At 41.2% G+C, this 232,531-nt stretch overlaps 2 protein-coding genes across 10 annotated transcripts; one reads left to right on the top strand and one right to left on the bottom strand.

Annotated features, from left to right (window-relative positions):
* The first annotated feature begins 93,940 nt into the window (after positions 1-93,940).
* Positions 93,941-218,883, top strand: LOC127581156 (general transcription factor II-I-like). Of its 9 annotated transcripts, none has more exons than XM_052035206.1 (36): positions 93,941-94,075; positions 96,465-96,523; positions 113,461-113,565; positions 116,708-116,846; positions 125,435-125,572; positions 128,529-128,712; positions 129,771-129,799; positions 132,896-132,947; positions 138,918-138,967; positions 143,047-143,118; positions 146,287-146,352; positions 149,812-149,877; positions 155,297-155,359; positions 156,270-156,368; positions 157,118-157,183; positions 158,106-158,289; positions 160,267-160,325; positions 162,531-162,602; positions 171,457-171,640; positions 175,828-175,886; positions 181,609-181,680; positions 181,783-181,966; positions 182,148-182,206; positions 185,966-186,040; positions 186,340-186,417; positions 187,833-187,943; positions 193,553-193,618; positions 196,361-196,544; positions 198,695-198,744; positions 200,527-200,607; positions 212,717-212,794; positions 213,455-213,538; positions 213,654-213,837; positions 214,337-214,365; positions 214,511-214,654; positions 216,796-218,883. In XM_052035206.1, exons 3-36 carry the CDS (start codon positions 113,467-113,469, stop codon positions 216,855-216,857), a joined length of 3,222 nt encoding a protein of 1,073 aa, XP_051891166.1. In that variant the 5' UTR covers positions 93,941-94,075; positions 96,465-96,523; positions 113,461-113,466; the 3' UTR covers positions 216,858-218,883. The 9 variants fall into 9 exon arrangements, with proteins under 9 accessions (XP_051891166.1, XP_051891169.1, XP_051891167.1 ...); XM_052035207.1 differs by lacking the exon at positions 93,941-94,075 and adding an exon at positions 94,713-94,867; XM_052035204.1 differs by lacking the exons at positions 93,941-94,075; positions 96,465-96,523 and adding exons at positions 112,722-113,107; positions 215,413-215,491.
* A 138-nt stretch (positions 218,884-219,021) lies between these two features.
* On the bottom strand, positions 219,022-225,674 carry polr2j (RNA polymerase II subunit J). The gene is made up of 4 exons (XM_052035213.1): positions 225,549-225,674; positions 221,601-221,690; positions 220,108-220,282; positions 219,022-219,158 (listed from the first exon to the last, which is right to left on the bottom strand). Exons 1-4 carry the CDS (start codon positions 225,599-225,601, stop codon positions 219,123-219,125), a joined length of 354 nt encoding a protein of 117 aa, XP_051891173.1. The 5' UTR covers positions 225,602-225,674; the 3' UTR covers positions 219,022-219,122.
* Positions 225,675-232,531: the final 6,857 nt, after the last annotated feature.

Here is a 232,531-nt window from a genome sequence, read left to right on the forward strand (position 1 = left end):
GCGTCTCTTAACCAACAGCAAGTTTACAAAAGGTTCTTTGCCTCAGGAGAGCGCTCAACACTCCATTACAATACTGAGAAAACTGCAGGTGCTGGAAATTTGAAATAAAAAGAAACAAATGCGGGGAAGACCTCAGCAGGTCAGACAGCATCTGTGGAAAGAAGAATGGTCAATGCTTCAGGTCTGGGATGCTTTATCAGAACTGAGAAAGACGGGCAAAAACAAACTGCTGGAGGAACTCAGCAGGTCGAGCAGCAGGAGCTGTGGGGTAAAAGGAGTTGTTGACGTTTCAGGGCAAGACCCTGCATCTATCCCACTGATATCAGATTCTTGAACAGGCCTGTCATATGCTAAAGATGAACTCTTGATCTCTCCATCTACCTTGTCGTGACCCTTGCAACTTCTTTGTCTACCTGCACAGCACTTTCTCTGTAACTGTAACACTATATCCTGCATTTCCTTTTTGCTACCTTGATATACATACGTATGGAATAATCTGCCTGGATGGTACGCAAATAAAAGCTTTTCACTGTATCTTGGTATATGTGACAATAATAATCCAATGCTAATATTACAGTGAGGCCCAATGCAAGGTTGAGGAACAGCACCTCACCTTCCATCTGAGTGCTTTGCAATTTGCAGGACACAATCTTGAATTCACCAACCTTAGATAATTTGCTCCTTCTTTCTGTTTGTGTGAGATTTTTGCCTACCATCATTTCTTTGAATATTTTGGCTTGCTGGGCATGTCCCCGTAGGCCAGACTATACAACATTAGCAACACATTACAGACAAGAAAGCCTACTCTGAGGTTAACTACCCCATTATTTCACCCTATCAGAGAAATTCCTTCTGTTCCACTCATCAACCTCCCCCATTTCCTTTACTACTGCCCAGACTGACTTGTTTCTCTTTCAGCAACACACCCGAAATGCTGGAGGAACTCAGCAGGTCAGGCAGCATCTGTGGAGAGAAATGAACAGTCGACGTTTTGGGCCAAGACCCTTCATCAGGACTGTCCTCACAGAGGGTCTCGGCCCAAAACGTCAACTGTTTATTTCCCTCCACAGATGCTGCCTGACCTGCTGAGTTTCTCCAGCATTTTGTGTGCGTTTCTCCAGATTTCCAGCATCTGCAGAATCTCTCTTGCCTTGTCTCTCTCTCAGTTCTGTTGCGGGGTCCCAGATCTGAAACATGTTTTTCCTTCCACAGATGCTGTCTGACCTTCTGATTTGTTTCCATCATTTTCTGTCTGTCTTTACAAAAGCCTTGCTTTTAAGGTCATTACACCACCCACTTTAAAGCTGGGTTTGCACTGAGTTTTATTATCTCAGTATAACAGAGGCTCAAATGCTCCTCGGCAAGGCTTCAGGTCAGAACATAAATAGCTCTATCTATTTGCTTGTACAGGAAAGAATAAACATGGATTTACCCATGAGAAAAAAGAATTTTCCAAAGCTATTTTACAAGACAGTTAGTGTCATAATGGTTTGTTGACAGTATACAGATATTGCCTGCTGGTTTTGCAGATGTTTTCATTGCAAGGTTTAGGCTGCACAGCAGTCACAGGGAAATTGAGCTAAGCAATTCTTTCACACAAAATGGATTCCTTAACTATTTCCCATTCTTAGTCTCTAACGAGGAGGTGGTACTGCAGAAGGATAGCAAGGTCAATTGTATCCGGCAGCACAAAGATCAGCAAATAAGGGGAGATGACAGAGCAGAGTCACAGTTGCGCAGGATATTCAATCCAATTAGTGCTGTGGGAAGGAGGGCTTTATGTAAGAAAACAGACACTACAAATGGGAGCAGGAGCAGGCCACAGAAACCCTCTGCCATTCGTCAAGCTAATCTCCAGTTTCCTGTCTAAAAACCTTTTCAACTCCACCTTGAAAAACCTTTAATGACTGATCATTCACAGCCCTCCAAGATAGAGAATTCCAAAGGTTGGCAGTTAAAGAATCCCTCCTGACCTCAGTTCTAACCACCTGACCCCTAATCTTAAAACTATAGGCCCTGGTTCCAGACTCTCCACTTAAAGAAAACCTCACTGCATCCACAGTCAAGTTCTTTCAGAATCTTCTGTACTTTAATGAAATGTGAAAGTTGATGTGATTTAAGGAACACTGCAATATTTTAGGAACCTAGGAAGAAAGGGGAAGATTACAACCAGGTCTAAAATCAACAGTTTTAATTCAAATATATTTTTAAACAAAGTTTGCTTTTCTTCTGCTGCATTTGGATAAAAAGAACTTTTTGCTGAATAAAAGTGTTAAGCAATAGGATACTATCCTTGGTACAGAGCGTTATGGGGAAGCAGAAAGATAGAAGAAATACAGGAATATTGAGTTCCACAGAAATTTAACTGCAGGCTTCAGTATTGTTCTTTGCTCTGTTTCCCATGCATCAAATAATGACCCTTGAGTTATTATAATGTCCGCAATAGTTGAGGAAGATAGCGGGTTGGTGGGTGTTTGTGGGAGTTAGTCAAGCCCACAATCAGGAGGGACAGAGGACAGGAGAAGGGACAACGTAGAGCAGACGGAATGGGCAGACGGTTCTGTTTCATAATTCGGAAACAGACATTTTGTTCACACAATCTTGGTCTTTTTGTATTGAGAGAAAGCTGCACCAACAGAAGTCCTGATCCTAGGTTTCGACACGAAATGTCGACAATTTCTTTCCTCTCACAGATTCTGCTTGACCCACTGAGTTCCTCCAGCCCATTATTTGTTCCATTAGATGTACACTTCCTCAGGACAGACTTTAGACAAGGCACAATCTGCCTCTTCACTGGGCACAAGAATTCGTTGAAGTAGAGCTGAGTTCTGGTTATCAAAGGCAGAATAACTGGTTATCGTATCGATAATTCCATCATTCATTGGTTGTAATTTACTTTGGAATATTCTGAAATTGTATTTCCAGGTTTGAAATTTCTAGTTTTATTTTACAAAATTAGGTAAAAGTTGGTTTTGAGTTCAAACAATTTTCAAAATGCATAAACTGAAACATCAGTAAGTAGACAGCTTAGAACTGTTTGATTTAATGTGGAAACCAAAGTTGCTGCAGATGTGAATGTGATCTTTTCCCCTCACGCACACACACCCCCACGTATAGACGTCTTCCTTTTTAAAAAGAGCATTTGTTTAAAGCCCTCTCTGAGTAAAGCTTTAGCAATTTGTCTTCTGCCATTCTTTATTAAAATGAGCAGACCTAATTTCCAGGAATGAAGGCAAACCACCGTTGCTTGTAGGAGGTAGTGGGCACTTGCCTCTAGGTTCAAATCCAGGCCTTCAAGAGAGCCCAAGGCCATCAGGTAAAAATATTAATGAAACTACTCACACATTGAAATAAAAGGAGTGAAATATTAAATAAGTATTTTGCCTTGGAAGGAATATTAGCTGAATGACCAAGAGACTGATTTTACGGAGCATCTTAAAGGGAGAGAGGTATTGGTATTGGTTTATTATTGTCACTTGTACTGAGGTACAGTGAAAAACTTGTCTTACAAACTGATCGTACAGGTCAATTCATTACACAGTGCAGTTAAATTGAGTTAGTACAGAGTGCATTGAGGTAGTACAGGTAAAAACAATAACAGAATAAAGTGTCACAGCTACAGAGAAAGAACAATGCAATAAGGTGCAGAGGTTTAGGAGGGAAAATCTGCAGCTAAGACTGGTAGGGCAACTGTGATATATGGGCAATGTATCACATAATCTGTATCATGGATACTGGGTAAAAACTGCACAGTTTATTCCTCTAGGCATAAAAAGTTGCCATTACAGTGACTAAATTCAGTAGTGCCCATGAAGATTGAATTAAAGGAGTGCAGGCATCTCAAGTGTGATAGAGTTGGAAAATAAATTGGTAAGTTGGTTTATTATTGTCAAGTTTCTCACTGTACCTCGGTAAAGTGAGAGACTTGTTTTGCATGCTGTCCATACAGATTGTTTCATTACAACAGTGCACCGAGGTAGTACAAGGGAAAACAATAACAGAGTGCAGAATAAAGTGCTATAGCTACAGAGAAAGTGCAGTTTAGACCGACAATAAGGTGCAAGACCATGACGAGGTAGATTGTGAGGTCAAGAGTCCATCTTATTGTACTAGGGGACGATTCAATAGTCTTATAACAGTGGGATAGAAGCTGTCCTTGAGCCTGGTGGTACGTGCTTTCAAGCTTTTGTATCCGGGCAGAGTAGTTGCCTTACCAAGCTGTGATGCATCCAGATAGGATGCTTACTGCGGTGCATCGATAAAATTGGTGAGGGTCAAAGGGGACATGCCAAATTTCTTTAGCCTCCTGAGAAAGTAAAGGCACTGGTGAGCTTTCTTGGCCGTGAGGTCTATGTAGTTGGACCAGGACAAATGACGTTCACTCCTAGGAACTTGAAGCTCTCAACCCTCTCGACCTCAGCACCATTGATGTAGACAGGAGCATGTTCAACGTCGCCCTTCCTGAAGTCAATGACCAGCTCTTTTGTTTTGCTGACATTGAGGGAAAGGTTGTTGTCATGACACTATGTCACCAGGCTTTCTAGCTCCGTCCTGTACGCCGACTCATCGTTATTAGATTCAGCCCGCTACGGTGGTGTCATCCACAAATTTGTAGATGGAGTTAGAGCAGAATCTGGCCACAGGCTTGTGAGTGTATAGGGAGTAGAGTTAGGGGGCTGAGGACGCAGCCTTGTGGGGCATGAGTGTTGAGGATAATCCGTGCTGGAGGTATTGCTGTCTCTCCTTATTGATTGCGGTCTGTTGGTCAGGAAGTCAAGGATCCAGTTGCAGTGGGAGATGTTGAGTCCCAGGTCTAGGAGATTGGAGATGAGTTTGCTTGAAATTATAGTACTGAAAGCAGAGCTGTAGTCAATAAACAATAGTCTAACGTAGGGGTCTTTACTGTCCAGATGCTCCAGAGATGAGTGTAGAGCCAGGGGAGATGGCATCCGCCGTAGAACCTGTTTCGGCGGTAGGCAAATTGCAGTGGGTCGAGATTGTCTGGCAGGCTGGAGTTGATGTGTGCATGACCAGCCTCCCAAAGCACTTCATGATGGTGGGATGTCATGAGCCACCAGCGGTAGTGCGTTAAGAATCAGAATCAGATTTACTATCACTGACATATATGACGTGAAATTTGTTGTTCTGCGGCAGCAGTACAGTGCAAAGACATAAAATCTATAAATTACAAAAATTAAATAAATAGTGCAAAAAAAAGGAATAATGAGGAATAATAACTCATTCATGGGTTCATGGATTGTTCAGAAATCTGATGGCAGAGGGGAAGAAGCTGTTCCTGTATCATTGAGCTGGGTCTTCAGGCTCCTGTACCTCCTCCCTAAAGTCAAATAGAACAGAGGGTTTGATATTATTTTGACTGATTATGGTTTTGTGAAGTCCTGTGGGATGCTTCTGCTACATTAGATACACGGTCTAAGTGAAAGCATTATTGACCTGCTGCTTTTAGACCATAAGACCATGAGACATAGGAGCAGAATTGAGCCATTCGGCCCTTCAAGTCTGCTCTGCTGTTCGATCATAGCTGATTTATTTTTCCCCCTCAACCCCATTCTCCTGCCTTTTCCCTGTAACCTTTGATGCCCTTACTAATGAAGAACATATCAACCTCCACTTTAAATATACCCAATGACTTGGCCTCCACAGCCGTCTGTGGCAATGAATTCCACAGATTCACCACCCTCTGGCTGAAGAAATTCCTCCTCATCTCTGTTCTAAAGGGACGTCCTTCTATTCTGAGGCTGTGCCCTCTGGTCCTAGACTCTCCCCCCACTGGAAACATCCTCTCCACGTCCACTCTGTCCAGGCCTTTCAATATTCAGTAGGTTTCAATGAGATCCCCCCTCATCCTTCTAAACTCCAGTGAGTACAGGCCCAGAGCCATCAAACGCTCCTCATGCATTAACCCTTTCATTCCGGATCGTTCTTGTAACCACCTCTGGACCATCTCCAATGCTAGCACAACCCTTCCTTAGATATGGGGCCCTAAAACTGCTCACAATACTCCAAATGTGGTCTGACCAACGTCTTATAAAGCCTCAGCATTACATCCTTGCTTTTATATTCTAGTCCCCTCGAAGTGAATGTTAACATTGCATTTGCCTTCCTTACTACTGACTCAACCTGCAAGTTAACCTTTAGGGAATCCTGCACTAGGACTCCCAAGTCCCTTTGCACTACCGATTTCTGAATTCGCTCCCTGTTTCGAAAATAGACTGCGCCTTTAATCCTTCTACCAAAGTGCATGGCCGTACACTTCCCTACGCTGTACTCCATCTGCCACTTCTTTGCCCATTCTGCCACCTGTCCAAGTCCTTCAGCAGACTCCCTGCTTCCTCAACGCTACCTGTCCCTCCACCTATCTTTGTATCATCCAAAATCTTGGCCACAAAGCCCTCAATTCCATCATCCAGATCATTAACATATAACATGAAAAGTAGCGGACCCAACACCGACCCCTGAGGAACACCACTAGTCAACGGCAGCCAACCAAAAGAGGCCCCCTTTATTCCCACTCTTTGCCTTCTGTCAGTCAGCCAATCTTCTATCCATGCTAGTACCTTTCTCGTAATACCATGGGGTCCTATCTTGTTTAGCAGTCTCATGTGCAGCACTTTGTCAAAGGCCTTCTGAAAATCCAAGTAAACAACATCCACTGACTCTCCTTCATCTATCCTGCCTGTTTCTTCCTCAAAGAATTCCAACAGATTTGTCAGGCAAGATCTCCCCTTAAGGAAACCATGCTGACTTCGGCCTATTTTATCATGAGTTTTCAAGTACCCCAAAACCTCATCCTTAATAATGGACTCTAACATCTTACCAACCTCTGAAGTCAGTCTTACTGGCCTATAATTTCCCGTCTTTTGCCTCCCTCCCTTCTAAAAGTGTGAAGTGACTAATGAAGGCCAACACACCATTCGCCTTCTTAACAACCCTATCAACCTGCATGGCAACCTTAAGGGATCTGTGGACGTGGACCCCAAGATCCCTCTGTTCCTCCACACTGCTAAGAGTCCTGCCATTAATCTTGTATTCTGCCTTCAAATTTGAAGTGAAACCTTCATATCTCATCTTTTCTCCCCTTATTGCTTTTTTAGTTGCCTTCTGTTAGTTTTTAAAATCTTCCCAATCCTCCAGCTTCCCACTAGCTTTTGCAATATTGTATGCTCTCTGTTTTGTATTTATGCTGTCTTTCACTTCCCTTGTCAGCCACTGTTGCCTCATCCTCCCTTTAGAAAGCTGCTGCTTCTTCTTTGGGATGAACTGATCCTGCATCTTCCAAGTTGCTCCCAGAAACTCCTGCCATTGCTGCTCTACCGTCATCCCTGCTGGGGTCCCCTCCAATCAACTTTGGCCAGCTCCTCTCTCATGCCTCCGTAGTTACCTTTACTCAACTGTAATACCGATACAGCCGATTTTAGCTTCTCCCTCTCAAACTGCAGGGTGAATTCTATCATATTATGACCACTGCCTCCTAAGGGTTCCTTTACCTTAATCTCCTTAATCAAATCTGGTTCATTGCACGACACCAAATCCAGAATTGCCTTTTCCCTAGTGGGCTCGACCACAAGCTGCTCTAAAAAACCATCTTGTTGGCATTCTACAAATTCTTTCTCTTGGGATCCAGTACCAACCTGATTTTCCCAATCTACTTTAATATTGAAATCCCCCATGACCACTGTAACATTGCTCTTTTTACATACCTATTCTATCTCCTGTTGTAATTTGTACCCCACACCCTGGCTACTATTTGGAGGCCTGTATATAATTCCCATCAGGGTCTTTTTACCCTTGCAGTTTCTTAACTCTACCCACAAGGATTCTGCATCTTCTGATCCTACGTCACTTCTTGCTAAGGATTTGCTTTGATTTTTTACCAGCAGAGCCACCCCACCCCCTCTGCACCAGAGACCCAGGTTCAATTCCGGCCACTGTCTGAAAGGAGTTTGTACGTTCTTTCCAGGTCTGCATGGGTTTCCTCCGGGTACTCTGGTTTCCTCCCACATTCCAAAGATGTACGGGTTAGGAAGTTGTGGGCATGCTATGTTGGCACTGGAAGCGTGGGAACATTTGCGGGCTGCCCCCAGAACACTATGCAAAAGATGCATTTCACTGTGTTTCGATGTACATGTGACTAATAAAGACATCATATTGTATTGTATCACCTGCCTGTCTTTTCGATAGGATGTGTATCCTTGGATATTTAGCTCCCAGCTGTGATCTTCTTTCAACCACGACTCTGTGATGCCCACAACGTCATACCCGCCAATTTCTAACTGCACTTTAAGCTCATCTATCATATTTCCTATACTACATGCATTCAAATACAACACCTTCAGTCCTGTGTTCACCACCCTCCTTCTCAAATTTGTCTCCATGTTGCCTGAAGTTAAATTCTTATCCCTTTCTAAACTTTCTGTCTTATGCTTTATTCTGGAGACTTCAGTAACCTCTCCTGCACTCTCCTTCCCTTTTACTTTATCCATAATTTTCCCATCTGTTGAACCCACCCCCCACTATTTAGTGTTTTACTTGCGGCTGCAACAGATTTAAGCTTTCCTTTGTTAATCCCGCATTTAGTAATGTCCAACAACAAGAAACTCAATACAGGGAAGGTTCTGTGACCTTACTGCATGAATTAACTGCATACTAACCTGACCGACCATAAATAGGTTTAGTATTTCACATCAGATGTTATGGGATGGGGTTTCTGTACTCCAAGTGGTCCTGAGGATTTATTTTTAATTAGAATTTCAGTATAAATAACTTAATAAAATGCACCAGAAGTCTTGACCAGGAGGGAGGTAACTGGAGCTCAGTTCCACAATCACACATGTAGGAAGACGGCATTGTTGTAGGTAGCTGGGATTGATTTTACATACACATTTTTCCACTCACTGTATCTTGCTGGAAAAATTTTCTTGCTTTTATCAGTAGATTCTGCTGCAGTTTCTGTTGTGAGTTCTGTTCATTACAGAAATTCTATTTAAACTAACAAGTAATCAAGCTCTGTTGTAACCATATTGTAATCTTCACCCTGTTCAACTCATTGGATGACACAATGATATTAATGCACTCATCGAATGTTAACTAATGACAAAGTCATTAATAACTTGATGGTGTAAGGTAAAGATTATTAATTCAGTTATGAAAAAAATAAGTATGCAGCACGGAAGATGATAAAACGCTAACTAAGCACTGTAGTTAGCTAACTAAGCTAACAGGCACGGTAGTGTAGCGGTTAGTGTAACACTATTACAGTGCCAGCGACCCGGGTTCAATTCTGGCCGCTGCCTGTACGGAATTTGTACATTCTCCCCGTGTCTGCATGGGTTTCCTCCAGGTGCTCCGGTTTCCTCCCACATTCCAAAGACATACGGGTTAGGAAGTTGTGGGCGTGCTGTGTTGGCGGCGGACGCGTGGTGATACTTGCGGGCTGCTCCCAGAACACTCTACGCAAAAGATGCATTTCACTGTGTGTTTTGATGTACATGTAACTAATAAAGAAATCTTAATTTTCTAATACATTTCCCAAACAATAAATGCAAACTTTAGCTAAGAGAAAAAGTCGACGAACAAAAAAAAGAAAATGAGAGGCAAAAAGGGTAGATGTAAGAACACAACCACAGAAGGTTCCAAGGGATGAGGACTCAATAGATATGGACCAAAGTTACATGTAGTGTACTGTAGTACCAATCACGACAGATGTTAACGATGACTGCAGTGGCAGAAAACAAATTAGATATTGATCAAAGTAAAATATTGTTAGTTCTGGTGACCAACCTGAAGCATTAGCTCTGTTCCTCTCTCCAAAGGTGCTACCAGATGGATTGAACATTTCCAGCATTCTCTGTTTTATTTCAGATTTCTGGAATTCGCTGTATTTTATTTTCAAAATGTTGTTTGCATCAGTTAAAGTTACGTGCATTAATAGCGTGCTTTTCAGAACATCATGAAGCAGTTTATAACCAATGAGATAAATATTAAGTGTAGTCACAATTGTAAAGTGGTAATTTGGTACACACAGCAATGTCGTATGAAAAACAGTAAAATAAATGACCATTAAATCTTTATCATTTTAAGAGTTAGGGTCAAAAATAAATATTGGGCAAGAAGATGCAGAGAATTCCCCCAACCCTCACTCTATTTAATTCTGGATGTTGTGAGAAAGAAAATTACACAGCGCTCCCTTTGACTGCTCTGAGCCAGTCTTACACACTCAATCTTTTCTCTTTTTTACTTCACATGAATCTTGTCTCTGTGGGGTTAATACATTTCCTTCCATCTGTGTTGCCATCATCCTGTGCAACGTCAGGAAAATTGCCTCGGATGAATGGATCTCTTTGCCCTGAGCCGGAGTAGATGCTGCTCGTGGGTGTTCAAAGGACAATGGGATAGAGTTGACAAAGAGCAAGCCGCATTAACATCAGTTTAAAATTAAATTGTGATTGCCTGAAAAGGCAAACTTTAAAAACTCATTAGGCGATTCATTAATGAGATGAAAAACAAAGCAAAACAGGTTGCGTACACTGGAAGCTGAAACCCCTGCCAAGGATTCTGGAAGCACACATCAGGTCACTCATCATTTGAGGACACAAGGGATCTCTCCAGGGAATGAAAGGACATGGAGAGACTTCAGCTGATACCGAGAAGGGAAATCAAATCAATGGCAGGTGCTTGAAATATGAAGTGAAACTGGAAAATGCTGGAAACACACAACAGGTCAGGCAGCAACTGTGGAAAAAGAAGCACATAACGTCTCAGGTGGAAGGCTCTTCCCTTTCCTCAAGCAGCACAGGGAGCCCTTCCTTTCATTTACTCGCTGCTTCTCTCCTGTATCATCTGAACTGCAACACCAGGTTCCACGTGTACATTGGAGGCACATTGTTCCACCTCTCCATCTCTTGCCACGCCTCCGTTGTCTCAGATTTGTCACACTGCTTGCCTTACACCCAGGGCTGGATGAGCAGAAAGTTGATCCAGTTGGGAAGTTCGAAACCACAGCCTTCCATCGACAAACTCCAAATTTTGAAACAGGAAACAGAACACTAGATGAACTCAGTAGGTCAAGCAGCATCTGTGGAGGCAAAAGGTTTTAAGTCGGCCTTTTGGGTTGAGGCCCTGCATTAGGATGCTGTTTCCACAGATGCTGCTTGACCCACTGGGATCTTCCAGTGTTCTGTTTTTTTGTTCCAGATTCCAGCATCTGCAACCTCCTTTGTTGTAAAGCTCCTAATTTTGTTTGATAACATTCCTGTGAAGTACTTTAGGGTGTTTTGCTGTGGTAACTGTGTAATAGAAGTATTTAATATGTTTAAGTTGCCTACAAAGTCTATTAATTGGGACAAAAATTGAAACAAGAAGCTGTCAATATAAAAAGGTGACTATCCATAGATTCTGTACTTCATGACTAGTACTGGTAGTGTGAGAAAGGGTTCTCTGTGTTGTATTCATACTATTAGAATGTGTATTCATTGGTTTCATTCGGATGAGGGTTTCAGGGCAATTCTTTGTGGCTGTAGCCCTGTTTCCAAAAGGAATCACTGGCATTGGAACAGTTCCGGACTAACGTGGGCCAACTCTGAGACACTTACCGGTGGACTACTGCAGCTGTCACCACGATTGGTAGTAAGAGTCCCTGCTCAGGAATCCATTCACTGAGGTGAGGCCTGTTGTGAGATCAGAGGCCCAATTATTTCAATGGGGACTCTCAGCCTGCAGAGTGGAGAGCAAAGAGGAGGGTTACATCTATAGTTTAATGTTCTTGACTATTTCTAAGAGTTTTAGTTGTCTCTGATTGTCAAACATAAAATCCATGACAGCTTTGACAGGAGAGAAAGCTCCACCCCTTCTGTCAAAGGATATCAGGACGTTCCAGAGCAGGCCTCTGCACAGTGCTGTCTGAGGCTGAGTCACTGCGAGACCTCACCCCCAACTTCAGGACACAGTGAACTCCAGCCCATTGTGTTTTTGCATCACTTATTCTGAAGGCAACTTCCTTTCCATCAGCCATACACAGGTGCTCATGCCAAAAGTCCCTGATGTGTGTCTCATGATATATGTCCAGATTTATTGCAAGCAGGGTGCTGAGAAATGCAAATAATAAGCAAACCATATCTTCCTAACAATGACTGACAGCTGATCAACAACCCAACTAATATGACGAGGACTGGATGGGTCTAGTGTGGAGGTGGCTGCCTGGGATGTCCAATGTGGAAATTGGGACAAAGACCCAAAGATGACTTCCCAACCCAGATGACTTAATTCTTTCTCACATTGTCCCCTAATACTTGACCATTCACCCCTGTCTGCTGTCGAAGTCGGTCCGTCTGGTAAATTCCACAGATATTCACACTGTGTAAAATGCTGGAGGAACTCAGCAGGTCAGGCAGCATCTACAGAGGGAAATGAGCAGTCGATGTTTCAGGTCGAGACTCTTCATCTCGACAGATTCCAGCATCTGCAGAATCTCTTTTGTCTCCTATTCACACTGTTTCCATTGATTGTTACCAGAGCCCTTGATGCTTGATGGCTCTTTTAAGGTGTTAATATATCCAGCGTCTTTGAGTTGTATCGTTCATCCCTCATGTCTGTCCCCTGTACATTTGACCAAACATCCCATAATGACTCATAGACACATCACATTCACCGTTTGACCCAATTCTGAGCAGATAGTCCCCTGTTGTACTTCTACCATGTCCAATAGGGGTCTTTGAAAATACTGTGATTAGTTCCTCCAACCATGTCAAGTAGCTGCTGTCTGTGTAAATATAGTACAGCTGTCTTCCTAACTGATAGTGGCTTTTGTTGACATAGCTGCACCTGGTGATCTCAATCGCTGGGTATTGTTTGTAACGTCAATAGGAGACTGGGGGCTCTCTGATATCAGTTTAGAAATAGGTTGAAGGCTGGTGCTTGTTTATTATTCATGGCTCTTACTAACCGTATCCACTGTCATTTATGCAGCCCCCTTAAGTACCCTCTGTTGGTCTTTAGTAGCAGCATATGAATGTGTTGCCTTATATTTTTGACATTTTTTATAAAGTACTCATCATTTATAGAGTGTATGTGAAAGAAAAAAGTCATGTCATTGCTGATAATGTAAATCCTGAGAGCAAATGGGGTAATATGTAGCGATAATGGCGATATACAAATGTACTGATGCAGGGTGTCAACCTGAAGCATGGACAATTTCTTTCCTCCACAGATGCTGCTCGACCTGCTGAGTTCTTCCAACAGATTGTTTATTGCTCCAGATTCCAGTGTCTGCGGTCTCTCTTGTGTCTACAGATGTACTGTATTATATATTTGCAAATTTTACCCTGCTGGGAGGGACGAACCTCCTGTCTCTCCAAAGCCTTTTCAGCTTCTACAAGGCAGGAGTGTGATGGAAAACTCCCCAGCTACCTAGACATGTGCAGCTCTAACAACACACAAGAGCTCTACAACATCCAGGACAAAGCAAGACAATGGATTTGTGCTCCATCCGTAACCTAAACGTTCACTCCCTCCACAGCTGGCAGACAATGGCTACAGTCAATGCTATAACAAAATCCAGAGCAGTAACCCAACATTATCTCCCAAACTCATGACCTCTGCTGCAAGTAGGACAAGAGGCAGCAGGCACAAGGGCACTCCACCACCTCCAGGTTCCCCTCCAAGTTACACACTATCCTGACTTTGAAGTATATCACCATCTCTTCATCCCTTTGGGTCCAGTTCCTGGAATTCTCTTCCCATGGGAGCACCTTCATCAGATGAACTGGAGTGGTTCAAGAAGACGGCTCAGCACCACCTTCTGGACGGCAACAAGGAATGGGCAAAAAAAAACGGCAAATAAGGGTGATGCGCAGATCCCAAAAAATGAAAGGGAAATGCCTGACCTGGTCTAAGTTTTTTTCTGGAGAAATCAATCTGCACAATCGACTGTGCTTTCAGTGCAAACTCTTTTTGTTTGCTATATGTTGGAGTGTTCACTGTGAGTCCAGTCATGCATTCTGCCCCGGCCCCAGGATGACACAATGTTGTCAATAGACATTCCACTTCTAAGAGAACCACATTGTTCTCAAGATTTGACTTACATTACATTTTTAGTAATGTAAGGCCACTGGGTTTAATCCCCTGTAGAGAATATGATCTGCCTGTAAGTATTTGAAAAAAAATGCAAAAGAATGCCTTCTGTTTATGTAGCATCATTCCCATCCTGTTTGAGACATCCCAAGGATTGTACAACCAATGAGTGTACAATCTCTGTTGTCATATAGAAAAACCAGGAACACATTGCAACAAGAATGGGATATTGACTGGATAATCTGTGTTTTCCTGCTTGAGGGTTAAATATTCCTCAGGACTCTCCTACTTGAAATGGGACCTCTTACTTTTACCTGAGAGAGCAGATGGTGCCTTGGTTTAGTATCTACCCACAAGCTGGCAGCTCCAACTGTGCTGCATTCCCTCATTACACCACAGCAGTGCCAGTGGAGATCAGAGTTCTCAGTTCTCTGGAATGGAGCTTGAAGCTTCTGCCCCAGAGACAAGAGAGGTGCCCACTGAGCCATGACAGAAGGGCTGCAACACTTGACAATGAAAGGGACTTCCAGTAAGGATATTCATTTGGTTTAACCACACAAATGAAAAATAGAGATGAGTTTCTGATCACATATCTCACCAAGTACACCTCCGTCCACCTCCGTAACATGGCTTAACTTCAACTCTTGCTCACTTCATCTGCCACTAAAGTCTTGAATTACATCTTTTTCCCAGGGTTGGGGAATCAAGAACCAGAGGGCATAAGTTTAGGGTGAGAGGGGAGAGATTTAATAGGAACCTGAGGGGCAACATTTTCACCTGGAGGGTGGTCCGTATATGGAATGAGCTGCCAGAGGAAGTGATTCAGGCAGGTACGTTAACAACATTTAAAAGGTACTTGGACAGGTACCTTGGATAGGAAAAGTTCAGAGGAATACCGGCCAAACAGAAGCAAATGGGACTAGCTTAGATGGGAATCTTGGTTTGCATGGACCAGTTGGGCCAAAGGGCCTGTTTCCATGCTCGATGACTCTATGATCTAGACATGACAATCCCAACATTTTCCTGCCCAACCTCTCATTTTCCACCCGACATAAACTTAAACTCATCCAAAACTATAAGTGCCACATCCCTCCACCATCACCCCTCTGCCAGTTCAGCAATGCCTCAGTGTTAAATTTCTCATCTTACTTTCAAATCCATGCTACAATCCTCTCCATCTCTGTAGCCTCCTTCAATCCTACAGCTCTAAGGTCTCTAATATCCTCCAATTCTAACCTCCTGCAGCTCCCACACGGAAACTCCCTCCCTCTTTTTCCTTCTTGAAGTCAACCCTTAAAAGCCATCCTATTCGACAAAGCAAGATCATTGATAGAAAAACCTCCTAATATGACACCATGTCAGTGCTTTTTCAATATCACTCCTGTTGTTTTACCATGTCAAATTACATTATAAATGCAATGTGGTGCAGTAGTGCTGATTATATTATCTAACTATTCATTCCCTCTCAGGGGTTGTGTCTGATTAAGTCAACTTTTGAGTATCTGTGTAGAAAACTATGTCTTAAAAATAGACACATGAATGATAGAGAAATGGAGGGCTATGTGGGAGGGAAGGGTTAGATAGATTTTAGAGCAGGATAAAATGTCGGCACAACATTGTGGGCCGAAGGGCCTGTACTGTGCTGTAGTGTTCCATGTTCTATTGGATTTCAAATAAAGTGCTAGAGTGTCCCCACACGGCATCCAATGGGTAAAGGTAGCTTGACCAGGTGGCCCAGGTTTCACTGGTAGCTGATCTAGACAGCTGGGGCACTGGACTTAGCCACAGCAGCAAGGTCAGGGGTTGGAAGTCAATAAACAGGTTCACATGAGGGTTAACCAGTGCCTCCTGCTGGATTTTCATGGGTAGACTACTAGGTAAAGCTCGATTGTGATGCCCACAACCATGTCAAGCACCATTCACAGTAGTGAATGCCCCAATACAGGTTTCATTGAATCATTGAATCAGTTAAAAGAGGAGAGAAAGAAAGCTTGAGAGACGGAATTCCAAATTTTAGAGTGTAGACACATGATAGCACAGCTGCCAGTGATGGAGCAATGTAAACCAGGGATGTGATAGAGACCAGTGAAATAGCCTGCTAAAGAAACAAAGGACTGCAGATGTTGGAATCTAGATGAAAAACACGATGATGCTGGAGGATCTCAGCAGGCCAGGCGGCATCCGTGGAGAAAAGCAGATGGTCAACATTTTGGGTCAGGACCCTTCTTCAGGACCCCCCCCCCCCCCCCCCCCCCCCCCCCCCCCGAAGAAGGATCTGACCCAAAACTTTGACCGCCTACTTTTCTCCACAGATGCTGCCTGGCCTGCTGATTTCCTACAGCATCATCGTGTTTTTCATCAAAATGGCCCGCTAATACTCGCTTGTGAACTCGGCACTTCTGCAGAGAAATGGATTACAGCAGCTGTTCTGAGAAATGTATCCCAACTTCACTCAGAAAAGAGGAAGAGAAAATAAGAATTAAAAAGATGGATGAACAACACCACTGAAACTGTGTGTTCCCATTGCTCTCGCAAACACTAACATTTGCAAATGTGACTTGTTCCCAGGAGAAATATTGTCCCACGAGAATATGTCGTAAAGCTCAAGCACATTAAGCAAAGACAGATCCATCTGATGTAAACACATACAAACTGCCCCTGAGGTGAAGAAGTGGGCCATGCCTAGTAAATCTGTATGAAAGAACCTAAAAATATCTCACAAATTATACTGCTGTTCATTTTGGATTGTATATCCAGCTTCATAGTGTTTACATCAAAGAAACCTAATAAAGGAAAATTGTCCTGGCTGGACTTCTATTCTTCATAGTAATCTTCGTTTCACTCACTAGTAAAAAGATGCCCTTGCTAAAAGCTGCAAGATGCCAATTCTGCTTTGTGCACTGCTTCAGGAATCGGGTCCGAGGGCATGCATCACTGATCTGGGCTCCTGCAGTGTGCTGCTGCAACTTCAGCAAAGCGAAAGTACAAAGAGACCCGTAGCTTCAAACAGAGCACACTGCTGGCCTACTGAAACACTGCGGGGTAGGTTCTCCTGCACAACCTTGTCACAGTCTCCAGGCAGACTGGATTGCTAAATACTGTAAGAAGGGCATCTATACAGTGCCTTGCACAGCCTCAATACATCCCAAAGTGCTTTGAAGCCAGCTCTTTGGGTGAAACATAGAAAATAGCAGGAGGAGATCATTCAGCCCTTTGAGTGTGCTCTGTCATTCAACAGAATCAAGGCTGATTGTCCATCTGGTAATTGGTAATTAGTTTATTATTGTCACATGTACAGAGATACAATGGAAAACTTGTTTTGCATGTCGTCCATGCAGATCATTTCATTACAACAGTGCATTGAGGTAGTACAAGGGAAGACAATAACAGAGTGCAGAACAAAGTGCTATAGTTACAGAGAAAGTGCAGTGAGGTCAAGAGTCCATTTTATCGTACTAGGGGACCGTTCAATAGTCTTACAACAGCAGGATAGAAGCTGTCCTTGAGCCTGATGTTACGTGCTTTCAGGTTTTTGTATCTTCTGCCTGACGGGAGAGGGGAGAAGAGAGAATGTCCGGAATAGGTGGCATCTTTGATTATGCTGGCTGCTTTACCAAGGCAGCAAGAAGTGTAGGCAGATCTCACTATATATAGTCCAGAAGGGTCTCGGCTTGAAACATCAACTGTCCACTTCCTCCCATAGATGCTGCCTGACCCACTGAGTTCCTCCAGCCTTTTGTTTGTTGCTCCAGGTTCCAGCATCTGCAGTCTCTTGAATCTTAGTATGTACTCCACACTCTCCTAATATCCCTCGTGTGCTCTGTCATTCAACAGAATCATGACCGATTCTCCATCTCAGTTTGTATTCCTACTCTCTCCCCCTATCCCTTGATGCCTTTGGAGTCTAGAAATCTATCTTGTTCTTGGCCACCAAGGCCTTTTGTGATGGAGATTTTCATGGATTCACCACGTTCTGAGTGAAGAAATATCTCTTCATCTCAGTCCTAAACGTCTTGCCACATATCCTGATACTGTGGGTCCTCGTGCCAGATCTCCCAGCCAGGGAAGGCATCCTCTCCACATCCAGGCTGCCTACATTTCCATCAGGGTTTTGCATGTTTCAATGAGATCCCCACTTACTCTTCTAAATGCAGGCCTGGTCAATTCAACTGCTGGAGGAACTCAGCAGGTCAAGCAGCATCTGCGGAGGGAAAGGAATCTTCAACGTTTCAGGTCGAAACCCTGCATCAGGACCTTTGGCTGGGAATGGTGCAAAGTGAGTAGAGTACTGAGCGTTCAGAAGGGATGAGGTTGTAGTGGGCAAGGGGAGTGGAGAGGTTGAGGAGGTTGATGTCACAGCGGCATTTGGAAACGAAAAGGTCAGGAGAGAGTAAAAGGCCCGAAAGGGATGTCCAAGAGGAAGGGGAGTGTTGGGGGCGCAAGGAAGGGTTATCAGTTGGAGGGTGAGGACTCCTTGCCGAGGAAGTAGGCACTGAGTCCGAGGCGATGGAAGAAGAGCTTGACATCACGATGGGCCTAGACCTCGTTGAGGTGTGAGCACAGGGGTAGAAAGGCAAGGCCTCTGCTGAGGACAGACTGTTCAGGATCAGAGAAGGGGAAGTCTGGGGGGAGGGTGAAGAAATGGCAGGGGTTGGAGCTGGGGCAAGGCGTAGGGTCAGAAGATGGTAATGGAAGGTGAGGCTCAGGGGTTGAGGTGGTAGGGGAGGGAGGAGCTTGGGGAAAGACAGAAGGAGGAGAAAGGGGGACGGGTGGCATTAGGGCTGAAGGTGGGTTACGAGGTTTACGAGGTCGGGGGGTGGGTGGTCGGTAACGTGAAAAGAGGGAGAAAGGCCCAGTGGAGCATTGGGAGCCTGAAGTCAGGCGGGAGAGTGAGGTGGCACCAGTGGATCTTCGGTAGCCTGGAGTCGGGCAAGTTTCCGATCCTCCGTGAAGCTCAGGAACACAAAAAGAGCGGATCCGGCGGAGGACAGACAAGTGTTGTGGACCCCAGCACATCTGCGAAAGGAAGACCAAGAACTGTGGTAGAGAAAGAGAAAGGGCCAGAAGGTACTGACATATGGCGGAGATGGTGAAGCGTAGAACACGGAGGGAAAACTGTCGGGAAAAGTGGTGAATTTTTTGCTCCAGACTATCGGATGAAGAGATCTGCAGTCTCTTGTCTCTTTATGCAATAGTTCTTCCATCCTAGGAACCAGTCCTGCACTCCATCTAAGGCAAATACAGCACAACCCCAACATAATGTACTCATTACCTCGCGGTTTCAGATATACTGCAGATATTACCATGACCCCAAAAAGGGATGTATTTTTATTCCAGGCTCACAGGCAGGCGGTAATAGTACCAGCAGATTGTAACTGTTTGTGGAAGTCCCTCTGAGGACTGCAGTACTGGGAAATCTGTGCTATAAATTGTACCTATGGACACCGCGATGGAATTTCGGGGAGAGAATGTGGACAGACATTCCACTGTTCAAACAGGTTATGTATGCAGTGTGCAGACACAAGAGACTGCAGATGCTGCAATCTGGAGTAACACACAAAACACTGGAGGAACTCAGCGGGTCAGGCAGCATCTATGGAGGGAGATGGACAGTCGATGTTTTGGGTCAAGACCCTTCATCTGTACTGATGAAACGTTTTGGCTTGAAACATTGACTGTCCATCTCCCTCCATAGATGCTGCCTGACCCACTGAGTTCCTCCAGCTTTTTGTGTGTGTTGTGTGTGTGTGTGTGTTCGTTTGTTTTTGTGTTTTTTTGTTTGTGTGTTTGTGTGTGTGTGTGTGTGTGTGTGTGTGTGTGTGTGTGCTGTACTGTATAAAAAAGAGAAAGAAGGGTACCCTATAAATCAGGTAGCCTATAACAAGGGATGTCAAAGTTGTGCCCTATCAAGCTTGCAGTCTACATGCCTTCCTAGGTAAGTGCTCCATACAGTATTCTAAGTGTGATCTCACCAAAGCCCTGTGTGATTGTAGCAAGATTATAGTCACCACTATAATACTGGAAACATAGCATGACTTTCTGACCAACAGACTGCAATCAGTGAGGACAGGCAGCAACACCTCCAGCACGATTATTCTCAACACTGGTGCCCCACAAGGCTGCATCCTCAGCCCCCAGCTCTACTCCCTATACACTCACGACTGTGTGGCCAGATTCTGCTCTAAATCCATCTACAAGTTTGCAGATGACACCACCATAGTGGGCCGTATCTCAAATAATGATGAGTTGGAGTACAGGAGGGAGATAGAGAGCTTAGTGACATGGTGTCATGACAACAACCTTTCCCTCAATGTCAGCAAAACAAAAGACTGGTCATTGACTTCAGGAAAGGGGGCAGTGTACATGCACCTGTCTACATCAATGGTGCTGAAGTCGAGAGGGTTGAGAGCTTCAAGTTGCTTGGAGTGAACATCACCAATAGTCTGTCCTGGTCCAACCAAGTAGACACTACGGCCAAGAAAGCTCACCAGCACCTCTGCTTCCTCAGGAGGCTAAAGAACTTTGGCATGTCCCCTTTGACACTCACCAACTTTTATCAATGCACCCTAGAAAGTATTGTATCTGGATGCACCACAGCTTGGTATGGCAACTGCTCAGCCCGTGACCACAAGAAACTGCAGAGAGCTGTGGACACAGCCCAGCACATCATGGAAACCAGCCTCCCCTCCATGGACTCTGGCTATACCTCTCGCTACCTTGGTGAAGCAGCCAGCATACTCAAAGACCCCACTCACCCTGGACATTCTCTCTTCTCTCCTCTCCCATCAGGCAGAAGATACAGGAGCCTGAGGGCACATACCACTAGGCTCAAGGACAGCTTCTATCTTGCTGTGATAAGACTATTGAATGGTTCCTTTACACAATGATTTGGACTCTTGACCTCACAATCTACCTTGTTATGACCTTGCACCTTATTGTCTACCTGCACTGTACTTTCTCTGTTGCTGTTAACACTTTACTCTACATTCTGTATTGTTTTTACCTGTACTATCTCAATGCACTGTGTAATGAATTGATCTTTACAAATGGTATGCAAAACAAGATTTTCACTGTACCTTGGTACAAGTGACAATAATAAACCAATACCAATACCAATAGCAGCCAATCCAAACACAGCAAATTCTCATAAAGCAATCTTTTCGTTAAGATGCTTAAGAGACAAAGACATCAGGGACAACTGCCCTGCTCTTGTTTAAAATACTGCCATGGAACCTTCACAAGAGCTGACAGAGCTTCAACTTAACATCTCACTGAAAGGTAACACCACCAGCAGGGCATCATTCCCTCAGTACTGCACTGGAAGTCAGCTTCGATCTTTTACATACAAGAACCCACAGCCTTCTATCCCAGAGGCAACTAGTCCATAGCTGACAACCAACGTTCTGCAACATCACGTCACTGGGTGAAATAATCCTTCTGATGGCAACTGCAAAAGCAGAAGGAGTTGCTTTCATCAGTTGAAGAGGACGAGCAGCCAGCGCTGACTAGAATGAGGCATTCATCACCAAGGACTCTCACCATCCGGGACATGCCCTCTTCTTGTTACCACACTCAACGATACAGAAACAACTTCTTCCCCTCCACCATCAGATTTCTGAACAGTCCATGAACATTACCACGTTATTCTTCTATTGCACTATTTATTTTGTAATTTATAGTAATTTTATGTCTTTGCGTTGTACCGCTGCCACAGAACAACAAATTTCACATCGTATAAGACAGTGATAATAAACCTGATTCTAATTCTGATTCTGAGGCAGTACCAGCTAAGTGGAGCAACCAGCTTTAAATAGTCTGGCAAACTAGTGCTGGCTGGTCAGGGGAGCCTATGCAAACTTGTCAGAGGAGCCTGCATTAACCAGTAGAAGTAATCTACACTGAGGAGTGAGCATGAAGAGGAACCAGAACCAATTAGACTGAGAAGCTAATACTAAGCACATGAGTCAACATTAATTGGATTGAGGAATCAACTAAGCAGGTGGAGAACCAGCACTTACTAAGCCACAATTTCTTTTTGCCTTATGATGAATTCTGCACCATTCCTGCCTCTTCTTTCCCATAGGACTGCCAACAGAAATCACCTCCAATACTAATGCACCAAGCAGCTTCTAGACTCACTTGCTTTCCAGACTTTTCTCTGTCATTACTCAACTCAACAATGCTTCTGGTTTATTCTATCCTAATCACATTAATGTTATCCTCCTGGATTGCTGGCTTTCCTTGGATTCCCTCCCATTGTCTCCTCACTGCACTCCATTCAGAGTGTCTGTTGACAGCACTGCATCAGCCGGTGAGGTGGAGATAGGGTTTATGAAGAGTTGATTCGATAGCAACCAAAGTCAGTCAACTCAGAACACTGAATCTATTTTGCAAGGCAATTTGTTTGGAGGAAAGGAATACTGGGCAGCCCAGTGACGCAGTGGGTAGAGCTGCTACCTCACAGCTTCAGTGACCCAGGTTCAATCCTGACCTCGGGTGCTGTCTGTGTAGAGTTTGCACATTCTCCCTGTGACCACATGTGTGTCCCCTGGGTTATCTGGTTTCTTGCCACATCCCAAACATATGTGGGTTGGTCGGTTAATTGACCGCTGTAAAATTCCCCCTCACTTGTAGATGAGTGATAGAATCTGGGGGAATAAAATGGATTAGGCTAGGATTGGCATAAAATTGGGTGCTTGATGGGCTGCATGGTCTGTGTCCCTGCTATATCTCTCTATGACAGGGGCCACATACTTGCCAGATGCTCTGTGTTGGTCGGATGCTCGACCTGCTCATTTCCAGTATCTAGGAGAGAATGTACACATCACCTGTGCAAGTTTTATGTATGCAATTTGTACGTAGCTGTACTCTACACACTGCAGGTTTCTAAATAAGTTACTCTGCAGAATAAATTCTGCTTTCTGACTTTTTTTCTCATCAACTTTCACCTCAGCCTCCTTGGCTGGGTAACTTTCTACAGGATTGCTTGCCATTCCATAACAGTGTGTATGCTTTGACAGTAAGCTAGTCAGATGTAGGACATTTATCTTCTGAATTTAATATTGTGTTCACCTGTTGCACTCAAGCACACTCAAACACACCTGCAACCACACATTCACACATGGTTACACACCACAAACTCACATGCAAATATTTTACTGATGAGGTTTCAGCAACCTGCTCAATTAAGATAAAATAGATAACTTTATTAGTCACATGTACATCAAAACACACAGTGAAATTCATCTTTTGCATAGAGTGTTCTGGGGGCAGCCCGCAAGTGTCACCACGTTTCCGGCGCCAACATAGTGTGCCCATAACTTCCTAACCCGTACGTCTTTGGAATGTGGGAGGAAACTGGATCACCCAGAGGAAACCCACGCAGACATGGGGAGAACGTACTAACTCCTTACGGATCCCAGGTCTCTGGCACTGTAATAGCATTAAGCTAACCGCTACACCACTGTGCCTGCCTCCTTAACCCAAGAGCACAGACCACGAATGCTGGCTGTAGTGACCTAACATCAACCAAGTCAGCATCAGATAATGCTGCATAAATTGGAGATCAGAAAACACACATTTTCTTGCAAAACCACACTGAGAAAATGAAAAGTGAAGTTAATGCCCAGAACATCTTCCAGACCTTGCAAAAGCTCTCAACCCGAGACGCTGACTGTCCATTTCCCTCCACAGATGCTGCCTGACCCATTGAGTTCCTCCAGCACTTTGTGTGTTGCTCCAGACCTTGCAAGTTCAAAATGAAGGGCACATCCACCCAAGATCCACCTCCAATCTCATTCGTGTAATCCCAGTGCTGTGTGTTCTTGCCCAGTGTGGGAATGCTGTGCCCACACAAAAGTAAATTAATCCAGTGCATAGAGGCAGCTGCAGAATCACCACAAGCTGCCTTGTCAATGAACGGCATCACATTGTACATCCTCACCGGAATGGCATCACCCAATATGCAGAGAGCTGCAATCATTTACGGAGACATGAAATAGCAATAGAGGATGCCAGACACCGCTGCGTGCTCACAACACTGCAGAAAACACCTCAGGTCATACAGGGGTTTCCTCAAAAGAGCAAAACAAACTCCATCTCCCACTCCAGTAGCCAAACTCCCACTGCGACCTCCAGCACAGAGTTGTGGCAGGGGCGACTCACAGAACTTGTTAATGGAGTCAGCACGAACATTTGTGTGACTGAACAGCTTCCTACGGGGGCAGGGGAAAGACGGACCATGTGGAAAACCCTACACACCTCCGCGTACAAGTTGGTTGGGCTAGAACTGGCCTGCTAGAAAGGGGTTGGGCTACAATACCAGAGCCCCATGACTGTGTTAAGAAGCAGACTGTGCAAGACCTTCTGGTGGGCCAACAGTTCAAGGACAGCTCAAGTACGGTTCAGGACCTCACTGAGGCCAACCCATGAGCTTTGAATTCCACCCATCAATGGAGCGACATTTCATTGGTGAAAGTACATGAGAAAAAGATTTATTTCTGATTTTAGAAGAGGATCTTTCAATTAGCATTTGTTGTCCTGCTGGACTATTAGGGACATTTAAGAGACTCTTAGACACATGAATGAAAGTGAAATGGAGGGTTATGTGGGAGGGAAGGGTTAGATAGATATTAGAGCAGGATAAAATGTCAGCACAACATTGTGGGCCGAAGGCCCTGTACTGTGCTGTAATGTTCTATGTTCCATGGACCAATAACTTCTGAATGGAAGTCAAAACTAAAGTCAAGTTTATTGTCATACACATGTACATGTATGTACAGGTGCAATGAAAAACTTACTTACAGCAGCATTACAGGCACATAGCTTCAGATACACAACCTTAACAAGAAAAACATAAATTATACATAAATTATGCAAGAAAGAACACAACTAGAACAAAAAACAATGTCTATGGTAATGCAAAGTGGTCAAAGTAGTCCTAGTGTTGCTATACTGAGGTAGTGAACCTGAGGGCACGTACCACTAGACTTAAGGACAGCTTCTACCCAACTGTGATAAGACTATTGAATGGTTCCCTTATACGATGAGATAGACTATGACCTCACGATCTACCTTGTTGTGACCTTGCCCCTTATTGCACTGCACTTTCTCTGTAACTGTGACACTTTACTCTGTACTGTTATTGTTTTTACCTGTACTGCATCAATGCACTCTGTACTAACTCAATGTAACTGCACTGTGTAATGAATTGATCTGTACAATCGGTATGCAAGACAAGTTTTTCACTGTACCTCGGTACAAGAGACAATAATAAACCAACACCAATACCAATAGTGATTAGAGTTGTGCAGGTTGCTGAAGGGAAATAGCTGTTCTTGAACCCGGTGGTGTGGGACTTCAGGCTTCTGTACCTCCTGCCCGATGGTAGCTACGAGCAGATGGCACGGCCTGGACCATTTACTTGGAACATCTGTGTACAAATGCTGACAGAAGAGCTACAAACAATCTGCTGGAGGAACTCAACGGGTTGGGCAGCACCTGTGGGAGGAAAGAAATTGTCGATGTTTCTTCTGACACAAGAGACTGCCGATGCTGGAATCTGGAGCAAATAAAAATCTACAAATACCTCCTGACCTGCTGAGAGTTTCCAGCATTTTCTATGTCCTCCAGGGTCATCTTTTACATCATTATTTATCCCAAACCCAACCTTTCAGCCTGAAGATATTCTCTTATTCATAAGGAGTGCAATGTTTGCTGTGGGAGTGGCCAAAGTCGCTGAATTTGAAGTACACCATATTCTGCATTTTGTTTTCTTTTCCCTACCCTGATGTAATTATGTATGGCATGATCTGTCAGGACTGCATGCAAAACAAAAGGTTTCCACTGTATCTCAGTACATGTGACAATAATAAACCAATTATAACAATAACATGCGACTAGATTCAGAAAGTTGGAAGACTGGGAAACATCCTTCTGAGCTCTGACCCAAGACCAAGCAGTCTGTCACACAATCAATTCCATAATCATGAGAAATTTGGTTTGGTTTACAAGGGGTTAACTCTTAGATTTGCATTATCCAGGATGGGGGTCAGGAACAATAGCAGAGACACCAGATAATATGCCTGCAAGATTTATTGAGTTCTCACAATAGCAGACCACTTGGAGACAATGAGGTAAGTCGTTAGCACATTCCCAAGAGGTTTACACCTGTAATGTTGGATGGGTTTCCATTCAAACACAGAGGAGAGTGTGGAAGGGGGGGGGGTGGGGTGGTATTAGCAAATCAAACAATGGTGTTGTCATAGTTTCCACACGGAGGGAGCATTGGGGAATGGGGTGGGTGTACAGTTTGCAGAAGGGTGGAGGCTGCTCTTGAACATTGTAGCCTTGGTCGACAGCTTGGCGAACCAAGACTGAACGAAGAACAATGAGAATCTGTTTGTGGTCGGGTTTTGGTCTTCCTTGTGTGCTGGGAAGCCGTAGCAGGTCGTAATCAGGAGGGTGGAAATGTTTAACTTTCTGAAGTCAGGAGCGATGGTTAAAAAACACACATGTTGGAAAAATGAAGAAAAAGCAGAAAATGCTAGAAATCTTCTTCAGCGGACCCCAAGGACCAAGGGGGACTTGTTTTCACTTCATTTCTGTGGATTCTAAGGTGGGACCTACAGACTCTTCCACAGGTGGGACAGGTGACAGTCAGCGGGGCAGGTGGGTGGGTAGTGCACAAGTGATGCATTCCTCCCTCCATTTATTTGGAACCTACGAACACATGGACTCAAGGTTCTCAGTACCACCTCAAATGCTTCTCCACTTCCAACAGTCAAGGATTAGGGATTCCCACAAGCGTGTGGAACTGTTGATTTTTTACAAGGAGGCCTCGTGCACGTCTTTGAATCTTTTCCTCTGTCCAGCTCTATCTCTTCCTGTGACAGAGCTCTGAACAGAGTGTCTGTCTCCGGAGTCTGGTGCTTGACATGTGACTGACATGGCTTGTCCGATGGAACCAATTGAGTGTAATTAGGGGCCCACACTGGGAATGTTGTGGCTTGAAGAACAAAATGGCATTAATTCACTTATCATGTCAGTGGATTTGGAGCATGTGTGAAAGGAGGAAGTGGTGAGGGGAAACCTGCCGACGATTATCCGTGCAGCAGACAACAGGAAGACCCCTCTGTAGTTACCGCAGATGGACCTGTCTCCTTTCTTGGAGATGGTCACTACTACAGCATCTTATGTTGGAAGTCAATTGCCTCTCTGTCCTGGTTCAGTTCTGTTCTTGGTTCTTTGTGAGGTGGTCCCTCGAGTGTTTGGACTGTAGATTGCCATGACAGTGCTGAACAACCCATGCGTGTCATGGTTGTTGGACCTTCTACCACACACCATACTGTAGCTCATGGGTTTTCTGTTGCACCACGGCCTTCAGATGCCTGTGGAGCTATTTCTAATTCCTCAAGGCATGGTGGACCTCCAATCCAGAAACACAATGTATTTGCCATTAATTCACCCCTGGTCATTGACTTCGGTACTGTCCTGGTTCTTTCTGGGAACAGACAGCCCATAGTAGAATCCGGAATCTGGGGAGGGGGACAGTGGTGGGATGTGGGGGAGCAGTTGGTGGGAACATGGGGAGAATAAGATGTTTGGGTAGAATTTGTAAAACAAATGCTTCTTGACTGTCAGCATGGACTCAGTGGGCTGAATGGGCCAATTTAGAGTCTCAACCCAAGGACCAGTCCTATCCTTCTCCATAATTATCTTGAAACTAATGGAATTATGATCACTTGATCCAAAGTGTTCCCCTGCACACACTTCTGTCACCTGCCCTGTCTCATTCCCTTCCCATTTCTGAAGGAATGTCATCGACCTGAAAACATTAACTCTCGTTCAGTCTCCACACATGCTGCCTGACCTGTTGAGCATTTACAGCATTTTCTATTTTTATTCCATCCGTAACAACCCTGCTTTTAAAGATGTATTATATTTGTATTTGTGGTGCTATGATAAGCAATGAACAATTGGTCCATCTTATTGTTAAACAGATAATTTTATTCATTTAGCTATAATTTGTATTGTGTTTTGCTTTTGGCTTTGTCTTATTGAAATATTTTTCAGTTTATCTTCCGTGAGCTAGGAGCAAGCAATACGAGTAGTGACAAGTATCTCACGGAAACCAGATGCACAATGAAATGTTTATTCAGTCCAATGCATTATTATTGGTTGTTAAGGATTATATTCCTGATCATATGGAGTCTAATGTTGGCTGAAAAGAGGCCACAGATGCTGAACCTGAGGAATATCTCAAGCAGATCCTGAAAGTTGGAACTTTGGGAAGTATTCACCTGAGCTCTGTCACACAAAAGACCACCCAGTTTGTCAGATCACATTGTTCAGGTTCTCTTATTCAATCGCAAGTAAGCACAATCTTTCTCATTCCTCAATATCATTATCTGACATTTAAACATCAGCCTTAAAAATCAACTGTAAAATTTGTTATGAATTTCGTTTTCCAGAAGCTTTAACAAAATAGGAATGTGCCTCAAAGGTTTTGTCGGGTGTTTATCCTCACTATCACTCAATGGTGTCGTGGCCCCTGGCTGGTTCATTGTCAAACAGCCTCCGTGCTAACATGTTTAAAGGTTGTAAAACATTGATATAGAGTCATACAACACAGAAGCAGGCCCTTCTGCCCACCAAGTCCACACCAACCATCAAGCACCCATTTATACTAATCTGACCCTAATCCTATTTTTCTTCTCCCCACATTGCCATCAACTCCCCCCAGATTCTACCCCTCACCGACACACTAGGACCAATTTACAATGGCCAATTAACCTACCAATCTGCATATCTTTGAGAAACCTGAACACTGGGAAGAAACCCATGGGGAATACATGCATACTCAACACAGATAGCGCCTGGGGTGAGGTTTGAACCTCGGTTGCTGTGATGCAGCAACATTATCTACTGTGCCACCACTGTGCTGCACTTTATTAAATCAAGTCAGCAAGGTAATACAGAATATACACAGGACACTGGTTCCAAATTATTAACCCCTTCATTTCGTCTTCAATAACTTTTCACTAATGAGAAGCCATGGATATCAGTAGTGACCTCCCTTCTATCAGTTCCTAATCCTTTCATAACGTTATATTGCTGCCTTCTTACAATCTCCATGGATGAGTTGTTATGCATGGACATTCAGCTCTGGGCTGATAAACGGCAAGTAAGTAAACTTGGGTGTTCAAAGCTGAGGGCTATTATTTCACAACATGGTTCGAGCACGTATTGTTCTTTTGAGCACACGGTCCACGGAATGTGGACTTCGTTTAAGGGGATGAGTCTATTTCATAATGCTTTACAACATAGAAGGAACCCACAGGGTAATTGGCAATTGATAATTGGTTTATTATTGTCACATGGACCGAGATAGGTAGGGCACAACATGGTAGATGGAATGGAATGTAGAAAAATATGACATTATTCAAATGGTAGGTAAAGCAGAAATGCTGAGTATTCTTTAACTGGTAAGATTGGAAATATTTATGTTCAAAGGAAGTGGTGTCCTTCTACACAAGTCACTGACAGCTAAAGTACAGATACAACAGGTGATAAGAAAGGGAAATGACATGTTAGTCTTTATTGAAAGTGGATTTGTTTATAAGAGTAAAGAGATCTAGCTAGAATTATATGGACCTCAGTCAGACCACGCCTGGACTATTGGGTGTAATTTTTAGTCTCCTTACCTAAAGAGGGATATACTTGCTGTGGGTGGAGTGCAGTGAAGAGTCACCAGACAGGCTCTTCAGATGGCCGGTCTGTCATATGAGAAGACCTTTATAATAAGATGAGATAAGATATCTTTATTAGTCACATGTACTTCGAAACACACAGTGAAATACATCTTTTGTGTAGAGTATTCTGAGGGCAGCCCGCAAGTGTTGCCACGCTTCCAGCACCAACATAGCATGCCCACAACTTCCTAACCCGTACATCTTTTGGAATGTGGGAGGAAACTGGAGCACCCGGAGGAAACCCACACAGACACGGGAAGAATGTACAAACTCCTTACAGACAGCGGCCGGAATTGAACCCGGGTTGCTGGCGCTGTAATAGTGTTGCGCTGACCTCTACACTACCATGCCTCTGTTCTCTTGAGTTTGGAAGAATCAGTTGACTTAATTGAAAAGTTAAAATTCTTAAAGAACTCAACAAGGTGAATAGGACAGGATGTTTCCCTGACTGAGGGAGCAGAAACTGTCCAGTTAACAAGCTCCAACAAATGGCTCTCATTTAGACTCCTGGGATGAAGATATCTCGCAAGCCCTTGGAAGTGACTCCCAGATGATTGTACATGCCGTATTATACTGTCTGACCTTGACTACTTTCAGGTTGCTGGAGATTCCTTGGTGAATTATATTGTGTTCTTGAACTTCTACTGTGGAGTATTACATACATCAGTTAACCCAGGAGTATCAGAAAAACATCATTTTTCCAAAACTTCTTTTTTATCATTTAAATTGCAAGTAGAAAATGCAATACATTCATATGTTGCCCTTCACAGTACATGACAGATCATTCCACGTATGTTATTTCCATTGTATCTGTACAAAGACCTTGGGTTTTCACATGTCAGTGTGTAATAACAAACTATCTGCTGGAGGAACTCAGTGGGTCAAGCAGCATCTGTGGGGGGGGGGGGAAATGGGGAAAGGAATTGCCAGTGTTTTTAGTTGAAACCCTGCAGGTAACATTTCAGGCTGATTACTCTTCATTAGAACTGACATAATGAGAAAACAAGTTACTTCTAAGTTGCAAGGACAATGTGGGGGATGGACGAGATAAAGGGAATATCTCTGAAAGGGTGAGGCAGCGTTGCCAAGGTGATTCCAATGTTTACAAAGCTGTCTGGTTAATAGATTAATGCAAGCAGTTGGAGAGAGAGAGAAAACAAAGGGGCACATTAAAGCCGTGAAATGCAGGTGAGAGCTGTTGCTGAACCTGAAACCAAAAGGAGAATCTTGGAAATACCCAGTGGGTCAGGTAATGTCTGTGGAGAGAGCGAGGGAAATAGTTTGATAATGGATGGATAACCTTGCAGCAGAACTGACCAGTTCTCATACAAACAGAGAAAACTGTTGAACTTGAGGCTTAAATAAGCTTGAGGAACAATTACTTATCTTCTTCTCCAGAGGGGGAGACCCGATGGAAGTTTATAAAATTATGAGAGGCATAGATAGGATAGACAGCCAGAATCTTTTCCTCAGGGTAGAACTGTTGAATATGAGAGGACATAGCTTTAAAGTGAGGGGGGACAGTTTAAAGGGGATGTGCAGGTTAAGTTTTTTTACAGAGAGTGGTGGGTGCCTGTGGTGGTAGTAGTGGTGCCGGTGGTGGTGGCAGATAGTGGTGTTCAAGAGGCTTTTAGATAGACACATGAATATGCAGGAAATGGAGGGATATGGATCACGTGCAGGCAGAAGGGATTAGTTTAATTTGGTATTGTGTTTGGCACAGAGATTGTGGACTGAAGAGCCTATTCCTGTACTGTCCTGTTCTATGTTCCATGTACTGGGCATATTGCAAACACAGCTTCATTTTTCACATTTAAGGAAATGTATACTTGCATTAGAGGCAGTGCGGAGAAGCTTCATTAGGTTGATCCTAGGGATGAGGTGATTGTGCCTATAGTCATTAGAGATGATCTGGTTGATATATATAATATTCTGAGAAGGGATCGATGGGGTGGAAGCTGAGAGGATGTTTTGCTAGAAAGGTATCTGAAACCGGGAAGCATATTTTTGGAATAAACAGTCACCTACTTAAGGTAGAATTTCTTCATTCAGAGGGTTGTGAATCTTTGAAACTCTTTACCCCACAGAGCTATGGAGCAGTCACTCAATGTGTTCAAGGTGCAGATTGATAAGCATTTGAACTGCAAGGCAGTCAAAGGGCAGGACAAAGAGCAGGACAAAGAGCAGGAAGGTTCTGTTGCAGCCAAGCCTGGAACAACAATAGTCTTATTGAATGGTAGAGGAGACCTGTGATAGCTGAGCGGTTCTGTTCCCCATCTTCATGCTTCTCCACCCGATCACAGACACTCCTCTTGGCTCTTTCCACCCCTCCCCCTCTCTGTAATTTAAAACACACATGCATTCTCACTTTTCCACTTCAGGTGAGGGATCATCAACATGAAACGCTAACTTTGTTTCTCTCTGTGCAGATGCTGCCTGATCCACTGAATAGTTTCAGCACTTTCTGCTTTTATTTCAGATTTCAGCCATCTGCAGTTTTTTGGTTTTAAAATATCCTGTATTTTGATTTTCAGTGAGATTCTCTTTGGATTCCTCTTGCTGCTCATATTGGTATCAACTAAAGGTTCATTATATCTATAGCTCTGTAGAGGACAATGGGAAGGGAGCTCTGGTGAACAAAGGGTTTCTCTCTCTCTCTCTCTCTCTCTCACTCACCTGGTAAACAGCTTGAGCCACCTGCTCGTATAGTCTCTGCTTGGTTGATAAGGAGCTTCAAGGCCACAAGAACAGGGTTGTTTCAGACTAACTGCGAAAGATGTGTTAACCTGTCTGGGGACCAATGGTAGCGAGAGCTGGTCAAGCATACCCAAATATGGGTATACCAGTGTAGTAGGTGGACACCCACCAGTGAACAATGTATTTAAGTTCGTTAGCACCCTGTATTCCTTGAGTCGGGCCACGTGCAGGGAAGAACAGCACTGACTGTTTTCTCTTCCGTGTGCCCCCTACTCCTGCTAGCGTCAAACAATAAAGAACTTTTTGTACGCTCCTCGGTTCTGCTGTTGTCTGATTTATTGCAGAGCACAGGTTGACTTTAACTACGTAACCTGCACCCACAACAAGGTGCACCTTAACCTCAGTAGTGACCTATAGTAGTTTAGGTATAGCTATGAAATTGCTCGTATTTGTAGAGCTGATTAAAAGCAACTAAGGACTGATGGTTCTAATCACAGTGGTGGTTTGTGGCTTTCTATTAGTTACAGTGTAACCTCAGTGGTAATATGTGGCAATGTCACCAATGACTGCAGTAATTGCAGTAGTCAGACTTGCTCTTTGTGGCCTCACAATTTTCTTCACAAGGATAACTCTCAGAGGCATAATGTGTTATTCAAATTAATTTAAGGAATCACTATTCTGTGAAAGCCATAGGTATGGTTATCTTCACTGTTTAAAAGTTTGTCAGGATATTTTAATGGATGCCAGATATACTGTTCAATGCATTTGTTATGCCCCATGCAACACTGCCACTCTATTTTGCTTGCTGTACATTCATCTAGGATTTGCAAAGTCACAACACATTTGGTTGGCCCCAGTTGGTGGTCATTTTCCATTGTACAAATGATCTTCTCAGCCACAGCCACAGTGGGCAGGAGTGTGCCAGTGGTCAGAAGGCTCAACTTCCTGCAATGTGTTTGTAAGAGTCTCTCAAACTCAGAAACTGAATTAACATTCTGTTTTCTAACTAATTAGGCTAGTGGGTATATTGACAGGGCACATGACTCAACTTCAACACAACCATATGAAGCACAACGTGAGCATGAAATTTAATGGAAAAAACCAGAAAATTCTGGAAACACTCAGCAGGTCAGGCAGCATCTGTGGACAGAGAAACAGTTAATGTTTCAGATGAGGACCCTTTTTTCAGACCATTAAGCTGGAAAGGATGCAGAAAAGATTTACGAGGATGTTGCCAGGATTCAAGGGACTGAGTTATAGAGAAAGGTTGAGCAGGTTGGGAAAATGAGGGGTGATATAGAGGTGTATAAGATCACGTGGGGCATAGAGAGGGTATACGCACTCAGTCTTTTTCCCAGAGTTGGGGAATCAAGAACTAGAGGACATAGGTTTAAGGTGAGAGGGGAGAGATTTAATAGGAACCTGAGGGGCAACTTTTTCACCCTGAGGAATATGGAACGAGCTGCCAGAGGAAGTGGTTGAGGCAGGTACGATAATAACATTTAAAAGGCACTTGGACAGGCACGTGGATAGAAAAGGGCCAAATGCAGGTAAATGTGGATAACTTTGACGGGCAACGTGGTCGGCATGGACCTGTTGGGTCATAGGGCCTGTTTCTGTGCTGTATGACTCTATGGCTCTACCTGCAAGAGAGAGAAAGAAGCTGGTCTCGATAGGCAACGGGTGGAACAAAGGGAATTTCTCTGATGGGATTAAATCATGCAGCAGATAAGGTCAGAAGATTCCAGGGCCTCAGGGTAAGCATCCTGCTTCAAAGGTAAAGGATGGAACTACCAGATCTGGAGCCCTGGATGACAAGGTGTCTAGAGGGCACGATAAAGCAAAAAAGGAAAGCTTATGTGAGGCATGAGGAGTTTAGTGCAGCAGGAAGCCTGGAATTGTATGGAAAGTGTAAGCGTGAGATTAAAACACAAATTAGGAAAACAAAGGGAGGATATAGAAAAATATTGACAATCAAATAAAATCGAAAAATCTAAACATTTTTAATAAGTATAGAAAGAACATAAGGATTACACTGGGAACAGTAGAGCCTCCAACTCTAACTCCAACTCGGTTTTGCACTAAATTTTAAATTTTTTAAAAAAATTTTATTTACAGCGTGGTAACAGCCCCTTCCAGCCCAATGAGTCCACGCCGCCCATTTTAAACCCAAATTAACCTAACTCTGCACTAAATTTGTGTTCTGTATATTACTGTTTTTGGCACTATTTGTACTTGTACAATTTTTTTTGTCTGCGTTTATTGTATGTCTTCTGCTTTATGTATGTCCTCTGTTGTGTGAGTCTGGGGGAAACAACATTTCGTTCTGCCATGTGTTTTGATAGCATATGGGTGAATGACAATGGGAAGTGACTTGAACTTGAATTATTAGGGACCCAAAAGGTAACCTGTGTGTGAGGCAGAGGATCTGTGTAAAGTTCTCGAAGAACATTATGCATCTGTCTTCACAAAAAAAGGAGGATGAAACAAAGGTTATATTTAAGGTGAATCTGTGAAATACTGGATAAAAAAAGTAAAAGAGGAAATATTAATGAGTTTATTATTTTTAATAAACTCCCATGGCTTATTAAATGTGAAATATTTATGAAATATACCTCAGGCTGTTAAAAGAAGTAATGGAGGAAATTGCAGAGGCTCTGACTATAATTTTTTAATACCCTCTGGCTACAGGAGTGGTGCCAGAGGATTAGAGAATTGTATTTGCTGTAGCATTATTTAAAAAAGGAGGTAGATTAAAACAAATAATTACAGACCAATTGGTTTAACTTTGGTGGTAGTCAAATTATTGGAATTGCTTCGAAAGGATGATATAAACCTTTGTTTCGAAAGACACAGGTTAGGAAGGAACAATCAGCATGGATTTTTAAGTGAAGGTCACGTCTGATTAATTTGAATTTTTGAGACATTATTTAGGAAAGTGGATGAGGGCAGTGCACTTGATGTCATCTCTATAGTTTTCCTCAAGGTTTTTGACAAGGTCATACATAACAGGCTGGTCAGAAAAGTAAATGCCCATGGGGTCCAGGGCGGAGTAGCAAATTGGATCCAAAATTGGCTCTGCAAAGCCTCCACATCTTTCCTATAATGGGGCGACCAGAATTGAATGCAATACTCCAGATGTGGACAAACCAGAGTTTTATAGAGCTGCAACATAACTTCCTAATGCCCCGACTAATAAAGGAAAGTATGCCTTATGCCTTCTTTACCACCTTATCAACTTGTGCAGCCACTTTCAGGGAGCTCTGGACTTGGACCCCAAGATCCCTCTGTACATCAACACTGTTAAAGATCCTGCCATTAACTGTGTACTGTCCCTTTACATTTGATCTCCCAAAGTACAACATCTCATTCTTGCCTAGATTAAACTCCGTTATAAATGGACCATTTCTCTGCCCATACCTGCAACTGATCTATATCCTACTGTATGCTTTAGCAACCTTCTGCACTATCCACAACACCACCAATCTTTGTGTCATCTATTGATTTTTGTTTTGTGTGACAGTAAGGCTGTTACTGGTCAGCTTCCACAGGGATCTGCTCTCAGTCCTTTGATATTTGTGAAATATTAACAATGTATTGTGGCGACTCACTGTCTAGTCGGGCGAACCGGCTCGGCAGTCGGGTCGCGCGGCGTCGGAGCGACGAGGCCCAAGATGGCAGCGGGCCTCGTCTTTCCGAGCGACGGGGAGAACCCGCGCGCGGGAAAGTCCTGATGACGTAGGACTTACGTCATTACCGGTTGTTTTGGGCGGGAACATTCTCCCTTAAAGGGCCCGCGCAAGGCGGGAAAATAAACCAGTTCTGTTTGGCAATCCTCCGAGTAGAGTCTTGTTTTATTCCGCGGTAGCAACCGCTACAGTATACTTAATATAGAGGCATGAAGCTTACAGATGAAACAAAAATTAGTTGTGTGGTTGACAAGAAGGAGGAAACATTAGGCTAAAGAACAATATGGAAGGTCTGGTCTGCTGGAATGAAAAATGGCAGGTGGGGTTTAATCCAGAAAATCATGAAGCAAATGGAAAGTGCAGGAAGGTAAGGGAACACATAGAATAAGGGAGGACATTGAGAGGTGTAATGGAACAGAGAGACCTCGGATTGCGTGTTCACCAGCAGTCGAACAGATGGTTAAAAAGTCAGAAGGGATCTATGCCATTATCAGCTATGTCCTTTATAGATGGACATCTTGGTCAGCACCGACCAGTCAGGCCAAAGGGCCTGCTTCTCTGCTGTATGACTCTATGACTCTATGGCATAGAATATAAGAGCAGGGCTAGAAAGGTATGTAACACCAATTAGGCCACAGCTTGTGTACTGCATGCAGTTTTAATCACCACATTACAGGAATGATGTGATTGCACAGGAGAGGGTGTAGAGGAGATTTAGGCATATGTTGCCAGGACTGGAAAATTGTGGTTGTGTGGAAAGGTTGGATAGTAGCAGTTGTTTTCTTTGGAACAGTGGAAGCTGATGGGAGACTTCATGGAGATGTATAGAATTATGAGGGGCCTAGCTAAAGTAAATAAGCTAGGCAAAGTGGGGGTAAATTAAATTGGCAAATTGGTTTATTATTGTCACATGTACCGAGGTACAGTGAAAAACCTGTCTTGCATACCGTTCATACAGATCAATTCATCACATCAGTACATTGAGGTACTATAAGGTAACACAATAACAGAATGTAAAGTGTCACAGTTACAGAGAAAGTGCAGTGCAGGTAGACAATAGGGTCATAACGAGGTAGATTGTGAGGTCAACAGTCCATTTTATCGTACTAGGGAAGCGTTCAATCATCTTATAACAGTGGGATAGAAGTTGTCCTTGAGCCTGGTGGTACGTGCTTTCAGGCTTTTGTATCTTCTGCCTGATGGGAGGGGGGCAAAGAGAGAATATCCAGGGTTGGGGGAATATGTTCAGAATCATTTATAAAAGGATTTGAGGAGAAATGAAGAAAAATGTTTTCACCCGGAGCATGTTGGGGTCTGAAACCCACTGCCTAGTAGGGTATTGAAGGCAGAAATGCTCATCACACTTGAACACTATCTGGATGTGAACACAGTGCTGGAAGGTGGGAGTAGGCTAGGTAGCTCTTTATCGATCAGCACGGACACAATGGGGCAAATGGTTTCCTTCCACAATGCAAGTTGTGATGATTCTATGAAATCAGGCAGAACAAAATTGTGATCAATCGTCAGACACAAATTTTTCTAGTAACTCACATTTTGCAAAATTTGTCCACAATTCATCGAAGGTTCTCTCAGTGGTGGTGCTGGATGCAAAGGTCACACTTTTAACCACCCAGACTGTCTATCCGCTAGGACTAGGAAGCAGTCTGTCCACCTCTCATAATAGTCAGTGTGAGCCCTTAGAAACAGCCTGGTACACCACAATAGTGGCTGTTCCATGCAAATCTGTCCAGTAGAACTCCCACTGACCATGTTTGCAATGACTTGTTCCGGTCCAGGCCAGTGGACAATGTCATGGCCATTATCATCCTGTGCACCATGCCCAGATGTGGGCATGAAGCTCCCCTAGGATTTGCCTCTAAAGAACCTTGAGAATTACTTGTGATGTCTCCACTTGAGACTTCACTAGTTCACAGACAGCTCATGCCTTATCCAGGGAAAATATTGAATGTCTTCCTATATTTGAATCATTTCAACCACTCTGCAATACACATGCTATTTAAATTACATTCTTTGTGATCCTCACTTGATTCAAGCATGTAAACTATCTCTCTGTGATTGCTTATGAAATTTACTGCACTACCTCTGGGACATCTCTGAACTGTCACTGCATTCATTATGCTTTTTCTTGGTTTGCAGGCTGATACCATGTGTCCCATCTTCTACCAGTCAAAATAACATAACACAGACATATACACTTCAATTTTGACCTGACAATGAATGGCAGCCTATTGAAAATGCCAATGTGAATCAGGTCCAATGAAGAAGAAGCCACCATTACTGCATGCTTATATGTTACATGTGCATTTACATCATATGTTGACCAAAACATCTGTGTTTTTAGATGCCATTTCCAAAGCAGTAATGATTGTCAAAGGTGACATCCTGTGTGTTGAAGGCTTTGTCTAAATGTGGTCATCTGCAAGGTCACACACAAGTTAATCCCTCAACACCAGTCGAGGAATATCTCGAAACTGCAGTGTTGCACCCAATTCGTTAACTCACCCACATAATCACTGATCATTTCCTGCCTATGAGTGCCAAACTTACAGCTCTGAAAGATTTCTGAGGGTCCTGACATAAAGTGACTCTGCAGTAGAGTCATTTCAGCAACCTCACTGAACAGGGCATCAATTATCCTTCAAGGTGCTAGTAATTAATTAAGGTTGAGGAAGTATCTGACCCTATCCTCACCAATAGAATTTGCATGTTTTCATTCCCAAACAGCCCAAGTTTGTGCAATGTTGCTTTAATCTAAAACTTCTATTGTATTTTTGGCACAAAGAAACATTTTCCACACTGCCTCCCATATTTTGTCAGGGTCACCTAATTTGCCAATATGCTCAGCCTGAACCTGTCCAGCCATTTTCCTTGGGCTCTATTTCACATGCCTTATCTTGTAATCTTTTTTTGAACTGTGGTCCCCCCTTTGGACTTGCCACAGTTTCTTTTTGTGAGGTTTTCACTAAGACTATACAGTTCCACTCTACGTTCCATGCACACTACATACTGCATATCCCCACCCTTTTAGCCAGCATTGTCTGTTTCCCTGTAGGACCATAGTAAGGTGTACTCAAGAAAATAGATGAGTGGTCATGACCTTAGACATGGTGTCTCCTTCCAATGGCTGGCTACAGTCGAAAAGACTGTGTGACGTTGACCTCGTCAGTCTGAATGCATTGAGGTACCTAAGCCCAAATAGGTAATTATTACCAACTATGACCTTAAATCTAAGTTACTTGAAATAAAACAGAAAATGCTGGAATTAGTCAGCAAACCAGATGGCATCTGTAAGTTCATCTGTAAGTATTTGAGTCCAGATGAAGGGTCTCGACCTGAAATATTGACTGTCCATTTCCTTCCACAGATGCTGTCTGACCCATTGAGTTCTTCCAGTGTTTTGTGTGTTGCTCCAGATTCGAGCATCTGCAGAACCTTGTGTCTCCACTCTGGCGTCTGTAAGTTGTTTTGCTTTGAATTTTATTTATCTTGCTATGCAAAGCTGCAGATGTTGCCTCCATTTCTGAGCATTTCCAGCATTATCTGTTTTAATAGGCTATCCTATTCCTTTATTTTGAAGGCAACTTTGGGTCATGTGCCTCACTTCTGGAGACCACTTGGACTGAGTTATTTCAGGGCTTTCCAATCTACGTGCTTGCAAACTCTAAAGTGGCGGGACGGAATGTCTCTCTTTGTGTTTCTTTATCTGGGCAGGAACCTCAAGCTTTTTCATTTGTTGATCTGCCTTGCTGGCCTTACTGACCCATTGGATGATTTCAGGAGCAGTTCTCATACCTGAAGTAGCCAGATTAAGGAAATAGTATTTAGAAAAGTTTGAATTGATTTAAAACAGGACCATGTACCTTTAAAAGCAATGGCAATTCTTAGTTGTAATCTAGTTAACAACAACGTTTTGACAAGTTTAAAATGATGGTCTATCAGGTACCCTAGCAATTGTAACTTGAAGCTCCTCAAGGTTGAACTTTATCTTTATTTTATATAAACGTGCTCTGCTTTTCACAATTGCACAAGGACACTTTTGCAAAAATAAATTCACGTTAGTGTCCTAAATTAAAGTGACATAATCAATAACCATATAGATAGTTTTGCACATATTAACATATTGATCTTTGTAACAAATCATTAAATCAAAGTGCCAGATTTTACTTATTAGGTCATGAGCCCCAGGAACATTCATACAGACTAAAACAATTTAACAGCAGAAAGAATGATGCACACTAGCTCAAGAATAATGCATATCTGTACACGTCTATCTTAATTATGTCCAACATCAAAGACAAGACCGCAGCTGGTTCAAGTGCCTTGACTGTGCTAAATATGCATGAGTTAGGAAATCCACACATTCATACTATTATAACAGGGATTCCCAGGAAATGCTTGAAGGGAACATACAAACTCCACACAGACAGCACCAGAGATTAGGATTGAATTTGGGTTGCTACAGCTGTGAGGCAGTAGTTCTAGTGGCTGAGGTACTGTGCCCATCCATTATAATGAAGGAATATCAATATAGAGTGGAACTTAGAGGGGAACTAGCAAGTAATTACATTTCAGTATTCATGATGTCCTTGTGCTAGAAGGCTCATAGATTTAGGAGGTGCTGTTGAAGAAGCTTTGGCAAGATGCTGCAGTGCATGTTGTAGATGGCACACACTGCTTTCACAGTGTATGGATGGTGTTGGGAGTAAATATTCAGGGTGTAGATGGAATTCCAGTCATGTACCTTTGTTTTGGATGATGCTGAGCATCTTCAGTGTTGTTGGAGCTACATTCATTCAGGCAAGTGATGAATATTTCATCGCACTCTTGACATGCTAGGTGAATGCTCTGGGCAGCCAAGAGTTGAGTCATTTCTATGTTTGCAGCTACTTGCAGGGTTGGCATTCTTTCTGGCATCTGCACTTAGCTTCTCCAATCTGGAAGAGACCATATTGTGAGCACCAAATGTGGTTCACAAGATTGGAAGAAGGTTAAGTGAATCTCCGCTTCACCTGTAAGGATTGATTGAGTCACTGGGCGGTGGGAAGGGAACAGGTAAAAGGACAGATGTTGCACGTCCTGTAGTTGCATGGGAAAATGAGAAGGGGATTGGTTGGTAGAGATGGAAGGGTGGACTAGGGAGCTGTGAAGGGAACAGTCTTTTCAGAACGGTGAAGGGGGCAAGGTGTGGGAAGTTCATTGAAGGTGGCAGAAATTGCAAAGGATGATCTGTTGAATGGGGTGCAAAGTGAGGTATGGAAGAGATGAGCGATGGTTCAAGACTCGGTCAACCATGGCGGAGGGGAAGCCACCGTTCAGGAGTAGCGAGGGCCATGACTTGGAGCGAGAAGCAGGGCTCTCAGTGTGAGAAGTGCGAGCCATATAAGGAGGTGAGTGTCGGGACCCAGTTCTTTTCCAGGTACTTCCAGATAATATAAGAGGCACCGCTGCAAATTGTTAGGTGATAACTGAAGGGGAAATTAGCAACAAGCAATAAAAAGGAGGTAGCGTCAAGCAGAGTGGCTTTTTTTGGAGTGGACCTGTGTTAGGGTGGAGGAGCTGAGGCTTTGGTGAGAAGAAGTCAAGGTAAATTTCTTTGTCTGTTAGTGCCCAGCTAAAGTAACGGCAATGGATCCAGGGTCAGTGGTGTGCTCTTCCTGCCACATGTGGGAGATCTCAAGTCTCCCTGATAGCTACGTCTGTGGGAGGTGCATCCAGATGCAGCTCCTTACGGACTGTGTTAGGGAACTGGAGCTGCAGCTGGATGACCTTTGTCTATGAGGTGATAGATAAAAGCTACAGGGAGGTAGTCACATCCAGGTAGCTGGGTGACTGTCAGGAGAGGGGAAAGGAATAGGCAGGTAGTGCAGATTACCCCTGTGGCTGTTCCCCTCAATAATGGGTACTGCTGGGGGGGGGATGATCTACCGGGGGAAAGCTGCAATGGTCAGGTTGCTGGCAAGGGATGTGGCTTGGAAGGGGGGGAGGAGAAGAGAGCAAAAGTGATAGGGAACTCTATAGCTAGGGGAGCAGACAGGAGATTCTGTGGATGTGAAAGAGACTTGTGGATGGTAAGTTGCCTTCTGTGTGCCAGGGTCAGGGATATCTCCATTTGGGCTGACAGCATTCTAAAGGGGAAGGGTGAACAGCCGGAAGTTGTGGTATATATTGGTATCAATGATGTAGATAGGAAAGGATGAGGTCCTGAAACATGAATATGGGGAACTAGGTTGGAAGCTGAAAAGCACTACCTCAAGGGTAGTAATCTCTGGATTGCTGCCTGTGCCACATGCCAGTGAGGGTAAGAATAGGTTGATTTGGCAGATGAATGTGTGGGTGAGGAGTTGGTGCAAGAGGCAGGGATTCAGATCATTGGGATCTCTTCTGGGGAAGGTACAACCTACACAAAAGGGATGGGTTATACCTGAACTGGGGGGTGGGGGGGACCAATATCCTCGCGGGCAGGTTTGCTAGAGCTGTTGCGGAAGGTTTAAATTAGCTTGGCATGGGGATGGGAACCCGAGTGATAGGTCAGAGGATGGGGCAGTTGGTGTACAGGTTGATGCAGTGTGTAGAGAGACTGAGGAAGGATAGGCAGTTGATAGGGCAAAATTGCAGTCAGTTGGATGGGTGGAAGTGTCTATTTTAATGCAAGAAGTATCAGGAATAAGGGTGATTAACTTGGAGCGTGGGTCAGTACATGGAACTACAATGTACTGTGTCAGTGTATTGACACCTCCTTAGTGCAAAAGGTTTGGATGGGGCGGAATTTGTTAGATGTATCCAGGAAGGATTCCTGACACAATATGTAAACAGGTTGACTAGAGGAGAGGCCATTCTGGATCTGGTACTTGGTAATGACCCTGGTCAGGTCAGATCTCTCGGTGGGTAAGCATTTTGGAGGTCGTGACCACAATTCCATGACCTTTACCCTTGCCTTGGAGAGGGATAGGAGCAACAGTATGGAAAAGAATTTAATTGGGGGAGGGGGAATTATGATGCTCTAAGGGAGGAGCTTGGGAGTATAAATTGAGAGCAGATGTACTCAGGAGAAATGCACAATGGAAATGTGAAGGTTGTTTAGAGATCACTTGCAGGGGGTTCTGGATAGGTTTGCCCCATTGAGGCAGGAAAAGGATGGTGGGGTGAAGGAACCATGGTTGACAAGATGTGGAATATCTAGTGAAGAGGAAGGAAGAAGCTTGCTTAAGAATTAGGAAGCAGACAGGGCACTAGGGAATTATAAGGTAGCCAGGAAGGAGCTTAAAAATGGACTTGGGAAAGCCAGAATGGGGCATGAGAAGGCCTTGGTGTGTAGGATTAAGGAAAACCCCAGGGCATGTGAAGAACAGGAAAATAACCAGTGAGGGTAGGACTGATCAGGGATAAAAGAGGAAATGTGCCTGGAGTCAGAGGAGGTAGGTAAGGTCCTTAATGAATACTTTGCTTAAGTATTCACCTGCGAGAGAGACCTTGGTGTTTGTGAGGACAGCATAAAACAGGCTGGTAAGCTAGAACATCTTGATATTAAGGAGGATGGCAAATAGCATAAGTCAGTCAAGTTTATTGTCATATGCACAAGTACGTGTGTGCACAGGTGCAATGAAAAACTTGCTTGCAGCAGCATCACAGGCACATAGCATCAGATACACAACATTCACATAAAAGTTGTGTATAATTTAGTTTATATTTTATAAGACAGAACATAATTAGAACAACAGTAACAAGGTTTATTGTAGTGCAAAATGCTGAGTAGTCATAGTGTTGCTGTACTGAGGTAGTGATTAGGGTTGCGCAGGTTAGTTCAAGAACAGAATAGTTGAAGGGAAGTAGCTGTTCTTGAACCTGGTGGTCTGGGTCTTCAGGCTCCTGTACCTCCTGCCTGATGGTAGCTGCAAGAAGGTGGCATGGCCCGGATGGTGGGGATCTTTGATAGATGTTACCTTCTTGAGGCAACATCTCGTGTAGATGTGAGTGGTGTGGAGGGATGTGCCCGTGATGTGTTGGGCAGAGTCCACTACTCTCTGCAGTTTCTTGCATCCCTGAGCATTGAATTGCCATATGAGACCATGATGAAACCAGTCAGGATTCTTTCAACAGTACATCTGTAGAAGTTTGTTAGTGTTCAGTAACATGCTGAACCTCCTTAACCTTGTAAGAAAGTAAATATGCTGGTGCACCTTCCTTGTGATTACATCTATACTCAGAACCTTGAGGGTGGAGATACAGTAATCTTACAAATGTTTTTTTCAGTTTTATTTGCCAAAACTGTCTCAAATTCTAGTATTTAATAGTGGTATGTTAGTCATAATCAATCCATAAAATTTTTAAACACCCTGTCCCTAACCTTGCTACTTCAACTCTCCCATTTCCAGGCATAGTGTCTTAAATTGAAAGGAAAATTTAGTGACATTCACACTTTAATGCACCTTAAATATTAATTCCAATAGTGGGTTATGAATTCAGAAAATGGGAATTTTTTATTGGAAATGCAAGCTGCTGATAGGGACAATTCACATAATTTACATCATTGTCCATGGCTGTAGTAACTAGTTTCACTATCGATAACTAATAAAACAATATATCTGTCATTTATTTCAGGTTAATTCAAAACCAAAAATGAAAACTGGAACAGTTTCCACTAAAGATAATTATCAGTTAATAACTTTCATAAGCATTTACCAGTACCTGACTTTCATACAGTCACATGTTTTCCAAGTCTGAAAGGGAATTCCAACAACCTCTTCCTGTACAAAAGTAGAAAAGCTGAAGAAAGTTTAACCTAGTTCTTTGTCACAGCAATGTCAACTTTTGCTATGGATTTTTTTTAAAGTCCGTTCACTTTTTCCTAACCCTCTTGTGCACCTCATGTCCAATTTGGGTTTATTTATTGGATTCCCCTGCGATAGTTGCCTGCTGTGAAAGGCCTGCTATTAACTCATTGTCCTCCTGCACGAAACCTTTTTTTAAAATCCTCATAGGCAAGCACAACTGACAACCTATGACCTGCCTCACTCCCGTAGGATTGTACCCAGTTCCAGATAATCTCATTGTCCAGTGAGAATTTTCTAGGTGTAACAATACCTTAATGAATATTCTCTCTGCACAATGACCAGCACAGCACAACAGCTTTCTCTGCTGAGAACTCTTTACTCTCTACCAGACCATCTGTATGGTATTTTTTCACAGCTCCTCTCCATCAAGGCAAGACCTCGTTAACTCTCTACATCAAAAGCATATCCTAATTTCCTTTTTTACATAATTCCTACACCCACATTCTGCTTTTTTCACACAAGAGTTGCATGCAATAGCAAATGCCGTGTTCCTGTTGATCTTTTTCATTCACCAGTCCTCTCATGCATGTCATTATTCTTGCATACAGCACACCTGCTTTAAGCATGACTGGCTCTTGTAGTTAGCTGTGTTATATTTGCCACTTCTTGCTCTCACTACTGGAGGAAGAACATCATGCAGCTCCACACAGGACAACCCCTTGACCTAAGACTGATTTTAGTTCTTCATTTGCCAAAGGAACCCAATCTCCAGGACAGTAGATTACTTCTCCTTTGTTGTCACCACCATGAGGGGGTTCTTCACCTCAACACCTAATCTATGTTGGAATCAACCAAGTGCAGGGGTAGAAATTCATTGTTGGTCACTAGTCCTAGTCAGGCAATGTGGTATCACCTGTCTGTTCCACACCCCTCTTGGTATCCCATTTCATTGTCATGAATAGAACTGAATATTGGGAGAGAATCAACAGGCAACAAATTCTATAGTGTCTGTATCAAAGACGAGTTTATAACCACTGCCACCACACCCTGCCCCTGACTGCTGTAACCAACAGTCATGTAGAGACATAACTACAGGGGGTCCCAATTTACAGAAGACCTGACTTACAAAAATTGAACTTTATGCAAATTCTTCCAGATTCTGCTCGCAGGTATAGTACTCTAATCTCTTCAGCAGGAAACAATGCAGAGATCACCCGCAGAAAAAGCCAGTGTCTTCTCTGAACTCCTCTTCAGGTAAGATCAAACATTGCAAGCCCCAGGCAACTCTCGTCAGTGCACTGTTTCATTATACTGCCAGAATCGGGTTTATTATCAGTGACATCAGTTGTGAAATTTGTGAAAATAAAACTGTTGACTTTCTCACTGATTAGCAGATCAGAATCAGGTTTATTATCACTGACATGTTGTGAAATTGTTGTTTTGTTGCAGTACAGTGCAAGACATAGAGACATAAAAATTATTGTAAGTTAAATAGTGCAAAAGAGGAATAACGAGGTAGTGTTCATGGACCATTCAGAAATCTGATGGCGGAGGGGAAGAAACTGTTCCTGAAACATTGAGTGTGGGTCTCCAGGCTCCTGTACCTCCTCCCCGATGGTAGTAATGAGAAGAGGGCATCACCCAGATGGTGAGGGTCCTTGGTGATGGATACCACCTTCTTTGGCACCACCTCGTGATGTCCTTGATAGTGGGGAGGGTTGTGCCCATGATGGAGCTGGCTGAGTCTACAACCCTCTGCAGCCTCTTTTGATCCTGTGCATTGGAGCCTCCATACCAGGCAGTGATGCAACCAGTCAAAATGCTCTCCTCCATATTTCTGTAGAAATTCACAAGCGTCTTTAGTGACATACCAAACCTCCTCAAACTCCTAATGAAGCAGAGCCACTGGCGTGCCTTCTTTGTGATTGCTTCAATGTTTCAGGCCCAGGATAGATCCTCTGAGATGTTGACATCCAGGAACTTGAAGCTGCTCACCATTTCCACCGCTGACCTTTCAACGAAGACTAGTGCATGTTCTCCTGACTTCCCCTTCCTCAAGTCCACAATCAGTTCCTAAGTCTTACTGACGATGAGTGCGAGGCGGTTGTTGTGACGCCACTCAACCAGCCGTTCTATCTCACTCCTGTACACCTCCTTTGCCATCTGAGATTCTGCCAACAGCAGTGGTGTCACTGGCAAATTTATAGATGGTGTTTGAGCTGTGCCTAGCCACAGTCATGAATGTAGAGAGAGTAGAGCAGTGGGCTAAGCACGCATCCTTGAGGTGTGCCTGTATTGATTGTCAGCGAGGAGATGTTATTACCGATCCATACTGTCTGTGGTCTCCTGATAAGGAAGCTGAGGATCCAGTTGCAGAGGAACGTACAGAGGCTTGGGTTTTGCAGCTTATTGATTAGTACTGAGGGGATGATGTTGAGCTGTAATTGATAAACCGCAGCCTGACACATGCTGTTGTCTCAGTGCTCCAAAGCAGATTGGAGAGCTTGTGAGATTGCATCCACTGTAGACCTGTTGTGGCGGTAGGCAAATTGCAGTGGGTCCAGGTCCTTGCTCAGGCAAGAGTTAATTCTAGCCATGACCAATCTCTCAAAGCATTTCATCACAGTAGATGTGAGTGCTACCGGGTGATTGCCATTGTGGCAGCTCACCCTGCTCTTCTTGGGCAGTGGTATGATTGATCAACTCCCCCCAATACTCCATCTGGGCTGCACTCAGACAAACATTTATGACAATTCACTTGGTGGTAACAACTCCTGTCACCTACACTGAACTTTCCTTGTCTGCTCTTTGCAAATCAGTCCCCAAGGGCTGTCGAGGCTAAAGATTTCACACTAAGGTTTTTAGGGGAATTGTTCATCTCTGACTTAGAGAAAATTCAGTTTACAGACAGTTCTCAGGAACTGAACCTGTACGTAACCCAGGGAACCCTGTATTAGATAATTTTCTCTGGACGGTGAATATAACCTTAACAGATTCTTTGATTCTTAATTCTTTGAATTGTGAAGGAAAGTTTAAGATCTTTATAGAGAGGTCATCCCCAACCATTCTATTAAAATGTTTTACAATTCCCTAATTATAAAAAAGCACATTTCTAAGTGGAATAGATAGCCAGAATCTTTTTTCCATTGTAGGGGTATCAAAATCAAGAGGGTATAGGTTTAAGGTGAGAGGAAGGAATTTTGAAAGGGATTTGAGGGGAAGGTTTTTCATACAGAGTGGTAGGTAGCTGGAACATGCTGCTTGAGGAGGAGGTGGAATCAGATACAATCACAGGGTCCTGACAAAGGGTCTCAGCCTGAAACGTTGACTGTTCATTTCCCTCCATAGGTTCTGCCTGACCTGCTGAGTTCCTCCAGCATTTCCTGTGTGTTGCTCCAGATTTCTAGCATCTACAGTCTCTGTCAATCACTGTTTAAGAGACATTTAGACAGATACTTATGTAGGCAAGGCACAGAAGATATGGTCTTAATATGGGCAAACGGGATTATCGTAGATGGGGGGGGGGGGAAGGGTCAACATGGACATGCTGAGCCAAAGGGCCCACTTGTGCTGTACAACTCTATGACTCTAATTATTTTCTTCCTCAATCCTGGTTCAATGAGACGTGCAGACTGGTAACAGCCACACCTAAAACTGAGGTGTCAGGCTAGTGGATCTGCAATACTTGCATACGTAAAAAGTAAAACCAGTGGGCAACCGGCAGAGTGAAGTGAGCTCGTAATCAACAGATCCGATGGAAAGTCTGCAGTCCTACCATATCTAAGAATGAACAATTAAACAGCTAGAAGAAGGAGGAGGCTCCCAGCACATCCTCATCCTCAACATGGATGTGAGCACTAAAGAAGATCCTGCAGCTTACACAACCATCTTCATCAGAAGTACCAAATAGATGACCCATCTTGACTTCCTCCTGAGACCCCTACTGTCTCCAGACAGCTTGATTCACTCCACATGATATCAAGAAGTGATGGAGAGCACTGGATATAGCAGAGGCTAGGGGATTGGACAACATCCCAGCTGTAGTACTGAAGACCTACAGTCCAGAAATGGTTGTGCTTCTATCCAAGCTTTCAGCACAGTTATAGTACTGGGCTCCACCTGACAGTGTGGAAAATTACCAATGTATTTCCTGTTCACAAAAGGCAGGACAAATCCAATCTGGCTAATTACCGCTCGACAGTGTACTCTCAATCATGAGCAAAGTGGTGGAGCTGTCATCAGAAGTGCCATCAAGTGCTGTCCTCCAATGCCTGGTCTAGGTTTCACCAGGACAACTTGGATTCAGACTTTCATCACAACCTTGGTACAAAAATGGAGCAGAACTGAATTGCAGAGGTGAGGTGAGAGTGACTGCCCTGATATCATGGCATCATTCAACCAAGTGTTGTTCGAGGAGCCTGCCAAAACTGAGTTGAACCAGAAGAACTGTATCACTTTGAGAAGACAGCTCACTACCACCTTCTCAAGGGCAATGAAGGGTGGGTGAGAAATGTTGGCCTCCTAAAACTATGATGTAGGCCACCCTCCCAACCTGGCTATTGGACCCCTTTTTCAGAATTCTTTCCAGACAAAAACTTTTCCTTACTAAATGCTATTCATACCCTAAAGAATTCTAAGAATGAGCAACTTGAGTCTTTTTATTATTCTTGGCTGTGATACAAGTCTACAATCTGTTTATGAAAAGGGCAGAGGTTAAACTCAATCCAAATCCTTTAAGAATATACTTGAGTAAAATATTTTGCCCTCTATTACTCTCTTGCCATTATCCATCTTAGTTGGACTGCTTGTTGCTTGGTTATATTCTATGGTACACTATCTTCCCTCTTCTATACCATTAGTTCTAAAGTTTCCTGGGGCTCCAGCCATTGTCCTATAGGAATGTGAAAGGTGACCCATGCTCTGTAATAAAGCAGACAACAGCAGAACCAAGGAACGTACAAAAAGTTCTTTATTGTTTCATGCTAGCGGCGGTGGGGGCACATGGAGGAGCAAACAGTCAGTGCTGCACTTCCCTGCACGTGGCCTGACTCAAGGTGCTAGCAAACTTAAATCCGTTGTTCTCCGGTGGGTGTCCACCTACTGCACTGGCATACCCATATTTGGGTACACTTGACCAGCTCACGCTACCATTGGTCTCAGACAGGTTAACACATCTTTCACAAACAGTCACAAACAACCCTCCTTGTGGCCTGAAGTCAGTTTGGCTGATAAGGAGTGCTGATCTTCATGAACGGGTAGCTTAAGCTGTTTACCAAGAGAAAGAGAAACCCTTTGTTCACCAGACCTCACTTCCCATTGTCTTCTACAGAAATGGTGTCCGTTTCCGTGCATGCTGAGAAACCCAGCTCTAAATTTCCAGCATGCTTCTCAAACCCACTACTGTGGTATCAGGGTTGCTGGGCTGTAGGATTGTGCAGACAGGCGAGTGGATAGGGGGTGGGGGGCTGCAAGCAGATGCATTGGTCCCCCCCAATGGTTATCCAATAAAATGCATAATCTGCAGTGGATGCACATGCATACGTTAACATGCATTAAGGACGTATACAGATATCTTCTCCAAAAGCTGCACAACATAAATTCCTGTACAATCTCTTTTTTTTCCAAAACTGAAACCTGGATCAGCTGTAATTTTCTCCAATTAAGCATTAAGACTGAAACTTTCACTCACAAATTCTTGATAGACTTAATAGTGCAGCTTTAGTACTTGATCAAAGGTTTTCCCCTGGAAATGTGGTGGCAGATCTAGCTCTTTCAATGGATAGAATACCCCAGCATGTATGGAGAACATTTATCCAAATGTGACTTCATTTACATGACTGTATAGAAGGTAGTGTTCAATCTGTTCCAGCTAAACAATACCAGAACTGTCACTTATGACACTTGTACTAGTGCCACACATGAGACTGAGTCTTTATCAATAAAATCTACACCGGAAATTTCTTGTCAGAAGCAGGCAAAACCACAGCCTATTGTGCTGATTATATGCAGCCTTGCAAGGTCCAGTCATTTGAATAGTGGACATAACCCTCACTCCTTTGGCAAACCCAAAGATTATTTACTTTTAAACGTTGGTGTGAAGGTTCAGCTTCAGCCTTGTTGCAGTAGCTGCTGGCACAGAAATCATGTTGCAGATGCTGAAATCTGAAAGAAAAACTGAAAATGCTGGAAACTCTCAGCAGGTCGGCAGCAACCACAAAGAGAAACCACGATCATCCTATTTGTTCTTGGTTTCTACAGAGGAGACCATATTGTGAACACTAAATGCAGTACAACAGATCAGAAGTTCACCTGCACTTCTTCCAATCCAGTGGTGCTCACAATAAGGTCTTCTCTACACTGGAGAAACCAAATACGAATTGAATGACTATTTAGTGAAGCACCTTTGTTCAGTCCACTGAGTGATCCTGAGATCCATGTAACGTGTTCACTTTAATTCTCTATTCCAGTCCCACTATGGCCAATTTGTCTGCGGCCTTCTGAATTGTTCCAACAAAAGCCCAATGTAACCCTCAGGGATAGCATCTGACCTTTTATAGAACATAGAACAGTATAGCACAGGAACAGGCCCTTCAGCCCACAATGTCTGTGCCGAACGCAATGCCAGATTGCTGCCTATGATCCACATCCCTCCATTCCCTGCATTTTCGTGTATCTCTCTAAAAGCCTCTTAAATGCTACTATCATATCTGCTTCCACCACTACCCCTGGCAGCTCCTTCCAGGTACCTACCACTCTGTGTACATTTAAAAAAACTTGCCTGGCACATCCCTCTTAAATTTTCCCCTCTCACCTTAAACACACGTCCTCTGGAATTTGACATTTCTACCCTGGGTAAAAGATTCTGACTGTCTACCCTAATTTTCTCAATTTTATAAACTTCTCTCAAGTCTCCCCTCAGCCTCTGACACTCCAGAGAAAACAACTCGAGTTAGTTCAAGCTCTCCTTGTAGTTTATACCCTCTAATCCAGGCAGCATCCTGGTAAACCTCTCTGTACCCTTTCCTAAGCTTCCACATCTTTCCTGGAAGGTGATGACCAGAATTGCACAGAATAAGCATATTTGAACCTTTGGGACTCAAAATCAAAATCAACAATTTCAGCTTATTTAAACCTTCCCTATGCATGTTGCACACTTCTTTAGTTTCTGTAGGCTTCTTCGGATCTCCCAGCAGAACTGGCAAATTCTGCTTGTGCTAATTCAGAGTAAATATTCTAGATATAAATTAGAATGGATCTGTTTAGAATGTCATTCAATGGTTTTACTGCAAAAGCTCACTCTCTGATTTAATCTCCTTGGCGAGAGCGGTATCTGGAGACTTTTCTCTCCCTTGCTACACTATGCAATTCTGCACACTGTGAATAAAGTGCCTTATCTGATGTGGATTAGCATAAATGGGTGCTTGATTGTCAGCACAAACTCGGTGGGCTGAAGGCCCTGTTTCCGTGCTGTATCTTTCTATGACTCAGTAGGTAATCCATCTGTAATATTAACTCAGTTTTATTCTCTCCGCAGACACTGCCTAATCTAGTGAGGCACTACCAACATTCTCCTTTTGATCTCAGTTGTCTACAATAGAAGGAGTGCTGACCTGCACTTTACAGCTTTAACGTGCCCCTTTGTTTCTTCTCTCTCCCTCTCTCTGCTCTCATTAATCTATCAACCAGACAGCTTTTCAAACAGAGCATCTCCATGGCAACCCTGGCCTCACCCTATCAGAGACATTCCCTTTGTCCTATCCAACCCTCCCCCACCTTCTCTGCAATTTAAAACTAACTTGTTTTCTCACTTTTCCGGCTCTGATGAAAGGTCTTTGACCTGAAACAATAACTCTGTTTCTCTTTCCACAGGTGCTTTCTGACCCTGCTGTGTGTTTCCTGACTCTTTCTGTTTTTGCCATCCCTAATGAGAAACCCTGGCTTGCAGCTCAAATTTAATAGCTAAATGTCTCTGTACAGAGACAAGCATCACTTCAGCTAGGAGTGCTCAGCGCCCTTTGCCAAGGTGTTCTGGGGAGGAGGAAGAAGAGCAAATAGAAACTAGGGGTGAATACAAATGCGATGTGATGCATCTGACCGGTGGCCGGAGGAGTTGTGGGTGGAAGAGGAGCAATCACGTTTGGCATTCCTGGCCATCCTCCCCAGAGATCGCCAATGTATTGCTTCTGTAAAGCTGACAGCCTGACTAAACAGTTAATGGGAGCCATCCCTGCATTCAGTAAAACCTCTGGGAAATGCCTGCTCTGTGGAGATGATGACCTTTTCTTCCAGGGAGTCCGAAAGGAGAAATTGTTTCCATTGGCGGGTAGGTCAGTAATGAAAAAGACACAGATTTAAGGTAACTGGAACATAAAAAGAGAGGCAGATGAGGGGATTATTATGGTGAGCTGTGACCTGGAATGCACAACCTAAATGTCTGCTGGAAGTAGCTTCTATTGTAGCTTTCAAAAGGAAATTGGATATGTATTTAATAAAGTAAATACCGGAAGAGTGGGGGAATGGGACTAATTTAATCTTTCTTTTAAAGAGCACATTGGGTTGAATAGCCTCCTTCTTTCAACATTGTATGAACACATTTCTGAAGGCTGGTGTGGCTGCCAGTACAGTATCCTACATCACTGGAATTTTTCCTCTCAGTGATGTATGGTGCACTGCATCTGTCTGCAGCCTGTCCGCCGATGACTGCCAATCACTTGACCCTAGACCTTTACTGTCAGCAGAAACAAAAATATCAGCACTATCATTCCATTCTTACACTTAACTATTTAATTTCTTTTCATGCCATTGTGTCTCTGAGTCTTGTGGCTTCCTTTTGTTTCCTGAAGGTATCAATGTCATTTTGGCAGCAATTTCAAAGGCATCAACCATGTTCTGCCACCTCCCTAGCGTATTAGCCAAAGCACAGATTTATCTTCAGAAATGCATCAGATCCAAGCTATAGATTTGTATGGCATGGAAACAGGTCCTTCAGTGCATGCCAACCATTTCGTACCACCTGCACTAATCCTACACTATTCCCCTTTTATTCTCCCCACTTTCCCATCAACTCTCTCCAAATTCTATCTCACACCTACACACTGGGGCAATTTACAGTGGTCAATCTGTGGGTGGTCATCCTGCCAACCTGCATGTCTTTTGGATGTGGGAGGAAATTGGAGGGAAACCCATGCAGTTGCAAGAAGAAAACTCCACACAGACAGGCACCCGAGGTCAGAATCGAACCCAGGGACTCTGGAGTTGTGAGGCAGCCCTACCAGCTGTGCCACTGTGCTGCCCCCAGAGTTAAATAACGTCCTATCTATTTCCACACATGTTTTCAACAAGGTTTAACTGAATGGAGATCAGGAGTGGGAATCTTGCTGATTTTGCTCACCCTAATTCATTACTACCGAGGCCCAGTGTGGCAATATATACCACAGCCAGGACAGAAATGAGATAACTCAGTGTTGCACCGAAGGTATCATTGCATGCACTGTCAGCATCAAATTGAATCCCCCAAAATGATTGCAAAATTGACCTCAAGTATGTAACAGCATTAGCAGTGTTATCACTCAAAGAGCCGCGTTAAATCATGACCTGCCCAGGTTCCAATGGGAGCACAACTAATTTATCACAGCTGCACGCATTTTGCTGAGTAGCAATCAGAGAAGGGCAACAGAACTTAAAGGCACACTCCCTATGGCAGCCAGTCAGCACCGATTCATGGTTGCCACGTACGTCTGCTCTTTGTTTCCTATTAGCCAGCTGATAGGGTGAATGCATTCAGTCTTTTTCTCAGGGTTGGGGAATTGAGAACTAGAGGGCATAGGTTTAAGGTGCGAGGGGAAAGGTTTAATAGAAACTTGAGGGGAAACAACAGGTGGTCTGAATGTGGAACAAGCTGCCAGAAGTGGTTGAGGCAGATACAATAACAATTTTTAAAAGCCAGTTGGACAGATAGGAAAGATTTAGAAGGATGTGGGCCAAAGGTGCTTGGATGGGCATATTGGTTGGCATGGACCGGTAGGGCTGAAGGCTGTTTTTCTCTATGACTGTCTGTAGAAGCAAGAGACTGGTAAAGGCATGAGTGAGCAGCAAGGCCCTCTGAGAGTGATGTTGGACTGCTGGTGAATGAGACATATGGCTAGTGGGAGAACCCATAAACAACGAAGAATATCATGACATGTGCCAAGGTCATCTGTACAGTACTATAAATACTACCCTTTAAAGCTCATGTACACACATTTGCATGCACACACACATACATAATCACACGTGTACAATCCTCCCACTCCCTTGAAACATGCCCACATAAGCCAAACCTTTCCTACACCCACACACCCCAATAGCCAATTGCCACAGAACACCCCTCAGATTGATTGTTTACAAATGTATAAGAAAGAAAAAGTTCATTTGTTTCACAAACTGTCAGGAAATGTCAATGTGGCTTTGTGAAAGGGAAATCATGTTTAACCAGTTTATCGCGGTTCTTTGAAGAACATGAGCTGTCAATAAACGGATACCAGTAGATGCAGTGAATTTAGATTTCCAGAAGGCATTTGATAAAGTGTCACATCAAAGGTTATTGCAGGGGATGAAATGTGTGGTGTAGGATGTAACATACTGACGTGGAGAGACCATCAGCTGGCTTATAGGAAACAGAGTCAGCATACATGGATCTTCTTCTCATTGGCAACATGTAATGAGTGGTGGGTCACAGGGAATGGTGCTGGACCCACAACTTTTCACAATTGATATAAATGACTCAGATGAAGCCACTGAAGGCATATTTGTTAAATTTGTTGATGACGCAAAGATGTGTAGGGAAAGTACATTAGGAAGAGGACATAGAGCAGGCTACATGGGGACAAGGATAGGTTAAATGATTGGGCATGGATCTACCAAATGGTGTATAATGTGGGGAAATGTGAAATTGTCTATTTTGGCAGGAGAAGTAAAGCCACAGCATAGTATCTAAATGGTGAGAGATTGCAGAGCCCTGAGATGCAGAAGGATCTGGGTGTCCCAGTGCCTCATGCACACACAAGGCTAGTATGCAGGCGCAGAAAGTAATTAGGAAAGCTAATGAAATGTTGCTGTTTATTGCTAGGGGGATCTAATACAAAAGTCGGGAGAGGTCATACTCTATTTGTACAGGGCAATGGTGAGACCACATCTGGACTGCTGATACAGATTTGGTCTCTTATTTATGAAAGGATGTTAGTGCATTGGAAGCAGTTCAGATGTTTACTACACTAATACCTGGAATGGATGCGATGTCTTACGAGGAAGATTGAACAAGCTAGGTTTGTCCACTGGTGCTTAGAAGGGTGAGAGACAATTTGAATGAAATATGTAAGATCTTGAGGGTTAGTGCCGCGGAAGGGATGAGGCCTCTTGAGGGGGAATCAGAACAAAATATGTGCTGAGCTGTATCCACAACTCTGCAGTTTCTTGTGGTCACGGGCAGAGCAGTTGCCATACCAAGCCGTGATGCATCCAGATAGGATGTTCTCTATGGTGCATCAGTAAAAATTGGTGAGGGTCAAAGGGGAGGGTTGGAAGCTTAGTTATTATAATCCAAGCCATACCATCTGTCATAGAGTTCCCATGCTGAGGTCAATTATGTGAACTGCTGCATTCCTATTAAGATGGTCACTACCCTCACTAACAAACCCTAACCACAAGAATTTATTTTTAAAGTTTAATCATCACCAGTAGTAGCATTGATTAAAAAGAAAATAAGGACAACCAACTAAAGCTTAGTGTGTTGACTGAATTGCCTGTGTCACTAGGCAGTCCCTCAGGATTGAGAATAACTTGCTTCCACCGCAGTTCAGAGGGTTTTGAGGTGACAGATGAGGTCAATATGGGACCTGCAGACCCTGCCTCAGTGGGGCAATTGGTGCTTGGTGGGACAGCTGGATAGATGTTTTGGGAGGTGGTGCGCCACCCCCACCATTTTTCCTGGGCTTCTCTGTGCTCCTGATAAACAGATTTGAGTGTTTTGGTGCCATTCCAAATGCTCTTTCTCCATTTTGAATTGTTATGGGCCAGGGATTCCCAAGAGTGAGTGGGAAATGTGGTTGCACCTCACACTTCTGACTTTACGGGATCCTTTGGCTCACTCTGAGGAACACCTTCAGGAGAATTGGCAAGCTAAAAATTGTCATGTTATTTTTTTCAATGTTTCTTTTGACTTAAGACTGTAAGTGTGGGTGAATTTATCGTTTTTTTTCAGGGAGCTGCCTGACAGGAGTCAATCATGCAGCCTATCTGCAAACCTTATTTATCTGCTATTTATTTGTTTCATAACAAAAAAAATCAATCATATTGTAACAAAAATCTACATTTTTTGTCTACTGCTTAATACAATTTTTAATCACAGCTTTTAAGAAGTTTTCTCTCTGTTTAGAAACACTTTTAATCTATTTTCTATTTATTTTCCACGGGCGGGGGGGGGGGGGGGGGGGACATCTTCCTTTCTAGATTTCTCAGCACTGTTTTCTCCCTCTGCTGCTGATTCATTGCTGTGTAATCTCCTGCTGCCGTTGGTGTTTTGCTGGTGTTATGATCTCCTGTTTTGTTTGTGTCCTGCCTTTGTCCTTCGATGAGCCAGACCTTCCCAGTCTGTAGGCCTCAAGCAGCTCGGCGGCACAGTTCTGTGTAAATTACTGATGCCTGTTGTTAGATAATGGCAGCTGCTGTTCCTCCCACTACTACTGAAAACCAGCACACATAGATCTTAAGTTTTACTTTCGTATTTAACCAGATTTCAAAACATTGAACTTTAAATGGAATTTGTCTTTCCTCTGTTAAGATTTTCTTTGTATAAAAACAAAAGAGTGCAAACATGCAACAGGCCATAAACATCTATGCAAGAAAAGGTCAATATTTTGGACGTGACTTAAGAATGAAAAGCAGTTCCACTAAAGACATTATTGTGCACTGTGGTGCAGCTAGTGGAGATGCTGCCTCACCGTTGCAGTAAACTAGCTTCAAATCTGACCTCCGGTGCTGGCTGTGTGAAGTTTCCCTGTTATCGCTGTGACTGCATGGGTTTCCTCTGGGTGTTCCAGTTTTTCCCAAAAGAAAGGCAGATTGGTAGGTAAATTGGCCACTGTTAATTTTCCCTCTTGTGTAGGTGAGTGGTGAAATCTGGAGGGAGTGGATGGGAACTGGAAAGAAAATGGGATTAGTGCAGGATTAGTGTAAATGGGTGGTTGGCGGTTGGTATGGACTCGCTGAGCTGAGGGCCTGTGTCTTTTTCAAATGTAGTGGCACACCTAACTAATAAAAGCAGAACATTGACGTTAAGTTTAAAATAAACCAGAAAACTGACAGAAGATCTACCTTCATAACTACGGACTATCGGTCAGTCAGTGACAAAGTTATGCCCGTACAGCTGATGCTTCAGCCTACTCTACAATGTGGTAACAGAGAGAGCAGGACAGGAATGCAGTAAAGAAAATGTGGCTAGATTTTCAGAAGGCCTTCAGTAAGACATTCCATATTAGATTAAAGAGCATGGTCAGAGAATGTGGGATTGTTAGTGGGCTTGAGGACACAAAGCAGAGAGTGGAATGAATGGTAGCTATTTACAGTGAGTGGTGAAGTTCCACAAGGGTCAGTGCTGGGACCACAGCTGTTTCCAATTGACATTATCAATTTAAATTCTACAGTCAAAAGCACCATATCTAAATGTATAAGTGATAGCAAGTCAGGGGAGGGAGCTGTGCTCTGGGGATAGGCAATAGTAAGAACTCTAGCAAATTATAGGGAGACATCAATAAAATTGCAGAATGGGCAAATAATTGGCGGATGAAATTTGACACAGATAAATGTAAGAAGGAAGGACAGAGAGGTCACATTCTTTCAAAGGTATCAGTGCAGCCGGGACAGAAGAACAAGGAGATCTTGCAGTGCAAATAGACCAGTCCCTACAAATTATACAATGTGTTAGCAAGGCCATAAAGAAAGTAACCCAAACATCAGGGTGCATTTCTCGAAATATAGACTTGAAAAGTGGGGAAAGTATGCTAAACCTGCATCAAATCTCAGTTAGACCACACTTGAGTACTGCATACAGTTCTGGTCGCTATAGTATAGGAAGGATAAAGAGGCACTGGAAGGAGTGCAGCGAATACTTATAGGAATGATACCAGAAGTGTGAGGGGATACGTATCAGCAAAGGATAGACTTGGGTCTCTTTTCTCCTGTCGAGCAATTTAATACAGGTCAGGGGTTTTGATGGACTGGATGTTTCTACTTGTGAGAAAGAGGATTACTGGAGGCTGTCAATTTAAAATAGTCACCAAGAAATTCTGCTATCCACAGGAAGTGGTTGAAGCAAATAATTTGGGCACATTTAAGGGGAGGCTGGACAATTAAATGTGGGAGAAGGGAATAGACGGTTAAGCTGATGCATTTGGATGAGGAATGGTGGGAGGAGGCTTGAGTAGAGTATAAACACTAGCAAAGCTGGTTAGACCAAATGGCCCTATTCTGTGTCATATGTAATCCCATTCCATGAACAAATATTAACACAGAGAAATCCGTACAGTCACTGATAGAATGTGCAATCTCCACACAGATGGCTCTGGAGGTCAGGATTGAACCCAGCTCTCTGGTGCTGTGAGGCAGCCAGTGACAAGGTGAAATATATATGGAAATCACAGGCTGCAGACGGTAATTCTGGATGAATCTGCAAATTTACTATGCCATGCTGAAACAGAAGGCATCCGTCAAAACTAAGATAAGACGAGAATCCACAAAAAGCAAACCGAAGACAAGATGGCAGAAACAATGCACATGAGATCGGTTGGAAAACTCGGGAGGCATGGTAAAGTGCAAAAGGAATTCAGTGCTTTCTTGGAGAGTTTGGACAAGTTTTTCTAAGGCTAACCACATTGTAGAGACTACAAGTAACAATGCTGAAAAACAAAGCCCAGTGATCCACAAGAGGAAAAAAGCCATTTCATTGATAGATCTGGGCTCTGACACTTACACATGTTAGCAAACTGGTCAGCATCACAGAGTGCAGTGGACTACTTTGATGAAATTTTCAAGAGATTAAAAATAACATTTCATCCCAGCACTCTCCAATGTATTTTGGAGGCAAATTTGGATTATCTTGTCAATCAGAGGACCGTGTAATTTTGAAAAGTTCTCCATCAGTGCATTGAGGGAAGGACAGTGTGTGAGTTAAATGCAAGAGAACACAGGCCAAACACTTCAACACACAGGATCTTATTTTTCAGAAGGTATGGAGATGGTTTTTTGTGGAATTCTAGTTTCTCTTTATTGTTTATCATTTGTGAGCAGTTGATGTCAAAGTTTTTTTTTATCTTCAAAAATGACGCAATCAAACTCCTGGGCTATTGCCCTCTCCAAGCTCACTCTCCCAAATTCCTTTGTAAATGCATTACTTACTTTTACCTTACCTAACACAACCCTTCTTTTTTGTAGTTCAAAGCGTCATCTGTAGCCCTGGTTGACCAATTAGCCAGGACATTCAACCAAGCTTGGCTTCAGTGGAGCACATCCCAGTGGAAGTGCTCCTTTTTTTGCCATGCTGATGTTGTCATCCTTTGAACCAAAATCCTAGCCTTACACAAAATTATGGGTGGCACAATTCGTAGAGCCGCTGCCTCACAAGACGCAGGTTCAATCCTGACCTCGGATGCTGTCTGCATTCAGTTTGCACGTTCTCCCTGTGACTGCACCGGGTTCCTCTTGACTGCTCCGGGTTCCTCCCATGTCCCAAAGACGTTCAGATTGCCGACTTAATTGGTCACTATGAATTGTCCTTAGTGTGTAGGTGAGTGATAGAATCTGGGGGGAGTTGATAAGAAAGCTGGGAGAATAAAAAATGGGATTAGTGTAAATGGATGAATGATGGTCGGCATAGACTCGGTGGGCCGAAAGGCCTGTTTCCGTACGGTATCTTCTAAAAAAATTTGAGCCATGGATTCAAGTCTTCGATCTGTTAAAACCTACAGCCTTCTTGTTAAACTCAACACCAATTTGCTTACGGCTTAGGTAAAAACCCAGAGCTTATTACCCTCAAGATTCTGCATTTATTTTTGACCCTATTGTCTCACAGCTCCAGTGATCCAGGTTTGATTCTGACCATTGGTTGGTGGTGTCAGTGTGGAGTTTGCACATTCCCTCTGTGACTGCATGAGTTTCCTCTGGGTGCTCCAGTTCCCTCCCACATACGCAGAGACGTTCTGGTGTTAGGTTAATTTGCCACTGTAAATTACCCCCAGTTTAAGTGGCTGGTGGTAGAATTAGGTAGGCGGATGTTAATGAACGCATGTGGGAAGGTGGGTTATTCAGAAATAAGTGGGGAATGGGATTGGTCTGAGAGCTGGCACAAACTTAATGGCCTTCTTTATTGTTGTAAGGAAAGATGAAATGAAGGTGTCCTTACTGAAATCTGTCACCTGCTGCTGTCACAACTTCAACCCCAGACCAGGACAAGTAGTGACTGCCAAGGTAAACATTGCAAAGACTTCCATTCTTCTGACTCTTTCTAGGTGTTTTTTGTAAAATGTCATGCCCCATCCACTTTTGCTTAATCCCCTGTCTCTTAGGCTCACTATACAAAGAGCTGATTACATCTATTTCCCAATTACTAGCAGGTGAAGCATGATGTGGGATTATGATTGCCGGCTTTGTCATGGTGCATGGTGCTTTAGACTGCAAACACATTGTTTTCTGTCAGTGTCTCTCTCTGCCAGCACAGTTATTGAGACACAGAGACCTCATATGTTGTTCCTTAGTGAGGTTCTGGTTTGAGAATTGTCCCCTGAACATCCTGGGCCTCCTATAAGATTCCATCTCCCTTTCTAACAGCTTGATTTGCTCTGAGAACACTCTGCTCATTCACCCAAGAATTCCAGGGAGAATACCTACTAATGCAATCACATCTGGAAGCAATGGAACAATTTGTGCAGAAGACTTGAAGTCAACAAAAATCGTTTCACCACCTGTCACAATACACACTGAAGAACTTTGCAACATAAAACGTCTATAGAAAGCATCAAACACTTGAAGAGTAAGAGAAAGAGCCAGAAAGATCAAACATTAACTAGCCATAATTACCAGGTGATTTCTTTAGAAAGTCCTGGTGATGGATCCTGCTTGATTTTATTTTATTTTGTGTCCACTTTCATATTGTGTGCAACTCCAGACACAAGCCCACCACTTCAATGTCAATCCCCCCCCCAACCTTTTTTATTTTCTTTACCCCTGCCAGAACTTCCTCTTGTCATGAGGCCCCTTTACATTTCGCCCTTCTCAAATATGCTACCCTTTCAAATATTTGAAGCATAGAAGACTGAGAGGTGATCTTATAGAGGTGTATAAAATCAGGAGCATAGACAGGATGAATGCACTCAGGGAATCAAGAACTAGGGGGTATAGGTTTAAGGTGAGAAGGAAAAATTTAATAGGAACTTGAGGGGCAACTTTTTTTTAAACAGAGTGTGGTACATATGTGGAATTGATTGCCACAGGAGGTGGTTGAGGCAGGTTCAATAAGAGTATTTAAAAGACACTTGGACAGGTACATCAATAAGAAAGGTTTAGAGGGATATGGGCCAAACACTGGCAAATGGGACTAGCTTAGATGGGCATCTTGGTTGTCATGGACCAGTTGGGCCGAATGGCCTGGTTCTGTGCTGTATGACTCTATAAATATCTTCCTCAATCTCATTACTCCACGTTTCCCCATCTTCTTGCCATTCTCTCTAGTCTGACTTCCTCTTAGTTAAGTCGACAACTTCCATCAGTGCCCTTCTTGGACCCTCTGTAAGGCCCAAGCAGGCACTTGTTGATGCCTCCTTATGAGCAGCAACCCCAAATGTCCCATCATTTTCTCTGTTCAACCTCATCACCTAACACACCAGTCAGACCAACCTCACAATGACCAATTTCAGTGTTGACCCCATGCACTTTAAACTATGTGGTTTAATAAACATTGCCCCATTTCTGCATCTCCTTCCAAGGTGTCTGCTTGCTTAAGAAAAAGATCCTTGACATCTAGAATCTTATTGAGGATGATTCCTTGAACATTGCAGGTTATGGATGATAACAATTATCTTAAATCAATCCTCTTTAACTGGCTCGACATTTAATTACTTTCCCTGCATACGTTGCTGTGGTGATGATGTGGCTCTTATTCTAGATCACACTCTGGTCTGTGCCCCTACTCTGTAGCACATTCTATTCCTTTGGGTATCTCACCTTATTCCAACCCTATTGATTCTCATTTAAGATCATTTCTCTCTATGTCATACCAAGTACAGTACTATAATAATGGTACTTCTGTAATGATGTAAAACTTGGAGGTGTGGTAAAGGGTAAGGACGATATTAATACATTGCAAGGCACAGATAGGTGGACAAAATGAGCAGGTAAGTGGCGGATACAATTTAATGTTGAGAAGTGTGAAGAATTACATTTTGGCATACTGAACAAGGAGAAGCAAGGTAGACTATGCGGCATGTTCTGGCATGTGCAGGAACCAGGAGACCTGGGTATATATCTGCACAAATTTTTGAAGCCAGCGGGACTTTTGAGAGTGTTGAGAGAGCAGCTGATGAAACGTAAAAAAAATGAGATTCATAAATAGAGGCATGGAATATAAAAGCAGGAAGGTCATGTTGCACTTTTATAAAACTCTGGCTAGTAGTATTATATCCAATTCTGGTCACCATTGAAGGATGTGAAGGTGCTAGACAACATGTAGTAAAAAGTTACTGGACTGGTTCCAGGGATAAAGGATTTCAATTGGTTATTCTAGAGAAGTTGGAAGAAAGGAGGTTGAAAGGAAATTTAACAGAAGCGTACAAAATACTGCCAGGTTCAGATTCCATGAATAGAGAGAATGTAAGTAGATGCTTCAAGAATCGGGAAACATAGATTTGAAGTGACTGGCAAAGGCACAGTGGAGGTTATGCAGAGAGTGGTTATGACCTGGAACTCTCTTTCTATAAGGATTGTGGAAATAGTCAAACAGGTTTTTCAAAAGGGATTTGTAAATGAATGTAATTTGTAAGACTACTATGAAAGAGCAAAGGAACGGGATTGACTGCTTTGCTCTACAAAGAGTTAGCACAGACTTAATGGTTCATATTAACTCCTCCCATGCCATAACATTTGAGATATTTTGAGTCCTAAAGTTTCTGCATCTGGTAACTTTTTGCTCATTTATTTCAACTCCCATCACAATTCACATTGCTCTTGTTTTCTGAGTTCATTGCTCTCCTGTCTATCTTTAATGGGGTCCTCCATGGAAACTGCCTGGCCCATAATCTCAATCGCCTCCTTAACTTTGCCATCCAGCTTGGCCTTGTTATTTCAATCTTCTTGATCACCGATAGGATCATCTCTGATCATTTTATTGTATTGATCTCCACCTTATTACTCTTCCCGCTTCCAACTCCTCTTCACACCCTCCTGGGGAGAAAATGACAAGCTTTTTCTTCCTTTTACAATTCTAACCATTGCTTTCAAATCCTTCTGTGGCCTGGCTTTTCATGACCTCTGCATCAGAATAGGTGGGAAAGTAAGTCACCCTGAACCCCAAGTGACAGCCTAAGAAGAAGCCTCGTGATCATCCCTCCACCACTGACGGCCATGTTTTCTGCTGGCGACAGCAAAGCCTCAACCCTCAGATCCCGCTCTAACCCTCCTGATCTCTGCAATGCTCCTTCTTCCTCTAACATGCTCCTTAAAATCTCCCTCTTTGACCTAATCTTCCCCATCTTTCCTTTGTGGCTAAATTTGGCTTGCATAGAACATAGCACAGGAACAGGTCCTCCGGCCCATAATGTTGTGCCGAACCAAGTACATTAGTAATAAAATGCCCAGCTAAACTAATCCCTTCTGCCTACACAAAGTCCATTTCCTACCATTTCCTTCACATTCATGTGCCTATCTAAGAGCTTCTTGAACACCCCTATCGTATTTGCCTCCATCACCACCCCAGGCAGCACATTAGTTAGTAAGGTGGACCTTGCCTGCACAAAGCCATGCTGACTGTCCCTAATTAGGCCATGGTTTTCCAAATGCTCATGAATCCTAGCCCTAGGAATCCTCTCCAGTAACTTCTGTACCACTGATGTGAGACTCACCGGTCTATGGTTACCAGGATTATCCCTGTTTCCCTTCTTGAATAATGGAACAACATTAGCTACTCGCCAGTCCTCCGGGACCTCGCCTGCGGCTAGAGAGGACACAAAGATATTGGTCAAGGCCCCAGCAATCTCATCTCTTGCCTCTCTCAATAACCGGGGGAATATCCCATCAGGCCCTGGGGACTTATCCACCTTAATGATCTTTAAGAGACCCAACACTACCTCCTCCTTTATCTCAAAATGCTCAAGCATATCAGCACACTCCACACTGATCTCCCTATCCTCCACGTTCTTCTCATTGGTAAATACTGATGCAAAGTACTCATCAAGGACCTCACCCACATCCTCTGCTTCCAAGCACATTTTCCTTCCTTTATCCTTGAGTGGTCCTAGTTATCTTCTTGCTCTTGATGTGTGTATAGAATGCCTTGGGATTCTCTTTAATCCTATTTGCCAAGGACTTTTCATGGCCCCTCCTGGCTCTCCTAATTCCCTTCCTGAGTTCTTTTCTGGCTTCTTCATAATTTTCAAGTGCTCAATTTGATCCTAGCTTCCTAAGATTTACATACTTTTCCTTTTACTTCTTGACTAAATTCACCACCTCTCTCGACATCCAAGGTTCTCTTACTTTCTCTTCATCTTTGTCCTCTTTGTCCTCCAAGGTTCTCTTCATCATTGTCCTTCCTTCTTACTGGAACATACCCGTCCTGTACTCTGTGCAGTTGGGCTTTAAACACCCTCCACATGTCAGATGTGGACTTGCCCAAAAACAGCTGTTCCCAATTGTCCCTAGTTCCTGCCTCATGCTCTTGTAATTTGCCCTGCTCCAATTTAATGCTCTCCCGCAAGGTCCATACTTATCCTTATCTATAGCTGTCTTAAAACTTAAGAGTTGTGGTCACTGTTACCTAACTGTTCTCCCACTGAAAGGTCGGTCACTTGGCCAGGCTTGTCACCCAACACCAGGTCCAATATGGTCCCTCCTCTCATTGGACTATCTACATATTGATTTAAGAAACCCTCCTGGATGCAGCTAACAAATCCTGCCCCATCTAAACCTCTTACAGTAAGGAGGTCCCAGTTTATATTAGGGAAATTGAAGTCCCCCACAACAACAACCCTATTAGTTTTACACCTTTCCCTAATCTGCCTGCATATCTGTTCCTCAGTTTCCTGGTAGCTACTGGGGTGGTCTGTAGTATAATCCCATCAGAGTGATTGAACCTTTTTTTGAGTTCTACCCATATAGACTCAGTGGACGAGCCCTCCATTATGTCCACTCTGAGTGCAGCTGTGGTATTATCCCTGATTAGTAGTGCAACTCCCCCCCCCCCTTTACCTCCCTCTCTATCTTTTCTAAAACATTGAAACCCTGGAACCTTAAGCATCCATCCCTGTCCCCCTCTCGACCAAGTCTCTGTTATGGCCACAACGTCGTAGTTCCATGTACTGATCTATGCTCTAAGTTCATCATCTTACCCATAATACCCCTAGCATCCAAATACACACACTTCAAACTGTCTGTCCCATCGTGTCTGTTACTTTGCTCCTGCCTGTTTTTATTGGCCCTGCCATCTACCTTCCTCTCAATCCCTCCACTTTCTGACCCTGTGCTCTGGTTCCCATCCCCCTGCCAAACTAGTTTAAACCCTCCCGAGTAGCACAAGGGAACCTTCCGGCCAGGATATTCGTTCCCCTCCAGTTGAGGTGCAACCAGTCCCTCTTGTACAGGTCACCCCTGCCCCAGAAGATGGTCCAATGATCCAAGAACCTGAAACCTTGCCCCCTGCACCAGTTCCTCAGCCACTCAATCATCTCTTCTATCATCCTATTCCTGCCCTGATTAGCATGTGGCACCTGGAGAAATCCAGAGATTACTACCCTCACTTCCCTAAGTTTCCTAACTTCCTATACTCTCTGCCAGGACCTCTTCCCCCTTTCTGCCTATGTCATTGGTGCCTCTGGCTGCTCACTCTCCCCCTTGAGAATATTCTGCAGCCACTCTGAGACATCCTCGACCCTAGCACCTGGGAGGCAACGCACCATCCTGGTGTCTCTTTTGGGGCCACAGAATCTCCTGTCTGTCCCCCTAATTTAATTTGATAATATTCCCACAAAACCCCTTAGAACATCTTTAGGATGCTGAACTCTCAGTCTGAATTGCTGTGGTTGTTTTTGAATGTGTTTAGCAGCTCTAGGTTAAGAGCTACAGTTAAGGACAAGGTTTTCAGCTACATTTAGTTGGAGGGCCATGCTCAAGAATGGCAGCACTGGCATGCTGAATGGCATTAAAGATCTGCTTGCCCAGTATTCTTCCAACAGATATTTGTGGCACACAAGTGCCAACATCTTGTCTAATGGGATTTGCTCCACAAATGTAGGCATATGTACAGGTGCCATCTTGGAACTCTAAGAACAGTCAAAGAATATTTCCATTTCTCCCTATGTGAATCATTTACTAAACTGCAGAGAGTGGAAATTTGCTTGGGAAGTATCAACTCTACCATTAGTAGGTGAAGCTTAATTTGGTCAATTAGTGCAAAATCCTGAAAGTCAATAGTCATATAATTTCTGGAAAAGGATGCAGAAGGGAAGATACAGGGAACATGTATGTTCTCAGATGAGTATATCAAAGAATGAGCAAACACAATTTTAAAAGTAGAACTAGGCCATACAGGAGAAATGACAGAAAGTACTTTTTCAGATGAAGGAAGATATAAGCCTGGAGATGTTACACGGAAGTCTGAATTCCGGGGCTATTGGAGCTTTCAATGCAGAGAATGTAGATTTAGCACCAAGAGATTTACAGCCATGGATAATTTGGAGTACACATCAGTCATGAACAAACTGAATTCAATGTTCCTATGTTACGTAACCAGTTTAAGGAAAGACCTTCTGTGATACTGCCCTGACTAAATCTGTAATTGGTAACCTCACTGCAGTTTGATAACTTTTCATGACATGGATGAATAGAGAGTTCCCTCTAGGCACAAATGGGAACTCCAGTGCAAATTGTGGTCAAAATTTTGCTGCTTTGAATAATGCTTTTATTTCCTGTGCCCAATCAAGATTATTTGCATAAGCAATAAATAAAATCTGCCATCAACCAGTGCAATCATCCATCATTTTAAAATGTGCTTTACAAAATGCTTTTTAAAAATATTTTTTGTTGCATCTAATTTGGTAAACTTAATTAGAATGGTTGAAGTGGAATAAGAATAAACATTCTGCATCCTTTTGTCAATCGATTATCTGTGAGTAACCCAATTTTAATTATTTTTATTATTTATTCATTAATGGGATGTGGGCTTACCTTGCTGATATGACCAATCACTATTGCTAATTGCCCCCTGACATGGCTTGCTAACTCATTTCAAAAGGCAGATAAGTGTCAACTCTGTTAGTGGACTTGGAGTCGTATATAGGCCAGGCTGAGTATTGAAATTTATCTTTTTAAATATGTACAAAAACTACCTTCTAATTAATTTAGGGCACAGTAGTTAGATCCAAAGTAACTTTTTAATAGACTGCGACCAATACATCTTAAAATATATTTGTTGGCATCATTACGCTCATGTCCTACTAAATTTTCCAAACCTCCTTGAAGTTTGCAAAGATGCAAATTGACACAGTGTACACGGTGCACATTGGTAATTAATTCACCCTTGGTGCTTGGCCAGTTTTATTAGTATAGCTTGAACATAGAACAGTACAGCACAGAACAGGCCCTTCGACCCACAATGTTGTGCCGACATAGCTATTCCCTCCTACCTACAGAATGCCCATATTCCTCCATTTCCCTCTCATTCATGTGCCCATCCAAGCCCTTCTTAAAAGCCCCCAATGAACTTGCCTCCACCACCCTATCAGGCAACGCATTCCAGGCATCCACCAATCTCTGAGTAAAAAACTTACCCCTCACGTCTCTTCTGAACCTACCCCCTCTCACCTTGGCTTGATTCCAGCACAGCATTTTCAAAACAGTGCAAATGATCAGGGAAACTCGAGTTGCACTGAACACAATCATCACATAAAATTCAGTTATATTATCTCTCATTTCGTACTTCTCATGATGTAGACATTCAGCCCATTTACGCTGGCTCTTAGAGCAACTCCATCAACCCCATTTCCCAATTTATTTCCCTGCAACCTGGGGTAATTTTTAATCTACGCACACGCACGTCTTTGGGACGTGGCAGTAAGCCAGTGCACCCAGGGGAAACCTACGTAGTTGCAGGGAGAATGTGCAAACCCCACAGAGATGGAGAAATAGAATTCATTATGAAAGAACCTGAATTTTATCTCATTTTGCTCAGTTCCCAGTGCTGGCCTCCAAATCTACATTGCTGTTTCACAACATACTCTATAACTTTGAAACTTAATGTCAACTTTGCTCTCCACAAATTAAACTTTTTTAAATAAATGCAGAGCAGCAAGTTTTTCACAGCTTTGAAGAAATGTCATGCTTAGCCCATTCTTAAAGCAGTCCTGTGGGTGTTTGAGTTAAGACGTTAAAGTTTTGGTTAATTTCTTCCTTTTGCGATCCATTGTAAGTACAAGCAGTGCATTTAGTAAACATTCTTAAGACATCATTTGGCTTTTTGATTTGAAGTGGACAGATTTTTCTGACCAGTCACATTATCTTGTCAGAAAATATATCTCATATTTTAAAAAATCGTTATGCTTCCAACCTTATATGTTTAATTTATATCTTCTTCAAGCTGTTTTAATGTAACATCAGCTTAAAACAAATCCTGGGATTACTGATAAGAATGTGTTCTGACAATGATAACAATTCATTACAGTTTTGCATGTAGCTGCTCCTGCCTCTATATAACTCTTTCATTCAGATGAAGTGTAGCTAAATTTTGAAGGAAATGGTAAAATTTTCAAATTAATTCAGAAATACATTTCAAATCATATTTTTTTTGTTGGACTCCCACAGTGTTTGATGCATAAATTTGGATATCATGAAGGCCATTTTTCTACGGGGACCATCTGAATGTGTCCTGTTTAGAGCAATGCTTTGTTTCTGACTACAAGATGGCAAATGAGTGAGTGGGAGTTAGAATCAAAGAATGATACAATACAGAAGGAAACCAATTGACACATCATGCCAATGCCAGGTTTTTGAATGCGATACCTAATAATTCCCACTCATTTGCTCTTGCCTTGTAGCACAGAAAATTCCCTTTCTTATTAAATCTACTTACACCTCCTTTTCAGGCAGTGCATTGCAGATCACTATAATGCAATGCATATATTTTTTTCTGATACCCCTTTTTATCTCATTCCTCCTTGGCATTATTTTGTCAATTATCATAGATCAATGTTCCCTGGTTACTCATCTCCATCACTGGAAACTATTTCTCTTTCTCTTTCCACAGGCATGATGTGCTGATTGATTTCCTACTGTAGTGCATTATTCTGTGATTCTAGTTCCCACTTAATCATAAGTTTACTATCTTACAGTCAGGGGAAAAAAAACATAGCTCTAAACAAGACCCTTGATAAGTATGCACACCTGTATTATGTCTCTTCTTGACATTCTTTTCCCTATGGAAATTAATCTCAGCTTGCCCAGTCTCACAACATAACAGATGTTCATCTTCCTCAGTATTATTCTAGTAAAATCTTCCATGTTACCTTCCAAGCCTTCACGTCCTTCCTAAGCTAACAGCATGGACTCGTTGGGCCGCAGGGCCTGTATCCGTACAGTATTGCTCAATGACTCTATGATAAAAGTGTGCGTTTTCTCAACATCAAGTCACTACTTGGAACTAAGCTGATTATAATGAAGATTTGAAGTGCTGTTTAGCTGAAGCAAAGGTGATTTTATACAATCCCAAGAATTCAAGACTATTGGGAAGGATGCCTCTGGGTGTCCATTCGGACAGTAGAAAATTAACTAGATTCTCTTCAGCACAGTAACTAGACTGACAGCTTCTTAGGCTGAGATACCCATCACCACTCACCTAACCCCCACCATACTTCTCAGACTAAAGGGAAATAGAAATATAGAAACATAGAAAACCTACAGCACATACAGGCCCTTCAGCCCACAAAGCTGTGCCGAACATGTCCCTACCTTAGAAATTACTAGGCTTACCCATAGCCCTCTATTTTTCTAAGCTCCATGTACCTATCCAAAAGTCTCATAAAAGACCCTATCGTATCTGCCTCCACCACCGTTGCCAGCAGCCCATTCCACGCACTCACCACCCTCTGAGTAAAAAACTTACCCCGACTTCTCCTCTATACCTACTCCCCAGCACCTTAAACCTGTGTCCTCTTGTGGCAATCATTTCAGCCCTGGGAAAAAGCCTCTGACTATCCACACGATCAATGCCTTTTATCATCTTATACACATCTATCAGGTCCCCCCTCATCCTCCGTTGCTCCAAGGTGAAAAGGCCGAGTCCCCTCAACCTGTTTCATTAAGGCATGCTCCCCAATCCAGGCAACGTCCTTGAGAATGGAGGCATTCTTGGGTTTGTTCACATGGCCTTCACGTCAAATATAAACAAGGTTCAGGAAACATTGAACTATCTGTTATTTAAATTACCAATGAGAAAATAAAATACAACCTCTAACAGAGCTTGCAAGCAAACTGCATGTCTCCCATCCAGTCTGTGTCTTGAAGGAGCTGTGTGCCAGATGCAAGGATTTTATTCATCTGAACAAGCCTATAATGGGGAAAGTGACATCAAGTCCTAGAGAGCTAAATTGTGTCTTTAGTATTTTGCATATCTGAGGAACACAGTGAAAGCAATTGTTCTCACTGTGAATACAGAATATCATTGCTTTGTGCCTAGTCTAGAAACAACTCACTTAGTCAATCTGGTGTTTATGCTTTATAAAAGACTATTTCAATCCCATCAACCTTCCCCCACCACCAATACTATCCAAATCTTGCCACACCCTATCTGTGTATCTTTCTGTTCATTTACATATTCAGTTTCCCATTAATTTAATCTATGTTTTTTGTTGGACAACAACCATGAGGTAGCAAGTTCCAGATTTTGATCTAATGATAACTCTTTCTCTTTCCACAAATGCTTCCCGATTTGCTGAGCATTTCCTGCATTTTCTATTTCTATTTCAGATTTCCAATTTCTACAGACTTTTGATTTTCCAAATTTTAATCCTTCTCTGAGCAAAGAATTTTCTTTCAAATTTTTAATTGAATTTAATAATGACTCACTTTTAGATTTATACTCTCTAGAAGTGGAGAAATGTTCTTTCTGTCTAGCTTTCAAATTTGGGTGTATATTCCTATTGCTCTTTCATGGAGGCATTCTCTGGTTTGTTCACATGGCCTTCACGTCAAATATAAACAAGGTTCAGGAAACATTGAACTATCTGATATTTAAATTACCAACAAGAAAATAAAATACAACCTCTAACGCAGTGCATATGAAATCTAGGCACTGATCATAACTATACATTTTTATTACTTTATGCTAAATGTATAGATTTAGGATTTTCCTAATAATAATCATAAATCTCATATGATTAAATTTTTAGCTTTTCATTCATGGATAGATTGTGAATTTGTGTTATGGCTGAAGATAATCAAGTGGCTAGAACTGAACATTCCCAGGATGCCTTAAGATGTCATGTGCTACAATTTAGCTGAATATCTTCAGAATTTTAACTGAAAGTGCTGTATGTACCATTTGTGCCTACTGTCCTACTTTTGCAGCCACATTTTGAAATAAGGTAGCCAAGGCAGCTTTAAAGTAGGACAATACTCAAAGTGATTAGTTATATCCTTAAAAGTAAATAATTTGTTTCTAGATATTTTGAAGGAGGTACCTTATTTCTATAAGTGCAGCTCACTATAACACGTTGTGAACAATTGGCTAAATTTTAACTCTCAAAAGGAGGTTACATTGGAAAAATCTAGAGCAGGAATTGAGCCCACCTTAAATCTATCAGTTTCTACCTACCAAAGGCAAGATAGGGACAAGTGGGCCTCCTCTACATTGATGAGATGAGACCAAACTCAGACTAGGTGACTGTTTCGCAGAACACCTGCGCTCCGTCCGCAACCATGATCTGCATCTCCCCGTTGCCAGTCACTTCAGCTCCCCCTCCCACACTATCACTGATATGTCAGTCCCTGGCCTCCTCCACTGCCAAGAGAATTCCAAGGGCAAACTGGAGGAACAGCACCTCATTTTCTACCTTGGAACCTTGCATGAACATTGAATTCTCCCACTTTAAGTAATTCCCCCTCCACTTCCACACCACCCCTCCCCACCATGCTTCTCTTCTTCCCTTTCCTAACCTTTCTCTCTTTTTTCCTTATCTTTGACCCTGCCCCCCGTGGATCTGCTCTCCCCTCCTCCCCCGCACCTGCCCATCACTATCTCTTACCTGCATCTATCTATCACCATCTTGTGCCCACCCTGCTTCCCCCCTCTTATCCACCTTTCACTGCTCTGCTTTTCCCTCCTATATATCGGGCTTCCCCTTTCCCTATCTTCAGTTCTGAAGAAGGGTCCTGACCCGAAACGTTGACCGTCTGCTTTTCTCCACGGATGCTGCCTGGCCTGCTGAGTTCCTCCAGCATCATCGTGTTTTTCATCTTAAGATAAGATATATCTTTATTCGTCACACGTACATCGAAACACACAGTGAAATGCATCTTTAGCGTGGAGTGTTCTGGGCGCAGCCGCAAGTGTCGCCACGCTTCTGGCGCCAACATAGCATGCCCACAACTTCCTAACCTGTACGTCTTTGGAATGTGGGAGGAAACTGGAGCACCCGGAGGAAACCCACACAGACACGGGGAGAACGTACTAACTCCTTACGGACAGTGGCCGGAATTGAACCCAGGTCTCTGGCACTGTAAAGCATTACGCTAACCGCTACACTACCGTGCACCTGTCTGGCCTCAGATTATTTTACAGGATTTGCTTTTGTAGGCAATAGTTTTCCATTGTGATGAAGTGTCTGACCCTGGCAAGTTGTACTTTCAGCACCATTTCCTCAATGTTCTCAAGCATCTCAGTGCTACTTATTCTGTCCCATGAGTGCTCATTATTGAGCAGAGAGAGAACAAATGAAACGACACAAGCTGTTTAACTTGTTATTTAGAGAGGCAACATTTCAGAAAGATAGAAAAACGTTATCACTGCATTGTAAATCATCATTTTGGTGGAGAGATGAATATTGTCTGGATTTGTCCAAATCCTGACAGGCTTTGCTGACAATTTCGTGATTAAATGAACAACCATCAGAGAAGGTGCTGCCCTGACCTTGAAAAGAGATGGCTGTGAATGGTGTGCGGATTACAACAAGACACCTGTCCTAAAGGGACTAATGGTGAAGCCAGTCAACAATGAGTTGAACATCACAATGGCTGTAGGCCACGATTTTCAAAGAGATTCTTGATAAGAAATCACTCTGGAGTTTTGGTCTTATTGATAAATCTTCAAAGACTAAAGAGGGAGCCATCAAATTGTTAGCAGACATGTATCATTCTAGCAAGCTGCTCTTGGCATGATAAGGACAAAGTAAAGAAGAAGTTGAACAACACTTGGGCGAGTAAGCTTCACTCTATTTAATTTTTTAAATGTGCAAGAACAATCACTGTTGAAGAAAATTTGCCCATTTATGTGGTCATAGAGCAGATGGATGGTTTGTATGAATCTTCTTGGGCATTTAGGTTTATTTAGGATAACTATAAACCCGTCCTAATGACCATATCAAAGGTTTAGGGATTGATGTTCTGTCCTAACCATTTTCCCTGGATCTCTCTCATGACAAACACCATATCCTTAATCCTTTCCCTGATCTAAAACTACTTTGTGCTTCTGACGGATTCTCCTGAGATATGTTTGTAATGGTTCTGTGTAACAGTATGTAAGCAAGTAAGTTAACTTCAATAGAGAGGAGGAAAATATCTCTTCAGACTGTCCAGTCAGCTCTCCTGCCTTTGGGTTTGATCTGGTGGATTAATAATGGCATCCTTGATGCCTTGTAGCATTTCTTCTTCTTTCCAAATACTGCTCAAGTTGTTGTGGACACCTACATAGTCAGTGGGCCAGCTGCTTTTAACTGTTCTGCTTTGATTCAGTCCAGGAGCCTGAAGACCCACACTCAATGATTCAGAAACAGCTTCTTCCCCTCCGTCATCAGATTTCTGAACAGTCCATGAATCCATGAATACTACCTCGTTATTCCTTTCCTTTTGCGCCATTTATTTATTTTTGTAATTTATAGTAATTTTATGTCTTTGCTCTGTACTGCTGCCACAAAACAACAAATTTCATGTCACATAAGTCAGTGATAATAAATCTGATTCTGATCTTGTTAGATTTCAGATGTATTTCACTTAAGGTGCGGAGGTCAAAACTGCACACAGTCCTTCTGGTGTGGTCTCACCAGAACCCTGTAAAACTGAGGAAAGATGTCCCTGCTTTTGTACTCCAATTCCTATGCAATAAAGATCAATATAGCATTTGCCTTCCTAATTGCTTGCTGTACCTGTAAACTTGCTCTCTGTACCTCATGTTTAACCTGCTCACATTCCTTAGCAGACGCTATGTATCCTCTTCAAAACTCCCTTTCTTTCTTAATATCAGCAGCAAAGTTGAACACTTTACACTCTGCTTTTCAATTCAGACATTAATATAGATTGTGAATAATTGAGTGCCTGATGCCAATCCATGGGCATTCAACTAGTAAGGATGTGTCAACTTAAAAAAGGCCTGCTCGTTCATATCCACAGTTTTCTGTCCTTTATCCACAGTGAAATAAAATGCTGCAGATACAGGTAATCTGAAATAAAAACAGAAAATGCTGAAAATACTCAGTAGGTCAGGCAGCAGCATTGGAGAAAGAAACAGAGAAGGCATGACCATTCATCAAAACTCTTAATGAACTCAACACATTCTGAAATGTTAACTCTGTTTTTCTCTCTCCATAGATCTTTCCTAAGTTTTTGACTATTTTCATCATTTTCTACTTTTATTTCCTCTCTGTCATGTTAATAGGTTATGTTAAATTTTCTTATTTCATCTGACAACCTTTGCTATGGTAACTTATCAATATTTCCTTTGGTAAACCCAGATATTTTACACCCACTGGCTCTCCTTAACTAGCTTCCTAGTTACAAACTCAAAAAATTATTAGAATTGTCAAGCATTCGTTTCATTTCATAAAATTATGATTAGGCAGAGTCAGCATAATTTTCTGGGTGCAAAATTACCATGCCCTTCCTAATGGATTCCATGATTTTAGTGATAACTGATTTATTGTTTTATTGTAACTGGTTTATTGTTTCCTGTATCACTCCCTCCTTTCCTGAAGGTAGCAGTGTTTACATTTGCCACCTTCTAATCTGAAAAGACTATTCCAATATCTTTGGAATTTGTGGAAGATCATCACGAATGCATCCATTATTTCTGCAATTACTTCCTGGATCACAGGCTATCATGTCTGAATTTGTTAGCTTTTACTTATTTTAATTTCTCTAGCATTCTCTCATTTGTTATAGTGAGATTGAAAATTTATGGCCTTAAATGCTTAAACTAGGTTCAGTAGTTCTCCAATTCTCCAAGTAACTCTAGTTAAGTCTTCCTTGCATCTGTTTCTAACATAATAAAACTAATTGTCCAGAGGACCTTGTGCTAACTTCAGTACTTAAATAATGATTTCTGAAAATGGAGAAGTGATGTAAACAATATCCAGTCTCCCACACATTGTTGCAGCTCTACTTCCCTCTCTGCTCGTTATCCCATCATTAACAGGATTTATTAGCAGCTTTTGGTATTGGTATTGGTTTATTATTGTCACTTGTACCAAGGTACAGTGAAAAACTTGTCTTGCATACCGATCGTACAGGTCAATTCATTACACAGTGCAGTTGCATTGAGTTAGTACAGAGTGCATTGATGTAGTACAGGTAAAAACAATAACAGTACAGAGTAAAGTGTCACAGCTACAGAGAAAGTGCAGTGCAATAAGGTGCAAGGTCACAACAAGGTAGATCATGAGGTCAGAATCCATCACACCGCATAAGGGAACCATTCAATAGTCTTATCACAGTGGGGTAGAAGCTGTCCTTAAGTCTGGTGGTACGTGCTTTCAGGCTCCTGTATCTTCTACCTGGTGGAAGAGGAGAGAAGAGAGAATGACCTGGGTGGGTGGGGTCTTTGATTATGCTGGCTGCTTCGCCAAGGCAGCAAGAAGTAAAGACAGAGTCCAAGGATGGGAGGTTGGTGTCCGTGACACGCTGGGCTGTGTCCACAACTCTCTGCAGTTTCTTGCAGTCCTGGGCAGAGCAGTTGCCATACCAAGCCATGATGCATCCAGATAGGGTGCTTTCTATGGTGCATTGATAAAAGTTGGTGAGTGTCAAAGGGGACAAACCGAATTTCTTTAGCCTCCTGAGGAAGTAAAGGCGCTGATGAGCTTTGTTGGCCACGGCATCTACATGATTTGACCAGGACAGGTTATTGGTGATGTTCACTCCCAGGAACTTGAAGCTTTTGACCTCAGCACCATTGATGTAGACAGCTGCATGTACACCGCCCCCTTTCCTGAAGTCAATGACCAGCCCTTTTGTTTTGTTGACATTAAGGGAAAGGTTGTTGTCATGACACCATGCCACTAAGCCCTCTATCTCCTTCCTGTACTCCGACTCATTGCTGTTTGAGATATGGCCCACAACGGTGGTATCATCTGCAAACTTGTAGATGGAGCTAGAGCAGAATCTGGCCATGCAGTCATGAGTGTATAGGGAGTAGAGGGCTGAGGACGCAGCTTTGTGGGGCACCAGTGTTGAGAATAATCGTGCCGGAGGTATTGCTGCCTATCCTCACTGATTGCAGTCTGTTGGTTAGAAAGTCAAAGATCCAGTTACAGAGGGAGTTGTTGAGTCCTAGGTCTTGGAGTTTGGTGACAAGTTTGCTTGGGATTATAGTATTGAAGGCAGAGCTGTAGTCAATAAACAATAGTCTAACGTAGGTGTCTTTACTGTCCAGATGCTCCAGAGCTGAGTGTAGGGCCATGGAGATGGCATCCGCTGTAGACCTGTTTCAGTGATAGGTGAATTGCAGTGGGTCGAGATTGTCTGGTAGGCTGGAGTTGATGCGTGCCATGACCAGCCTCTCAAAGTACTTCATGATGGTGGATGTCAGAACCACTGGTCAGTAGTCATTGAGGCATGTTACCTTGTTTTCCTTCAGTACCGGGATGATAGTGGTCTTCTTAAAACAGGTGGGAACCTGAGATTGAAGCAGAGAGAGGTTAAATATTTCTGATATCATAGAGCATATCAGGGATGCTAATTTTATTACCAAAAGTTTGGTACTTAGATAATGACATTAGAAGTGAAGACATGATGCAGACAATAAAATTTATTCAAAGAATAGCAGACAAGTAAGCACTTACAACTTGTGCCAATATGACCCATTATTGGCATCAGTTGATCAGGTTGAGCTGGTAACTTGCATTGAGTTCCAAACTCCAGGTCCTCTCTCTTGTGTGTTGTTCCTAGGTTTGTGCTACTGAACAGCCAAATACTCCTTATTTATCCATTTTAGTTCTTAGTTTAATCAGGCTTGCACCTCTGTGCTCACATGTGTCTGGGGTGACTCAATGTCATATCCATTATAATCAACCTTAGTCTGTTTCTCTGGCAAATTCAAAATCTGAATTGTGAGACACATACCTCCTTCCTAATTCCTCATAGGGGCAGGCATGGTAGTGTAGTGGTTAGTGCCAGCGCCAGTGACCTGGGTTCAATTCTGGCCACTGTCTGTAAGAAGTTTGTACGTTCTCCCCGTCTCAGCGTGGGTTTCCTCCTACACTCCAAAGATGTACTGGTTAGGAAGTTGTGGGCATGCTACATTGGCACCGGAAACATGGCGACAATTGCGGGCTGCCCCCAGAACACTCTACGCAAAAGATGCATTTCACTGTGTGTTTCGATGTACATGTGACTAATAAAGATATCTTATCTTAATTCACATCACTCTCATTGTGTTTAATTAAGCCCCTCTTAATTCAAAGCTTGGCTTTCTAATGATACTGACCTTCCTGCCTGTCTCATCTTTATCATGTTTTAGCCTTAAAATAATTTCCTCCATTACATATTGTTATTTGTGGTCATCTATTCAAAGCTACCATCTATGCCTCCCTTGTTTGCTTGTACCTTATCATTTGTATGAGTCTGACCTTTGTACTTGTTTCTGCTGTGGCCTACTAAATCTTTTACTACTGTACAGAATTAGTAAAACAAGTTTAGGATAATATTCATTCCTGGCCCACTTAACTATCAAATTCACATACAGTTGAAAATAAGGTACAGTCTCATGGGCTTAGCTGTATTCTTAAACTATAGATCTCTGCACTAAAATAGCTGGAGAAAATAGGAGAATGGAGTTTATACAATGTGTACATAACTCTTTCTAACCTAGTATGACAAGTGAGGATAGTTTATTTGATATTGTAATGGGATATGAATTAAAACAAGAGAAGTAAAAATATGCCAATCATGAAAAAAAAACCGTGAGATATTTGAGAATATATAAGGATGATAATGACAAGGATAATAAATCTAGGGGGGATGAGAATGGTCAAAAACACTACCAAAAATATTGTAAAGTAGAAAAAAAGATTAAAAAGCGTGTTCAATAGAGTTTAGGAAAAATATATTGTTCTGCTAAAATATTAGAACTAAACACTTGTGAGACATGATAGATGAACGAAAGCAAGAGAAGCACCGAGGACAATGAACAAGGCATACACTAAGTATGTGGACAGCAAGGGACCACGTGACTAAGGAGAATATGGAGACATTAGGGTAGGGTAAGAAAATAATTAAGAAACTTAAGCAAAATAAGATACTCTGCTGTTGTATGAATAGATGTCAGTTTGGTTGTCATAAAAATGTGGGATCAAAAAGATAAAAATCACTAAATTCCATGGGGAAATGCAGAAATATTAAGCAATTATACTGCTTTTGTATTTTCTGGAGAGGTAAATCTGATAGACATGGCTTTAGAAGACAGTATGCTAGTGTTGAAATCTGGCTTATGACTTAGTTTTACCAAGTTTTGGGCAGAAACGATTTATCATCTAGATTGTAAGAAATGTGAATTCTGCCTTTGAGAATGACCAGTGATGCTGAAGCCAGGAAAACCTTTCAGAGTGAGGCTTAACTATTGGTTATAATGTCTTCATAAATTCATTAAGGCACAGTCTATTTATGTTAAAAGAGGTCATGGTTTATTGCAAGGCAGAATACTTAACCTATATACATACTGAGTCTCTTGGCACCTACTACAGACTGCTTGTTTCAGTCTGTGTTATTGTTATACTGTTACAAGCAGGAACATCACATGACTCTCCTGTCCAATTCAATCACAATATGGAACAAAAAAACTGCTGATGCTGTAATTCCAAACTAAAACAGTGAATGCTGAAAGTGCTTAGCAGGATCTGTGGAGAGAGAAACAGAATCAATGTTTGAGAAAATAAACCTGCTGTGTTGCCGCATTGGGGAGGGGTGAGACAACAGAGGGAATGTCTGCGATAGGGTGCAGACCAAGTTGTCAAGGCAACCATTGAATACTGGTCGTCAGAGACAGAAGGGAAGAAACAAAGCAACAAATCGAAATGGAATTGCCCAGCAACATTTGTGGAGAGAAAGAAAAGGGCTGGCTATTTGAAATTATTGAATTCGGTATTGAATCCTAAGGACTGCACAGAAGCGCAGCTAGTAGAGCTACTGCCTCAGGGCACCAGGGGCCCGAGTTCAATCCTGATCTCTGGTGCTGTTTGTGTGGAGTTTGCATGTTCTTCCTGTGACAATGTGGGTTTCCTCCGGGTGCTCTGGTTTCCTCCCACGTCCCAAAGGTGTGAAGACTGATAGGTTAATTTGCCACTGTAAGTTGCCCCTAATGTGAGGGTGAGTGGTAGAATTTGGGGGTGGGGGGAATCTTGATAAGAACGTGGAGAGAATAAAACACGGGATTAATTAAGACTAGCATACATTGATAGTTGATGGTTGGCATGGACTTGGTGAGCCAAAGGGCCAATTTTCATACCTCTCTATGACTCAATGATTATGGTGGTCATGTGCTCAGACAGAAGATGCGGTGCTATTTCCTTGAGCCGACTTTGAACATTCTTGGCACATTGTAGGAGGAGCAAAGATAGTTAAGATGAAAATGGGACAGAGACTTTAACATGACAGATGTCATGCTTAGGTCACCTTGTGGACTAAACTAAGGTGTTCTGCAAAGCAGTTACACAATCTGTGTTTGGTTTCATAATTGCAGAGCACATCATGAGCACATCAAATGCAGTACATTAAAATGGAAGAAGTGCAAGTGAATTGCTTCTTCACCTGGAAGGACTGTTTGTATTCCTGGCTGGCAGGGAAAAGTTAAAAGAATGGGTGTTGTATTTCTCTCAGTTGTATGGAAAATTCTGTTAGAAGGGGGAATGGTTGTTGAAGATGGAATAACAAACCAGAGAATGGCTGAGGAAACATTTCTTTTGGAATGCTGAAAGGGGAGGAGATATGTATCTGGTGCTGCAATCCTGCTGAAGCTGACTGAAAATATAGAGGATGGTCTGTTCAGTGTGGAGGCTGGTGGGGTGGAAGGTGAGAGCAAAGGAAACCTTATCCTTGTTCTCACTTGGAGGGGAGCAGTGGGAGCAGAAGTGCTGGAAGTGCCATGGTTAAAGAACAATGAAGACCTCTCAAAGGCACTGGTATGGAAAGTCTCATCACCAGAACGGATTTTAAGTGATAGAGGAACTGGGAGAATGGAATGGAGTTCTTATAGGAAAGAGGATATGAGGGGAGTAATCAAAATAGCTCTGGGACCATCAATCTATGAAAAGCCCACAGACTCCCATAACGATCTTGACTATACCTCCTACTCCATTCCATGATCCAAGTTTCTCCATTTCCATTCTGAGGATGAGACTTTCACAGTCATACCTTTGAGACATTTTTGCTTTCTAATAGATGGCTTCCAATCTACCATAGTTAACAGGGCTCCCAACTACATCTCCTTGTTTCCCCTGCAACTCCCTGGTTGGCTAAACCATCTCCACCAATCACTCCCTTTCTTCTAGCACTTTCCCTCGCAACTGTGAAAGATACAACACCTGCCCTTTTACCTCTTTCTTACTCATTATCTAGAGAACCAAATAGTCTTGCCTGGTGTAGTAGTAATTCGTTTCCACTTCTTCCAATCTAGTGCATCCAACGCTCATGATTTGGTCTCCTCTACATTGAAGAAACAGATTGGGCGACCACTCTACAAAACACTATCGTTCAGTTTGCAAGAGAAACTCTAGCTTCCATGTGTTCCTGCTAAGGGATGCACTGAAGCTCGATGCACAAAGGCTTTGTGGGAAGGACTGCAATATAAGGTCCTGCTGCAACTGGGCACTGAGGGGCTGGGTCTTGTGTAACCGTCTCTCAAACACTTGGTGGGTGGATTCCTCAGAGGAGAAATGAGTGGAATTGTTGCTTTATAAATAGAATGTATTGGTTTGATGATCCAATGAATGTATTGACTTGATGACACTATGAATGTAAAGAAAGACATGTATAAATTATATTGTATTTCCAATATGTATTTTTATATATATGGTTTATTTTTGAAATAAAAAAGATACTTTAATTCTCTATCCTATTACCAGATTGACCTCTATATCTTTATCTTCCTACATTGTTCAAACGATATCAAATGTAAGCTTAAGGGAAAGCACCTCATCTTCTGTCTGGGCACATTGTAGCCCTCAGCGGTCTATACTGAATTCAACTTTTTCAGGTTATCAGCCTCTTTTTTTAACTATAGATGTTGCCGGTATTTCAGTTTCAATTTGCTTCTTTTCTGCTCTCTAACTGCCAGCATTTAAAGTAATGGTTACCTTGACAACTTTCGTCTGCACCCTATCAGACAGTCCCTCTGTTCTCTTCACCCTTCCCCCTCACTGCAACTTGAAACACTTGTTTTCTCACTTTTCCAGTTCTGATGAAGGATCACTGACCTGAAACATTGGCTCTGTTTCTCTCTCCATGGATGCTGCTGACCTGCTGAGTGCTTCTGGCATTTCCTGTTTTTGTTGTGGATCACTACATGCCCATAAACACAGTTACATCGAAACACAGAGTATAATATGGCCAAGCATATAGATATACTACATTGTATTTTCTTTTTATTGAAAAAATATTTCTGACTATATCCCTCTGGATTTTTAATAGTACGGAATAGGAAACACTGACAGTTTGCAAATTAATTTGCTTTCTTTTAAATTAACAAACGTTATCTTGAAATTGGATTTCACGTACTTTTGATGTACTTAGCACTAGTGTCCATCTGGATTCCCTGCCAAAAATTGCAAAACTGGCTAAAACAACATTTTAAATAGTGTTACGATGGTTTGCACTAAGAAACATGCACTAAAATGAGACCATATTCAACTTCTGGCAATTTGCTCTGTGCCTATCTGATTAGTTCTTCCCCATGTCCACCAAGTGAACATTATGGCTGACATGGAAGAAAAGAGAGTTGTAAAGGTGAGGAACTGAGCACCTAAATTTACTGAAAGAGACCTAAGGATTCTTATCACTGATATAAATGCCAGGAGAGAGGACCTGTGAACCGGGGGTGGGGTGTAGGGGTGGGTGGCAGGTGAACTACCAGGGCCAGCAGGAAGTGGCTATAGTTGGCTCCTTCATTTGTGAGAATCACCAGTGAATGGAGCTGCGCACAAATTAAATTTAATGAGCCTACTGAATGTAGTTGTAGCAAGTCAGTTCAGTAATTGGATCAGGGATTCATTTGTTTATGTCTTATAATCAGTATAGATGGACCTGCAAAGCTACGTGTGAGAGATTAAGTTTCATCTGAACTCTCCTGCCTGATTATGGGTGTACTGTGTTGTTGGTGATCTTTGGAGGAGTGTGGAGAAAGCCACATGGTTTGATTTGTGGCTATAATTCTGTTGGCTTCATATGAGAAGTGTTTTTCTAACAAAGAATCTGTGTGGGACTATGTCTGCTTGCTCTGCTGAGCTGTGAGATGAGGATGTGAAGGCCCCGCATAAGAGGCAAAGAAAGAAATATGTAGTCTAGGAGCTATTAACAATATAATGAAGCACCTGTCTATTTCTTTTTTATCCATTTTTTTATTATTGAGCCTCAGTCAAACTCCAGTGTAAAGCTACACAGACAATTTTTGAAATAAGAGATAGATCCATATTGGGCATAGTAGAAGTACAGTGGGGAAAACCCAAGCTTCACAGATATTATATGTATATGTTGGACCATTATTGGAACAATAATGAATGTGATGTGACCATGAGGAATTATGCATTGCTTGGCCAAAATGTGTGGGGATAGACATCAGGGATGAACTACAAGGCTGGGTCTTCTTAAGCAGTCCATTGGGATTGAGGATGACTTGCTTTCACTCTGATCTTATGATTTCTGAGGAGGCCAAAGTGGCCAATGTGGGAACTGCAGACCCTTCCACAGATGGGGCAGGAGGTAGCTAAAGGGGCAGGTGGGCAGATAGTTTGTGAGTTGGTGCACTCCTTCCACTGCTTATGCAGGGTTTTTTCATGCTCCCAATGTGTGGCCTCAATGTTCTCAATACCATCCTAAAATTTCCCTCTCCACTTCAGAATCAGAATCAAAATCAGAATCAGATTTATTACCACTAACTTATGTGAAATTTTCTAGCAGCAGTACAGTGCAGAGACATAAAAATTACTATAAATTACAAAAATAAATAAATAGTGCAAAACAAAAGGAATAACAAGGTAGTGTTCATGGGTTCATCAACTGTTCAGAAATCTGATGGCATAGGGGAAGAAGTCATTTCTGAACCATTGAGTATGGGTATTAAGGCCCCTGTACCTCCTCCCTGATAGTAGTAACGAGAAGAGGGCATGTCCTGGACAGTGAAGGTCCTTAGTGATGGATGCCACCTTTTTGAGGCGCTGACTCTTGAAGACGTCCTCTATGGTAGGGAGGGTTGTGCCCGTGATGGAGCTGGCTGAGTCTACAACCCTCTGCAGCCTCCTTTGATCCTGTGCATTGGAGCCTCTGTACCAGGCTGTGATGCAACCAGTCAGAAGGCTCTCCGCTGTACATCTATAGAAATTTGTAAGAGTCTTTGGTGACATACTGAATCTCCTCAAATTCCTAATAAAGTAGAGCTGCTGGTGTGCCTTCTTCGAATGATCGTGGGCCACAGATTCTTTAAGGAAGCTCTGAGCACATTCTTGAATCTTTTTTTCTGTCCATCAGGTAATCTCCTCTCATGACAGAGAATCCGTTTTGAGAGTTTGGTATCAGGCAGGAGTACAGGAGTGGACATTAACATCTCAAAGGACACATCAAAATTCTGAGTGAAGGACACTGATAAGATGACAATAGGTGCATATACAACATGGTCTCTATGAAATCTATGAGATAACAGACATCAATAGCTGACATATTAATGGCCATCATCCAATATAGGTGAGAATGAAGTTGCCTAGGATGATGGCTTCAATGTGACGATATCGGAAGCTCTTTGTCTCAAATTTATGTATTAAATAATGAGATGTCTCAGGAGGTTAACTGCGCAGCAGTTTTCCCAAGCACAGATGCCTGGCTGTCAATTGGTTGTCAATAATGGCCAATGTGTTTCGCTTCTCCGGGACAGCCTCATAGATCCTCTCTGCAATTGATTATTTTGGTTCCAAATAAAGGCACGTTACACCTACCACTTCAGTCGTTGTGTTGGGTTAATCTGCAACACTGACAAGTGGCATTTATCAGGGATGTCTTCTTATTCCCTGTTTTCCTCTTGCACATTTTGACATTTAGGGTACTTCTCAATGAATTCACACTCTAAATTTCTTTGCTGTTTTTTCCCTGGCACTAGCTGCTGCCTTTATTTGGCAAGCTGATGCAGCAAATAACATCTGATTGGCTCTTATCTGATTGGCTATTTTGCAAGACATATCCCGATTGATCAGGACACAATGGCATTTTCCATTATGACTCTAGTCCTTTTTGGCTCTCATTGGCATACAGCTGCTGTGATAGTAATGTGAATTGGTATGAAGAGCCTGGGCAAGAGGGAAACCCTTGTCCCTGAGGATCCATCCCACCAGGCTATGCTGTGCATCGAAAATACCTGGCAGTTCAGTTTCCCAAAAGAAAGCTTCATGTATGCTTTGTGGAAATATGGCATTGACCATTATGAAATCCTTCTGATGATCCACAAGGATACTGAAGGAGTGGAAACCTCTTCTTGAAGAATAGGGCTAGGTTATTAATGGGCATGGGTGCAACCTATTGGTACCTGCACTTGTGGGAAACCGGCAATATTGTGAAAAACTAATGTCCATGATGCCAGCTGTTTCTCACTATGATCAAAGTAGATGGAATAACTTCTCCACGTAAACCGTGCTAGGGTGACCTTTCTAAAAAACAGCAATTTGGGAGATGCTCCAAAGATCTGCTGGGATTGCATGAAAAGAACTATGGCTGTGAGGCTGAGAATCAACATGACCTTGCCCTCCAAGGAGAGAGCAATCTATGTATGAGAGTATTTCACATATCACAGTAATGGAAACCTTGGAAAACCTGAGCCAATGATGTTCAGGTAGGATGTAGTATCTCTGAAGGCTCCTTTAGAATAGGCTGGATGCTATTGCCTCCAGCCCTAAGGTTCCTGATCCAATCTGAGAGCCAGTCATGACCATTATTATGTCTCTAGTAATGTAGCATTGTCAATGGACCTCTTCTTAGTATAGTACAAATATTTCGACAGCTAAAGGCTGAAGAAAACACTCTCTGCTTGCTTCAGCATACTCCTGATTTTGAAAGGTGTTTGAACAACCAGCAGTCAGTTCTGTAGATGCTTGGTCAGTTCTCCTGCAATCCTTTGAAAAGTGGGAAAAGCAACAGAGTGATGAGCTTCTAGATGTACTAGGATTATTCCACTATTCCACAATGGTGGTAAGATGCAGCTTTGAACTTCAATTTATATCCGGAGGACTGGAAACTGGTGTTCAGCGAATGGTGATGCCATTAGGTGTGCGTCTGATGCCAAGAAAATATCAGAGTGGATCATACATGGCATTGCAATTTGACAATCTGCACAATTTCAGATGGAAATGATTGCTAGTGCAAATTACTCTGGGTAAAAATGATTTTTGCAGAACTGGTGCATAAAAGATGAGTGTTATTTGATCCAATTTCAACTTTTGTTAAAGATGGTCGTGTGATGTTTTGTAGGACCTGTCACATATGTCAGATGCTAGGTAAACCTAATCAAAGTCCCCCTGTGGCTCCTTTGCAGCCTATTCTTGCCTTTGGTGAACCCTTTTCAAAGGTGATTGTGGACTGTATTAGTCCATTGCCTAAGTCTAAAGCTGGGAATCAGTATTTGTTAGCCATCATGTGTGTAGCTTCTAGATTTCCAGAGGCAATACCACTCAGAAATATTAAGGCTAAGACTGTGTGAAAGGCTCTTTTAACATTTTTCACCTTGGTTGGTTTGCTGAAGGAAATTCAGTCAGACCAGGGGAGTAATTTTATGTCAGGGTTATTTCAACAATTAGTCTGAGCTGGAAGCAAAGCAGATTGTATCATCTGCGTATCATCCAGAATCTCAGGGAGCTCTAGAGAGATTTCATTCTGCTCTCAAAAATATGTTGAAGACTTTTTGTTTTGAAAACACAAAGGATTGGGATGAAGGAACTCATTTGCTTTTCTTTGCAGTAAGGGAGTCAGTGCAAGAATCCTTAGGGTTCAGTCCCTTTGAACTTGTGTTTGGACATCAGGTTAGAGGACCTTTAGAATTACTAAGGGAACAATGAGTTAATTAAGACATCCATTTGAATTTGTTGGATTATGTTCAGAAATTTAAAAATCGATTGCAGAAGGTTTGCCAAGTAGTAAAACCCTATTTTGAGAAAGTTGCAGCTGTGGCCGTAACTGTTGACACTGAATTGTCTGAAAACTCGAAAGCTGAGTCTGGCGAAGGTCAGTTTAGACCAAACATTGTATCACCGAGACTGAGAAATGAAAATGTTTTGGAAAACATTGAAACAAAGTTGGCACATTTACAACCTCAGCAAACAAATGAAGCAGTTAATTTTAAAATTTCAAAATTTATTTCCGGATCTTCCAAAGAGAATCATAATAGCTTATGATGATGTTGATGTTGGAGATGCAGAGCCGATCAAGCAACACCCATATTGAATGAATTTAGAAAAGAGTAAACTTGTTGACCAAAAGATTGAGTATATGTTAGAGAATTATATTATTAAACGTTCCACTTCAAGTTGGACTTCACCCTGTGTTATAGTGCCTAAGCCAGATGGAACTGTTAGGTTTTGCACTGATTATAGAAAAGTGAATGCTGTAACTAAGTCAGATGCTTACCCTATCCCCAGGGTGGATGATTGTATAGACAGAGTTGGAAAGGCTAAATTTCTTACAAAGATTGATCTATTAAAAAGGTACTGGTGTGTTCCATTGACAGATAGAGGAAGAGAGATTTCTGCCTTTGTAACACCTTCTGGATTGTATGAATACAATGTTTTGCCACTTAGAATGAAAAATGCTCCAGCAACATTTCAAAGAATGATTAATTCTGTAATTCAAGGGTTAGAACATACAGATGCCTATATTGATGACTTAGTTACTGGGAATGATACATGGGAAGCTCATATCTCTGCGTTAGAAAGGTTGTTTGAAAGACTTTCCAAAGCCAACCTTACAGTTAACTTGGCTAAGATTGAATTTAGCCATGCCACTGTAACTTATCTTGGTTACAGTGTACGTCAAGGCAAATTAGCTCCTGTTCAGGCAAAAGTTCAAGCAATATCTGAGTTCCCCATTCCAACGGTTACGAGGACTGTTAGAAGGTTTTTAGGAATGGTTGGATATTATTGCAAGTTCTGTAAAAATTTTGCTGATATTGCTCTTCCTTTAACTAATCTTCTGAAGAAGGGGATGAAGTTTGTTTGGACAGATCCTTGTCAAGAAGCGTTCGAGAAACTGAAAGCCATTTTATGTTACCATCCTGTACTCAAATCACCTGACTTTGAAAAGCCATTTTCATTAGCAGTAGATGCCAATGATGAAGCTGCAGGAGCTGTGTTGTTACAGAAGGGTGACTGTGATGGTATTGACCATCCTGTAGCTTACTTTTCAAAGAAACTTAATGGGCATTAAAAGAATTATTCCACCCTAGAGAAAGAATTGCTGTCGCTTGTTTTAGCTTTGTATAATCAGCTGCGTCCCTAACAGAAAAGGCAGAATAAGCCTGTTGAGCTTTACCTTTAATCACACTCTGTAACATAAGAGCCAATCTGTCCCGTGGCCACTTTGAACTCTCAGCAACTTTTTCAAAATGTTGGAAATACTGATCAACCTGATCTTCCTCAAATGGAGGGACTGATCGAAACTCCTTTCTGGCTATAAACCCATCATCAGAATCCGAATCAGATTCAGAACCCCCTCGCTTCATTGCTAACTCATGCTGCCTCTGTCTCCCTGTCCTCAGGCTCCATCTTCTTCATTGCTAGCTCAGCCTCTAATTTCCTTTGTTCTCTTTCGGCCTCTATCTTTGCTAGCTGCATCTGGGCATCAGTAGTCTTTGGTTTACTCCCAGGAAACTGTTTTAACACCTCCTCCCCAAACACTTTCACCTTCACATAATGGCCAGCTATCAGTCTCTGAATATCCGCCTTTTTCATAGATGGCTTCACAGTTTCAAGACTTAGCTTTGTAACAATGCTCAACAAATCTACCTTTCTCAACCCGGATAATCTCTCAGGGGTTGGTGATTCAAGAAATTCATCAACATCCATTGCTGCTGGTTTCCACACACACAAACCAATTGAAAAGAAATTTATCAGGCCCACCAACAATCAGTCGTCCAATAAGCCCCAATTTGTTCAAACCAGTCTTGAACTCGATTTCGGATTACTCTCATCAATCTCGGGATCAATCCCAGACGAGCCCCCAATTTTGCTACGTACCAGCAACAATAGAAACACACCGAGCCATGTATAAGTGTTAAAAACTATTTTATTAATAACTACTTGTAATAATAAGAAAAATAAAAATGTTAGATATTAAACATTGACCCCATAAATATAAACCCGAAGTGTGTGTGTGTGTGTGTGTGGCAAATTCCCAAACCCCAAGTCTAGGAATAGTTCTCAAAGTTCATTTCAGCAACTCATAGGGTAGAACGCTGAGCAAAGGCTTTTGCAAAACCACAGTAGGTTGTAGAGAGAATGTAGAGAAACTTTACGAAATCCATATGTTCCACGATGGAACCCAGATGACACCTCAGTCACCGATGAACTCCATTTGTTCTGAAGAATCTGCCACACCGAGGGCATTCGATACGTGGCCGCCCACAGAAATACCTGCTTTCCAGTACAGGATAACGACAAACTGGACTCCACTTTGATTGCTCAAAAAAATCCATACATGGATTGCAGTGACAGACACATCTATTGTTCTTCATCCTTCGATGCAGAGACCAGCAGTCAGTGTCTCTCTCTCTCTCCGACTCTCTATGCAAACAGCCAGTCCAGCTCCAATTATAGTCTTGCCATCTTGTAGCTTGTAGATAGCGCGCGTCTGCGCGCGCACACACACACACCACTACTCTACTGTCCAGGTGCCTTAAAGGGACATTCACCAAGTAGCAACCTGGCTCGTAACAGTCATTATCTGGCACATTGTGGCACAAATGTTACTTGTCACTTAGCCTGTGTCTGAATATCGTGCAGGCCTTGCTGAACCCAGGCTTGGATAGCTTCATTTGCTGATTAAGTTGAGAATGGAATTGAATATTTTACAGTGATTAGTGAACATTCCCATTTCTGACCTTATGATGGAAGGAAGGTCAATGATGAAGCAGCTGAAGATTGTTCAGCTTAGAATGCTTCCCTAAGGAATTCCTGCAGTGATGCCTTGGGGCTAGGATGATTGACCCACAACAACCATCATCATGTTCCATTGTTTGAGGTATGACTCCAAGCAATGTTTTCTACTTGATGCCCATTAATTTCAGTTTCACTGGAGTTCATTATCGAAAAGATGACAGCAATATCAACTTGCAGATCAGTGCATTAGTTGTTAACATCTTGTTTTGAAAGATTGAATCCTCCAGTTTCAGGTAAACTGCTCTCCCGTCCCTTTTCTCTCTCCAGTTCCTCCTACACCCACCCCAGTCCCCCATCACCATGTTTCTTTCCCCTCCTTCACCCACTCCATCTGTGCATCACCCACACATTCCTTCCACTGGGTCCTCTCCCCCTACTGTTCCCATATGCCCACCCCACGTCCCTTATTTGATTCCATGCTCCACCTTCAGATTCCATCATCTGCAGCCCTTTGTTGCCTCTACCCATCACCTCCCAGCCTCTGTTGCTATTTCCAGTCTTCCTTCCTCCATCTGCCTATCACCCCTCCTCAACTGGATCCTGCTTAGCTCTCGTGCCACCCCTTCCCCTCACCTCTTTATTCTAGCTCTCTCCCTTCTATCTTTCAGTCCAGATGAAGGGCTCGACCCAAAACGTCGACTGTCCATTTCCCTCCACAAATGCTGCCTGACCCATTGAGTTCCTCCAGCATCTTGTTTGTTGCTCCAGATTCCAGCATCTGTAGTCTCTTGTATCTTTATCTAAGTCTGTCTGCTGTTTGCTGCTGTTACTCTTGTAGGGCAGATTCAATCCTAGCTTATCATTGTCTAAATGAATTTCAAAACTATGTCATTCTCATTGCACTGAAACTGCTTTTGTTGCTTCTCTGAACCTTGGATCTGCAGACTTTTGGCAACTCAAGCACTCGGCTGTTCAAAATGAACAAGGCTGTGGTGAAACATGGGCATTGTAATGATAGCTGATGAATTGTCTCATCTGTATGCTTCATACTTGGTTCTAGCCTTGGACTTTTCTGCAGCTCTCTGACTGGACTGAGCTATTCCTGTGGCTTGTGATGGATGAAAGTCTCTAGTGTTCTTCAAGGCAATTTGATTGACACAGCAATCTTATATGCAAATTGAATGTCAGGTTTTGCATGCTCAACATCTTTGATTGAATTTATTAATCTATGAGTCCGAATCTATCGCAGAAGGTAGGATTTGAAATTGCAGCACAAGGATAAGTTACTTAATAAAATAATGTTCTCACTAATTGTTTCCCCTTGCTTCTGACTCTTTCTCCTAAATGTATAGCTTTCATGCATCTCTAACAGCTATGGACTCAAATAATCTTCCATTTTCTTAACAACATCTTTAAGTGAGATAACTTTTGCCTTGCACAGAAGATTGGTCAGTGTGCCTTATGTTTCTAGCCCAACCTCTGTTAGTATAGCTTTTTTTTGTTCTAATCCTATTCAACAGTGACACAGCTAAATATGGTGCATGTGATAGTCCACTCAGAGGCTTTAGAGAAATGAGACTCCACGTGAGTGGCCACAGAAATACCCTACAAACAAAACAGAACTACAACTCATCTAACATTGACCGAGAGTTATCATTATCCTTCAACAATCCTGGAAGGAAAATTATTTAGCATCCTTTCCTTGTGCTAAATTGTAATAATTTCACAAATGCATTAAAGTAGTCTTTGTGCATTATAGAGATAGCAGTTTACTTGAATGCAAAACACTATATACAATAATCTATTTATATATATGGAGACTTTAAGCTCCTGTTGCAGACAGCTTACTCCCATCAGCATCATTGTTTCATTATTATAAATCAAGCATAACTCTCTTTTCCAACAGGGTTACAGTACTTCAACACACATACATAGTCACAGCACAATATTGTACAGTATACAATTGTACAGTAAAATTCTGGCACCCTTGGGACTTTGGTAGTGCTCGACCTACAAGTTTTCCAGATTTATGTATGTTACTCCTACTAATACCCAAACACACTTTGATTTAGCCATGTTTATAAGTTACACAGGCAATAAACTTTCCAGTGAACCCAGTGAGGTTATAGGGTGTGGGAAATATACAAGCACTCCAGACTTCAGCTCTGGCCACAAAACTATCCATGTTGCTGACCCTGTCGTTCTGGACTCTTGACCCCAGCTTCAGCTACCCACCTGGCCCACAGTTCAGACACCGGCCCCGGCTGCACTCCAACCCCCCAGCTCTGCCCGCATATCCAACTTGGACTCTGGCCCCTTGGCTCATACTCTACACTAATTACTGAGCTAGATGCCCAACGATCAGGATTTCCGAGCAAACAGCTACCGGATTATTGGGGTTTTACTGTACTGCATTGATAATGTTGCTTGAAGACTTTTATGACATTGGTACATTCTGCAATTAAGTACCAGAAAAATAAGGTTTAAAGTGATGGCAAGATAAAAATAATTATATCAAGAACTTTCAGCTTGTTTGAGGATGCCTTAAAAAAGACAATGCATCACCATTAGAGAAAGTAATGTTGTAATCCAAATAAGTTGGTACATTTAAATAACTATTTAGTAATAATACTTTCACTCTGCATTTTGCAACAAGAGCTGCCATTTTTAATCCTGAGCACCATGCTGCACAAACTAAACAGAGACCTTTCTTATCTTTTTTCCCAATCAAGCACTAGGTATTAACTGCCCAAAATGTTAACCGCGCGGCATTCTGGGGATTGTGGTCTGCGGGCGCACCCTTCGGTTGAAGGCGCCGAACGATCCCAGGGCCAGATGGACTACATTGCCCGGCATGCACCGGCGGCCGCACGCATGCGTTCCACCTTCGCACAGGCTGAAGGGAACAATAGGGACAAGGCTCCGTCAGCTGAGCTGTAGTTCGACTTGTGTGCGGGATTCTGGCTTTTTCTGTCGGTGTTTATTTTAAAGCACGAATTTTATCTAGAGCTGAGGTAACTGATAGCCGTGCAATGACATTGTGACTGATAATTCGATCTGCGTTCCTTCCCCCCCCCCCCGTCTATTATTTCTTCCCTTTCTAGAATTTTCCATCGGCGGTTGCCGGGAAATTTTCGGTGTGTGTGTGTGTGCGCGTCGCCACTTTTCCTGTGACTGGTCCTCTGCGCCTTCTTCACAAACCTGCCAGCTCGGGGGATTAAAGGGGGGGGGGGGTCAAACACCAGCATCACCTCGCTTTCTCTCGCTCCTCTCTCTCTCTCTCTCCGTTGCATGTGCGTACGGTGCAGGATTTAGCGGGTGAAGTGAGGGGTCGGCGCGGCCGGTGGCGGTGCCGGCGTCGGCGCGGCGGACGCGGCTCCGCACTGTGGCTGTGCCGCTCGCGGCGGGCTGTACTGCAGCGGGCGGAGGGATACACCGCCCCCCCCGGTCACCGCATCCCCGCCACCCAAAATAACCCGGGGTGACGGCCCTCCCTGGCTAACCTGGGACTTGGGGAACATTTTTTTTAAGGAGGTGGATGAGACGCGTTTGAAATATTTTCTTCCAGTGTTGGTTTTACACCGGTGTACCTTGCGACCGTTTGGCGGCAGGATACACGAACCCATGGGGCTTTTTCTTTCGCTAATAAGTATTTAACACCGCAGCTTTGATTTTTAAAATAAATCCCGCGTTTGCATCATGTGGCAGTGGGTTGTTTGCGACCTGAACGGCTTCGTGTGAGGTTCGTGAGACCTGCATTGCAGCGAGCCCAAGGTGGTGGTTTACGTGTAAACCTAACTTGCCGAGTGAGTCTGCGATTGACGGGCAGTTGGTTTGCCCAATGGGTAATCCCGTGGCGAGATCGGTATTCCGACGTAGCCAATCAGCACGTGGGAGGCGGGACGTCAATTAGTAAGTTAGGCTGAGGGAAAAAAGCTTGCAAAAGGGAGTGTAGAGTCGCTGGCTAATGAAAGATGGAAGAATGAATCGTGGTAATATGATCGAATTTTTACACCTTATGCACATGAAATTTTTGCATTTGAATGATTATAATTTTATTAATTGCCCTTCAAGCACCTGACACTGCAGAATGTTTTAACGTATCGCACTAAATCCGAATTATAACAAATCACATTTTTGAGTTGATTAGTAATATCTAAACAGTAAATAGGAGATTAATAATATTTTATGAATTAATGGTTACAATATACAAATGTGCATTAGTTATGAAGACGTTTGTTTTGTAATGTGCTTGATAAAAATGAAGGCACCAGACTGCAGAATTGTAATCGAGCAAAAAAAACACAAACTGCTGGAGGAGCTCAGCAGATCGAGTAGCATCTGTGGAGGCAAATGGATAGTTGACATTTAGGGCAGAAATGTTGCCTATCTCTTTGGTAACAAAAAATATGCTATTTAAACAATGAAACATGTCAGTTTCTCTTCAGACATATATTTGGAAAGTGCAATAAAATACCATAGAATTGTACTGCAATCTGCAGACAGCAATGAAAATGCTCCTGGGTATCACGGGATTCAAATGTTTGATACTTGGGATTCATTTGACCTTCTGTGCTCAAGATCTTTACATGAGTGTGATGGCACATTTGTAGCAATTTTTGATAGTGATTATAAACTTTGATAGCGAGCAAATAAACTTTCTGAATGTAAAGAATGCAAGGTTGTAATTATTTTTTCCAGAGAAATCTTTATTGGCACGAATATAGTAACTTTGGAAATAGGGAAATATAATGAAATATTCACCAAAAGAGAAAATAAAAGAACACCTAGAAATAAAGTGTTGATAAGCATTATACGTTGATTTCAGATGTTGTGCTTCATCAACCTCGATGAATCCTTTGACAAAGTAACAGAGAATAGACTAGAATTTGTTTGCCTGTCTAACGTTTTATTGAGGGAGAAAGTGACTTATAGCAAAATTTTTGCATAGATACTTATTACCAAAATAGAAATCTAGATCTTGACTCATGATTTTGAGATAAATTCTCTATGGTTAGTAACAGTAATGATGCCCTTTGCTACTGTTCCTTAAGGAAGGAAATTGAGTGTTCGTATCTATTCCGGCCTGGATTTGACTTCAGACTAGCTTTGTGTTTGAACTGTTTTTGAAATGGCCTACCTAGTCACTTAATTCAAGGGCAGTAGACATTGGCAATAAATTCTGATCTTGCCATAGACACCCACATCTTGGGAATGAATTAAATATTTGCAATTGAAAATTTGTTGTTAACAGTAATAGTTGCATTTTTGATCAGCAGTATTTGTGATTAGTGTTTGGGTAGCAAGTAAATCTGTTGTATTGTGATGTTTATTAGCTTGTTTATTTCTGTTATTTTATGAAGCTTGTAGGTTATGGTTATACATGTTTGACCTTGTTCATAGATCTGAAAAGGAGAGGAACTCCAATTAACAAGGATCTAAAACATTAGAAGGAAGAAAAAGTAAGTTTTCTTAAACAACTTTGGGGAAAAGTGGCATTGCTTATCAATTTTTTTTTGTTTCACCGTTCTTTGAATGTGCAGAACAAGCAAAACACCTGTAGAATATATTGGCTATTGTGAATGTGTATTTTTCTTTAGTTCTGTAGTGGTGTGTGTGATTGCACGTTGATAATAACATCTTTGACCTTGATGAATGCTCCCAGTTGCCGTTGTGATATTTTATACAGTATTCTGTCTAAAAATGCATTGTACTAAATTTGGGTCTAGAGACTTAAACTGCCCTTTTTCTTTTATTATAAGAGCTTTAGTTTGAATGTTGGACAGTTATAAATTATCTTCCGTGCATTAATAATTAAGCCTATTGTTTGCAGATTTCTGTAGCAGCAAAATTTGAATTCTCTATTTTGTAAATATAAGACTCGTAGTGAACAGAGGGTGGTTTCCCTGCTTGAGTTTTGTTTTTCTTTAATATTAGCTTGTAACCAAAATCAGTCTCTTATACACATCATTAGTTTTACACATTTGATTGCTTTAAATTTTAAATAAATGCTCTCAATCAGTTACATAAGCTTTTGGTTATGCTAATTTTGTCTTTCTATTAATGTAATGAGCACTAATTGAAAATTAGATAAAAGTTGCAGTATTATTCAAATAGCATATTAAAAGTTGTATGTTGTTGACCATAATGCATTATTATGTTTGCATGTAACTTTATGGCTGTCAGTGTTATGATTGCATACATTTTAATTATTTAGTTTTGGGATGCTCCCATTGCTTTTAGGGATACCTTGAACTGCTGTAGTCCTTCTGGTCAAAGTAGTCTCAGAATGACACTGGGAAAGGAGTTTCAGTATTTAGTAATGATGATTTTTAAAAAAAAATGGTTATATATTTCCCAGTCTGAATGGTGTGTGACTTGGAGGGGAATCTGCAGGTGGCAATGTTGCAGTGTGCTTGCTGTTCTTGTCCTTTAGTAGATATCATGGATTAGGGGATGGTGTTGGAATAGCCTAAGTGAGTAACTGCAATGTGTTTGTAGATGATATACACTGTAGCCTTGGTATGTTGGTGGTGGCAGGGCTGCTGATCAAGCAGTCTGCTTTATCCTGGATGGTGTCGAGCTGCTCGAGTGGTGGTGTTGCTGCAGTCATCCAAACAAGTGCAGAGTATTCCGACGTGCTCCTGATTTTTTTTGTAGAGGGTGGCGAGGATTAGGGGTGTTGAAGGATGAGTCGCGCGGCAACCAGCCTTTCACCTTCTCTTGTAGCTACAGTGTTTAGAGGCTAGTCCAAATTAATTTCTCCTTGGTGGTAACACACCAGGATATTAATGATGGAAACTGTGTAAAGTAATGCCATTGAATATCAAGGGTAGATGATTTGTATCTTTTTTGAGGAGATGATCATTGCTTGGTTTAGCAGCTTTGTCACAGTCTTGCGTTCAGTTTTCTGGGTGGAATGTAGCCGAACAAAGCAAGCTGAACTAATGGAGCAAAGTAAGAAGAATTTAGTAAATAAGCTAAACGATACCACAAGCAATGAACCAAATTGCATCTCTGCAGTCTTGTCACAAATAGTCATTAATGGTGGTGGACAATTAAACAACTTGTTAAGGAGTTGTGAATGAAATTAAACATTGTGCAATCATCAGCAATGTCCCTTCTTTTGACCTTTATGATGGCAGCAGTTCAATACAGGCTAAGGAAACTTGAGGAACCCCTGCAATGATGACCTGGGGCTGAGATTGATTTTCAACAACTGCGATCACTTTTCTTTGTGCAAGATTTGACTCCAAATGCACTGTTTTCCGCCTGATACAGTTCAACTTCAATTTTGCCAAGATTGCTTGATATCATACTTGGTTTTGGTGAGAGCAGCTGTCCTTGATTTCATGTCTCTGGAATTCGACCGACAGATTTAGAGTGCATGGATTTGGGGGTATTAGGTTGGTATGTGTTGTGAATTGGTTAACAGATAGAAAACTGTAGAAATGGGTCCTTCTCGTGTTGGCAAGCTGTGTCTAGTGGGGTACTGCAGGGAATAATGCTTGGGGGCACCAACTATTTCATCAGTTTGAATGAGGGCACCAAATGCCATCTATAACCATCTATTTTTATTGTCTATTCCCTTCACAAACAATCTTATAGCTTTCCTAATTACTTACTGTAACTGCACATTTGTATTTTGTGGATCTTGCAGCAGGACGCCCAGATCCTTTCGCAATTCCTTGCCACGTGCATACTATACAGCTTTTGTTTTTTCTTGTCAGAATGGACAGTTCCATATTTCCCCACATTATACTCCATTTGCCAAATCTTTGTCTACCAATTTACTTGTATCCCTTTGTCCTCTGCACAAGTTGCTTTCCTACCTGTCTTTATGTCATCATTTCACTTTGCAATCATTAGGGTTTCGAATCAAAATGTCGACAATTCTTTTCCTCCTGCGGATGCTGCTTAACTTGTTGAGTTCTCTCAGCAGATTGTTCGTTGCCCCAGATTCCAGCACCTGCAGTCTTGTGTCTCCATATCTTTTGGCACCTTCACTCAAGGCAATTATGTAAATTTTAAAAAGTTGAGACTCCAGCAATGATCCATGTGCCAGATGTTACTTCAGAGTAATCAAATAAATTGGTCAGACATGTTTTCCCTTTCACAAAGCCATGTTAACTTTGTATTTTTTAACTGTACTGTTATAACTTCAGTAATAGCTTCCAGCATTTTCCCAATGATAGGTGTTTGTGGATTGCACCAGAATTGGTGGTACAGTGGACAGTGAAGAGGGTTATCTGAGATTGCAATGGGATCTAGATCAACTGGGGAAGTGGGCCAAAGAATCTTCCCTAGGGCAGATGGAATTTAACTTGGACAAGTGCGAGGTGTTGCATTTTGTGTAAATCCTTCCCTTGTTTAATGTACCAATAAATGATAGGGCCCTGTAGAGAGTTGTAGAACAGAAAGACCAAGGTGTACAGGTACGTAGTTCTCTGAAAGTGGAGACGCAGGTAAGTAGGGTGATAAAGAAGGTGTTTGGCACGCTTACCCTCATGTTCAGAGGAATATGTACAGGAGCTGGGGTATCATGTTACAACTCTACAAGTTGTTGATGAGACCACACTGAAGAGTATTGTGTACAGTTCTAGTATAGGAATGACATCATTAAGCTGGAAAGGGTGCAGCAAAGATTCACAAGGATGTTACCAGGACTGGAAGGCTTGAGTTTTAAGAAGGGGCTGGATAGGCTGGGATTTTTTATGCTGAATTTTAGGAGGCTGAGGAGTGACCTTATAGAGGTAGATAAAATCATGAAGGGCATAGATAAGATGAATGGTCCCAGTCTTCTTCCCTAGGGTAGGAGAGTCTAAAACTAGAGGGCATAGCTTTAGGGTGAGAGCAGAAGGATTTAACAGGGACCTGAGGGGCAACTTTTCCTTCAGAGGGTGTTGGGTATATAGAATGAGCTGTGAGTGTAGAGGCAGGTACAGTCATTTAGACATTTGGACAGGTATGTGGATAGGAAGAGTTGAGAGGGATATGGGCCAAACACAAGCAAATGAGACTAGCTCAGGTAGACAACTTGGTTGGTGTGGACGAATTGGGCCGAAGGGCCTGTTTCTGTGCTGTATAACTTCACTCCATGTTGACCTAAATGGCCCATAGATTTCTGTTTAGTGTCTCCCCTGTTTTTTGAATTAGAGTTACGTTTGCTATTTTCTAATATAATGAAGCCACCTGAGGATACAGGGAATTTTGGAAAATTCTAGGTTCAGAAGATGGAATCCATTTGGATGGAGGCTAAAAACAGCAAGGAAAAGAAGACAGGCAAAAGTAGTGTATAGACCCCCTAATAGCAGCCACACTGCAGGAATAATTTTTTTTGAAAGAGCAATGTTGATTGGCTTAATCAAGTTGGAAAGGAAAAGCTACAAGAACACAGTCATAGAGTGCATTTGGAATAATTTCCTAGACCAATGTTGTGGGGCCACTCTAGTCATGATTAAAGAGGCAGGTTTAATAAATGACCTCCTGAATGAAAGATTCTGTGGGGAATACTGATCATAGTATGACAGAATTTTGTATTTTTGAGAGAGTGAAGCTTTGGTCAGAAACAATTGTTTTATCTTTCTTTTTTTAAAAAAATTATAGTAGAATGGGGATAGAAGTGTTAAGGTGGACTGGATTGATAGACTAGGAGGATAGATGGATGGAAAAGAGACATTTACAGAGGTAATTCACAGCACGGCAAAAAAGTATATCTGTGTAAGGAGGAATGTTTCTAAGGGAGGAATGGATCAACCAAAGAAGTTGAGGGTGGGAGGGGTTGGTGGGGTGTAAGTTGGTATTGTGCTGAAAAAATTTTTTTAAGGAGGCAGAAGTTATTGGTAGATCTCAAGATGGGTAAATTCAGAATCCAGAGGAAGAGAAGAAGTGTAGTAAAGGGAAAGTAAATCAAATAAGGGCGAACTAGCAAATGATGTAAAAAAAACACAGACATTAAGAGGTTCTTTAAGTATATAAAAAGGAAGAGCTGTGCAAGTGAGCATTGCCCCCTACAGAATGGGGAAGTAGTAATTGGGGAAAAAGGAAATGGCTGAGGAATTAAACAGATTTTGCAGCTGACTGTAAAGTACAATATTCTGCTAACATCTCACTAAAAATGAATAAGCTGGGGAGGTATTAAATGTCTTCACTATCACTAGAGAATTCATATTGGGAAAACTAATGGGGCTAAAGCCTGATGGTGCAGATGTCTTGCATCCTATCATCCCCCCAAAAAAAGTGGCTACATTAGTTTTGATTTTCCAAACACCATTACTGTAGAGATATGCAAGACCATTAGAAAATTACCATTGTGACACTCTTTTTCAAAAAGGGAGGGGGGTAAAAAGTAATGTGGGCTAATTAGTCTAAATCATTTCTGAAAAATGTTTGAATTAAGGAAGTAATGGCAGCACATTGGGGAAAATCATAATCTAGTCAAGCGCATTCACTGTGGCTTCATGAAAGAGAAATTGTGCCTGACAAATTTGGAGTTTTTGAGGAAGTCTTGACCAGAGGGGAACCAATGGAAATACTGTATTTGAACTTCCAGAGGGTGTTTGATAAGGTGCCTCTCTAAAAGTTAAGTCACAAGATGAGAACATATGATGTTGGAGGTAAGATATTGGCATGGATTGAGAATTGGCTAATGGCTAGCATGTGGGAAGCAATGGGTAGGGATAAAGGGGTTATTTTCAGGTTGGCAACCTGTGAATAGTTGGGTCCCACAAAGGATCAGAGCTAGGACTGCAGAACATAAAAAAACTCTCTAGTCCGGTACCTTTGGGACCTGACTGGTGGTGGAAAAGTCGACCCGCACTCTGTAATAAATCATCTTTTACAGTGGACCACAGAAAATCCAGATGCAGAAAATTGCCCCGGATTGTTTTCCTTTGAGTAGGAGAGCTGTTCTTTTTAAGTACAGATGCTCCCCGAGGGACGTGTAAGGGTTCCGAGAACTGTTTGTAACCCAACAGCTTTGTCAGTTGGAAACGCTGTTGGCTGAGATCACAGAAGTTCCACCGTAAGTTAATTAGCTACAGAATAGTACAGATCTTGGTTAATTTTAGATTCTAGTTAGTTCCTAGTTAGATCTGTACTATAGATTCAAAATGTGCTGGACGATGGGAGTTGCCGGACCACAGAATACCCATCTAGAGGGTTTCAACCTGTATTAATGATTTAGAGGAAGGAAGCAAATGTACGGCAGCCAATTTGCAATTGACAAAAAATAGATGGGAAGGTGTGAGAAGGATATGGTGTACAGAGGCATTGATTTGGTTAGGCGAGTAGGCAATAAGTTGGCAAATGGATTATAATGCAGAAAAATGTAAAGCCCTTCCTTTTGGGAAGGAAAAACAAAAGAACAGATTATTATTTAAGTAGAGAAAACTTGTCGAAAGGGATTTAAGGGGTATGTTCATGACTCAAAGCTAACACTCAATGCAGCAGGTTAATAGAATGTTAGCCCATACTTAAAACAGTTTGGTAGGGAAGGGTACATAAGGGTAGGGAAGTCTTACACTACCTGTACAAGGCACTAATGAGACTACATCCAGAGTGCTGTGAACAATTTTGGTTCTTTTTAAGGAAATATTTCATTAATGGCAGTTCAGTGTAGGTTTGCTGGGATGATCCTGGGAATAGAGGGGTTGTTGAACAAAAGGTTAAATTTTACTCATCATTTAGAGGAATGAAAAGATTCTTTGGAGCTGGACTGAGTAAGTGTTAAGAGAATATTTTCTCTCATAGGAGAGTCCAGAGAGGGCATAGTCTTAGAATAAGGGGATCTCTAAGTGAGGAGGAATTTCTTGAGGTTGAAACTTTGGAAATGTAGAGGCAAAGTACTTGAGTATATTTAACGTTGAGATAGATTTTTAATTGGTAAGGGAATAGAGGGTTATGGGGAAAAGGCAGGAAAGTAGACTTGAGGAATGTCATATGAGCTATGATCCTCTTGAATGGTGGAGCAGACTTGAAAGGCCGTAGAAACTTGTTCCTATTTCTTGTGGTAAAATGAATGCATAATTTAAATTGGTAGCTACTTTAAAGCTCTAGACTGAAGTCCATCAGAACCTAGACTTGTCAAATTGCAGCTCCAACTATTTGTTGAGTATTAATTCCCTGGTGATATGTAATCTTCCTGAGTTTCTACCACTTACAGTTGGTATTGGTATATTATTGTCACTTGTACTGAGGTACAGTGAAAAACTTGTCTTGCATACTGTTCATACAGATCAATTCATTACACAGTGCAGTGAGGTAGTACAGGGTAAAAACAGTAACAGAATACAGAGTAAAGTGTCATAGCTACAGAGGAAGTGCAGGCCAGATTCATTGCCATTTCTGGAATGTTACTTGTCTCCTTTATAGGGAAGACTGATGCAAAATACCTGCTTAATTCACCTGTAAACTTGTTTTCCATTAATAATTTCCCAGACTCTCTCTGGGATTAATCCTCACTTTGTTAACTTTTTTGTTTTTTTTTTGAAAAGGTACCTATCAAAACTTTTTAATATTTTTCTTTTAGTCATGTTTTATATACATCTTCTCCAACCTATTGTCCTGCCACTTTGTGCATTTATGCTTTTTTTCTTTAAGTTAGATAATATCTTTAGATTGAAGATGCAGTGGCAGACATTCATTAACTGATCCTTTAACTTAATTTGCCTATTCGTTTTAGCTAGCTCTGTTTTCATGCCCTTATGATTAGTATTATTTAAGTTTTAAAATGTTAGATCTTTTCTCCCTTAAACTGAATGTGAAATGATTACTGCTACCTAGAGGCACCCAGTTATGAGATCATTAATTATACCTTGTTACACAATAACATATCTGGTATAGACAAGTATCAGTTAAGCATATATACTGTACATTTCAGTTATGACTAAAACTAGAGGCAGAGGAGCAATTGATTCTGATTGAACTTTGATCAAAGTTAACATTGATTTAAGTCGTATTAAACGTACAGCAGAACAAATCTGAGAATTGATGTCAGTAGTTAATCATGTAGATTAGGGTGATTTTTGTTGTTAATTAAAGTACTAAAATTGTGTTGTATTGTGGGCATGCCCTTGAATTTTATTGTGAGATTATACTGCAGGGATGTTTAAGCTTTTTGATTATTTGCATTACAAATGCCTACAATGAGGCAATGGGCAATTTGTATAATGTTTCCTGTTCAACTTTAGATTGCTAAAATGATTAAAAGTATTCAGAATTTAATTGCCAGGTCACAAAAGAGATAGGAGCTGCTGAGGAGGTACCTGTAGAACATTGTGATTTGGAGTTTCAGTTGGACATGACTAGAAGTGGTAATTGGGATCTGTCACCATAGGAAGGTCACAGTAAAGTGGGAGAGAAAGAAATCAATTTGGGAAAAATAAGTCATGAACAGTGGATGGGGTAGAGACTGTGGCTGGAGTCTGGTAATAGTGTTGCATTGTACAGGTTGTGTATTGGTGATCTTCATCTAGCTTTTGTGTGCATTGTGGTACTGAATTGTTTATTTCGTTGATTTGTGAATAGACTGTTGGAGAGGTAATTGGCCAGATTGAGTTTTTCTTGACCTTTGTATACAGCACATGAGTGTCCTGCTTGTTTGGTAGGTGCCAATGACAGCTTTACCTACCAGCTTTGCTGGAGGTGAGGCTAGTTCTGGAGTACAGGTTTTGGCACTGCAGCCAGGATCATGACTGTTGCTTTTGGTTCTTGTTCCCCTTTGCTGCATTTTGCTGCCCTTATACTTTGTACTCTTTGGGGCTGTGTCATGAGCCTATCACTTTTCAATCTTTTTCACTTCATTGCTGCACCTCATCTCCAAGTTTTTTCCTGGAGTTTCTGAGCTTTCTCTGGTACTATTGAGAATATAAACAAAAAGTATTGGAGATACTTTTGGGTCAATGAAGGGTCATCAGCTTGAAATGTTCATTCTGCTTCTATCTTGACAGAAGCTTCCTGACCTTGGTATTTCCAGCATTTTATGTCTTTTTTTATTTTGGATTCTGAACATCTGTAGTTTTTTTGATTTCATAAAGTTCACAGGAAACTTTTCAATGTATGATGCCTACACTCCAGAGTCAAGGTCAAGTAGATATTCAGACACTAATCTCTGATTCATCATAAACTCTAAAGCATAGAGGATGGTCCTTGCACTCAACATCTGCAAAGCAAAGGTCCAACCTGATTTGTGCCCCCACCCCCACTGTACAACACATCTTCACACAAAAACAAGATCTGGGAAAGCAAGAACTACTCTCCATATCTGGGGAATTACATCATCCATGAAATTCAGCATGCTATTAGTGCATCAGCATAGCCTTTGGCCATCTGAGGAAAAGTGTACTTGAAAATCAAGACTTCAAATCTGCCATAAAGCTCTGGGCATTAGTGATTCCTGCCCTCTTACTGAAATTGAAATGGACTAAGTATGGCAAGTACTTCTAACTTCTGGAGAGGCACAATGTTATCTGCAAAATCCCCCATAACCACTGGTACGATAAGTGACGCTGGTTGATGCTGATTCACTTACTGTACATCTCTAGAACTGAGGCATTAGTTACACTCAGTTGAGTATGAGGAGGTCACATTTGGTGCTTGACAGCAGATTCCTGAACCAGAGACTGAGCTCTGTTTATGACGACATTACAGGCATACAGAGAAAAAGATTCAAGGATATGTTCAAAGCCTCATTGGAAAAAGTACAGCATCACCACTGGCTTGTGGGGATTCCTGGCCATGACTGCTGAAAGTGGAGGAACATTTGAGATGGCCCTAAAAACCTAGAGTCCATGTGTTTTGAGCACATCAAAGCCCAGGTAAAAGGTGGATAAAGTGCTCCGCTTCCCAAACTACTAACCTATCTGTTCCATTAAGCATCTCCTGGTCGATATGTTGTGTAGTCTGCAGGTCTCACATTGGTAACCTCAGAACCCACAGAACTGGAGTGGCAGTAAGTTGTCCTTGATTGCTAAAGATGCAGATGATGATCTATCATCATCTCTGGGTGTCAGCTCACAGTTGCACTCACGGAATTCTAACTGTGAGGCTGCTAGAGCGACATTGGGACCTGGTACAGGTCCCAGGTGTTGGCAAGGGATATTTTGCAGGATCTGCTAGGTTGTCCTGATTTAATGGAATGGTGCACTAGTTTAACTCTTCTTTGTCATTCCACTACTGGCTTGCTAAGCCAGTTTAGAGCGTTAAGAGAGTTGGTTGCTTTTAGTTGCAGTTGGGGGAAAATGGGAAGTTTCCATATGGGTAAAAGCTAATGAACCAGGATGAGTAGCAGAATAATGCTAAGTGCAAATTCTTAGAATTTATCTTTTAAGAGTGATAAAATGAAACACTGAGCAAATGACATTTTTTCTCTTCCCAATGGGGGGGGGGGGGGAGGAGGAAATGAGCAAATTTAAAGAAATGTTTAACTTCTATAATTAGTGGGTAACTGTCTAGTTGAAATTAGAAAATGCTTGAAATATTCAGTAGGTCAGGCAGCATTTTCTGATATTTCAGATTTTCAGTATCTGTAAACTTTTGCTTTTCAATTATTTTTCATTTGGCAAAGTAAATTTTTCACATGTCCAAATGGTGTTAATTTAAATTAATCTTAATACAATTGCAAGTCAATCAGAATAATGGAATTTTCACTGTGCCATAAGAAGCTTGCAGATAGCTGGCCAAATTAAAATTTGAACATTGAGTTTGGCACCATTCACAGAATGGGTACTGTATTGAAGGAGCCACTCAGTCCATTGATTATGTACCCATTCCATGCAAGAGCATTCCAGTTCATCCCACTCTCTTGTTTTTTTCCCTAAAATCCTAACATCCATCCAGGTTTCTATTAAACACTGCCATTGAATGTGCTTCCGCTGCTACCCTGACTGCATTCCAGATCCTAACCACTTGCTATAAGATAAAATTCCATATGTCATTTTGCCAGTCACCATTATGTTTCCAGGTTCTTGATCCCTGTACTGTAAATAAAAATCAAAACTGCAAGTGCTGGAAATCTGAAATAAAATCAAAAAAACACTGGAAACACTCAGTAGATCAAGCAGCATCTATGGAAAGAGAAACAGTTAATATTTGAGATCTGGACCCTTTTGAGCTGGGAAGGAGAGAAAACAAATTTTATGTAGAGAAGGTAGAGTAGGGATGGATAGAATAAAGGAATACCTCTGATAGGATGAGATGCTGCCTGACATGCTGAGTATTTACAGCATTTTCTGTTTATTATTGGCCCTTCTGTCAATGGGGAACTGCTGTTAACTGCCCTGACTATTCCATTTTTTATATTACTTATCAGATCACCCTACATCTACACCTGTCCAAAGAGAACAACCCCAGCTTTCCAGTCTGTCTACATAACTGAAGTCTCTTGTCTCTGAATCATTTAGTCTTCTGCAGCTTCTAAGTTTTTGCATCTTTCCTAAAGTGTGCCCAGAACTAGGCATAGTTCTGTATTGTGTAAGCTTCATTATAACTTCTTTGCCTTTGTATTCTGTGCCTCTATGTACATAACACAGGATTGTGCATGTGGTTTTAATCACCCTGTTAACCTGTCTTTCCACTTGCCTGTCTTGCACTTCCAAGTAACTATTCCACTCTTGATAGTGGAAACGTGTTCTATTTAGTTAGTTTTGCCCAGAAAGCTTTGATTCCAACTTGCCAATAACAGCTCAGTTCTCATTGATCCTTCTCCAATTGATTTTTTTTCTCTCTAGCTGGGAGAAGTTGATATTCTTTTGCATAGCTTTTCTGAACCTTATTGGCATGGTTTCCTAGATGTTCTCTCACTGGTACTTGCTCTACTTGTCTTGGCTCATTTCCCAGAACCAAGTCCATCAATATGATCTTAAGTCACTTGTACTATTCCTATTACCTGATGGGCATCTGGGCAATCAATGCAGCATTACTGCCTACACTACTGTTTTTAGCAAGACTGATCTTACAAATGAAAATGTACAATAATGCAAATTTGGCTGAAAATAAAGTTTCTTTGAACTGCAGGTGCTGGAAATTGGAAATAAAGGCAGAAAATGCTGGAAAAACTCAGCAGGTCAGGCAGCATCTGTAGCAAGAGAAACAGTTAGCATTTCAGGTTGAAGATCTTTCATCAGAACTGAGAACTGCCTGACCTAGTGAGTTTTTCCAGCATTTTTGTTTTTTCCCTATTAGTATTGGAATGGGATTTGACACATTGTTTGGTCCTCTGGCTACATGGTAGATAATGGAGGTGCATTGGAGGAAGAAGGTACTGTCACTCGTATCAGAAGTTGGGAAACCCAACTTCCTTGCATTAGTACTCGGGCCTCTGAACAATCCTGTCAACTTATAGATTGCTGGTGAGTACTTATAGTACGTTACATTTTCAAAGACTATCATCAGATTTCTGTTCCTGTGCTTCTATTTAAATTTATATTTTCATGTTTTGTCTACCAAAGTAAATAGCTATACTTATCAGTATTAAATTTCAATTGATTTGTTTGTCTATTTCACCAGTATGTCTATCATCCTGCAGTTCATTACTTTCCTCCATACTACTTCATACATTTGAAAGTTTGGGATGTTTTTTCTAAAAATATGAATTAGAGATTTGCAAGTACAATTTATATATCAAAGAACAGTCATCCTAATGTTGGGGGCACTGCTGCATATTTCTACAGATATTCTAAATCTTCTGTTTCACACTCCTCTCTATCCATACACCTTGATCTTGCAGTCTAATTTGCATTGATGGCTTCTGGCTTCCCTTGCCCTTTAATACTGGTTCAGCTTCTCATAATTGAATGCAATCTGTAAAGGCAAAGTTTGTGGAGTTGGGCACAGCATTATCATTGAGTAGTGAATTAGGGCAGTTGGAACCCAGTGGTATGGTTTATGGTGTGCCTGGGAACACTGCCAGAAGCAGAACCAAAAACGTCAGATGAGTTTTTTTTAAAACAAAGTATATATTGGAAGGTTTTACCTCGCATAGCATTTGGTTTTAGTAGCAATTTTCAAATTGTCATTGATGTTTAATGTAGACAGCAGATGCTGGAATGTTTGAAGTGCACATTTAATATGTTAATTTGTTTTCATGGTAACCTTCTACATTAATTTTCTTAACCATTCCCTTGATGGAGTCTGACATGTTTCCACTCTGGTTTTGTAGATTCTCAGGTAGCAGATAAGGTCTGTGAGAACCAAGGGCTCCCCTACAGATGGGGGCAAGAAATGCCTGATGGGGTGGGCAGATTGTTTGAGGTGGTGTGCTCCACCCACCACTTAAGTAGGGCTTCTGTGTGCTCCCAATGAATGGACTTGAAGGTCTTGATACCAGCCTGAATGCTGCTGCCCACTTTGAGCAGTCATGGACGAGATGTCTAGAAATAATGGGAGTGTTGCAGTTTTTTGTATATATAAAGCTGCTTTGAGCACATTATTGAATCTTTTCCTCTGTTCCACCTGGTAATCTCTTTCCATGACAGAGTTCATAAGAGTGTTTGTTTTGAGACTTTAATATTGGGCAATGCAAACTTTGTGGCCTGTGCAATGTAGCCGACTGTGTGTACATAGTACTTGATTCTGAGGATGTTGACCAGGGAGAGGACTGTATTGTTGGTTTGGTAAATATTTGGGGGGTGGGTGGGTGGGCAGGGTTTAACGGAAACAAGATTTGTGCTATCTTTCCATTTCCTTGAAGTTCTCCTGTTGTAGGTAGTCCAGCTCTGAAATGTATAAGGGGACAGGTATCACTGTTGCCCATTAACCATGACTTTTGTACATTAAAGGCAGTGACATAGTCAACGTTTTCCACCAAGAAGTGATATCCAAAATGTGGGAAATGGTCCACGTTTACCAGGGTCTCACCGTGAGCCTTTATTGTCAGAGGGTAGTGTTGTACTGTGGGGGCAGATTGGTAGAGGAGCATTTGTTTTGCAGATGTTGAATGCAAAACTCATTTGTATGCTTCAGTGCACATTTTTGATGGCTGGGAGGATGATTGTCCACATACACAGCATGCTACTGAGCTTTGGGCGACCTTGGCTCTGGAATGTTGATGGAAATAATAGTGGTTCAGTTCAGCAGTCATTGGTACCTGTCGTGGCACAACTGTTGCAGGCAGTTTGGTGGTCCCTCACTTGGCTGATAATATCACCTAATGGATGCCAGTGCTTGGACTAAGGATGTTGACATGGAATCTTGTACTTATTCCTCTGGCAAAACAGCATTTGCTTATGACAAGATCACTCCAAGAATCTTGTCAGGGGAAAGATCCTGAATGGGTATTAATGTTCACTTAAATGATCACAGGCATGGATGCAGTCTGGCTTACTCATACTCAGACATGTGTGCATGCATACATTGTGAATGCAGACATTTGTGGCTGCAATGAAAATACATTTGATTGAGAAACTCCAAGAAGAGGAGAACTGGGGGGAGGAAATGTAGATCAGTTGGCCTAATACTCTGGCAGCAAAATGCTGCGATCCAGCATTAAGAGTTGCATCAGGGTACTTAATGTCATTATATAAAATTGGCTTTTTTTAAAAGGGGAATTATATTTGACAAACTGTGTTCTTAGGAATGTAAGTAGGAGGGTGGATAAAGGGAAACTAATAAATGGAATATAACCAGATTTTTCAGAAGGCATTTGATACAGTACTATGCAAAAGCTTGTTACTTAAACTAAAGGCTCACAGGGTTGTAAATAATACTGTAACATGTATAGAAGATTGTGTAAAGGACAGAATGGGAATGAATGTCATTGTTCAGGTAGGCAGACTATTAATGGGGTATTACAGCAGTCAGTACTGAGCCCATAATTATTCACTATTTATATCAATGACTTTGATACAGTGCATTCTGCCTTTTCATCCAAGTTTGCCTTGATGTAAACCCACATAGAAATGGCAAGTTGTGAGGAAGATGGGGGGGAAAAATAAAATTGGCCAAGTACTATAGACAGATATAAGCAATTGGAAAGGTGAAATGAGGTAGCAAATGAAATGTAACTTGGAAATATGAGGTAAAGAACTTTGGAAGAAAAGATGGTAAGACGATCTTTAAGTCATGAGAAACTGCTAGACGTTAGTGTTAGAGGAATCCTGGTGTGTTAGTTAAGGGGAAGTTAAATATTGAAGCTACAGCATGCAATTAAGATAAATAGTATGTTGACCTTTATTGCAGAGGGTTTGGAGTATAGAAGTTAGCACTGGTGAAACTGCTTTGGGTGCACCTTGTGTAGTTTTGAATAAAAGTTAATTTACTTGATTGACTCCTTTCATGAGGGTTTGTCCTATGAGGGAAAGTTGAGTAAGATTAGCTTGCACTTAGTGTAGTTTGGATGAATAGGAGAGAATTAAGATGTACAAGACAGGTATTGCTGTAGTATGTTTTCAAGCTGTTAAATCTAGAGCTGGGGACTTAATCTTATATGACCAATTCTTAGACTGAGAAGAGAAATTGCTTTGTACAAAGATTTGTAAATCTTCGTAACTCTATACCACAAGGACTCTGGATGTTCGCTTGTTGAGTATATTCAAAGCTGAGATAGAATACTGGATGTCAAAGACATTAGAAGATATAGGGACTGGGTGGAAAGTTGGATTTAAGGCACAGGATCTCCATTATTGTATTAAATGGAGTAGCTTCAGGGAATGTTGGGCCAATTCACATTGTTACTTGTGTTCGTGTACAATTCCATTTGCATTATATAACTGGTTTGATAATTGTAGAAATACAATCAGTCCTTGACTGCTATGGATGTAGTGATTATTTTAATGCATCTATATTTTCTTCTTTTGATCACTGGTTCCAAAGCTTTTGCTATCTTTATTGCAGATTAGACACTTAAATATTCTATTAGGATTGACTGCCTGGAGTGTAATTTAATTTTCAATATTTCCACTAATTGGTGTTTCTAGTACTAGGCAGAACTAACCATGAGTAGTGTTCACCTCATTCAAATTTGATCTTCTCACCTAGCAGCAGTTTAAGTTAAAGGCTCCTTTCTGAAGTGCTAGTCATTGGAATTGTTAGGTATCTGGCTGACTGGGAAGGAAGAAGATCTATATTATTCTTAGGCCTATATTTAAATAGGTGGATCTTTTAACCTGGTGTTTCTGCTGAGAGTGTCACTTTTCTCTGCAGAAATCATAATCTGTGACGGTTGCTGCTAGCTTCCTCTTTGCTGTTGCTGCAGACTCCCCGTACAGTCCAATGGGGCAGAATGGACTTCTGCAGACTTACCAGACCTTAGGCTGAGAAATCTACCAGCTGAACCTGTGCCAGATAAAACTGGGCATACGTATAGGAATCCCATTGAATTTGGTGGGGGGGAGGGTGGTATGAATGGCTTCTAGATTTGTAAATGGAGCTTTTTATTTGATTTAATTTATTTAAAATGTATTTAGTTACCTTCTTTATGTGAGTGAGAATTTGCAATGTTTGACTTTATTATGACATTTTAGTTATATTTTTCAATGTTTCCTGATGTTTCCTGATGTTTTTGGATGTTTGTGAATGGGGGGAAAAATAAACATTGAGTTTCATTGACAGGTTTCTGGGGGCGGTAGTTCACTTGCCTGCATAAGCTATTGAGTGCAGTCAACAAATTACACTGAGAGATCCTGTACTGTATTACATCAGTGTACTGGGAGCCAGCCTCCTAGTAGCTGGTTGCACCCAGAACCATGCTGGGAGAAATGGTGGTTTGGAGATCTCTGGGTAGTGGAAGATTTTCTCTGTATTAATTTGCATTTGTATGCAAAGCAAATCTCTCTCACCAGCCCTTTATGCAGTGATTGTACCATGGAATTTGCCACAATGCATTTTGAGGGCAACATTCCTGAATTTGTTCGCATTAGCAAGAAAACTACCAGGAGGATTAATCCACTGCTCGAGCACATTAAGAAGGCGCAATTAATTGATTTGTGCCAACGAAGATGCCGGTACAAAAAATGTTGATCAACACTGAAGGTGGATTACCCGATTCCACTTACTTCTACGTAGATTTGTCAGTAGACTGCAGGTTTGAAAAATCAAGCAAAATACTTAAGGTCATTGTGATGCATTAACTCTTGTGTGTTCCCTCCCTCCCTCCCTCTCCTCTCCTCTTCCCCCCTCCCTCTCTTTATGCTGTTTGACTTGCTGACCATTTCCAATGTTTCATTTTTAATTTTGTATTGAAGAATACAATATTAACATTTTTCATGGTTTAATAGAATTAACTGGTTAGGAACAGACTTTGAAAGCTAGTAAACAGCCAAAGAAGTTTGACTAATTTTATAATTGAATACTTGGAATTATTCTGAAATGTCTGATTTTTGTTTCTGAATTTGATGCAAAGACTTTCTGCAGTCTTATTATAACGTTTCTGTTTGCTGTCTGCTCTCTCCTATCTTGCCTTCAGGAAATCATGGCACAAGTTGGAACTACACCAGTTATACAAGAAGAACCTTCTAGTGCCGAAAATCTTCTGGCAGTAAAATTTCTTATGTCAGCACTGGAGTCAATGGTAAATTATTAAGCTACCACTTGAGCTACTTGATAATGTAATGTATGCAATTTTAAATGTTTTGAGGCTGGTGGCTCAATGGAGTTGGAATTTGGATAAATAATAAAACTCATTTGCATTGTAGTTGCTTTTACAAAAATGGGTACATTTGGAAGTTTGCAAAATGGAGGCTCCTACATCTCTTGGAGTGCTGTCGATACATCATTCTGGGAAATTTCTGCTACCGTTTGTGCAGTGGAAGCTTAGGTTGTGCAGTTGTGGAATCTTACTAGTTTGAGGGAATAGAAGAGTCTTAACTGAAAGCTTTGCTTTATATTTGAACACCTTGGAGGTAGTCATGATAAATTTAAGCATCATGTCTTGACTTGTATAAAGCTAAGACTGCAATTGGAATACTGAGTACAGTTTTGGGGTTCACAAAACTAGAGGAATTTGAGGTATAGGTTCCTGTTTGGATCACCATTTACTATATTCATCTTTGTTTCAAAGCATTTTGTTGAATTTGCAGTAAATCTATTAATAGAAGTTGCTATTTGGGGATCTATGGAGATTCATTAAAATCCGCCATGTGTTTCCAATTAGATTACAGTGTGCTGTGAGATGCTTGAAATTATGAAAGTTGAATCGAACAGAAGGAAACGTTCTACTAGCTGAAAGTTCCTAGTGTGAAAGAATAGGGAGGTTGAAGACATGGCTAAAATAGACAGTTTAAATTGCATGCTTACCACATCCTGTGTTTTGATCACTATAATACCTGAATAAAGCTAATATTTAGAAAGAAGTCAGTCAGATTACTAAAGTTGTTTTTACATTGCTACATTTTATGTGCAAGAAACACTTGGCCAGTACACTTAAGTGCAGATGTACTTGGAGTTGGGTTCTAACGTTGAGCTAGGTGTTGAGCCTCTTACTTGGGTGTGGGGTTGATACCACGCTCGATGCTAGAATTTGTTACAATGTTTGAATCAGTACTAGCCTTACAGTTTACCTAATGTTATTGTTGAATGTTCCCATTTCTCTAGAATCCATTTTCAATTAAGTTTACTATTCAGTTTTGGTTGTTCATTAGTTGTATGCACTATGTAATGCATTATATAGATGAGAAGGGTCTTGCATTTGATTCCTCATCCATTTTTGCTTGACATATCTCAATCATTTGGGGTGGATGGTAGGGAAGGGTGTGATGATAGACTGCTACATTAGAGATGGGGAAAATTTGGCTTGGCTTCTGAGTTCGGGTTGCAAGACGGTGATTTCTGTTGAATGTGCTTGCATTAGAATTTTAGATGCGATCCACATTGAGATGAGCTCAGATACAAATGGAGTACAAGCAACCTTCAGAGGGAATATTAAACATAATCACTGTTTCAGTCACTGTGTTAAATTACAGATGATTTAATGCACCTTTTAAAAACAATGTTGAAAGTACTGATTTTGAGATCGTGTTTAAAATGTATTTGCAAAGGCAAGTGATCTCTGAAAAACACATTTGAAATTGGGGGTATAAAAACTGTGTTAAAGAGTACGAACCAAAAAGTATAGTTAAGAGCCATAGTTAGGCCATTCACATGAAGGATAAACAGCAACAGTAGTTAATCTGAGTACCCTGTTTGTGTAATGTGATTTGTAATGACTTTGCTTTAATTTTAAAACAATGATGTCTCGATCTAGATTCCCCCATAAGAGGAAATAGTTTCTCTGTATTTGCTTGATAAATTTCAACATTGGTTAATAAATGAATTTAATCTCATGGATTCACAAGGATTTGATTTAAATTGTCTGTATTCTCTTTCAAGCCCACTACATATTTTCTTATGTATTACCCAGATCTAAATACTATTGCTAATGGGTTCTGACCCAAGTTTTGAACTTCTCAAATTTACTTTATATTCTGGACATTTTGTGAAACTAATTAGCATGTGTAATTACTACTACCTGTGCATCAGTTTTTGGTGATGCATACATATCCAAAACTACTCCCCCATACCACGCATTTTCTCATCTTTAAAAGAGAATATTCTGAATTGCCTGTCTTGTATTCAAACTGGAAAATATCCCATTTTCCCCAGTTGTTCAAAAACTGGAGGTGCACTTGCTTACACCGCGCAAATTTATGGTGTCTTGTACTTTTTAGTATTGGAAATAGTTGTCTAAATTCATACTATATGGTGAAAAGTAAAAATAAGAAAACAAAATATGTTAAGCGCTAGCTTTGAAGTTAAAAACAGAAAATGTTGGGCAACACATCTGGAGAAATACGTTCGGTAGATGTTTTGTTGGAACTGGAAAAGGACATGTACCAGCTGTCGCTGGGTAGTGAACGGGTTCAGTTTTTACAGACACCATAAGTTGGAAATCGCACAAAAATCACTTTTTATGGTAACTGTACCTCTGCAGTATTATAATGAATGGCATCAAAAGCTCATAAGACTGATGAGAACAATTGCTAAAAGTGGAGAGAGAGGAAACTAGTTCTGCTGTTTGTAGGAACACGCGTATGTATGTACATTGGACTTCTGAATCTAATAATATTATGCAAGCTCATTTGTATGTATGGGTGTCTATAAGACAGGCATTCTTAACCTGGGGACATCCTGTAATGTGGTTTAATCAATAGCGCATGCAAAGAAAAAGCAGTGGAAGGAACAGAGGGGAAGATTTGTAAAAGAGTGAAAGACAGGAGCCATTAAGTGACAAAAAAGATGAGGCTTGAGGCAAAGGGGAATAGTGATGGGGGTAAGGGGAAGAAAAAACAATATGGCTACGGCAACTGAACCCTCCATGAAAGTTAGGAGTTTACTGTAGCACCTGCTATAAAAGTTTACACAAAGAGGTTCTTTAGGAGTCTAACCCCTCTGTTAACCAGGGAAGACCCGTACATGTGTTCAGCCCTGGGGGTTGTTTGAGGTTTTAGACATGAGTCACTTTAATGCTCTTCTACCTTTGGCCTCCTCTTAAATCGTTCCAATGATACTCAGTGTGAATTTGAGGATCAGTACCTTTTAAGGTACGAAGCTGCAATTTGTTTCCAGTGTGACATCTGATGAGCAGCAAATGTATGTTTAACAAAAGTCATTTTCTTTAATGTGCATTTTTTGTACAATTCTGTTTAAAGTTGGTTTAACTTGTGTTTCCTCTTCAGTGCCAGGAAATTGCAAAGTCAAAAGCTGAAGTGGCATGTATTGCTGTATATGAGAAAGATATATTTGTGGTGGGGACTGAACGAGGAAGATCTTTCATTGGGAACCGAAAGGATTTTCAAACTGACTTTGTGAAATACTGTAAGTTGAAATGACAAAATCAAGGGATAATGTTAAGTTGCAGAAAAACCTTTGTTTGACTTCCATAGATTAATAGTACTGTAAGGAGCCTCAGTTTCTCTGGCAATGTCTTGAATTTGAGATTTCTCTTCCTGAGCTCTGAAGAGTTCTGGGATATGTGTAATCTTCTTCCTGAACTATTATAAGGTGTTTTGTGATGTAAAATGCTATAACGTCGCACTCTAATATGACCCCTCTATTTGTGCCTTTCCCAGCTTTAACTCGTAATTGTAACTTAAGGCATGAATTCACATGCATCTTCCTCTGATTCTGCAGATGATCAACTCTGTCCACAGTTCCCTCAAACTATTCTTTAAATAGTACCTGTGCTTTAATTCTGTACAGGTGATCAAATCGGCAAAGTTGGCTTGCATGTTGCCGAAGTTTGTCCTGAATCTTTTATCCTTTTTAAATCCGAAATAAACACGTGCATGACAATTTTGATCGATGCAGCATTCCCTTTTGATTGTATCCTGTTTGCCTGCTTCAAGACCGTGCACTATCCATGCACACTGAATGTTTGATGTGCAACCATTTCCCACATGGCATCTTTGTTGTGTAAAGGTTTGAGTTTATCAGTGTTCTGAAAGGTTCTTAATAAGTTTTACTTGAGTGATGGTTACCACTTTGGAAAAACTTTATACGACAGAACCAGATGTACTGCAGTCATGTTTTTTAAGTGATGTCTTGTAATTTTTGGTGACATTCACATGGCAGGGGAGTCCAGGAGAAAAGCTTGTGTTTATATAAATAATTCAAGATTTTTTTGTTGGCCTCAGCTTGTTTGAAAAGTTCAGCCTTTTGGAATAGAAGCATGTCGATTTTTGGATGATTTTAGTTCCCATGAGTTGAGCATTCTTGCTGTGAGGAATTCTGATTTAGCCTCTGTGGGGGTGGGGGGGGGGCATCCCAGCCAGTGTTGTGTGTAACTTAGAGTTGGTATCCCTATGATCTTGTTACTTTTGTTCTTTTAATGATGAAGCTTGTGGAGTTTAAAGCAATGTCTTAGAAAGCTTGAAAAATGCATCTTGGAACTTTAGTGTACTCTGCCATTGTAGACGGAACAGATTTTACTCCATTAATGAGTTGTTGTGTGTGATGTTGAACTTTGGTTACATGTATTCATTCATTCATGTGATGTGTATTTGACTGCACTCCTGACGAAGGTGCGGCTTGGATGGTGGTGGAGGGAGTAGTGGGAGTCAGAGTTTGAGGATCTGTTCCGGCCTTCTATCTACTGATCATGGTTAACATTTTGTTACGTACCAGCAACAATAGAAACACACCTAGTCATGTACAAGTGATAAAAGCTATTTTATTAATAACTACTTGTAATGATAAGAAAAGTAAAAACATTGGATATCAAACATAATCCCCAAAACTAAACTCAGTGTGTGTGTGTGGCAAATTCCCAAACTCCCAAGTCTAGGAATAATTCTCAAAGTTCAGTTCAGCAAGTCATAAGGTGAAACATGAGCAAAGGCTTCTGCAAAACCACTGTTGACTGAAGACAAAACAGAGAGAATATACGAAATCCACATGTTCCATGATGGAACCCATACGACATCTCAATCACTGATCTCCTTTGCTTTGTTCCGAAGGCATTCGATATGTGGTTGCCCACACGAATACCTGTTTCCCTCTACAGGTTAATGACAAAGTGGACTCCAGTTGTTTGCTCCAAAAATCCATCCATGGATTGTAGTGACTGACACAGCTATTGTTCTTCATCCATTGTTACGGAGACCAGCAGTCACAGTCTTCGCTCTCGCTCTCTAAAACTGTGCGCACATTGTAATCTTGCTGTCATGACAACACCACATACTACTCTGTCCTAGTCTTAAAGGGACATTCACCAAATAGCAACCTGACCCATAACACCTCCATCCTTAAAAAAACGTTGATCTACAAGAGCAAAATTTTTAGAAGCATATACAGTTAATAAAACAATGCGTTACCATTATCATGCTACATGATTACAGAAAATCATATTAGTAAAGATACATTTCTCCACTTAACATCAGGAAAGGTCATTGCTGATTGTCTTCCATGTGACCTATCAAGTGTTGACGTACCACCTTAACCATTCTCAAACATGTTTCGAAATTTTAAAATCAATTGCCTCATTTGTTGACTTTGTTGAAATTGGAGCTGTTCCAATTGTGTGTCAATGTTTCTCAAAATATTTTCATTTTTCAGCCTTGTGCGCATATTTGGTCTAACACAATCTTCACCAGACGCAACTTTCAAGTTTTCAGACAGCTCAGTGTCAACAGAATTGGCCACAGCCGAGTCTTTCTCAAAACAAAGGCTTTCAATTTGGCAAGCTTTTGTCAGTCAGTTTTTAAATTTTTGAGCATAATCCAACAAATTCAAATGCACCTCTTCATTAACCTGTTGTTCTCTTATCAATTCTGATGTCCAAACACAAGTTCAAAAGGACTGAACCCTAAGGATTCTTGTGTCAGAGGCACTGACTCACTGCAAACAAAAGTAAATGAATTCTTTCATCCCAATCCTTTGTCAATGGGCTAACACGGTCCACAATTGCCTTCGAAAAGGGTTCACCATAGGCAGGAATAGGGTACAAAGGAGCCACAGGGGAACTTTGATTAGGTTTACCCACCATCTCATCACTTGAGAGTGCTTTTTCTCTCAATTCAGTAAACTCTGTCTTTAGTCTGCTCCATTTTAAAATCCTTCCTGGGCAGAGACAAATCTTTATATTCAGACTCAATACAAGGATTTTGATCCTCAAGTGAAGACAGAAAAGTCTCTGACAAGTCATCATAACTTGTATCCTGTTTAGGGCTGGGAACAACATCGGGCTGCACAGGACTATCAGCCTTGGCTAATTCTTTAGCCCTAGCTTGAGTCACTGCACAGGATGGATAAACATCTGAATCGTTCTTGGACCCATCAATAATTTGTTTGGCTATAAAACCATCATCAGAATCAGAGCCAGAACTCTTTTGCTTCATTGCTAACTCATGCCGCCTCTGTCTCTCCCTGTCCTCAACTCTATCTTCTTCATTGCTAGCTCAGCCTCTAACTTTAGCCACGTTTGTTCCAACTCTAGTTTCCCTTGTTCTGCCTCAGCCTTTAACTTCATTTGCAATTGTTCTCGTTCAGCTTCTATCTTTGCTAGCTGCACCTGAGCATCAGGAATCTCTGGTTTACTCCCAAGAAACTGTTTTAACACATCCTCCCCAAACACCTTCTCCTTCACATAATGGCTAGCTATCTCTCTTTCTGAATATCAGCCTTTCTCATAGATGGCTTCACTGTTTCAAGGTTCAGCTCTGTAGCAATGTTCAACAAATTATTCTTCCTTATCCCCTGCAATCTCACAGAGGTCGGCTTTTTCAAGACTGTATCAACATCCATTGTTGCTGGTTTCCACACACGCAAACCAATCAAAAAGAATTTTATCAGGCCGACCTACAATCAGTCGTCCACTAAGTCCCAATTTGTTCAAACCCAGACCTCTCGTACCAGTCTTGAGTTCAACTTGTCAATCTCAGAATCGATCCCGGACTTCACTTGTTTGCTTCAAAAATCCATACACCGATTGTAGTGACTGACACAGCTATTGTTCTTCATCCATTGTTATGGAGACTAGCAGTCTCTCGCTCTCCTCGACTCACTGAGCAAAACTGTCAATACATTGTAATCTTGCTGTCGTGACGACACCCCACACACACACTACTACTCCGTACTGTCCAAGTCTTAAAGGGACATTCACCAAATAGCAACCTGACCCGTAACAGTGTAGCGAATCATACAGTGCAGAAATGGGCCCTTTGGCCCACCATGTCCCTGCTGACCATCAAATATCTTTCTATATTAATCCCATTTACCAGTACATAGTCTTTTATATCTAGCAATTTCAAGTACTCATCTAGATATACAATGTTGTGGGAGTACCTGCCTTCAACATCCATTCAGGCAGTGTTTTCCAGATTCCAATCACCTGCTAGGTGGAAAAAGTTCTTCCTTGTATCCCCTCTAACCTTTGCCCTAAACCTATGCCCTCTAATTTTAGATTCCTTTAAGGAAAATTTCCTATTTACTGTATCTTTGCATCTATAATTTTGTGTACCTCTATCAAGTCCATCCCCTGCTGCAAGGAAAACAAACCCAGTCTTGCGTCATAACTGAAGCACTGCATGCCAGGCATCATGATGAATCTGCTTTACACCTCTACAGTTCAATCATGTCCTTCCTAAGGTGTGGTGACCGGAAATATACACATTACTCTGCTGTGCCCTAACCAATGTTTATAAAGTTGCAACTCATTTTTGTATTCTGTTGGGCCCCACCAATCTCCTCCCTTGCCTCCCATAGCAACCTGGGATACTTCTCATCAGGCCTGGGGATTTATCTATGTTTAAGTATGCTAAGACATCTTAACACCACCTTTATAATACGTTGAAGAATTTTGCTGTCCTCTTTTGAATTTTCTTTCTCCTTAGTGAATATAGAGAGGAAGTATACATTTAAGACCTCACCTATGTTCTTTAACTCCATGCACAGGTTGTCATTTTGGGCACTACTGTTTTTCCCTGGTTATTCTCTTGTCCTTGATATACTTACAAAATGCCTTCAGATTTTCCTTAATCTTGTCTGCCAGTGATATTTCATGCCCCCCTCATGCTCATTTCTTTAAGTATCCCCTTTGTTACGTACCAGCAACAATAGAGAAACACTGAGTCATGTATAAGTGTTAGAAACTATTTTATTAATAATTACTTGTGATAATAAGAAAAGTAAAAATGTTAGATATTAAACATTAACCCCCAAAACTAATACACACGAAGTGTGTGTGGCAAATTCCCAAACCCCAAGTCTAGGAATAGTTCTCAAAGTTCAGTTCAGCAAGTCATAAGGTGAAACGTGAGCAAAGGCTTTTGCAAAACCACCGTTGACTGAAGAGACAATGTAGAGAGAAATTACGAAATCCACTTGTTCAACGATGGAACCCATACGACACCTCAATCTCCGATGATCTCCACTGCTTTGTTCCGAAGTATCTGCCACCACAAAGGCATTCGATACGTGGCCGCCCACAGAAATACCTACTTTCCAGCACAGGTTAACGACAAAGTGGACTCCACTTGATTGCTCCAAAAATCCATATGTGGGTTGTAGTGACAGACACAGCTATTGTTCTTCATCCATTGATACAGAGACTCGCTCTCACACTCTCTTTGATTCTCTGTGCAAAACAGCCAGCATGCTGTTATAGTCTTGCTGACTTGTAGATAACCACACACACACACACACACACACACACACACACACACACACACACACACACACACACACACAAACTACTCTACTGTCCAGGTGCCTTAAAGGGACATTCACCAATAGCACCCTGGCTCGTGACACCTTGCATTTTCTGTACTCCTAAAGGTCCATCTTGTTTTCACTTCTCCATGCTTTCCAGTTGTTTCTTTTGTTTTCCTTTATCCAGTCCTCTTATTGTTTGATATCTAGTATTCCTTTGATTTGCTATGCTTGCCTTTCCCATTTATGGGAACAAGTTAGCCCTGAACTGTCAATATTTCACTTCTTGTATAACTTCCACTTGACAGGTGTCGACACACCTGTAAATAGCTGCTCCTGTTCTATGTTTGCCAGGCCCCATTTTACGATATTGAAGTTGGCCTTCATTCAATTCAGGACCTTAATTCCTGGACTATCCTTATCCCTTTCCATAACTACATTTGAAACTTAGAAGTCACTATCCCAAAATGCTCTCCCACTTGCCTGGCTGCATTCCTAAAATTAGGTCCAGAACTGTTGCTACTCATTATTGCACTCTGATAATCCAGCACCCTCAGCAGATATTCCAGAATATTGATGTTACTGCTATTAATGCCCTAACGTTTTTATTTCAGTTTTATTTTAGGATGTTACACAATAGTATAATTTTTCAGTGAACCAGCTAAGTTTAAAGGGGGCCCTGGTGTGGTTACAAAGAGAGTGGGGCATTGGTGTGCCGTGACTTTGTGATGGTAACATCTAGCATTCCTGTGTGCTGATCAGCTGCCTTGCAAGTTAGACTCCTTGGATTAAAATAGATGCAATTTAGCCTTGCAGTCCTTCCATGTGTCTCATCATGTCTGTATCTGCTCTGCCGATTGGACTGATTTAATTTTCTTTTGCATATTACTTTTTCCTCTGTTTTCCAGCCCCCCCCACCAAACCTCTTATATTTGCCATACCCCATTCTCCTGCTAAATTAGTTTAAACCTCCTCTTTCCCTAGAAGTAGTTCTAGAAATCTAAAGCCCTCCCCCCCATGCCATCTCTTTAGCCATACATTCACCTGCCCTATCTTCCTATGCTTACTAGCATGTAGCACTGGAAGTAATCCAGACATTACAACCTTTAGAAATTCTGTTCCTTAATCCTCAACCAGGCTCCCTAAATTCATATTGCAAGTCCTCATCCTTTTTACACATGTTAGTACAAATATGGACCCCAATCTCTGATTGTTAAACTTCCCCCTTTTAAAATGTCCTGCAACCATTTTCTGACATCGTCAACCCTAGCCACAGTGAGGCCACACACCATCCTGGATTTGTATCTACAGCCACAGAAGTACCTATTTCCCTCACTATCAAGCCTCTTGTGATGAGGCACGTGAGAGGAATGTAAATCTAAATTGCATCTATTTTAATGCAGGATGCCTAACTGTTAAGGCAGATGAACTTGGAATGCTGATTAGCATATGGAAATTATATGCCTTTGCAAAAATGTGGCTGAAAGAACTATAATACTGACAATCCAATATTCTGGGGTGTGGAATCTTCAGGTATGACGAAAGGCTGGGGGGAGCAATGTAAGAGAAGAGGTGGTATTGCAGTATTGATTAAGGAGTCTGTTACTGCAGTAATGAGAAGGATAACCTCCCCTTGTGTGGCTGAGCCCCCATGGTGCTATGATCTTGCCTTTGACTTAACTCCTTGCAGATCATTTGCCCCATGATTTTCAGCATGGAGAAATTGTTTTGGAGCGTGATGCACTTTGAATTTCCTCTGGCTCCTTACTTCTTCCCCTGTGTGATGCTCACCATTTCCTTCTCTGTCTGCCTTTCCTTAAGCTCTGTGTGACCATATCAATAAAAATATGCTATCCTTGTAACTTTCAGCCTTGGTGAATGCACTATGGTGTCAATAGCAGCGCAGAAGTCTTGAAGCCTTGCACTCAAGCTGGCCAGCTGGAGGCACCTTCTGCAGAGGTCCTCCAAAATGCAAAGAGCATCTCAGAATTCCGGCATGCTTTAGTTCCTGTGTAATTTTAGTTTGACTGGCAACAATGAAACGCTAAGCTTCTGTTTTCATGTTGATTTCACTTTACAGTGGCTGGGAGAGTGAATAATTTACAAGACTTTAATAACACTTTGCATCTTGCAAAGCAAGTAAATGGCTTGTGGTATCTTCAAGAATTTGTACAAGAATATGTAAAGCAGAAGTTTGGCAAGTTTACTAATAGTTTAGATTCAGTTTGTAAACTATCCCAACAGCAATGGACTTTGCTTGCTGTCATAGCCAGTGAAGTTAGATGCTCTGCTGTTAAGATTGAGTTAGACAATGGCAGAAGATGGCCCTTTCAAAAAAAACACTGGTGGGTATGTTTACTGGAAGGGCAGAGTAGGAAAGGAATAGTCTCCAAGGGTTGGGTTTTGCTGTCAAGAATGAGCTGGTCTGGTATTCCACCCTATCCCTTATTGCATCAGCAAATTCACATGGCACTCAGTTCACACTAAAGTGGAACCAGCTTACAATAATCATCAGCACATATGCCCCGATGGAAGCTGCAGGTGAGCCCATGGAATTATTTCTGTTCTGATTTTGAGAATTGGCAAGGAAGGAGCATGGAAAGCAAACTTTAAGTGAGTTGCCCTCCTGATGAAATGATTAGAGCTTAACCTTGCATAAACAACAGCCGGTTTTATCAGACACTAGTCGATGGTCTCGTGCAACACCTTTTGAGTTGTGCACTGTCCCTGTTAGATTATGCCATTGTCTGAGTGACTACAAATGGGATAGAAATGAATGACGAAATTTGCTGCTATCTCCAGTGCTGCCTTTGATTATCCAAGTAAAAAAAATACTTTTACTCAGATAGTCAACCCCACCCGTAAGCTCATGTTTCCTGCTACATTGACTTTGGAAGGTTTGTCTATCCATTGTGGTGATATCCTGTTGAAGCCCATGCAGAAGTTGTTGGGAGCAAACAATGCACAGTACTTTACATTTAGCTTGAAATAACTTGGTTACAGTATGTATGTACTGTGTTTCCATCCAGTGAGTAATATGTTTAGGTAAAACAGAGGTTGAGATTGATCATTACCATCACAATTAAAAAAATTATATGCTTGAAGCATTTTTGTTCCAGATATATAATTTAAATTGTTTAATGTTATACATTTTTAAAATCTGTTTATTTAATGCAATGCATATATTATTAGTTTGCTTTGTGAATTTGCAGTGGTATCCTAATAAGTCTCCTAACAATTTTTTGGTTTGAATTTAGGTGTGGCTGAAGATCAAAAGGCAGCTCAAAGGCTAGGAAGTAAAGCTATACCTTGTGTGACTCCAACTGGTATGGATAACCAGGCTGACATTGAAAAGTTCAGAAAATCAGTTGAGGATTTGTTCTGCTTGCTTTATGGTACTGTTCTACTTCAGTTTTCCGTGTACAAACAAAAGACAGTATTGTGATTATTTGCTAATATTGGATTAGGTCACTAAGCATCTTTTGTAAAGCATTTCAATAGGTTTGTAATTAAAAGAATCTTGTTAATAGGGAAAGAGAATGTACCATTTGTCAAAACTTAATGGTTCAAACAGTCGTGTTCGCCATGTCTTAAGCTGCTTCATAAGACCATTAGAATTAGGAAAAGGATGTTACTGATGGGAACAGCTCAAATGAAGATTGAAAATATTGGGGCAAGCCAGTAAGCTAATTGAAAGCTGTAAGCTCAAGCTAAACTCGTGGCTCTTTGACGCTCAAGTTAATTCAAAATTATGTTCCTAATATGTGTCATAAAGTTGGTTCAGATTGATTGGCAGCTGTATGTTAATTGTTAGTGGTCGCATGTATCTCAGTTGCAGTAGTTGAGAAAGATTTCAAATATAACAAGACTTCAAGTGTCCTGTGTCTCTGTATGGTTATAAAATGAGTACAGACATGCTTTTGCTTTTCCAACCTGTCTTTGAAGACATTCACGCTGTGAAGTTAGTTTGCAACGTTTTCATTGAGACATTTTTAATGTGGTACTCTTAGAAACCATGGATTTCTGTCTTTGGCAGATGAAAAACTCAAAGTTTCCCTTAAATAGAATGCTTGTTTTTGATTAGGATTAGGCCTTAAATGAAAATCCATGCCATTGTAAAAGCTCCATTGGATAGTGTTCGGTCAGATTACCCTTTAATTAGTTTGTTTATATCCTCACAGTTCTGATATTGCCCTTGCCCAGAATCTATTATTGAGAACTATCATTGCTTTAGTATATGATTTTGTTTTACTGTGCCCAATGTGTTTGCCTACACTCTCTTGTGTAGGTTATTCCTGTTACTGAGTAAACTTATTAGTAGTTTTTTTCTTCTCTCATTTAAATCTGTTATTTGTCATTGATGTTCTTTTTAAAAAAACATACAATTCTTCTGTAGATGATGAAAGTTGCTTGTTTCAAACAATGCTTGCTTTAAGAGATTTTTATTTTAGACATTCAATAGACTAGATATTATTGTCAGTAAGTGCCATTTGTTTTGTAAGATTCTTGACAGCCTTAAGGAACTCTAGTTCTTTGTTAGAAGTTAAAAAAAAATTGCTTTTTTCCTGATGACCAACAGGGACTGACAATATTCATGAGTGACAGAAAATTAATTTTTTAAACATCCTGCAGATGTTGGAAATCTGAAAACAAAACTGGAAAATGCTAGAAATGCTCAAATATGTGAAAAGAGAAACTGAATTGATGTTTCAGACTAAGGCCCTTGGTCAGAACTTGAAAAGAGCAAAAGTTAGTTCTAAGTTGCAGGTGAATATGGCAAAAAGAATATTTGTGATAGGTTGAAGCTGGAGTTGCTGTAAGATGAGTTGTTAATGGCGTACGGTAGTGTAGCGGTTGGTGTAACGCTATTACAGCGCCAGCGACCCAGGTTCCATTCCGGCCGCTGTCTGTAAGGAGTACATTCTCTCCATGTCTGCATGGGTTTCATCTGGGTGTTCCGGTTTCCTCCCACATTCCAAAGACCTACAGGTTAGGAGCTGTGGGCATGCTATGTTGGCCCCGGAGGCGTGGTGACACCTGTGGGCTGCCCCCAGAACACTACGCAAAAGATGCATTTCACTGTGTGTTTTGATGTAGATGTGACTAATAAAGATATCTTATTCAGATGATAAAACTATGATTGTTTGCAAATAGTAGGTCAGAGCATGGAGAGGGAATTAAAAAAAACTGAGCCAATATCATAGATGATTATAGTTGGAGAGTTCAGTATTGAGTTTGGAAGGCTACAATATGCCCAGAATGAAGATGAGGTGCAGAGCTATTCCTCAAGCTTGCATTGGGCCTCATTATAACGATGCAGGAGGACACAGATGGAGAAGTCAGGTTAGGAAAGGGATGGAGAATTAACAGCAACAGTGCTGCCAAGTTAGTATACACCATTCAGTGCTTACAGTGCACATTAGCTGACTGGTGGAGCATCTGTGCTCAGTCCACAGAGCAACTCTAAGCATTCATTTGCCTGCCACTTTAATACTTTATTCCACTTCCACTCTGACTTTTCTGTTCTGTGGCCTCCTGCACTGTTCTAGTAAGGATAATTGCAAGCATGAGAGAAAGCTCGTCTTCCAGCTGGGCACATTGCAACTTTCAGACTCGATTGAATTCTCTGACCTACGATAGCTTACTTTGTCTATTTGAACTACTCATTGGTCATTTGTCTGTGATATTGACACATTTTTCCCTCTTCATTAGCCCACCCTGCTCTGTAATTTGCAACATACCACACTTCTTTGTCAGCCTCTAACAGATCCCATTCTCTTATACAGTAAACTTCTGAAGTTTTAGTAATTATCTTTGGAAGCTTTTTACATAAAATGAACCTCCCAAGAGTTCATGTTATCCAGCCAATACTTAAAGACCGAATGCAAGTCAGTCAGTTGTTTCATTAACAAAATTTAAAAGACACCTGGACAGGTACGTGAATAGGAAAAGTTTAGAGGGATATGGGCAAGTGGGACTAGCTTAGATAGGTGTCTCTGTTGGCACGGACCAGTTGGACCAAAGGGCCTCTTTCCATAGTGTATGACACCATTAGTCTAACTTGGTTAACTCATCCATGGCATCTGATAAATGCCACTTGTTAACGATGTAATAGGCCCCACTTCAAAAGAAGTTCTATAAAACTTGGGGGAAAAATGTTAGTTGGGTAGATATATTCAAAAGTGATTTTTTTTTCTTTGTTTAAATAGTTTATCTTGGAGCCCAAAATATCTTTCAGTCTGGCATTTGTGTTCACAGCACCATACTTCTCAATGTTATGCTAATCTGCCTATGTACGTGTCAACAGTTTTCTTCTATTAACTTCAGTCCATTTATTTCTCTCAATTTCAGGTAAAGCTCTTGGAAAACCTGCTCCAATCCCTGTGCCTTATGAAAAGATCTTTAAGGACCCTGCTGCTGTAGCAATACAAGGATTACCTGATGGTGTATGCTTTAAACATCCATCAAAATATGACACTACAACATTAAAAAAGATTTTGGAGCAAAAGTCAAAAATTATATTTACAGTAAAGAGGTAAACTTTCTCCTGAAGTGTAATTATTAAGCTAAAGTTTAATTTTTTTTCTGTAGCCATTTGTAGAATTTGGCCGCAACGTAGTACTTGCTGTGTTTAAAAAGTGTTTTGTTTTCCATTTGAAGCTGTTCCATAAGGGAACTTGACTTCTACACCTTAAGTTTATTCCAAATCCCAGAAGTTATTTAAGGTCGAGAGGTTTCCTCATCTGTGATGCATTGTTTTTGGTTATTTTATGATTCCTTCTAATTTGTGCACTTTCTTGCTCTTGTTGGGCTCTGCATATGATTTGAGTACTGCAGTAATTGTCTCTGCAGTCCGCTAATTACGTTTTGACACTAAAGATTATGAATAAACTGGAATAAATGCACATGTAGGGAAATGCTTCAACTATTTTATGAAACAATTTTGCCTTGGATGTTAGTGTTTTTATCATTAGAATAATTTATGATTTTTTTATCTACTTGAGCCTAATGGTGTGTTGATTGCAAAATTGAAATAACTTTATCAGGATTACTTATGGAATTGTTTTTCATTGTGCACGTTAACAGTTCTGTCCTGTTTCATGAACTGTTGTGCATAGTTCATGTTGTCTGGCAGTAATTTTTCACAGCTAGGAGAGCAGTAATGAGTAGCACTTGAAATGCATAGTGGATTTATGAAGGCATCCTATACAAGAATCTTTCAATTCCAAAAACTACAGGTGTTGTTAGAAGACCAATGTGAATATTTCTTCAGCAAACTCAACATTTGAAGTTCACATTTTTGAAAGTTACCTTTACTACATGATTAGCCTATAGCTAAATGACCTAATTTGTTGTTCATTTCATTTTTGAGGAAAATTTCAATGTTTCCAACAGACAAGATTTCCAAGATTCATTTGATCTGTGTAATTTCATGTAATACTACTTATTTTGCCTGACAGTTGAAACAGATGTTCTACAAAACATGCTAATTATCCTTTATCTTTGTATTCATTCAAATGTATGAGAGTAAGATGTTGAATTATTTGAAGTCTGTACATGGTTATCATTAATATGCCATCACTTTTAATCCAGGCCATTTCTGGACACTGCCATTCAACATGGTAAGTTGCACGCAGTATATAACCTAGCTTGCAAAGTTTTTTAAAATAACACTTGTGCTATTGTAATGAATACGTAGTTTGTCAGTTCAAATATACTATAATTATAAATATTTCCATGGAGTTCCTCATGATCCATTTAGCAATGTGATGCATGAAAATGTGAGAATTTTACAGACAACGATTGGTTTCTTTAACACGTATTTTGAAGTGGGTTCTGAGATGATAGAAAAGTCTAAACAGTAATGTCAGGAATTAAGAAAACCACTAGCACATGAACAGATTGAAGTTAGCATCTGTTCTTTTGCACTTTGTTTTCATGGTGTACGAGGTTGAAGAAAAAGTGCTGTATGAATAGTAGAATTATGATGAGCTTGTAATATGTGGGAAGTGTATAATCGTGATCCCAGGTGTTAGCTTCAAGGCCTGTTGCTCAGGATAGAAGGTGGAGTGTACTAACTCCTAGGTGAGTTAACTTGATAGCAGATTAACTGAAAAGGCCAGACTGTTTAAATATCTGAAGCATGCACTCTCAATGCCATCCAACCTTTTGAAGAATATATCAAATGAGGATGAGTGGCAATGTACAACATTGCTCCATTTTCTCAAGGGGATTTTTAAAAAAAAATGACACTTACTTATAAATGGATTTTGAATATGGGGTACACATTACATTTAAAATCTAAGATTCATACAAGCACTTAAGCAGTGTTTCAACAAACAAACTGCTGGAGGAACTCGGGTCAGACAGCATCTGTGGAGGGAAGTGGACAGTCATCCTTTTGGGTCGAGACCCTTCATGAGTCCAAATGTAGGGTCTCAACCTGAAATGTCGACTGTTCATTTCTCTTTACAGATGCTGCCTGACCCACCAAGTTCTTCCAGCAGTTTTTTGCTCCACATTCCAGCATTTGCATTCCTGTGTCTCTAAGCAGTGTATCAGTCCAGTCATTCAAATGATGATGGCTAACTTGGCAGTCATTAATCATTGTAATCGAAACATTCTTTCCACCCCTAACTCCCACTCTCCACAAAGACTGCTAGGGGCTGCCCTTCTGAGGAATGTTATGAATCAAGGGTTCAAAGTGAATTAGCTTGGGGTTCAAAGTGAATTAGCTTGGAGTTCAAAGCAATGAATGTCACAAAATTGATAAACCTTGGAAAGAAAGTGTTTGAACCACCTTTTCCAAAAAAAAACAGTTAATTATCTTTTATATTTGTCATTAATATACCAAACTCCCAGGTGTAATTATATTTCACTTTGCTGATTCTCAAGTTAAAACATTCTGTGATAAGTGGTTTCTATTTCAAAATATTGCCAGCTTCGCATTAACGTATATATAAATATACAATGAAAATTTCCTACTATCTGAAGGCAGAATAGTACAGATTATAGGTTATAATAGGTTTTTTTAAATACATTATTTTTTAAGTACAAACATTTCCCTGACTGTGGTAGCTATTTTGACAGATTTAGGACTTGACAAAAACACAAGCTGCTTTACGAGAATCTGACATTCTCCTAACTTAAAAGATGGTGCTTGTTTACATACATAATGAGCTATAGAAAGATTAAATATCCAGTATTTGTGAGCTTTGGGTGTTAACCTGACCTCATTCGGACCTATTTTGTAAATCTGAGTTGTAATAGTACTAAAATTTTCCATGGACATAATGTATGCTCATCCTCTCTACTGCCAGGGTACTTCTGCAGTTAACAATACATGTCTTTGTGATGGTTAGAACTACTCATTGCAATATGGAAGCATTGCTTATTAAAATAATCTAATGGCAATCATTGTTATTCATGTCCCAGTGGTACAATTACTAAAGAACAGGCAGGTGCGTGGTTAAACCTATCCTAAAGATATAGCCCATCACCTCACAATTGAATGGTTCAAAGTTGCCTTGCATTCACGGGTAGATATAAACTGTTGATGGAGAAAATTAAACTACTTTGTAGAATGTCTGTTGAAAACACTGTATCTGCCAGTAGAGGGTCATAGAGCTTGTACCTGATGCTCTGAATGGTCTCAAGCAAGCAAAGTAAGTGAATGGAAAGAAATACAAGTTGTGAAGTGGGGCATGACACATTACAGGGGCACAGCAAATCGTTGTACAGTAGAAATGAAGGAAAAAGCAACCTGTCTTTTTTGAGAGTTGGGGGGGGGGGGGTGGGGGGAAGAATTAAGTACCCTTTTGTGTGGGGTACTTTATATTGACAATGCTATTCGTAGTTGGTGGAGATTGTTAAACGTGCAAATCAAGCCTGGTGACTGGAGTGCTCAAAATTAATTGTTGATTGCATAAAATTGATCTATCCTCCACTCCCTACGGTTGTCGTGAGAAGTCATTGTGCTTTTCTTGTAGTTCCCTTTACGATTTGCCCCTACTTCAGCTGTTTGCTGTTGCTCGTGATAAGACGTTCCCCACTTGCCAACATTGGCATGTACAGTTTGTCAATAGATATTCTACAAACTAACTCAATGCGCGATGTGATAAGTTTTAGTAAGGCCCCCAAACCTCTAGTATTGGGACATTAAATACCCTGTTTAAATTTTTATTCCTTTAGATATTAAATGTTGAAGATTTGAAAAAATGCTTTTTGTGTTTGAGTCTATAATTACTGAAGATGTAACCTAGTCTACTCGCCATGTTCAAATAAATTCTAATCACCCATAATTTGCTGCTACTACCACCAGTTTTTCTAGCTTTAGATTTCTTCCAGTTTGAATAATCCTGTTGTGTGTACTGCAATTACTGTTCCTAGTGTTCATGTTATCAGAATGAATTGCAACTACTGGTTTTATGGATGACCCTAATGCACACAAAATGAACTGCTATTTTCACATTTCCTTTATTCTGGGGTTAATCTTTCATTCATCTGTTAATTTTATTTTTCCCCCTCAAAGCTTTGTAATTGTTTTTAATATACAAATTCAGTGTGAAATAAAAGGCATAACGTTTTTGGGTATTGTGTTTTAGTTATGTGAGATATAAAGCTGAAGTTGTGCAGGTTTTTTCACATGAATATTGAATTAGGGATTGTTGTCTAAGCAAGCCACTCGTTTACAAATTAACATTTCTGCTTTTCCATAGTGGAAACAAAACGGCCAACTGGGAAGGAGAATACACAGATGCCACCTGGCAGGTAGGTTGTTTTTTCTGTCCTTTAATGATTTATCAATATAATCTGCATAAATCCTTAGTCTATACTCAATTGCTTATTTGAATGTGCAAAAGATGGCATATATATTTTCATCTGGAGGTTAGTTTGTACTTAGTTTTGGAAGGGTATTTTGTGTGGGTATTTCCTTTTGAAGGTACTCTTCTATAACTTTCTCGAGATATGAAGAAATTAGTAGAACTTTCTTTGCATTTCTTTACTAAAGCCCTCTTGCTATGTGATCTTGATCTATTATCCTGAACCTGTTTGTGTTTGCCTGTCTCTTCCATCTGGTTTTCCCTCTTACCAATTTTGGTGTCTCTTTGATTGTGTACTTTTGTGATTTGTCTGCTCCAGAATTTCCCATTCCCACACCTATATTTTGTTTTTCTTTCCATTCACTTACTTTGCTTGCTATAATACTCATTACAACACAGGATGCCATTCAATGCATCAGGTACATGTCGGCTTCCAACAGAGCAATCCCATCAGTCCTATTCTTCTCTTCTCCCCCACCCTCATTTCCTTATAGTTTATTCTGTTGCGATGCTCCGCAACTTCCCTTTGATTCTTTTGCTAATTATTCATATTGGACAGTTTTGCCTAGTTTGGATACATCCAAATCATCAAAAATGTAGATTTTAAATAGCTGAAGCATCCACTATAAAAATATTCCTTTTACTCATACTAAATTCTATCTTTAAACCAGTCTGATCTCAATGGAAAAAATATTTTTGCCTTTCCTTGAACCCTTAATTGATGGAGTAATCTTCCTTGAGGCATCTTGGGACTATGGCAGAATCTAGTGAATTTTGGGAAATTACTAGTAGTATATCATCTCTGTAGCAACCTCTTTTTCAGAACTCTAGGATATAGGACATCCAAGGTCATGGGATTGGTCAGCTTTGAGTCTCATTTTTCTCAGTACTACTCCATTGATATTAATTGCATTAACTCTCTTTAGACTGTTACTTTTCCACTGCTTTTGCCACATTGTGGCTTCTGCCATGAAAACAGGAAGATGGTTACTTTTTGGTCATATTTGTATTCCTTATTATAACCTCTCTTGTCCCCACCACTCTGGACATCCATTCCCCATCATGACAGCCTCACCGCCCTTTTTTTCTTGACCAGAGACAGAACCAGTCCCCTTCGACGAACACTCTCCTTTGCCTGGCTCAACTTGTCCTCACCCTTAACAACTTTACTTTTGATTCCTCTCACTTTCTACAGACCAAGGGCGCAGCTATGGGGACTCGCATGGGCCCCAGCTATGCCTGCCTCATCGTTGGCTATGTTGAACAGTCTCTGTTCCAAGCCTACTCCGGCCCCATTCCTCAACTCTCTGCGCTGTATCGACAACTGCATTGGTGCCACCTCTTGTGCCTGTGTGGAACTTGGCAGTTTCATAAATTTTCGCCACTAATTTTCACTCAGCTCTCCAATTCACTTGGACTATCTCTGACACCTCTCTCTCCTTCCTCGATCTTTCCGTCTCCATCTCAGAAGATTCCTTATCCACTGACATCTTCTGCAAATGCACTGATGCCCACAGCTACCTCGATTACAGCTCCTCCCACCCTGTCTCTTGCAAGGACGCTATCCTTTTTACTCAATTTCTCCGCCTCCGCTGCATCTGCTCCCATGATGAGGCTTTCCACTCCAGGACATCGAGATGTCCAACTTCTTTTCTAATCGGCCCTCCCCCCCCCGACTATGGTCGAGAGAGCTTGAACCCATATCTCTGCCATTTTCTGTACCTTTGCTCTCACCCCCACCCCTCCCAGACCCAACAAGGATAGGGTCCACCTTGTCCTCATATTTCATCCCACCAGCCTACATATCCAACAAATCATTCTCCGCCATGTCCACCATCTCCAAGGGGACCTCACCACCAAGCATATCTTCCCCTCCCCATCCCTTTCTGCCTTTCGCAGGGACCGCGCTCTCTGCGACTTCCTTATTCACTCCTCCTCCCCGCCCATCCCGCTCCCACCCCAGGAACTTTCTACTGCACTCGCCATAGGTGCAACACCTGCCCCTACACCACCTCCATCCAGGGACCCAAACAGTCCTTTCAGGTGAGACAGCTGCACCTCCCTGAATATCATCTGCATTTGGTATTGGTTTACTATTGTCACCTGTACCGAGGTACAGTGAAAAACTTGTCTTGCATACCGATCGTGCAGGTCAATTCATTACACTGGGTTAGTACAGAGTGCATTGATGTAGTACAGGTAAAAACAATAACAGTACAGAGTAAAGTGTCACAGCTACAGAGAAAGTGCAGTGCAATAATGTGCAAGGTCACAACAAGGTAGATCGTGAGGTCAAGAGTCCATCTCATCATATAAGGGAACCGTTCAATAGCCTTATCACAGTGGGGTAGAAGCTGTCCTTGAGTCTGGTGGTAGTGTTCTCAGGCTCCTGTATCTTCTACCTGATGGAAGAGGAGAGAAGAGAGAATGACCTGGGTGGTTGGGTTCTTTGATTATGCTGGCTGCTTCACGAAGACATCGAGAGGTAAAGACTCTAAGGAGGGGAGGCTGGTGTCCGCGATGCGCTGGGCTGTGTCCACAACTCTCTGCAGTTTCTTGCGGTTCTGGGCAGAGCGGTTGCTGTACCAAGCCATGATGCATCCAGGTAGGATGCTTTCTCTGGTGCATCCATAAAAGTTGGTGAGTGTCAAAGGGGACAAACCAAATTTCTTTAGCCTCCTGAGGAAGTAGAGGTGCTGGTGAGCTTTCTTGGCTGTGGCATCTATGTGATTTGACCAGGACATGCTATTGGTGGTGATCACTCCCAGGAACTTGAAGCTCTCAACCCTCTCGACTTCAGCACTGTTGGAGGTAGACAGGTGCATGTACACTGCCCCCTTTCCTGAAGTCAGTGATCAGCCATTTTGTTTTGTTGACATTGAGGGAAAGGTTGTTATCATGACACCATGTCACTAAGCTCTCTATCTCCTTCCTGTACTCCGACTCATCGCTGTTTGAGATACGGTCTGCAACGGTGGTATCATCTGCAAACTTGTAGATGTTTGAGCAGAATCTGGCCACGCAGTCATGAGTGTATAGGGAGTAGAGGGCTGACGCTGCAGCTTTGTGGGGCACCAGTGTTGAGAATAATCGTGCAGGAGGTGTTGCTGCCTGTCCTCACTGATTGCGGTCTAGAAAGTTAATGGTTAGAAAGTCAAAGATCCAGTTACAGAGGGAGTTGTTGAGTCCTAGGTCTTGGAGTTTGGTGACAAGCCACTGGTCAGTAGTCATTGAGGCATGTTACCTTGCTTTTCTCGGTGCTCCAAATGTGGCCTCCTCTACATTGGTGAGACCAAATGCAGACTAGGTAACCATTTCACAACACCTGCGCTCTGTCTGTAACTGCAACCTGTATCTTCCCGTTGCCAGTCACTTCAACTCCCCCTCCCCCTCCCACACTATCACTGATATGATAGTCCTCGGCCTCCTCCACTGCCAGGAGAATTCCAAGCACAAACCGGAGGAACAGCACCTCATTTTTGCATTTTGGAACCTTGCAGCCTAATGGCAAGAATATTGAATTCTCCCACTTTAGGTAATCACAACGCTACCCACCCCCCCCCACCCCACCACCACCACCATGTTTTTTTTCTCTTCTTCCCTTTCCTAGTCTTTTTTTCCTCCTCCCTCTTCTTGTCTTTGACCCATCCCCTGGTGGATCTGCCCTCCCCTGCACCTGCCTATCACTATATCTTACCTGCATCTACCTATCACCACCCTATGCTTACCCCGCCTCCCCTCTTCTTTCCACCTATCACTGCTCTGCTTTTCCCTCCTATATACTGGTCTTCCCCTTTTCCTATTGTTATGTACCAGCAACAATAGAAACACAACAAACCAGGTTGCCACGTTAAAATCTACTTATTAATAGCTACTTGTAATAATAAGAGAAAAGAAAACATTAGATATTGATTAAACTAAACCAAAGTGTGTGTGTGTAACTAGTTCCCAAACCACCCAGTCTAGGAATAGTTCTCAAAGTTTTATGATGGCAAATCAGTTCAGTTCAGCAAATCATGAAGTAGAACGATAAGCAAAGGCTTCTGAAAACCACGTTAGGATGTAGAGAGAAGGAGTTTACGAAATCCACAAGTTCCATGATGGAACTAATGTGACGCCTCAATCACTGAAGATCTCCATGGGTTTGTTCCAAAGTAACTGCCATGCCGAGGGCACTCGATACGTGGCCACCCACAGATATACCTGATTCCTGGCACAGGTTAACGACAAAGTGGACTCCATAGATTGCTTCAAAAATCCATGTATGGATGTAAAGTGACAGTTACAACGGTTGTGCTTCACCTATAGATACAGAGACTGGCAGTCAGTGCTACTAACTTTTACGTCTCTCTCTTAGTTTGTCTGTACCATTGACAACACATCAGTGAATTCCCTTCAGATTTGTATGTCATTCCAGTTATAGACACTGTTTCTGCTCCCACTTGTAGCAGTCAGATAAAACCACACACACTGCCATTCAGGCATCTTAAAGGGACGCTCATCAAGTAGCAGCCTGGCTCGTAACACTCTCTTCAGTCATGAAGGGTCCTGACCTGAAATGTTGACCACCTGCTTTTCTCCATGGATGCTGCCTGGCCTGCTGAGTACCTCCAGCATCACTCTGTTTTTCACTCTGGAACTCAAGTTAACTTTGCTCCTCTCTTTTTACTTGGAAGTTATTATCCCTTTGTATCTTTTTTTGCTGGTTTACTCTATGATCACTCTTCTGTAGAGAATCCTTCTGTGTGATTACTGATTAATCCTTGAAACACTTCAAGATGTATAATAGATTTTCCGTTGTTTCTGAGATGCATTGTTTGCAAGGGGATTTTCTGCTCTCCAGCCAAAATCTTGTGCTTCAATTATTTTAATTTGTTATGAATAAAATAAGTTATTTCTAGTTCTTAAACTACTTCCCTTATTTAAGAAAACAAGGAATATGCTAGTACCTACAGATCAACCATTTGTTGTTCCTTGGTGTTATTTTCTAATCTTGGGGGCTGAGATGCACTGTTTTCAGGGTTTCCCAGATGATTTGCTAAGTACGTCTAATAATCACATTGAAAGAGTACCTCTGTGGAGTAGATCACTGTGTTTGCCTCGTCACAGCTCGACTTCTCCAACATTGAGAATTGCTTGCTTGGTGTTGAATTGGAAACCCTCCAGAACCAGCTGTGACTAGCCTATGGCTGTTGATTTGAATTTCAGGTGGTATGTCTTTTTTATGCTGCCTATAATTAGTGTGATTTCTGCATCAGCTTGTGATTATTACACACTACTTTTAGGTGCGTATGTCATCACTGGTCACTTCCTGGTGCAACAGAGCTAGCTTGCCTCTTAAATTGAGATATTATGGCTGAAACAGGTGCTGGATGTCAGAGGAACTGAGTCTGAACCACAAAACAATATGGCACAACATGGGGCGAGTGAACGTGAGATTTTTGGAAGCTTCAGTGGAAATAGCCTTGGTACAATGTAGGAATAATGGAAGATCTAGAATTCTTCCAAACATATGGTTAGAAGCCAGTGGGAGAGCCAGTAGTAGTGAATTATGTGTTTTTTTTAAATGCTGAGAAATGTTACAATTTGGAGTGCAATGCTTGGTAAAAGCAAGCTCAGTAACATTCAAAGAATAACTTACTTGGTACCACAGACTTGGAGGGAAGAGTTGGGCTGACTATAGCTGTTTGAAAGAACTAATGCTGGGCCAAATGGCCTTCTGTACTATAATATTCTTATACATGTATTCTAAATAACTATTTAGAGTTATAATATGGTATAATATCTAAAGTTAAACCTGAGTTGACCTCCTGGAAAGGAAAGGCTAGAGGAACGTAACTTGTATTTTCTGTACTTACAGAAAAGTAATAACAAACCATGGCAAAAGTGAATATATTTGAATGTTTTTATTTTATAGCTTTGTTCCAGTTAAGGTGAAAACTGAGCCATGTGATGATAACCAACCGAGTAAGTGCTACTTTCTAAAATTATGTATACTTTTAATTAAAGGAAAAATAATGGATGTTGATGTGTTATCTGGAGTACTTAATTACAACATTTTTAGCAACGTTTGTGTCTTCCACTTACATTAGGTTTACAAGGAAATTTATGAAGTAGTGATAGTTTTGGCATTCAGAGGTAACAATATTGGGGAACGTATTGAGGATGGTTTCAATTGCACCATATTGTATGATAGTTTCAGACCAGGAATAACTATAATTGATCTACTCATCGCCCAGTTCTAGGGTCACCATTATTGCTATTCTTTCTGGAAGTCTGAAGATGCTGGAAATCTGAAAAGTAACAAAAAAAATGTTGGAAATGCTCAGAAGTTCAGGCTGCATCTGCGAAGAGAGAAACAGTGAATGTTTTGGCTGTTAGCAGGGAAGGTCACCAAACTGAAACATGAGTAATGCTGCTTTCCTCGAATGTTGTTTGAGCTGCTGAGCATTTTGGCCATTTTTTGTTTTACATCAGTAAAGTTAATCTTCATTAGACCTCCAGAGGAAGGTGACCAAAATAGTATCAGGTACTCCAGGTGCAATTCTAAAGGCATGTGAAATTGTAGTAAGATGTCTTTGCATTCTAATTCATTTTAACCCTTAACTTGCATGTATATTTTTCATGATTCACATTCTCTGGGAGAGAGAAAATAGAAAAGCAGAATTTTGTTGGGTGGGTGAGGTTGGGGGCAGGGAAGTAATTCATAGTAAACAGCCTCACCTTACACAGACTCTTCATCCAAGTCATTGATGTAAATTGTAATTAGCTGAGCATTGTTCCTTGTGGTACCCTTATAATTATGGCCTGCCAGCTGGGAATGACCTAATGTTTGCTGATTTTATGCATTATGGCACCTTGTCAAAAACCTTCATGAAGATCTTGTGTTTCATATTTTCTTCCAACATAAGAGGAGGCCATTCAATCCACTCAGTCTATGTCAGCTTTTAATGTAATCCCATTTCCCCCACTTATTTCCCCTTTAACCTATTCTCTCATTTGCCCATTAAGTCCACTCAGATTCTACCTGAATTCCACATGACAGAAAAGCAAAGATAATTCAAACTATAATTTACTTTTATTCATTTATATTCCCTTTCATTACTTTAAGTTGACTTTGTTGAAGCATGATATAACTTTTCTGTGTGTCTGTTGCTACATCTCCCATACTGATTTGTAGCGTTTGTCATACTAACTGATAGTTACTCCTTGTCTTCAATGTACCTCCTTTCTTGAATAGTGGGGTTACATTTGCTAACGTAATGTTGCCCATCTAAAATTTAAGGAGTATTTGGAAGATCGAAAGCAATGCATTTATTATCCTTGTAGCCTCTTAAAGCTCATAAGTATTGCTATCAGATCTGGGAAGTTTTTATGGCCATCAGTCCCATTTAATTTTTCCACTACTGTCTCTTTACAAGTATTAATGGCTCTTCATTTTTCTGGGCCTTGTTTCCCCACTATGTCCAGAATATTTTCATTTTCATCTGTGAAGACATACAATGGTCACTGTCATTTCCTTATTTCCCATTATAATTTCTACCTTCTCAGCTTATTAGGGGCTTGTTTTGCTAACCAGTTTTCCAATAGCATTTCTGTGATTTCCAGTTTGCTTTGATATTCTCTTTTTTTTCCACTAATTTCGTTGTAATACTTTGAATTCTAAAATCCACCCACTTGGGCTTCCTACTTTTTTGATTATGTGCCTCCTTTTCCTTCAACCTAATGCTATTTTTAATTTCTCTTATTAGTCAGAATTGGACTACCCTTCCTATAAGATTTTTTTATTCCTTAGAATGTTTATTCATTGCAAGTTGTGAATTATTATTTAAATGTTTGTCATTGCTTATCTACTGTTATAGCTCGAGGAACTCATCTTCTGACTAGGAACATTAAAGTCTTCCGGACTCGACATTGAGTTCAACAATTTCAGATAATCAGCGTTTCCAGCATTTTTAGTTCAGATTTGCAGCATTCTCTCCACGTTCTTTTGGTAATTTCAGATTATTTAGCATTTATACCTCCTGTAGACGTCTGTTACATTGGGAAATAACAAATGTAACTCCTTTATTCAAAGAGGAAGGAAGACAGAGCAGGAAACTACAGGTCAGATAGTTTAACATGTGTCATTGGGAAAATGATAGAAGCAATTATTGAAGACAGTGGGCATTTAGGAAATTCAAGGTAATTAGGCAACGTCAACATGGCTTTGTGAAAAGAAAATTATTTTTGACCAATTTATTGCAGTTCTTTTAAGAATTAACCTGTGATATAGATGAAGGGAAATACTAAGATGTCCAGAATGCAATTGATAAGGTGCTGCATTTAAGGTTACTTTGGATGTAACCTTAACCTTCACCCTTTTAGGATGTAACACTTTGACATGGTACCCTGGTGTTTAATTCACAAGGTTAATATGCAGGTAATATAAGTAATTGAAAAGCAAACTTTTTATTTATTGCTAGGGGATTGCTAGGAGATAGTTATGGTCTGCAAATTTAGTAAGGATGTTAGTGTGTTGGAAGCAGTTCAGAGGTTACTGGACTGGGTGGGGTGTCTTATGAGGAAAGATTGGTCAGGCTATGCTTGTATCAGCTGGAGCTTGGGGAGCGATTTGAATGGAATGTTTAAGATCCTGGTGGTAGTACTGTAGAAAGGATGGTTCCAGTTGAGGGAAATCTAAAACTGAGTCGGTGTTTAAAAATGAATTGTCCATTTAAAGTGGATGAGGTTAATTTTTTTTCTCTTAATGGATCATGAGAATTCACCTTTGGAACTCTTCCATAAAGATATTCAAAGACTTCATTAACATCACTCTTAAGGCAAAGGCAAATATTTTCTTGATACCAAAAGGATTGAAAGGATACTGCGGATAGATAGGAGCATGAGTTGAGGTTACAGTCTGATCAGTCATGATCTTTTTGAATGGCAGAAAAGGTTCTGGGCTGAGTGCTGCTGCTAATTCATATATTTGTATAGCACCTATAACACTTCAGATGATCAGGCCATTACTTTCTTAACTTAATGAAAGGAGTGTAGTTTTGGCATTTTATCGAATTTCTTTTAAAGTCAAGTAGAAATCAGGAGATTTAATGAGTATTAAAGTTATGAGAGGCAGTTAGTGAGTTGGTGATTAAAGGCAGAAATTAAAGATCATCAGTGGAATAAAGGAAAAGCTTGTCTTTTTACAAATTGTATTGTCAGGATACGAAATCCACTTCTAGAACCAATGATCGCAGCATATTCCGTAATAACTTTTAAAAAGGAAAGTGGAGAAGAATGTGAAAAGATGGGGGGGAGAAATGAGTACGTGGCTACCAGCTGTCATGGCAAATGCAGTCATTGCAATAGACTAATGGCCTTTTTCCTTAAGTCTACAACCGTTTAGGTCAAGAGTGAAGTATGTTTAAATATGCATGAAATTAGAGTGTAGGTTTAATTGCTATTCAATTCAAATCATGTAACTTTAACACTGCACACCTGAGCTCTTAAAATTAATCTCAAAGTTACTAAACTGCTTGTGAACAAATTTGTATTATTGAATGCATCATGGGGTGATTTATGTACACTTCACTGGTTGATTTAGGGGCGAAAAAAACCTAATATTGAAATCAAAAGTTGTACTTATTAAATGGGATTGTTTACTTGTCAAGATTGATGTTATGTGGAAAGGTAATGTGCCAGTGATATTTTAAATTGAAGACTAGATACAACACAGCTGACAGAATTACCATAAATGATCCCAGTGCAGCTAATGTTGTCACCATTTTTTATCTGAGTGTAAATATTGCAATATGACTGTCGATAAGGAGACCACTGGGATTGGCTATGATTAAATAGCCTACTACATTCATTGCTAAGAACCACATCTGAATAATTAATACTTAGGACCATTCCCTCTTTTTGTTCTAGTATCTGAAGCAGTTTCCTAACTGTTGATCTCTTCATAAGGATAATAAATAGAAAGAAAATATCTTCAGTCTCTGCTTTTACTCTGAAATTTTCCTAATTCTCAATAGAACTTTCATTTTTCAAAACGTTTTTAGGTACATCAGTTGAATCAGTTCCAATCAAAGCTGAAGCGGAAGATCCAGATTATTATCGATACAGTGTTCAAGGTAATGTGGAAATCTTGCTCTATAAAAGATCTGTTATTGCAGATAACAAGCTTTGGCATGTGGTAAATTGGTTCAGCATGTTTTTAATGAAATCAGTTTCACTAAAACATGAATATATTAGTCATATATATTTGTTTTCTACTGATGGGTCTTTACACAGTGCATTCCAAAGCAGTGTTTTTTAAAAAAAACATGAACGTAGTCTATTGGCAGGCATTGTCTATTATGCAAATTCAAGGCATTCCAAATTTGAAACACAATTTTTCGGAGTTCAAGATTAAAGAAGTATGAAGAGAAAGAGAATTGCAGAAGTAGAAAGGATAGGTTATGATGGTGCAGAATGTTGGAGGAAAGAGACACAAGTTGGTTCTGGACAGGTGGAAAAGATTAGAGCAGGTACGGGTGACGAGCATACTGTTTGCCTGAGAAAATACAGATTGTCAGTGAGTGGAAGATGAAAGATAAATAGAATGTATTTGGTGACTAGACCTTCACAGTCCTCTTTGGTAGAGTGTTCCAAAGATTCATTACCCTCTGGCTGAAGAAATCTCTTCTCGTCTTTGATCTGAAAGACTAACTCGTAATTTTGAAGCTGTGATCTTTGGTTATAGGCAACTCATCCAAGGAAAGCATTATCCCTGCACCTACCCTGTCGTGCCCTGTAAGAATATAAATTTCAATGAGGCCATTTCTCATCCTTAATGTTAGTTTAGGTACAGTCTGCTTAATTGCTTATCAAACAATCTCGCCCTTCCCTTAAAACTCAGTCTAGAGAACATATATTGCACTCCCTCTGTTGCAACTGCAGCAAAACTGATAATCTGGCACCCTCAGAACTTGGGTGGTGCTGGATTACCAAATTTCCTAGACTCTTGAATGTTATTCTTATTAATAATTGCCAAAGAAGCTGAAAGATGCATGTGCTCCGGCAGAAAATGTAACCATGTTCCTGACTCCTGGTGTCCCTGTACCTGGCTCTGGGTAAACACCCAGCCCACAGTGTGGCCTCAAGCCACACAGCTGTCACTCTGACCCCTGGCTTGTGCTTCAGATTAATGAGTGAGCCAGATGTAGAATTATAAGGAGTTTTGAACAATTGGATGCAGTATTATTGGAGTTTTACTGTATGCCTTTCCCTGCTGAGGAAGACTAGACCTGGTCACAACGTTCCAGTTTTAGTCTCATCAGGGCCTCTATAATTTTGATAATATATCTTTACTTCTGGGTGAAAATCCTCTATTACTAGAGGCCAACATACTGTTTTCCTTCCTGATTGTTTTATGTATTGACACGTTAACTTTTAACTGGCTTATGTGCAAGGATGCCTCGATCCTTCTGAACACCACCATCTGCCAATTTTTTTCCACTTAAATGATACTCTGCTTTTCTTTCCCCACCAAATTAGATGCATTCACATTTTTCCACAGGATATTTCATCTATTAACTCCTTGCCCATTCACTTGGCCTGTCTATACCACCTGAAGTCTGTCTGCATTCTTCTTGAAACTTTAACTGGCACTCAACTTGGACTGGTTACTTTTGGTCCCCTCATTAAAATCATTGATATAGATTGTGAACATCTTGGAACCTAACTTGGATACAGGTGGCTACCACTGATCAGAGCCCTCCCCAAACCAAAAATTTCTTGGTTTTGATTTTTCTATCTGTTAACTTCACATTACCCTATCCCATTTGCCCCAATTTAGTTTAATAATCTTTTGTGTGGCACTTTTGAAAGTTCAAATACACTTTCACCCATATTTATTCTGGTAACTGCAACTTCAAGACAAAAACTTCCAACATATTAGTCTATGACTAACATATTTATTATAAATGATTTCTTTTCATAGGTTCATGTTGACTCTACCCAATTCTATAAATTTCTAAGTGCCCTGTTAACATTTCCTTGATAATATTTTCTAGCATTTTCCCTACCACTGATGTAAAGCCAATTAATCGGTAATTTATCATTTTCTCTTTTCTTAGTAGAGTTACATTAGCTATGTTACAATCAATGGGAACTTACCTGGAAGTTATGGAGTTTTAGAAGAAGACACTCGATGTATCTACTATCTTCATGGCCACCTCTGTTAAATTCCATTAATAGACTCCCAGTCCCATTTAATTTCTCTTTTTTTTTACTAATTGAGTTCAGACCTAATGTTCTGTTTCTTGGAGGTTTTTGAGTCCATTTGAGGAAGTTGTCAAGAAATTGTTACAAGTGGAATAGTTTCATATTTTTTGGGAAGGGTCCTCAGTAATACCTTAGTTTTTAAATAAAATTTACTTTGCCAGTTTCAAAGCCTTGTATGGTTAACTTGCACTGAAACAGTTGTTGTGTCATTCAGATTAATGTTACTGATATTCTCAGTGATTCTCAATGGGTTTTCTATTTTTGGGCTTTCTAGGCCTTGCCCCACAAGGAAAAGACAAATGATGAAATTGAGTTGCAGCTTGGAAGCCTATAAGTGGATTTGCAAGTTGAAGCTCGCTTGCCCTGTAATTTGAAATCCCATGCCATGCAGTATGTTCTAAAGAAGTGATTATGTGAAAAGTTTTGTAAAGGCTGAATTGTCAAAAGTTTTCCCCTAGCTTAAAAGCTCTCGTTACTATTCCAGGCTCAGTCTTTTCGCTCTTGAAAATCTGGATGTTGGGGCAGTATTTGAGTCCCTTGAAATTAAAAACAAACCAGTGAATTTCTATGTGGATAGCCTATTTAATTTAAGATGAGTTGGGGAGAACTATGGTCATGGGCTTGAAGTATGCAAGTTGTGAAGTAAGAAATAGATTGGATATTGATGAACATCTTTTTCATCAAATGTCATTGACCTTGGGAACAAATTGCTGGTTTGTGCTTTGGGTGAGGACTTGCTACAAACGGTCTACAGGAGCTGGGGGAGTTTCCAGTTACAGCTAACAATTGTAGTGAACAAAATCTAGGTGGAAAATTAGACTGTGTTATCTGGTTACTATGGTCTCCTGCACTTGGTGGTCATAAGATGTTGGGGAGGAATTCTCCATGATTTGGTAGGACAAGATTAATAGGGCTAGCTTATTATTTTTGTTTGTGTGATATGGTTACATACTTTATATATTTAAAAGAAACTGCTTAAACATTGCATGCAATAATTGGCATTTGAGTTCCAAAAATGATGTTTTTCATGGCAGGGCCAGGTGTGACTACTACAGATGACATTGATACTGCAAGAGCTTCCCAATCAAAGTCTTACAAAGGTATTTGGTTTTTCCTAAGGTATTTTCTCATTGATTGTACAGTTTTCATGGCTGATCTGATTGCCAAATATTCCCATCCAAAATAATAGCAATGATTTATTGTCAAAAAAAGTATCTGGTACTGCTCCCTTCTATCTTTTGGGGTAAGGTGGAGAGGAGAAATTCAATTGGTATCATTGCATCATTATACTATGCTTTAAGTAAAACTTAGTGAGCTTGGTTCTCTGGAAAGATGGGGGATTAATTGCTTTCCATTTTAAAGCATCAACAGAAATTTTGTTATTGCAACTGGTATTGCAAATTGTTTCGACAGTATCATTTCATTACCTTTTGAGATGTGTCATCTCTGACCTATGTTTGTCACCAATGCTGCTGATTTAAAATGATCAATTTTGTTTAAATTACTTGATGATTAATACTGTCTTATCTCTGTAACCTCTGCATACCCACTGCCAAATCACATTCTTCATTACTCTGATTGTAGTCTTGTATTCATTGCCCATTCTGGCTTGCCAACTCCCTTCTGATGTATTTATTGTGGCTATAATGTATAAAGGGCAATTAACTGCTAGCTATGTGTTTTGTCATTTTTATTACCTAAAACGTGTTGTGACATATGCCCCTTACGATTGAACTATAGGGCATATAAGATTTGTTATGCTTTTGAGATTATGGCTGGCTTCATCACTGTGCTCAACTTACTAATAATATGGGACAGCAAAGAAATGCAGAAGTTCAACAAAGTTGGCTGCCAGCAACAATGTTCATGCAAATAACTGAATTATTCTTGCAGAAGCATCAAGAGAATCCATCTAGTAGTGTAGTTTTTAACAGTGATATTAGAGGCAGAACCTAGAACAATATAGCACAAGAACAGGCCTTTCAGCTCATGATCTCTGTGATGATCAGTTGCCAAATTAAACTAATCCCACCTGCCTGTACGTGGTCTATATCCCTCCATTCCCTGCTTGTTCATCTGCCTGTCTAAAAGCCTTTTAAACATTGCCATTGTATCTGTTTCAATCACCTACAGGCACCTTACCACCGTGTGTGTGTGTGTGTGTGGGGTGGGTGGAAGTTATTAAAATATAAACTTGCCTCACACGTCTCCTTTAAATTTTTTGTCTCTTGTATGTTGGTGGTACTTTGGAATTGCTAGTGTTCAGGAACATGTGCGTTCCGACATTGACCAAAAACAAACTCAGGACAACTTGATTTCTAATTTTCTAAAGGATGTAAATTTGCATGGTACATGCAAAGTGGATCTAAAAACTATCCTGTTGGGCATCAGTGCTCTGTTTACAGAACAGCATTAAAACATCATTGCAAGTTAAAATGAATTTCATAGTGGACTTCTCTGGCACAGCCATTTATCTTCAGGGGTCTCCTGTATCATGGTTCCTTGCAAGCAACTTTTCTGTGGGCTCAGATGATGCTCCACTCATCTGGATATTTTTCTTGGCTTCCTCAACTGGTTAAATGGAGATGACTTGCTGACTGCTGTCAGGTTGAACTTTGTATCTCTCACCATGTCTGGTGTTTGACCTTGAGGTCAATCTTCTTAAACAGCAGTCATATTTTAATAACTTTCAAATGGTTGAAAAATGATTTAATTGTGGGATCACTATTATACTGCATATACGTTGGTGTGATATCCCATTTTCCATTGTCTTTTCCTTGAAGTCCCATATTTTGGAATATCTAATTCTTGATCTTGGTCACTTCAAACCCATTTGTTTCAATCTGGTTAATTCACCGATCCTTGCAAAGAGTGTTGTGTGCTTTAAGCTACAGTTCCTTCAGGTTCGAATTTCTGACTTTCATTTGTGACTTTAGCTATTAATGCCCCCTTTGTAAAGCTCTGCCTTGTCCAGTTCTCACTGCTTTATTTTTACCCAGTACTCAGTTTTCCAAGGTTTGACTTTTTTTTTCTCTTGCCCTTTTAAAGAAATGAAAGATTTCTGGATATTAAAGAAATTGAACTAGATGGGGGCAAATCAAGTAAATGGTATTTGAGATACAAGACCAGCAAAGATGTTGAGTGGCAGCACAGACTTGAGAAATGAATGACCTGCTCCTTTTGTGTCTTGTTTGATCTCACTTGGTTGTCTTGTGTTATTGATTTTGAAAATTTGGAGCACTTCTGTATCTAATCCTCAGTCACACCAGATGGTGCTGTGGTTCCTACAGTGGAATTATTGAGCTGTTCCACTAAAATGTTCACGTTTGTCTACAATGTAAAAGCAAAAAAAATGTACTAGATTCCAAATTAAGGAAAGAGTGAAAATATTTGACAAACAAGCTTGGATCCAGTCATTCTGATGTTCCAGGGGAATGTTACCTGGTGGATAAAGGAATCCAAAAAAGATATGCAGAGCTGGATGCTGGAAGTATTTTGAGACTGTGCTGGTGAACAATGCATGATGTGAAGCACCATTTTCAGGGAAAATGGTGCTTCACAGTTTGCTCTTGAGTCTTTGTTTCTATTACCGAAATTCTTACTGATCATTTTTATCAGCTTTAGTCCTAGTGCTAGCTACTGACCTGAGAGAGCTTCTGTCTGGAAAAACACAAGTTCAGTGCTGCTCTTTGCCCCTTTTTGTATTAGCCACACAGCTTTTAACCATTTTCTAGTCCCACTTTCATGCAATCTCAGTATAATCATGTAGGTTTTGATTTGCAGCACTTTTTATATTTATGGAAGGATCTGGTGGAAGACCAATGCTTTGTTTGGTGGGTGGTATTTTGGGTTAACAAAGTGGGTTACTCAGCCATTTCCTGCTACAGCTGCAAGGTCAAGAGAAATGGAAAATAGAGAAGGCAAACCAGCAGCAGTGGGAATAGTTGTTGCTTATCTTGCAGATCTGTTGGGATTGCAGATCTGGTTGCTGTGGTTTAAATACATGACCATGATGAAATGGAGCTCAAAGCCAAAACAAATAAGAATGACTGGAGGCTGAAATGTGTTTTATTGTGTGTAGCATTTCATGGTAGAGCTACATCCTTGTGTATTGATTAGAAGATGTAATAAAAGTCATGTGTGTATATATATGTGTGTGTGTAATTTTTCTCTATTGAATGTTTTGGATTGAGGATGCAGATTAATAGGAAACTGCGGTTTTGTGCAGTATTTTGCTAATTTTTAATTTACTCCTGACAATTCTAGTCAACAATTCTCTTGACATAATGTGATGCATAAAGCATTACCTTCCTTTGATTTTTAGTTAAACTTTTGAACATGTGAAGAGGATAATTTGCCCAAAGCCACATCATGTGAAGCATAGGCTAATATTGATCTTTGTATTGCCAAAATTGTATTACACCAGTTTATAGATGGAGTAGAAATTCCTATTTACTTGGGGCGTGACGCACAATACGTTACAGTGGAACTGCATATCCATTTTAAATGGCATTGTACATTGAGTACAAAAGGATATTCAAAGTATCATCTGCCAACAGGAGGAGAGTTACAGAATGAAGCCAATGTATCAAGTGATGAGACTGAAGAGGAATTTACAGCAGATGGTAAGCAGTGGAGTAACTTTCCATTTTTGATTTAAGCCCCTTCAGAATATTAAATCAGTCTGTTATGACCCCAGAGCAGTAACAAAACATTAATGCAGAAGTTTTTGAAGTGTCAATGTGGTTAACTTTTAAAGCATAGAAATAAAGAGCAAATTTCTAAACTAAGGTGCAATAAAAAGTTAGTATATTTGCTATAAAAATTTACCAGTTAATTGGTAGTCTCTTATTAATTAATTGTAATTTGATACAATGAAAGATAGAAAATTTGTGGGCTGCTTAGTTTGATTCATTGACATTCAATTGACATTGACCTTGCAAATTATTTTTCTGCTGGTGCCTTGATAGGATGGTCTTGGTGAGATTGGTGTTTCATGCTTGTGCATCTGGAGTGATCAGTTATTATGAATATTTAAGAGATCTGGTTCATGAAGTCCTCCTCACCAGCATCTGGGGAGGGTTTGTGCTATAACTGGGATAGCTGTCTCGCATTCTAGTTGAGTAACAGCCTGATGTAGTTGTACTCATGAAATCATGTCTTACAATCAACGATCAGACACCACCATCTCCATCCCTGGGTATGTCCTGTCTCACTCACAGCAGATGCTCCAGCAGAGGCAGTGACATAGTGGTATATAGTCAGGAGGGAGCTGCTCTTGGAGTCCTCAACACTGACACTGGATCCCATGAAATCTCATGGCATCAGGTTAAACTTGGGTAAGGAACCCTTCTGTTGATAACTGTCTTCCATCCCCCTTTGGCTGATGAATCAAAATGTTGAATGCCACTTGGAGGAAGCACTGAGAGCAGCCAAATGTACTCTGGATGGGGTATTTCAATGTGCATTACCAAGATAGCTTGGTAGCACCACTACTAACCGAGTTGGTCAAAAGTCGTCATTGTTAGATTGGGTCTGGGGCAGGTGTTGAGGAAACTAATGAGGGCAAAACCTACTTGATGGACTGCTCACCAATCTACCTGTGGCAGATCCATCTGTCCACTGCAGTATTGGTAGGAGTGACCACTGCATAGTCCTTGTGGAGATGAAATCCCATCTTCACAGTGAAAATACAGTTCATGTTGTGTGGTACTACCACCATCCTAAATGGGCAGATTGCAAACACATCTAGCAACTCGGGACCGGGCATCCATGAGGCACTGTGGGCCATCAGCAGCAGGAGAATTGTACTCAATCACATCTGAAACCTAATGGCCTGATGCCACTCTATAATCACTATCAAACCAGGGGATCAACCCTTGTTCAATGAAGAGTGCAGGAGGGCATGCCAGGAGCCACATCAGATACGGCTCAGAATGAGGAATCATCCTGGTAAGCCTACAAGACAGGACTATTTTCTTGCCAAACAACATTGACAGCATGCAATAGACAGGTCTGATCAGTTGATTGTTGGATCACTTATCTCTAGGCCCTGCGGTACTGCCACATCCAGTTGTGAATGGTGATGGACAATTAAGCAACTCACTGGAGGAGGAGACTCTCTAAATATCCCTATTCTAAGTAATGGGGGAGCCTAGCACATCTGTGCAAAAGAGAGAGCTGGAGCATTTGCAAGAATCTCCATCCAGAAACACCAAGTAGATGACCCATCTCAGCTTCCAGCATGACATGCCAGTTTTCAGCCAACTCAATTCATTCCATGTGATATCAGGAAATGGCTAAAGGCATTGGATACAGCAAAGGCCATGGGCCCTGACAACATTCGAGCAATAGTTCAGAAGACCTGCGCTCCACGACTTGCTGTGCCCTTGGCCAAGCTATTCCAGTACAGCTACAACACTGACATCTACCTGACAGTGTGGAAGATCATTAATGAAGCAGCTGAAGGTGGTTGGGGCTATGACAATGCCTTGAGGAACTCTTTCAGTGATGTCCTTGGCTGGGAATTGACCTCTGACATCTAAACCATCTTCGTTTATGCAAGGTTTTCCCTTTGCCTATGAATTGTTTTACCAGGACACTTTGATGCCACACTTGGTCAAATGCTGCCTTGATGTCAAGGGCAATCACTCTCTCTTAGTCTCCAGAATTGAGCTCTTTGACCCATGTTTGGGCCAAAGCTGTGATGCTACCTGGAGCCGAGTAGTCCTGGCAGAACTAAAATCGTGTGTTAAGTAAGTCATTGATGAGTAAGCACTGCTTGATGTCACTGGTGATGACAGCTTTTATCCTGCATTTTGTGAACAGAACATACCAATTTTCGGATCTTGGATCTGAAAGCTCTCCGATCCGAAAGCTCTTGGATACCTCCTGTTTCCTACCCATATGGGCCCCAGCTATGCCTGTCTTTTTGTTGGCTATATGGAATGGTTCCTGTTCCAGACTTTCTCCAGTACCACTCCCTACTCTCTCCGTTACATTGATGACTACATTTGTGTTGCTTCTTGCACCCATGCAGAACTCATCAATTTTCTCACCTTTGCCACTGACTTCCACCCTGGACCATTTATGACATTTTTCTCTCTCTTTTCTAGATCTGTCTGCATCTCAGAAGACGCACTATCCACTGATACTTACTATAAACCCACTGACTCCCACAGCTAATTGCATCACACCTCTTACCACCCTGTCTTTTGTAAGGATACTTTTCCTTTCTCCCAGTTTCTGTGTCTCCGTCACATCTGCTCTCAAGATTAGGCTTTTCATTCCAGGACACCTGAAATGTCCTTTTTCTGGAAGCGCAACTTCCCATCTGCTGTAGTTGATGGAGCCCGCTCTTGCAACTCCTTTGTTTCTTGTACTTTTGCTCTCACCTGCCTCCCTCCAGACACAACAGAGACAGAGTTCCCCTCATCCTCACCTTTTACCCTATGACCCTCTGCATCCTGCATATCATTTTTTGTCATTTCCGCCAGCTCCAACGAGATCCCACCACCAGCCATATCTTGTCTTCCCTATATCTTACTGCCTTCTGCAGGGAACACTCCCTCTGTGACTCCCTGGTATGCTCATCCCTCCCCACCCACCCTTCCCTGATCCCTGGCACTTTCCCCTGGGTTGCAGGAGATGTAAGTCATCCTTGCACCTCCTCCCTCCCTCCCCTACCATCCAGGGACCTAACAGCCCTTCCAGGTGAGGCAAAGGTTCATGTGCACCTCTTCTAACCTTGTCTAGTGAATTCAGTGCTCCTGAAGTAGCCTCCTCTACGTTGGCAATACCAAGCGCAGACTGGGTGACCATTTTGCAGGGCACCTATGCTCAGTCCTCAATGGCCATCCTGAACTCCCAGTTCATGCCATTTCAATTCCCATTCCCACACTAACCTGTTCATCCTCAGCCTCCTCTACTGCCAGGGTAAGGCCCAACACAAACTAGAGGACCAACACCTCGTATTCCACTTGTGTAGACTACAACCCAACCCAATGGCATCAACATTGAGTTCTCCAATTTTAGGTAACCCTTCTGCTCTGGTGGATTGTTTTCACCCCCCCTCCCCCCCTTCTGATCCTTTGGTCCTTCCATTTATGTTGCCTTTCACCTACAAGCCCCCTTCCCCCCCCCCCCCCCCCAAAAAAAAAACTGGTTCCAATTGCCACTCATCTCTCTTCTAGTCGTTCTCATTCTTACCTCCTTTTAATTATTAGAGTCTGCACTGGTAGCTGTTTGTGTTCCTGTTTAGCTCTGTCCAGCAGCTGACTCCAATCTTCAAGCTCCCCTTTTTCCAACCCCACACTCCTTCTCCACCACACACACCCCCCCCCCCCCCCCCCCCGCGCCTTGTTCCATCTACTTTTCAATATATTAAGGCTCCCTCCTGTGTGCTTGCCCTCCCTCTATCATTCACCTGCCACTGTTAATCCAGCACCACTCCTGCTCCCCTCCTCTACGTGGCACAAACTGCCTGTCATCTTGTACCCCTCCTCAGTCCACCAATTACCTCGGGCTCCTGTCTCACCACTCCCCTTCCCCTTTTTATATTGGCTATCATGCCTCTTCACTCTCAGTCCTGATGCAGGGTTTCGACCCAAAATATCCTTTCCTCCCACATTTGCTGCTTGATCTGCTGAGTTCCTGCAACAGATTGTTTGTTGCTCCAGATTCCAGCATCTGTAGTCTTTTGTATCTCCGTATCAATTTTCCACATTGTTGGCTAGATGCCAGTGTTGTAACTGTATTGAAACAGCTTGACTAGTGGTACAGCTAGTTCTAGAGTACTGCAGTTGGGATATTGTTTGGTCCTGCAGCCTTTCAACAGCTTCTTGGTATCATGGCAAAGAATTGGATGGGAGGCTGGCTTTGGTGATCGTGGGAATCTCAGGAGAAAGCTGAGGTGGATCATTTATTCTGCACTTCTGGATAAACACTGTTCGTACTCTTCAGCCTTTTGCACGCATGTTTTTCCACCACTTCAGAAGCCCTTTAGCATCATTGAATTTGCTGTGATGAGATTTGAGCTTTATTCTCTGGTTACTGGAATTGTTGTTACTCAGCTACTTTACCCTTTGAGAGTTTAAAGTGCAGGTCAGCAGCATCTGTGAAAAGAGGAACTTAACATTTCAGGTCTGAGACTAGTCATCAGAACTCAGAGTCCCAAACCTGAAGTGCTGTTTCCCATTCCACCAATGCTGCCTGACCTGATGAGGTTTTTCTAGCATTTGTTTCTCAGATTTCCAGTGTCTGCAGTTATTATTTTCATTTAGGATTGCTTTAATTGGAAAAGTTTCATTTGCACCTATTGCTTTGAGTCCTCTACAAATGTAAAATGGTTGCAGAGCCTGCCTTGATCTGTCCTAAAGCAGTTATTATATACCCCTACACTAAAGCATTATGATATATTTCAATGCATGCACCACTCAGTGAAACAAGGGCTATTTTAAAAGACTGCATAGGAATGAGGGGCAATTAGTTCAGTATTTTGAAAAAGCAGTACAAACTTGAAAGTAACAAATCAACTGACATTTGTGTTGAATAGAGCTTTAAATAATAATTTCACGAAGTGTAGGATAAATTCAAATTTAATAATTGTGGTTTTTTTTTGGACATGGAAAATTCAAGGAACGTGTTATTGATGCAGTGTCTATCATAAAGTCTGAGGGTAATAAGACTAGGGAGCTTAACAGCTGAGGCCAATGCTACAGAGGGATTTGATCACTGAAAATTTTAAAAATGCAATGTTTTCCATGAGGCCATTCAAATATGTTGGTACTCTGATGCTTGACATTGAGATTTGCAGTTAATTTTCAATTATTTTTAAATATTTCCGTAGACCTATTGAAACATAAAAATAAAAGGTGACCTTATTTGAGCAAAAAGCTTTACTCAATTGTGGAATACTTTTTGACATCCCATGGCCATGTAAGGTGCCATGCGTTACTTGTTAAAAAAAAATGCTTTATGAATATAAATTAGCTTCATTTCATTTTTTTTCTTTAAATGATTAACATTTTGTTTTGTATTCCTTAGATTCAACTCAGCAAGAGCATTCTGAAACTAGTGAAGACCCAGAAGTAGAAGTTACTATTGAAGGCAAGCATTGGGTCTTTAACTTATTTGGTAGTCTCCACAGAAATCATAGTAATGATTATAGCTGAATGTTTAGTTAAGTTGGTATTCAGTTCTGGTTTCTCCTATTATAATCCAAAACAGTTGTATGTGTCTCTGTGGGAGGGGGTGGCCAGATGGTTGGTGAACTTGAATTTTGGAGCTACTTGTACTTTTCTTTCAATTTTTTTGTTCCTACATTCCTGACCCTGGTGCACTTTACCCTCAAATTTAGGCAAATTACATTGGAAATGTAAAATTCTGTTATTTCATAATGTAAAGTTTTAATTGAAAATAACAAATCAAGTGCTTTTTTTTAAACTTACATGCTTTATTCTTCTAGTTTTTAAGCTTTGATTTTCTTTATGGGGAAAGTATTTCTGAATGAAAGTAGCACAGGTGAAAGCTTTTAAACTATGTTAGGATCTATCTTGTGGCAGAGATGGCATTTAATTGAGATAACAGAAAAATCTCAGTAATTAGACCCCGTTATCTCAAGAATACAGGCTACCGGTTTGTAACATCCAGTGGCACCTCAAGGCCATCGGAACAAGCCATTAAGCATGGGGCATCCTTATTCTGTACCATTGTAACTAGGCAGGGGAAGACCATCAATAAATGTTGATGTTAGTTGGCCCTCATCAGCACCATTCATTACAATATTGTATGGACTGATTTTGTGTATTTTCTGACATGTGGACATCTGTAAAAATGGGGTGGGGGGTGGTCTGTACTTCTATTGTGAATGCATCAGCAAAATTACAGTGTTATTGGACCCTTGAAACCAAAAGGCACTCTGCACAGGGCTGTTTGGAAGAGTATGAGGGGCCATTTTTGGTTTACACTTTCATGAATAACATAGAAAAGTTTATAAAGCTGCATTTTCTGTTTTCAGATGATGAATATTTCCCACCAAATAAGCGACCAAAGGCTACTGTACAGTCGACGGATGCTGGGGCCACAGTGAAGCGGAAAAGTAGGGAATTCAATTTTGGTGAGTTAAGTACCATTTCAATCTCCTGGAAAGGTCTGTTTCAATTGCTTGAGAAATAGGTCTAGGCATCAGAGTCTTGCTGGATGCTATGTATCCCATGATTATGCAGAAGTTGAATTGTATATTTTAATATTTAAATGTCAGTATTGTGAATTTCGATTTCCCCATTTCCAAAAATAAACAAAATATTTGTTTTTGCAAATTTAGTTAGATTTTTGCTAACTGAACACGCATCATTCACTGGCAACCTATCCTCGTTGTACATTATAGACATCTTATTTTACCTTGATTAGGTTTTTAAATCCAGTAGTTTCCAAGGAAAATTAATTTGTGTTAAGTGAGATGGTTTATAAGCAATTTCTGTTCAGAATATTCAATTTGGCTGATTTTAAGGAAAGAAATGAGGTAGAGATTACCACTTTGATTTAACACCTCAATTACAAATACAACATTATTTGGAATTTTAATTATAAAATATTTGTGTTGGAACCAGATATTTAATTTCTTTTGTCAGTGTCATGAAGTTCACTGTGGATGTATTTTAGCAGTATTGTATTCTTGTTCATATGCAACATTTGACACAATCAGGTTTAAGTTTTTGCCTTCAGTACTGCTTGTAGTCATCATTGCTATATGTAAATTAATCAACAGAATTTACTATATCTGGGTGTTAGTTATAACTATTTGCATCCAGCAATATACAGTATTGAACTTTTTCCATTAATTTAAAAACCTTTTCTTAAATGCAGAACAATGGAATGCTAGAATTACTGATTTAAGAAAACAAGTGGAAGAACTCTTTGAAAGGAAATATGGTAACTGTTTTAGTTAAATCTTTTGTAAAGTGCCAACCAGATAAGTGCTAATTTTTTTTAGACATAAGGATTTATAAACCAATTCACGTTAGGATGAGGTGGACCTAATGGTTAATTATCTGTACTATGTGTTTGCTTGTATCATACAGTTATTTGCTTAAATGTAGGTTGGACATATTTTGGCAAATGCCTTTCTATTTGTGTGCACTATAAGTACCAAATCATATATCCCTTCCTTGTTATTGGAAATAGCTAGCTTTTTTCTTTATTGTATATTAAATGATTTATTCCCTGCATCTTCTTTGCTAATACAGTAAGACTCCAGAAACTCCTTGGAACTTTGGCAGTGCCACACTAGCAGATTTTCTGGCTTTTGGCTATTGGATTATTGGAGTTTTACCATACAAAGGTTTTGGGAGGGTATTGTGCATGAACAGCACAGAGAACAAAGACTACAACTTTGTTTTAGTCAGAGTTTAATTGCATTTCTCATTGTTAATAATCTGTAACTTTCACATTTATTATTGTATTGAATATCTGAGGGCACTTAAATATGGGAGTCATTAACTACTGGTTTCGAACCCCACAAATATTAGACCCTGTGGATTAGAAAAACACCAAATTCCAGTAAAATTTCAAGCCAGTTTCAAGTCGGCTTGCTTTGTTCTGTAGTATCATTCTCTGTTATGAGAATTAGGAGGGTTTGATAAGGATTTCTCAGGATGTCATAAACATATATCAAAGGAAGTCTCCTTTCCCAAGTTTTCCATTAAGAAATAACATTCTGCAATTTGGTAATCCTCCCATTCAACACTTCGTATTAAAATATGTTCATTGCAAAGTGGAGTGCAAGGAATATAGAGCAGTATTGCAAGAAGCTGTTGTAATGGGCTCTAAATTTTAACATTGTGTAATCTTTTAGCTCAAGCAACTCTAGCTACTGGACCAGTTGTGATCCCGTATCCACTCTTCCAGTCCAATTCTGAAGATCTTTGTGTTGATGGTTTACCTGAGGGGATTCCATTCAGGAGGCCGTCCACCTATGGAATTCCAAGATTAGAAAGGATACTTCTAGCAAAAGACAGGATAAAGTTTGTTATAAAAAGGTATGGATTTAGTAAAAGTTTGATTTAATGGCAAGACAGGTGCTTTGTTAGATCTTATTGGCCTCTAAATTACACCCTAGTTTTCTTAGTTTATTGGCTGGAATTATTGGCTGGATTTTGAGCAGTGTTATTTAAGTGCAAGTCCTTTACATTTTCCATAATGCATCAAACATCAGTCTTGTACTTCTGGCCATCATTGAAATTTATTGGTTGGGGGGTGGAAATATGTAGCAATATTTTTGGGTTTTTTGTATTGAAGATGGTTGCTGAAATATCTCTGAAACATTTGCATGGTTCTTAAAGTTTCATTTGTTTGTTTGTATTTCCGTATAGCGGATCCATTAACTATTACTATTTATCTTGGGCTCTAAGACAGTTCTTCTGTGCTTCCAGGCTACCCACATTTACATTATTCACAGTCTAAAGTTTCTAAACTTGGTTTCTGTGTTGAAGTAATCACATGTTCTCACTTGTTATAATAAATACATAAGTCAATGCTGTCTCCCAACAGACCAATTCTATCAGTCCAATTCACCACTTATATCCCTGTGGCCATGCAATTTGTTCTCTTGCAAGGTCATCTAATTCCCTTTAATTCTTTTGCCATTTACCCACACATGGGGGTAAATTTGCATTAGCTGATTAACCTACCAGCACATTTTTCAGATGTGGAAAGAAAGTGGAGCACCTGGCAGAAACCTTCATGGTCAGAAGGTGTGCAAACTTCGCACATACGGCACCAGAGGTCAGGATTGAATCCAGCTTGCTGGAGCTAAGGGGCAGAAGTGCTGTCTGCTCTGCCACTGTATCACTCCCTTTGGTACTCAGACCTTGTTGACATTTTTTTCAAACTCCTGGACAGTGCATTGTTTCACCACAGGTGTTCATTTGATATCATTTGAGTTTGTGACTTTCCTCTGTTTTGTATAGCAAATAAATCGATCCTTTATGTGGGATTATGTAGGATATATGGTGCCGAAGCAGGCTATTTGGCCTAAGTGTTATATACTCCTCTCGTCACAATCTCAGCATAACCCTCAACCCTTCATTTACTTGTCTAGCCTCCCCATAAAATGTAAAATAATAATAGATTGACATGAATTCATACCATTTTGGTGATTTTGTATTTTAATGCAAGTACCCTTTTGTTTTTTGTGCAAAAGAATTAATATTGTAACGTGTGTGGGGAAAGGCAGTAAATGATACGATGGCTTGGTGAAACAGGTCTTTCTTCAGCAGCATAGCACAATTGCAATCAAAAGCTTGACATAGGAAATTAGAATCCTGAACTGTCTTCTGCTTTTCATTACTACAAATCAGTTTTTTGTCATTTACCATAATGACTGTAAGATATAGGAGCAGGGTTAGGCAATTTGGCCCATCGAGTCTGCTTCACCATTCAATGATGGCTGATATTTTTTTTCTCAACCCCATTCTCCTGCCTTCTCCCTGTAACTCGTTACCAATCAACAACCTATCAATCTCTGCCTTCAATACATCCAGTGACTTGCACTCCACAGCCCTCCGTGGCATGGAATCACACAGATTCACCTCCTCTGGCTGAAGAAATTCCTCCTCATCTCAGTTGTAAAGGGATGTCCCTTTATTCTGAGGCTGTGCCCTCGGATCCTAGACTCTCCTACTAATGGAAACATCCTCTTCGTGTCCACACAATCTAGACCTTTCAGTATCTGGTAACTTTCACCTGTTGCACCAAATAATTTTTTTTGTAGACATGCAAATGTTTTTTTGTAATGTAGCTAAAACAAATAAACACTTCTAAAGGTAAAACTTATTTCAAAGAAACTCATATCAAATAAATTGTAATGGTGTTTTTCTTTAAAAAAGCATAATTTAATATGGTAGTTACTGGGCTATATTTTTCCAATGTATAACAAAATATTCAGTCTGCAGTTGTTTCATGCAGTGCTGCAACCTGAGGTGTGTTAGAAATCATAATTTTTCTTTGTTCTGTAGACCAGAACTGTTAACTAATGAGCGTGAAGAAACAACTCCAGACAAAGTGGTTCCAGGAGGTAAGCGTTCAGACTTTGTGTGTGTAATAGTATTTAATAACTGAAACACAGCATTCTGGATGGTTTATACCTCCATTAGGTCAATGCCGTAGTGCAATATTTCAGTACAGAAAAGGCAATGTTCTTTCTATGATGGCTGCCACTGTCCCATGCAGTACTCTCCTGCTTGCAGCTTTGCATAGTTTTTCATTGCAGTTTTTATGGCCTTTGAATCTTCAGCTCCTTGGCTTAATAATTGTATTTACTGGTTGTTATTGGATTAGTGATATCTTGCCATGCATCTGATTTCTATGGTCTACTTATGCCTTCCTGAAGTCTGTTATTTTCTTCAGGGTTGACTGTGTTTGAGTTTCATGTCATCTCTTGTATGTCTCCAGTTTTATTGGATATGTTGAACAGTTTCCTGTAGTTCTAGAGTTTCCATAATCTAGAGAATTTTCTTAATATACGGTCATATTTGAATACCACTATATCTCTTAATGGTGAATTCCTTTTCACTTGGGTCCTGGATTCTGGGGATAACTTGTTGAGTAACTACAATCTCTAACTCTACTCCATCTAAAGACTGCATTCCTCTCTCAATTTCTGTCATTGCCTAATCTGCTCTATCATCACCCTCTATACCAGAGTTTACAAAATTACCTTTTCTCGTTAACAATGGATTCCCATCCATTATGATATTGAGTATGCCACACTTCCTCCTTTGCCCAGAGTTTTGATAGGATCTTCCAGTCTTGCATGCCACCACTCTCCTTGTCTTTTGAGGTTCTCTTGTGTCTAAATATGTAATAATCAATATTTAATTGCCATTTATACTTGTGTACAGATCTTATTTCATTGGTCTTTCCAGTGTGATTTCATGTTTTCTTATTTATAATTCAAATTGTTTAACCCCTTTGCTGAGCAAACCTCATTGCCAAAAAAAGGTTAAATGAAAGTACATTTTTCTAACATGAAAAGACAGAAATTAGAGTAACAGAAAATAGATTAAAATAAAAAAAAAGCTAATAATTGGATTATTCTGTAAAACTGGCATTTGTATTGCGGTTGGTTCTTTGGTTCTCTGTGCATGGCCATAGTACTTTTAGCTGTGTTGTTAAAGAACTGCTGTCCAATTTGAGATCAGATTTTGCTGGATCAGCCTACTGGTCAGATTCATTACCTGTAATCTCTGTTTGCCCGGATTTGTCCTTTTGCAGAGTGTGTCCTCTGGGGCAGATCGGGCAGCAAATAGGCCTTGGGTGACTCTACACCCAGAATGCCCTGACAGCCTTCAACGGCTTGCCATTGTTAGTTTTAAGTGGTCTCCATTGGAAACTTCAAATAGATTTAAACTGAAAATAAAACAATTATTACTCAAAGGAACTTTTATCATATTAACATACGAAATAGTCACAAGTGTGGGTCAGTTAGCCAATTAAGTATGCCATTTAATAAGATTTATAACCTCAACTCCTTATTCCTATCCTCTTGTGGTGACCTTTCACCTTATGAAGAATCTGTCTATGCCTTTGCCCTTTTGGAAAAAAAATCAAAGACACTTCCACAGCATTTTGTAAGTGTTCCAAAGATTTATTCTCAGAAGAAATGAAATTTAATTATATGAAAGAACCCCCCAAATCAAAAAAAATTTGATGATAAACCAAAAAAAACCAAAAACTTCAAAAAAAATACTGGACTGATATTTCTTCAATTAAAAAGAAAAGAAAAACATTACTATGTCGTCAACTCTGCTCCTCTGCATTCAAGGGTTATTGAAAGGGATCTGAAAAAGGTCAGCTTATATCATATGGAAATGTTGAATGAATGGACTCCAAACTTCCTCAAATTTAAGCGAAGGATCAACAGTACCACTCCTAATTCTTTTCTAAGTTTAAACATGCTATAGTTTGAGAAAACCACTGAAAAGTGGTGGGAGGTATTGGATCCTTCCATTTGAACAAAATGGATCACTTGGCCATTAATGTGGCAAAGGCGATCATACGACAAGCAGAAGCAGATAAATGGCGAGATTCCATTTTTATTATTTTGCCAATTCTCAGTTTATGGAAAATGCTGGTTTTTAATGTTAGTTCTGACTTAATGTAGTGAATACTTTACCAAAAACTATGTAGGAAGTGGTACAAATGTTAATTTTTTTTGCTTTGTGTATGTTATTGATCAATTGTTTAAGGCAATTATAATAGATCACAATTAATTTTCTAGCAAAAGAAGAGTGGAACACCAGAATCACTAAACTAAGGAGGATGGTCGAAGAACTCTTCAGCAAGAAATATGGTACTTGTTCCTAATGCCCCAAATTTTCTTTCTTGAATTTGCTTCACTTAGACCCACTGTCTTAAAATTGAAATTGCTGACTTTTACAAAAGTTTAACATTACTGATTTTTTGCGTAAACTGATTTTAGCCATTTCATGTTGGAGGTGGGGGAGTGGAATATAAGCAATTTGTGGCATTCTTTCCTCACCTACGTATCGGCCATCATCAATGCCAGTTCCTCATTGCAGCCAGAGATAATGTTCACATCTGTTGAAGCTGTGACAAAGTTTAAGCAAACCCAACACTTCGAATGACAATAGCCCAGAACGCTTGAAGTGCTCAGCATCAGTGGGGGGGGGGGGGGAGGAGAGGGGGAGAAACAGTATCTTGGATCGAGGACCCTTCTTCAAAACTGGAAGAGTGAGAAGACAATTGTGTTTCAAGTTTGAGGTTGGAAATGGGGTAAGACTCAGAACAGAGAGTGTCAGTGATAGGATGAAGGTGATAGTTGTCAAAGTAACAAATACTTCTAAAAGTCAGCATTTGGAGCAAATTGAAACAATGGTACAGTCACATCTGCAGTGGGAGAAAGGGATTTACATGAAATTGTTAAAACTCAACTTTAAGTCCTGAGGGTAATGCCCAGCTTAAGCTTGAGGAACAGCACCTCATTTTCCAACTAGGCATGTTACAACCCTTGGAACCTAATATTGCATTTAACAATTGCAGATTAAAATCCCTGTAGTTGTACCCTTCTTTAATTTTGTTTATTTCAATTTGTCTCTAACTTTGGTGTGCACCCTATTACAAATATTCTCTTTGTGATTTAAAACATACTTGTCTTCGTGCTAAGTTTTGAAGAAGGGTTCTTGTCCCAAAACATTTGACCCTGTTTCTCTCACTACTAACTTAGTTTTTTGCTCCAATTACTTTTGTAGTGACTGCTACCGCGATGCGAAAGTACGACAGTAGTCGATGAGTTGCAGAACAAAACTGATTTATTTTCCTGCCTTGTGCGGGCCTTTTAAGAGGAACGGTTCCTGCCTACTGAAAACGGAAATGACGTATATGCTATGTCATCAAACTTTTCCCATGCGTGGGTTCTCCCTGTCGTTTGGGGAAGACTAAGGCCCAGTGCCATCTTGGGCCTCGCTGCTGCGACGCGCAACCCAACCGCCGAGCCAGTTTGCTTGCTTGGATAATGAGTCGCTACACCACCACCAACCACTGCCCCCCCCCCCCCCCCAAAGAGCCGGCGATACAGTCCCCAAGGTTTGCGGGCTGTGCTAGCTGTTGCTTAAGAGGTCCACCTCTGCGTCACGGTGTTGGGACTTCGACCGATTGTTGTAGATCTAAATGGGCCAGTTTGTTGTAGATCTAAATGAGGCGGTCCGTCATGAAGACCTCTTCCTTGTCCCCAGTGTCCAAAATAAAGGTGGACTCATTATTCCTGATGACCCAGAACGGTCCCTGTATGGTCGTTGCAATGGTGCCCAGGGTGTGCCTCTGCGAACGAAAACGAACTTAGTCTCGTAGTTCCTTGGGCTCACAGGATGGGGCTTGACCATGCCGCAAAGTGGGAATCGGTGCCAAGCTGCTGAGCCTCTCGCGCAGTCTTTCCAGGACTGCCGCGGGTTGTCCCCCTTGGCCCCGAAGAGCGGGTATGAACTCCCCTGGGACACACCATACACAAGTTCAGCTGACGAAGTGTGGAGATCTTCCTTGGGGGCAGTGCGTATGCCGAACAGGACCCGAGACAGTTCTTCGACCCAGTTAGGACCTTTCAGACAGGCGATCAGGGCTGATTTCAGATGGCAGTGGAAACGTTCCACCAACCCGTTTGATTGAGGGTGGTAGGCCGTGGTGGTGTGCAGCTGCGTCCCTAGCATGTTCGCTAATGCAGACCAGAGGCAGGAGGTAAACTGGGCGCCCCTGTCTGAAGTGATGTGGGCCAGAACACCAAAATGCGAGATCCAAGTTGTGAGCAGCGCCTGGGCGCAGGAATCAGTCGTGATGTCAGATAGAGGGGTTGCCTCTGGCCACCTCGTGAACCGGTCCACGATGGTAAAGAGGTACCGGGCTCCTCTTGAAACTGGCAGAGGATCAATGAGGTCGACGTGGATGTGGTCGAACCTTCTACGGGTAGGTTCGAACTGCTGTAGTGAGACCTTGGTTTGTCGTTGGATTTTTGATGTCTGGCAGTGCGGACAAGTCCTGGCCACTCACTGACCTGTTTGCACAGGCCGTGCCAGACGAACTTGCTGGCGACCAGTTGGGCAGTTGATCTGATGGACGGGTGTGCCAACCCGTGTACCGAGTCAAACACGTTTCTGCCAGGCTGCAAGAACTATAGGGCGGGGCTGACCTGTTGCGACGTCACAAAGGAGGGTCTGCTGACCTGGACCAACTAAGAAATCTTGGAGCTGCAGGCCCTAGACTGCAGTTCTGTAGCTGGGCAGCTCGTTGTCGGCTTGCTATGTGTCAACCAGGGCCGTGTAGCCTACACCCAGGGACAGGCTGTGGATGGTCGGTCTGGAAAGCGCGTCAGCAATGACATTGTCCTTTCTGGAGACATGTTGGATTTCTGTTGTGAATTCGGAAATGTAGGACAAACGTTGCTGCTGACGAGCTGACCGGGGATCGGAGACCTTGGAGGAGGCGAAGGACAAGGGCTTATGGTCAGTGAAAGCATTGAAAGGCCTGCCTTCTTAAAAAGTATCGGAAATGCCGAACTGCCGAGTGCAGCGCTATAGGTTCCTGATCAAAAGCGCAGCAGATAGCGTCTACCTTGGCAGATAGCGTCTACCTTGGCATTTAGGGGTGTTGCTCCTTCGCTGGTGATTCTGTGGCTGAGGAAATCGACAGTCGAGTCCAAATTGGCACTTGGCCGGGTTGATAGTGAGGCCGAAATCACTGAGACGAGAGTACAGTTGGCGGAGGTGGGAAAGGTGTTCTTGGCAGTCACGGCTGGCAATTAGTATGTCATCTAAGTAAATGCACACAAAGTCCAGGTCGCGGCCTACTACATCCATCAGCTGCTGGAAGGTCCGCACGGCGTTCTTAAGTCCGAATGGCATTCGAAGAGGCCGAATGGAGTGATGAGCGCAGTTTTGGGGATGTTGTCAGGGTGGACCGGGATTTGTTGGTATCCCCGGACGAGGTCCACCTTGGAGAAGATGTGGGCTTCGTGTAGGTTCGCCGCCAAGTCCTGGATGTGAGGAACAGGGTAGTGGTCTGGGGTGGTGGTGTCATTCAGCCTGCGGTAGTCACTGCAGGGCCTCCACCCAGTGGTGGCTTTGGGGACCATGTGCAGGGGGGAGGCCCAGGGGCTGTCTGACCTGCGAACAATCCCCAGCTCCTCCATGTGGCAAAACTCTTCCTTTGCCAGGCGGAGCTTGTCTGGTGGTAGTTGTCGTGCTCGGGCATGAAGGGGTGGCCCTGTGGTAATGACGTGATGCCGCACCCTATGTTTGGGCATCGACTTTGTAAACTGAGGTGCCAAAACCGATGGTAACTCGGCTAGGAGCTTGGTGAACTCGTTGCCAGACAGGGAAACTGAGTCCAGGCGCAGGGCTGGTGGGCTGGCTTCTCCCAGGGAGTAGGTTTGAAAAGTTCTGGAGTGCACTAGCCACTTCCCTCACAGGTCAACTAACAGGCTGTGGGCCCGAAGGAAATCAGTTCCGGGAGTGGCTGGGCGAAAGTGGCAAGGGTAAAGTTCCAGGTAAAATGGGTGTCGCCAAATTGTAATTGAACTGTACGGGTACCGAAAGCCTGTATTATTGTGCCGTTTGCGGCTTTGAGTGTGGGACCCTGTTGTCTGCTACGAGTGTCACGGCTGGTCGGGCAAAACACTGACCTCTGCTCCGGTATCGACGAGGAAACGATGCCCGGACTGCTTGTCCCAAATGAATAGGAGGCTGTGTTGGTGGCCAGCCGCCGTAGCCATCAGCGGCGGCTGGCCCTGGCGTTTCCCTGAAACTTGCAGGGTAGGCGGCATCGACGGGCTTCTGCGCCCCACCTCTGATTGTAGAAACACAGCTGGTCTTCAGTGTCGTCGTCTGTGTTTCTGGGGTGTGGTGGCTCGGTTGCTGGGACTGGTTTAGGTAGGTGTTGGGCCTGCGGTCTGGCGATTTGGCTGATGGACGACCCGCTCTCGCGTTTGGCCTTCCACAGGACATCTGCCCAGGCGACTACCTCACGTGGGTTGCTGAAATCGGCGTCGGCCAACAGCAGGTGAATGTCGTCGGGTAGTTGTTCGAGGAAGGCCTGTTTGAACATCAGGCAGGGCTTGTGTCCCTCAGCCAAGGCCAGCATCTTGTTCATCAGGGCCGATGGGGATCTGTCCCCCAGGCCATCGAGATGAAGCAGGCAGGAGGCACGCTCGCGACGGGAGAGGCCAAATGTCTGAATAAGAAGGTCTTTGAAAGCCGGGTACTTGCCTTCCTCCAGAGGAGACTGGATGAAGTCTCCGACCTGGGCGGCTGTCTCCTGGTCCAGGGAGCTGACCACGTGGTAATACCGTGTGGAGTTGGAGGTGATCTGCCGGAGTTGAATTGTGCTTCGGCCTGGTCGAACCAGACGCGGGGCCGAAGTGTCCATAAGGTGGGCAGCTTGAGTGCCGCTGCGTTGGCTGCTGCGTTATCGTCCATTGTGTGGGTCCAAAATCCGTTTGGACCGTTGGGGTCACCAATGTAGCGACTGCTACCGCGATGCGAAAGTAAGACAGTAGTCGATGAGTTGCAGAACAAAACTGATTTATTTTCCCACCTTGCGCGGGCCTTTTAAGAGGAACGGTTCCCGCCCACCGAAAACAGAAATGACGTATGCGCTATGTCATCAAACTTTTCCCGCGCGCGTTCTCCCTGTTGCTTGGGGAAGACGAAGGCCCAGCGCCATCTTGGGCCTCGCCGCTCCAACGATGCGCGACCCGACCGCCGAGCCGGTTTGCTTGCTCGGGCGGTGAGTGGCTACACTTTGACCAATTATTGATATCATTCTATATACATAGCAATAGGTTCAGGATCTTCAATAAATTGTAACTGAAATCCTCTTTATAATAAAATAAACTACCCTTTGTTCCCATTGGCCATGTTCCTAATTGAGGTGGCATTAGTTTAGAAACTAACTGCTAGGTGGTTTGCCCACAGCAGGATTCACCAATTTGACTGAATAATGCAAGAATGTTTTTGCTCAGTACAGTTAGGCTGTTAGCTAAAATAAAAATGCAAAATGCTTTAAATGATAAGGTCATGCAGCATCTGTGGAGAGTAGGAAACAGTAGGTATTTCAAATATGCTGAAAGGTCATTTCCTTAAAAATTCCACAGATGCTGAACATTTGCAGCACTTAATTCCATATTTTCAACACTCACAGTATTTTGGGTTAATTTTTTTTTCGTTTAATAGCCAACGGGACTTTATGTTGTTAAGTTACTATCCCTGGCATATAATGCAAATTATTTCTAGTCATGACAGATGATATCGTGGTGTGAATAACCATGGCAGGAGCCTTGCCTGACCTTCTGTTACAATGGTGTTGATCTTGGTTGTTTGTGTGAACAAATCTTTGCTTTGATATTTGGCCAGATAGACAACACAGCAACTTGTTGTGCTCTTGGTTATAGAGTCAGAGTTGTTCACCACAACGGGCCTTTCAGCCCACCACATCCAAGCCAACCTTTTTCCTATCCACACTAATTCCATTTGCCCGCACTCCTTCTATGCTTTGCCTATTTAAATGCCCGTCTAAATGTCTGTTTAAACATGGTGATTGTATCTGACTATGCAAGCTCCAGATATCAATCACTTTGTGCGTGCGCCGGGGGGGTGGGGGGGAGACCTTTCCCCTCAAATCCTCTTTAACCTCCTTTCTCTCACCATAAATCTATGTACTGTTGGTTTTGATACCCCTTCCATGGGAAAATGATTCTAGCCACCCTATTAATTCCTCTTGTATACTTTCATCAGATCACCTCTGTCTACTTTGCTCATTGAAAAATGAGTCCAGCCTATCTAATCTCTCCCTATGATTAAAGTCCTCCAGTCCAGGCAACATTCTCTCCAGCACAACTACATCCTTCCTATAGTGAAATGAACAGAACTGCACACGTGTTCAGCATAATCAGTATTTTATAAAGTTGCAGCATAGTTATTTGTCACGAATTGAAGATTTGTATTTGGATTGTACAGGACACTTTAAGGATGTGCTTATTTCTTGAGGCTGACTTGTCTGCTTCTCTTATGCAGTTGTTTCTACTTGAGGATTAGGGAGAGTTCCACTGGGTGCACTTGCAATCCGTTTTTGCATCTGATTTCCTAGATGTTAAAGATCATCATCATTTTAAAGCAAACCTTTGGACTAATTTTAGTATCAATTTGTTTTCTCATTGTTCCTTTTCAATATGACTGTGATTTTTGGGGTGGTTAGCAAAAAGATGCTTGCAGATTTAATGTTAGTTGGTTTCGTACTAAGTGTTACTCTGGCTGCAATGAGAGATTTCCTAAAGTCATTTGATCTAGGTCAAAAATCTTCCATAAGTAAATGGCTTTGGCATATCCTGGGAAAATATGGAAAGATGAGATTAGTACTTTTGTTTTGAGTAGAAGCATCGAGCTGGAGAAAAGGGTTGGTTGAAATACCAGTCATTCAAATGTATGAATGTGAAAGAGCACATTTAGAATTCTCCACTTAAGGTCAGCAACCTTTGTTGGAGAGAAGACAACATTAGCAAAACTAATAGCATCAGGTGTGCACCAGTGGATGCAAATCAAGAGGTTATTGATGCATTTGGAAACACTATTCAGTAAAATTAGCTGTCTACAACTTATTGGCCGTATTTGTAAAAAGCTATTAATTCAATAACCTCAGTAATTTTCTCATTGGTACTTTATAACATCGAAATTAGCATGGTAATCAATAACGTTACTCAGCAGTGATTACTTAATTAAATTTGGCTATCAGCTTCGTAATTATTAAATTGCTACTTAGCATTAAGTGTGAAAGACAAATAAATACAAGCTTAACTAGCAAACAAGGTCTGAGTTGTCTCAGCATAAAAATGGTAATGTATACACACCAAAGGAGGAGAGCTTGCAAAGTGGTGTATAAAATTTTAAGTTGTACATTTAATTAATGTTAAAATGAGCTAAAAATTGATCGAAGGTTATGTGGGACCTAATATTTGCCTGTTTCTATTTCAATAACATTTGTTAAATATGGTTATACATAAGTCAGAACATTGGATCAGGCCCACAATTGAGAATGAATCTGAATCTGTTGCTCTTTATATAAATGTGCCTAGGTTTCAATATTTTCATTATATTGGTGCTTGGGTTGGAAGTTGTGTTGTCTTCTGCCTGTTTGAACAATTCCATACCAGCCCATTTTCCAACTAATTACTAAATAGGACTACTTTCTCAAAAGCTTCTACTTTTGATGGAAATTCTTTTGTGTAGATTTGATATGTGAATCAAGGTGATTTTGGTACCTGTCCCATGATGGTGCCTAGTGGCTCATGGAAATGCCTCTCTCTCTCAAGTCTCTAGAGCATGCTGAATGAAGAAAAGCAATGACGTGCCTTGATATTTTTTCTTAGATCTTCACGTTTCACTCTGTGTTCATTCTTAACCATCCATTCAAACCTTCTGGGTAACAAGTCTGGATTTAGAATTTTGGATCCTTTGGCACAAACCAGCTTTAGGACAAGCTAAAGTACGTTTCCAGCTCTTGCAGGATTCTTCAGCAGAATGCCAAATGTAGCACTTCTGAAATGTTGAAGTAATTGAGAGCATGTTTTCCCAAAATCAAATTCTGACTTAATTTACCAAACATTATTGAAGTTTAATTATTTTAATTTGAATAATGAAAGATACCCCTTAGTGTGGTAGAATTATCTTGGTCCACATTTAAATGGTTGGCTTTATCTGTTGCAAGAAATCCAGTCTATTTATTGAACTTAAGTTGTTCAGGCAGAATATTGAAAGTATACTAATATATCAGAAATGTTTCTTGTAGCCTGCCATTTTTTGCAGGATTTGCTTCAACTGTCATACTGCTTTCATGTGGATGCAAGACTTGGGTAGTGAGGTTTACCCAAGGAGTAGGTATATTTCATGTTTCAATGGTAGCAGTACTCTTCGCCAGGATCATTTCTCCAAATGGTTTTGTTTAGCTCTACCTTTTATTTTAAATTTGCTTGCACCTGTGGACTTGAGCAATTTCTTTACCTGCAGTGTCGTGCCAGCAGAGGAGGAGTGTGACAAGGAAACAGAATGGCACACTGGAAGTGAAAGCTTATGGTTTAGCCTACATTGTGCATTGCCATGGGAGACTGCCAAGCTTGCATATAAAAGAAAAACTCACTGGTCCCTTACATATTTTGACAATGGTACAGTTAACTGACGTGTTATGTACAAATGTCGAGGAACTGAAGAGTTCATTGACCTTTATAATCAAGTCTTTTTATGGAGCAAAGTCCATAGCAAAAGTTCAGCTGTGTGAAAACAATCAAACTGGTGATGTACTAGTGGGAATACAGTACCTGGTGTGATTTTTAGATTTGTAGTTATGAAAATGTATGTCTGTAATGTGAAGTAACATTTTGAAGTTGTAATTGAAGGCTTTTGAGCCAGTTTATTGTAATAAAGTGAATTCAGCCATAGCAAATCCCAGTATAGTCTTGTTTGAGAGGAGCACAAACCACTTTCTTGTGGAGTAAATTCTAATTCCAGTAATGTTGCTGGAAGTGGTTTCAGCAAATTAATCCTGACATTTCATGTTCTTGATTAGCACACCAATCATAGTAGATTCTATAATAAAGATGTTCAGAATTGACTTGTTACTCATTTTAATTCTGATGTTGTGATTGTTTACAGCTGAAGCCATGGGACAGACACAAGCAATGATTGTTCCCTATCGGAGATTTGAATCTTATCCTAAAGACCTCTACGTGGAAGGTTTACCCGACAACATTCCATTCAGAAGTCCTTCTTGGTATGGAATTCCAAGGCTAGAGAAGATCCTACAAGCAAGTAATCACATTAAGTTTATTATTAAAAGGTTGGTTTTTTTTTGTTGGTGCATTTTTAACATACAACCTTTAAAAGCCTAAACTGCAGCTGCTGGAAATTCAAAAGAGATTCAAAAGAATCATGCTTAATGCTGGAAGAGACTATGGTTCCACAAGAAAATGCTGGAATTACTCCCGAGTCAGGCATTCTGTCGAAAAAGAACAGCTAATGTTTCAGATTGCTAATCTTTCAGCTTTACGAACTAGTTTTTTTAAACAAAACTAAAGTTCGTATTTTAAAGTTCTATCAATTAGCAGGGATCAGACCAGACCTATTGGAAGGAAAATGAAAATCTGACTGGTACATAGTTAGCATGCTCCAGAAGGTGGTCACCCCACGTCTTGGTGTTTGCCGACATGGAGGAAATGGGTGACCACTGGACAGACCAGAAGGACCAGGCAAGTAGTACAGGAATTCCTTGAGTGCATCTTGCTCTGAATGCTGGAAGAGACTGGTTCCACAAGAAAATATAATTAGAGTTAAGTTGATGACACATGGCTGAATCAGCTGTACGGAGTGTGGGTAGAAGCTTTAAGAGAACGTAACAAGAAGCAGAAGCATGTTCTCACTAGTGTACATAGGTACATGATAAAGGTCAGTCCTTTAAGGTGTGCAAGGATTTCTTCTCAGAAGGTGAATCTCTGGAATTCTCTATCCTGGAGGATTGTGGAGGCTAGATCATAAAGATATTTAAAGAGGGGGTAGAGAAGTTTTTGAAAGATTGGTGAATTGAGGGCTGTGGTGAAGTGGCACAGAAGAGTTGTTGAGGCATGGGGCAGATCTACCAAAATCATACTGAGTGATGGAGTAGTTTTGAAGGGGTAAGTAGCCTACTCTTGCTGTTTTCTTGTGTTAGGCCTTTTGGCCCTTTGTCTTTGCTCTGCCATTCAATAAGATTGTGGCTGATATTTTACTTGTGTGCCATTTTCTGTTCTCAAAATCAAGCACTGCAGTGATAAGGGATTCAATAGTTAGGACATTGGCTACAGAATATTCTGAGATGGGGTAGGTGAACAGCCAGAGGATGTGGTCCATATTGGTACCATTGTCTAGACAGAAATATGGATGAAGTCCCACAGCAAGATTGTGCAGCGATAAAAGAGCAGGACTTCGAAGGTAGTAATATCTGGATTACTACCAGAGCTATGCACAAATGAATAACAATGGTTTGGGATGGAGGGCTTTAGATTCCTGTGGTATTGGGACTAGTTCTGGGAAAGGTAGGACCCGTACATGCCAGATGTGCTGCACCTCATCTGGTTCAGGAACAGTATCCTTGCAGGGAGGTTTGCTAGTGCCTTTGGGGAGAATTTAACTTAACAGGGAAAAATGAAATTCAATTTTAGAAGGGAGAGAGGCAAAATTTGGTGTGGAAGTTTAGTAAACAAAGGCAGAAGCACGAGTTTGGAAGACAGAAAACAGGATTGGGGAAGGGGTGAGTGGTTGGAAACAGCTTTGGCAGTGCTAATTTGTTTGTTTTTAATGCAAGAAATCCAAGCCTAAAAATGAACTGAGAGTGTGACCTAGTGGCCATTTACTAAAGCATGGTTTAAAGGGCTAGAATTTCCGGTTACAAGATTTTCAGGGGAGAGAGAAGAGGATGGAGCAGATACGATAATGATTAAGAAACCATTAAGGGTTGCTGTTCTAGAAAGATCAACAAGGGGGGACCTTTGAATTGAATTAAACTAACAAAGGGCAATCACATTGTTGGAAGCCTGTTTTACACTCCTTTCAGTTAGAAGGAGATGGAAGAGCAAATACACAGCATGGTTTTTGAGAAGTGTAGAAGTAACAAGGTGTTGATTGTGGGGGATTTTGACTACCCTAGTATTTTACTAGGGTAGTATCAGAATAAAGACTTGGAATACTTGAGGTGCATTTGAGGACTTCTTAATCTCTACATAATAAGCCCAACAAGAGACTATTGGATAGTGTAGGAATCATCTGGGGAAGTGCAAATGGAGTAGGAGAGCATATAGGGAACAATAATAATAATTTGGTTAGATATAGCTGCTTTATAGAAAAGGACAAAGACCAGGATTAAAAGTTGGTAATTGGGGCAAGGTCAGGTTTACTCAATGATTTGGCAAAAATGAACTAAAATCAGCTACTTGAAGCTAAAATCAGCCACGATCTGTATCAAAATGGGAGATTTTCAAGGAGCTTATGGGGAAGGTTGAAAGATTTTTTTTAAACAGGAGAAGCACCCATTTCTTGGGTGTCGAGGAGCACACAAGGTGGAGAAATATAAAACTATTATTTATATGTGTATATATATATCAAAGAAAACTGTAAGATCATCTGCATATGCGTGGAAGGAAGAGGAAGAATTGTCCTATTTAAGACCAAAATAACAGTCCAAGAACATACAAAATTTGGAATTAAGGTTTTCATTGAAAATGGGGATGATGAAGGCATAAACAGGGAGAAAGAGGACATGTTAAGTTGCTTAGTACCTTTAAAAATGGGTAAGTCACTAGACCTAGATAAAATTTGATAATAAGAAAGGTGGAGCATTTTTTTGTTGTATCTGTGCATTTTAGGAAGGCAGTTGACTGTCTCACATGGCAGATTGAGAAAGTAAAAGCACAAGGAATGCAAGGAAAAGTGGCAGGTTAGATTTAAAGAAAAACAGCTAAGGTAGGGTAATGGAGACACAGGATTGCAGATGCTGAAATCTGGAGCAACAAACAATCAGCTGATAGAACTCAGTGGGTCAAGCAACATCTTTGGCGGGGGCGGGGGAGGGAGGGTGGGAGGGATTGAGGAATTGTCGCTATTTTGCATTGAAACTCTGCATCAGGACAAGGTAGGGTAGCATTTGACTGGAGTTCTAATGACTGAAAGGTGGCAGGAAATTTGGTTCTGCAGGCTTACTACTAGATCTCTTTCTGCTTTAGTTTTATGTAAAAGTCTGACCTTAGTGTAGGTTCACATTTATGATGTGAAATTCGTATGTGGTTGATGGGAAGGAAGTTCCTACAGGAAAATTTCAACAGACTGGGTAAGTGGCCGCTAAAGTAACAACTGGGACTCAATTTGAAGAAGGGAGGTAATTTGGGAAGAGGAACAGAATTGTAGCATATTTTGAAGTGCTGTGAAGTAGGAGCAACTTGGAGTGTGTGTCAAAAATCCCTCATGGTCACAGTGTGGGTAGATAATGTTAAGAAGCCTTATGAAATGCTTCCATTTATTGGCTCAAGTATAGATTACGAGAGAAGGAGGATTGTGCTGGAACTATATGAAACATTGCTTAGGCCACAGCTAGTGTTCTATATACTGTTCTCATCACCATATTGCAAAAAGAATGTGATGAATACTTGTGTGGGAGATTTAAGAGGATATTTCAGTTCTGAGGAAAGAATTTGGTCTGGTTTGTTCTCTTTGGAACAAGGGAGATGGGGGAGATGAAATTATGATTTATAAAATTATGATGGGTCTAGATAAGTTAAACAAGGTACCTATTTCCATTAACAGAAAGGTCAGTAACTTGGGGCATAGAATTGAACTAATTAGGAGAAGAATTAAATGGGATGTGAGAAATGCGTATTTCATTTGATGAGTCAGGGGAGTTTGGAACTCTGCTTGAAAGGGTGGTGGAGGTAGAAACCTTAAGCTACATTTAAAAATTACTATTATAAACAATTGAAAAGCTTTAACCTGCAGGGATATGAATTGAGCTGAGAAATAGTTATCCTTTTTTAATTATGGGTAAATGGCTATCATTTCTGGTACAGATTTCAATGAAAAGATGATTCTATGATCATTAGACTACTGTGCTTAATAAAGGGCGGGCTTTGCCAAGTGCTCGATAGTACAAATTTTTGTTTCACAGTTTGTCCTGAGAAGCTAAGAAAAATGATTAGATTGTTAGCAGTGTTGGTTATACTTCCCTGCTATTGTAAGCAAATAGATTAATTAGAATTCCCTTTGATAATGTTTGTACCAAGTCTTTGATTAGCAAAGTTGTTTTGAGGGACTTTCAAATGACAGATTAAACAACAAAGTAAACCCTCCTATAAAACAATTGATGCAAATTAAAGGTTTTGATTGATTTGTAAATTTTGGACTTAACTTTTTGTTCAAGACTGGATATTTTCCTTTCTCAGAAACATACATATAAACTTTAATTTTTATTTAAAGCTATACGATGTAATTTATTTTTATTCTTAGATCAGACCTACTGGTGAACGAGTCAAGTGAGGCCAATATGCAGAGATCAAGCCCAACAGGTAAGATCAACTGATTATAAATGAAGTACAGACAGTTGTAGGGAGATTAATCAGCAATTTGTAACAGATATGCTTCACAGTTAATACACTTCTGACATCCATCATATTTATCATTGTTCCTTGTTAGAATGTTGCCAATTTTGTCAAATACTAGCAAGTAGGAAATAGAGGGTTTGATTTTTACCCACCTATCCATGCAATCAAATGACTTTCAAAATTAGCTGTGATTTACTTGTGCTGCTTCCAGATTAGTATAGAGCATTCTGTATGCATGATGTCCTGTCTGTGTGGGGAAACTAAACACCTATTGGGTGATTGCTTTGCAGCACACCTTCATTCAGTCTGAGTTTCCAGTAGCTTGTCACTTTAATTCCCCATCCTCTCTGTCCTTTCTGTTTCTGGTCTCCTGTGCTATTCAGTGAAGCTCAACAATAGCTTGAGGAACAGAATCTCATTTCTTAGGAGACATTGAAATGAACATTTTCAGGTAATCAGCTATTTCCAGCCTTGTGCCTCATTTCCAGTATTCAGTTTTTTTTCCCTGCCTCTTTCCATTTCCTTCTTGTAACTTCTGATTTCATTTATCTCCTATTTATACCAGCCCAAGATGTACTAATTCACTGGTCTTTACCAGCAATGTTAAACTACTTGTCATTCAGTGGCTCCTGGTCTCCCTGCTATTACTGATCTCTACTTTGTTTTCTGTGTTCTTCTCCCTTTGCAGTGTAAAACTCTAAGATAAGATCATGGCTGATCTGGCCTTAGACTCAGATCCACCTGCCTGCTTTTTCCCCATAACCCTTAATTCCCCTACCATGCAAAAATCTATCTAACTGTCTCTTAAATATATTTACAGAGGTAGCCTCTACTGCTTCCCTGGGCAGAGAATTCCACAGATTCACTACTCTCTGGGAAAAGCAGTTTCTCCTCATCTCCATCCTAAGTCTATTCCCCCAAATCTTGAGGCTATGTTCCCTAGTTCTAGTCTCACCTACCAGTGGAAACATCCTTCCTGTCTCTATCTTATCTATCCCTTTCATAATTTTATGTTTCTATAAGATTCCCTCTCATTCTTCTGAATTCCAGCGAGTATAGTCCCAGGTGACTCAATCTCTCCTCGTATACTAACCCCCTCATCTCCAGAATCAACCTGATGAACCTCCTCTGCACCACCTCCAAAGCCAGTATATCCTTCCTCAAGTAAGGAGACCAGAACTGCACGCAGTACTCCAGGTGAGGCCTCACCAGTACCCTGTACAGTTGCAGCATAACTGCTCTGCTCTTAAATTCAATCCCTCTAGCAATGAAGGCCAGCGTTCCATTTGCCTTCTTGGTAACTTTTTGCACCTGCAAACCAACCTTTTGATCCATGCACAAGCACTCCCAAGTCCCTCTGCACAACAGCATGCTGCACTCTTTCGCCATTTAAATAATAATCTGATCTATTTTTCCTTCCAAAGTGGATGACCTCAGATTTACCAACATTGTACTCCATCTGTCAGATCCTTGCCCACTCACTTAACCTATCTATATCTTTCCGCATCCTCTGCACAATTTGCTTTTCCACTCAATTTAGTGTCATCAGCAAACTTAGATACACTACACTCTGTTCCCTCTTCCAAATTGTTAATGTATATCTTGAAAATTTGCGGGCCCAGTACCGACCCCTGTGGCATCCCACTCACCACTGATTTGACAACCAGAGAAACACCCATTTATCCCAACTCTCTGCCTTTTATCGGTTAACTAATCCTCTATCCATGCTAATACATTACTCCCAACTCCATGCAACCTTACCTTATGGATAAGACACCTTATCGAACGCCTTCTGGAAATCCAAGTGTACAACATCCACCTGTTCCCCTCTATCCACTGTGCTCATTATATCCTCAGAGCTTGTTTGTCAAACAAGATCTGCCCTTCCTGAATCCATGCTGCTTCTGCTGATGGAACCATTTCTATCTGGATGTTTCTTCCTTAATGATAGCTTCAAGCATTTTCCTGACTACAGATGTTAAGCTAACTGGCCTATAGTTAACCTGCCTTTTGCCCACATCCTTTTTTTAAACAGTGGCGTGACCTTTGCTGTCTTCCAATCTGCTAGGACCTGCCCAGAGTCCAGAGAATCTTGTTAAATTATCACAAATGTCTCTGCTATAACTCCCATCATTTCTTTCAGTAACCTGGGATGCATCCAATCAGGACCCGGGGACTTGTCTACATTACGGCCCAATAGCTTGCTCATACCTCTTCAGTGACAGTGATTTTATCGAGGTCTTCACCTCCCATTGCATCCATAACATCTCCCTTTGGCATGTTAGACATGTCCTCCGCCATGAAAGCCAAGACACGATAGTGGTTCAAGGCTTTGGCCATTTTCAGATTACCCAATATTAATTACCCCTTCTCATTTTCCAAGGGGCCTACGTTCATTTCAGCCACACTTTTCTGCTTTATATGTTATAAAATTTTTTACTATCTTTTTATATTTTGTGCTAGTTTACTTCCATAACATATCTTCCCTTTCTTTATTGCTTGCTTAGTGGTTCTTTGTTGCTTTTTAAAGTTTTCTCAATCTTCCAGTTTCCCACTACTCTTGATGGCTTTGTATGCTTGAGCTTTAGCTTGATGCTTTCTTTTATTTCCTTAGTTATCCAAGGCTGGTTCTCCCCACCCTTCCTGTCTTTGCTTTTAACTAGAATATACTTCATAAGGAATATTATATAACTGGAATATTTCTTCATTGCAGAGGAGGCCACCTTCTGAGCAGGGAATGCAGTACCAGATGATCTGTACCATTTATCCCCATGGCACCCTTGGCTTCAGATTATCAGAGATATTGCCTTTGTCCTTTCCATCCTTTCCCCACCTTCTCTGCAACTTAAAACTAACCTGTTTTCTCACTTGCTCATTTTGACCAGTCTTGGACATGAAGCATTAATTGTTTCTCTTTTCGTAGATGCTGTCTGACTTAGTGTTTACAGTATTTTCTGTTTGTATGTCTGTAATGTGGCAGATGGTGTATGATATGGGGAAAATGTAATACTCTTTAGTGGGAAGAATTTTGTTTTAAGCTGTGAGAAACTTGTAAATGTTGGTGTTCACTGAAGTGTGGAAAGTTACATAAGTACAATAAGCAGCTAGGAAGGCAAATGATATTTGGCTTTCATTGCAAAGCACTTGGAGTATAAAATGAAGGGAGTCTTGCTGAAATTATGTGGAGCTTTGGTGAGACCCCATTTGGAGTAGTGAGAGGAGTTTTGGTCTCTGTACCTAACGTGGAACCAGTGCAGCCTAGATTCAAAAGAACGTACAAGATCTGGAAACTGGAGTAGGCGATTTAGCTCCTCTTGCTCGGTGTGTCATTCAGTGAAATCATGGGTGATGTCCGACCTCGTGCTACTTGAAGTAGATTAGCTCTTTGGGGTTTAGTAAGATTGGTTCTTTGGGGTGATAGGATCATCCTTTGAGCTGAGATTAAGTAAAGTTGGCATATACTTTCTAGAGTTTGAAAGAATGAGAGGTGGTATCATTAAAAGATTTTGAGAGTGACTGGATAGATGCCAAGAGTGTTTCACTAGAGAATCCAGAAGTAAGGAATGTGATCTCGGGTATGGAGTTGATAATTTAAAACTGAAAAGTGGAGAATTTTGTTTCCTTGAGGTAATAAATCTAGCCTGCTATTTCTTTATGTTCTTGGGTCCTTATCACTGCACATTGTCTACTGCTATTAATGTTCAGGATTGATAAATGGTGTAGCTTTATAAAATAGGCATTGATTTTCAGAATTGTATTGAGTATAGAAGTAAGATATATAGTAACTTTTGTAACAGCATTGGTTCCATTTGCAGTACATGGAATAGTTGGTGATCACTGCATGGATAGATAGAAAATAAGTTTTTTTGCAGTTAGTTACAATTTGGCAAACTTCCATTATTCCAACAGAAATTTATAAAAACTCTTCTTTTCTCTTAGCAACCTAAAAGCTTTTTTTATGTGGTTTACCTCTGATGCATGTTTCTTCTCTGAGTATGCTTCTTCATAGGCTCACATATTGCTTGTTTTTATAGATATCTTGAATACATTTTCTGTATTTTCTATATTTCAGTTCAGCTTTTCTGGAACATTACCCCCCCCCCCCCACCCCAAAACAAGCCTTCAGTTCTAGAACTTGATGTAAATTGCAGTCAAACTTAAATATTCTTTCATCACTGGATTAAGGCATTTGCAATCTGGCCATCAGTTAATTTTGCTGCAGCTAGAATTTTATTTAAAACCATGGTGTAAGTGCAAAGTATCTGGCATGTTTGAATTAAAGCACCCTGAATTTGATATTTTCTTAAAAGTATAACCAAACTTACTTAACCATGTCCCTTGCATTCCCAGTGTGTGGGAATATTAGCTGTTGCTTTCAATTATGACTTTTGCCTTGAATCATTTGTTGTTATCTATCAGACCAAATAAGAAATAGTCTTGTATCCGGTTGTCTCAGTACTTGACCTTGCAGAACTTCACTGTTTTTCTCTGAATATACGTGTCTGCTTTTCTCAGTGCAAGATTTGGTGTTCAATTTAAGGACCAGACTTGTGTAGGGAAATAAATCCTTTTTGTTTTGGCAGAAACTATCCTGTGTAGCCTTTATTGACTAATGCATTCAAAGATTTGAAGATGTAATATCTTTGGCAAAACTATCAATTTTATGTTTGTTTACACCCCCCCCCCCACCCTTTTACCCCAGTCCTAGCACCTTCCTCCTGACATGACGTTGATGTGCCAGCATTTCCATCAAGATCTAGAAAGCGGGTGGGCATATTCTCTCCCTTCTGGAGAGAGAATCCAGACTGCTAGCATTATTGTATTTAAATATTTGTATTAAGGCAGACTGATATTTCTTTCTTGAACATTTGGGTTGCATATGAGTACTTAACGTGAAAAATTGTCTTCAGGGCTTTCTTCAATAGAAACAGAATTTTAGTATTTTTGTATGGACTGGAGACCTAGCACCATAACTATGGAGCAGGTGTCAATAGTTACTTAGAATTCATTGATAAAATATCAGACCCATACTGGTTCCTTGGGTAAGCATTATTGCCTAGGCATGTACCTGTGCTGTTGCATTAGGATGGTGATTTGAAACCAAGGTACAAAAGCTGTTCCTTAAAAGGTCAAAACATCAGTGCACCAGGTGAAACATGCAAATCATAATCTATACCCACATATATGTATGTGTCAAAAAATTATGATGTGTAATTAGTGGCCTAAAATTGATGAATGACAGTGTTTTAATCTGGTCACCAGAGAGTTGTATTAGTACATGGAAACAAGCAGATACTGTGTGTTGAGTTATAAAGTAATACATTTTGTTACATTGCCATTGAAACTTTACTTGTAAATAAATTAGCCAAATTTGGTAGGAAGGGAACAACTTGAATGTAACAAAACCAATGTTCTATGCAAACCAAATTTCTCATGCACTTTCTTCATTTTTTTTTCATTGAGGAAGATGTTAGGCACTAAGAATAAGAGTGGCTGTTGCTGATTTATGGGGAGATCATGACCTTGTTAATCCCATACATACTCAGTAAAATGGTGTTTTAATCATAAATGAAGCATGGTATTAAATGCATTCTGTTGAGACAGACTGCTACGTATTGTATTGAAATGGACTGATTTTTTTTAACTGAACATTTAGATTATGTAGTGTCATGTTAAATTATTTCAGGAAAAGAAGATTGGAATATTAGAATTACCAAACTCAGAAAACAGGTTGAGGAGATTTTTAATACAAAATTTGGTAAGTTGTTTAACTTCAAAGCCAACATTACAAAATAAAGATTGGAAAACCTTACATTTGTCATAAGAATTTACTTAATTCTTGTATTGCTGTTGCCTGCAGCTGAAGCTCTGAATCTTCCACAACCAGTGAAGGTGCCATATCCATTATTTGAGTCCAATCCACAGCACCTCTATGTTGAAGGATTACCAGATGGAATTCCTTTCAGAAGCCCGACATGGTTTGGAATACCTAGACTGGAAAGAATTATTCGAGGCAGTGCAAAGATTAAATTTATTGTGAAAAAGTAAGTCCTGTATATTAAGTTTTAGTCACCCTTCCTAATGTTTCTTTTCGGTTGGTGTCAGCTTTTGTGCGATTAAAATTTTGAAATGTAAAATGTGTCGTTGTGTTAAATGCAATCATTTGTACCAAAAAAAAATTCTTACAGCTACTGCTGATACTTATTTCCATGCTTTTTCAACCAGGCCAGAATTAGTAGAGCCTTACCTTCCTGATGGGTTAAAAAAGGGAAAAAGCACTGATGGTAAGGATCTGGATGTTTTTATCCTCAGTTCAAGATGGTTACCTTCTGAAAATCTATATATTTGTTAGTGAGGAATCTGTGTTTTAATTTTTAACCTGAAATGTGGAGCAATAGCAGTGTTATTGACCAATGTTTAGGCAATCTATGCTATATTTTTTCCCCTCGCCATATTTGGCCATTCTAGTTTTCATCTGCGCTACAAGAATTGGTTTAATTTGTATTATAAGAGAAAGGATCAATCATCCAGGAAAGATTTTGTGTTCTCACTTTGAGAACTCAGGAAATTCTGGACACATTTTGTTGGATATCACTACTATGCTTCCTTCATATGCTATAGTTTCTTAGGAAATGTCTCAGTTTATAAACGATGCTGAAATAGCAGATCTGTGGAGAGGGAAACAAAGTGAACATGACAGGTCAATGATTCAACAGAACTGGAAAAGCTAAAATGACAAGTTTTAAGATACAAGGAAAGGGAGGAGAGAAAAGGAATCCATGATAGTGTGGAAGGCTGAGGAGATTAAATTACAAAGATATAGAAAAGCCAAGTACTGTGAATGCTGGAAATCCTGGGATATTGGAGCAAGGCAAAAAGGGGGTGGTAAACCAAAATAAAGAAATAAGAGGTGAGTCCTGGAGGTGTAAACAGGATTAGTAGAATCATTTTCTAAAATTCTTTAACTCCGAGTGAGAAGATGAATTGGAAAGTGAGATGCTGTTGAATTGCCTTGAATTTTATTGAACAATACAGATGGCAGAGGGCACAGATTAAAGTGGTGGGGGTGGGGGGGGGGGCGATGCAGAGAATTAATGTGGGGGGAGGGGGGGGGGGAAATGTAGTAAATAAAGGCATTCCAGTACTTGTGCGAAAGGGCAGGATTATTGTAGGATACTAATGAGTGGACCAGTGTGTTTTGGATAAAGGAAAAGCCACCAGAAAGGCTAGCATGGCATCATCAGAACAAATGTACCGAAACCAAGAAGTTAGAATGATAGAATGGTGCTTCCAGGAAGTTAAAGAATGGTGCTTCCAGGAAGTTAAGTCCTGTTAGCTATGGGAGTCACTGAACTAAATGTACATTGGTCAGTACTTTATACCCTCCCACCCCCAAAGAAATGGAGTCAGAAAAGGAAATATGAAAATTTGAAGAAGAAATCAAATGAAAACTACAGATGGTGGAAATTCGAAATAAGAACAGGAAAAACTTGGAAATACTCAGGTTAGACAGCATCTTTGAAAAGAGAAACAGAATTAACATTTCAGGTTCGAGGCCCTTTATCAGAATTATTCTGACAAAAGGTCTTGGACCTGAAACTTTAACTCTGTTTCCTTTTCCATAGATGCTGCCTGATCTGATGGGTGTTTTCAGACTTTCTGAAGTTGGAAGCAAAACTAAAATATTCCCCAGTGGAGTGAGATGAAGGAACAATCAGCATTGAAGTGGAAAAAGAGCGATGGTGGACCAGGAGCAAAATGTTTCACATTTTCCATTGAAAGGCAAGCGGGCGTAGGATGGAAATGTTTTCCCACAGCAAAAGTTTTTATTTAAAGTGAACAAGATTGGGGGGTGGTGTAGAGTAACTTGTTTAAATTGTACTTTTAAAAAGAAATTGAGACTGAGGACCTTCCAGGCGGTCTTTCTCAGAGAAACATGCCCTTTGGCCCTCCATATCCATGCTTACCATCAAGTACTTATTTGTAGTAATTCCATTTACCAGCATTTGGTGTATGTTGTACTTTGCATTGGGATGGAAGTGCAAAGGGACTGGAAAGCCTTCCTGAAAATTAAAGGGCTAGGGCCAGGAAACTGGAAGTAGCAAAAAGCTTCAAATAGTTAGAGATGTAGGTAGGAAGATTGAATAAGGAGGAAAGGTTGTCAATATAAGTTTTATAAGGAGAATGGGGTTGAGAGGGAAAAATAAATCAGCCACGATCGAATGGTGGAACAGACTTGATGGGCTGAATGGCCTAATTTTCCTCATGTCTTATGCTTTAATATTATGCAAGAATGGGTGGAAATAATGGTCCTACCTGGGCGGTCCTTGTGTAGGTCTTGGGAAGGAGTTGTATGTGGGTGGTGCATGTTTTGGTGGAAAGATGGCCAAAGATAAAATGATGTTAGGAATAATGAGGGGAAATAACAGCTTGAAGTTTGGTGGTGGGGTAATGGCCCAGAGCAGCATGAGAAAATGCCAAGAATTGATATTTGCTGTCTTGGAGGACAAGTGAATGGCTTGCCAAATAACGCCTAACCCTTATTAGTGCACTGTGACATGGTTTAATGATGTTTAGGTTGGATCTGCAAGTTCAGATAGAGGTAGGTTAGACCGGGTGAGTGGAATAGAAGTTTGACATTTTCTTTCATGGTAAATCAAATAATCTAGAGAGGTTAAGAGGGCAGAGGGAGAAGTTCTGATCAAATGAGGTTTGTGAAACTGAAAGAAAAGATCTATTCTTCTGGGGGAAGACCCCAGAAAATTGGGTGTTAAGACAATAATGACAATGACAGAAAAGCTGCAAAATGTCATGTAGAGCTTGAAATTAATTCAGGTGACTTATGGAAGGGACAAAAATAAGGTCTATCCTGAGATTTGATAGAGTTGGAGAGAGGAAGGTCAGAAGGGAGAGTAAAAACAGTTTTGCTAACTTTATTTCATACCCTGCAACTTCTTGTTTCTTTTTGTGTAAGGGACTCCATTGTGTGCTCCCATTTTCTATTTCCATTACATCTATTCTATCAGTCACTTCCACACTGCTCCCTCCAGTTTATCTGCCTCAACTTGACGATCTGATTCGGACATTTTTGATGGGGTCCCAAACTCCTTTCCCATATTTTTACTGTCACGTGGGCTGGAAAAGGAAATCCCACAATGTTTTTAATCCATTCCATAAATTTGAACATTCATTTTGGATATCCTCTGCAACTTCCAATATCCTTTTCCACATAGCCAACAATCATACCTTCCTCTCTCCTCTTTTCAACATCTACCTTTTATGACACTAATCCATTTTTTATTCACACCTAACAACATCTTTGCCTTCCTAGGTACCTTTCCATCGAAGCAGACAGGGCTAACTCTCTTCACACCATCCAGGATCTATTTACTGGGTGAAACTGTGATTTTACTTCATTTTGCTGTACTGTCTTCACTGTCTACTGACATTGGAAAATCCATATCCAGATTAGGTGGCTTCTTTATGAAATGCCTCTATTTGGTTTGCAAGCATGCACTTCAATTTTGTTTCAATTCCACTTTGTCCCCTGTTCTAATTAAATACAAGGTCTCATCATTTAATTCGGTCCTTTAAGGCCTTAAGGACAGCATTGAGCTCAACAATTTCAAATAATGGTTTCTGCTATTCCCATATGCACACCCCGAGATTCATGTTCTGTTCCCATAGCTGTCCCATTACCACTCATCGCAATATAATTTTTGTCATTAATCTCTGCTGCCTGTCATATTTCCTACTATTCTAAATTCCCATTGTCCCTTTCTCTGTATCTCAAAACTTGTTTAGCTTTTCCCAGTTCTGATGAAAGTTCGTCAATCTGAAACATTTAACTGTTTTTGTACAAGGATGCTCTCTGACCTGTTGAGTATTTTCAGTACTTCAGATTTCCAGCTTTCGCAGTATTTTGCTTTGGTGTGTTAATTATAGTCTGGAGAATTGCATTGATATTAAAATTTTAAAGTCATGTGTTGTGGACTCATTTTATTTCAAACTGGATTTAGACTGTCCAAACTCATTTAACTTAGGGACCCCACCCACCAACAGAGGGAGGAGACGTGTTTCCCGTCCATCTGAGCCCAATTTGACCCGACCTGTCAAAGGTGAAAGGATTGTATCCTAAAATACTTTATTTAGTCTGTACTTGAATTGGTTTCATGTGGTTTTTTCTTTTGATTAGACCATTAGTAAATTGTCCTTGGTACATTCCTGATGTTTTAATTCCACCCCCTTGATTTTTTTTTTGCTGTGCACAAACTGTTGTAATGCACTTAATACGTACAAAATAATTGTGAAATGCACTACATATAGAGATAAAAGGAGATACTAATGTAGTGGTGAATTCATTTGAAAATGAAGTATTTCATATAATTTTTTAATATACCTCATTTGCATTTATTAGACTCAAGCAGTTCTCTACCAGAGAAGGCAGCACAAGTATTGACTCCGAGCAGCCCAGAGATAGAAGTTACCATAGAAGGTATTTTCCTGTTCATATAGAATGGAAATTTAATTCTGTCCAATTCGTGGGTTAAAAGGACTTTCCACCATTGCCCTTCAAATGTGCTGGAAAATATCACAAGTTTCATTGGAATGTTCTCAGATATCACATTACCCATCGTCCCCTCCCAAACACCTGCCTTATTTCTCTGCTCATAGGTTTTGGCTCCATTTACAAAACTGGCTGATATTCATGATTTTTCAGTATTCAGCCACCTATGATCAGATTGCTAATTTAATGGAATGATATGGAAATTGTAAGAAAATACTAGGAACTAGGGCATATCATTGATGCCTGTTTCAATTCTAAGTCATGGAAAAGTACAAATGTTGATTTTAAAAATAATTCCTTTGCATAATGCAGATATTGTAATAGACTTTTCTCATTGTTTCAATAAAGACTACCCCTCTACACCAGCTTGTCCTGGAGGGTGATTCAGTCTAATGGTATGCGTGCAATTTTGAGTCCCTGTTTATAACCTCTGTAATTACGTAGCTACATTTTAATTGGTACAGTGTATTGAAATTGGATGTTTAGAATAGAAAATGACTTGTATTATAAAAGTTTTGCAATGTCACCATTGTGACATACAACCAGCTATTACTAGTGAAGGCTTCTTGGAATAATTTGTAGAGCACCTGAAGGTTAGAAATCGGCACATGCATGCTCATGCATCCAAGGTCTCTGGTTGTACAGAAGTTGGTAATTGCCACTCATTTCACGGTTAAGTGTAGTGGCCATCTGTTATATTTGATGTGTGCTTTCTGTGAATAAGGATAGTGGCAGTACTTTTACACCCTTAAATGCAGGTTTTCTGTACTACATATGAGTGCCCAATACCTCCAATTTGTACTTGTCAGTTGTCCACAGATTAAGAAATAACCTGTCCTCCCTGGGAAGTGGCATGTGGAGTTCTCTGTAAGATGACGTGTCTGTTATTGGGAGATTGTAAGAGTTAACAAAGTACACTTGGAAATTCAGTACCTGAGTAAGGCAGGTTTGCTTTACTTCTCAACAGTTTTTATTACTGAATAACTCATTTGTGAGTCCTCCAAGTATAAACTTTTTATTTTGGGTTAGAATTCTTCATGGTCTGTTTCTGGCACGTTTGGATACCAGTACTGTAATGAATAAAGTGGCATTAGCTGGCAACTTGGTTCAGTGTGGAATTGGTCTTCATTGGTGAACTGCATGCTTTTAGCTCGTTGAGTTCTAGCGATAGCCTTGTGCACAGGTTTCTGCAAGAACCGGACATTTGGCCAGTGGTCTGGCATTTTTTAAAAAAAAAATGTATAAAGGAAGTAATATACTGTTGTGCAAAATTTTTAAAGAACTATTGTTAGAGACATGCAGTTTTAAATAAAAAAAACTCAATCCTGCATTTTTATCTACAGCTTCTGATGAAACACCGCCAGTGAAGACAGTTGGAAATAACACTCAAGCAAATGGTTCAAATGTTGCCTCAAATGCCATATTCAAACCAAGAGGCAGGGAGTTTTCATTTGGTAAGAAAACTGTGAATGAATGCATTGGGATATATAATAACACTTGATCTATTAAGAACATTTTGAAGTTTTGAATAATGGATTTGTGTTCGTGAATTGGAATAATCTAATGGTTCTTAAACAATCTAATGCAATGTCTTGGGCATTGTAAATGATCCCATGATCTGCTGGTCTCTCTTAAGGCATTGGCAATAGATGTATGTCACTTAGACCTTTGAAGTGTCAATAGTTCCCTCTGTCTCCACAGAAATGACACATCACAAAATGTATAACAATTCAACTTTTTTGTTCTTAAAACTGTTACATCTGCAATGTACAATGGTAGAAACAATTCCTAATCATCCGTGAATCACTTTGTATCTACTCTACCACCAAACATGAACAGTTTTATTATTATTTACTCTATCAAACTTATTGATAATTTTAACCATTATCACATCTCCATAGCCTTTTCTGCTGTTCATAAGAACAGCTCTTCTTTGTCTCCCTACATAATAATAATCTTTATTCTTGGAGTCATCTTTATGTGAGCTGGTATGAAAAATGCAGCTGCTTTTTTCAAATTACAAATGTGTTACAAATCGTAAGTTTAAAGTCAAGATGATTAGAATGGTTTCCAATTGTTGTTTAAAAAGAGAATTTTTTTTTGTAATAATGAGTACATAACTTTTAACTGCCCATCATTAAAGAAACAATTTGAGAGGAACTTGAGGGGCAATGTTTTTACACAAAGGGTGGAATCAGCTGCCAGAGGATGTGATCGAGGCAGGTACAATAACAACTTTTAAGAGACAGTTGGACAGGTACATGGATTGGAAAGGTTTAGAAGGTTATGGGCCAAACGCTAGCAAATGGGACTAGCTTGGATGGGGCATCTTGGTTGGTATGGATCAGTTGGGTCAAAGGGCCTGTTACTCTGCTTTATGACTCTTTATTTTGCCAATTCCTGGAATGGTCCAGGAAAATTTTGTGCTTTCTAAAGTGATAATTCCTCCAAACTGGCCTGAATATTTATCTGCTTTTGTTAGGGTAGGCCAGAAAAAACAGTACTAGCAGAGGTTAAGATTTCCAAGCTCGAGCATCTTCACATGCTTGGAAACAAAATACCAACTCGCATTTGGTGAACAGAGCTTCTGTGTTTGGTGTGCAGGTGGAATCGATTTGATTAGCTGACAGTGTATTGCAAGTGTAACTGGACTAAAACAATGAGTGATTATGAAATTGGGAATGAAGGTGAAATTCAAGTCACTAGTGCATAGTTTAGAATTCATTTGTAACAAATTCCAAGTCAACTAAATGTAGAGTGAAATGGGACACATTTCTATTGTTCCAGTTCTATGATGTATTTCCTTGGTTAATCATTGCTTGAAAAGAGTCTACCATTTATGGACGTTGGGAAAACTAGGAGTGGGGTTAGGGTTGGGGTGTGCAGACTTGAAAGATCAAAGCTAAACGTGGGCCACTCAATCCAGTGCTCTGGTATAAAAACCTTGAAAGCTCATCGAGTGTTGCTCATAAGGCATCTTGCTTCGGGTGGGGTGATGCAAAGGGGATGGCGTTGCCCCTGTTCAATTGACCTGGAAATAGTAATTATTGCATTAACTCTAAAATATCTTGGCCTAACTTGCAGTACTTGTAGAACATCAGAGCCAAAGTCAAAATGAGAGTAAATCTCGTAGAAAATTGGAGACTATCACCTGAGGCAACATGCCACATACTGCTTCACGTTAGTTGAAAGCCCACACATTTATGGGTGATGTATCTCTGAGAACCATGAAAGTCTCTGGAGGACTAAGTTCCAACACAGCTGGAGTGGTTTCTTGGGCTAACCCCACATTGAACCTCCTGATGGCCTGCAGGGAAAGCATCATTCTCAAAGAACATCACCAACTGACAACCAATGAAATACCTTCAAATGGCAAAGGACCTTAAAGGTTGCTCAGCCTGAAATTCTGCACTTCTGCTGGTACCAGTTCTGATAATTACCCAGTCTACTCTCAACCTTCAGCAAATCGATGGAAGCTGTCATTGACAGTGATGTCAAGTGACATCCACTAATCAATGAGGGAGAAAGAACCTGGGAAGTTTAAAATAAAGAACAGAGAATGCTGGAAACACCCAAGACAGTCAGCATCTGCAGAAAGCAAGAGAGTTGATGTTTCAGGTTGAAGACTGTGTCAGAATTCTGTTGTCATTTCATTTTCTCACCAATGTCTGGTTTTGGTTTCTCCAGGACCATTCAGCTCATCGTGGTCTCTGTGCAAACGTGGAGCAAAGAGCTGAATTCCAGAGTTGAGTGTGACTACCTTTGACACAGAGACACCCTAATAAAAGTAAAGTCAAAGGGCATCTTAAGGAATATACTCCAGTGGTTGGAGTCATTACTTCACACAAAAGAAAACTGTTTTGATTGTTGGACGTCAATCATCCCAGGCAAGATATTACTGCAGTAGTTCCTCAGAGCAGTGTCCTAGCCCCAATCATCTTCTACTGCTCCATCAATAAGGTCAGAACTGGGAATGATCCCTGATGCGCAATGTTCAATTCCATTTGCAACTCCTCAGGAGGTGAAGCAGCTGATATCTGCACACATTGAGACCTAAGTAAGATCGAGGCGTAAGCTGATAAGTGATGACTAACACTTGCTGCCCTAAAGTACCAGAAATTGACCAAATGCAACAAGATGGCATTTAACCACTGACTGTTGACATTCAGTGGCATTATCTTGCTGAATCCCCTATCATCAATGTACAGAGAAAGGGTTACCATTGACCAGAAACTTGGCTGGATCGGTCACATAAAAACCAAAGCTATAACAGCAGGTCAAAATCTGTCTATTTTGTGACCAGTGAGCCATCACCTTACAAGACAAAACCAAGAGTGGGATGGAATACTTTCCATCTGGCTGACTATAGCACCAACAACTCTTGAAGTTTGACATCCTCCAACACAAAGCAGCCTGCTTGATTGGCATCTTAACACCCACCCTAAACATTTACTTCTTCCATCACCAGCAATATGTACAGTCAACAAAATGCACTGCAGTTACTTACCTTAGGCTACTTTATTAGCATCTCTTAAACTTGTGACTGTCACCAAGAAGGCAAGAGCAGCAAGTGCATGTTTAGGTTCCCCTCTAATTAACATGTCATCTGACATGGAACTATATCTCTAGTCCTTCATCATTGCCTGATCTAAATTAACTAGTGGCACTGTTTATCAGAAGAACAATAGCACCACCTTGAGGGCTGTTAGGGATGGGGAATAAATACTGGGCTTGACAGTGATGCCCGGTACCCAAAAAAATGAATTGTAAAACAAACTCCAAAGCCTGCAAACTAATGATGGCCTCTGTTCTTGATGGCACACCTTTTGGCTATCTACCAAAAATCAACTGTAACCTTGGAGCTTACCCAAATGCTGAAGTACCAGGCTTTAACCTTTTAAGGAGGCACTAGACAAAGCTTAACCATTTGAAGACAGGCCATGGAAGATGCAACCATCTGGTCCACAAGTGGAACATGAAGAATAGCTCAAACTGTGACTGGCACCACCCAAGTCAAACCACTGACCACATACTGGACTCCCTGTGAGGCTCATTCCTGGTGGCACCGCAAGTATTCACACTACCTCACTTGAAGATGTTGAACAGGTTGCCAACTTTGACATCAAACTGTTGCCACCCCAGCCAATTAGTTTTCAGTAATGAAGAAATAAGCAACAGGAACTACTTTTAATTGTATAATAATACATTAAATAGGGAGAGAGACCAGGAGCTGCAAGTGGTGAGAATTAACTGTAGTGGAACATCCAGACTGGTTTACTTTTGCGAATTCAATTGAGTCTTCTGACTTTGGAATGAGGACTGTGGGGCTGTTTTTAATGTTAGCTGATACTTTACCACACCTCACCCAAAAGGAATAAAGCTGGACTAAGTCTTGTCAACCTCAACTAAATGGCTAAAGATGGAAATGTCAGCCTTATTGTTAAAAACTTAGAAACTGAGATCTAAAATGGTCATCTAAAACATCTGCACTTAGAAGGCAAAGTACATTGGCTGGACCACCTATGAATTGCTGTGCCAGGCCTTGTTTCTTCTCTTTAAACATTTTCTGCATCATCCTAAATTCTGCCTTGTGCTTCACATATCTTCTTGCACTGGACTTGGGCACTTTCTTCTTGTTAGCCCTAATTACTGATCTATTACTAAATCAACTTTGTGTTCAGATTTCTTGGCCTTCTCAACTAAAAGATCTACAACCCTGATCACAGGTTACTTGCATTTATTTCCTACTAACCTGATCTTATCTTAGCTGCCAGAACTCCAATTTCACTTAAGTTGAAGTACAGAAATTTGGTCAGAACTGATAAAACCCCACTAGACACATTACTAAAGCCATCTGAGGCTCTAACATTGTTACTGAGAGTAATATTAGCACAGCTACAGCAATTATTGAAACCACATTACTCACAATAGAGGTACTGCTTCTACTCCAGAATCATTATCTGACTTGTCCTCATCAATTACTGTATTAACCAAAGGAACAGGTCTAGCTCCAAATGCCACAAGCCTTCTAATATAGTCAGCAGTTGGAGACCTCCTTATTTTTGTCCCTAACTCCTTAGCAATCAAAACATTGATATTCTTCTTGCCTTCAAATTCTAAGTCCAAAGGGAGGAGCCTATCCATTCTTTTTCTGATCCAAATGGAATGGAGTCTTCCATTCCTAGCTAGCTGCTTTCACAGCCTCATTGGCTTCGCACAGCTAATTTAGATTCCAATCTTCATAGGGAAAACAGCCTTGAACTTCTGGATGCTGGAATGACCCTTCTGGCCCTGGGCTAATCCTCCTTCCCTTATGTATCCTATTACGGATAGGGCTGATGCATTTGAGATGATAACAAGCAATTGAATGGTATTTGTTAACTTCGTTACATTTACTACATTGCACACCAAGATGAAAACTACCATGCAGTCTATCAAAGTTTTTTTTTAAAAACAAGACCCTCATTGCATACACTACACATTGTTATCATCTGTTTGGTAATTCAATCTCATTGAAGACACCTGCGTCAGTGAGACCTGGACTAATGCCTTCTTGTAAATGGGCACCCCCACCTAAAATTGGTGGTCTAAAGCTGTCCTAAAACCAGCTTCTACAAGTTAAGCTTATAAAACTTCAAGATCTTCATTTAAAACATTAAAACTATTTGGGGAAGGTGGTGGCTCTTTAAAATGGTTAAAATATCAAATTTAATATTGTTTAAGAAAAAAAGGTAACTTCTGCTGGGGTTGTCTTTCCTGTCAGACTGCTCACTGCCCTCCATTTCCTTGACACCAGACATTAGAGGCAACAGTCTGATTCTGGGAACTAAGATTAAAAGTAACACAGTATCTCTAACAATAAAAATTATGTAGTTCAGTTGTACAGGAACTGGCTAGAGGCAGTGTTTCACTGTTAACTCATTGACAGGCGATTGAAACATCGAATTTTTACTGAATTCCACTTCCAATTCAGTGTGCACTCAGTTTCTACCAATGTATGTACACATGGAGGCATATATTTGAACAGTCTAACATGTAATGAATTTGATGTTTTTCTTTATAGAACAATGGAATGCCAAAATTACTGAGTTGAAGCAACAAGTGGAGACGCTTTTCAATGAAAAATGTAGTAAGTAATCTTTTTACTGGAAGGAAATTATTGAGTTTTGAAACTACAATGCCCTAATTATAGACATCATAGTTACAGTAATATATTAAGCTTTAATCTTGGTGGAAAATTGTGCAATGTTTATAAATGCCGTGATCCACAGAAACCACTGGTTCTTGATTATTTCAGAAACGGACTAATTGTTAAGCCTCTTGTAACAGCTTGTATTAACAGTATACTGTAACAATTAGATACATCATTCCTCCTTGGATCCCTTAAGCATTCAGAAATATTACTTCCTTTTGGGACACTCTAGTTCATTTTGTAAATTCGACCAACATCAACTCTCCATCCCACAGGACCTTTTCTTGCAATAGCAGGAGATGCATGTTTCCCCTTTTTGCTTTCTCTCTTCCCACAGTCTAGAACGCCCAAACGTCCTCTCCGAGGCAAAGCAGCAATTTACTTGTGGTACTTGTAATTTGTGTGATGATCTATAGTACATTGGTGAACCTAAATCCAGATTGGAGTATCGATTCTTTGAGAATCCTTTATTCAATTTGCAAACTTCCAATCATTACCACTATAATTCTATGCCTGGTCCCCCTATAACCCCTCAGTCCTTGGCCTCTGACACTGTTTCATTGAAAGTTACTGTAAATATGAAACTGCAACTAGTCTTCCATTTACACAGGTTACGTCCTTCTGGACTTAACGATAAGATCAACAATTTGTTATCAACATTCTAGCTTATTCACGAGCCTGATTGAATTCTTTGAGGATGTGACAAAGCACATTGATGAAGATAGAGCAGTGGATGTGGTGTACATGAATTTTAGTAATGCATTTGATAAGATTCCTCATGGAAGGTTCATTCAGAAGGTTAGAAGATAAGGGATCCAGGGAAACTTGGCTGTGTGGATTCAGAATTGGCTCGCTTATAGAAGACAGAGGGTCATGGTAGATGGAGTGTATTCTGCCTGGAGGTTGGTGACCAGTGGTGTTTCACAGGAATCTGTTCTGGGACCCCTGCTCTTTGTGATTTTTATAAATGACTTGGATGAGGATGTGGAAGGGTGGGTTAGTAAGTTTGCTGATTATACGTAAGGTTGGTGGTGTTGTGGATAGTGTAGAAAGTTGCTGTAGATTACAACAGGATATTGATAGAATGCAGACCTGGGCTGAGAAGTGGCAGATGGAGTTCAACCCGGAAAAGTGTGAAGTGATACACTTCGGGAGATCGAATTTGAAGGCCGAATACAAGGTTAATGGCAGAACTCTCAGCAGTGTGGAAGAACAGGGATCTTGGGGTCCATGTACATAGATCCCTCAAGGTTGCTGCACAAGTTGATAGGTTGTTAAGAAGGCGTATGGTGTGTTGGCCTTCATTGGTCGGGGTATTGAGTTCAAGAGCCGCGAGGTAATGTTGCAGCTCTGGTCAGACCACACTTGGAGTATTGTGTTCAGTTCTGGTCGCCTCATAGGAGGGATGTGGAAGCTTTAGAGAGGGTGCAGAGGAGATTTGCCAGGATGCTGCATGGATTGGAGAGCATGTCTTGAGGTTAGGTTGAGTGAGCTAGGGTTTTCTCTTTGGAGAGGAGGATGATGAGAGGTGACTTGATAGAGGTGTACAAGATAAGAGGCATAGATCGAGTGGACTGTCAGAGACTTTTTCCCAGGGTGATGATGGCTCACGCGAGGGGACATAATTTTAAGATGATTGGAGGAAGATGTAAGAGTGACGTCAGTGGTAAGTTTTTTTTACACAGAGTGGTGGGTGTGGAATGCACTGCTGACAGAGGTTGTGGGGCATTTAAGACGCTCTTAGAGAGACCAATGAATGATAGAGAAATGGAGGGCTATGTGGGAAGGAAGTGGAGCAGGGTAAAATGTCAGCACAACATTGTGGGCTGGAGGTCCTGTACTGTGCTATAATGTTCTATGTATTCACTTGAGATTTTTTCAATTTTTTCCTTATTTCAGCTAATTATTTTTGCTTAAGTCACTTTAGGGTTTCCAGTGTTGTATTTCAACAATAAGAAAAGCTTGTGGGCAGGTTCACAACAAATCCTAGTGTATAATAGAAGATTCTTGAGGCACAAACCAAACAATATCTTGTGACATTGTGCCACTGAATAAAATCATATTGAGTAAGTGAAAGAATTTAACAGGATGTGATGGTGATCTGTTCTTGAAATCTGAGCTGGATATGGATCTGGATTTGGACTCTGGCCTAGAGGATTGGACTAAGTTTGACATGGTTCCCAGGTCTCTGCACTCTGGCCCGGGTCCTGTATACTCCATACACTCCATTTTAGCACTGCGTTTCTAACTGTGAAGTATCATGGCTGGATGATTCTATTAAGGAATTGAGGCTGGTCTAGAGATTACTGACCCCATCCCACGACAACCAATTAATATTTCAGACATACAAAAATTCCGCACCATATGGGACTTTGGCAGCCCTTCATTTGCATCTATTACACTTTATTTCACTTTGCACTGTCATTCATTTGTCCTTTTTTAATCTCTTGTTGCTTCTACCTGTTCTCAGATACCCCAGCCCCTCCGCACCAACCGTCTCCTAACTTTTCCCAGTTCTGACAAAAGGGTAGTGACATAAGACACTTTTTTTTTCTCTCGACAAGTGCTGCCTGATCTGAGTATTGCCAGCATTTAATTTTTTTAAGCCATTAGCCACAATATTTTACTTCTGAGGAATGTGTTGCAGGGTCCTTTTAGTAACTTGCTCTTTCGTTGCAGGTGAAGCATTGGGTGTTTCAGAGCCAGTGAGAGTGCCCTATGCACTATTTGAATCACATCCAGATGATTTCTATATTGAAGGTTTGCCAGATGGTGTGCCCTTTAGGAGGCCGTCAACCTTTGGAATTCCTAGACTGGAAAAGATTCTCCGAGCAAAAGCTAAAATCAAATTTATAATTAAAAAGTAAGCTTGCTTTTACTATTTTACAGGGTGAATTGAAATAAAATGTCTCTTGTAAATAAAGATTTTCCAGTGTGGATCAGTTTGAGGTATACTATATAGGAACAGTGATATAACTATGGCACCCTGTTTTTATTCTACAGTATCATTCAAAATCAGTTTAAAAAGCAAGGATATTGCAGCACTAGTGCAACATACTGCTTGAATGACAGATGTCTATTAAATGTGTCAGAATGTGTTCTTGCATCTCCACATGGGTGAAAGCAATCCAGGCATTTGTAGGGAAGAATTGCTGTTTAGTTGGTATGAATAACAAGCTGAATAATGCACCCCAGTTGAACAGATCCTTGAAGTAAGAAAGCTGTAAGAATTGATTAAACACTGTCATCATTTAATCAGCTGATTTTCTTCATTGCTGATTTTCATTATTAGTTGTATCAGTAGCAAAAGTTGTATCAGTCAGCCCATTTCTTTGCATAATAATGTTACACTGGTTAAAATCTGTGATACTACACCTGCTCCATTCAAGTCCCTGTATGGTAGTTTGGCCCTTCCTCACACCATTCATATTTTGTGATCCATGGACAGGTTCCTTTCCCTACTGAGAAAAGCTCTAGACTCTTGAATTCCTGTTTTTAGAGATGTTATAGGTATTGGACAACCTGGGCTCAATCTTGACCTCCATTGCTGCTTTTGTGAGTTTGCAAGTTCTTCGTTGAACACGTGGTTTTCTGCCAGGTGCTCTAGTTTCCTTCCACATCTCAAAGGCATGCTGGTAACTGCTGCAAATTGCCCCTAATGTAGGTGGATAACATATGTTTACTTTTTTTTTGTGGGGGTGGGGTGGGGTGGAGAAGGAAGGGAGTGGGCACGAGAGGCATGGGTTGAAGGGAGAACAAATGGGGAAATGGGATTGCACTGAGAGCAGCGGAGACTTGGTGCGCTGAATGACCTATTTTGTAACCAAATGAGAAATAAATTTGCTGGTAATACATACCGCATGGCAGGAATAAAAGATTGGGCTGGATTGTGGTTGGCTTGGCTTGCTTCTGTGCGATTTTTTCACATGCGCACTTTTGTGGCTCCACAGCATGAATTAAGCTCCAGTCTGTGCTGCTATTTCAATTCCACAAAAGCAAGAATTTACTAAAGTTGTAAGGCCTCAGCTGACAGATCCTGAGACACTGTCCTGATGACTTTCTAATAGCTTGTGCTGTCAAAGCATTTTCAAATATTTCTGAAGGTCTGTTAATCCCCAACGTATAAACATTTTAAAAATTATTTTAAAATTCATTAAACAAATTAACTAAAATGAAAAACAAACCACTAACCTTCATTTTTCCGTTCAGGCCGGCCATAGCTGGCATAAGGTTGAGGGGCTGGATACGCAGTGCATCCAGTCCCTTAGCTCAGTATCTGACCTTCATCGTGTTCCTGCCTTCCAAACTGCTGGTAAAAGGTAAATATATTTCAGTTCGTTATCTTAAGAGGGGTTTCAGCAAGCTGTGGAACTGATTGGGCAAATTATACTTTTATGAGAACCTGGCACTGTAAATCAGAAGAAATTGTACTAAATTGTACATCGTAATGGTGAAGCTAAATCTTTCTGGGCAGTGACCTTAATTTTGATCTGCCTATATTTAAATATCCTTGTTATAATGTTTAGTCCTTGAGGATCATGACAATGAACAAAGGTTGATTTTTGAGGGAGGAGAGATAATGGATAAATGTATAGACTAAGACTACCCAGTTTGGCCATAAAGTTAGAGTATACAGATTTTCACCTTGCACAGTAGTGATCATGTATACCAGATAACTTGGCTTAAGTTAGAAGGACGAATAGATCTTGGGAAAGAGGAACTGAGGTTTGTAAAGATGACTTGAGAATGTTTCTGGGTAGGGAAACTGACATGTCCATGAACTATAAGACATGGTGAGAGAAGCAGGATTGAATTACCATACAGGGGCACTGGATGGAGCATGTTTAAATGTCTGCTGAGTCTTTCATTGCTCAGTGTTCTGGTCTTCAAGTTAGGTTATGCAATCTCAGGAATGTCACTTAATAGTTGATGATTCTTAAGGCAAATTCTGGCATAAATTATACTATATGATTTTTACCTTAAAAGCTAGCTTACGATTTGTTTTCTCAACAGACCTGATATGTTTCAGACTGCATTACAGGAAGCTGCCAAACGACCCCTAAGTGAGTAAAATATTAATTGTATAGTATATTTTAGTACTGCTGGTGGGTAGGAGAGGCTAGTGATCCTATGACAATAAGTTGCAAGAACAAAACTAGAGTTTGCTGAGAGTAGCTAAATTCTTGCTTATGATCTTTTGATATTAATTGCTTTGGGGTGGTAGTATAGAAATGAGAGTACACCACTGGATACAGCAAAACTCCTTTAATCTGGCAGGTTTAGGACTTCAGTGCCAGACCAGCAGATTTTCCAAACTTTCAGATGTTCTTCAATCAATGCTCTACCGCATCTAACTTTTTCTTTAAATGTTGCATAGTAGAATAATAAATTTTACTGTGAACCCTAAGTTTAAAGGGAGTGGGGAAAACAATGCCTTGGTGAATGGACAGGGAACACAGCAAACATCAGCAAGGAAATTTTAGGCAATCAATGGTGCCGTCTAAATAGCATCGGTTTGGGAAGCTCAGTGCTGTCATTTTCTTTCACCATTGGGATTTCAGATGGTGAGCCAGATGCTGAACCCTTGGGATTTCTGAATAGTTGGGTAGCAGCTTATCAGTTTTACTGAGTTTTGAACTTTAAAGAAATTCAACAAACTCCCAATTGTTCAAACGGGCATCAAAACAATGCTGGGAATACCCAGCAGGTCAAACAGTTTGTGTAGAGAAAAACAGTTGACATTTCAGGTGGTCAACATGTGACAGGTTCACAATAAAAGGCCATTGAGTCGCATGGAAATGTACCTTTTGGCACACAGTCCATGCTGATCAACCAAGCACCTATTTGAGTTGAAGTGTTAACTCTCTCTCTGTAGATGTGAGCTGCCTTAAGTATTTCCAGTGTTCTGTGTTTTTATTTCAAATTTCCATCATCTGTAGGTTTGCTTTTGAGTTTCAGGATATGTGGCTAAAGCATCCAGGATAGATGCTTGGTGGTGGATCTAATAACATTGATATGGCTTAGTGTTGGTTAATTCCACTACACATTGGTTTGGTTAACTCAATTTATACATGAGTTAACCTATTTAGGTGCATATTAGTTAGGTATTTTTATTCAGTGATTCTTTTGTCATTAATGTTAAATACTGTGGTAATAACACACCAGATGAGAACTTCTTATTTAGCTGTGTAATTTATCATTCATTGACTAGAGTAAATGAAATGATTGTGAGAATTTTCTTTATGCTTTAAAATGTGCAGAAAGTCTTAACTCAGTACTGACAAATCTGGGTGAAGAAATTTCTTCTCTGTCCTGAATGGCTAACCCTCTATTTGGAGATGGTGACCCAGGTTCTGGACACCCAGCCAGGGGAAGGATTGGTATATGCCTAATTTCCCTGATAATTTTGTAAGATTCAAATATTTGGTGCCTCCCATTGGTAGGGCAACGTGATATTGAGTCTATTTTGTCTTGGCATGGATCTTGAAGGCTCTTCTATAAGGTATAGCACACTACTTGGTGGACTTCCAGTACATGTAAATAATACTGCAGCTTGCGTCAAAAGATTGATGTTGTGTTGTCTTGAGGCTCTTGATGAGCACTGAATTTCTAGTCTTTTGAACAATCTCAATGAGGGTTTGTTTTGCACTTGTGTTCAAGCATTAACATCATTTATGAATATTGCCATGGTTTTAAAACAAAAAGCATATTTGGTTTTGTGGTGGTTTTTGATTGGCCAAAGATTGGATGTTCTTTATTAGCTCAGTTTAGTGCCACTGAGGCATAATCAGTACAAAATGCAGTCACTTGTAACTTTATCAGTTGTGTTTTACTTCTCTAAACAGCAAGATCGCAAACATCCTCTGAAGAGAAAACCCCTGAAGTGAAAAAGGCGATGACTACTACTATTGCTCCAACTGTTGCAGGTAAACAGAAGTACCTCACTCCTACCTCCATCGTTTATGTATTGACTATGAAATGTCTATTTAACATGAAATATTTATTCTCGCTACAGATTAGCTTTAGTTTGACATTATGTTAGCATTTCTCAAAACATTTACAATTTGCAATGCAGGGTGTCATTGGCTCATGCTTCTGAATATAGGCTGGAGAATGTGGTTTATTCAGTACGTATCAGTAGCTAATAGTGTCTATTAAGGAAAGTCAATCAGCTAAACTGAGTTTTCCACAAAATAATAAAAAGGTTACAGCACAGAAAAAGGCCACACATTCCATCTTGTCTGTGCTGCCTTGCTATCAGATCAACTCACTAATTCTATCCCCTGGCCCCTCACTTGTAGTCTTGCAATTTTTTTTCTCACTGTATATTTACTCACTTCCTCCTTGAAGGCTACAATTAACCAGTCTTCCCTATGCCTGCTGGAAATGCATTCCAGATTCCAACCACGCTGCAATTTTTGAAAAGGTTTGTCCTTGTGTCTTGATTCTCTTCTCTTCCTGTTTTATTTCTAGTACTTGACCCTATCCAGCAGGAACAGCCTCCCACTATTCACTCTGTCCAGACCCCTCACCATTTTATACTTTGACCAGATCTCTTCTCTGCCTTCTCCAAAGAAGATACTTGTAGCCCCTCCAATCTAACCTTGTAACTGTAGACCCTCAAATCAGGAACTGTTCTTGTAAAATCTCCTGTGAACCCTCTTGACTGCCTCCACATTTTTATAATGAGATGACCAAAATTGACCACAGTACTCCAGCTGAGGCTGCACCAATGTTTTAAAAAGGTTCAGCATGACTTCCCTTCTTTTATCGTTTATGCTTCTATTGATAAAACCCAGTGTATGCCTTATTAATTGGCTTATTAGCTTTCTCAAACTGACTTCACTTTTGACTTGTACACCAGATTCCACTACACCTGCATTCCTTTTTAGTATCCTTTATTCTATATGTCACCCTCATTCATCCTTTAGTTTATATTCTAACTCTTCGCATTGAACTTCATCTGCCATGTATCTCCCCATTCTACCAGTCTGTTTATATCCTGCTACAGTTCATCACTATTCTTTGTAGTTCAGTGCTACCAAGCTTTGTCATCTGCAAACTTAGAAGCTGTGGCTTGCATCACCCAAGTCTAGGTTATTAATCTAGATTAAAATAAAAGCAGTGATCCTGGGGAACACCACTATTTGCCTTCCTCCAGTCAAAGAAAAACAACCACTCACCATGATATTGTTGTTTAACTGAGCCAACTTTGTATCCCTGCTGTCAGTGTCCATTTTATGTCATGTGCCTCATCTTTGGTAAACTGTTATGCAGCATCTTATCAAAAGCCTTATGCAAGTCCATGTACACCACATCAACTGCATTGCCCTCATCGACACCATTCATTACCTCACCAAAACAAAACTCTCAAATTGATTAAATGTGATTTGCCCTCACAAATCTGTGTTGGCTAGCCTTAATGTGTTTTCCTCCAGGTGATTAATAAACCTGTCCTGCATCAGTGTTTCTGAAAGCTTTCTCATCGCTGAGGTTAACGTGACTAGCCTGTAGATGCTAGGTTTAACCTTGCTCTCTGTCTCGAACGACTAGTCGCTCTCCAGTCCTCTGGCATCGCCTTGTATCCAAAGGGCATTGAAAGATTCTGATCAGTTATCTCCACCATCCACTTTAGAACCACCCTCTGCCCTGCTGCAAGTCCATGAATATGCAGGCTACATTTTAAGCTTAAATGTGCTTGATACAAAAGCATTAGAGTGAAATTCACATTCTGAGCAAAGTGCTATGTAAAATACTTTGAAGGGGAATAATTACACAGGATGCTTGTATATAATTTTAGAATAACAACTTCTAACAATGTGTTAAAATTGGCTAAAGTGAAGCAGCAAGTATTTCTCATCTGTGTCATTTGATCAATAGATACGATCAGAATACAGCTCTTGAATTGTACTGAAAACATCTTCAACTTGTAAAACAAGAAATTGGGAAGTAGAATTTGTTACTAATGTTCCAACACCAGTTCATCTGTACAGTTTTATTAAAAGCATACTAGACAAGTAGTTGTTGTGAGAAAAGGTTCTTTTGTGTCTCAAAGGCAGAGGACTCTGGACACAGTCTTTGTGAATAAATCCTTAAATCCAAAGACACGTAGGAACAGAATGAATGGGAGCAGATGCACACTCGCACAGGTGATCGCGGAACATGAGGGGAATCGCAACGGGTGAAGTGCACATGCGCACACGTTACAAACGATCAGGGAAAATGCAACATGGTGCCTGAACCCCCGACCCTGCACAAGCATCGGCACTTTGGTGCCAGGAATCCTTAACTAATTACCCTTAAGTAGTGCACAGCTTACCTCGACATCCTCAGAGGCAGCAGGCCAGCGTGCGGCACTTTTTATACTGCTGAAGGGCTGGGGGTAGAGCCAGTCCAGGTGATTCACAAGCCAATCGCTCAGGGCCGGGTGCAAAGGTGTTTTATAAAAGCCAATGGTTAGGTGTGCCCAGAGGGGCAGGGGTGGAGCCAAACCTTGATTGACATGGTGTTGCTTCCAACCTGATGAGCAATGCTGTCATGCGACCAGAGGGGTCAGTGTTGTCACTGTCACATGACAGCCATGACCTTTTACTACATTCCACCCCTCAGAAGTTACACCAGTTATCAATCGTTACGTGGAGATGACTATTTCTAAATCTACAATTATATTGTAGTATATACAGTACTAGTGAAGGGCAGACATGCTCTTAATAATCTGACAAGCACAGCACAAGATACAGATAGCTACTACAATTAAAACAAGAACAGTGGCCCAGTGGATGACAGTTGCCCACCACCCCCACCAGAGACCCAAACGGCCACCAGTTTCCCCATGAGCTGTTGTGCTGGAGGAGCTGGTCCCTTGCCTTTTGAATTTTGGCCACTGAGTCCCTAATGTGAGTAGCCAGGTTGGTGATGTTGCTGGACTCATTAGGGATAAAGGTATAGCACCCCTTACCAATCACTGCACAGGTGCCACTGTCTGCAGTGAGTAGGTAGTCTATGGCTATTCAATTCTGCAGGGCTACCAACCTGACGGCAGCCAGCTCTGCTGCCATCCTCATCAGGGCATCCTTGATATGTTGCAGTGCCACTGCTGTTTTGTTAGCCAGCGTCTGGAGCACGCTGGTCATCTGGATGGCCTCACGGGACAGTCGGGTTATGCTATACGTGGGAAAGGCTATCATATAGAACCTCTCCGCCTCTGGTCCTCCTGTCCCTGTGGCTGCTCTATGCCAGCTGCTCCCCAAGTTCGAGTGTGGATATAGGGCATCACAAATTCTGGAAAGCAGCAGCTGCACCAGCTTGCGGGTAGGCACAGTAGCCACAAATCCAGTCGGTCCTGTTCAAAGTCCAGGGAGTCCCCAGCTTAGTGGCGCTGTCAGTGGTCACTGAAGCCCCTGCGTACCAGTTTCGCTCACACTCACTGTGGCCACCTGAAAGGGTGGAACTGTGCTCATTGTGGAGTCTGCACCAGCATTCCCCAGGCTTGCCCAATGGCTGTGGGATGACTCAGAGGGTCGGGACTTGGGTGGAGGTCAAATTGGAGGGAGGGAAATATCAGTTCGTGAAACACCCACCCCACTGGGAATCACTGGCAGAAATGTGCTGTAGTGGTGAGGAACTGCCATCCAACTCCCCCCTCCCCCCCCCCCCACCCCACCCCACCCCCAAACCGATATACTGAACCCGACAGGCACAAAAAGTCTGTAAACAGTTCACTCGAAGATCATCCAGGGGGATCGGTGTAAGTGGTAGAGCTTCACTGGCGTGTGCTGGGGTTCAGACGCAAGTCTAGCACTCTGATTTATTGGAGGCGCTGGTGAATTCATAAGCAACTCTGTGCCCTTGGATCTTCTACCAGAGGCTCCATTTGGCAACTGTCTCACTGGCCAAGACCAGCAATTCAAAATGGACACCTGCCTGGCAGGGAGCAAGTTGCAGTGCTTGTGTATACTTCTGTATATTCCCCCAATGTACAGCGACAGGTATATGTGGCTTCAGGTCTCCCAGGCAGGAGAGGGCAGTGGAACAAATGGGCCGGGACCCCAGGCCTTCATCCTGTGGGGGGGGTCTGCCACCCTGTGGGTGAAAGTTCCTGCTGGCAGAGAAAGGCTATTTCCTGTCTCAGCAGGTCCTGGAACTCAGCCTTTAGGGCAGGAGAGACTGTTTAGGGGAGGGACAGAGGCAGTGTCACTGGGGGCAGCCCAGGTGGCCTGGAGGTCGGGGGTGCCCCATGTCGGGCTTGATCCCATGGTGGTTGTGGGGTTCCCTTGGCCAGATGACCCCCTGCAACACTCTTTCCAAAGCGCATAAATGGCAGGGGTCGGGATCCCATCTATGCTGCCGCAGTCCACTCCTGTGCGCAGCAGGTCCAAGAATAGCTGTCTGCGCGTGAAACATGGCTGTGGCTGTGGCTCTAGCCCTCGGTTTTTTCCCTACAGACCTGGGTGGGTTTCCCCCACTGCAAGAACTCTAGACCTTCCAGGAGGGTGATAGCGTCCCGCATGGTCTTCCCACTAGCCGGTCCCATGAGGGGCAGGACCACTGGCCTCAAATCGGGGTGCATGGTGGTGACCAGGTATCCCGTTAGTGTGCTGGTCACCCTGGTGTTTTTAACAAGTCACGACTGCCAGGCCTCTGAGGCCTGTCATCAGTGCCCATTCCCTGATGACCCTGGTGCCCTCACTAACCGTGCTCCACGGTGGTTGCCTGTATGAGTCCCATTTGAGGAGGGTAGGGTACCAGACCATCACTGTGGTCACTACTGAATCCCCCAGGGTAGTGTCTTTCCCAGCCCCTCCCAGTGGTGCCCACATCAATGCTCTGTTGATCAAGACAAGCTCCCCAGGGCGCTTACTTCCTGGTGAGAGAGACTCATGTTGGGGGGGGCCTTCATCCCATAGTCAGAGCAGCCATGTGCTCGCTCAGCCACTGGCAGTACCAGTCCACTAGCTGGGTCAGCACCTTGGGTGAGAAATCCTGGGCCTCCGTAGTCTTGGAGGGACCACAGGCACTTCCCCCTGCAGGGGCCTCATCCTGACTCCCCTCCCCTCTCTGGCAGACCTGGGACTGCATGGTGACGGGTCAAGCATGCAGGGGTTCGGGTGGATGGGGGGAGGGCAGGTGTGATGGAGCCCTGGCTCTTCTGGCACCCCCTCCTTGTCAGTATCCATCCATATATCCCCATCCCCCAGCCATGTGTCCAGCTTGTCGTCGTGCTGGACCAGGGCTTGAATTTTTAATGGGTCTGGCTGCTAGTGCCTGCTGCAGCTGAATCAGCCTGCAGGTGACCTCAGTACCTCTGGCCTTGAGGTCATTGGCTCGGGTCTGGACTGCCTGCTGCGGCACACAGCAGCACTGCTGGAGCGCCTTTATCTCCATGTCTTTCTGGAGACATGTATTCTGCATCTGGCTAGTAATCCCAGTTTGGTGTCTCAGGAGGGACACAAGCAGCCAGAAGGCACCCCTTTGACCCTGGGAAACCCCGACTTCTGGAGGAGGGTGACCTCATGGTGCCCCAGTTTCTCACCACATGGATCTGACTGCTCTGCCCAGTCCACTGGCTTACTGTGGTCTGCCAGCATGCTGGCCAAGCTCCCAAATCCCTCACTCTCATCTGTCCACCCAGGAATCCTCTCCTCAGTACCTGCACTCACCACCTTTCCCGTTCCAGAACATCCATCCCCCGTCTGCGTCCGGCCAAGACCTTTAAGACCCTGCTCGCAGTGCCAAATGTGAGAAAGGGTTCCTTGGGTTCTCAAAGGCAGAGGACTGTGGACAGTCTTTGGATTTTGAAAAAGGATTTATTCACAAAGACAAACGCAGGAACAGAATAAACAGGAGCAGATGCACACTCGCACACAGGTGATCGTGGAACATGAGGGGAGTTGCAACAGGGGTGAAGTGTGCACACACACTGAACTAGTTACAATCAGGGAAAACAATACAGTGCCTGAACCCCCTGATTCTGGCCAAGCATTGACTCTTTGGTCCCAGGAATCCTTAACTAATTGCCCTCTTTTTCAGTATTTTTATCAATTCAAATAAAAAAAATAAAGTATTATGAAACAAAGGAACAAACAAAATGTTACAAAATACATTGTATTGAATCACATGAAATCATAATACTTCATATTAATAAACAAATGATAACTAATTATTAAATTGGAATAATTTTATTATAAAAAATCTAACCCCACTACCAAGACAGAATCTGTTTGGTTAAAAAAAAGACAGAACCCCCTAAAGACATAAGTGTTGGCCAATATCTGTACTTTAAGCACCAAATCAGTGGTTTTGAAAGTAGTTCAAAGAAGGTCTCCATAATATTTGAAAGTTCAGAATAGATCCAGAAATAGAACAGATCTTCTCTAAATTTAGATGTGACATAACATCCCATAACCATTGAACATAAGTAGGGGGGGGGAGAAAAAAAAGAGTAATTTCCTTTCATTTAAGCAATACAGCCCTCCTGGCTATAAGAGAAATAAAGGCCAATATGTACAAATTGGAAGTCTCCAGAATTATCTTTTTCTCAAAGATTTGGCTTAAAAATTTATTTTAAAAAGCATGGAAGAGGTTTGAAATACCTCCTATCCAGTATTTTTCCGGACTCTGACATGACCAAGACACATGAATTACAGAAGCCTCCCCATTATTGCATTTGTCACAATAAGGAGATATCTGAATAGAAATGCAATAACTTATCTTTGGACAGGTGAGCTGTATGAACCACTTTAAATTGGAGGGAGTGACGTGCACATAATGAAGTATTAACCAGTTTAAAAATTTGATTCCAAGTTTCCTCAGAAATTGAAATCTGCAGATCATGTTCCCAAGCATTTTTAATTTTGTCTAAAGGAACCTTATTTGTTCCTGATAACCTACCATAAATCTTGGATATTGAACCATCATAAAAAGGCTTCAAATTAAAAATTACATTTAGTAACTTCTTATCAGGATTTATAGGGAAAGTATCTACTTGACATCAGAGAAAATCTCTAATTAGAAAATAGAGAAGTGAGTTTTTGGCAAATTATATTTTGTTGACAATTGTTTAAACGTTGTGAAATTTCCTCCAACAAACAGATCCTGAAAACAATACCCAATCTATCCCATTCTTTAAAAACTACGTCAGTCATGGAAGGTTTAAAAAACAATTAGCAAAAATGGGACTAGACAATGAAAATCTCAATAAACCATAATATTTTCTAAATTGTAACCAAATCCTCAAAGCGTGTTTAACTACCAAATTATCAGTTAATTTATTGATAAAGTGAAGAGCCAAGCAAAGAAATAATAGAAAAATTTGAGAATTAGCTTCCAAAGAAACACATACTGGACAGGCCTCATTTAACCAAAAAGTAAGATTTCGTATATTGATTGCCTAGTAATAAAACCTAAAGTTGGGTAAGGCAAAGCCTCCATTATTTTTAGCTTTCTGAAAATGAACTTTATTTAATCTAGGATGTTTATTTTTCCCATATGAAAGAAGATATAATTGAGTCAAGGGAATCAAAAAGACGACTTAGGAATAAAAACAGGTAAAGCCTGAAATAGATACATAAATTTAGGTAAAATATTCATTTTAATAGAATTAATGCAGCCAATCAACAATACAGGAGGGGTGACCAGTTTGGTAAGATGCTTTTCACATAATTCAGTAAAGCAAGAAAGTTCTCTTTAAATAAATGTTTATAAGTTTTAGTAATTGTTACACCCAAATAATGATCATTACAATTTTAAAAAGGTAGGTTAGGATTGAATGGCATCAGATTGTTCAAAGGGGAAAGTTCATTCTTGTGTAAATTCAGTTTATATCCTGAAAATTGGCTAAAACAGGAAAGTAGAGAAAGCATAGAAGGTAACGAAGTCTCAACATTAGAAATGAAGAGCAGTAAATCATCAGCATAGAGCGAAAATTTGTGGGTAGTACCTCTCCTAAAGATACTGGCAATCTCTGTAGATTCTCGAAAAGCAATAGCTGAAGGCTCTAAGACCAGGTCAAATAGCAAAGGGCATCACTGTCTGGTTCTGTGTTGAAGTTTAAAAGGTTCAGAAAGTTGCAAATTAGTAAGAACACGGGCAGAGGGAGATAAATAAAGTAATTTAATCCATTGAATAAAATCAGGCCCAAAGTTAAATTTCTAAGGTTTTACATAGGTAACTCCATTTGACCTGGTCAAAGGCCTTCTCAGCATCTAGAGAAATCGGATATAATTAATGGTAAAATATTTTCCAATCTACGAGCCAAAACTTTAGATAAAACTTTAACATCAACATTCAGTAAAGAAATTGGTCTGTATGAAGAACATTCCATTGGGTTTTTATTCTTAAGTGAAATGGAAGCTTCATAAAAGGATTGTGGTAACCTTTCCAATTTAAAAGAATCCAAAAAAACAGAACTTAAATAAGGTATAAGCAGTGAGGAGAAAGCCTTATGGAAATCAATCAGGACCTGGAGTCTTTCCAGAGTGATTTGACTGTATAACCGTGGCGATTTCCTCCTAAGTAATAGATTTATCCAGTTGTTTTCGGTTATCAGCAGAGAGCATAGGAATATTTAATTGGTGGAAAAAGTTGTTCAATCAGTATCAACTTTAGGAGAATCAGAACTATAAAGTTTTAGAATAAAATTCTCTAAAAGTATCATTTATTTCCAAATGATCCGTTGTCCTTTCTCCATTGGCTTTGCGAACTTCTTTAATTTGTTGTCTAGCTACAGAGGATTTTAATTGGTTAGCCAATAATTTACCCGTTTTATCTCCATGGATATAAAATTGACTTATCTTTTAAGAGTTGATTCTCAATTGGATATGTTAAAAGGAGATCATATTTGGTTTTAATTTCAACTCACCTTTTATATAAACTAGGATCTGGAGCAGAGGCATATTTTTGGTCTAGAAGTTTCAATTGATTGGCTAAATCAATCCTCTGTTAGCTTTTTTCTTAACACTTGCCGTGCAAGAAATAATTTGTTCTCTAAAGGCTTTAAAAGCATTCCATATAAGATTAGACGTCTCTCCTGGGCTATTCTCTCTAAAAAAGAAAGTAAGTGATTTGTTTCTCCAAAAATTTTAAAAAGTCTTTATCAGATAGCAAAGTTAGATTAAAACGCCAGGATCTGTTTGAGGGAGTCCAGGGAGATTTAGAGATAAAAAACACAGGAGCATGGTCTGAAAGAGCAATCTTCTTATAGTCACAGGATCAGATTGATGAAATCATTTGATTATCAATAAAAAAAAAGCGATCCTGGAATATGTGTGATGAACATGAGAAAAAAATGAATATTCCCTGTCTTCTGGATATAAAAAACACCAAACATCAATAATGTTAATTTTCATTGAAAACTATTGAAGAAATAAAGCTGATTTATTAAGAGCTGCTGGTTTAGTAGATGCCTCATCTAACCTTGAGTCTAACCAACAATTAAAGCCTCCTCCTAGAACCAGAGAGTAAAGATTCAAATCTGGCAAAAGTGCAAAAAAAAAAGTTCAAAAAATCCTGGATCGTCCGTATTCGGAGCATAAATATTGGTAAATACCACTTGTCTATTATCTAGCTTCCCTGATACTATAACAAAATGACCATTAGTGTCTGTTATTACTAAGTTGAACAAATGAAACAGTATTATCTATAAAGATTGAAACCCCCCTGGATTTAGCTCGGAAAGAGGAATGAAATTGCATCCCTCTCCATTGACTGAAAAAGCATAAAGTATCACAATTGCGTGTACGAGTTTCTTTTTAAAAAAATAATTGAAGCTTGAGCTTTTTAATGTAAGCAAAAATCTTGTTTTGTTTTACAGGATGGTTTAATCTGTTAATGTTAAAACTAATTAAATTAATCACTTGATCCATTTTAATATTGTTTAAATATGAATAAAAAGGTAATACACAAGCCATATTAGAATGTAGATTCAAATAAGACACTGAACTTCCCAATCAGGTAACTAAGCAACAGACTTTGCTAAAAGCCCAAAAGAGCTTCCAAGGAAAGAACCCAACACACCTCCCACCACCCAAAGAGAGAAAACAGCTGACTAGTAGAAAGCCGGCATCTATATCTAAAGACCATATAACCCAAATAATCCTGCTGCCAATTTCTCAAGGTTGGTTAATTTCAACCCAATCAAAACAGTAACTTGAAAAAAACCAGTTTCAAAATCATGGAATAACAAATATCTTTGTTAGTTTATTAGTAAAAAAAACTTCAAAAAGAATATGTAAAATAACATCAAAAAATGATCAAAAATCAAAGTACATAAACATTCAAAGTATTAGTAAAGGGTTATCAAAAATAAAAAAGTAGATGATTATGAAGAAAATTAGAGTCATTCAATCCTCAGATTCCAGAGAAACTTGAGCGTCTGCAGGGGAGGTAAACCACTTATATGAGCCATTTTTCAGAATAATTCTAAGCTCTACAGGGTAACAGAGAGAAGGTTTATAACCTTGGTTATAAAGCTCTGACATGATTTTTTAAATTTAACACATTCATTCATAACTTCAGATGAGAAATCCTCAACAATTCCAATCTTGTAATTTTGGTAGTAATTCCTCTTCAGCAGGATTCACGAATTAAAAGGTCTTTAATTTGAAAGCTATGCAGAGAGGTAATGACTGACCTGGATTTGCCTTCCATAAGAAGTTTGTTCACCGGTGATTTATGTGCTCTATGAATCTTAGGTACAGCTTTTAAAATAGTAGGAAACCGTTCAGCCAAAAGGTTTGCAAAGAATTCAGTAGGTTGATTACCTTCCGCTAGTTCCTTGAGACCTAGAATTCAAAGGTTGTTTCTTCTGCTCCTATTTTCTAAGTCAATATTCTTTTGACTTAGCTTTTCATTAGATTTAGATTGCTTTTTACAAAGCTTTTCCAAGTCATCAATTTTCTCATCCAAAACCAAGAGAGACCCTTCATGCTGTTTAATCCATTTGTCATGATCATATGAAGTTTCTTGAATAGAATCCAATTTAGAATTAATCTGCTGAAGTTGCTTTTGAAATTGTTCAAATTTCTTGGAAGAGTCATCTGTGTTTTCAAAGCAATTGTAAAACAGATTCCAGAGATTCAGGAGCATCATATTCCTTGGTAGTTTTAGTACCTTTGGCACCCCTTGCAGCCATGGTAAAGTAAAATTGCAATTAGAGAGAGTGTTTCAAACCAGGTTGAAAAAGTAAGATAAATAGGAGCTATGGCATGTAGCTGTTACTCTATTAACAACCAGCATGCTTCTGACTAATTACCCTTAAGTAGTGCACAGCTTACCTCAACATCCTCAAAGAGACAAAGAGGCAGCAAACCAGCGTGCAGCACTTTTTATACTGCTGAAGGGCTGGGGGGTGGAGCCAGCCCAGGTGATTCACAAGCCAATTGCTCAGGGCCAGGTGCAAAGGTGTTTTACAAAAGCCAATGGTTAGGTGTGCCCAGAGGGACAGGGGTGGAGCCAAACCTTGATTGACAGTGGTGTCACTTCCGACCCGATGAGCAATGCTGTCATCCGACCAGAAGGGTCAGTGTTGTCACTGTCACATGATAGCCATGATTTTTCACACTACAGTAGCCCCATTTAAAAGTCAATCCATCACACTCAGGCATGGACTGGGATTACATTAATGTATTGATGACACTCTGTACACTTAATGACTAGTCTTTTAATCAATTACTGCAGAGAACATGTTAGTTTAAATACAGGACAATGCAGAGTCAAGAGTGTGGGGTTTGTTACACATTGTTGAGAATTTGACAATGTAAAATTGAAACTTTTAACAGCTAATTAGCATTTGAATTCCCGTGATTATATTTATTGGAAAACACTTTTGGCTTACTACTATTTGAGTGGGTAAGATACCCTGGTAAATGATGATGAGCATTTTGGCTCCAGCTGGTGTGCTGAATGATCATACCTCAAAACATTTTTCTTCTATCATTAAGAAATTTCTGTATTTTAGTTCTTTGTATCTATTTCATTTTTCTGTTGAAATCAGAGATCAGATGGTGAAATCATCTCTTAATATTTCTCACAATGCAGGTTTAGGAAATCGAGCTGGTGGGTTACCGACTGCGGCAGGTGTTGAAGACCTTAACATCATTCAAGTTACGGTCCCAGGTAGGGTGTTTTTTGTTTATAATTCTGTACAGTGGGTTGTGGGGTTTTCTGTCCCACTTATATTTTTATAAATGTCTTGCTTCAATTTCTGTTTGTTTTTCCAATCTTAATTTTAGTGTAGATCCCTTAGTTAACAGATCTGAATAGTGTTTCTGCATGTTTAAATCCTATGTAGCCAGTAACAGATTATGTCTAGGTTTAAAAAAAATCCTAAAATTGCCACAGTGAATATTCATGTGCAAACTTTGCTGATGAGATTTACTGTCATTTTTAATTGAAATCCTGAGAACTTGCCATTGATTGAAATGCCCCAGATAGAACAGGAAGTAATCTTTTCATTTGAACTCTGGCTAGGGATAGTGGTAGCGGTGGGGAGGAGAGAAGAAATAGTGGGTAGGATGGGCACAACCTTCTCATAGTTCAGGATTGGGGGGGGGGTGCAATTTCACAACAAGATTACACAGAAATGGGTAAAGAGGACAGCTGTGATTGTGAAAGAGAAATTTGTCAGAAATGTATTCCTGGAAATCATGGGCAACATCTTGCTAAAGGTAGAGGATGTTCTTCAGGTGAAGAATGAAGTGGCAGGGACTTGGCTATTCTGCCTTTGTATTTGAAAAATGAGATTATATCTGAGTGAGAATGTTTATTCTCTTTCAGAAGGTGAAAACGAAAAAGTGTCCAAGGTGGAAAAAGCTAGACAACTGAGAGAACAAGTAAATGACCTGTTCAGCAAGAAATTTGGTAATGTTTTGATATAAATATTTAAAAGTTAGTATCATTGTGTCATAATTGGATTGGATGCTGCTTTGTTACAGAAGACATGAAAGCAGACATTTAGAAGTAATCTTTATTACAGGTGAAGCAATCGGAATGAATTTCCCAGTGAAGGTTCCTTACAGAAAGATAACTACAAACCCTGGTTGTGTAATAGTTGATGGTATGCCTCCAGGAGTTCCATTTAAAGCACCCAGTTACCTTGAAATAAGTGCCATGAAAAAGATCCTGGAGTCTGCAAACTTTATCAAATTTACAGTTATAAGGTAAGGGATCTTGAGGCTTTTCAGTGGAATATCTGAACAAAAATGTGTCAAATGTAAAATGGTTATGCCATGCTGGCAGCTGGTAAACAGCAAAGGAAATAATGTTGGCAGTTAACAGTACAGTGATGAAAGAACAGCATGATGATGACCAAAAGTACATTGATGCAGTGTGCCACGGAGTAGTAGGATGCACAATACGCTCAACAGCTATGATAAATTCATGATTTTGGCTTATGCTTATGAGTAAGATAATAGAATAGTAGCCAAGGTTTCCCTCACAGCCACCACCTTCTCCTCCCTTCCTCACCCTGCCCCCCCCCCCCCCCCCAAAAAAAAACAAAGCAAGAAAGGCTACATTTAATGACTTCAACAATGATTTGGGAACAGGATTAGAATCTACTTGGGGCTTTAACTTATAGAATAATTTAAACCTTGAGGTAGTGAGAAACTTCAGGTATTTTGCATATTACTAACAAAAATATATTTTCCTCTCCTACAGACCTTTTCCAGGACTCCTGATTAATAACCGTAAGTGAGAACAAATCACAAATGAGATTTCTTTGCATATTTGATGTAACATACTTATGCAAGTGAATGTAGAGTTTGTGCCTGAACATTTAGCAACTGAGTGACCAGTGCTGAACTGACTTACTCTGTTTCCCTTGTTTTGTAGAGCTCGCTGAACAAAGTGCAGCAGAAGCTCCAGCAGTGTCAACTGGAGCAACGGCATCTGCATCCATACTACCAACTGCCTCACTGGTACCACCTCCAACACTTGTGCTACCAACTGCACCACTGGTACCACCTACAGCACAAGGTGAGTATACCATTCAGCTCAGTGATTTGAATTAGAGATTACTTTTCCAGAGCTACTTCACTTAGTTTTATAACATCAACAGCAGGCCATCAGTGTCTGGGGAAAAAAAAATTGTTATTGAAGGTCTTAAGGGGTTGTTTCACAATCAGTAAAAAATCTTTGTTATGCATTTGAACTAAAATGTTCTGTTGTGACACAGCTTTACCATAAATATATTGTTGTGACACAGTTGTACCTGATGTCCTGTTCTACATTTCATTGATTTGAAATGGGTTGTAATCGCTATGTCTGTGATCTGGCTTCATATCTGTAAATTGTGTGTATTGAAGTTCCCAGTCACTTTTTTTCTTTTACCTATTTAAGTAAATATTATTTCATATATAAATTTGCTCTAATCATAATGTTTCTTCACTGATTTTAGTGAGTGGAGGAATGACTTGATTATTTCCCAGGCCTGTTTCAAATCTCAAGGGAATTCCTATCCTGTGTTTTTTAAATGTGTAGTTCAACTTCCAATTTCTTTCCCTTTGTTACACCATAGTGCATGTGCTTGGACATGTTATGATTATAAATGGTCTTAGTTGCTATTTGTGTTACATCTGATTTGCAGTATTGGAAGATACAAAATTAACAGTTCTTCACTCAGAAGTTAGTGCAGGAAGATGACACTAACTTCTGCATCGCACTATCTTTTCTGATCAAACCAACCTGATTTTATTCCTGTGATTCATTGAATTGTTTGGTTTCTGTTCTACCAGATACATCTCAAATACAAGAACTGCCTAAAATAAAAGAAGAGCCAAACTCAACATGGTAGTAGGAACTCATAAGAGTGCAGTAAGTTTAGCTTTCAGTGGGCTTTGCAGCCAGCTCATTAAACACCTAGTGGTTCCTGAATGCCATTAGCATCTTTGGTAGGATTTTCTAGTGTGATCTATTTATCACTATAATTGCCATCTCTTTGTAAAATGGCTTGTTTTTTTTCTCTCCCTTTGTAGGGCACTCAGTTTGTACCATTTTAAACTCTGCATGCTCTAATTTTTGTTTTATTAAATTAACCCAGTTTTTAGTGGTATATGTCAGAATTGAGTTGCCACCTACATTTCTGCAGTGAAGTGTAAACTTGATCACACACGGAAAATATGTAGGTTTTGCTGCAAACTGTCCAAAGTTGAGTTTTATCTCCATTTTATCTTGAAATCTACTTCTGATGGAGGGAAAAAGCAAGTTGAAAGATTCCCGAATTAAGGGAACATTCAGTCAAGAAATGGTGTTCTTTAATTTGACCATTAAAACAAACAACAGACATGTAGACTGTCCTATAGTTTGATTACAGTTATTTGTTTTCAGGTGGCAGTTTTATGGGACTACCAATGAAGTTCTTATTTAACTTGTGGAGAATGTTTTAAAAGTATGAAAGAAGAACACCCACTATCCGGTGCTGTGATGGTGGGATATTAAAAGCTGAGATTGTGTGCAGAGAAGTGAAAGTTGTATGATGAGAAGCATCCTTTGATTACTGGTCTTGAGAATTGTGATGATAACTGTTGCTCTATAGCTGTCCTTACTGTGTACCTTAAAGTGAAAGCCAGATCATTTGTTCTAGTTTGAAAATCAGACCCCACAAATAGATAAGTGATATTCAAAGTATCAAAATTGCACATTTGTTTCTCTGCTAATTGACTTCTGAGGTATCTTCAGATGTGACTTTTGTAAGAAAATGGGATATGTAGCTTTTTTTTTGCATAATGAGGGGATCTATTTTAATTACTGAAACTGAAATTAGGGAGTGGTTAAAAATTATTTTAGAGCCCCTATGTCACTGAAATGAGGCCCATTTTTAAGGAAGAAAATGTTTCCAAAGTTAGCTTCCTTCATCACGATTTAGATTCCAGTAAAAGGGGATGCACTGGATTGATGGAACAGTAGGAGATGGTAATTATTTCCTTTTCATTGGTGGTTTGTTTCTCTAGTTTCCCTTTTGCTGTTTCAACTATTTTGCTGGCTTTGGCCATTTTTTTCTAATGCTTTAGAATATTTTATTTTGCCTGAACTTGTGCATAAACATTGATATGAGCCTTTCTGATGTGGAAGTTTGTCTTGTGCATAGCATTAATATTTTTTTCCCCTCAAACTTGCAGGACATGATGTCAGTCTGCGTGAGAAATCTCAGCCTCCAGAATCATCCAGTGTGGAGGTGTGAGCTTCAGAAAGCTTGGGCATCATTGTATTATAACTGTACAACATAGGAAAAATGTTTGCTTATATCCTGACCTTTTTGTACCATTGGAAAGATTTTTTTTCTTTTTTATCAGCACAAGATAATTGCTTCTGTGAAATTCACCAAATTTTGTCTCCATTGGTTGAGGGAGTGTTCTGTACATCTGACTTGTCAACCAGAATACCTTTATTAAAGTGAAGAAAAAATACTTTTGTTTGTACTGGTGGCACCATTTGTGTTGAATGTTTGTATTTGGCACTAATTGGTTTGTGAGCTGTCTCATGTTAGAGGCAATATTTTTGATTATTGTAACTAATCATTGCTGAAATTGTACCTCCCACCACCCCTTACCCAAAAGTTTATATATAATGTACCAACAAACAATGAAAATGAAAACTTAAATCCAAATTATGGATAGTTTGAATATTTCTCATTTCCAGGATTCTGTGATCTATGTAATCCCTTGGTAGTAAGGAGCAGTCAGGAAGATTTGACCAATATCTATCAGTCCTGTTATGCTCAGTCAGTGAAAGGAAATAATTTTTCTGATAGTTAAATCAGTCGAGGAAAATTGAAGGATCAGTTTTGGTTTTCATGTCCCATAAAGATATTGACATTTAATCTAATTAAAAAAAAATATTGGGAGGTGGGGGAAAAGATGATTGGTGGAAAGCAGGAGTCCATTAAATGCAAAAAAGGATGGATGGTTAAAAAAAAGATTAAGTCTAGAGGAGCAGTAGTCTTACCAGTATCCCACCGGCAAAGTTGTAAGTAGTGAGTGTGATCAGAAGTTGATGAACTCCATGAAGTACCTCGTCAAAAAGAATTACGCTTTTTCAAGCTTCCCTTTTTAGTTTTGTGAAGTCACAGGTAGGAATAGAACAGTGAATTAAAATGGCAACCAAATGTAAGATTAGGATCAGGTTTTAGGACTGAATGGAAAGTGGGAGGAACTTTAGGGTCACCTGTTTCATCTCGTTTGCAGAGAAAGGTGCAGTATGTCGAGCAAGTGAAAGGAATCGGTTATTTCAATGCAACTTGAAGTGAGAAAAATTATGCTAAAACTTACAATTTTGTACAGTCTGAACTATTACAGCAACTTGATGACAGATCCCTGTCTCAAGATACTAATGACAGATATTGAATATTTAGAAACACAAGACCACAGAAGCTGGAATCTGGAGCAAAAATGGTGCCTCACTCCTCCCCCCCACCCCACCTCTATTTTTCCTATTGTCCATTCATCCCATAGAGCCTATGCTAGCTACAAGCAGAGAAATCCCATCAGTTTCATTCCCGCTCTGCTTTATTCTGATGTATCCCTACTTCTCCTTCATGTCCATCAAAGCCCCATTGATTCTTTTCTCAAATTACTATCCTAAAATACCAAGGGGTATTTTACAATAGCTGTTTAAGCTACCAGCATTTCTTTAGGGAACGGGAGGAAAACACAACACCTCCTGGAAACACATGGAATCATGGTGAGAATGTGCAAACCTCAAAACAGACAGCGCCTTCAGTCAGGATTGAATCCATTTCCCTGGAGATAAGGCTGTGCTACCCTTTAATCAGTTTGGTAGCTGCCTTAAGAGTTTAAATACATTGAGCATGCCGTTCCTAAAATCATTAGGACTAAATGCTTTCTTGCACAGTTGCTACTGGGGTGCAGATTATTATTTTCAAATCCCTCCCCTCAACTCAGTGAGAGCAGATATTGAACATTGGGCACTGCAGTTTATTTTCTAGTTGGCAAATTTAGTTTTGTTCTCTTAGCTTGGGCCTTAATGGATCATCTTGGTGAGCAGAGGTGCTGAAAGATTGGGCATCAAATTGACTGAGGTCTACCTCTTGAATGCAAGTGAGCTAATGTAGTTCATCATGAGTATATTCTACATCAGCCAGGTTCTGCTACAAAATCTGAAAATCCTTTAGGGAAAGATGTCCATTCTTTACTAAATTACATGGTCAGTACTGATGATATTTTCCAATATATGTTGGCTTGGACATCTGGTCATGGATCAAATTGTTGTTGTATTTCCAACATTTAAATTAAGAACCATTTGACAGTTAAAATACATCATTTGTGACAGATGCTCTACATTACACGTCTTTTGCAATACCGATGCGAGTAAAAAGCCCCAGTAAGAACATTTTATAAAAGCTTAATTTTATTTTGTCATCAAGTTGGTCAAACAATGATATTTTTAAAAGTGAATTGCAAATATAACACATTCTGATGTCAACTTCTCATTCAATTCCTTCTTGTTTATCTTTAATGGCAACCTGGAATAGAAGAAGATTTGTTTCAATAATTATTTTGATCAACCAGAGGTGACAACTAGAATGGAGCAGCTTAGTAAGAAGTCTCAGGTGGATCCTCCAGACAAGTGAGCTTGGAGAAATTGGAATGAGGGATGAGAAAGCTAGTAAGGAAATTTAACTGAAAATGAAAGTCCTAATCAAGCCTGTATGAATATGGAACCACATCAGGACAAAGGTGAAGTGTGCTTGAACAAATTAATAAATGTTCAAGCTTTTAGACATGGGTTGGCAAATTGAAAGGAATATGATTTATAGGAAATGATAATATTACCGGGATCTGTGCTGGGACCTTTAGCTTTTAGCACAGGTATACAAATTACATTGGAAGCCACAGCAAATTCCTTTCAAAAAGGAACAGAATGGCTAACAGGGCATTGTCTAAGATATGTCGACTGATTGAGTAGCGATTACGTACTGTAGAGGAGATATGTTAAAATCACCAACCTGCAACTACTTGGGCACAAAGAGAAATATTTAAAGAAGTTCTTCTTAGCTTTCATTTCAAGGGGGTTGAAATAACACCATTGCTATAGAAACATGGTCAGGCTCCAAAGCTGTATTTACCAGAATATGTAAGTGGGATAAGGGATACTCAGTGGTCAAGCAAGGTTAAAGAACATGCATGGCATTCTTAGTTCAGGTACTTGAACTGATGGGATGTTAAACACAATTGCCCTAACAATAAGAAATAAACTTAAAACATTTGCACTTCAACTTCTTAGTGTTGCCCTTTGGTACCCCACGTGAGACTAACTAGTAGTTTGACTTGATGCTAGAAACTAGTTCAGACAGAATAGGCTAGGAAAAACAACAATAGTTTTACAATTTACTGAAACATATCCAACACATCTTTAATATCCATTGTAATAGGTTCTGGCAGCAATATCTCAACCACCATACTGAAACTTACCCGGAACCGCTCCTCCAGAAGGGATAACTCGCTAATCAGATCAGTGATGGCATTTGTAAATGCCTCTTGTGGACTGTAGTCCGGAGTAGTCTGCACACGGATAACAATTTTATGTTCTAGAGGATGTGGTACTTTGTAACCTGCAAATAACACCTGAGGGTCCTTCAACAACTGCCTGTAAAACAAAAAGCCAGATATTGCAATCGAAGGTAACTTTAACCCCAAAGTCCTCATATCCCTTTATAGATTACTACATCACACTGACAAAAGTGTACCACTGTGATTTGATATAAATAAATGAGAAGCTTTCCATTCAACTCTTGAGTGGACCTGTGTAAACTACACTGGTCTACATTGTTCTCTAACACTGGCAGACAGCCACAGAAGAACTTTACTGGGGCTGATGTATTATCGTTTCCTTACATTCTGAAGGGGATTCTGGAAGAGATTTCTCCTCTTCAGGTTGTCAGAGTCAGCCCACTCGATTCATGCTGACCACCAAGTACCTATCAACACTAATCCCATTTACCAGCAATGGTATCATTGTAAGGTTACAAATGACTTCTCAAATTCAAGACCTCCCTGGCTGACACAAATGTTTCAGCTCACTCAGAAGGCAGCTCCATAAGGTCCAACAAGAGATTTTGTGTGTGTGTGAGGGGGTCAGGGATGCAGGTCAAGAGACAACAGAGACTTCAAACATCACAGGTGAGTGTCAGCTATTATAACCACAATTAATCTGAACCCTTGTAAGAAAACAATAAAATCCTTGATTTTCTGAGTAATGCGCTTTGGTATCATAGATCTACAAGTAAATGTAATCAGTGTATTAGAAGATTCATTAGCGAGTACCTTTGAACCAAGCACCAATTACTGGTGAATAAACTCCACCTCACAGACTTGTTCTCCATAGTGTATACCTTAGAACCACCTTGCAATAGAGCATTCGGTTGCCGTGCGCAGTTTCTTGGGCTACGGCCTCTTAAAGTACATGACATAGAATGTTCAATGTGTTCCTAGTTGATAGAAGGAGCTGACCAAGGCAGCCTGGCAACTGGGCGCTGGTGGATCAGGGAGCTCTGGATTGAATGAGTGGGAGTCATTGATGTGTGATTTGCATCAGGATCTCTTTATGGATGTTGTGATGATGGAGGAAAGGCATGCTTCAATCTACCCTCAGCCATAATACATCAGCAGGTGCATAATTACTGGTTTGAGTGTAATGGGGGCTACTTCAAGATCTCACTGAGACACCAAAACAATGTGCAGAAACACCAACCCTGATTAAAGTTGACATGGATGATTTCTGAGAAAGGTAGTCATGATGTAACAGCAAATAATCAAACTTGGAAAATTGACCTGTGGAACCTTGGTGGATAAGAGTGGAAAACAGTTTAGGGATGGTGGGTGGAGAATTCTAAAAGACCACCTCAGCACCGTAATATTGTCACATGTTAAAAAATAAGATTTACTGAGTGAAGTTGTTCACTTACGATCGGATGGTATTACCCAGGGTATGGTCCTCCTTGTTAATGGTGAATAGGCATGCATTTGGCACTTTTGTGTCTTTTGTTATTGTTATTCTAAAGAGAAAGGAAAATAGTAATAGTACAAAATAATGTCAGTCAGAAAATACCTGCACACAAAACACAGTATTGATTGGATCAAAGCAACTTGACAACAAGAATGCAACAGTGAGAGGAATACAGTTAACAGGGTACATTTCCCAGATAGTAAATTACCTGTTAAACGCTCTGAAACATAATTTTTGGGTAACAGCAATTTAACCAATAATACTGCTGCGGTTTTCAAATTTGTGGCCATTTTCCATGAAAATGACTTGGACAGGATTTTGATGTGTTTTGTCATAAGTTCCCTGGAAAGGGAGTACTTTCCCCAATTAGCCTCCTGCTGGATTGGCCATCCATAGGTAGGCAAGGAGTGATTTAAGTGAAGTTGCCTTTGCACAGATCTCAATGGCTCATTCATTAGCAATATATGGACTGGTCATTCTGAAGACATCCAGCATAAGTGTGTTGACAAACTTGATCAGTACAGAGACACCAAAGAATCAGTCAGGCACTAGGACAGCCTCTGCCTTGGTCAGAGAGAGTGCATATATCGTGAAGCCCAATTGAAATGGTCTAGAATGCTCTTGTTCATTTATTTTTGTTATAGTATGCAAACAGAAGTGATACTGACTGTACCGAGTGTGTTTCATCATACTCAACGTTCTGTATGTTTTGCCTACTGTGGAATAAAGCAATTTATAAACTGAACCTAGCCGTGTCTTGCCTATTACCAATTTGCTCTGTCTTATAAGAGATTAAGGGACTTTCACTGTTACACTCTTGGGTTCATTATAATGCCCACTAATTAATGTCTGAAATCACCAACACCAAGCCAAATGCTTGTAGGAAACCTTATACTTGACTAATCCACATACTTGAGTCATACTTGGTGCATGCCCAAAAGTGTAAGAAAATATACACCTCTCATCGCAACAGCAAGCAAATTAGCTTAACCCACATATTCACCAATAAACCCAAAAAAGGCATACATTCTGTCTTCGACTATGTTCAAAAATATCTATTGAAAAATGATTCTTTTAAGTCCAATTCTGGGATGTCGGGATTTTCTTACACACACTGGAGATCATAGAAAATCCTCAGGGTGGAGCATCTAAAATAAGGTACTGTATTTTTCATTTTTTGAGATGCTGTATTTGCTGGCAAGACCAGTACTCACTGACCATTCCCATGAGAGGTGGTGTTAAGCTGCCGCCTTATTAGTTTTCTAGTCATTCTGATGACAATGCTGTTTGGGAGGGAGTTCCGAGATTTAAACCCAGCAATGGTGCAGGAGCAGCAATATTATTTCCAAGTCAGGATAGTGTACGGCGTGGAGAGGAACCTGCAAATAACAGATCTTTCAAAAGTCCATGAACTTGGGGCTACAGGTCATGGGTTTAGGAGGTAGTCGGAGTAGCCTAGGCAAATAACTGCAGTGTATTTTGTTGAATGGTACACACTACAAGCATGGTGTGACAGTGGTAGAGGGATTGACTGTTCAGAGTGATGAATGGGTTGCTGAAGAAGTGGCCTGCGTTGAGTGTTGTTAGAAATGCAAACAAGCAGAGTGCATTTTATCACACTCGTTCCTAATGGTGGAAAGGTTTTGCGGTGTCAGGTGGTGAGCCACACTCACAGCGTACCCAGCCAAGTTGCTCTTGTAGCCACCGTACTTATTCAACTGGACCAACCAAATTTCCAGTCAATGGTGACCCTTCAGGATGTTGATGGCAGGGGACTTGGCGATGAATGTCAAGGGTTGGTGATTAGATGCTCTTGTTGAAGACAGTCATTGGCTGGCAATATTATTTAACCACTTAGCAGCCCATGTCTGAATGTTGCCTGTCTTGCTCCAGGCAGGCACAGACTGCTTCATTTGCTGAGGGGTTGTGAATGGAATCTTGGTGCTGGGATGACTGACCTCTTACAAACACAACCGCCTTTGTGCATGTCTCAAATTACTGGGACATGTTCCTCCTGATGCATTGCTCCATTTTACCAGGGCCCTTTGAAACCACATTCAAATATTATCTAGATGTCAAGGGCAGCCATTCTCACTTCACCCCCTCAATTCATATCTTTCATCATGTTTGGAATGAGGGTGCAATGAGGTCTTAAGCCAAGTGGTCCTGTTGACGTTCACACTGGGCATCAGTAAGCAGATTATTGGGGAATGCGCTGCCTGATCAAATCTTCCATCATTTTGATGCCTGACGCAAGGTTGACTGGATCTGTCCCGCTCCCTGTTGATTTGCCACATGGTTAGGATGGTATTGTCGTAATTCTACTGGAATAGTTAGAGACATGGTTAGTTCTGGATCTTATCTGGTCCCAGAGCCTTTGTTATATCCAATCCTCTCAAATATCTCTTAATATCACATGAAGTAAATTGAATTGGTTGAAGATTGGCTTCTATGATGGTGGGGATCTCAGGAGGAAGCCGAATGCATCATCCACACGGCACTGCTGAGTGAACGTGATTGTCAGTGCTCCAGTCTCTCCTTCATTATGCAAATGCTGGGCCCTGAGTACATGGATGTTCTTGGAGGCTACTTCTCCCATTACATGTTTAATTGCCCACCATCATTCATAGGTGTGGCGAGCAATGATCTGGTCTGTTGAATGTGGAATCACTTACATTAATACATTCATATTAAACAACAAACCTTGCAACGTAGCCAGTGTTACAGCATCACTAGATTAGCACCTCATTTAAAAGGATGCCAGGTACTACACTTTGTATGCTCTTGCTGAATCAGTTAACACTGAACTTGTCTGTAATGGTAGAGTGATGGATATGCTGGGCTACAGGTTACAAATTGTGGTGGTGTATAGTTCTGCCACTGGTCATCCACAGCACCTCACGAATGCTAATTTTGAGCTGTCAGATCTGATCCAAAGTCTATCCCATTTAACACGATGGTACAACCAACCCACACAATGGGAAAATGTGGACAGATGCATCAACAACAGGTGGATGGGTGAAGACATGGCAAGTCTCTGGGGTCAGCCATTTAGCAAACTACTCATGAGTGATAAACCTCACGAACTCTCCACCCGAGAGAGCGGATGGATCTTCACCTTGAATGAACTGAAAGAGTTTGAACATTCACTAGTCAGGGGATATGAAGCTCAGAATGCACCGTGGATGAGAGAGGACCCACCAGGACCTGATACCAGGGCTCCCCCGCTTCCACATTACATCAGTGGGAGGGTGACATACACAAGTTCATTCACCAGAAGTCTGAAGCCGCCGCCCGGGGTCAAAGCTGAAGCACATCTGAGAAACACCGACTTCCCATTTACCCCCCCACTCACCCAGGGCCCCGGGCATCAGCCCCTCCCTGAGCTCCGGCCCCTGTCCACAATGGGGTGAAGGCAGATCAGAGGGGAAGAGTGGGGGAGGGGGGAGGGGGAGAGGGGGACAGGGTGGGGGGAGAGGGGAGAGGGTGGAGGGGGAGAGGGGAGAAGGGGAGGGGGGGTCGGGGAGGATGGGGGGGCCGATCCCACCACTAACCCCCCCCGGTCCCCCCACTAACCCCCCCCGGTCCCCCCACTAACTCCCCCCCTGGGTCCCCCCCCCACTAACCCCCCCCGGGTCCCCCCCCACTAACCCCCCCCCACCCCGGGTCCCCCCCACTAACCCCCCCCCCGGTCCCCCCACTAACCCCCCCCGGGTCCCCCCCCCCACCCCGGGTCCCCCCCACTAACCCCCCCCCGGTCCCCCCACTAACCCCCCCCCCCGGGTCCCCCCCCGGTCCCCCCACTAACCCCCCCGGGTCCCCCCCCCGCACTAACCCCCCCCGGTCCCCCCACTAACCCCCCCGGGTCCCCCCACTAACCCCCCCGGTCCCCCCCCCCGTCACTCACTTCTTCTCCCCCTCGAACAGCAGGAAACTCTCGAAGGCGGGCGGCGCGTTCATGGCCGCGAACGGTCGACGAGGCGGCGGCGGGGACAAGAGGCGCCTCCGCAGCGCGGCCGCTCGGCAAATGCCCCGCGAGTTGCCGACGGCGCCGCCGCCTGGACACTCCGAGCACCACAACAGGGCTGCGCGCCGCCGCCCGTCACCGCTCACACTGGGATCACTGGCACCACCTCCTGGACAGCCTCAGAATAGCAAGTGATAAAAAAACTGAAAAACGCCAGATGCTGAACATCTGAAATCACAGTGCTGGAAATATTCTGCAAGTCGGGCAGCCTCAGTGGGAAGAGAAAGAGTTCACATGACTCTTCATTAGCTGTTTTTTATTCAAAATAAACTTTATTCATAATAAAAGAAACTATATGCATTAATAAAACTGTTCAAACCTTTACATTCGTGTACCGTTCAATTCTTAGTGTTACCTTTTTATATATAAAAAACACAGCACCGATGCCACACGTGTGGCTCCCTGGGGTGATACCCCAATCCCATATTTACAACATTTGGGCGGCTTCCTCACCCGACCCCGCCCCTCCTCCTGTGGCAGAAGAACCCTAAACTGTCGTCCTTCCCCACCGAGCCCTCGCGCTGGCCGCACCCAGCTTCAGTGTGTCCCTCAGCACGTATTCCTGCAGCCTGGAATGTGCCAGTCAGCAGCATGCCCCTACGGACATCTCGCAGTGCTGGAAGACCAACAATTTTCAGGCAAACAAAAGGGCGTCTTTCACTGAGTTGATGACCTTCCAGCAGCAGCTGATGTCCGCCTCTGTGTGTGTCCCCGGGAACAGCCCGTAGATCAGAGAATCCTCTGTTACGCAGCTGCTGGGGATGAAACGTGACAAGGATCCCTGCATCTTTCGCCACATCCTCCTCACAAACCCACAGCCTGCAAAGAGCTGGGCGACCGTCTCGTCCCCGGCACAGTCCTCCCCGGGGGCAGCGCGCGCTGGGGGTGATGCCCCAACTGTGCAGGACAGGTCTGACTGGGAGGGCCCCTCTCACCGCCAGCCAAGCGAGGGTTTGGCGCTTGTTGATCAGTTCTGGCGATGAGACATTCTGCCAGATGGTCTGGACAGTCTGCTCAGGGAACCACCCCACGGTGTCCATCGAGTCCTTCTCCTGCAGCGTCTGCAGGATGTTCTGTGCTGACCACTGCCTGATGGACTTGTGGTCCAAGGGATTGGTCCGGAAGAACTTTTCCACGAAGGACAGGTAGCGCGGCAGCGTCCAGCTGACTGGGACATTGTGTGGCCACGGGGCCAGGCCCATCCTTCGCAACAGCCGGAACAGGTAGAACCTTGGTATGTAGTGACACTTAGTGCCCACGTACTTGGGTTCCATGCAGAGCCTGATGCAGCCACAGACGAAGGTGGTCATCAGGATGAGGGCAACATTGGGGACACCTTTACCCCCATTGTCCAGGGACTTGTGCATGGTGACCCGTCGGACCTGCTCCATCTTGGATCCCCAGACGAACCGGAAAACGGCACGGGTGATTTCCAAGCCGGAGGAGCGAGGAACAGGCCACACCGGCGCCAAGTACAGCAGCCCTGAGAGCACCTCACACCTGATGACCAAGTTCTTCCCAGTTATAGACTGGGAGCGCCATTCCCACAGTCCCAGTTTCTGCTTCACCTTCCCAATCCGCTCCCACCAATTTTTGTTGCACGGCCCGGCCCCTCCGAACCAGATCCCCAGCACCTTCAGATAGTCAGGCCTGACGGTGAAGGGGATGTCGGATCGGTCGGGCCACTTGCCGAAGAGCATGGCCTCGCTCTTCGCGCGGTTGATTCTGGCCCCTGATGCCAACTCAAACTGGTCGCAGATGCTGATCAATCTGCCAACTGACCTCGGGTCTGAGCAGAAGACAGCGACGTTTTCCACGTACAGGGAGGTTTTCACCTGGGTGACCTCACTGCCTGACAACGTCACCCCTCTGATGCTCTCGTCCTTCCTGATGGATTTGGGAAAGGGTTCTATACAGCACACATACGAGACAGGGGAGAGAAGGCAGCCCTGCCTGACTCCAGACTCAATGGGGAAGCTGTCTGTTTCCCACCCATTGATTTGGACTGCGCTACAGATGTCTGTGTAGAGCAGTTGGATCCAATTCCTGATTCCCTCCCCAAAGCCCATTTTGGAGAGCACGTCCAACGTGTATGTGTGTGATATCCTGTCGAAGGCCTTCTCCTGGTACAAGCTGACCAGGCAGGTGTCCACCCCTCTGTCCTGCATGTATGCGATTGTATCTCTGAGCAGCACAAGGCAGTCAAAGATCTTCCTGCCAGGTACAGCACAGGTCTGGTCTGGGTGGATCACCTGTCCCAGAACAGACTTGACCCTGTTGGCGATGGCCTTGGACAGGATCTTATAATCCACATTCAACAGTGAGATGGGCCTCCAATTTCTGATGTCCTCCCTCTCCCCCTTCTGCTTGTAGATGAGGGTAATGATGCCCTTCCTCATGGATTCTGACATGCTGCCAGCTCGAAGCATAGCATTGTACACTTCCAGCAGGTCGGGGCCCATCCAGTCTGTTTCTCTGTTTCAGCTGCTGCATGACCAGCTGAGTATTTCCAGCACTTTGAGCCCAAAAACGGCACGGTAGTGTAGTGGTTAGTGTAACGCTATTACAGTGCCAGCGACCCGGGTTCAATTCCGGCCGCTGTCTGTAAGGAGTTTGTACGTTCTCCCCGTGTCTGCGTGGGTTTCCTCCGGGTGCTCAGGTTTCCTCCTACATTCCAAAGACGTAGGGGTTAGGAAGTTGTGGGCATGCTATGTTGGCGCCGGAAGCGTGGCGACACTTGTGGGCTGCCCCCAGAACACTCTACACAAAAGATGTATTTCACTGTGTGTTTTGATGTACATGTGACTAATAAAGAAATATCTAATATCTATCTACCTTCACACACAGATAGGTGTCACCATTCACGAACAGAGCAATAAAGCACCAAAAGAAATGCTGCAGTTGTTAGAAAGCTGATGCAGGGTTTCAACCTGAAATGTCCTCAATTCCTTTCCTCTCACCGATGCTGCTCAACCCGCTGAGTTCCTCCAGCAGATTATCAGTCTGCTGAATCTTTGCTGCACTCACTTTATTGGAAATATATGCTTTTTATATGTAAGGAGACTAAAGCTCCAGGTGTGGTCGAATTGCAGCAAGGCACCTTCTTGTAATAACAGCCGATATAGCACTGTCCTATCAGATTCCATCATATTTGTCCCTTCCACCTAATCACCTCCCAGCTACTGGCACCATTCCCACTCCCCTCTCCCCCATCTGCCTGTCATCCCTGTCTTCCCTAGATCCGCCTATCACCTGCCAGCTCTTGCTTCACCTCGTCCCTCCACCTTTTTATATCGGCTATCTCCCCTTTATCTTCCAGTCTCGATGAAGGGTCTCAACCCAAAAAGTCAACTGTCCATTTCCCTTCATAGATGCTGCCTGACCCGCTGAGCTCCTCCAACATTTTGTGTGTTGCTTTCATTTACCTGATTGCTTGTTGCACCTACACGTTGGCTGTCAGTGACCTGTGCACAAAGGCAACCTGATCCCTTTGAATATCATTACTACCCAACTCTTGCAAGTTGAAAAATACTCTGCTTTTCTGTTTTAATTACCAAAATGGACGACCCCACATTCTTCAAATTTCTAACTCTCACTTTCTCGCCTTCTCTTGCTTATCTACATCCAGGGTCTCGACCTGAAGTGTCAGCTGTCCGTTTCCCTCTACAGATGCTGCCTCACCCGCTGAGTTCCTCCAACAGTTTGTTTTTTGCTCCACCTGATTCCTCTCTACAATCTCCTGCCCTATTCACAATCCCACTCGTATTGGTGTCAACGGCAAACTTGGGAATTGACATCTTGATGCCTCAGCCAGAATGCTGATGTAGGTTGTGAATACCCAGAGCCCAAGACCAGTCCCTGTGAAACCCCACAATCGCTGTTTGTCGATTTGAGAGAGGCCCGTTTATTCCACTCTTTGCTTTCTGTTTGTTAACTAGCTCCTGGCTCTTTACATGACCAAAGGAGTGGTAATGCAGTGTGAAAGGAATTAGTGAATAACAGAAGATATTTCTGAAGGATGTGTAATGTGAGAAACAGAATAATCATCTGAAGTTAACAGAAAAATGTGCATGCTGGAAATGTGAAGGTATTATGTCCGGAAGGCTGATCATAAGATGAGGCGTTGTTCCTTAAGGAGACATCAAGCTTCATTGGAACTGTGTGGAAGACAAGCAAGATGGAGAACAGAAAATTAAAGTGAGAGGGGGCACAGAGGCACAGCTGGTCAAGCTGCTGCCTTGCAACTCCAGTGACCCAGGTTTAATCCTGACCTCCAGTGCTGTCTGTATGGAGTTTGCATGTTCCCTCTGTGGACGTGTGGGTTTCCTCTGGATGATCCAGCTTCCTTCCCATGTCCCAATATAGGCAGGTTGGTAAGTTAACTGGCCACTGTAAGTTGCCCCTAGTGTGCAGGTGATGGTAAAATCTGGGGAGAGTTGATGAGAATGTGGGGAGATTAAAAACTAGGATCAGTGTAAGTGGGTTGGGTTGATGGTCGGCACTGAACTCACGGACCAAAGGCCTGTTTCTGTGCTGTGTGACTCTTTGAGGTGGGAACTGGAAGCTTGTGAGCACCTCGGAGATGTTCCTCAAAACATTTGCCCAATCTGTATCTGGGAAAGAGTGGGGAGGGAGGGTGACGGGGAAGTGTGGCATCGCCTTTAGTTGCATGGGGAGGTGCAGTGGGCAGTGAGTATTGCAGGACATGGAGGCGCGAACTGGCCCTTTGGGACGATGAAAGGGGAGGGAAGGAGATGGCGGTGGGTGTCCTTTTCCAAATCAATGCCTCCTTCTTCCCCTTGCTCTTCTGTTTCCATAGAACCATAGAACAATACAGCACAATACAGGCCCTTCGGTTCACAATACAGTTTCTCTCAACTATCACACATTGCCGGTGGAGTGCAGGCAGGAATGAGTCTATGTCATAGGAAATAAGTTATTGTTGCTGGAATAGACTGAAGGGATTATTATTATAAAGACTCATTAAGCTTAACTATTTATAATTTAATAAGTTGGATGTGTACTTGGCTGTGTACAGGTGACAATGAAGGGAGTGCAGCGAGAGAAATATCTGGTTAAGAGGTGGTTCCAAGGACAAGAACTAAGGTGGGATGAATGGGCATAAGGGTACAACTGGCAGGGAAGAGATGGTGAAAGGTCAGATGGTTCAAGTACTCTGTCTGGGGTTGTGATGTGGTGAAGAATGAGTGATTCGGGAGAGAACGGATACAGAAGTGTATCTTCTGGTCCTCAGTTACTCTTTATCATCATCATTAATCACATCCCATCCTGGAAAAGGGTCGGAGGATGCCAGGAGCCAGCACTGGAAGCAGCAGACACAATCGTTCCAAAATATCCCTGCAATAAACATGCCTGGAGTCTTCCAGCTCCGTAGTTTTAAATTTCAATAGATGGCCTTCTTCTGGGGATAAAATTCATGCCCAGCAGTCGGGTCATAGCCAGAACAGAGATAAATATAAATTAAAATTCAGACCAAATAACACAATCAACAAATTATTTTATTGTCTTAAACAGATTATAAAAGAGAAATTTACATGCATCTAGAACAATATCTCACATATAATAGTGATGTTCACAGAGAGTAGATCATTCATTACACTGCGGTCAGTAACTCGGATAAGCAGATACGGCATCTGATTAAGGTGCCAGTGAGATAAATAAAGATCTTGTAAGAGTATTGACGCAATTAATTAAAACAGATTCCTGGCACAACTCTAGGTCTGGAAGAATCCCAGGACAATTCCATTGCAAATCCACTTAAACTGGAACATCTCACTTAAACATTTTTTTCTTCAACATTCCAGCCTCTCTCAATCTCCATATTCAGAATATATCAGGGGGATTAGTGCACATTGTGAGCTGGTTTGCAACACCTATGAATGCAAAAATGCTCAGTCTTTTTCTAAGCGGAATATTGAATCTGAATATTGCTTGGAGTCGGGAATTTGAGACATCCTCTTCATCCGTGCAAAAAAAGTTGTTTCCCAGATGTCACATCACAAATTTCACAGACTGGATGATAGGGCAACAGTTCAGTGAAATAAAAACTGTGGGGTGAGACCAATTCTCACTCCCTCTCCACCGATGCTACCTGACTTGTTGAACACTTTCTGTTTTTACTTTCAAATTTCCAGCATCAGTGTGTTGGTTCTGCGAGACGTGGAACTGATGGACACGTTGATGTGAGGAAGGTGACTTGACCAGGGTCTTGTGCTTCCCAGCCCAGCCTTAAGAGGCCACTGGTAAATGGATTCACTCAGGGATAACAGAGAGTGAAGCAAAAAGATCAGCAATTGGAATACAGCAGCTCAACATAGAAGGTCCATCCTGGGTAAGATGTCAGCTAGTCTGACAGGAATGTAGTCATAACCAATCCCTTCACAGATCACTCCAGCATCAAGCGCACACTCCCTGCTACCAGCTCACTGCAAGCATAGCAAGGGCAAATAGTCCAACATCAAGGAGAGCCTCACCAAAAACAAAGAGGATTTAAAATCATGCTATCCATATTCCATGCCCATCATTGACGAACAACCACTGCAAAGCCACCTAATGTTCTGCAGCTTTCCGTGTCTACACTGGTGGCTTCAGCAATCAACACTAGGGGCACGGCAGAACAACACTGTGAAAGAGCTCTGCACCTCCACGCACGACCTAAAACTCATGCCCGGCAGAGCACCACCTGGCATCCTGGAGTAAGGAAGACCACCTACTAGATCTTTGTTCCACCACCCACAACAGCGAGGACCACCCACCACTCTGCTCTCGATGAGTGCAGCCCATCGCCTCCAACAGCGCCAAGTCTCAGTTACGTTGGCCTTGAACTACCAAGGCCAGATCAC

Source organism: Pristis pectinata, chromosome 21 (genome assembly GCF_009764475.1).
Source record: "Pristis pectinata isolate sPriPec2 chromosome 21, sPriPec2.1.pri, whole genome shotgun sequence".
In the NCBI taxonomy this organism is placed as follows: Eukaryota; Metazoa; Chordata; class Chondrichthyes; order Rhinopristiformes; family Pristidae; genus Pristis; species Pristis pectinata.

What these genes read in the sequence shown, in the direction of transcription:
- polr2j (XM_052035213.1), bottom strand. Translation starts at nt 225,601, where the DNA reads ATGAACGCGCCGCCCGCCTTCGAGAGTTTCCTGCTGTTCGAGGGGGAG. An exon ending in CTGTTCGAGGGGGAGAAGAA is followed by an intron (nt 221,691 to 225,548) that starts GTGAGTGACGGG and finishes CTTTCTCTTTAG; the next exon opens with AATAACAATAACAAAAGACA. An exon ending in CTGGGTAATACCATCCGATC is followed by an intron (nt 220,283 to 221,600) that starts GTAAGTGAACAA and finishes TTTGTTTTACAG; the next exon opens with GCAGTTGTTGAAGGACCCTC.
- LOC127581156 (XM_052035203.1), top strand. Translation starts at nt 112,994, where the DNA reads ATGCCGGTACAAAAAATGTTGATCAACACTGAAGGTGGATTACCCGAT. An exon ending in TTATCGATACAGTGTTCAAG is followed by an intron (nt 143,119 to 146,286) that starts GTAATGTGGAAA and finishes TTTTCATGGCAG; the next exon opens with GGCCAGGTGTGACTACTACA. An exon ending in GATTTTTAATACAAAATTTG is followed by an intron (nt 181,681 to 181,782) that starts GTAAGTTGTTTA and finishes TGTTGCCTGCAG; the next exon opens with CTGAAGCTCTGAATCTTCCA.